This window comes from Lycorma delicatula, chromosome 4, assembly GCF_047948215.1.
Source record: "Lycorma delicatula isolate Av1 chromosome 4, ASM4794821v1, whole genome shotgun sequence".
In the NCBI taxonomy this organism is placed as follows: domain Eukaryota; kingdom Metazoa; phylum Arthropoda; class Insecta; order Hemiptera; family Fulgoridae; genus Lycorma; species Lycorma delicatula.
This window is the reverse complement of record NC_134458.1, coordinates 153,883,734-154,167,913: the sequence shown is the minus strand read 5'-3', so window position 1 is coordinate 154,167,913 and position 284,180 is coordinate 153,883,734. Positions and strand designations below refer to the sequence as shown.

The 284,180-nt window shown below is 31.2% G+C and overlaps 6 protein-coding genes across 10 annotated transcripts in view; 2 read left to right on the top strand and 4 right to left on the bottom strand.

The window, feature by feature from the left end:
• Positions 1-5,497: 5,497 nt before the first annotated feature.
• Lis-1 (LisH and WD40 domain-containing Lis-1) lies at positions 5,498-124,489 on the bottom strand. Of its 3 annotated transcripts, none has more exons than XM_075364437.1 (11): positions 124,339-124,489; positions 78,846-78,992; positions 67,193-67,472; positions 52,937-53,090; positions 46,802-46,948; positions 41,363-41,519; positions 36,395-36,572; positions 30,249-30,384; positions 28,243-28,398; positions 25,925-26,120; positions 5,498-8,786 (listed from the first exon to the last, which is right to left on the bottom strand). In XM_075364437.1, the coding sequence occupies exons 3-11, from the start codon at positions 67,228-67,230 to the stop codon at positions 8,713-8,715; spliced, it is 1,236 nt and encodes a 411-aa protein (XP_075220552.1). In that variant the 5' UTR covers positions 67,231-67,472; positions 78,846-78,992; positions 124,339-124,489; the 3' UTR covers positions 5,498-8,712. The 3 variants fall into 3 exon arrangements, with proteins under 3 accessions (XP_075220552.1, XP_075220553.1, XP_075220554.1); XM_075364438.1 differs by lacking the exon at positions 124,339-124,489 and adding an exon at positions 124,182-124,200; XM_075364439.1 differs by lacking the exon at positions 78,846-78,992 and having other exon boundaries at positions 124,339-124,488.
• A 4,341-nt stretch (positions 124,490-128,830) lies between these two features.
• Positions 128,831-129,154, top strand: LOC142322734 (general transcription factor II-I repeat domain-containing protein 2A-like). The gene has a single exon (XM_075361812.1). The coding sequence runs from the start codon at positions 128,831-128,833 to the stop codon at positions 129,152-129,154; it is 324 nt and encodes a 107-aa protein (XP_075217927.1).
• A 14,745-nt stretch (positions 129,155-143,899) lies between these two features.
• On the bottom strand, positions 143,900-145,855 carry Rrp40 (exosome complex component Rrp40). Its single transcript, XM_075364435.1, has one exon. It carries the CDS (start codon positions 145,762-145,764, stop codon positions 145,054-145,056), a length of 711 nt encoding a protein of 236 aa, XP_075220550.1. The 5' UTR covers positions 145,765-145,855; the 3' UTR covers positions 143,900-145,053.
• A 206-nt stretch (positions 145,856-146,061) lies between these two features.
• fliI (FLII actin remodeling protein) lies at positions 146,062-216,649 on the top strand. 2 transcript variants are annotated; one of them, XM_075364431.1, is made up of 22 exons: positions 146,062-146,246; positions 148,827-148,937; positions 151,870-152,108; positions 152,620-152,676; positions 153,500-153,661; positions 154,047-154,267; positions 165,784-166,000; positions 168,124-168,365; positions 170,774-170,868; positions 172,392-172,465; positions 172,956-173,202; positions 176,867-177,052; positions 181,881-182,059; positions 184,907-185,045; positions 190,128-190,300; positions 198,324-198,573; positions 204,164-204,317; positions 206,802-206,976; positions 208,787-209,041; positions 210,516-210,642; positions 214,839-215,021; positions 216,296-216,649. In XM_075364431.1, the coding sequence occupies exons 1-22, from the start codon at positions 146,184-146,186 to the stop codon at positions 216,542-216,544; spliced, it is 3,798 nt and encodes a 1,265-aa protein (XP_075220546.1). In that variant the 5' UTR covers positions 146,062-146,183; the 3' UTR covers positions 216,545-216,649. The 2 variants fall into 2 exon arrangements, with proteins under 2 accessions (XP_075220546.1, XP_075220548.1); XM_075364433.1 differs by lacking the exon at positions 152,620-152,676.
• A 4,160-nt stretch (positions 216,650-220,809) lies between these two features.
• Vps20 (vacuolar protein sorting 20) lies at positions 220,810-243,325 on the bottom strand. The gene is made up of 7 exons (XM_075364434.1): positions 243,008-243,325; positions 241,393-241,502; positions 239,431-239,554; positions 233,300-233,416; positions 229,669-229,891; positions 226,398-226,479; positions 220,810-221,077 (listed from the first exon to the last, which is right to left on the bottom strand). The coding sequence occupies exons 1-6, from the start codon at positions 243,068-243,070 to the stop codon at positions 226,433-226,435; spliced, it is 684 nt and encodes a 227-aa protein (XP_075220549.1). The 5' UTR covers positions 243,071-243,325; the 3' UTR covers positions 220,810-221,077; positions 226,398-226,432.
• Positions 243,326-265,623: 22,298 nt separating this feature from the next.
• The window catches only part of LOC142323974 (inositol polyphosphate 5-phosphatase K-like), a 65,335-nt gene continuing 46,778 nt past the window's right edge, over positions 265,624-284,180 (bottom strand). The window contains exons 6-9 of one of the 2 annotated variants that reach the window (XM_075364430.1): positions 281,583-281,736; positions 277,846-277,989; positions 273,473-273,605; positions 265,624-266,633 (exon numbers count right to left, since the gene is read on the bottom strand). In XM_075364430.1, coding sequence (XP_075220545.1) covers positions 266,608-266,633; positions 273,473-273,605; positions 277,846-277,989; positions 281,583-281,736 — 457 coding nt within the window. In that variant the 3' untranslated portion in view covers positions 265,624-266,607. Of the gene's footprint in view, positions 266,634-272,956; positions 273,606-277,845; positions 277,990-281,582; positions 281,737-284,180 lie in introns of those variants that run through there. The other variant, XM_075364429.1, reaches the window with a different exon arrangement.

The following is a 284,180-nucleotide window of genomic DNA, read 5'->3' as shown; positions in this document are numbered from 1 at the left end:
TCACCTGCATTGCCTATTATGCTCTGCTTGTATTTTCAATTCCTTCGCCTTTTGCATCTTTTCCATCTGGGTGGCTTTTTGCCACAAATAGCCAGGTGAACACGGTCCCTCGTCCAATTCAATGAAGTGTGGCTATTAAATAACAAGACTAATGCTGTAAAATATTTGATTTTAAATTTGCATATTTAGTTATCCCCTCCAATATTCACCCCTCCTCTAACCCTACAATGCTCCATGCGACTTTTCCATTGTTCAAAACAGTGCTGGAATTTTTTTCTGTGAGCTCTTTCATTACACGTGCCACTTTTTCATCCACAGCTTGAATGGTCTGAAATCTTGTTCCTTTTAATGCAGATTTGACCTTGGAGAACAGATAAAAGTCGCATGGTGCCAGGTCAGGTGAATGATGTAACACTGTAATGTTATACTTAGCTAGAAACATCTTGACAGACAATGCGGTGTGTTATCCTGATGAAGAACCCATGACTCTTCTTCCACAATTCACGTCATTTTTTTTCTAATTTTTTCACAAAGTTGAGCAAGGACCTCAAGGTAGTAATGCTGATTAATAATTTGACCTTCAGGAACCAGTGAAGGTACACAATCCCATGAATATTGAAAAAAACAATCACTTTGAATTTTGATCATCTTCAACATCTTCTCGGCTATCTTGGAAATGCTCAAACCACTCAAAAACCCTTGTACATGATAAACAATCACTGCCATATACTTTTTTTAATAAAATATAAGATTCAGTAGCGGTTTTTTCAAGTTTCATATGGAATTTCACAACAATTCTTTGCTCTAATAAAACAAGTATCATTTTTTCAGCAAAACAAAAACCATATGTTATCCAAATAAAGGCCACGGCCAGACTAATATGCCTACAGAAAATGGAGTGGCAACAATTGAAAGAGAAGGCTTCATCATACACAGCTGTTGGTCATATAAATTTGGTGCACACACAGTTCTGCAGCAGCATTAGTCTTGTTATTTAATAGCCACACCTTGAACTACTCTAAATAAATATAATCAACTGAATAAAGATCTACCAGTAACAAGATATGAAAACAAACCTAACAGCCAATCCTTCCTAAAAAAATTAAACAAGATAATCAGCCAATCAAAATGGCAATATGGCCAAGATGTTGTCAGGTGGTTGCTACAATAAACAAAAAGATAGTAATAAAATATATATTTATAAAACCCAAAAACTAAAACTGTAACAAAACAAACTGATAAACCATTACAAAACTATAAAAACAACCCTAAAATTATTACTAACAAAACCCAAAATAACCAAGACAGCCTAGGCAATCTTGGTTACAACAAAACTTAACTAAAAGTAACACAAAACACAACAAAAACTAATAACTAACATAAACTATAAACACCTAACAGTAAACAAATAAAACAAGAACCTAAATAACTAATAACCTACAAAACAAAAAAATAACTAATTAGAGCATCCAAAAGCACATCCACACTGGCCAGACTTGCGAGCTAAACTAGCAATATTAGCCACCCAAAATGCATATAACTAAAAATAAATTCTTCAGTTTTGTATAATAATAATAATTTTGTATCACCAAATGTAAAGTATAAAAGTGGGGCCTGCATTATAAAGCATCCAAGTTTCATTTTAGGTTTGAATTAGCAGTTCTAGGTTTAAGGTTCCTAGGTCTTTGCTAAGGTTTAACATTACTTTGTACAAAGGAACTTTTAGTTTTTATTCCACGGAATTTTGAAATTTTTCTGACATTTCACTAGATTTTTGAGAATAAAAATAATATTTTTAACATATTTATAAATTTAAACATGTAATAAATAAATAAGATTCTTTCTTCATAGAATGACAAAAATAATCTATATTGTTCAACAAAGGGAGGGGGAAAGGATAAGCAGACTGCATAAAATTGTAGACTGTTGATAAAGAACATTAAAGTAGTTGACAGAAAATCCAGATATGAGCAATTCATAAATTTCAGAATATGGTGTTAAGTATTTTCTGTCAAAAAATTTAGTGATAAAGCACTTAATATGATTATAGACTAATATGATTATAGTTAATATGATTATAGACTAAAAATTTACTTACAAATGAACCGTTTACTATGAGTAATAGAACTGATTCATCTACTGAAAGTTTTTCAACTTTGATTTTTAATTAATATTACTAATGTTAATAATAGTATTCAATGTAGAACTAACAAATAAATATAAATTAAAAGTAAAGATCGAAGGTTGTATAGAACCATGACAACTCTTAGAAAGTTGTTACTCACCCTATCACCTAATTTATGATAATAATTACAAGCTATAAGTGGAAATTCAAATCTAAATTATAAATTATATACATGCATAACCATTTTTAAAAAAAATGAATGAATTAAACTACTATCACAGCAAAGAAATACAGCAGTAAAATAGTAATTTGTTACAGTGTATGAAGTATTTTCATTAATAAATATTAATAACAATGATATTACCTAAATGGAGAAAAATAATTTTTGGGCTTCACCAAAAATACACTTGGTTTAATGACAAAGTAAATTTACACGATCTATGCCTGAAGGCAGAATAAGCGTCTGGATTTCTAGTCAGAATAATCACACGAGCATGATGCTTGTTTTTGTGAATTATCAATCGATTTCTTTTAACAGTTCTCTCTTTATTACAACTCCTAAATCCAATATACACAATTTTCATATTGATAAAAAAAAAATATTATAACGAACAGGTTAATTATATTTTTTTTAAATTTGAAGTTTACTTATTATGAAATACAAACGAGTCATGAAGGTTCACTGTAAATGAAATTTAATGAACAAATTCAAGATCTTTAAACAAGACTAACTTCGATTAACTTTATTTAAAAGCTCTAATCGATTGAGATTCTGTTTATATTATACATTTAAATTCTGTACGTTCACAGTCTTGTTAGTTTTACACTTTTAAAAGAAAATTTTTTATGGGAACAAAGTTCTTGGAATGCCTTAATTCAGCACAACTGAAACCAATTATTATATAACATTACGTGCAGTGGCAGCTTGTGTGGAACTGCAGCACTCCCTATTTCCACTTGATATTATCAAAAACATTTAATATAATGAGTCCTTTTTTCTTTATACAATCCTTAAGCTTAATGTAAGTACAGTAGCCATCCCCCAGTTTATGAAAATACAAAAATTTTTGTATGGAACTGTGCGCTTCACAGTTCCAGCAGCGTGATGTTTGGCTATTGTGTGCATGTGCACATAGGAAGCTGCATGTGAGAGAGAAAAGCACTGTCGTTTCCGCAGTGCTGACCCTGGCGTGCCAGGGGAAGGTAGTTTTTTTTTATTCCATGTGTATGAAACGTTCCTTGATTTGTTCCCTTTTCTACTTTAGCTAGTGGTAGTAATATGAATAATAGTTCAATAATAATAGTTGTTTTTTCAGTGGCGGAAAGCAAGGGTTCTTGGATTGCCAAATCTGTCCAAAAATATGCTGGAAGGGTGAAAGAGAAGATAATTAAATAGTAAAAATTAATTATGTATTTGTTTCTGTGTATATAGAAATTTAAATTAAGCACCATTAGACTGTAGTGTTTTTAAATGGACATTTTTATTAAGTTATTGTCTAATAATACAAAAAATATCTGTATTGATATTTTATTATTTATTCGGTTAAACAGAATAAGGTTTTTAAGCACAATGTGCTTAAAAACCATGCACCATATTCTTGAATGTGAAGTGTAGAATTAGATTATTATCATGCTTCCAGTTATTTTATTTTATTCATTTTGTTTTGTTCTTTTACTTTACAGTAAACTTTAATCATGGCCTTGAAATGGCCCAGAAGAAAAATTTCTGGAGCAGCACCCGACTAACTTTAGCTATGAGCTGCCACTGATTAAGTATACCATATAAAGCTCAAGTCATCGATCACAGCATTATCAGTAACTATACTTAAGAGACATGAGTAAATTATTCAATTTTACAACACCTTAAATACTACAATAAACCGTGAAGGTGGCAGTCATCATCCTGAAATACAAAAAACATGGCTTCCACCCTTTTAATTGTTTTCCGTTTTTTTACTAAATGTTTAATACAGCTCTTTGATATTGACCTTCATTTGTTCTTGTGTTCATGGTTTGTTGCTATAGGATATTTCTTTATTTGAAATAACCCTAAAGGAAACACCTGGTGGTGTCAAATCTGGAGATCTTGGTGGCCATAAGCCACAACCAATGATGTGATCATCAAAGAATTTGTTAATGAAAGTAATTGTTGAATTTATATAGTGTGATGATGGGTGATCATGTTGCAACCAACAGTATCGAGCTTCTCTTCCAAGAAAGCTATGAATTGCAACAGTACTCTGATATGGTTCTGTATTTGTGTATTCGAATAAAATAAGACTAATAAATTTTTTTCTCGATACTGCACACCAGACGCCCAACTTCTAGAGGTATGATGGATTTTCATGATACACATGGGGATTTTCTGCTCTCCAAATCTTACTGTTTTGACCATTTACGTAACTGTCCAAATGGAATCATGCCTTGTCAAAGAAAAATACCAAATCCATAACATGAACTCTTTCACGCACAAGTTAATGAAACCAATGACAATATACTGTTTGTCAACGGTTACTTTGTTCAGATCAACAATTTGATGAATTGTTTTAATTCAATATGGTTGCAGGTTAACTTTTTTGCCCTTAAAGAATGGTTGATTTGAGAAAACTAATTTCAGTTGACTGTGTCCACATTCAACAGTCAAGGAACCTTCCGTTCCTTGACATTAACAGAACCTGATTCTTAGAATTTAGTCACTGACCTCCATACTGATGACTTATGGTCTATCTTGGTTCTTACAAAAATAATTGACTTGCAAAAAGACTCTTGCACTGCAATCACTGATTGCATACTGAAATATGACTCAATAATAAGAATATATTCCTCTAGTGAAAACACCATTCTTTCTCTAACAATTTCCTGAGCGTTCTAATCTGTTTGTTATGGCTATCAGTAATAGTCCATTGCATTGGCATGATAATCAGACGTTGGAGAAGTTCATAGTAAAATGTGGGGGAGTAGGATAGTAAATTCAAATTTTACACAATGCTGATAGATAAGTAGTGTTTTATATGGGATACCCTGTCTTAGTAGTAGAAGGCAAAAAATTTTACAAGCTGGTGATTCAGAAATTATACTAGGATTGTCATTTCTTGATTGGGAGGAAGTTGCGCTATTTGTTTACTTTTAATTACTAGAGGCAGGAAACTTTCTATAGTAAGATACTTAATAAAAAAAACAACAAAATTTTCCAAAACAATAAGAAAAATTATCAATCTCCTGTAAAACAGTTTCATTGGGAACTACTCAGACAGAAGATTTTTACAGATTACAAATAACCAATTTTAAATCTCCTATAAATAAGCATCATTTATTACGAACTGAATATACAAGGATATATTAAAATTAAAATAACCAGAAACACACACAAAATGAAGCATAAGAATTTATGTATTTAATTTTCATTTTATGCATTTAATTAAAGATACATTATAATAATAATCATAATAAAACAATTATTATTTATTAATAATTAATGTTCCAGACATGTATATAATAATTATATTTACATCAGAAATAATAATCAAACATGTTATAATCAACATATAGTAAAATAATTTAAAAAATCTTTAATTAAATTCATAAATAATAATATCTAATTGATGAAAATTAATAACAATTTAATTACAAATAAACCAATAATATTTTTTTTTACTGAAAAAAGAAAATCAGAAGATGTTTGTTACTATTATTTATATCAGATCAATTTTAAATATAATCAGATTATATTTCGGAAACAATTTTTTTTTTATAAAAGGTAAAACTCTGTTTTATCCATATTCTGTTCACTGAGATTATCTGAAAATTATTTTTAAAATTTAATATCCAAATCAGGGTTTCTGTTTATTATTTTTTTAAATTTTAATTAATAAAATTTTTAATGATTTTGATATCGTTCACAATTAGAAATTTATATTTAGATATATTATAATCAAGGACAAATATTTTAATACTTATCTTAAATAAACCACAAAAAATGATTCAAAATAGGACAAAAAATATATTCCTACTTTTTTTTTGGCTTTACTGGCAATGATTATTTTAATGAAATTGAGTTAAAATCATTATTTATTTATTTATTTATGAAATGTTATAAATGGCTATTATATATTTTACAGTTTGCCTAAACCTCTTATGAGGGGAAAAATGCCAAAATTTATTTTCAGCTGATATCAGTGTAGTAGCAATGAACATATATCAATGACGGTATTATTAAAAATTATGATTTCATAAAATATTACTTCAATGAAATTTTACAAGTTAGTCAGTCAAGACAAAACAGAAACATATCAGATATCAAGGGACAATTCATTCAAAAAGATTTTCACCTTTTGATCTGGTGTAACATAACATTACAGTAGATCTATAATTACTTTTATTACACTAATAATAAAAACAGGTGATTAAAATTTAACACAAAAAATAAATAAATATATTTATATAATATATAATTTATAAAAACCACAATTAACAAAAATAAATATAATAAAAGCTTTTACACAATAATAATAATTACTATAATAAGTAATAATAAAAAATTACATATTTTATTAAATTTTTATCTCCATTATTATCTTTATTATCATAATTAATATAGTAATTATTATAAATGTACAAACTGTGCAAGAATAATTTAACTGTAATTATCACGTATTTACTATTTTCTTTTATTTTAAAAGTAATTTTTCTACTAACTTTTCATTTCTTTTTAATGAAAATATATACCAGAGAAAAATTACAAAAAAAAGCAACAGCAATCATTTTATTTATAATTTTCTTCTCTCTCAACTGACGAACAATAACTACAATAAAACTAAATAAAAAAAAATAAATTGAAAATTGTTTCTCATTATTATACAAAGTAAACATTTTTCAATACTAACTAATTAATAAAATTTGTTAATTTTAAAATAATATTTATTCATTTACATAAGTAAATAGAGCAAGGAAAAAAAATCAATAAATTAATAAATGAAAGGAAAAATAAGCGATCATAATGTAATTATATTATGTAATAAAGGGTTATTGAATAAATGGACAATTTCATAATGTTTACTTCAAAAACTAATCAATAATTCTCATAATTTTTATAAAAAAATTTACAATGTTTATACTAATCAGGTGGAAAATTAAAATGAATAATCATATGAAACATCTGTATTACCTGATTTTAAGCTAAGCAAAACCGAGGAATACTAACATTTTCTTTTTATTCAGCTTTTGTTTTATGAGAAATACATCGACCAACCAAAAAAAAAAAAAAATTAACAGATAAATAAAAATAATAATGTTAATGACATAACAGAATTGGAGAAAAATATTGAAAAGGTATTTTTATGTTCATATCAAGGACTCGCTTTCTATCAAATGTATATTCCATGTTTATAGTGGATGATCTATTAAAATATATCAATAATATTTTGGTAGAAAGTACATTTGTAAAGAACATTTACAACAATGTACCCAAATGTTTTATTTTCCAACTCTTGTAAGAATTAAAAAAAATAATAAATTAGTAATTATTTTAATACTATGGAGGAGCATAAAAAATGCTTTTCACTGTTGCTATGTCCTAAATGACTAGTTTCAAAATGAAGAGGGAATGATACTTGGTCAAAGAATCTCAAGTATAAGATGCAAGGCTTTTTATCAATACGATTTAAAACATTATTCTTCCTTTAAAAGCTTTCTACTACATCCACTTTTGCTCACATATTTTTAGTTAATGTGACTAAATATTCTAATTTATACCTGAATATTTTTCACACAACAAAATGTACTAGCAGCAAATATCAATTTACTGTTCAAAAACTTTACTGATCTTACCCATTACATTACTTAAGTTTTGAAATTTAACAGCAACAATCGGTCCATTAATGCGGCACTATTCTTAATAATATTATAAAAATAATTCTTAATTATAATAATATAAAAATCTCAACAGAAATATTCCTTTCATTATGTGGATCATGGAAAATGTTGGTAAAACAAATATAGCTGTAACAAAATGATACGTATGAGTGCACCACTTTCAATAAGAAAGAATTGCAATAACAATCATACTGAGAAATAACAGAGTAAGCTATGTAAGAAAAAGAAAATAACTTGGATATTTATAAAATCAAGATTAGAATATGCTACAGTAAAAAAAAAAGTTACTACCCTTTGTCTTTGAGCTGTTAAAAAAAAAATGCAAAAAAAAACCATGAGAAATATTCAATATTTTAAAAGAAAGCTAACAATTTATGAAACCTTCCATATACTTTTTCAATGAATAAGTATCTTAACACAATAATTTATTACTGCATATTAGAAATATTCATGTGTATACAGATTATATGTATATATTTATAAATAGATAATTTATTAATTTTTTTACAATACCAAATTTTTAGAAGTTAATTTAATCGTAATCGCAAAAAACCATTAAGCATGTGTATATATATATATATATATACACATATACATTATTATTAATAGTAATTTTTAATTTAATAGCACTGAATTAAATTTAAAATTATTACTAATAATAACAATGCACTGTTATTATTTTAACATGATCATCATTATAATTATAATTAAAATTATTAGCGACATTCCCATACTTTAACCGTTTGGTCGACGCTGCCAGTAACAACATACGGTTGAGACCTGTTGAAATCTGTACAAAAAAAAAAACAAACTAAAATTAATAGTTCCAAACATAACTTATACACATAGAGAAAATTAAATTAATTAATATTGATAAGAGCTTCCCACTTTTTAAAAAAAAATATCTATCAAGAGTGATGTAATACAGTAACATTTTAAAACTTGTCCATTTCAATCCTTAATTCAATTAGAATGATTTAAAACTTTTTAACACATTCTACTGAGTATTTTTAAAAACAGTAGATAAAAGTGAAACAAATGACAAAATTCAGGTCAAAGTTAGACTCATTATTTAACTACATAGGATCATTCACTATGTTTATAAAGTTATGATCCCACAACAATAAAACAAATTTGTAATATGTTATAAAGTTTTGTTTTCTTTTACAAGAATAAACTAATAATAATTTTATATTTTAAAAGGCCCAATTTTTAATCTGAATGTGAAATGGATGACTAACTGATGTAGAGAGTACATTAGGTTTAGAGTTTAGATGAGCTGTTCAGTGATATTGTAGACCTATATAACCCCAGGCTATCACTAACAGTAAAAGTAAAACAATAAAAATAAAAAAACTGAAAGATAATTTAATAGATTTTTGGCTAGTTGCTTAAAAATAATCAGCCAGTACTAAATTAACATAATTTATATATTGCAATATTTACTTCATTTTCATTGAGATGTAACAAAAGATTATAAAAGTGATAATTTCCCTTTCATTTTCCTTCTGACCATAATTTTACGTTTTTTTAAAGAAAAATTTATACCTCAAGATCAGACTGAGGAAACATATTATTTAGTACAAATGTTTATACAAAATGGTGCAAAAATACAAAATAATTAAAAAATAATCTAGTTAATTAAAATACTAATTAATAATAAGATAAATTTTTCTGGCATTTACATGATATGCTCTTAATAATAAATGAATGAAAAATATTTATCATTATCTGAAAACAGTGAAATTTAATAAATTCTACACAATTAGATAAACAGCAAATTTACTTAAAACTGAGCAGAACTTAAACAATATAAACATTAAGTAGACATAAATAATTGTATAACAGTTTTATTTTCAATTTCCCTAGAACAAAAGTTCAAAGTAGTATCCATTGGTGGCAGTATACTAACAATTTAACAACTGTCTTACTTTCAAAAATTCCTGGTAATTCTCTGATATGTTGATAACCTTCTTCAATTCTCAGCTGATCTTTAACACTGAGCACAGGTGTCCTGAAAGCCATACTTTTAGGTAACCCTAAATATAGAAATTTACTGGTTTTAAATTAGGTGATGTTGATGGCTAAGTAACTGGCCCTGTTAAAAATCCACCTTTGAGGGCAGTAATCATCCAAGAACTGGTGGACATTGATACTGAAATCTGGTAAGTTATCATCTTGTATGTACCAAATGTTATTCCTAAGCTACATTTATCTAAATAATTAGGAAAATTTCTACAAAATGATAATAATTCTAACTGTCAATTGTACGGGCAGGAAATACAGCCATGATTATACAAACCCAAATATTTACTGCAGGCGATTGCTGAAATCTGTACTTCAAAATGTCATGAGGATTTTCTTGCGCCCAACAAAAGTTATAGTAAAACTGATGATTCTATTTCCCTTAAATCCAGGTTAATCACGGACCTTTACTGTGGTGAGAAATTGCAGATTAGTGGTCAATTTTTGTAAGATTACCTCACAAAAAGCTTGCCTCAGCAGAGGTCACCTTAATTGATCTTGACTCTCTCACCATTATATTCTTCATACAAAACCCTTCTTATGCTGTCCTTTCGATTTTCCTCGATATTTCCAATAACTATTTTTCCAATTCCAAAATTCTTGTGGCTTCTTTGATCATGAGGCCTAGGATAAAAGTTTCATTAAAACATTAAAAAATCTGTGTCCATCATTATGAAATGACAGAAACATATTTTTTAGTCATATATTGTAACAAATCTTAAAAACACAAATGGACATTAGTATATAAGCAGATAAACGATTCATTTTTTGAATATTACTTCAGTAAGGTGGCGACTACCTTTTTGTACACATTGTCTGAGTCTCATACTGAAATTCTTACTGACATATCATAGTACCACCATTGCATGAATTTCTTCTTCAATCCGCTTTTCTTTTTTTTTTGTTGCTGGACAAGCCTAAAAAATCTTCAACTTGAGATATTCCCATAAAAGTAATCACAAGAGCTCAGGTCTGGTGATTGTGGAGGCCACTTACTGAATATCCTCATTCTGCCTGGGAAATTTTCAAGGATTTCCTTGTAATCACTACTCATACAGCCCAACATTCTTGAGTGTCCGAACAGTTCTTACACTACCACCTCTTCTTCTTGTTGGCTGACCTGTTGTTTTTAAGTTGTTAGCCCAAACAGAAAATTGCTTTCCTGCTTGGAACAGGAGCATGAGGCAGAAGATAAAAATGTAGGCAGAATTTGTGTTGTGCATGTATGGAAATTTGGCCATTTTCTAAATAAACTTTAACAACAAAACCTCTATTTACCAGTCCAATGTTACATGGATACATCTTCCAAATGTGAAGAACATCTAGGTCACTGCCTACTTCCTCTACCATAGATGCCTTGTATGAACAGCTTTGTTCATACGTGCAGTTTTACTGCCCCACTCTGTACTAATTATTATGATTCCTCAATTCGACCTTGAAATATAAATGTTTTGTTAAAAACACAAAATGGTGAATAATAAAAGGAAAATGAAAGAGCTACAACCATTTTTTTTTAAAAAAAACCCGTTTGCTTATTTTGATTTGTAGGATCTGAAAATGAATAGCATTTTGTTACATCTGCATTTTAATTTTTAAAATAAATTACATATATATATATGTATGTATGTGTGTGTGTGTGTGTGTGTGTGTGTGTGTGTGTGTGTGTGTGTGTGTGTGCATACATTCATATAAAATATTAAAATAAACTGTACTTTATAACAATTCAAATAGTGTATGTTTCATCCCACCTGAAAAACATAAAATTCAAAAATAATTTTTTTAAATTTCTCAGAAAACTTAAGGATTAAGACCTTATATCTGACAAATGGCTGGGATTAAAACTGTTAACTCCTTCCTGGTCCTGGATATATGTTTTTGGGTTTGGACAGCTGCTTTATTTTGTTAATTTCATTTTCAGTAGAATCTATGTCTTAACACAATTGAAGTGTCACTCATGCACTGTTAGGTTATGAAATTGTGTGTTGTTTAATCACAAAAAACTAAATGTAATTAGTTTTGCATAAGTTTAGTAATACATTGTCTGGAGGTTATTTTCAAGTGTTTCATTGATATGACTATTCACTTATGGCATACATTTCATTTAGTTAAAAGAACAAAAGTGGCTAATAACCTGATTCAAAAATATCACAAGCTGATTATTTCTGACCTAAAGACAAAAAAAAAATCACAAAAAAAAATTAACTGCCAAAATCATAATTATATAAAACAAGCGAAAAATAATAATTTTGAATAAAGGAAGGAACACTAGGAAGATCTGATTGGCCACTAATGAGATAAAAATAAAACCAAGTATGGCAATGAGGAAAATAAAACAAAGTATGGCAATGAGGAACTTAACAGCGATATTATATCAGAAGTAAATAATAATCCAAATCCAGGATACTGGATTTTTATAACAAAAATTATTTCTCATAAAAAATTATTACAATTACTACTGAAAATATTTTTTCATTTTTAAAAACAAAAGGAATTCTTAAAAATTTACATATGAATTATTACTTGTAACATTATTAAAGTAATAAAAAAAATAGGTATATAATTAAATTAAAGTAAAGCCTCAATTTTTAAACAATATTTTTATGAAAGCATACTTTCTTCTTTTCTTCTATTATTATTATTTTTTTTTTTTACTTTGATAGGAAAAATGAAATATATAAAAATATTTTTTTTTTGAAAATTCAAATAATTCATTAACATAACCACTGTGTTAATAAAATTTATTATGTGAAATACAAACTACCAAAACACAATAATTATAAATAAGTTAAACTTACCTTATTAATTTCAATAATCAATTTTCATCGTATCCTGCATCTTCAGTTGGGCTTGAATTTTATAAATATATTAAAATATATTGATTTTATATTATAATAATTTGTCAAAATTGCTTCTGTTTAAACATTTTTTGAAATCTACTATGAATGTATATGTAGTAGATTTTGTTGTCCAGTAAATTATGTTTTAATGTAGTTATACAATTCAATACCAACTGAAGATGCAGGATCCCACAAAAACTGATTATTGGAAATTAACATGTTAAATTTTTAACTTATCTACTGTGTTTTATGGAGGTCATACTGAAATTTTTAAGGTGTTAATATGAAGGGTAAACTTGATCGTTTCTAATGTTTTTTGACTTGAAAAATCAAATAAAACAGGTCCCAGAAGAGTATCTCCGGTATTTGTCATGTTATCCAATGTAGCCAATCTCTGTGGTGGGATGGTAACATCTCAGTTTTTCATCTGGAGGTCCTGGGTTTGAATCCTGGTCAGGCATGACATTTTTCATTCACAAGAATTCAATTTTCACTTATCCTATGCACAAGCCTATGCATATGTGACAATATCGGTAGCATTGACAATGTACAGGATCAGCTCATCACGTGGGTCTAATTTCTGCTTGTTTACGTTGCATTTCATCCATCCCCATAAGCAATAATGTATGGGAGTAATGTCTGATGATCTATGTGGCCAACTTATCTGCCTTCTATGTTCAATTCGTTTACCAGTAAATGTTTCATCTACGAATTGCCTTACTTCGTTCATGAAATGTACTGGTGCTGAGTCAAGTTGATAGTACATTTTAATTTGTTTCTTTTTTTTTTTTTTGTCACCAGTTTGCACTTCCTGTTTATAGCATTTCTTAATTGCCAATAGTTCCTTTTACTTTCTTCATCACTAGCATTCTTATATTTTCTTCTTAATTTGTTTCATCAATGAGACATTTTCAAGCACTACAAGAAATTCATTGTTTAATAATTTCTCCCCATGTCATGTTGTTCTAATATGAAAGGACCAATTAACTGATTGTCGATCATGCTACAACAAATGTTCATTGAAAATCTTTGCTGGAAATTTGATTCAACAACAGGATGTGGGTTTCCTTCACACCACCGATGTGAATTCCATGTGTTGTTTATGCCATCAAGGGAAAAAGTAGCTTTGTCCAAAAATAGTATGAATGGAATTAAGTGGTAACCCACATACCGCACTGAAAAAACTAGTCGTCTGACATGATCACCAAGTTGGAGGTGTTGAACTTTTTGAACATGATAAAGATGCAGCCTATGAGCAAAGACTGTCCTCCATACTGTACTTTATAGAATATTGAGTCATGTAGAAATTCTTCGTGTGCTCATTGTAGGAGTTATCTATACCACCTGAAGAATGTTTTCCCTTTTATCACCATAATGGTTGACGTTAAGATGAAACACGAGTGTAAATTTATTTTACATAATAATTTTCTACATTTATTGTACTACAAACAGCTGTTTTTACAGATTCATAACATTTTTACTTCCTTGTACAAAGTAAAGGAAGTATTGCGACTGCAAAAAATTTCGGTTTTCATATTTCAATGGAAATATCCATTTTGACCATCCCTGAATCCACTTTGACTAGTTTCAGCATGACGTATGCACATAAGTATCTCACATAACTCAAGAACGATTAGCAGTAGTATGTTGAAATTTTTGGATTTAGAACTGTTCTAACATCTAGTGCACCTCCCCTTTTGATTGCAATAAACTGAACCAAAATTGTCCAAAAAAAGCCCTCATTGAGAGCTTTTCAATGATATATCATAAGTGGTACTTATTTTCATTGATTCCAGAGTTATAGCCAAATAAAATTTTAATTAATAAATTACTTGGATCTTACAAAGGAAGTCACATCAGTTTGAATCAGACTTCATCTCCTTTTTTTTTTTAACTTTTGTTTTAATTTAAATATACTAATTTAGTAATTATTAACCTGTGATTGTAAAAAAAAGTTTTACAATAAATAATAATTCAATAAAAAAAGTTATGAAAAAAAAATCAGAAGTTATTCATGAAATAAAATTTTATGTACTTTTAAAAACGTATATATCTCATTTAAAAGGCATCATTACATATGTGCATATCTAATAGATTTGGTGAAACATCCGATTATTTAATATTAATTGAAAATTGTAATTTAGAATTGTATTATTTTTGGATTTTCTAGTTTTAATTTTATTTAATTATTCTGGAATTTCTGTCTAATTTTATCTACATTAAAAATTAAACTACATTTTTGCATTTAAAATTGACTACAGTGATTGAAGAATAGACCCTTACAAGAACACATAGACTGAGGCATACATGCCCGATCTTTAATAAATTGAAAAAATTTCTTATCTTTTAGTTCATTACTACCATGACATTGCAAAAAATGTGTTTATGTAATTTAATAGGCGCAAAAGGAAGTCATGTGGTGTCCACATCACATTTTCTGTTAAGTTTTGTTCTGTTTTGTTTTCAGTAATAAAAATTGATTTTTTTTCACAGACTTTGTTTCATAAATTTTCTCAGATTTAAACTCTCTATAAGTTTTGATAACAAGATTTACACATTTATTAGACATTTTACAAAGTTATTGCCTTTCAAATCCCCAAAACATTTTTTTTTTCCAGCGTAAAATTTTACACTGAATATTGTGAAACCTCCTTATAACACCTTAAAAATTTCAATATGACCTCATTTCACTATGGGAACTGAAATCCGGTCTAAATTTTTCACCAGCCGTAACTTGATAATAAAGCGTTTACACACATATAATTATATGAACTTTTTCCTTATTTCAAGCTCTAGAATCAGTTGCCAAATTATTTCCTTTTCCTTCTGAATCAACCTGTACGTATATAATGGGATGCAATAGTATCACATATAATATTTACAAGGATTGATAAAAAAATATGCATGGTTTTAAAATTTTCCAAGCTGTATAAGTCCAATTGTTGTAATTTTTTTTTGTTGCATTGATATTACACCCCTTATATTTTATTACAATCCCTTATGTGTATTTACACTCGTAGCCATACTAGATGCTTAGTTTATTGCTGGCTGTCAAAAAGGTTACATGTGTTTTGGTATGGTCAGCGGTTTTTAATTTGTGAAAAAATGGAACAAAATATTTGCAATAAATTTTGCTTTAAGAATGGAATAAAGTGCAGTACCACATTGGAAATGCTGAATGTTGCTTTTGGTGATTCTTCTATGAATAAAACAAGCATTTACAAGTGGTACAAATGTTTCCATGAGAGCCATGAAGTTGAAGATGATGAACGAGCACCCTAGATGTTCCAGAACATCATCTGATGACAATGTCAAAAAATTGAAGAAAATGATTACGGAAAATCGCCAAATTACTATCAGAGAATCAATAAGGATTATAACCTGGAAGTTCTATGCCGTTTGCATGAAGCAATCCATAGAAAACACAATATTAAAGAGATAAAGACAGAATTGCTGGAGGAGCTAAAAGACATACCGAAAATTGCATTCCAAAGGTGTTTTGAAAATTGGAAAAGCGCTAACAAAAATGTATTATATATGAAGGGGAGTACTTGAAGGTGATAAAATCAATATTGATGAATATATACAAGGGTTATTTTTTTTTCAAGGTCCAATTGGTCACAAAATTAAAACCACAGTAAAAAAAAAAATTTTTTTATTTGTAACAAGTACTTACATAGTTACGCTATTTCTCTACATAGTCGCCATTCTGATTTAGACATTTGTCATAGCATGGTACCAACTTTCCAATACCCTCGTCATAGAACAAAGCCGCCTGTGTTTTCAGCCATGTTTCTATGCTGGTCTACAGCTCGATATCTGTGCCAAAATGTTGTCCTCCTAGCCAGCGTTTCATGTGAGCAGAGGTGAAAATCGGATAGAGCCAAGTCCGGGCTGTATGGTGGGTGATCAAACACTTCCCAACGAAAATGCTACAGGAGCTTCTTTGTTACAGCTGCAGTGTGTGGCCGAGCATAGAGAGAGACAATGCCTGATGACAACATTACTCTCTGCTTATTCTGAATTGCCCTTCGTAGACGTTGAAGAGTCACGCAGTATGAGGCTGCAGTGATGGTCGTGCCATGTTCCATGAATTCCACCAAGAGAACTCCATTCCGGCCCCTAGCCATACACTTTCTGTTGGAGAAGGTTCGCTTGAACTTCTTTGGTGTACTGGGAGAATGAGAATGCATCCACTGTTTGGATTGTTCTTTTGTTTCCTCAGTTTCGGAATGGACCCATGTCTCGTCCCCTGTGACAATTTTGTTCAAAAAATCTTCTCCTTCATTGTGGTAGCACTGGAGAAACGTTAGGGAGGCGTGCATTCTCATTGTTTTATGATGGTCGGACAGCATCTTGGGAACCCATCTCGCACACAGTTTGCAGTACTAAAGTCTCTCACTCACAATGGTGTAGAGCCGACCTTGAAATTTCAGGAAACGAATCACTCAATACAGAAATTGTGAACTGACGATTTTCTCGAATTACCTCATCCACTCACTTAACGAGATCATCGGTTGACACTCGCTTCCTTCCCTGACCGCCTGCATTATGAACATCTGTACGTCCTGCTTTAAAGTTCGTGCACCATTGTCGCACTTTGCTGTCACTCATTGAAGTTTTACAGTACACATTACTTATTCGTCTATGAATTTCAGCTGCATTACACCCCTCAGCCTGAAGAAATCGAATTACCGCACGCACTTCACACTTGGCGAGAGATGCTATTGCTGTAGACATGTTTACGTGCTGGCTGCGTGTTCAGAACTAAACGAAGTGACGCGGTGAGATTGAAGGCCATACTAGAGATGATGCGCAACACATATGCGCAAAGGTTCATCTGATTTTTGCGTGGGTTTTTATTTCGTGACCAATTGAACCTTGAAAAAAAAATCACCTTCGTATATGTATATAAAACATAAATATAAAGGCAGGCTTCAAAAGCGGTTTAGCACAATGGTTGTTCAACAAGTCATAGAGACATGAGTGTACCATGCCCCAATGTATGGCTTTTATTGGCTAAGAAAAAGCATTTGATTCAGTAACAATGCAAGCCATAATACCTGCATTAGATAACCAGGGTGTACACAAAGTTTATATGACTTACTAAAATTGATATACAAAGAAGAAAAAGCTACCATCTGTGTGTATATCTAACCCATCTGAGATTTGCAGAATATAGTTCTCTTCTCACAAGAACCAGAAGAATTACAAAGACACATACAGAAACTGCAGGTGGCTGGAGAACCCAATGGTCTAAGGATGAATCTTAAAAGAGCCAGGTCATGTTCAAAAGGTTTTCCGAGGAAAGAAAGATTAGCCCTAGAGAAGAACTCATGCAAGTAGATTACATACATCTTGGCTAACGGATGTCAACTAAAGGTAATACAACCAAAGAAATTGAACGAGTTAAGCTTGGATGGCAGGCATTCAGGAGACTTACAGAGTTTATAAGAACAAACTCCCATTTTGCCTTAAAAAAAAGCTTTCGATCAATGCATCCTACCAGTCCCCCTACCTGTGGAAGCGAAACTTAGACAAAAGAGTTCAATCATTACAAAAGCTGCGGAAAGAACAAAGAAATATGTAACGATGTATGCTTGCAGTTACCAAACAGGACAGGAAGACCAAAAATGACAGGAAGACATTGTAAATGGCTCAGATAACAGACTTAAAAAATTAAATTGGTGGTGGTGGTGGACCAGGCCATGTAACAAGAACTCATGGCAGATGGGCTAAATTTACATCTGAATGGATATCACTAGATGTTAAATGCCCATGAAAAAGACCGAAGGCTTGTTGGATTGATGATATTATCAAGTACTTTGGACCAAATTGACAGATCACACAAGACCGTAATAGTTGGAAACATGCTGAAGAGGCCTTCATCGTGCAATGGATCGATAACAGCTGAAAATGATAATACATCAAGACATGTATAGCAGACATGCAAATTAATCAGGAAGTGCTATTTAAAAAAAAGTAACTTTAATTAGAAAAAAAGTTATACCTACAAAGTTTACGAATATTTAATAATATGTCCTTCTTTATTCTTAATAACTTCACATACATGACTTTGACATCAACTTAACAAGTACACTATACAGTTTTTTTTATTTGTTCATCATGAAATCATACTGATATTATTGTTTTAATGAGGTCAATTTGTGGTACAATTCATTTTTGAGTTGTTTTTTTTTTTACTATTGCCCAAAGATTGTCAAATGGGTTTAATTCTGGGAAATTGCAAGGCCACAGGTACATTTTAATGTTTCATTCTTCAAAAAAACTTTTCCACTTTTTTGGTAGTATAGCATAGTACCAAATCTTGTTGGAATTTTCTTGTGAGCAGTCTGTTGCCTTGTGAGAATTCGTTTTGAAGTTTTGTCACAAACCTTTCCTTTGGAATTTGGATATATCCATTACTTTTCAATATAAATTTACTGGAAGTAATGTACAAGGACTTTCATATGTGAAACAACCCCAAAACATCTTTTTCTGTGAATGTTTAACTGAGTGTTGGATATGAGCCAATGATGAATTTTCATCTGGTGCTTTTCTAACATAGGGAACCCTTTGCCCCAAACATAAAAATGTGAATAGTAAGCAAACATAATTTTCCAGTGTTCTTTGGTCCAGTTAGCATGCACTTTGGGCCACAAAAGCCTTTTTATTTCCGACATTACTGGTGTTAGAAGTTTTTTAGCTGGCTGACAAGCTTTACATCCAACTGCAAGAAATCGGCATCTAAAACAGTGGTCACATGTAAAACTACTCCACTCACTGCTAATTCTCGATTTAAGTCCACAGCAGATAATTTTAGATCAAGTTTATTTTTTTCACCAATAATGATCCTGTGTTGTAGTTTTTCTTTTATGGCCACATCTGCCTTTCCTTTGAGGTGGAAAAGAACCAGTTTCTTTGAAGTACTTTACAACAGTATTCACTCCCTAGTTCAACACCACACTCAGAAGCTATTTGTTGTTTCATACTTGTATACTCAGAATGAGAAACAATTTTTTGAACCTTTTCTTGGTGTTATGTCCATTATTTATTTCTCTGTGTGTTGAATACACACACAGAACAAAAAATATGAAAATTTGATTTTGTAGTAACAAATAAGATAAAATTTCACAAAATACTATTTATAAAATGAAAATTGCTAAATAACCACAAAGAATAATAACCTCATATTACACTGACAACTTAAAGAATAGGTATGGTCAAGCAGTCCGGCTGGTTGAAGGACACAAGGTGACTGCCAGCCTTAAGGAAAAGATTGCTGCTCAGATTCCTGACGTCAAGTTTATTGATACAGGACTCTCAACCAGAAGGGCGATACAACATGTAAAAGATTTGGACACCGAAGAGGAAGTACTGCTGGTTGTGAATAAGAAATTGGGTGATGACTCTACTGCAAGAGTTGTCTCACTGAGACCTGCTTTTGGCAGGACCCAGCATGCAACAGTGATATTGTCGTCTGCTGAAGCAGCCAAATTGACTGCCAGTTGCCGTATCCTGGTGGGCTGGCAGTCCTGCCGAGTTGATTTGCGGAGGCCTGCTACCCAATGCTACTGATGCCAGGAGGGTGGCCACATCGCCTCCCAGTGCAAAGGGCCTGTCAGAAGTAATAACTGCTATAATTGCAATGGTCAGCGTCATCAAAGAGTGAACTGCTCTGTGCCCTCCAGATGTGTTGCTTGTGGTGTGGTGGTCATTGGATTAGGAGTAGGGACTGCCGGCACTCTCGCAAATGAAAAAAAATGTAGATTAACACCAACAGGAGTACCATAGCTCACACTCTCATTTGGAGGTCATCGCTAGACCAAGATGTTGATTTCCTTACGGTGACTGAACCCAATCTGAGAAGAGTGGCTGTGCTACCATGCATAGTGGACATAGATTCGGATGCAGCGATTCTCAATGTGTCGGACAGATATGTGACATCCCGTATTACCAGATGTAATGGTTTTGTGACGATAGAACTTGCGGACTTTAGTCTAGTCTTAGGCTACATCTCTCTGAATTCTGGAAATGAGAGGTTTCAGCAATTTATTGATGGACTTAGAGGTCTGTATACGCGGTTCTAGGAAACCTGTGGTACTTACTGGAGATCATAAATCCAAATGTTGAGAGTTAGGCGGTATGAGATCTACTCCACGAGGCTACATACTTGCTATGTTTAATGCTGTCAGCCTTGTGATGCATAATAATGGGTTCTCACCCACCTTCATTAGCAGGGGGCGAGGCTCGGTTGTGGATATTTTACCACATCCTCTGATGGGATTGCCCATTGGATCAAGGATGTGGATTTGTGAGAAAGAGCTGGCGAGTGATCACTTGGCTATTATGTTCACGGTGGAGTGTGGAAGGTCGGGAAGTTCCTCCCTGTAGACAAAGGTGGCGGCCCTCTCAGAACTTCAGGCCAAACATATTGTAGACAGTGGCAAATTGGTTGGACCCTGATCAGACGATCACACCTAAAGGCTTATGCAGGTGTTGTATGATGAGTGTAGTTGAGGAGGACGACTTGAGGGGCTGGCAAAGAGAAAAGTTCACTGGTGGACTGATGAGACTGCTACGAGGAGAGCAGCTACAATTGCTGCAAGAAGGAAATTTCAGAGAGCCATCTAATGATGTAGACGAGTTACTTGTTCCATACTGACAAGCAAGAAAGCCTGGGCAGAGCTGGTAGCAGATCTTGATGTTTATCTGTGGGGGGGGGTGCATATAAAATTGTCATGGACAAGTTTAGCGCACCCAACCCCTCTAGAGACAACATTTCAAGTGGTCGAGGAGCTGTTCCCAGTAGCTGAAGGTCTGTGGAATGAGATAGCCCCAGAGCATGAGCAAAAATTCTCCACTGAGCAGCTGAAACTGGTGGCCAAGAGAATTAATGCAGATAAGAGTCCGGGGTTGGACAAGGTCCCTGTATCTCTTGTTAAATTAATGGTGACAAGAATCCTTGGGTTGTACTGGACGCCTATAATACAGCTTTGGAGAGCTGTCACTTTCCTTCCTGTTGGAAGGAAGCGTGGTTGGTCCTGGTGCCAAAGAAGGGTGACATGCTTGGGAGAGGTGTCTCATATTGTCCGATTGCTTGCTCAGCAGCCTGGGCAAGCTGTTGGGGGGACTTATCACTGACAGGCTCTGGTGCGAGGTGGAAGCAAAGGGTGGGTTTTCCCCTGATCAATATGGCTTTGTTAGGGGGGAAGTCTACAATTGTGTTGAAACATGTAACTGAATGGGCTAGATATCAAAGTAGTGGCACTGGGTGTCGATGGAGGATCCCATTAGTGGTCCTCCTAGACGTCAGGAACACCTTTGGTAGTCTCCAGTGGCCGATGATTATTGATGTGCTGAGAGAGAGAAATATAAGTGGGTATCTTCTTGGCATAATTAACAGCTACCTATATTGCAGAAGGCTTAAAACTCCCACAGAAGATTGCAAGTTGGTTTTTGACATGTTTGGTGGGGTTCCACAGGGGTCGAGTCTCGGCCCACTCCTGTGGGACCTTGCTTTTGATGAGCTTTTGAAACCTGAGTTTGATGGGGGACATTGAACTTGTTGCATATGCAGATGATTTGGCCCTCCTCATGGCCGGACATACTGAAGCAGAAGTTAAGGAGGTAGCCAATAATGCGGTTCGACAAATAAGTTGTTGGCTTGAGGCGGGAGGTGTACAGTTAGCACCAAATAAAACCTCCATAGTAGCATTGGTCGGGAGAAGAAGACTGCGAGAAATGCAAATTTATGTTGCTGGGATCAATATTCCCATGTCGGGATGTGTTAAGTACCTCGGTATATTGTTGGAGAGGAGCCGAAAATACAACATTCACCTTCAGCAGACCTTGGCACATGCTGAGATAGTTGTTGATAATCTCAGTAAGCTTATGCATAACCAGAGAGGTCCTTGTGCTTCTAGATGATGTATAATACTGATGGTGGCTTCTTCAATCATATTTTATGCCGCCCTGCATGGGTAGAGGCTCTTGAAAAGAAAAGGAATGTAGATAAAATATCATCGCCTCAAAGATGTGCTGCATTGAATATTGCGTGGCCACATACCACACGGTTTCACAAAATGCTATTGAGGTCATCTCCAGGATTCCACCAGTGCGGCTGCGTGCATTGATGCTCCAGCAGGTTTATCTTGGTATGACTAAGTCGAGGCTACGGACTTACTTCTGGTCGAGTGGCAGAAGGCCTGGAACACCTCACCTACTGGTGGATGGACACGTAAATTAATTCCGAGAATAGATGTACGGGTGCAGAGAGGACTAGGTGAGGTAGGTTTCTATATAACGCAGCTCTTTTCTGGACATGGCGAGTTTGAAGACTATCTGCATCGATTTGGCAGGAGAGCATCTCCTCTACGCAGGTACTATGATCTTGAAGATGCTGTTGAGCACACCATCTCTACTAATGCCAGTGGTGGGATGTGGTCAGACAGGATGTCGGGTTACCTACCGAGTTGGACTAGAGGTAAAAGAGTCTTCCCAAATCAGCTGATTTGGAAGTGAAGAGTTCCAGCGTTCAAGTACTAGTACAGTCAGTTATTTTTACACAGATTTGAATACTAGATCGTGGATACCAGGTTTTTTGGTGGTTGAGTTTCAATTAACCACACATCTCAGGAATGGTCAAATTGAGACTGAAGACTACACTTCATTTACACTCATATATATATCATTTTCATTCATCCTCTGAAGTATTATCTGAAAGGTAATTACCAGAAGTTAAACAGGAAAAAGAAGAGGATGTCAGGTTAAGATGGCTTTCTCTGGAAGAAACAGTTCCATACATGATGGTAGGAAGAGCGGAATGGAACAAGGTAGTACACCTAGCATCAAGTACCCTGAATACTAAAGTGAAAGAAGCTAGGGAATGGGATAGAGCCTGATTTAGGACCCAGATCAGTAGAGGGCTGAAGATCACCCAACAAGGAATCAGAGTTGTATATAAAAAACCTGAGATTCAGGCGAAGAAAAGTGACCTGAAGGTGAGTGGGTAAAAGACAGCCCCCCTCCCCGTGGAGCCGTCGAGCGTCTACACTGCAGATGGGTGACGGTGATAAAGCACAGGAACTCTGGACCCTAAAGGTACCTCCTGGGCCTGTGCAATGCTTAAACTGCAGGACCAGCCCCAGAGGAGGAGAAACAATGAGATAGGAGTTTTAGTGAATAAGGTGCAGGTACACATAGGCTCTTAATAACATCTAGCCGAACCCGTGTGAGTCCAACACTCCCTCATTTATTGGGGGGGTGCACAAATGGCATTTCTCAGACTCATCTAAAAAAAGCAACGTATGCACAACATAGAAATAAAGAAGAAAATTCCCTTTTTTGGATTAATTTGCATGCTACTGTATATACATATGTATGTACATAACATTACTCCCTATGTTTTTGTTTGTTGGGATCCCTGGGTTATCAAACATCAAGAAATGTAAAAAAAAATCCATATCCCATTTTTAGACTGATTACCTTATTGCAGCATAGCTTTAGTCTATGATGCCAGGAAAGTAAAATGAATTTTTTTGTTTATTGAAATATTTTTCATATTTTAAGAATTTCATTAAAACATTACCTCAGTTTTACAATGTAGTTCATTGTAAAATTGAGGAAACTAAGAAACTTTCAATTTACAATAAAAATTAAGAAAGGAGTATCTTTATTTCAACAATACATTACAAACAAATGGGTACGACAGATAGAAGCTAGAAGAGAACAAGCATATTCTTCTTTGTACTAGTATTCTCTATCCTCAACATTCATTCAGTAAGAAGTACAGATGAGAAAGACATATATATCTTTGCAAAACAGAATTATCTTGGTTTTACAGTATGTCATTGCTTATGTTTCCATATTACCAATTAGAATATTTACAGAACGGAATGAAAGATAAGAGTAGTGTTAATGAAGGCCAGTTAGGTTTAATATTTTGTGTAAGAAGCAAATTTACCCTTTAGAATAATTTGAAGGCTGGTTAAAGAAAAACAACCACCTATATGGAATTTGTAGATCTTGAAAAAGCAATTGATAGAAGTTTAAGAATTTAATAAAAATGATGGTATTCAATTATAAAGAAAGAAGTAATTTATTTATAATTAATTATATACAATTCATGCAACTACAATAGTAGAAAATGAAAAAAAGGAAAGCTGCAGTACTGAAATGAGTAAAGACTGAGACAATTACAGAGCTTAGACCTTTCCTTTTTAACTTGTGATTGGGAAAAGATACGTAATTAAAAAAATTTTAGATTTATTGAAAATATTTATTTTGACTGAAATTATGGATGAGGAAAACGATATAATAAATTATATACACTCCATCCAATGATGGGGGGAGAATAGATATTCAATTTGAACTAAATAACAGTAAAATAAACAATGAAATGTAATATAAAGGAAAATAAATGAAAAGTTAAATATCAGGATAAGAGATCACTACAAAATGAAAAGTCACAGAATTTTATATACATAATAAAACTGCACAGGATGAAAAAAACGAAATATCGAAAGCAAACTCGCTTAGCAGCAAGCTTTTATGCAGAAAAGAAATCTGTTCATAAATCAAACCCAGATTTAGAAATTAAAGGGAAACTATTGAAAATATTTATATGGAGCATAACAATTCACATCAATAAAATAAGAGCAACAGAAAATACCAAAAGAATAGAAACCTTTAAAATGTAGTTACAAGAGGATGTTGAAAACTAGTTGAGTTGATATATTAAAAGGCCTTAAGATTGAAAGAGATTCAAGAGAGAAATTTTTAGCAGAATCTTGAATAATAAAGAAGATTGATAGGCCTGTGAGTTAAAGTATTCAATATTTTGATAGCAGAAACAAATGTACAATACCGGCGGCAGTAAAAGATGAGATCAGAATATTGACACAAAATAGAAACCAACAGATAAGCGCATTAATCCAGTCAAATAGTAAATTCACAAAAAAAAAAAAAATATTTGCAGGAAGAATAGTTATGTAACTAAGCATTAATGCATTTCATACAATATTGAAAAGTAATAATCAGCTGTAAGTAATAAATAATTACTGACCGAGAGATGTGCAAAAGTGGGTATGAGCATCAATAGTCTTCATACATCGTTTATTACGAGTATCCCAAACACGTAATGTCTTATCATCACTTGCTGATACAATATACTTGCCTCCAGGATGAAAAACAACTCCTCTTACCCAGTTATCATGTCCTATCAATGTGAACAAGCAAAGACCAGTGCCAACATCCCATACCTATTGAAAAATAAAACAAAATTCTGTAGCAATGTGCATAGTTCCACTAACAGCTAAACATCAAAACACCAAATAATATAAATTTCATATGGCGGTAAACTGTTGATTGTTCATTTCAATACTTATTTAACAATAATCTAAAGAGTACCTCCAGTATGAATTAAATAAACACAAGTATATACTTATTTAAATATAAATAAAACAAATTATATAATATTACAATAGCATTATATGGATAAAATAAAGTATATTTAGACTGGGATGGAAGAAAAAACTTGCATGTATGCATGCAAGCGTATACGCACACATACATACTTAAAGTATTACACATGTTATACATTTATAAAATATGTTAAACATATTAAGAGCAAAGAAAAATCTTCTTTTCAACAGTTTACTAAAATATATCAATAACTACTACTTTACATATTCTTAGCTGTTTTTATAAAATGGTTTTTCTCATATACTAAAAAATACCTTATTAAAAAATAATTAAGCTTAACAACTGCAGATTATTACTTCCAATTATTAAAAAATATCGGCCATCATTATTTAGAAAAATAAAATCACTAAAAAAAAGTCGATGTAGTTTTTTTATGTTTTATAGGTTCATATCAAAATATCGGAATTTTCCTTATAACATGAAATTATTAAATATTATTTCTGCAGTCAACCTTTATCAATTTATCCATGCATTAAGGTTAAGGCTCTTGCTATCAGAGAGGCAATTTTACTATATGGCTTTCTTACTACTGATGCTTAGATACTGAAGTGCCATCAGTGGTTCTGTAAGTATGATAATTTTAAATCACACGCTGTTTGTATACAATACAAGATAACAATTTTTTCTTATGAAACAAAAGTACTTATTAAAAAAAATTTTTATATGATAAAGCTATAGCAATATAATTTATTATTCATGTCTCTTCATGATATTTTAATGGCATATAACTAACTGCTTTCTAAGATGAAAAGATTCATTATAAACTAGTCATTATTGCAATATGTACACAGTAAAATTCTCAAACTTCTTAACCTCTGTATCAAAATTGTATAATAAATTTAAATATTTTTCACCAAATACAGACAAACAAAAACTTAAGAACACCTATAAATTGGTGCGCTTTCAAAGTATTATTTTATCTTTACCAGTATTCTACTAATTATTCAGATAAGATTCTTTGACCATGGTGAGACATTAATACTGGTAACTTGCTACACTACAGTGATCATAAATATAATCACTTTAACTTTGATCATTATCAAAGAAAAAGGTTTTATTAAAAAAAACAAAGGTTACATTTTATTCAATGATTTTATTTTAATTATTGTGTATAATTAATTGTATTTATTATGTAATTAATAATAAAATGCTACTGGAAGAATAAACTATAATATTTTGAAAGCATTCCTTAGTAGGTAGGTATTCTTACTATTTTTTTATATGAATTTGGCAGGTAATACATAAAATTGATAATACAATTTTCATAAAGAAGATAATAAAATGTTTGAAAAGTTTATTAAGAACATACTGCTATTAATAATAAATTTTTCTTCTTAGAAAGTAATTAACAGTTTTTGTGACTTTCTAGAAGATAATACAACCAAAATTAAGATGCAACCAACAATATAAAAAGAAAAATACCAAATTATTAATTAAGATACACATTTAAAAGGAATGTCTGAATTATTTTCAAATATTAAACTAGAATAGTTACAAAAAAAAAAAAAAACATATAGGATGTAGATTTCAAAAATTTTAGTCACCGATTCAGATATAAATTTTTTGCCAATAAATCACCAAATCAGCTTTTTCACTTTTATATATATATATAAAATTATTTTTTGGAATAGTTTTCAATAATTAGACAGCAGAGAAACTCCACATAAACAAGTCCTAAAGGGTTAAAAAAAACCTAGATTCTTCATAACACATTTTCCTAGCTCATTTAATAACAGAAAAACTTTAAAAAAATGGCGGAACTGAAAATACTAACACATAGCATGTAACCTTTTTAATCATCAGTAGGAGAGTAATGCTGTTTACTGCAATAAAGAAGGGAAAAAACCATATACAAAAAAGTACAAAATATAAATTGCAAAAAAGATAATAAACACACACCTTGAGTGTTTTGTCTCGTGAGCCAGATATAAGGAAGGGTCCTTCGTAAGCACCCTTCTTATTATCAGCGCCAGCTGCCTCGTTGATTGCAGAATGTGCGCTTTCTGGCGCCCATGCAATGCATTCCACTACATGGTCATGATCTCTCAATTCCACCTATATAAATGAAACAAAAAAAATAAGTAATACTTAAAATTAATCTTTTATTGATCACAAGTAAAAACCAAAATTCTCAGTATAATTAACATATCAAGAATGTATATCTTTACTATCTCATTGATCTTGTACATTTCTTAGTTACTCTTTAACACCTTACCTTCCCTTTAATTCTACAATCAGAAGATAAATTAAAGGGTATAAAATATTTTAAAAAATTCCATTTTATACTTAAATGTGGATCCACTGCTGCTAATAATACATACATTTTTTTTTAAATGTTATTTTGAGCTAAAAAAAAAAAGCTTAATTTACAAATAAATTTAAAAAATAAAAACCATATAACTATAATTTCTTCACAACAAAAAACCTAATTATTAATATCATTTTCATTGAATGCTTATTTACTGGTTGCTGGTTTTGCTCGTGTTCAAGAACATAAGATACACAAATCCAAAAATCAAATCAAACACACTGCACTTCAGGACGTACAAGGTGTGGCTATTAAATGTAACAAGACTAATGGTACTACAGAAGAACTGTGCATGCACCAAATTCATACGACCAACAGCTCTGTAGCATGAAGCCTTCTCTTTCGATTATTGCCACTCTAGTTTCTGCAGACATAGTAGTCTGGCTGTGGCCTTCATTTGGATAACATGTTTTTTTGTTTTGCCGAAAATATAAGTGTTTTGTTAGAGCAAAGAATTGTCATTAAATTTCATATGAAACTTGGAAAAACCATTACTGAAACCAATATTTATTAAAAAAAAAATGTATATGGCGATGAATGTTTATCACATACGTGGGTTTTTGAGTGGTTTAAGCGTTTCCAAGATGGCCGAGATAACGTTGAAGATAATATTCGTCCGGGTCGCCCTTCCACATCAAAAATGGATGAAAATATTGAAAAAATTGGTGATCATCAGTTAACTATTCTTGTCTTTATTCAAGGTCCTTGGTCAACTCTGTGAAAAAATAAGAAAAAATGACCCAAATTGTGGAAGAACAAGTCACGGGTTCTTCGTCAGGACAATGCACTGGCTCACACTGCATTGTCTGTCCAGACGTTTCTAGCCAAGTATAAAATTCCAGTGTTAGACCATCCGCCTTATTCGCCTGACCTGGCACCATGTGACTTTTATGTTCCCCAAGGTCAAATCTGCATTAAAAGGAACAAGATTTCAGACCATTCAAGCTGTGAAAGAAAAAGCCGGCATGCGTCATCATGAAAGAGCCACAGAAGAAGACTTCCAGCACTGTTTCGAACAATGGAAAATTCGCATGGAGCATTGTAGGGAAAAAAGAGGGGTGTATACTGAAAGGGATAATAACTAAATATGTATAAATTTAAAACAAAATATTTTACAGCATTAGTGTCATTCAATAGAAACACCTCGTAAATACATGGTAATAAAAGAGAAAATTACTTATGTGCTGGACCTGTTTCATGCATGTAGTATTTGCAATGTTCAAATATAATAAACAAGTGGGTAGAAACTTTATAAAATACTGGAAAATCTTTTTTAAAGAGCAAAAAACGTTGTACCTATAGATTTGCCCTTGTAATGACAAAGATTAAAAATACTAACTTTTTTTTGTTGACACAATAATGTACTTAAATCAATAGTTTCCATAAAATCTTTAATCTTCATGTGTCTATTCTTTAACAGAGTTTTTCTAAAGGAAAACAATCAAAAGCACTCATTGTTTTAAAACATAAACCAAAAATGGGTTATGACAAAGGTAGTATGTTTCCAATGTTGGTAAAACATATCTCCAACACAGTAAAATTTGCACATTTACAATTTTTTTCTACATAAATATTTAAAAAATAAAACATAGCAAACCTTGCATTCCTTTGTTGCTGTCACCCAAACTCTAACTGTCTGATCATTAGAACACGATGCTAACAAATTACCATCAGGTGAAACACGAACCTGACGAACCCAGTCTCTGTGACCAGTAAATGTTTTCACACAGTAACTGCAAATTCAATTCATACAGAAAGAATATTATTTTGTGTATATTATCTGAAAAATCATATATTGGTGAAATTGTAAATTAACTTAGAAATAAACAGAGTGAAAAATTAGCATTGACAAAAAAACTAAGATCAAGTATCAAGTATTTGAAAGTTTGAAAATAAATTTAATGTAGTAAAATTTGTACTCTGAAGAGATCAGTATGTCCAATATCCACTTGATGGAGTCACACTATTCTTTAATAAATTTACCTTTTTCTTAAATGCAATAATTTTTTAAATATTGTCGAGTTAAATTGCTTGGTCTTTAAACCATAGAGAATAGAGAGAAAATGTTCCTTAAAAGCTTTTTATACTAATATGAGAGTGAGAAAGTCAGAATCTAGTTTCTGTCAGCCAGAATCTATCTAGTTCCCTGATAATCCAAAACTCTGAACTGCATATTTTATAACTTTTGAACCAAGTCATTTTATAATAAATGTTTTACTCTTTAAAATCAGCCACTGATCGTCAACACTAACTTCACAATGGTACTATATTAAACATGCACTGTACAAAAAGTTAGGTTACATTCTATTATTTGTTGTGAATATAAATATTATTTACAACCAACAATGGTTGGTTAAAACCATTGAGACAAAAGGTATTCCGGTGAGGTACTATACTGCCCGGCAGTATATATACATATATATTTCCTGATAGCATAGTTGTGCCTCATGACACAACAAGAGTGTTAAAAAGAAGTGGAATAATTTATTACATATTTCAAGTAAATCTAACATTTTACAGCACATTCAATTTATAAAAAAATTCTTCAATTTTATCAAGTAATTTTTCTAGTATGTTAACAAAGTTTCAGCACTATTGTGCTAGGGATTTATCAGGAATTAGAATTTTAAAAAAATCATTAGATCTGTTACAAAGACATATATTTAAACTGTTCAAATACTAGTAATACATACATCAACAAGGAAGTAAAGAAAATCTGAATGAAATTTAAGCTCTTTTTTTTAGATTTTTACTATAAATGAATGAAATTTTGAAAGCAGAACTTAATCCTATTTTTAAAAAAAGGTTACGACTATTATGTAGGCAATACAGCAAAATGTACAATTGTTTTTATTTGTCTGCTGAATACATTGGTTGAATGTACTTCCATATATTACTGAATTCTATAAACTTATTTTTCAACAATTCAACAAAATGAACTACACATCAATTTTTGTGACTTCTCAGTGACAAGAATGTGGCTTTAACCCATATATGGCTGAAGTTGCGATAATGCAACATAATTTGTTTGCTTAATTATTAACATGAAATAATGTTTGTTTATTTCTAAGTAGCCTGTTCTAATAAGAATCTTACATTTTATTAAATAATGGAAAAACGTTTTTGTTGGTAATAAATATTTTATGTTATTCACTAAATTTAATCATTTTTTGCAATAAACTCTGATATACAATATTATTTTAACTGATTATTACGTACTTAAAAATAGTGATAGTTTTTCTATGTAAACTTATCAATTATTTATTATATCTGCATCTAGACAGAAAAAAATCAATGTTACATTTTCACAACTTCAGCAGCAATGAATATTCATAAGGAAGACCTTATGTTACCGGCAGTATAGATATATAAACAGAAATTTACACTTGTCTGACAATGATATGTTAATACAAACAAGTTCTCTTGTAAGTGCAGACTTACATTGACCTTCTGAATAAAAACTTTGTCAAATACAGTGTTTTTGTTCACCACTTTTCAATAAATGATCAACTGATACCATACTTTGGTTATCATTCTCATAAAATGTTTATGAAAGGATAACCTGTGCGCTTTGGCTACCAGGTGCGGTGTTTATGTTCTTCACAAGGATACCACCTCTTTATCAAGGAAAAGAAGCAAAAGTAGATTCTAGCCCTGGATTAGATCCTTCAGTTGTTCAAAATTTATTGCGCACTGTAGAAAATCCTGGAAACCACAGCATTTATTTTCATCGATTTTTTAGTTTGTATAAAATGTTAAATTTACTGAAGAAGGAAGGCTTTTTTGCAATTGGACAGTTTATGAAAATAGAATTCAAAACTACCCTTTGCAAGATGCTCGTTCTTTGTGTAAGGAAACCTCGTGGGACATACGATTATCAATTTGATACCACCAATTCAATTTTTATTACAAAATGGAATGACCAACTCTCCTGTTATTCTAACTACAAATTTTTAGTCTACAGAAACTCCAAATAATATCAAAAGGTATTCTAAGGTGAAAAAAACGAAAATTTCAATCCAACAGCCAGATCTCATGAAGCAGTACAATCTCTATATGGGTAAAGTTGATTCACTAGACAATGGTGCCAGCAACTATCAAATAACAATGAAACAAAAAAAATGGTGGTAGCCTTTGTTTTCAAACTTTCTTGATGTAGCTTAGTGAATTCAAGGAAGCTCATCAATATGTCCACAAAGAACAAGTCTAAGCAACTCAAATTTCAATGAGTTGTAGTTATCGCATTATTATTGTCAAAATTAAACAACATGGAAGAAATTACTACCAATTACTACTGGACTTGGACAACCAATAGTGTTTTTAACTGCAACAACTCAGGGACCCTCAGTTAACAAGCATCTTCCTAAAAATTAAATGTAATTAATAGAAGAATATGCTGCCGACAATGTAAAAGAACAACAGTATTTTTATGCCCAAAATGTTTTATTGATTACCAAAAAAATAAAACTTGATATATTCATTGTACTCTCTCATTTACATTGTATTCTAATTTCTGTTCTGTTTAGTTTTTATTATATATATTCATAAAAATATAAAAAAAATAGTAAGCTAAATCAGTTTGTCTTAATTTAGACACTCCTTCCTGTTGAAGTAGCGTTTTCACAACATTTAATAAATCAATAAATTAACATACCTGAGGGTCAAAAATCATACATATGATTCAGAAGCATCTATAAAACCTAAGATATCAATAAGAAATCATTTTACGACCAGTGCATAAGTATGCAGCAAAATATAGGGGTTAAAGAGAGACTGGCTTCACCTTTTGTTTTACTCACAATAGCAATTACTGAATTATATGATTAACACTCTCCAGCTGATAACCATCCACATATAATATAAGAACATGTACATTGAACTTCTGTTTGGACACAAATTCCTAGATTTTAAATGCAACTGAATGTATAAGTTTCAGGGACCTCTACTATCTATGCTTTGATAGATCATTCAGAAATATGAAGTGCATATTAAAATAGAAATAATGTATTTTATTGTGGCTTTTATTAATCATCCTTATTTAATTTTTTGTTTATTGTCTTTGGTGAAGTTTACAATATGCTGAATGGTTTTTCTTTTTCTAGCATTCAGCATAAGCAATACATAAAGTGTTATTATAGTGTAAAGTTATCTTTTTGAAATACTGAATACTGAATATTAGGGTTTTAAGTTTTTCTAAGATACAATCTAAATTGGAAATTAAATTTAAAAAATATTAAAACTGGATAGAAATATTAAAACTTATGTCCATTAACAGAAATGAAAATGATCTATTTTGCTCTTGTAAACATACATAATCCTGTAATATGGGTTACTGTTCAGGATGAGAGACTTGAGTCCATTAATTGCACAAAAGAGAATTAAATAAAATTTAGGCCTTGAGACATGCTAAACAAGTATTAAACAGATGTCCAGAGAAATTTAAACTAATACCTACTGTAAAAGTCTTAATATTAATAAGAATACATTTAAAAATTATATTTTTACACAATACATTAATTATGGAATAAATTGCCAGCAACAAAATTTACAAACTATTCATACTTTTCAACCAAAAAAAAATGACTCTCATAATCTTGAAAAGATAGAAAACTGACAGTCTAAAAATAAGTGAATATGCATACAGTGATTTAAATATATCCTCATAATTTTCAGTTCAGTGTTCAAAATTATTCTATTTTTTTCTTGCCTGCATGGCATACCTTGCGTATTTGACATATCAAGGTATTTCGAGTTCTGTAACACTATGAAAATTGTAAACAAATTAGATAAGGATGAATTAGCATAAATGTTTAGTTTTAACATCTAGAAAAGATACTAAACTATTTTTTTGTGTTAAGTTTAAAAAGAAGAATTAATAAATAAAATTTTTAATGAATGAGAAGTATAAATATTGAAAAAAATCTAATTTGAATTATTGGAATTTATGTATTAAGAATAAACTTTCATTTCATAATAACCTTTTTTAATGACTAAATTATTATTTCTGTTCTTGAATAGTATAAGATTACTAATGGTAGTCATAAAAGATCTAGCATCTGGATTTTCTCTGTTGTCTGGTAGTTAACAAATTACTATAGCACTGGATCACACATCAGTATTGGATAGCTTAATAAAAATCCTCCAGGCAGTATATTGGACAGTTAAACCTCGTATAGTTACAGATAACTGTCCAACAAGTAATGCATGATTTTGTCTAAAGGAAGTATGTAATTATCAATATATTCTATTAAAAGCAAACTATTAACAACTTACAGTGTATTGTCTATCCTTAACCAAGCCTAATGCTTTAAGAAAAAAAAATTGGTATGTAAATATCAATTAACTTGTAACCCTTCTTTCTTTTTCCTGTTTAGCCTCCGGTAACTACCATTTAGGTAATTCTTCAGAGGATGAATGACGATGATATGTATGAGTGTAAATGAAGTGTAGTCTTGTACATTCTCAGTTCGACCATTCCTGAGATGTGTGATTAATTGAAACCCAACCACCAAAGAACACCGGTATCCACGATCTAGTATTCAAATCTGTGTAAAAATAACTGGCTTTACTAGGACTTGAACGCTGTAACTCTCGACTTCCAAATCAGCTGATTAGGAAAGACGCGTTAACCACTAGACCAACCCGGTGGGTAATTAACTTCTAACCCATATGCTATTTTCTGCACATCGTAATAGTTAACAAAAAAGACCAAACTTTTTTAATTACACGCCAACAAAAATATTTAGTGACATGCGGTTGGCAGCATTGTTTTTGCATAACCTTCTCTGTAACCACATGTTTTTGGATTGTTTATATCTTGTTTAGTCTTCATGTTATTGTTATTTGGGTGCAACATGTTTAAATGTTAGTAGCAATTTTTGTACTGTGCGATTTTTTGACAATTAAACTTTTGTCTCAATGTCGTAGCCATAAACCCAGCTTTTGTCTCCCGTTACAATCCTTTGCATGAATGTTTCATCATCATCATCATCGGCTTGTTCAAGGAGTTGCCGACAATTGCCCACTCGATGCTCTTTCTGCTATTCGGTCATCAAACGAGGAACAAACATTGCTGCAACTCAATGCATGTTCAATTTTTCAGTCAAAATGTCATGGCATGATCGAAGTAAGATGCTATACCTTTCTGCAAGTTCTTTAACAGTCAATCAGCAATTTGCATGCACCAGATCATTGATTTTCTAAACGTGTGCCATCAGTTGAGGTCGAATACCTTCTTGGTCTGGGTAATCTTTAATTGACTGACGACCACTTTTAAATCGTGAAAACCATTTGCAGCATTGCGTACAACCCAGAGCATCATTTCTGTAAGCTTGTTTGAAAACTTGAAAATATTTCTATGAAAGTTTTCCCCAGTTTCATGCAAAATTCTATTGTTGCTCCTGAAAAATGCAAGTTACAAAAATCATTACTAACACTTAACGTGTTGCACTCAAATAACAATAACATGAAATTAAACAAGATATCAACAATCTAAGAACATGTGGTTACAGTGAAGGTTATGCGGAACACAATGGTGCCAAATACATGTCATTAAATATCTCCGTTGGCACACAATTAAAAATGTTCAGTCTCTTTTTGAACAAACCTCTTATACTTAGCATAAACTGTATGTCTTTAGTATTACAACTCTATCATAATAAATTTATAAATTTACTTTGAAAAAAAAAACATAGTTATGTAAAAAACAATAAATAAATAAATAAAATTATTATTGTTACATACCCAGTCGTGACTTCCCACATTTTGATCGTTTTATCTCGGGAAGCAGACACAATAAAATCTCCACTTGGAACAAATGTTACACCAGATACATTGTGATCATGGCCATGCATTGTTTTTAAACACTGATATCCTTGATGGAAATCCCACAACTTTATTGACATGTCAGCACTGCATGAAACTGACAAGAGAAAACATAAATATATAATTATACAAATATTTAATTAAAAAAATAATTTCTTTAATAAAACTAAATTTTCATAATTTTGCAAGTCCATGACAATAATCAAAGTTATCAGTGATGGCAGAGTTATACTGACAGTGATATGCAGACACAAACTAGTAACTAATAACATTGTATATAACTTTAGATTTCACTAAGTAAAAAACTAAATTTGGTAAATTTTTATTTGTATAGTAGAACAGGCCTGCAACAGAAATATAAAACTGTTGTGAAATTGTAACAACTATGTTTAAGAATTTGCTACTGGTTTCCTATTCCTAACCTATCAATTAGTTAAGCATTAAATGCTTATGTAATTCATAAACATCACAAAGCTATTAATTTTGATTATTTTCCATTATAATCGTTAGTATTTATGATAAATAATGCCTCCCCAAAAAAATCAATTACCTACATAAAAGTGGTCATAAAAATGCCATTCCTTATCGATTGTGTTTTGATAATGCTGAACAATATTAAAGAATATTTAAATTCATTCATATGTTTTAAAAGATTAGCCATGTTTCTTGTTATGACTGATTTAAAACAACTCTGTATGATGCTGTTATCATAATAGAATAATAGAACAGAGGTTTGAATTTTCTACATCAATCAGATAGATAAACAGTTTAAACTATAAAGAGCAAGTTATTAGATTATTTAACATCTAAAATGAAAGGAATCGTGTGTACCTGTAATTAGATGAAATAATGTTTAACTGTAATTCTTTATATTAGATACAACTGCATCATTAAATATTACAACCAAAACTGAAAGAAAAGCTTAATGAAAAAAACCTTTTAGTAATTTATTTAGAATAATAAAAAACCCCCGATATATCCTTTATATCAACAGTGAAATTCTATTGCTAATGTCTTTTACTTACCAAGAGTATCATTCAAATACAAACTAGAGATTTTTTTCATGGCTCATGTATGAACACGAGTGGGCTAGCACAGAGGGATAGTGATGGTGGATATGTGGAGAGGGAAGACAATCAAGCCACCTTGGCTTTCACTTCTCTTTGGTCAGCAGCATCATGACAAAGCGAGAAATTTCACTGTTGGTTGTACAAAGTATTATAAAATAGTTTCTAATGAATAAGGGTGTCAAACCCTCCAAAAATTCTGACTGGACTGCATGCATAGTTTGGGGATATGATGTCACATATACAAGTCTACATCTGGAGCGGCATATTTAAAGAAGGGTATAAAGTTGTAGAAAATAAAGAGTTGGAAATACAAATGGATTAAAATACACTTGTGATGGATAATAACATTTGATGTTGTGACCCCATGGATGATGATCGGTACCAAAGAGTTAATAAAACTGATTTGGAACGGGCATCAGTCTTGGAAGTGCCTATTCCATTATCACGAAGCATCTTGTGTTTGGCAAAGTCTGTACAAGATGAGTTCCCAAGATTTTGATGCAGAATCAGAAATGGGCCTGACATGAAATTTGCCAAAAGCTCCTGAATAAATTTTAACAAGAGGGAAATAATCTTTTTTTTTTATCAATAGTCACATGTGTCTATCACTAGACTCTAAATCAAAACGGGCAAAACCTCGCAACCATCTTTTCGGACTGGAAAGGCATACTGCTCATCAATTTTCTTTACATCATTCCACTGTGAAAACTGCCAGTTCTTGGACAAAGTGAAAGATGCCTATAGCAACAAAGGCGCCATCAACTGATCAGAGATGCGATTTTCCTTCACAATAATGAAGGCCTTAAAAGCAGTCAGCATTTGGTATAAATTGGACGACTTTACAACATTCTCCATATAGTCCAGATTTATCCTCTTGCAATGTTTATTTTTGGTTTGGGCTATTGAAGGAGGTGCTGAAAGGACATCAATTCCTAAGTAGGTGACAAAGTAGGGGTTGGAGTTCATACATCATTGGCTTATGTCACATCTTAAAACTTTTCATAAAGACAATGTAGAAGAGCAATAAATATGTTTTATATTTTTATTCTGCACTAATAAATGTTAAACACAAAAGTCCAGTTTATAATTGAATAAAAGAATAATTTTAAGACCTTGGTCTTTTTGTACTGAACTTAACAAATAGAGCTCTATAATAAAATTAAATTAATAAAGTGAAAATTAACGAAGTGCAAACAGGATTGTTAATTGTAATTGATTGTGGAAACTTTACTCAATGTCAAAAATAACTTTACTGTATTAGTACATCATAATCACTGTATCTAAGGACATTACACATCACTGAATGATAATCATCAAGAATGAACTTCCCTATTTTTCCATACTGCTTTATTTTTCGATTTTTAAACTGATATATTCAATAAATGCACAACAAAATTAATATTTGGAAAGTACATCTGTCACATGATTCAGCAAGAGAGCGCGAACAACAGTCATTATCTCCAGACTTTATTAGCCACAATTTTGAAATAGAGAACTTTATGAAAAATCATTGAACCAAATCATTCTACCAAAGAGCAAGAAAAAATTGACAACATGTTCAACTAAAATGATGTCACAAACACAAAGAAAAATTCCAAAAGATAAACTTAAAGCAGGACATCATTTCAATAATGGTTCCCAATACAAACAACTAAACAAAGGTTTTATAAGGAAAAAAGTCTTGAAAACCAAATTGTAATCATATTTTTAATAATAAATATTAACATTCAATGAAGTAATTTAAATGATATAACATTATACCATAATATACTTATGTTCTTATCAGCAATTTATTTTATTTTAAAATAATTCATTTATAATATTCTTTTTACAAAAAACCCTATTTAAGTTATTAATAATACACATTTTATCATGCTAATCAATCTATTTATTGTACAATAATTTGCATGTTTTGAAAAAGATTCTGTAAAAAAATCTCAAAATCACATTAATAATATCATAAATTTAAATGAAGAAAAATTAATGATCTATTTGAACCCTCCTGCACCAACCAATTAAATTGAACTGAGTTTTTATGCAAGCTGATTATTTTTGAACATAGTGTATATAGAATAATAAATGTATACCAATTATGAATGAATGATGAAATTGAACTACAATATAAGCTGAATTAATTTATAATTAGTCATTTTATTTTTTATAAAAGTGTTAATGTAATCAGAAATTCATGCCATACACAAGTCACATAAATAATTAAAGACTATATAAATCCTTTCTACAGCAAGAATGTTATTCAGTAAATTTCTCTTACTTCATCAGTTAAATTTTTACTGTTATTGTACAAGGGTGGGGTGAAAAGTTCTAGGCCTTCACAGAGATGGTATTAGTACCTTTAATTTCTTGATGGCATCACATGATTCAATTCTTCATTAGTTTACTATATGAGTTTCAAGTCGCTGCATCACTTAGTATAATATTTAATCTGATCAAGTGGAGAATTGGGCGTCTTTGTGAAAAATGGAAAAACTGAAAATTCACGGATAGATTAAATAATTTTTTCTGAAAGTGCAAAGGAAATTAAAAAAGAGCTTGATATGACATTGGATACTCTTCTCCATCAAATCCAACAGTTAAATCCAGGGTCACAAAATTTAAAATGGGTTGAACATGCATTAGTGATAAACCACCCAGTGGACCCCCTTCTGAAGTGACTATACCAGAAATGACAAAAAAAGTCCATAAAATTGTTTTGGCAGATCGACAAGTAACAGTGTACGAGTTAGCAGACTGTAGGCACGTCAGCAGAATGCATGTGCAATATTTTACGGGAACATTTGAGCATGAATAAGCTGTGCACTAGATAGGTGCTGCATTTTCTCATGCTCAACCAAAAACAATGCCAAAAAAACATTTCAAGTGATTATCTCAAGCTCTTTCGGCGCAATCCAGAGAAATTTTTATGTCGACTGATGAGACTGATCTGGCTCCCAGCTATCACTTGTTTCCAGATCTAAAAGAAAATGATTTGGAAGGAAGAGATTTTCAACCAATAATGAAGTTATTGCAACCGTAGATGGTTATTTTAAGGAACTGGGTAAATCGATGTACCAAAATGGCATAAGCACTCATTATACGTCATAGCAATCACAGTTGGAATTGATAAAAAAAGTAAAGTTAGGGTTGATATTATGGGAAAAAATGCAAGCAGAGGGAATACAATTCTTTTTCCCAGAGCATTAAACATACATACCTACAGTAACATTTTTAAATGAAGATTAAGGTCTAAACATAATGTTTTTGGCTCATAATTTTCAGGACAGGCCCAGTTATCAAATGAATGTGTTACAACACCAGAAAATATACAATTTTTAGTGTCATTTTATAAAATGAAAATTCTACTTTCTATAGCACTCAAAAGTGAGAAACTATATCATTTCTTGATATTTGAAAAGCATTTTATTTATACTTTTTTCCAAAATTAAGTCTAAAATTGTTCATTCCCTTTTCAATCAGAAAATATCCAGTTATTTTTTGTTTTTTATATACTATAATCTTCTTTCCAATAGTAAAAAACTAACTTCAAATTATTTTGGTGTAAGGAATGTATTGCAAGAATATTTAAGTATACACATTTCATGTTATTTACGATAAATGGCTAAGACAAAATATGAATAGAACAAGAATTCGGCTATTTTAAAAATGACAGACGAGAGAAGCATAGAACAAATAATGTACAATTTAACTTCCACACCAAAAGGTTAATGTTCTAAACTGACATTTTATTAAATTTAATACATTACCAACATAAATAAATAACATTTATAATTTTACAGTAAAACAATACATATATGCTTACCTAGTAATTTTCCTGATTGATCAAATGCGATATCTTGAACAGAATCTGTATGTCCTTTTAAAGAACGTTCGTATTCACCAGTTTCGTAATCCCAGACCTTTATAGTGGCATCTTCACTCGCTGAAACAGCCAAACTAAATACTGGATGGAATATAACCTGTAAAATAAAGAAACCAAAAAATTTTAATTTAACAAAAAATGTAAAACACATCCCTCCTTTCCCCTTAATGAAGGTAAAACTAATTTACAAACAAATGTAAAAAATCCTTGCAGATAACAATTTAACTGCTATCCAATAACAAACAAATTCTTTTCACAAATGTTTTGTATTTCCAAGGTTATTTAATTTTTTTTTTTTAATAATTCACATTATCGTAATTATCATTTATTCTATTTCATTACTTTTAACTTCCTATCATTATTCATGACAGAGGGCATAAACTGTGACAGGTCTCAGCAGGTTTCTGCATTTCTTGATGTTTTGAGATCCCTTGAGTCCCTAAAAAATGTTTTTTTATAAAATTTTGTGTTAGTGTACAATTGTTTTTATACTCTGCATTTCAAAATGAATATTGCGGCTTTAAAGTTATTTAATATTTATTAAGTTTTACTTACACTGATAAATTATACATGAAATGAAAGAGCAACTCAAAATAGTTTTTCCTATAACGGTTAAATGTGAGCACCATTTGTCCAGCCAATAGAGGAGTTCATCCAGTATTTTAATCAACAAATTTGGAGTAATTGATGCAACAGCTGCTTCATTCCTGTCTCAAGTGGGTAGGTTAGCTGGTTAACAGTGGCACATACAATTAATCATTTATAAACCTCCAAAAAAAATCACATAGGGTCAGATCAGGCAAACGTGGAGGCTGCAGCAAACAAGCCCTGTCATCTGGTCCCCGGCAACCAATCCAGCAGCAGGAGAGAATTTCTTTTAACCAGTCACATTCCACATTATGCTAGAGAGGAGGTACACCATCTTGTTGCCAAATAGTTCTGTGGTTCATATTGCAGTTGACGAAAGATTTCCTAGGACTAAGCACAAAAGACTCTTACACATTAAACATTGTCTTCGGACATATTTGGTCATCTTGTACTCTTTCCTTTACAAATTACAGCCAGTAGTTTCAAATTATTTATATCATCTACAAATGTTATTGTCACTTGGGCGATTACAATAGAACTTTAAATGGAATGTACTTCGAATGGTAATTACAGATTTACTTTGCAAACTGCAAAACACAGAACATTTTCAGTTTGGGGGGGGGGGTCACAATCTTTACTACTAGCGCTTTCAAGCGGAAGGTACAGGAAACGGTTTATGATCGTCTACACAGCTAAAATGGTTTGAGTTGCTCTTTCATTTCATGTATAATTAATCAATGTATGTGAAACTTGAGAGATATTACATAGCTTTAAAACCGCAATATTCATTTTAAAACATGCTGTATATTAAATGGTTTAATTTAGCAACATAAAAATTGGTACCATACATTATATATTATGGAGAAATAATTCCAACAATATATTAAAACATTGGACAATGGGCTAGAAGTAACTGAGAGAACGGTTAACTCTAAAGAAGTTGGACTATAAAAATGTTTGTTATACTTATATATGTTCTTTAGTCTATCAACAACCTATATTATCAGAAATTCTCTTGAATAGAAAATAAATAATCCCTATAAACTTTATAAAGAGTGGTTTTATTAATCAATATCATAACTCAACCTATCAAATAAAATATTTTTTTTATATAGGGAATTACTACTTTTAAACTTTATTGCTGGGATAGGAGCATTTTATATTTACAACTCTAAAAATAGAAGTTCAGTAGTTTTCAAAATTTAAAATTTTATTTGATTTGGAGGTTTTTTCATAAATACAAAACAACAAATGAAGTAAATTTTGTAAAAGAATAACAAAAAATTTTTTGAAAAAGAAATATAAAAGATTTGCTGCAAATAAATCTATACAAACAAATGAACAATGAAGCTGAATCTTGATAGTAGATGTAAATTTTCTAGTTACGTAATGTGTTAGAACACACACAAAATAAAACTCTTGTGCATTTCTGTACAAGAAGACTGACTTTTCGTTTCTGATGCCCTTACTATTCCGCAGTCAGAAACACACTGATTTTCTGAGTTCAATGAACTACATACATTCAATTTATGAGTAGATTCTAGAAACAAGTATAAAGTTTAAACTCTCTCACCTCTGTGACTCACTGCTCAAATAACTAAAATAACCTCAAATGGAGGTTATATTACCCATTGTCAACCTTAAATTGAGCGTAACTCAAGAATAACTCATCCAAACTTCATCAAATTTTTCACGTGTACAACTTCAGATACACTACTACAGCATATCTAAATTTCTATGAAACTGATCAAATAGTTTCGGAGATTTTAAAGCCAAAAATGTTATATATAGACCTACATGTATTAAGGCCAAGGAAATTACATTTTAAGTGAATGGTATCTTCATACTCATACCTCAAAATGTAATGAAAATTCAATTTCACCCCCCAATCCCACTGTACTACAGAAAGTAGGTAAAAAGAAAAACATAAATCCAATAAAAACTAATAAAACTGAAACAGGCTGGCCATTATTATTATTATAACATATACTTCAGAATCATAAAGAGCTTAATTAACCCAGGAAGATCTTCATCTCAGGGAAAACGGACAAGTGATAAATTCACATCAGAATATCAACATAATATAAAAAAATCTGTACACGCCTCCAAATGCTCCAACATGACTCCAAAGTGTTTCAATCAAGTACATGACTCACCAAAGGTGTCATTGGGTATCCAGGCAGCTGGTCCCAGAAGAAGTGAGATCTCCTATTAGAAGAAAAAACTTACTTGAATAAAGCAACTAAACTTCACCAAACTCATCTTTCAAGCTTTAATCATCAACATATCAAATCCATATATAATCAGTCAATTACATCATACAGGACTATAACTGCATTCCAAGATCTGCTGGTGAGCATTGGCCTACAGCAACAAGCAATACAGGAGGAATTTATCTGGACCTAGCTCCTAATCACATTATCTTGTTATATTGAAATATTTTGTCATTACATTTAATTTTATCAATTATGAACAGACTGATCTAATATACTTGTGTAGATATAATGTTTGTTTAATGCATCATCATTTGACTGGTTTATGATATATTCCCCATTCTTTTCAGTTCTATCAACCTTTTAATTTTAACATAATTAATATGAAAAAAATTCTATGTTCCCGATTACCTGTTTTGTTGTTAGTTTTTACCTTTCATACATCCCTTTATCACCAAATTAACTAAACCTAGTTGTCTTAATAAAAGGCTTGCCAATTTAGTCTTTCCCTTTGCAAGTTTCTATCACAAACTTCTCTCCTTTTCTGTTAAGTCTTAACACTTCTTCATTTTGTACTTTATCAACCCATCTAACTCTGAACATCCTACTTTAACATCAAATTTTTAAGACTCTCATTCTTTCCCTTTCTAGATTATCTGCTGTTCATGGTTCACTAACAAAATTTCAACAAAATATTTGTTTAATATATGAGGTGCAGTTTAATAGTAAGGGCCAATGAGTTATAAATAGTGACTGGCAACACTCACTGGTTGACGCATGCGCAGTAGCTTTAAGTGGTCTGTTGAGCGTGTAACCGCCGCATTGCTGTCAGTTCATTTTGTTTGCCTTTGTGAGACAGTGTATTAAAATGAGTAAAGTAATAAAGATTCACCAGTTGTGAAGTTCAATCAGTGATTAGATTTCTGAACACAAGAGGATATAATGAAGCTGAAATTCACCATTAATTGTATGAAACATACAGGCCTACTGCAATCAGTTAAGGAAAAGTGAGGCAATGGTGTTGTGAGTTTAAGGAAAACCATTCAAATATTCATGAGAAACAGAGAATTGACAGGCCTAATGTCTGGACTGGTGATCTCATTGAACGGGTAAATGCAAATGTGAGAGAAAATCAATGCTTTAAGATTAGCAATCTTTCTCTAGAATTTCCATAAGTTTCAAAGGCAACATTGCTGAGAATTGTGACTGACAACTCTGGGCTATCATAAACTGTGTGCACAATGGATGCCGAAAATGTTGACAGGTGCTCCCAAAGATGACAGAATGACATCTGCATTTCTTGACTGCTATAACAATGAGACAGGCATATTTTTTTCCCATATCATCATTGGTGACATAACATGGATTTGTATGCAAATACTGAGACGAAACAACAATCCAAGTAGTGACATCATTCCAGTTCACCTAAACAAAAAAAATTCAAACAAGCCCAGTCTTGAAGGAAAATCATGGTAACTATATTCTGAAACAAAAAGGGTGTGCTTTTGATTAATTACATAGAACTGTGAACATCCATCACATCAAAAATTTATTGTGAAACACATTCTAAACCGTGTCATTCCATTCAAAACCAACGACAGGGAATTGTTCTTCTTCGTGATAAAGTATGTTCACACACCTCTGCATGCACAACAGAAACAATTCAAAAATTTGGATGAGAGATTTTTGAACATCCCTTTACAGTCCTGATTTTACACCCAAATCTACACCACAAAAACTGGCTTGCGCCTCAGCGAGGAAAGTAAAGAGTCGAAAATCTCAATGCAAAAAGTAGCTACAATCCCAGGTGGCGGAATTTTATGCAGTGGGTTTGAAGAAGCTTGTTTCATGATATCAAAAGTGTTTGGAATAAAATGGTGATTGTGTAGAAAAATAAAGAAAATATGTAAGTATTTGAAATTTAATACATTTTTTTTTTTTCAACTGTTCTCATTTTGTAACCAATCAGCCTTTACTTTTGAACCATGCCTTGTAATTATAACTATTTAAAATATGCTAAATAAAATAAATTAAATGTTTTATTTAAATATTTCCATAAATATCACCACTTGAAAGAGAACACACAATAACAAATGAGGAATACAATAAACCTACTTTTACTCTTATTATACAGGTTAATAGGGAGATAAAAAATACTGCAGAAGCCATCTCACTTGTGTAAAAACTTTAAATGCTGTCATATAAATAACAACTTTAAATTCATTTATAAGTATGAATTATACCTCAGTATAATAATAACAATAATAATCATCAATGTATAATCAAGTGGCAGTGTCTTGGCCTTTTATCCGGGGGGTTCTGGTTCAAAGACCAGTCAGGGATGGCATTTTTTCATATGCTACAAAAATTACATTTTATATTCCTATACATAACCTTCAAGTTTCTGTAGTGAATTTCACAAAGGCAAAAAAAAAACCAAAAAAAACCCATTTCAAGTCATTCAAGAAGTAATCACATAAAATAAATGAAATTAATTTGTCAAATCTTCTATTTCTTTTCAGCATAATAATGTGGTTGAAATATTAAGGATAAATAAAAAAAATTATTACCAACTTACCTTTGTTACAGGTGCTCTATGTCCAGAAAGGCAGTATTTTTCAGGGGGTCTGGGAATCCATTCGGTAGGTGATCGTTTCGCTCTTGTCGGTGCCCCTTCTATAAATTCCTTTTCAGCCTCTGATAATTTTGATTCCAATTCCATAACCTATGAAAATTTTAATAATGAAACAATGTTGACGATAAACTAAACCAATAACAAAATATTTATTTATTTTACAATTAAATTACTTGTAGACATAAGAAAAGTATGGAAGGAGATAGCAGAGATAAGAAATAGGTTGTGATAATGTTGCCAAGACTACTATTATCAATCTTCAAACTGTAGATAATAAACTGAAAATTGTTTTCTTTTCAACTGAAATATATGAAACCTGATACTGAATATTATTATTTTGAATTGAGAAAGAGAAATTATTCAATAAATAATAATACAATTATTAATGATAACAATTCTATCACATGATGTAATAATAAAAAATTGTTCTTGTGATAGTGTAGCATTATGTAAGGAAAATTTCAAATTATAACATGCATAAAAAAAATAAGCCTGTCTTTCAAGAGTTATAACAAAGATAGAAAAATCTTAGTAATTACAGTGTTAAAATTTAAATTCAGTTTACTATTGAAAATTAAATTTATTTCATAAAAACTTTAAATGAAATAAAATAAATTAAATACAAAAATTACTCCGTTTCTAGTAGTAATTTATAAAATTGTTCTACTACTGAGTATATAAATAATAGTGTTAGATGATATTTAAAAATAGTTTTCTGTCATTTAGGCATCTTTAGTTTTTTCTGACGTCAGTTTTAATAAGGGAACCTTAAAAACAATAGTAATAAACTTTTGATTTTTATCTTGTTTCTTTCAGCAAAGTTGATATTTATTTTTTACAATAAACCAAGTATTTTATTCTGCATTCTCTTCTCATTCAAATCCTTCTTCCATCCTGTTTATTGAAATTATGTAACTATAGGCAAAACATATTTATTTGAATTATAACAATATATTTGTTATTTAAAAATATTGTAATTACAAAAATGAACAAATAAAGCAAAGGTGATATTCAGAGCACAACTTGTGTAAATTGTGTGTTGGCCAAAAATTGATACTTTTACTATTAAAACAGTTATGGATCAAGTAAAAACAACAGTTTTTACTTTAAAATATTAAAGTTAATATCCCTAAAATTAAAAAGATGTGTAGGTGCAGATAAATCATCATTAGCTTATGCGCAAGCGTGTACACACACACACACACACACACACACACACAAGGATTGTCCTGAAAGTAGTAAACTGGATTATAATACGGGCAAACTCAATTTATTGAACATATGAGCAAATACATTTAATAATCTTTGAAATGGGCACCTTGTGCAGTCACATAGTGCTCCCAGTGATGTTTCCACTCTTGGTACACCTTCATGAATGCCTGTTGGCAAGGTTCCTCACAGCCTCTTGAACAGCTTCAACAGTCATGAACTGGTGTCTATTCAAGTCTTTTTTCAGCCGGGGGAACATAAAGAAATTGCAAGCAGACAGGTCAGGGCTGTAGGACAGATGTGGTAGCATAGGCACTTTCTTGTTGGTCAGGAACTCCCTTGTTATCATTGCAGTATGGCTCAACACATTGGTGGAGGATCCAGCTGTTGGAAATCTTGGTACGAATGTGAATTGGATGTGGATGCAGAGCCGACTGTGGTTAGTTGCAATGTATTGCTGAGAAACCCCACTACAAGTTTTCCCATACACCATGCCTATGCAATGCGCCAGAGCCATTCGGTTACTTTCAAGACAATATATATATATATATATTTTGTATTTCTAGATTAGTTATATACAAAAGTAATCTTTAATAATGAAAAAAGTAAATACTTTACAAAACTTTTTGATGCAGCATCAAATGTTGATTCATTTCCAAATGTTCAATGTGGTGGCTACTTTTTGTAACACGGCAGATGTCTCATCTGTAATCAATTTCCTGCCAAATCCTGTGAAGCATGTCTTGATCTATGGTGGCAACTGTTTGTCTTATCCAGTGCAGCAGCATTTTCTAGAAGCGGAGGAACAAACATTCTGTCTTTAACATAACCCCATACAAAGAAGTCCATTGAAGTTAAAATCAGGCAATCATGGTGGCCAGAAATTGTTCCACCACGTCCAATCCAAGATGGTGTTTTGCTATTGAGTTACACAACAACTGCATAATGAAAATGTGATGGCACACCATCTTGCTGGAAAATGAATTTTGTGCATATATCCTGTTGTAATTGTGGCATTAGATAATGTTCAAGCATGTCCTGGTACGATATGCCAGTTACAGTTGTCTCAGCAAAAAAGAAAGGACAGCTTACAGCACAAAATCATTTACTGTAAGAGAGTCCTGTACATGTTCGATTGTGTGATGTTGATTCTGCTCACCTCATATCCAAACATTATGTTGAATCACTTTACCACTGGAATGGACGGTTGCTTCATCACTGGACACAATTTTATTAAGATAATTATCTTCAGTCTCAATTTTATTTAACATATTTACACAAAAACTCAGTTTCTTTTTCTTTTTCACCTTCACTCAAACCTTGTATCAGTTCAAATTTGTAGGATTTAAATGATAGTTAATTACACAATACCCTCCATACTGTAACCCTAGGAATATTCAATTCTAAGCTGGCACATCCTGTTGATTTATCTGGACTACAAATGAATGTCTGCCACATTCATTCAATTGCTGCTTCAGAAACTGAAAGTTTACCCTGACCTGGCATCCCATGTGATACACAACCTTTTTCAATGAAATGATTGAACCATGAAACAACAGACTGTTTTTAAGGTACTTACTTGCGATATTTAGTCATGAATTGTCTCCAAATGGTATACTCATTCAGTTATGTATCAAGCAATTCTGTAAGTTTTTACTTTATCATCATTAAGGCTTACTTCTGTATAACTAATTTAGAAATACCCTGAATATACAGAATGATTCCAAACTGCATGGCAATCTCTGCATGAGAGATGATTCTATAGCCAAAAATAAGAAAAAAGGTACATATAAACATAGGTCAGAAAATGGTTCATTAGCAAGTTTCAGCTTGCAAAACATTTAGCCCTGCTTTCTGCTCCCTCTGTGAAATTAAACCATACTACAGTCTTGGGTACAAATCGAGGGGTAAATCTGGTGCTTCTTTACGGTTTTTGATCAAAGAAATTGAATAAAAGTGGTCTCAGACCTCTATCTCACTTAGATTTTAAGAAAAACAGGGTAAAACACAAAGGTTTTTTTTGTGGAAAATACACGCTTTTATAAGTTTGGAGTAAAATAATTTTGTTGATTTACCAATAAACAAATAAAAATGTCTAGTTAACTTTGTAGAGAATTTAATTTTGAGAAAACTGATGTAAATATTAACTACTAAATTAAATTTGAAAAGTTCACCTTCAATTGAAGGATCTGAAAAGTGATACAATTTTAAAGAGAACAATTTTCATCAATGTTTGAACATCATAATGTAAATGAAAACAAATAGAAAATTTATCAATAACAAAAAGAAATAAAAAAAAGGTTTAAAAAAAATCATTTAGAATTCTAAAAGTTATTAAATATAAAAATGGTACTTGAAAAAACTGCAAACTTTCTTCAAAGCAGTTGCTCAATGTGACAGCCATTCTCTATTCAATGTCTAATTCAGCTAGGTGAATCCATGCTAGCCAAGTTGGGCTAGGACTTGGTGTGAGATCATGAGGTGGAGACGGCCATTAGTCAGTTTCAACCAATCTACTGCTTACTAAATGAGTTATTTAAATGATTCATCATATCACAACAGTAATGAGAAGATGCGCCGTCACTGAAAAACCACATCTGTACTCTATCTGCATGTGGAATATCTTCCAAAACTACCATCAGATTTGTTTGCAAAAAGTGCAGTACTGCTTTCCATTAAGCCTTGACGGTAGGAAAAAAGGGCCTATAAGATTATGACTAAGAAGACTACACCACACATTAAACAAAAAATGCGCTGGAAATGACTTGTAGCAATCTTACAAGGATTTTCTTCTGCCCAAGTGTGTATTTTGATAATTTGCCATGCCATTTCCTGTAAAACAGGATTCATCAGTAATTTGAATATTACTTGGGAAATCTTGATATGTTCACATTTTCTGATTAACCGACAGAATTTCATCCATTTATCAAAATCAGGTGATAATAACTGTTTTGCAAGTGTTGTATGGAAAATAATTGTTGCTCCTGTAACATTCACCAAACACCTAATTGCAAAACATGAAAGCGATATGACAACCTTCTGATGCTTGAGGTGAGAGATACTTGTATTGCATTAAATATTGCTTCTTCAGCATTGGCATTTCTCACAAAATATCCACAACTAACATCAAATTGTTGTGACTTAAGCATACCTGTTTCTCAAACTCACCTCTCCAAAGCCTCAAATGTTTTACGATCCGGTACTCTTCTATCTGAATAATTTTTCTGGTTTTCACGCACAGCAGTCAATCCATTTTTATTTACTTTACCATAAATTAACAACATGTATGTCAATTCTCCAAATGAAAACAAATTTTTATCAAACAATGTGAATATTCAAATGCTAGACACTAAACTAATTGCTGATCAGCTGTTATTGCCAACCTATAAAAAAATTAATATGTTTTAGCAGAATGTCGTCTTTCAAATTTATTTTTATAATTTTTGGCAATTGTATGAAAATTGTTCTCTTTAAAATCGTATAACTTTTCCAAACCAGTTTGTGAGTTCTGTTTCCAATTAAAGTTGAACTTATCAATTGTGTTTAATTTTTATAAACATTATTTACATCAATTTTCTCAGAAGTAAATTCTCTACAACATTAACATTTTTATTTGTTTATTGGTAAATTAATAAAGTTATTTTATTCCAAACCTAAGATTGTATTTTCCAACAAAACATTTTTGTATTTTATCCAGTTTTTCTTAAAACCTAAGTGAGATAGAGATGTGGGACCACTTTTATGTTTTTCTTTAGATCAAAAAACACAAGGAAGCGCACTAAATTTACACCTCGATTTTTATCCAAGAATTTTAGTAGTTTAATTTCAGAGAGGAAGCCAAAAGCAGGGCTAAATATTTTGTGAGCCAAAACTCGCTTACAAACCATTTTCTGACCTGTTTTTATGAACTTTTTTTGGCTATAAAATCATCTCCCGAGAGTTTGCCATACAATTTCACACATCCTGTGTGTGTGTGTGTGTGTGTGTGTGTCTCTACGCGCATGTGAATGCCAAGTATTATTTTGAATTCCTAGTTTTTTAAAATAATCCCAACAACCAACAATTTCAATCAAACAACATAAGTTAAAGAAAAACACATTTAACTAGATTCACAAAGATTTAATTAACACTTTATACTGGAATAAGCAGCTAAATATTTATGCTCATTTGTAAAAAGCATTAATAAATCTGACATAAAATTTGAGAAATAATTTTTTGAAAATTCAGTTTCATTTTTTCAATAATAAGGGACTATAAACAGTTCTAACTGACAAATTTATTTAGCTTTTCAATTAGCGTAACTTGGGAGTCTTAATTTTAACTCACTTTATTTGTTATTTTTATCAGTGGAATAATAAAGGCAGATAAAAATTGTTAAATTGTAATTGATGTATATTACATTAAATTTAATATAATAATCATCAATATTATATCAGTTACTTTTCTTTAGTTTAACAGGAATATTTAAAAGGGCATTTTTAAGTAATCAGTTTCTAATTAATTATTTTTTTATAATAATCCAAAAGTAAGTCCAAGTATTTTTCTTCATTGAATGGGAAAATTCAGTTTAGCAGTGTCGTGTAATTGAAGTATAGGAGATGATACTAGTCTCTGACCAGCTAAAAAAAACAAAAACTGAGACATTGCATCTATTAAATTAGATGTAGTTTATTGTTCAAACATTTATATTTTTAAATAGTTTTAATCATTAACATCAAGAATAAAAACATCTACTGAATTTATAACACAAAAAATCACTGCCAAAGCTCCCCATGAACAGTCGGAAGTATTTTGAATTATTTTGTTTTATTATAATAAGTTAAAATTTTGATTCAGTTCACCCAAAAGATTTCTGTTTGAAAAACTTACCTTCTTTTGTAACCGAATAACTGATGTCCATTTTTTTTCAAGTAATCCACCATACTTTCGTTCGACTTCACCTGGCATGTCTGCATCTTTTTTAAGGCCTTCTAATGCAGTCAAGTATCCATTGCTGCTCAGGTAGTCTGCTACCGCCTTGTTGCTAAAACAAAAAAATATTAAAATTAATTAAAAATGAAAGCAAATATCCACCTGTAAGCTTTTTTTTTATTGGCTTTGCCAACTTTAACTTCCTTGCTGAAAATTTAATTCAATATACAATTTTTGGCACAAAAAATTACAAATTAAATAAAAAATTAACTACTTTAATAGATTCTTGAAGTTCTACTATTCAGGAAGTATAATTAATGATAAAATGAATTCTTAAAGTTACTATATTCAATCACCTAAAAGTACGTCTGAGTAAACAAATATTTATGCATATATTATCTAATATGTATAATATTTTATACATAAACTCTAATCAGATGTTTAAGCATTCATTCATCGTTACTTCTCCAATAAATTACACAATTATACTCAGAAATATTTTAGTAAAGTTATAGGTAAAATCCTAAGCAAGAAAATAAATAAGTCTTGTTTTTCTTCTTTACTCCCAACCAGCCAGATATGGAAACGTACTAATATACTGTACCAATCCCAAAATACCCTACACAAATCTCTTAAAATAAACCTTCTCAACCATTTTGTGAATGAGTGCTGCCAGAATTCTCTTTGGAGTTTCAGTTGAAGTACGATTGTAGTTTTATTTAGTACACATCTTTCACATTAGTTCGAGTAAGCACCAAAAATTTCTTTCACAGATAAATCTTGATAAGATTTTAAGCTAAAAAATTGAATTTCATTTACAAGCAAGAAAGGTTTTTTCAGTTCTTCTTAATACCCCAACTGATGTAATCTTCTTTTTGCTAACATCTTGATCGGTCTCTTATTTCAATTCTTAATTTTTTTCTTTTTAAAGCCATGCATAACTTTTTCTGGTACTTTTTCTAAGTAGACCATGGCTTCTTTATTCTATTATTCTTATTTTTTTTAGTTGCCACAATTAATAAGCTGTATTATTTAAACAGCCACCAATAATCTCAATGAAAATAATTTTTTTTCTGTAACTTGTTAATAGAGTTCTCATTTTCAATTAAATACAGTCTATTCAAAAAAAAAAAAAAAAACATCATTATACTAAACAGCGTAGATTTGATATCTGAAACACTCCTAGGCACGAGATATATAGAGCTCATTGTAAGTAGTGCTGAATTCTTATATCATAATTTTACTAGGATTTAAGAAATGAAGCATAATTTAGATTTGGAAAAATTTTTTCATCAAAGTTTTCAACTTTGGCAATCACAGGTAATAGGTTTTGTAGAAACTTTCTTTTCATATTTTTAAATTTATGTAAAAATAATTTAACAAAATTAAAAACAAAAATAGTTATTGCAAAAGTAATAAGGAAAACACTATTTTAATATTAAAGAAGCCATGAATCTCTACTGAACCTTTTTTTTTATGTGTTCAGGCCTAAATCATCAAATTATTTAATACATAAAGCTCCTCAGTGAAAAATTTTTCAAATAAATTAAACAGAAGTAATTATAAATTGGAAAACTAATCATATTAAAATTCAAGAAACAGAAAACCATTATTAAAAATAACTAATCTCAATTTTGAATTTTAAATAAATTTCTTAAAAGTTTTTGGTTAGTTTTTAAACCCAAAACATTAAATTTCCTTATTACCTTTATCTTTCTTGAAATGATTTTTTATTAACCAACCTACAAAAAGAGTTGGGCTGTGGCGGACTGTCTTAAATTAAGAGATTAAAATGTCTTTTTAAGCTTAATTTTTTTTACATTTTCTATTTATACTGCCCAAAATGACAACAGTTATTTGTACTTTTTAGACTTATTCTAAAAACATTATTTAAAAAATGAAAGTTATGCGATTTTGTAAATACTGTTAGTTTGTCAATTAAATTTAATATCATTTCTTCCTGTCTTTATAAAAAAAAATTATTGTTTTTTCATATACATCTTTTCCTCGTGTCTATTAATGGCAATTGTTTACCAATCAAAATGGCAATCATGGTCTAGATTTTAAGTAAAATGTTTGAAACAGTTTTTGAGCATTATCTAGTTTTTGTGATTATTATAATTTATATTTTTTCATTTGTTAAGTAATTTCTTTTTTGATGTAATATAGAATTATTTAATACAAAATTATATAGTCACAAAAGGCGACTTTTGGTATTAATTATTAAAAGTTTTTCTGTTACTGTGTTAAGTAGTTATTTTATACCCAACTGCTGGAGCACTTTTGAGGTTAAATATCTTCAGCAGTTAGTTTTTATATATATATCAACAGCAGTCTTTTTAAATCATCTTTCTGCAGTTCTTTACTTATTTTCATCAATACAAATTTAAAATAAAAATTATGTATGAAATATGAATTAAAATAAATAATAAATAAATAAAACATAATTCAAAAAATTCCACAAAAACAATACTTTTGTACATTTTTCAAATACTGATTTTTTACAAGTTGCACAAATTAAGGGTTACAAAATTATTTTTAATTTAGCATGATGTAAAAATTTAAAGAATTGAAAATGTATTATTTTTTTTGTTTTAATATTTTTTTGAAGTCTGTTTTATTATTTTTAAAGTTAATTTCAACCTACACATATATGTAAATAAGAAAAATTATATAGAAGAAGTGGTGGCAAACAGAATACCAGATACTTGTTGAGAGTTGAACCTAAGTCTAGTTGATCTATAGAAGCCAGCATTCTAATAATTATAACAACTGATTTCATAAAAATCACTATACTCAATATCATCTACCTTCAAAAAATTGCCTTATTTGTATAAAAAAATTAAAAAAAAACAGAATATTTATCAATGTAGTCTTTGAAAAAGAATTCATTAATAGAAGATTTCTTTGGAAACTTCTTCATACTGTCCAGTCTAAAAGTGAATTAACAATCCTATTATGGCACAACTATTATAATGAAGTCATTGGGCAGACTGCAGATATTTTTAAAAAACTATAATGCAATCCAGATTACAACAAAGGAAATTAGAAAAACTAAATTACTGTATTTTTTAAATAAATATTTAAAGCAGTCACACATTACAACAAGAATGCTGAATTTCATTCAGTAAGTTAATACTTAAAATCGTGCTTAGGATCTAGTAACTATTGCTTGTTCGAGCAAAAATGTCACCTGCTTCTTTTACCAAGTATTTCCATGTAGTATATTTTTATTTGATAATGTTATGATTTAGATCTTAGTATTCCCTGGTACTTTACAACCAAGTAATTATTTCTATTCTCATTAAACTATTATCTTACTATTTTTTTAAACACATAATAAGAACAGAATATTTATCAGAATATGCAAAAAAAATTACAACTACATAAATGCAAAAATAAAGGGGAAATTCAAGTGATGAATTTACAAACTGATCCTTTCTTTAAAGTTACTGAATCCAGCTATATGTATAACATGTTAATTTATTAATAATGGAAGAGAATATCAGGGGTAAAGATTATGGACATTTTATTTTAATATAATATATTTAAAAAATATTTTTTAAATGCAATTTTCAAAATAATAACCTGTCATCTTGTGTAAAATTAAAAAGATTAAATCTATAATGTAACCAAACGCAAGGTTATATTAAACAGTAAATTAACAACAAAAACAATGTGATATCAGTTTAACTGACTCGTTAACACTGCACACAATACCATGTGTAATCTTTTAATCAGTTTATTTCCTAGAAAGAAAGAAAAAACTGAATCAGCCTGCTGCTACTTATGCAATTAATATGTACATTTTTTTATGAAAGCTACTTTTTTCTTACAATCCTGTATTACATACAGAATGACAAAAAATTACAAATGTGGCATAAAAATAATACAATTAGCATGTAAATAAATAATTATATTTTATGACAACATAAAATGATGGAATTGTAGAAATAACGAATCTATATATATATAAAAGAAGAATGAATGGTTCAAGGTTATCAGCTAGGTGAAAACTACCACTCATGTAGTATGAGAATATGCTTGGCTAGTCTTTTCTTCTTTTTATTATTTTAATTTTCTACTAACTTTTATACATTTCCAGACTACTATAAAAGAGTACAAGCCACAGACGTTTTTAATGCCAATTGTTAAAGGAAGAAAAAAAATTACAATAAACATTCTATCAGTTTTCTAAAAAAAACCTCTAAAAATGGTGCCACCTTCAGGTTCACGTTTCATTTTCACTCACAAAACTATAATATAATATTTTCAATATTAGCAAAATTTACAAAGTGGTCAATCCATTGAAGTGATCCTAAGGTGGTTGCTTAAAAAAAATTGAAACTTATCCACATGTCTCAAAACCTTAAAACTATTTTTTTTTTTTTTTTACATTTTTTATTTAAACAGTTTACCTGTAGTGGCCATTTCTGTTAACAGTGCACACACTTATTTTTGTGATTGTAAGAGTTTATGGAAAAAAATCATAACTAAAAAAGCTACTGGTCCTGGAAGGATGAAACAAAAAGCAATTTAATCATATTTTATCAAGGTAAAAGACTGGTCAAATGTTTTATTTACCTACCTTTCTTCTTTCTATGAGAAAATTGCCAATAAAGTTGAACATGAAAAACGGTGAAATTTCACTTTTGGTAATTTTTTTCAAGAGTCAGGGATGGCATACACAGTTTGAATTATTTTTTATATGTAGGTATATGTTAATAGTTTTATCATAAATAATATTAATGGTGATGATATACTTACTCCTACATTTTTATGAATTTTTGAAAACTAATTTTTTTTTAAAAATTCAATTTTTGGCTTCAAATAAAACTGATGGGGCAGGTGATAAAAATCTCAAATTTGCACAACTTGCAGTGTTTTTGTAGATGTTTATGGCAAATAAAAAAGTTTGTTGTATATTGTACTAATAAAAAAAAAAAAGGCTTGTGAAAATGCAAACGGAATTTCAATTCTTTCTTAGCTTTCTAACACAAGATTGCAGTTAAAAAATACATCTTTAAAGAACCCCTATCACCATAAATCCCTTCTTACAAGAATGAATATTTACAATTATGTAATAATAAAACATAAATATATACATTTAAATACTTGTTTTGTTTATTGTTCTAAAGGCTACATTGATTAAGATTTTTTTTAAATTTGTGAACTAGTTTCTTTTAATGCTCTAATATATTATATAATTCTCAATTAAGTTAATCTACTGTGCATGCAAGTGCACATACACACACTCACAGAGATTTGTGTAAGCATAAAGAGATTTTTAATAATTTTCTATAACAGCAATGAAAAAAAAGTATTGGTAAAATTTTTCCACATACCCTCCTTGTAGCTCAATACATTTATAACAGCAATATTTGAGCTTTTTATAAGGTCAGATTTGTTAAAGCATTTAAAATATGCATCTGTTTTATAACTTCCTTTATTATTTGACGAAAATGTCTTTCTTGCAATTCTTTAATTTTAGAAATATGTTAAGTCACATGTGCAAAATCTGAAGGAATATGGTTAATTTAAAAACAATTAGTAGCAAAATGTATGTTTTAATTCATCAGTCAGTTATCTGGTTTGATGTTCTCAATTCCTTTCTGTTCTGTGCTAAAACATTTAACATATTATTACATTCTACATTATTAATTAATCTGTTTTTAATCTTTATCTTCCGCAGATTTTATATTCCACACAACCCCCTATTACGGCATTACGTAAAACTGGTCTTAATACATGCTTCATCAACTGAGTTCATCTCTTTATAAGATTCAGGGCATAAATTTCTCTTCTTTTTTCTTCTAAAATCCTCATCTTTTTCATTTTTCTGATCTACCTTATTTTAAACATTTTCAAATAAATTTTCAAATAACTTTTCAAAGGGCTCTATATTCTTTTCCTTTCCGATCAACCTACTGTCCTCATTTCACTGCCAAAAAGTGCTATACTTCACATTAATATTTGTAAGAATATATTTGTAATTCTTAAATCTATATTTGATATTAGCAGACTCTGTTTCTGTATGAAAGCTTTCCGGTTTGATCTAACTTACTTTATCTGCCTTTTAAAGTGTTACTATCTAAATAATAAAATTCTGTAACAAATGGAATATTCTGTTTATCTACTAAATATTTGAGTTTGTCATCATTTTTTATTTATTTACAAACTTTATTTCTCCTAGCAAACAATTGGGGCAATTTAGTGTTTTTCCTCCTAGAAAACAACCCATGCTATTCAGTATTTATTCTAACCCATTTCTGATATCAGCCAAAATAACAATGATCAAGTCAAATCAAAAAGACTAGATTTCACCTTTTCCTTTTCATGTCCACCCTTTGACATGGTAATGTCAACCAACATTTCCATGTCAGCTAAGTTAGACATAACCTGTGAAAGAATTTTTTTTTTTTTTAGAATGTTCAAAAGATGTTTCCTTTACGATATTAAGAGTTATAATCTAAGAATGGTAACTAATAAACAAGAACATCAACAATTTTATTTACTTAATCATTACTGAAAAAATATAAAATAAAATTATTACTAAATAAATTATAATAAATTAATTACATAATTATTATTATTATTTATTAATAAACCCCACATACTAAAACCTACTATAGCACTGTGCTGTATAAAAAAAAGAAAAACTATCAAAAATGGTATGACTGGTGACTTTTTTCTTGTGGAAAATGCTCATAACATTATTTGTTAAAGCAAATGTTGCATCAAAATTAATCCTCTTTTTTTAAGTAGCTGATGAGTAAATTTTTGAAACTTCATTCGCATTTACTAAATTACTACTTACTATTTGTAGTTATACAAATTTTTATATCTACGGTTTTAATATGAAATACACAATCTAAAGACTTCTTCTTTTCCTGTTTAGCCTCCGGGAATTACTGTTCAGGTATTACTTCAGAGGATAATATATATGAGTGTAAATGAAGTGTAATCTTGTATAGTCTCAGTTCGACCATTCCTGAGATGTGTGGTTAACTGAAGCCCAATCAACACTGGTATCCACGATCCAGTATTCAAATCCATATAATCACAATCTAAAGACTATAAAAATTCAAATTAGCAACATGCACTTTTTAATAAGTAACTGCACTGTAGCGTTAGAACACAGAAATTACTGCTTGCATAGCAGCAAACTTTATCTCTCATTTGAATGACAGTCAAAAGATTACGTACACCAGATTCGTTTATATCTATTATAACCTGTATGCATGCTTTTAGTACAGGGCAAAAATATATATATGTATATATTTAAAAACAGCATCAGTTGAAACTTTGATTGAGTAGGAATGTGTATACAAGTCCAACAGTTAATTTTGTACAACAGGTAAAGTGGTTGGACTTAGTTCCAATTCTTTTACAACTAACTCACCGGTGTGTACAAATTACTTTAACACTCAATCATCTTCAAATAGTAGTATACAGGACTATGCCAAAATTGAAGAAGTTCATACAAACATTAATGTCAATCAGTAAAATATAATTTCTATTTAAGAGGACTTAAGCGTTTTTGTGATGTCATTAGATAACAAAGTTACTATAATTCACAAACAATGTAGTAAAAATGTTCAATGTCATTTAAGTGCACGCAAGAGCGCACACTCGTACGTGTGTGTATGGGCTGAAAATACAATAACCGGCGATGGGATGAGGGTCGGTGTAAGTATAATCAGTTAGTTATTTCGACTTCATTCACTCATTCATTCAGCAATCTATGAAAAAGATGTTCAACGATCGGTCGTTAAGATACAGCAGGGTGCTGCCGCAGCCGAAATAACTAAGACCGGAATAGTGGGCGAACGGTGATGGGAGGCGGACGATCGAGCGTATGTTTTTATGTGAAATCTGATGGTCGCCATGGTTACTGTAGACAAAATCAATAACGAAGGTTACGCATGACGTCACTCCAAGCTGCCGCCGACGCCGGCAGACAAACGCTGGACAAGCAGCTGATACGGTCTGCAACACGCTTCTAGGCGGAAAATAGTTTTCCTAACTATCGTCAGTATTAAAATACAATAATAAAAATGCAAACACAAAGCAACATAAACACAAGTTAAATTGGGTACGACACTTGTGTTCCATACCCAAGAGGAGAAAAATAGGCAAAAAAGAAAGAGGCACAAAAAACTTTTTCCCATAAAAAATATTACAATTACGTAATGAGAAAATATTTACAAAAAAATTATCATATGTTGAGAATGAATACCCAAAAGAATTATAAAAATAATTGTACAAAAGGATATCAAATATTTAAAGATTATTTTATTTAATTTATCTCTATTCCTAATTAATTTCAGAACCCTTTTTCTTCAGCTGTTAAAATTAATCACGAACAAATGATAAGAGAAAAGATTTCAGCACTTTAAACTAGATCCAAACTTCAGAAAACCGTGAGATATTAATCAAAAAGATAACTGGTTTCATTTATATTTATTTCATAAAATTTCCTGATAATAAAAAAAAGTTCATAATTATAAACATTATATCTATTAGACTTCAAATATTTATGGAAATATCGATCAAGACATTTTATGACGTATAAATAACCAAATACCAAATATTTACGGCACATTAGTTGTTTGTATGAAACTGTTTATGACTTCCTTTCCCAAAGAGCGATCTTGCTTAACCCGTGTCGGGAAACGTAACCGGATTTTTATTTTTATCGTTATATTTCATTGAATAAACAATACACACATAAAAACTTTAAATTAAACAACATTTTGGACACGGTTCTGGATGTAAAACTGGTATGGCTATAAATAGATAAAAATGAGTAATTTTGATATTGTCAAACATAATGATAAATATATATACCGATCAAAAACAATGAACCCATTCCATAACTTAATATTTCATTTAGGAGACGACTTAATACAAAATTCTTACCGAATCACAAGTATTTTACTCATCAAGTATCATTTCTTGTCTTACAAGTGTTCAATGTGACCATCAGAAGCAAGCAGCCGGATAACATCAAGGCGATAAGAGAATTTCTCCCAGACGCGTAGCAACATGTCACTATTCACAGAGTCGATCGCAGTTTATATTCTACGTTTAAGGTCGTCGATATTTGCAGGTAGCGGTGGACGAAAAACATGATCTTTAACAAATCCCGCAAAAAAACCACATACGGTCAAATCTGGAGATCTTGCAGGCCAAACATAAAGAGAATAAGATATTTGGCACCGTTTCAACCGCTCCATCATCGGGGCACTTCATTCAAATAAATTCGTACCATTAGATGCCAATAAGGCGTTGATCCATCCCGTTATAAAATGAAGTCATCTGAATCTGCTTGTAGCGACGAGAAGAGCAAGTTTTAGAGCATGTCAGGAAATAGCTTTAACAATAGTTTCAACATCTTATCAGAGAAAACATACTGGATTTAATTTTTTTTAAATTACAGAAAAGTAGCTAGTATTTATATTCGAAAAAAGGCCGATAACAAAGTATAAAAACCACTGGTTCAAAATTACTCAAATCAGAAAAGGGTAATAAAAAAGTATTTGTTATCAAACAGTTCAAAGAACATTTAAAAAAGCTTTTTTTACACGTGTGAAAGCGGAAAAAATGATTGAAGATTAATTATCGTAATGGACTGTAATTAGTTATGAAATAAAATAACTCATCCTTGAAATGAGACTATTATAATAAAACTAATAAAAAAGTCTTTCAAACGCATCAGCAAATATATAACGCGACTAGTGTTAAGGTTAATTTTTAATATATTATAATTACGAAGGTATCAAAGGATAGGCGAAAATCCACTGCAGATGTATAACTAGTAAGAAAAAACCCAGCACATAAAGATTGCGCGACTTTTATATAAAGCTTATGCAACACGGGCAGAAATAGTAGTATTTAAGTAATCAATATATACCTTTACTTGATGGAAACCCATAATAAAAGAAAAGAAACAAATTTGTTATTTGATCTTCATAAAATTACAACTATTAATGTAATGTGCACCGAAACAACAGCTGTGGTGATGTTTTTTGTTTTTTTTTTTGAAAATCAAATAACATATTTGTTTTTCTTTTTTTTAATATTATCTAAACTCTTCTATCCTCAAAATTAATTCTGTCATTCGTGACAGTATTTAATCTTTAAAAGGTCTCTTGCTACTAAGAAAATAAAATCGATTATCTCCAACAAATATTACTAGGGTCGTTTAACAATTGAACAGACAAATGGCAACAGCGGAAAAATATTTAACAGAATAAATCTGAAAGTGCCTGATGTGCATGTTGGCACTCCTGACAGAAAAAAATCAGCAATTCGGAAAAATAAGTTCATTATTTTAACCTCTTGTTTATTTCAAAATCTCGGCTCCGCTTGAAACGTGTACCGTGGAAGAACAGCGTGCAGGGAAAAGTTTTATAATGAAGATGGACTACCGGCCGAAATTTACACATCTTAAACCGTTACTTAAAGTTTATCAACCGAACAAATTTTTAGAAACGGATTGAATGTTTAAATCGGGCAGAACAAGTTTCACAGATTTTCATCGGAGCGGAATATCGGTGGAAATTTCGAGTGAAGCTTTGCAAAATCGCATTAATGATCTTATTCCCATAAAGTTTGAGAGATTGCTGAAATTTATAGTGCGATCATCGTCACTGTTCAATATATTATCTAAGATAAGCTGAACTACCGCAAAACACGTTCAAGGAAGGTTCCGAAACGTCGACTCAAAAATCACAAATACATCCGAATTCACATTTGCACGGAACTTAAACGACGGTTTTTGGCATAAGGTTATGCTTTTTTATATCGCATAATAATGATCGTGATTGAACTTGGATTCATTATTTTGGGTTGGAATTCAAACATCAGAATATAAATGGAACCGTCCGAGTTGGTCGGCCAGGAAGAAAGAATTCAAAATCTACGCGTTAACGAATAAAATGATGTCACTAGTCATCATTTTACACTAGATGCAACTATGAAGGTCAAATTTATCGCGATTACTTGAAAGAACAACGTACAATCAACAGCGAGTACTATTCAGACACGATAGAAAATCAAGTGAAACCCGCAATAAAGGAGATAACGTCTTCGGTTCTCTCTCAAAGGGGTTAATTTTCTGTACGATAATGTCCACCTCATTCGCTCAAGACAAGGGAAGCTATATAAAAATCGGATCGAAAGTTGTTGAGATATCTTCAGCAATCAATTTGACCCGATCTCGCACCATAATTTTTTTTTTTTTAAAATGATTTTACGTAGCACTGAATCGAGGACTGTCATTGAATAAATACTCTTAATAATTTTTCTAAAGCCATTTGTCTCTAATTATTGAACGACCCTAGTAATAATGCAAATGTACATTTTAAAATCTTTTAATACGTTGCATAATTAAAATACATTACGCTGTAATTCTAACATGTTACAGTATTTCAATAATATTAAAACGAAGCAGAAACAAATATTATATCACACAAACTTAATTCCATTTGTCAACCGAAATATCGATTGTGTAGAAGAAATGATGAATCGCGTTCAAAATATTCCTGTTTTGACCCAAATAATATTATGCCGGATCCGTAATTTGATATACCAGCATTTGAGATTAAATTTCGTGTATCTGATACTTAATTGAAATTTAAAAATAACAATTGAAATTTAAGATTTACAATGTATTACTGCTTATTAAATTAGTTTTTATACTACTTCATATTCCGTAAGAATAGCGTAACGATGTCTAAGAATTACATATAAAAGCAATTCTTACTTTGCGAATTTACTCAGGTATTTTATACAATTTCCCGGATTTCTTTCATTTAGTATTCTTTTATTTAGATTTTTGAACTCCATAAATCTAAAATTTTAGTCATAATCGCGGACAGAACAGAATAGCTTTCAGTTAGAAACATAAAATATATAGAATTGAAGATTATATTTGTAGACTTTAATAACGGTGGAAAATTCTTTTACCAAATACACTGATAAGAGATGAATTTTGGTCGTATCGGGAATTATGTGTCGTGAAACAAGGTATGCTGCCTTGTTATATGCTAAAGGCAGAGTTCGAGACTAACCATATTGTAGATTACATTCACCAAAAAAAAAACTAAAATTGTAGAAAGGATATCGGTTTTTTAAAGCACTTTAACATAAACAGTACATACATTTAAATAAGGATCCTCCCAGGAATCTTGCGGACCCTTTTTTTGGAACCTTAAAATCAAACTGCTGCAAACCGTTGTACAATAATGTATACGCGGTACTAACAATGAATTACTATTAATTTATGTGCAACGAAATGGATGTATTTTAGCCCTATTTTCCACAAAATTGTTAATTTTTGTTTACTCACTGACAATCCCTGTACTCTGTAATACAACGTAAAAACTCAAGCTGCGAGAACGTTATCCCGAAAAACGAACTGATAATCAAGTTGGCAGCTGTAATTCGTAAACCGTTAGAAAATTCGTAAATTAGCTGTATTAACATGTACTGTATTTCGACGTTTATAAGATTAATACATACAGCTAATTTATGAATTTTCCAAGACAAAATAAGGTAATAGACTGCAATCTAATTAATTTAAAGATGATATACGCCGCTCTTTTTCGATTACATCGGTACAAATAAAAACGAATCGGGAGATTTTGCATTCATCATCGTACTTCATACACAACGTAATTTTGGTCTCCGGAAAATATTAAGCGATGAAAGGAAACTGTGTATTTTCACTACGTAAAGCGAGGAAAAAAAAAATATTACGTAAAAAAGATAGTGCCTGCGTACTTACTAACAGGCAACTAGGGGAAAAAGGTCGGGCAGGGCAATCGATGTTCAGACAATCAACTAATAGTAGAAGTTCAGTAAACAAGCCTCGTTCACTTCAATTTAACAAACCTACTCTACAAATTGATTTCATGATGAGAAAATTAAACGAAAAAAGAGGAATTTTCGATTGTATCAGAACGTGATAGGTTTATACCAATGTCAAAAATAATCTTATAGTAGCGTTAAGAACAGTTTTAAACGAGACAAAAAATATATAAATATATAAAAAATTATATATATATATATATAATTTTTTTTTTTGTAAATATGATCTCCGATGGGAAAACTATAAAATAACTTTATCGATAACCAATAAAGATTTAAATACTTCATAGACTACTTGAGAAACACACTATACGTACAGTAGTAGTGGAGGACGATCTGGAAAAAAAACAAAACTCTTAAAAACAGAGTAAATGTGTGACATTTAATTAATTTAATGTGCAGTTGCCGAGATACAGACCGGTTATTTGATGAGACAGCAGTCCAATAACGCAGGGAAGAAAAAGTGTCTTTGAGACAGAAATCTTTCCTTCACCGAACCTCACTACCACCCGGTCAAAAGAAGTTTGTCAGATCTCATTTTTTTTAAAAACTTTTATGAAAAAGAAAAGACTTTATGTGTAACGCGGTACACGAATTCGTTCTGTTAGAATCACAGGCCCATACGGTAAAATTCCATAAAAATGGAAAAACACGTTAGACCGTAACTCCGTCGTAAATACACAGACTAAATGCCAAAAGTTCGAGTGGAAACAGAACTTCGATTCACTCTGTAATTTACTATAGACTTTATTTATCAGATTCCACTGACCCATAATAAAACTAATATCAAACTAAAATTTGTTCCGCTACCTAATAGAGGTAGTGTATTATAATGTGGAAACGGTGTATAGTAACGGAGTATGTGTAAGTAAGCAACATATGTTGTGTCTCAGGTTGCTTATTTTCCTGTTGAGATATCCTTATTTGATGCTTTCCAATATTCGTGGTCTGTATGTAAACCACCCGACATAAAAGAGAGGCTGAACGGTTTCCTCATCGGAAAATAATAAAGAAAATTATTCAAATAATCGATTCGATTTCGTAAACAAAGTATCGGTGCCACTTATAATCTCACTAGCGATTCGGTGGGTTCATCGTGTTGATGTACAACAGTACATTCGGGTCGGTGAAGGCAGTGGAAAGCTACTTCACCGGTCGTTTTTCTTAGAAAGCGCCTTGTTCGTGATACTCGACATAATTTAATTCCGTGCCAGACCGGGATTCGAACCCGGGACCTCCGTATGAAAGGCCGAGACGATACCACTCGCGCCTAGGAGGCCGCCAAAGAAACTTATACTAAGAGGTAAAACAATATTTTCATTTTCTATTTATACTCACAGCTCCTCCCTCTGACGTTGCGACAGCACCATTTTCATGGTCTCGGATGCGCTATTGAACAACAGCGGCGATTATAAATCAGTTGTGTATTATAAACAACACAGCCAATGCCTTATGCCAACGCCTTAAAGGTCAGGCGGACGACAATCCGGCGATGTTCACGACGAGCAGTACGCACCCCGACCTAGGCCGAGTAACAACCACCGCCGAATAACAACAGAACACACGCGCATACAACAGCGACACCTCAATACGGATACACACCACCGGCCATCACAACCTGCAAAAAAAAAAAATTATAACAATCAATAGTCGTAAAAATAAAATGTTTATGAACTAAAGGTTAAAAAAAGTTTTACATATAAGAGATACAATTAGGAAATCGGTTTGTGAATCTAAGTTTCAGGAAAAATAAAACCTAAAAAAATTTCAAGGAGAGCAAAGAAAAAAGCAAATTATTTAAACACGATCCAAAGATGGTCTGAACGAACAAAAAATAATTACGTAAAAAGAATTCAAGTATTACTTTCCGTCACTACTTAACAAAAAACACTTAACTTAAAATTATTCACGTAATAATACTGGAAGCAAGCGTTACGTTACTTAATTTAAGAAGAGTAATGAAAACAGGGGATTTATTAAAGCTTTTTACAGGCTTAATTACAATTATTCTGACGTTCGCTGGTTAAAAAAAAAAAAGAAGAAAAACTGGCAATGATGGAATCGGACTTTCTCGGCATTTGAATAGAGCTTAAAAATTAATCCTTCTCAGAGTGATAATTTAAAAACTATTATTAACATCCGCATTTTAAATTTTTTCTTTTATTTTTTAACTAATTTATCTAATGCAAAAGTGCTTTTAAAAAAGGGAAGATACCCAAAGCCAGAAAAGTTCTGCGACTCTGGCTATTTATATAAAAAAGAGTATAAATATTAAAAATATATATCAAGAGTATTTATATGAAAAAATAATAGTTTGAGATACGGAACACATGGTGACCATATCTCCCACTCCTCTGATCCATTATATCAAAGATTAAATGGCACCACGACCGTATTCATAAGTCATCATACGAAATTTCATAAAAATCCGTTAATCCGGTCTGAAGATGTCAATCAGAACGATAACTGACAAAAAAGCAACAAAAAAAGGGCTTTTTATCCTTTCCCTCTTTCCTGATTAAAAATGACTGGAGACACCAAAGTGACATAATGTAATGGAATCGTCTAATTAGTACAAGAGCGAGAGATTCAAAAAACGATTTAAAAGAAAAAAAGGACTTTTTGCCTCCGCTTTTTTATTGGGGTTTGTATAAGACCGAACAAATTCAAAAAGAATATTAACTACCTGAGAGGTATTAAATTGTATGAAAAAAATCTGCTAACCCTTTGAGATTCGGGACCAAACTTTAACGGTAACAAATGCCTCATGTACAGAAATCATCGTGCCAAATTTCATCCGAATCTGTTCATTCAGCCTCAAGATCACCAAGCAGTATATATGTATTCTACATACATATATCCTTTCGGAATTTTTCAACGCTAAAATTATGTTTTTTTATTAAAGGGGTCGTGAAATATCGATAATTGCAAAACTCCATGACGGCTAAATTTGACTGGATTATCATATTTTACGTTCTCTTTACATAATATAACAACCGGGAAAGTAAAACGCACTTTAAACAGATTCGTTAAACACGAAAATAGTTTATTTTTTTAAAAATTCTCACAAGTTTGGGGTGGCGGTTTCTTCTGCCTCCAACTTCAACACCACTTTTTATGTGTATTTCTGCTCTAAAATTTTAACACACTTTAAATAAAAACCCTGAAATTGGATATATTCTAATTTTAGTTTATGAAGAGAGAATTTGACCTAGTTTTTTTTCAGTAGAATCTTTTAGTTTCCATGTACCCAAAAACGTCAAAAAATAAAATTACGGGATAGCCAAAATTTTGACCGATTACAATGCTTTCACCTACTAGTGTAATATTCTACTTCATAAAGTCGAGGAAAATAAAAACCAATTTTATTTGGAAAGCATCAAAGATATCTTACCGGCTAACAGCAAGGTATCACAACAGAATGTTTTTATTTATAAATAAAAACTTATAAAAATTTAAGACACTTTTCATGATCTTTTATTTAATATTAATTAAACGTAGATATTCCAGCTTGCTATAAAAATAAAGTTTTAGAATAATTATTAAGACAATAATTATAATTTAAAAAAATATATCGAAATTAAAGCAATATCTAACTAAAACAAGGCTGATGTAATAAGCATTTATCAGCGTTTATTATAGAAAATTAGTGTTAAATCACTTTCCCTGGTACAGTACTAACCGTTATTAATGAATGACTGCCAAAACAAACGTGAGCAAAAGTGGAAAGGAGAGAAGAGATGGAACCGCAACAAATCATACTTTATTCTAGCTTGCTAAAGAAATGAAAAGTAATTTCGCAGCAAACCATTGAAAATAGTAATTTTCCACCATGAAAGGTAGTTCTTTTATACGTTTTTATAAAAAAACCATTTAAAAATAAATAACGTGTAGTTGATATTTTCAGTTATTTATACAAAAACGTATTTTTTGTACGTAAGATTTTCAAGTTCCGTAACATCGATAAAATAATTCCAACAGAAGTTTAATTAAATTAAATTAATGTTAAAATACTCACTTTTACCTTTAGACTTTTCGTTTTTTAGATCTTTTCATTCGTTACTTCGTCTTTTAAATAAATGGTTATTATAACAAGAAGACATAACAGTAATAATCACTTTTCATATAGATTCTTAAAACTTACACAAACATTTATAAATTTAGGCCTTATTGTTACAGAAAAAACCTAATGAAAAAATTGAATTAATTTTAAAACTTTCACTTATCACATGAATACGATAAAACGCATTTGTATGCTAAGCAGTTCAAGAAAAAAAATATTGGAATGTATTTAAAAGTACACATAAACTAAGTTGCTAAGGATTTTATTAGCTTATTTACACAGTTATTGATGTGCAATTACACAGCTATTGAGAGCATTTAAATTTTGTAGTAGACAAAAAAAAACCACTAGACCAATTTTGTGTAAAACCAATCGAACTTCAATTTTCCAATTGCTTAACAAATATTATTTTAACTTTACAGACGATTACATTTATCAAATTTGGCATTAAAACCGTTTACAACTGTGAAGTTTTGATACCGTAACTGTATCCGTACCTTATCTGTTTGTTTTGTACCGTACCGTACCTGTATGGTCACAGATTTTTTGAAAGGTCAAGTATCCACACGATTAATAACCAAAACCATTAAAAATTTTTGGAGGTTAAACGGTGGATTTTCATATTTTAACAAAATATTTTAAGACTACTTTCTAAAGGTTGATTTATCAAAAAAAACTTAAAATCTTCTGTTTTTTTATCATAAACGATAGGTTTTGTCACATATTTATCTTTTGTCACTAATTTATCTTTATTCGTGACCAGCAAGAACCATTGGTCCGTTTGTAAATACTTAAAAAGCAACCTCGAAACCCTTCTTTCAAATCGCACAGCTAATTTAGATCAACCCGTTACAGTGCTTCAGCCTTCATCCTTTCTCGTTACCACGTTATACGTTTTAGGGAGGATTTACTCACAAAGAAAAACAAATAAATAAAAATTCAAGAAACTCTAATCAAAAAGTAAAATTTTAAAGGCAAAAAAAAGTTTATAGAAAACATCTTTTGACCGGGATTCCTATCACGATAAAAGATAAGTAACTCATAACCCAAGGAATGTTGGGTAATTCAGACGGTATAATCGATACGAACAATCTTACAACATTCCTCAAAGTATTATTCGAGAATGTTGTACAAGAGAGTGTAAATACGTACACCTCTCTAGCTTCCTCCTCATCACGAATTTGTGCACTACTTTACTTCCTTCTTTATATTTATCTGTTTATGTATTTTATAGTAACTGTACCGGTTAAAGGAAACCGGTTTACTCGCACGCAAGCACACCTACAAACCAGTTCTTTTTATTAGTTATGTTCTCTCACTCTCTCTCTCTCCCCTTTTTTATTAGTAAAAGCAGTCGGGAAAGTTAAGTGCCGTATTCGTTACTAAACTACAACAGCATATTTATATAACAAATACTACATACAACGTTTTCGTGATTTTAGAATTACCATAAACATCACAAGACAATAATAATATAACACAAAAAGAAATAATAATAAATGAGTGAATGCGATGGACAACGATTATATTTATTTTTACTTTCAATCAAAATTCGTATAAACTAAGAAGAAAGATGAACCAAAACTTCATTGTACTTCAATAATCATTGTATATCTATTTATGTAAATATACCTTTTTAATAATATCCGCATACAAAAACAGTTTGTCAATTCCTGAAGTCGTAGTTTATAATCTGTTGGATCAAGAATGATGTAACATTAAACATCACTACGATCATCGAAAATTATTCCTCTTAACTATTATATTACAAAGTGTAAAAACACAATGTATATTTGAAACTTGTGGAATTTCGAAAAAGCAGGATTAAGGATTCTTCAATAACGATAAATGAAAATAAACTGGAAGAAAATATTCATACAACAGACTAGAGCACCGTAAAATTAAAACAACGCAACCCTCGTTTAAATATCAGAAAAGTATTAGTGTGATGCACATAAACTATTTTTAGGAAGTTCTTATCACCTTATGATTTAGAAGCAGATCCGATGATGTAAACTAATTAATTTAAATAGAAATTTTCTCAGACTCTCTTCAGCAGTTTGTAGTACGAAAAATTCAAAAGAAATATTCTGAATACATTTTAAATGGGATTATTTTTAGAAATGTAAGGAGTGATTAACAATAGGCCCGGCATTACCCAACAGACACTTCAGCCTGGCTTATTATGGAGCCACCGGAAAGAAAACCGCAATCTCAGAGTCTAACCCAAAAAAAACCCCTCCCGGATCACGTTCAGGATTCGCTACAAGACCTCGTCACCTAATAGATTACATCTAGACAAACATTACCGAAAAATGGAGGAGACAATTAAAGAAATAAAAAGATAGAAAGGACAATCTATTCTGAAAAGGACTGCAACACAAAACAAACACTGTTAGGTGATACAGCTGCAGCTTCACCTGTTTACAAGCTTCTTTCGTGTGACGAGCGACGCTGAAGCCCACAATCCTCAACGGGACACTTTTACCCAGATGGGAGCAGCACCATATTCTGTGTTGATAGGCTTAAACATAATACGCTACAACAAAAATCGCTTTACGCCTAAAATTTAAAGAATCCCGAGAACAAGTAAAGGGTTCCTTAAGGAAAATTTCATCCATTCCCGTAACTGTGTGGCATAAGTAACTACCAAAATAAATTACACACCGTTCACTCCAGGTTAAACTGGATTAATACAAAAATCTACAATAGAAATCAACGCCCATAAATTTCGACTCTCTCATTTATTCTTTTTTTAACTGTTAACCTTATAATTATAGAAAGTTGATACTGAAAGTTGTACTGTCGGGCTCTTAAGATTAGTTGACGGACAGCGTCTAGAATAAAGTAGGCGGTCCGGGTTCAATCTGAGTCCGGATTCAATACTCTTATCTATTATTATTGCCTCGTTATGTTATTAATTTCTGTTATTAATACTTCATAAATATTAAATATTTATATTTAAATAGTTTTAAAAATTAACTAAATTAAAATTAGTAGATTAAGCTCTTATGAACTTCCAGGATTCTTTCCTCAGAAAATACATGAACTAAAAATAGTTACATAATAAATTTACGGTAGATCTTTGGTCCAAAGAAAAATTTCCAAAGATCTACCGTAATATGGTTATTAATACCAATGGTTAATATGATACCATACTCTGTTTCCACAGAATGAATATTTTTCTTTGAGGAAGAAAAAATTGAATGAAATCCGGAGCAATAATTGTAAATCAGAATTACAAGTTCATAGAACTTTACCAAGTACTTCTACAAAAACTAATATTAATTACCATACAATAGAATGCGATATAAAGTATAAACTTCTGTTTTCAATCGTTTTACCTAATTATTATTATTATTATTATTACCACACAACAACAATGTTATCGGCTTAGCACCCTCAAACAATTAGGTATTTTAAAGCAGCTTTAATTTTTTTTCTTTCTCCTTTTAAACATTACAAACACTCCAATGAATATAAAATAAATGAACACAATATAAATGAATATTTATATTAAGATATAAATTTATGAACATAGGAATTGCAATTCCTCGACAATCCGTTTTCGAAAAATCAATTCGCGCCTGAACATCGCTTCTACTTTGAACACAATGATACAAGTCAAGAATCGCTTTCCGTAGAAAATTAGATATATAATTTAATCGCTTATCACACAAACAACAATCTGATACTGCTAGAAATAACAATTTTTTTTTTAAATTTAAAGAAATATATTTAATAAAATTAGGCGAAACAAATTATTTTATTTTTAAAATGTTACGTAAATATTTACTCAAAACTGTAATAGAAATATTGCAATTTGGTATAGCTATATATCACAACTGCCATATTTTTTACCTTACTCGTTACTTACAGGTAGTAAAATTGTTCTCTTCTAAGCTCAAAAATCCCCTTTACAAGTCGACGCATGTTTAACATGTATCGACTTGTCGACTGAGACAATCAAGTTAACATGATTCTACCGGTATCAATATGAAATAATATTTTACAAAAAAAACAGGCAAATCAGTCGCCAAAGTGAATTATTCGTTCGCAAGATATTAGGTATCAACTTACGATGCAAATTACGTAAACGGTAAAGTTGTAAACCTGTAATTTTGGAAATATACGATATAATATTTACGGACCAAGGATTCATTTCTTTAAAGGATATATTATTGGTTAACAGCAAGACACGATAGTTGTCTTGCTGTTACAACGATTACTCACCGCCCGAACGTCAATACCACTTTTATTTTAATAATACTACAATGTAGAAAATAAAGTTCAATGTAAATCATACATTAATTGGAGTTACTTCGGGTTTATTTTGTGAAAATTAATTAAAAAATTACATCGAAATATAATCTTTCCAAAATTGCGAGATTGCTTATCTAAATATTAACAAGAATAAGGCCGTAAAAAGAGCAAACAACCCTTTCATAATCTCACACTCTTCTCTATTTAGAAATTAAACGATATAGACGATAAAAGGTTAAGTAAAACGCTGGTGGGGGTTTACCTAGCCGAAAGATTTATACTTAGTTTCGTTATTTTTCCACATGTCACGTAATAATTCCGCGGATGGTGAGGTTCGAGGTCTTTTCTTCAGGAACCCTGTTCTCGGAAGGCTCTTAATTTTTGGCGAGAAATTAAATTTTTAGTATAAATTTAAGTCTATAAAGGCAAAAATTCTTATCGGTAATATGCTATTCCTATTCGATAAAAATGTACCGCACTATCTTTGCGAGACCGGGTAAGACAGGCACCGCTGTCTGGAGAATGTTTGAACTTTCGTCCAAGTAGAGTCGTTTAACTCGCACATCCTAGGGCAGATCGTCTTTTTCACGACCCACACCTCTTACTCGTTTTCAGTTTTGCTGGTGTCTATCTGATCTCGCTAGCTTTCCCTCACGCGAGGAAGCCGAGACGTGTAGATTCTCGGATTTAATAGAAGCTACCGGGATAGACTCGTTCATAATCCGGTGGCGGCTGAACAATTAGCCTGCTAAAATGCCTAACAGGTGAAGTCTAGTCTTCATAAATACTCTTCCATAGATATAAATATATATATATATATATCAGGCGATGCTCCAAATCATTTGGTTTCTCTCTAGTTAAAATAACTTTAATAGTTCTGAAAAAACAGCTATAAACACTTTAACGAAAAACAAACAACCACAAATAAAATTCCTAAAAGGTGATCGAGAAAATATTTTTCAAGAAAATCCGACGTGCCAAAATTTACAGTCGACAATAATCATAATTAGCGTATTTATAATTCACAACAACGTTTAAGAAATACGTTATTGTAATATTTCACAATTTTAGGTAATTACTGTTCGCTACAAAAATATGTCAGAAATGAAATGACCTTATTTAAATGACAAAATAGACAATTAAAATGATAAAAAGAAACCGAATATCTAATAAGTTAGTAATACGTACGTCAAATACGAAAAGAAAGTAGGATACTAAACAAGTAGTATATACAAATATTAATGATGAAGTATTTTTGAATATTTATGATACAAGATGTTCCGATTAAATTAACGATAAAAATTAGGAGTGAGAAAATAACACATCCTTAAAGACCAAAACTTTTCAACTCGTTTCCTAAATAGATAGAACTTCTTTTTACTTGCCTATCAATAACACGAACAAACCGCGTTTCAAGGGAGCATTTACACGTTTCATTATCATGAAGGTCTAAAAGTATTTTCCAATAATCCGGTAAATTGTACTTTGCCGTAATTAACTCTCCTTCGGTTAATTTTTGTGCTAATTTTCAAAACCGTTTCAAAACTTAATAACAAACTAAGGATCTTCGAATACAGGATATAATGACAGAAATAAGGTATTAATCGTACGTTGAACGTAAGAATTCAATTTTTATTAATGAATAATATTCTTATTATAAAATGTTCCTGAACCGAATAAAAACTTAATATACACGATTTAAACAGAGTTATTCGGCAAACGCAAACAGATACATTTTTGTAGCGTAGAACAATAACAAATAGACTTCACTCGACAAACCTGCCGATACAGTAATTATTTCAGCTTGTTTCAGTCGTTTGGTAAGCAGTACGGCAACTTTCTGAGAGTTTATAAAAGAAAATTCACGTGGTAGTTTTGGGGATCAGCTAAAGGGTCACAATAAAGTGCAGTGAACACAATTTGAAGAGCGACGATTGTTAAATAATAAAGCCACAAAATTCTGAACGAAGAATTTTATATTATAAAACCGCTTTGTACGGCTTAGTATTAATACTAAGCTCGTAAACAAAAAGAGCTAGTAATTCCGTTGCCGAATTTTTTCAACGTTTACAGAGTTTAAAATTTAGCTCCTGTAAACTTGAGAATTATTTTTACTCTTACAGAACGTTAGAAAGTTTTATACTTAAACATTTACAAACAAAAACAGAAGTTTTAAACCGACTTGTTGAACCACTTAATTATATAATTTCTTTAAAGTTCAACGTTTTGCTAAGCTATCGTAAAATGTAGTTTATAACAAACGTTAACCGACAAAATTTTGAATAACTAAAAAGGAATTTATAAAATAATGTATTTAATTTACTTTCTATACATTCATAAAGGGGATAGACAACGAGGATTGTATTTCAAGAAGGGGATAGACAACAAGGATTGTATTTCATGAAGGGGATAGACAACGAGGATTGTATTTCATGAAGGGGATAGACAACGAGGATTGTATTTCATGAAGGGGATAGACAACGAGGATTGTATTTTTACGGCCCTGTCCGAGGTGAAAAGCATCGACTGTCAATATGTTATGGCAATCTTTATCGGTATCGAGGCAGCGTTCCTCCCTTCTTTGAATTAAAATTCTACGTTTAGAATCCTCTCGCAACTCAGCAGGAGTCAGGGGTTATCTAGCTACACAGCGTTTTCTAAACATCTTTTAACTACGCAAAATTTCGTAACTTCTTCCTGTAGGAAGTCCAGAGGATTTCTATTGGTTTATCTGTTCCGAAATCGGGTATTCGATGAGTTCACGAACTCAAGCTCCAAGAGGGCGTCACCAGCCAAGCTTTCCAGAATGACTGCTCATCTGGTGCGCAGTAACTCGCATCCGGTTTAGAAAATGGAGAGCAGATAATTGGACGGACAAACTTTTTTAATGCATCCGCCGTGTATTAAACCTGCATGCTTTTGAAGATAAGGAAAAATTAAGTTTCGATCAAAACTCCCGCACTAAATATAAATAACCCGCAAACGTTAGTCAAACTCTCTGGCCGTTCTACTCGATGTTAACTGCGTTCTAGTAATTATGTCAGGCAGGTAGTACGGATGCTGTGAAATATACAAATTTAAAAAACACAGCTCTTCAAAATAGGGCTTGCTTTCGGATAGCCTAAAAATAGTGCATAAGGAGTTTTCTAAGCGCGGACTCATAGGATGGATAAAAACAAAACCTTTATTATAAAAGATAATGCCAGCATCCAAGGCAGAGTTATCGTTTGAAACTGCGCGTTTAAGACAAGCCTCTTCGAGGGTACCTAATTTCGGGGAAAGTTTCCTCAGCCTGATTTTGAAGTGCGAGATGCTATGTGAAAATCGCAAAGAGAAAGTAGACGGAGGTAATCGATGAGCGATTTAAAATTGGTGAAGTGCTGTTCGAGAAGGATTTACGCGTTGCCAAAGTTTGTTGCATCGTCCTGTGCTGCCTTAAGGAGCACCCACTCTGGAAGCTGGATAGAACGAATCGATGGCTCTAAAACAAACGAATGGGGACAGAACGAAAAGACGGTTTGGGTAACTACCCGAGCCAACTTCCAGCTTCAAAATCGATTAATTCTATTCGTGCAATGAAACGTACTTTTTTTATTATATTCCTATTTTCTTCAAGCACTAAACCTTTGATCTGCACAAAAAACCTCTAAATACTTGGCAAATCGCACTGGTTGGACAGAACCTGAGCAGCCTCTAGAGGCATACAATCTTCCAACTCCGGTTTGATTTCATATACAGACTTTCCTAGGTGAAGCGTTCAATTCGTTCCGATATGCTTTCAAATAGGATGTCTGAACCCTCCTCTTCAGGACGATGCAACAAAATCGCTATATCCTTCCCAACATTTCACCAATCCTGAATGTTTAGGGATTTCCTCAGTCTTCTTTCTCATCCCAATTTTCACATACTATTGATCGGATTGAAATAGCGGCCTAACAAGGTCGCTGAAAGAAATACCAGTAAACGAATAACTAATTACCTCTTACCCGAACGAACACGGTTAAAAATCATTACCGATAACTAACTCGTTTAGAAAAAATAAATAGTAATCAATGTAATGAAAATAAAAAAACATTACGTAAATAATTCATTAAATCTAGACACCTTTAGGAAATAGCACCCCGATATATTTAAACTGATCACCAGTTTCAGTTACAAAGCAAAACAACTACGGACATATATTTTGTAATTTATTTTTTTGCAAATACCAACGTTTCGTTTTCTAAGACTGCAAAAAAATTCTTAGAAATAAATTTCAGACAATCTATATACCTTATTCCATTTACATACTATAATAGTCGAGGTATATAAAAATCATACTTCAATATTAAAACTAAATTTAAGCTAAAATGAAAATTTGGGTAAATCAATAGAGAACAAATTATTAGTATTATTATAAGTAATATTTAGCCACCTTCACTTAGATATAATTATTAATTTATTAAAACTGATATGCACGATTAAAAAAAACTTTTTTGGGGATTTTATCATGGGTACAGGTTTTTTGAAAATTTAGTTTATACAATAATCTCTGTGCCTGAAACTAACAGCGCAAGGTGATGAGATGGAGCTAACTAGTTTATCTTCAAATGAAGAGAGGCCAAGTAAAATCCAATCTTAATAAACTTTAAATGCCATAAAAATAAATAAACATATCTTATTTACCGGATAGCAGTAGCAGCAGCACTTTTGTTCAAAACACTTTTCTAATCTATTCCTTCACCAAATGCACCAATGGTATACAGATATCAATAGAATAATTTAAAAGAAGCAAACATACAACAGAGAAGTATCTCGGTTACAACAGATTATCTGAAACAGAAAGAGAAACTATTCAACAATTTAGAAAAATTGTCTTAAAAATCTCTAAGAACTAACAAAAACATCCTACACATTCCACAACCTAATGGGACATTAAAATAGCAGTGGAATACCCCCACTACTTTTACCATGCGCGCAGAAATCAAACTAGTAGGAGACAATGAGTCAGATAATTAATTCTCAACACTTTTTTCTTAAAAGTAGAATCCTGACAATATTGATAACTATCACATTCTATACAATAAAATAAATACTTTTAACCGATTTTTACAGACAAGAAACTGTGATTTCACTATGTCAGTAGAAAGGCACTTCGTAGCAGCAAGCTCGTAGGAGTCTACTTTATTCTTTGGATCTAAGCACGTATTAAAGGTAGCTTGAACATATTCCCGATTGCATTTGTGCAAAAAACACTGTGAAAAAATATTTATATTATATTTAATACGGAAACGATACTCACATTAAGTTTTTGGATACATTCAAGAATTCCTTCCTAAGAAACTTCTTTCGGCTGCTTCATCGGATAGGGTATAAGGCCATGATCATCCTGTATCCCCTTTCTCTTACATTAAATTTCAAGCGAGGACATAGGCAAAAATAAACTAGTATAAATATATGTTGAGTATGGTGGATTCTGGGGATGAGATCGCATGGGGTAACATTCAAATCTTTTTCTTTGCCTAAAAACAACACTTATCAACAATGTATTGATGCACTTTTAATTTAGTACGAAGAATCTTCCTACTGAAATCCCTTTTTATGACGCCATTCGTCAACAAAATATAGCATACAACTTTGAAAAATTCAAAGTTTTCATGATTTTTTGTAGTATATAACGAACATAATCATCAACAACGACATGACCCTGACGGAAACGTTTATGCTACTAGTAAACTTGTGTTTTCTAATTGCCGTCTCACTGTTATGTTTATTCAATTAATATTGACATCTCTCAGAGTGATTTTTAAAGCAAACACAAATCTGGCATTCGCACCACAAAAAGAAGGCTACTGGTATTGTTGGAGAAGAAACAAGAATTTGATAGTAGTCATATTGTGACTGCTTGAACGCTGCCAACTTACGACAGTAATTTCCCTGTCAACAAAAATTTCTAATCAAAGATCCCGATTCAGGGAACGAAGAACATAGAGTTAAAAAAATAATGTCTCAAATATATCATAGGTGTAGATTAATCCAATTTAGTCGACTAAATTCAATCATTTTACAAATTCAAAACAGTATAATAACCGATGGATGTTCATAAATACCAGTGCTGTAGCATGCAGCAACATGCATCACATATCGCATATCTCACTCTGCTACTCTTGCACATAAGTTCCATCTAGTGTATCTAATCACGTTAAGTTACGACTTTCACGACCGGATAAATGTCCAACGCAGCGACATATGTTTTACGCAGCGGTGTGCACCGAGATGAACATAGGGTGCGTCAAAGCAATCGTGCGTTAAACGGCAAGTGTACGCTTTCAAATGGATTTCAATCGCACGTTCGTGCTCATTAGCCCCGGAGACCGTTGCACACTTTCGATTTTATTATTATTAAATGCATTATGATAGTAACACCCATTAAGATATTTAGATTTACGGACATTTCCAAATGCGTGTGTGTGTTTTATTAGGAGATAAGGTAACGGTATAATAGGAAATAATCGTAGGATAGTTACGTTCGACTAGTCTTAGGTATTCGCGGTCCCAGTATTCTTTTCACGAAAAAGTAATTAAAAATAAAACACACGGATCGGTTTCTAAACGAACGTACGAGTAGACATCACTTCAGATGGTAGGGAAATCAAAGTACAAAATACTAATTAGCACTGAATTTAAGGTTTTTTTTTTAATTAGACCGCAATTTACAAGGACTACTGACTGGATCGCTTATTGGACAGTCTAATCAGGATTACAATTCTTACATTTAAAAAAAAAATTGTAATGCAGAGCGTTCGGAAAGTTGCTGTGCACTGGAATTATGGAATTGTAATGACGAAACTTTCTCAATTATTACTTTGCATTTTTATTACATTATTTTAAAGAAACAGATATTACAATAACTGGAATAATAAATAAAAGTTGTTGAAAATGACCTTCACCAACATCAATATAAAACTGCATACGTTTAAATTTATTTCCAAACACTTTAACCAGCTGATGTATTGGAATGTCTCGTACGTAAGCCGTTATTGCAGATTTTAGTTTGTCAATCGTGCTGCTCTGTTGCGATACAGCAACAAGCAGTCTACTGTTTGTTTCGCTGCCCTCCATAGATAGTAATCTGGGGGAACCAGATCTGGCAATCATGCAGGCCACAAACCCCTCGAAATTATTCAGTCGCCAAAGACATTTCATAAAAAAATCATTGACCAGTTAGCTGTGTGCGTTGTGGCGCAATCTTGCTGGAACCAACCGTGATTTCTTACCACTTCTGTTAACTGAGAAATGAAGTTTGTTAAAATAGCATAATGACGATCAGTATTAACTGTATTTTCAAAAAATATTGGATCCACAATAAGCGTTCTCTCACACCGACCCAAACTCCAATTTTCGCTTTGTGTAATGATTATTCGTGTAATTCATGGGGGTTAGTTGCCAACCACAGTCGTGTATTTTGTGAATTAATATACCCTCCCAGATGAAACCACGCTTTATCTATAAAAAAAACGTAATGTCGAGGACACCTACGGAATTTTGGTCTGTAAAACGTTCAACCAGAGCCAATACTTTACTCTTTTGATGAGATCTGTAACTTTCTGTTCTTGAACACTCATTACTGTGTAAGGGAAAAGTTTCAGTTTTATGTGCGGTAGCAATTCCAATATTTTGCTGCTGTTCTAACTTACGCGTCGACTATGATGGACTTTCGGCCATAGAATCCGAAATAACAAGCTGCTTCCGTTCGTTTAGTTTAGATAGCGTTCCGCTTCGATCAACATCTTCAACAGAGTCTGTTGGCCGAAATTGTTCGATAAGAGTAAAAACTGCATTGCGGTGAGGAAGAGGAGTATTTGGAAAATTTTCAGAAAATTTGTGCTTCACTAAATCTCTAAATACTTGTCATCTTCACGAAGGACGTGTGTTCAACGAGAAAAACGCGTTCCTCTACCGAAGAACAGTTACGTTTCTCGCAACCACTGATTCCGATAAACGAAATAAGCACATTTCGTCAGTACTCAACCACTAACGTCTTGGTTTATTACTGAGAAACGCCCAACGAACGCACAGGGTAACCAACTGACGAGAAAGAAAAGAATGCACTACATAATTGTAAAGCACACTGCACAGCAACTTTCCGAATGCGCTGTATAAAGTCGAAGATATTTTAAAAAAGCATACACATGTCTCTATTTTGCAATGCTGCTTGCCGATTTCTCATTAATCGCTCGAGTTTACAAAATTTTACCTAAAACAAAACTGCTGCAGAACAATCGCATTAAATTCGCGTAGTATAATTCAAAACGCGTCGGGGCGATACTTCGACGTGTATGCGCGTCCGCGCTCGTAAAAGAACTTGTTTAAAGGCTGCCCATATTTTACTACAAAAGATTCTTTCACCGGCTTATACGAGTTTATTCAGAACAATATAAATTTGCGTTACGAGTCATTAAATTTCCAAACAGAAGACCAATTACTGAAACCGTAAAGAACTGCCGTCGCATTTTATAATTTTGATGGAATTCAGTAACATGTTTCTAAAACATCAGCTAATCTCTTTATAATCGTTTATTTTTATTGAAATCCATTTAATCAAATATATTTTTATTTTTATTATTATCATAAGAGGAAAAGTGTAACAAAATGCCAACAGAATAACAAACTAGTTGACAAAAATAGAATATTAATCGAAATAACCACATACAGAATTAAATCCATAAAAAGTGAAAATTATTTTAAAATAGCCACGAGTTGATTTTAATTTTTTTTTCCATGACATTGGCCTTGTAATGGAAAATACAACCCGCAACCTCTCATTATACCGACAAGTAAAACCGGCGAGAAAAGAAGGGGACGGCGGCTAACGTATGTGGTGGTAGGCTGAATCACTCGTATTGATCCATCCTTACTCGTTCAGACCGGCCCCCTACGGAACGGTCGACGCCGATGCTGATGTCGCCAGCCGAAGGATAGTCTAAGGAATGGAAAGGCTTTAAAGAGACATTATCCAGACTTTTTTTGTAATGGACAGTAATTTTTTTTATTTCCACCAGCACAAAATCGCTCTAATCTTTTTCTCTGCGAGAAATTATTTTACATGAAACCATTAATGCAAATCATCTTTTAAAGAACATTACTACTCATAAGAAAATTAAAATCCTAAAAAATTTTAAGGAAACGTTCAAAATTGTTTTCCTCCAATCATAAAAATTATCATGTTCTAGATCCTTTTGCTGATAGTTATGAAAAATTTTATAAAACATAGTAAAATTCAGATGTTAAAAGTTAAATAATTATAATTTTAATATTTTTGCGTGGCTTCTATCTAAATTTCACTTTTTATTTTCTATTTATCTTTCTTTTTTCTTCACTTTATTTTTACAAAAACATTCGGTTTTCAGTTTTACTTTATTTTTCCAATTGATTACTGTAATAATGTAGTTTCTAAAAACTACGTTATTTTTAAATAATCAAAGAGTAATTAATCGATAATATAATTTTAATGATTACTTTTGATTTAATATACTATTAAAATCTAAAATTTCAGTAGTGTTTACATATTTTTACGAGTTCTAATGTATATTCGATTTATATGTTGCTCCTAAATAATTTCATTCTTAAATAGATAAAATTCTAATGTTTAACTAAACCACTGCTACATTAAACCGATATAAAAGGTACATACTTTCCTCTTTAAAAACGTACACCCCAAAATCTGTGAACAATTAGAAAAAAAATTGTCTTGCCTACTTTCAGATTGACCAGCCTCATATCCAGCTTTACTCCACTTCCATTTCGGAAGAAAAATCGGCATAAAAATTATTTCAATTTGAGATTAGGAGACATTTTAAAATCATTTCTCATTCCAGGATACAATCTATTTACGATTAACCCCGATGAATTTGAAATTATCATAGTAGAGTTATTCCTAAAAAACAAATCGCCTATCCCTAACTTTTTAATGCGAGACACAATATATAGCCTTTCGCCACCGCTTTTCAACTTGTATATAGAATAATCAATTCAAAAAATGAAAGACAAGTTTGAAAGCGAAATAACTATTAGAAGAGAAACGAAATTAAAACACAGAGAGTCGTCGATGTGTTGTTCTTAATCTAAAATTCATTAGAAGAAATACAGAACGGCACGGATTTATTGCTAGGAAAGAGATTCAGTTTGAAAATTAATAAGAATGAAACACAGGTAATGCAATGCGTCAGAAAAAAGGAAAATAAAGAATTAAATATTACGATAGCGTAATACAGAGTGTCCATAAAGTCTTTCCACGATTACAAAAACTTATTACAAAAAAAACTAGTACAGTTACAGCTGTGCGGTTTGTGGCAGACGAAAGAAAATAATTATCAAGTTTTTTTATACTGGTTTGTTGCAGGTGTGATCATTATTTTTATAAAATGGCATCAATACAGAAGAAAGCGCGATGTGTTTTGTGGTATCACGAGTCAAAATCACAGATTACTGTGCAGCGAAATTTTAGAAGGGAATACGAACAACCAGCACATGATAGTAACAGTATCGCTGCGTGGTATGCAAAATTTAAGGAGTGGGAGTGTAGTCGACCTTCCGCGAACAGGGCAGGGCGGTCATCCGTTAGTGAAGAGAAGGCTGAAGTTGTGCAGCAAGCATTTCTAGATAGCCCTTCCAAATTTACCCGTCGTGAATCTCGCGAATTAGGGATTCCCCGGTCAACAGTGTACAAAATGTTGCACAAGAAACTAAGGTTGCACCAGTATAAAGTTCAGATACTGCAACATCTACAGCCAGATGACGGCCCTCGTAATGCTGCCTTTGCGACCAAGAGTTTGCAACGGATTGATAGCAAGACAATGAGTACCTGCAGCGCGTGTTTTTCAGACGAGGCTACTTTCTACACCTCACGGAAAGTAAACAGGAATAATGTGAGAATATGGGGCTCAGAAAATCCGTACTTTACCAAGGAAAAAATGAGATTTTCTCCTAAAGTGAATGTGTGGTGCGGTTTTATGCTCAACAGAATCATTGATCCCTTCTTTTTCATTGAGCGATCCATAACAGCTAACATTTAACTGGATATGCTGCAACACTTTGCTATACCTCAACTAAACGCAACATAAGGTGGTTTTCTCGCAGGATGGCGCACCAGGATTTCTAGTTCGAGATTTTCTGAATGAAACATTTCATGGCAGATGGATTGGGCGCGACACGGATCGTCGTGCCCAATCCATCGTGGCCAGGGAGTAGTTAAGGACAGAGTCTATGCAACACCCGTACCTGATCTGAAAACACTGAGACGGAGAATAATTGAAGTTGTTGCTAGTGTTACCGAAGAAATGACCAACATATGACGTGAAATTGATTATCGGTTGGACATTCTACGAGCGACAAAAGGCGTACATGTTGAAGTTTATTGACACGGTAAAAAAACTTGACAATTTTTTCTTTCTTTTGTCACAAACCGCCATCTGTTGTACTTTTTTGTAATCGTGGAAAGGCTTTATGGTCATCCTGTACATTAGAAGTTTACTATTAAGGGAGTAAAATACTAAAGAACGGATGAAATAATGTAGACATCAAAAAGAGGTTGGGTTAAGGACAGAGGGATTTACGCAGAAAAAAACCGTTACTATCTAATGAAACACTAAAAATTACGAGTTTCGTAAAAGCAGTTGTCTGAAACGCATCACTTTATCGTAGTAATACGCGGATGGTAAGAAAAGAAGAAAGGAGAAGAATATATATGGATAAAATATGAAATGTAGGTCTTTAAGATAAATAGGAGGAGGGAAATTTTTCAGATACTTTTAAAATGATAAACTAGATCGGTGGAACAAATATTAAGACACCCGGGTTAGTTAATCTGGTAACGGAGGGTAAAACCTGTACAGGAAAACCGATACCTGAAGAAGTAGGTTGTAATAATTACGTCGAGGTTAAAAGATGCGACAAATAACAGAAAGGAATCTAAAATAACAATAAACCAATTTTAACGGGAGGTTTGATACTATAGTGTATGTAAAATCTAAATGAGAGTCTCCCCCCCCCCTGCAAGCTGCCTCTACTTGCCTCCGAAAACACCACTCCTATAACCCGCTATGCGGAATACGTGCTACTGGTTGCGACTAAAAAGAGCTCAAAATCATACAGCTTGTATTTAATATAATTTTATTTTTTTAATAATTTTTATTCTACCATATTCATTTATTTTTGCTTTTATTTATTTAAATTTGCCGTTTAATTATTAATTATTTATTTCATCTGATATTTGTTTATTCTACTGTATTTATTTATTTCTGCTACTATACAAATTATCTTGTACGAAATCATTTTATGTTTTACGTTTATAACATTTAATACGAACTAACGTTTTAATTAAACTAATTTTACGTTTATTATAATACAGCTTAATATCTCTTATTATTCATAATTTTTTTAATAAATTTATTGACTAAAATTAAAAATTACTTTTCCTTACGTTTTTTTAACAGGTTATTTATTTATGTACTTTTTGAACAATTTAATATTTTTATTTTGTAGTTTTGTAGGCCTACAAAGCTCAAAATAATATTAGTAATATTAGTACGTGCTATTTAGAAATAATTTTCGTACAGTATGCCACGGCAAAGGAAATCATAACATTATAGCTTATAATAAATAAACAACTTATTTCACATACTTTTATATTACGTCATTGTTACTGTTTATTTATAGCAAAACCTTACTTTAACATACTTGAAAAAACAAATACTCTCAATAAATAAATAACTTCATATACATCTTGAACAAAACAATAACTTTATTTGTAATAAAAAATTACCCGAACGTACTTCGTTACTACAATAGTGGCGTCAAAATTAGATACGGAGAAAGTCATTGCAAATTAATTGATGTGACTTTTGGAATATACTAGGTTTGGCTGCTGGTGCGAGTAGAAGTCGCCAACAGATGTTAAAAGCAGTGGAGGGGATGCCATAGCGTACTACAGACCCGCCTTCAGATACTACATACACTATAGTAATTATATTAGCACAAAATAGATCAGAATATCACGGGAAAGAAGGAAAATTAAAAAAAAAAAATTGTGTATACCTTAAAAGATGTAACATTTCTTTACACCAATAATTATTATTTCCGTATCAACCACCAGTACTTCAGAAATCTAGATAGTAAAGATATTCAACCACAATACAACCTAGCAATAGAAATAAAACACTCCGTTATTTAAAACGATAATAAGAAAAAATGTAAATAAATAGATGATGATAATAATAATAATAATAATAATAATAATAATAATAATAATAATAATAATAACAATATCACCATCCTCATAATAATATTACGTACTTGTAGTGGACGACCTTCATTCAATATCACATTAATGTTAAACTGTATAACGAATATTTTAAATAAAATATAATTATGTTGCATTTTAACACAACACAAACAGTAAAAAATACCGATGTACTTAGAAACAGACCAAATAAAGAAATTAATCGTGCAAGGTAAACAATTTAAAATAATAAAAATCAATCATATAATAAGGTAAACACGTATAGTTTCCTGATCGAAAAGAAATAAGCAACAACACATCAGACACAATAATACTTATAAAAAGTTTTAAAAATACGAACTGTACCGTACATTGTTATAATTGGTTATATAATACATACATAACACTGGTAAACAAAAAACCCGCATTCTTTTACATTTATTGACACTACAAGAACCAATGAATCTAAAAATCGCTCACGTATCAGTTTTAAAACATAACTCGCTGAATTTTAAACAAGATGATAACGTAGTACTTTTCATAAACATTCAAAGAAATAATACCATTACTGTTGAACAGCCATTACTGAAGAATGAAATTTCATTTTGTGTTTCTGTAAGTATAACTACAGATGTTCTGCAGTAGTAAAACAAACGGCTATAAAATGGCTAAATGTAATAAATAAAATATCAATGTAATACTGAAAATTTCGTTTCACCTTTCTTCAGATCCATATGAACCGTCCTTTATTCTTCTAATCGAGAAAAAATTACCATAATTTAATAATGCAAAGAATCGTCAAACATTATGTATATATATATATATATATATTAAGCGCCATAACCGCAAAAGTTGTACACGATTCAAAACGAGTCTCAAATCACTACAGAAAACGACAGAACCATTTCTAAAATAATAACAAGCATCCAATCCCAGGCTTATTAAAAGAACATGAGGAGTGAAGTCGTTTACCGTTGCCTTCGCCGATGAACTTAATATATTATCGTAAGCCCGTCAGAATGAATGCGATGATAATCAGCCCTAAGTGTGACACCTTCACCTTCACCTTCACCGGGTACTCTTTTATCACAGAAAAAAAAGTACTGGCGATATAATAAACATCGTTACTTTCGAAAACACAACTTTGGCGCAGATTCGTAAGCGCGTTATAGCCATAAGGAAGAGTTATATAGAATTCCTATATTCTATACGGAAACTAAAAAATGATATGAAATAAAAAATTAATTTTTGTTTTCTTAAAAGAATGAAAAACTGTTCTACCTGAATATAACAGGAAAATGGTAATACCGGGCGATTCAAAAAGGATTTCACAAATTTAAAGCACATAAAAATTTGTTTAGATAACTTACAGATTCGGTTGAGATCTCATTTCGTAGGAAAAAAATTTTCACCCGACATTCACTTTGATTCGATTTGGCTTCCATTCGTAATGCGACATACATTCTAGCTGAAGTCGATTTCATTCCAGACTGTAATCAAGTCGGGTGTTACCTCAAAAGCTGCGGCGTTAATTCCAAGTCTTAGCTAAGCTAGAAAGGCAGACAACGGTGGTACATAAACCCAATCTTTAATGAAACCTCCACAAGAAAATATCTAGGGGGGTCAAATCTGGGGAGCCAGGTGGCTATGCGATCGGACCTTCACAACCTGGGAATCGAGTATCAAGAGGATCTCTAGGTGGTAGTGAGGTGGTGCTCCGTTGCTGACAGTAATAGCGTCCATCTTGGTCATCATCGTCTAACTGAGGAATTAGAAAATTTTGAAGCATGTACATATAAACGATAGTGTTTACGTTTGCCTCCTGGAAGAAGAACGTGCCGTAGAGTCTTTGCTTACGGCACAAAAGACATTGACTTTAGGGCTATCATGAATGTGCTGCCAAGTTTCACGAGAATTTTCGCTACCCCACCTTCGACAGTTACGGGTGTTCACCTTGCAGCTTATGTGGGACGTTGACTCATCACTAAAAATTAAATTCTCTAAAATCGTCGTCAATTTTATCCATCATTTCCACACAAAACTGCAGCCGAGTAACTTTGTCGTCATGTAACGTATTGAACAGCGGTTAGTTGGTACGGCTTCAAGTGAAATCGTTAACGTAATACGCGCCAGTCATTTGTGGAATGCCAGTCTCACGTGACGCACGTCAAGTTGATTTCTTCGGACTCTACGTGTAAAGCTTTTGTTTCACAGCAGTTTCAGGGACGCGTTGGCGTCCTGGTGATTTTGTACGTTTTAACAGAACAATCTGTTGCAAGAGTAAATTATATGCCGATTAGGAGGCTCCCTTAACCCACCGGGTTGGTCTAGTGGTTAACGCGTCTTCCCAAATCAGCTGATTTGGAAGTCGAGAGTTACAGCGTTCAAGTCCTAGTAAAGCCAGTTATTTTTACACGGATTTGAATACTAGATCGTGGATACCGGTGCTCTTTGGTGGTTGGGTTTCAATTAACCACACATCTCAGTAGTGGTCGAACTGAGAATGTACAAGACTACACTTCATTTACACTCATACATGTCATCCTCATTCATCCTCTGAAGAATTATCTAAACGGTAGTTACCGGAGGCTAAACAGGAAAAAGAAAGGAAGGAGGCTCCCCAACGTACTCTACGAAAATTACATTGAACTGCAACTGCTGACTGCAAATCGTGAAACCAAAACAAACAGAGCGAGCACATTCCACACCAGTAAATGTATCCATTTTAAACTACAGTGGTGGCCGAATTCGGTACTAATGAATTTCACGAGTCAAAACATATAGATTATTAATAGTTTGAGGAGTTTTGCTATGAAATGAGACCTCAACCGAATCTGTAAGTTATCTAAATAAATTTTTATATGTTTTTAAAGTTGTGAAATCCTTTTTGAATAACCCGATGGTATACTTTGGTACCACATATATTTATACTTCCGTTTGCGTCCAAGCAACTCCTGAACGGGAAAAAAATCACCAACAATAAAATCAACTGATGCCCCGAAATACAATATCCCATTCAATATGAACATAAAAGCGCTTCCTTAGAGAAAAAAAATTAAAAAGAAAAGATTATATTAAAATAATTATCGTTCCGATCTGTCATAAAAGATTATGTACAGCTTTCACTACTAATCATCGTGGACAACATCGCAAACAAAGTTTATCCATCTCGACTGTACTTCTGCTAGATTTAATTAAAGCGAAAACCTAAGTTATTACACATAACTACAATTATTAATAATAAAGTATTAATAATATTTTCTATAGAAATTTGTTCCAGTAATTTCTTTTTGCTCCTAGTAGTATATATTTTGTTCATTGAAAATAATTTTTTTTAAAAATACATAGATTTTTAAAAATTTTGATAAATCGGCACAAATTTAAGTAATTTACGATTATTACATTTGCATGTATCAGATTCTCATTCAAACTTGAATGTTACTGATAACCCCAATTTTTTATTTACTGATCCTTTTAATTTGGAATTAACGAAATTCAACAATAATTTTTTCTCCTTTTTACGAAAAGTACTTTTCTTACTTAATGTACTTTTCTTACGAAAAGTAGATTACATCTAAAAATGTAAACACGCTAGTGTTTAAATCGTATAGGTTAACCCGCGTCGATCGTTTATCTGCAATAACCCTATTGTTTATCAACCGATTTTCAAAAATAAAGGGTAATTTTGTTTACAATGAAAGGCTTAACGTTCTAGCTAACAAAACAAATTTTAATAAAATTAATCACAAAGACATAAAAGCTTAAAAATTGATGTTGCCGCCATTTTGAAATTTGCGAATATGTCTACACCGTAATTTTTTATTTATTAATGAAAGTCGATGTAAACATGTGCACCAAATATATATTACAACGATTTCTTGATCCGATCTTGATATATATGTTTTCCTTAAAAACTCAAAACGACGGACAGTAGGAAAACGAAGAGGAAATCGCTATTTTTTTATTGAACATTTTTTTATTATTTTGATATGTAGAATCCGAAAACAAATAGCCAGATACACATTTTTGTTAACATTGAATTTTAATCAATTTATAAACGTTTTAATTATTTTTAAATTTTCAACGCTAATCCTTTAAATACCGATAACGAACAATATGGTCATCCGCTCGCAAGACGGTTTTTATTACCCAGTGCAACAATTACCGCTGTAAAAAGCCTACGCTAAACTAAAAAAATTGCAGCTCACAAAAAATTACGAGAGAATGGCTATCTTTTGCCGATCCTTAACTACAACCTTTACCGAATAGATTATTCACCTGTAGGAAAAATTAAAATGTTTACTGCTACAAAATTAAAAAAAAAAAAAAAAAAAAAAAAAAAAAAAACAGTTAGTCAACCATTTTAACGACTAAATACATTCTCGATGATTAAAACAAAATCGATATAACAAATTTTAATTAAATTTAAGAGGAAGCAAAATTACTATATACGATTGAAAAATCTACTACAGAATTAGTTTGAAGAGGTCGAATACTAATACACTTTAACTTATTGGGCATTAATGTACAAAACGCAACAAAAAGAATAATTTAATTCACAAACCTAATTACAGTCAAAGGAAAAAATAATGAAACCAGAGGTATTAATTATTATTTGTACGTACGCAATAATAACAAACGGATATCGTTTATCTGATAACTATATATTCAATGTTATCTGTTTGGTGGTTCCAATTAGTTCAAATAATAAAATAAAAAATATTTATAGAAAAGAAAATACAATTAGGGAGTTCGGTATTCAGATTAATTAATGAACACGATCTAATTATAATTAATCGTTTATGATAACTATTTTTAGTGTTATCAATTAACTGTGAGTATAAAAATAATACCATGGAAATTAAAAAAAAAATATATATATATACATACATACACACACAAACACGCGCGCGCGTATATTTTCTTTATTATTAAAACATAAAAAACGGAAAGATTACTGCTGAACGTATTTTTTTAAAGGCGATACACCGTGTGAAACAAAATAACAAAAGAAGTGCATACATACCAATCATAATCGTGTTACCGATGGAGAAGAGAAATAGAGAGAACTAAAGAAAATAAAAGGGATGAAAGAATACTAGAAGGGCGTGCCACTCAATATATACGGTATTACACTACATAGAGTGCTCGTGCTTCGCTAGCAAAGCTTTCTGACCGGAGGGTGGAACTTAAAATACAGGATGTCACGGAGAAGGTAGGTCTTTTACGTCGTGATTTGACCGTAGATTTTCATGACATTTTCATGGTGACGATTACGTGATTAATGTAAGCGGAAACCTGCTACTTAGCACAGCTGAAAATCGTGAATAACACAAAACTTCAGATGAATTTAACAAACAGCAGGAAAGAGACGAGTAAATAATAATAATTCAATAAACACCAGTATTCCGTGGTAGGGTTAACCGGAATTCAAGGTAATCCGAACATAAATAAAAGAAAACTTCTGCACTACTCTGCACTACGTCAGGCCTGGCAAGCCGGTAGCAATAACGTATTTGCCTATACAAGCACACCCAGACCCGCAGCAGATGGAAAACTGGTAGGAGAAATGTATATATATATATATATATATATCGTAATGTTCAGGCCTACCAAGGTGTTTTATCTATTTCTGAATTTGATGATAAAATAAAAACGCATAATATGTACAATCAATAGAGTATTACGGGAGGAAAGAAATTTAATTACGGTTCGTACCCATCCGACTTCAATAAATCAGTTCTAATAGAAAAACAAACGACAAAACAGTAAGACTAATTATCAGTGACGTGCGACTAATTAGATGTTATCTTGGGTTATCTTCCTGACAGGGGTCTGACATCTTTTCAACTGTTGTTTAATCCACCACAATTCCCTCGTGAATACGTGCAAAAGCACGTCCGAAGTCAAATAATAAGATAAAAATAAAATTAACGGGTAAAACTGTCGAAGAGGAATGTACGACATGTAGCCGCGATGTTTCTACAGCGCTTAACGAGCATAATTCATCGTCGGGCCTGGTCTTTGTACGCCGCTTGACGCGATTCACAGCCGCCTCATCGGTATGTCGCCAGAGGTGCAGGTTCATCATAATCACTTTTTATCAGTCGTACCCTGGGGTCAACAGGATATAATTTCATAATCGCGTTATTTTCGAGACTGCAGTTACTGTTGTTCGCCGGGAATTCATTTACATCGATCGCGTATACATCCACGCGTCCAGGCAGTTGCTTAGTAAGATTAAGTATACATCAGTCGTACATTCATCAGATTACTGTTACTGGGAGTCAACGATTTACTTTCCCGCTATATTGTTACTGTAGAGCTGTACAATATTCTATACAAGGGAAAGTATACTAATCGGATCAAATTTTGCATGTCCGGTTTTTTTCGATTCTTGACTTTAACAATCCTCTTCTAAAAAAAAAAAAACATACCATTGAAAAATTCGGAGAGGATGAATATCGGTCTGTTTTTTTCTCAATATTTCCAGACTGGATAAAACGATTCGGATGAAATTTGGCATGATGATTTCTGTCTGGCAATGATATCATTTAATTTCGGTCAGTGATAAGGAAGATAAAAGGATATCTCAAAATTTTACTCAAAACGATAGTAAATATTTTTACATTATTTAATGCCGGTTAAATAGCTAAGATAGCTTTTGATGGTATTCGGTCTTAATCAAATCCCCATAAACGGATGGGGGCAACACTTTTTCCTATTTTGTCCTTCTGCTACTCAAAGTCACAATCTTGTACTAATTAGACGATTCCATTTCATTTAGTATGTCACTTTGGTTACATTTTTGGAAATTTCATTCAGAGGTGGTGGTGCCTAATTGTTTTTGTCATAGTTTTGCTTTATTCAGACTGGATTTGCCGATTCTTATGAAATTCTTTACGATGACTCCTGAATTTCTGTCACGAGTTCAATGGCTCTCTTCATGCGGTGCGGCGATACAATACCGCATAACAGAGAAATCTTCATGCATTACATTAACAGGAAAAAAAGCAAGTGACGGCTTCCGTGCAACACTGTTCAAAACAACACAAAAATGGATTTCACGGCTAGAATCGATAAATTTCAATATGAACTTTCAACCGACAATAATATTTAGAAATTACAAGAAGTTAAGGAACAAGGAGTAACAACGAGAAAAAATTACTTAAATATTGATTTGTTTAATTTTAGGAAATAAAGATAATTTTACATCCAAAAAGTTCCCCCCTTATCTCCTGCTTTGTTGCAGTATACATAGGTATCGAGGTACGTTGGTCTACTGTTTTACATTATCTGTAGCAGTCTTTCTTATGTCTAATACTTAAGTAAAGCACACGAGGTACAAGAGACATTAATCAGAGGAAGAGGAAGAGAAAGATCAGACTTTCTCGGGTAAGAATGTTGTTCACTATACTATTCCGGTTCCTACAGTGAACAGAATGGAGGTGTCCCTCTTAAGGTTAATATGGTTAACAATTCGGTGACATACTTGATATGCATGCTGAAATGCAACTGTATTACTATGACTCAGTAAAAAAGGCAATAGAAATCACTTCACTCCTTACTTATCCTACTAACCCTCACATGAAATTCTTGTTGTTCTTAAAGACAGCTGTTGTGACTGCGTCACATATCACGTCGCTTACAACAGTTACCGGTTATAGTTCTCAACGTATGTACGAGTACACGGTATTATACTTAGTTTACCGTTTTAGCTCTACAATACGTAATCATGTAAATCACGATGCGATCAAAAGGTAATGTAATTACAAAAATAGTTGACAAAAATAATAGCAACAAGTAAGACAATTAAATTTAAAACTGTTAAAATCATTACAAAACAAAATAAATTAAAATAACCAACAAACTTTAAGAAAAAAATATTAGGATATTTATAAAGCTTTATATAACCAACGAAACTGCGCTCTGTATAAATTAACTGTACCATTAAGTTCGAATAATTAATTATCTTCTACTGTAAATAACTAATTCTAGGAGGTTTAAAACAAACTCCTAGAATTAAATAGCATTTAATTTGCTGTATAATTTAAATTACATAAAACGCACAATTATACAGCAAATGAATGAACTTAAACTTCAATGCCTTATAGAAAAGGGATTCCAAGAACCTAAATCGTAAAATTTCGCAAAGCGATCTCTTTTTCATAGTTAAAGGAACGTCGCTTCTATACCTCCGATCATTCTTAACAATAAATAAATTAACGCGACAAAAAAAAAAGGTAAACATGAATGAAACAATAAAACAACTACGAATACAAATACATCAACACGCGTCTCAAGCAAATCGAGACATCGTTTACTATACGTTACAGTGTAAGAGTACAGTACAATATAAATACACGCGCATACCTGTAAAAATAGTTCCTAGGTAATAGCTCGCGGCCACAACAACAAAAATAAATACTGAAGTGGGGAGAAGGGACTAGATGATATCATACATATTACGTTTAACGTCACGTGACAAATTGTATAATAATTATAATACCAACATACACATATATACAACTACACTCTATAGCAGACAGAACCCGCACTTTAAAACGCGCCGGTGATAAATGTGTACTCATCTGCTAAAGGTTATATAACACACTCTTAACTAAATTAACGAAAAATCTTACAGAATACCTTTTACATTTATGTATTATACGAGAATGAATGTAACTCAATAAAAAAAAAACTTATTTGAAAATTAAAACTGATTTGGATGGAATGAAATCAAATGACCGCAAAATAATTTATAACCGTTAATAATTTACGCCCAGACTTCAATAATTCGAAATTTAAAAAATCACTATTTTGAATTAATTCTTTTAGTTAAAATGCCTATATGCTTACAACAGGAATGAAAAAAGTTCAAAATAATGGAAAAAGCAGAGGAACCTACGTGCCTTGATAAAAAGGAATGCAAAAAAGAGAGACTAATATCGAACATGAGTTAAGGCTCCTGTCTGGAATGCGTGAATGTTTGATTTATATACTGTTATTTAAAGTTTCCTGTCGATTAGCGTGGAAGTATGTTAATATCATACGAATATTAAGTTGTATAATACCACTACGCTACAAAATTCCGATACTAAGCACTGATAAAAGCAAATGAAAAAATGTTAACTGTGAATGTGTAGAAGACGTAATTTTTAACAAATTCTTCAACTTAAGTTATCTAAAAGAAACATACACCGCAGAAACTTGCTCTTAAAAAAAAAAACTATCATTGGAAGCGTTATTTGTTAACGATTAACGCTTGAAAAATCTTTAAAATATGAGAATTTCCTTTACTTAGACCTTTATTTAGAAAACAGTACTCGTAAGCTCAATAGACAGGAAATATTTCCAAGATTTGTTCTGTATGCTCTTAAGGTCAACGGAATACGCACGTGCAGACAAGCCGACTCGTAAAGCAATTGTAGTCCAGTCGAAATGTGGACCCCGCAACAGAAAAATCAGTACATGCTTTGGTTAACGAAGTTTTAATCGGTACGAATATACTTGGAGAGAATCGATGTAGAGTTCGTACACGCCATTGAACAGGAGTAACCGATTCAATGCAGCCAAATAATTTTAACTAGGTTTCATTGGGTTACCTACCGGGTTGGTCTAGTGGTGAACACGTCTTCCCAAATCAGCTGATTTGGAAGTCGGGAGTTCCACGTTCAAGTCCTAGTAAAGTCAGTTATTTTTACACGGATTTGAATACTGGATCGTAGATACCTATATTCTTTGGTGGTTGGGTTTCAATTAACCACAAATCTCAGGAATGGTCGAACTGAGACTGTACAAGACTATATTTCATTTACACTCATACATATCATCCTAAGTATTATCTGAAAGGTGATTACCGGAGACTAAACAGAAAAAAGAGAGAGGTTTCATTGAGTTGGTGCGGAGGGGGAGGTGGCAAAATACGCATTATATATTTTAGTTTACCTTTTGGGGGTAGTAGATATAAAAATGTTAAAAATCACTGCTCTAGATGGTAGACGACGGCAAACAAAAGTTCTCAGACTAGACGGGAGCTTGATGATTGATCAACAAGGGAGACTGGTAAAATTAGGCATTTGATAATTTTATTTTGAAATTTATATGCCTATCTGGTTCACAATTAAAACTAGCAAAAATTTCACAAAAGGTCCAAAGATAATTTTTGAAGCCATCAGAACATCACAGTAACTAACTCAAAATTTACTGCAAGTAATCAACCCAGTAATTGAGCGAGTGATTGTGGGGATGAGTCCTTTGTTCACCCCAAACATTTGATTTTACCAATGACAGTGGATAAAAAAGACATATCATCGAGAACTGAGGCTCCGCCGAGGGTAGAAAGCTCGATCACATTTTTCCAAGGGAAAGACTACTTGAAATTTCATCACACAAAACTCAACTTCGAAGCAACACACAAGTCAATATGATTCGGTGGGATAGTTGCAATATTTCTCCTCCATCATTATTAAGGAACATCATGGATGAGAGATCAAAAATTTATTACAGACTTGACACAGTCTGCACTCAAAAATCCGTCAAAATTGACATCAAAAATCCAGTTGCAGCTGCAACCGGATTCCCAAGCTTTCTCTGTCACACCCAGGCTGTTGAACGGTGTGTCAAACTTGTAACCGAACCATCTCAAAAAACGCGTGACTCTGTCGCAAAAGAGGAATAATAAATAGGATATCCCTCCCGGAACTAGAGGTAGCTGCGGAGGAGTTAAACCCTAGGAAGAGCCCGGGCCCTGATGGGGTCTCCCGGAGAAGTTGCCAGACTGATTGTAAAGAAGTTTCCTTATACAGTTCTGGATTCTATGAATTATGCTTTTACGAGGGGTTCTTTTCCACTTTGTGTTGGCGGGTGGCTAGGATGATTCTCTTACCAAAGCCAAAAAGAGATCCTAATGACCTACGATCCTTTAGACCCATGTGCCTTTTAAATAATCTCGGAAAAATATATGAGAAAATTGTTGAGAGACGCCTGAGGAATCATGTAGACACACGGAGGTCTCTCTCCGTGGCAATTCGGGTTCCGCAAATGTAAATCGGCGATTCATGCGATTAGGGAGGTCATGAACTTCGCAGATGTGGCGTCTACTGGGACGGACATGGCGGACTCGGTCGATTCCGGATTGTGAGTTTAGAGGTCCAGAATGCCTTTAACTCCCTCCCTTGGCATATTATTGTCGAGGCGCTGGAGTTGAGGAGTGTGGAAGGGCAAATACTGAACATTACCAAGGAGTATCTGGGCGTAAGAACAGTCACTACATCGACTAACAGGAGGGACTATGTGCTCACGATGAAAGCAGGGGTTCCACAGGGATCTGTTTTGGGAATCTGATGTATTTAGGTGCGGCTCCCAGAAGGCGTCCAAGTAATAGGATTTGCTGACGATTTGGCCATCTTGATAAAAGGTGATGAAGTTGATAGGTCGAGGAGAGGGGTAATGAAGCCTTGACGACAATCCAAAGATGGATGGAGACCGCGGCCTTCAGTTGGTCCCTGAAAGTCGGAATCGATTGTTTTCACTGGGAGGAGACGGCTCCGGGAACTACGCCTTGTCGTTAATGGGCAGGCTGTCAGACAGGTTCGTGCGTCCAAGTATTTGGGCGTGTGGACAGATCACAATAGATCGTTTGGGCGCCATATAAAAGAGGCGAAAATTAAGACAGAACGGGTATTGTCGGCCGTTTCGAGACTTATGTTGAATACTGCCGGGCCACGGGAGAGAAAGAGACGAGCAATTGGTGCGACCGTCACGTCGGTACTACTATAAGGGGCCCCAGACTGCGGCAGAGTTACGGCAATTCAAAAATATCGTACTATGTTGGAGTCAATCCATAGGAGGCTGCTCCTTCGCATTACTTGTGCATATAGGACGGTCTCCTATGAGGCGATCTGTGTAGTGGCCGGCATTTTGCCGATTGATCTCCATGTTAAGGAGAGGTGTTCAAGATTCGGTGGGATTCCCAAGTGTGGTCAGGGAGCAAGTGATGGCCAAATGACAATCCAGATGGGAGGCGGGTGTTAAAGGCGGCTGGACTCCGCGACTTATTCTTTTAGTGGCTGATTGGGTGGGGCGGCGAGGCTGACCACCATCTCACCCGATGTTTGACGGGGCATGGTGATTTTAGTAAATACTTGACACGTTTTAAACGAAGGCAGACTGCTGTATGCAGGTACTGTGCTATGAAGACTCCGTCGAACATATATGGTTCGAATGTGATAGATGAACAGCCGATAGGGCAAACCTTACGGTTACTATTACGCCTGATGGAGTTACAAATCATATGCTCCGGAGTCAACATGGCTGGGCCGAGGTAGCAACCTTAGTTAACCATATACTGGTTGTTAGAAACTATGAGGCGCTGATGTAAATTTAAGGGGGAAAAAATCGAATCATGGCTGCCGTACAGGGCCGGGAGGCAGCCTTCATGCCTAGAGCTCTTTGGCACACCTGCTCGCAAGTGTGGGAGAGTCGGGGAGTGACTTATGATAGTATGGGGAACCCTCAAGAGTGGCTAATTCCGCGTGGTGAAAAGTGAGCGTAATGCTTACCTGGAACCGGCTAGGGCTAGGGCCGGGATGCCAGCCCTTACATCGAGGGGCATTCTAACTTTCCTCAATAGGAGGTTGGATTGCTCTGTTGACGTGGAGGGAACACCCTGATAGATTAGGTCCTTTTGGACTTGGCAAGGAAGGGCAGACAACTGCCACGGCACCCTGGGACGACCGACGTATTGCTTATTAGCGGGTCCGGTCCGGGGTGCTTAAAAAAGGATGCAAAAAAAATCTTCTAAATATAAGTCTCTGCGATTCATACTTACCGATGCCAGATAATGATCTGAGAGCCCATTTTTGTATCTTAAAAATTCATTCTGATTTTTTGAGAGCTCCAAGAGATAACATTATATTCTATACCAGAATAAATGTAGTCATAATAAATATTTAATAATCACAAGTTCAGTTTTATTAAGGCGCTTCAGAACGAAACAGTACGGCCTGATTTTGTAATGGATGAAATCAATTCGAACGTCCCACCAGAACTTGTCGTCTAATAAAACACCCAGAAATTTCGCTAAGCGGACAACAAAAATACTATAGTTATCATTAACAGGATTCTATCCACGCGATCAGCAATGTTACGTCAATCTCAGATGCACAATGTAACGATATTATCCATATCTAAATTTAGATGATTACAACTCATACTGTGAATACATTTTGAGCTGCTATATTACAATTTTAAATTACTTTTACATAATTGTCTTCAGATATAGATACAGTTGTGTCGTCAGCGAAAAGGGTTACGATGAACGGCTCATAATTTAGAGGAGTCATTAATGAACAATAAAAAAGCCCCTACTTTTTTATTGTTTATTAATAAGGAAGTGTCCTTGGCCCCTACCAAGGACAATTCCCTGAGGCATTCAAAGTTCTACATATTGAAGTGAGAACTTATGAATTTTGCATGTGTATTCTTATCAAAAGATGAAATTTCAACGACTTGTTTACGGTTGTTAAAAATTATTTAACCAATTGTAAGCAGCTCCTCTGATACCAGATATATTAAATTTCCTAATCAGTAAAAAATCTGAAGCTAAATCGAATACTTTACTAAGACAACATAAAACTGGATTTTTTTTTTATCTAGGCAATTTAAAATATTTTACAAAAGCTGGCAAATGGCTGTCAGCAGCAAACTTTCCCTTAAAAAATCATGATGAAAATTTGTTAAAATGGTATGTTTTTCACGAAAACTTCACGAAAAGTCGATTTTTCATAATTTTTTAATTACGTTACATAGTATGGATAATAACGAAATTGAATTATATTTTTGTAAATTAAGTACCGAACCTTTTGTAAATGAGGGGAATAGCAACAGAAGTGTTATGGGAGCTAGGAATATTCAAAAAAAAAAAATGTTGAACATTTTTTTAGTTAAATCTGTGAGGGGGATAACAATAGCATCACACTTTTAAATACTAGCACTAGTATCATCAATAGCCACAGACTATTTTTTTTAATTTAAAATAAAAGTGTTATTTATTTAAAATACAAGTGTTAACTTCCTGAATAACAACAGGAAATAAAAATACCGATTCATTAACAAAACCATTGAAGGTGAACGGTTAATGGTTTATAGGTTCAAACATGAAACCCTATTTAAATATACTTATGTATTAATAACTAATCAAAAAACAGCTTAATAAAAAAATTTTCAAAGAAACAAGCGGTAAAATTTTTAAAACAAATTTCTTCTATCTTAACATAGTATTCACCAGGTACAATTAAGGGAACAGACCGCATTTAAAGTAGTATTTCATTTTTTCTTTCTTGAATTTTTTTTACATTTTAGCACATTACAACTGCATTTACATTTTAACAGCTGCAGTATTAAGGAAGTTATCTATTTTTATAACTGGCAGACCTCCATGAACTAAACATAATTTGTACCGATGACGGTTTCCCCCTGAGGAAATGAAAATTAGATAAAGTACCGATTTACATTTTACGAATGAATAATAAATAATTTATCTTGGATGGAGAAACTGGAACCAATTAATCCAATAAAGAAAAAAAAACTGAGAATGTTTTACTAGTAAACATTAACATATTACGTTGAATAAATGATACAAACGAACAGTACAACGTCTTGATTTTTAAAGACTGCCGACAGTAAAAAATATTTATATCAGTTACAGTATTAAACAATAATACAAATAAAACTGATGCGAGACTGACGAGCGCGACCTGTGATCAATTCAATTCACTTATATATATATGTAGCGCATAAATGACCCGTTTAATAACTTCTCCTTTGCGCTATGCTATGTTGTACGATCTAGTATACATAATTGCATACCAAACAACTGTTCCGACCTGAGCGTGGGTCGTGGTTACCGACACGACGACCGGTGATGCGGCACAAGCAAACAACAAGGCACACTCAACCGGTAATATTAACGACCGGCCTAGAGGGAATAACACACGATGAAAACCGCAAATCTTTGATAACTATCTTTTTACCGGTTAACCGTACCTCTCCTCTCAGACTGATCTTATTCACAAGCCCGCTCGGTAGGTATGTGTATGTGAAACAAAGAATACAGAGATAAAACGTGAACGGCGTTGTTGACGGGAAGAAGATTAAAATACCAAAATTGTACACTTGTACTATACGTAGGTATTTTTACTCGTGAGAAAAAGAAACACTGGACCGTGTCTACACATTTTACATTAAAACCACTATTTAGGATATCTAAGAAACTCGCCACCAAACTTTAATTAAATTTAGACTATTTGTAGGTCGACTGCAGTAACACATCATAAAAAAAAACACGCTTCGTAATATTACAAAATATAATATCGCTTAATAACCATGATCTGTATACGTAAACGTAACGTAACGGCTAGCAACAAACAGAAAAAAAATACTTCTGATAATCTAAAACTGACCGCTACAGCAGATAGCTTAAAAACTTCGTATAGAAATATTACGTAAATAAAATACTACTCGAAAAGATACCCTTGATAAAAAAATTACCCACCGAAGTCGTTATAAATTTAATTTGTTATTTATTTTGTTTTCTATTCCTAATATGTACGTTGCAATCTGTTCAACTAGAGAATAAAATAAGCAACACTTGGGCCGATGAGATGAGGATGACATGTACAAGTAAATAATGGAATGTAGTCTTGCAGAGACTCAGGCCGACTATTCCTGGCATCTCTGGTTAATTCAACCTTAACCACCAAAGTACATCGGTATCCAATATCTAGCATAAAAATTCGTATAAAGGTAACGTAACTAGGATTTGAACCTCACAATCAACTTCGAAAATCAGCTGTTAAATAGCTGATTTAGGGCGACAGTTTTTCTACTAGACCAATCCGGTGTTTATTTGATTAAACATAAAAGGCTGAATGTAGAAAGGAAGCAAAAATTAGTGCTTAACCTTCCACGCGAGAGGTACACATACCCGCCATTCATATTTTCAACACCAAGAGCAGCTCCTCAACACAATAAAAAAAAGGGTAGGTTCTATTTAACAATTAACACCTCCTGGTCGGATCATCTAAGTATCGAAAAAATAAAAGGGTTAAGTAAAAATATATCACGAATGGGACTGCTTATAGGGCACGAATCAATATAACTACAATACGTTTCTTTCTTTTTCCTATTTAGCCTCCGGTAACTACCGTTTAGATAATACTTCAGAGGATGAATGAGGATGATATGTATGTGTGAATGAAGTGTAGTCTTGTACATTCTTAGTTCGACCATACCTGAGATGTGTGGTTAATTGAAACCCAACCACCAAAGAACACCGGTATCCACGATCTAGTATTCAAGTCCGTGTAAAAATAGCTGGCTTTACTAGGACTTGAACGCTGGAACTCTCGACTTCCAAATCAGCTGATTTGGGAAGACGCGTTCACCACTAGACCAACCCGGCGGGTAACTACAATACGTTTAGCTAAATTTTACTCCCGAAAAAGTAATTATAAATAAACATTTTGTCTACAAGGAATTTAATTATCGATCGGTTTTCAAAAACAAGAATCGAAATTAGGCGATACCATATTTTGTTTTATTTCATTTTCGTCTATTAAATTGTTTGCTACAATTTTTTCGTATGAAATTACATCTGCGAAAAACTGTTTCTTTTAAGGGGAGTCAGAGCACCCGTTCAAAACTAAAAAATTATGACCTCTACTAAATAGCCACAAACAAATATTTTTCTTTAAAAAGGACAGTCTATATTTCAATAATTATTACGATAAATTCATACTTCAACCGCCTTTAAAAATACAACCCTTATTTCATGATTTCCATACAACCAGATAAAATTGAAATGAAGACGATATACACTGTAATAGCTTGGATACGTTGTATGCAATATAACCTACAATACTTTAAACGATTTATTATATTAAGTAGATAATAATTATACTAATCTACGTATCTAATTTCCTATATAAAAGAAAACAAAAAAAATTTTGAAAAATTTTTTCAAAAAATCAGAAACCCTGCTGCTGTTCATTCTGCTCAAAAAGATCAATAATATTTATTACCGCAGGATTTCTATTACAGGACCGTTTCATTGAATTAATTATAGAGTCCAGCGTGTAATTTGTTCCGACAAATTGCAATACAATACAAAACAATACCTGTGAACCTTAGAGCGCTAAGTCACAACCGAATCATCCTTGAAATCATTGAATCATCATTTCCCCGTCGACTAACTTCCGCATTAAAAAAATATTAAATCATAGCAAAAGGTTTCCTCTCTTGGCTTTAAATTTTGCTCGTTTATAATAATTCAGCGTAAGGTATGTATCTGTGCTATTCAATCATTTCAAAACTATACCGTGAAACGACAATGAAAAAACACTTACGAGATCAACCGTTTTAGCGGGAGTCATGTTAGGATTCATAATGATATTCTTAGAGGGGCCTGTCTACCCCGACTATAATATCATTAGAAAGCTATAGAAAGGAACCGTAAAGAAAATAGAATTTTCGGTGGAATATCGGTGGAATATAGGAATATCGGTGGGAAGATGTCGTAATTTTCTTTCTCCACGTACGTATATTAAAATAGCATAATCTTTAAAAGGTAACAAAAACTAACACGAGACATAAGTCGCTTCCATAAATTATAGTTATACAAACACAATCCACGTAAGGATTTCTAGATAAAATGAGGAATGAAGTGGTTTCTCGTTACCTTAACCCCTAACCCGAATGTAATAATACCAATCACGGACCAAACATCGGAATTAGTCCGACCAAATTAAACTTATGAGAGAAAAAATTGTTATCTGGACTTTCATAATCGGAAATGGTAAAGGAGCTTACAATTAACGTAAAAATAATAGATGCATGAGCGGAGGTGGCGGATGGGTGAAAGAGGAGGGGAGGTTGGGGGTTGAAAAAAATGTCAGATACAAAAGTTGTAGTTCATGCGAAAATCTACAACTTTTGTAGAGATCACGTTTTAACATAACCTCAAAATTTCCGAGAAAAATCTTTTCTTTTTTCGTTTTTTATTTTTCATTTCCGCAAAAACAATTTAATTTTGACGAAACTTGGTGAAAGTATACATTTCTGTGTCTTACATAACCACAAATGTTTTTGACGTCAACTTTCGCCGGAAATCGCAATAATACCATTTTTCACCCCTTTTCAACCCCCAAAATCAACTCTCCACAATTCCCGCTCACGTATTTATTTTTTTACGTTTATTATAAGCCCCTTTACCATTTCCACTTATAAAAGTCCAGGTAACAATTGTTTTTTCCCCTCTAAATTTCGATCGATGTATGTGCCAAGCCCGATGAAATTCAAATAACATTCGGCCCTACAAGTGACACTTTCAATCGGTTCATCGTAGTGGTGGTGGGAATAGAAAACATCGTTACCCTTGAAGAAAGCAATTCTATCACCTCTTGTACCTCATGTGATTTATACGTACATTAAATTCAGTTTAATCGTAAAACGTAACGAGAAAGTAATACGTTGTAGTTTTGATTTTAATAATAAAATAAATATATATGAACGGTAAAAGGTAAACTGTGAATGCTGACAAAAGAATTACACATAAGCCTCACATTATTGAAGAAATATTAAGAATTATTAAACGAGCAAAAAGTTGCGAAACTTACATATTCACTGTGTGTTCTATAAGCTTTAATTCGTACCTTCTATTTCTCAGCGATTACTTCTAAAATACAAAGTCAAATAAGCTGAATAGAAGAAATCGTCTGTCGTCACACGGATTGAAAGTTGGCATCAGAAAAATGTTTTCGTCAAGAAAAAGGTTATTAGTTGATTTATAAATCGGACAATATTGTAAGGGAAACCAAGTTTCAAGGAAGTAAAGGCTGTATCAACAAGTTCACGAAAAAAGCTTATTTGAACAATCTATTAAAAAAAAGTGAACCGGCTATAAATATGTTTTAAAAAGCAGTCGCAGCGCGATATATTAAATTAGATGAAAATAAAATTACTATTATAAAAAATTTGTTAAATATTCACTTACTTGGATCAGGAATCCAAGAGCAAATACGTTCGAAAGGTTTTGAGGACCGCCAGTATATTTCATAGCTTTTGTAAAATATACACATTTCGGGAAATCTTTTAACCTATTTCGTAAACTTAATCACTATATTAGCATGGATAGCACCCTAATATCGAATATATTATTCGCTGTTTAATAAACAACACCGTATAATTAAATTAATTATACTCCTTAGAATCCATTAATCCATTAACTTACAACACAAGTACTTCTTAGAACGTTACAATAACAGAAACATTTAGACAGTCAGATCTAAATGTTCTTAAAATTTTATATCACGAACAAAATTACTAACGATCAGCCTACTGCACCTTATCGACCTACTTTGAATAAATTTTTCAAAAGGTATTTTATCTTTAACATTCCTAATAAACGGTAAAAGAAATTGTAGATTAAAAAAAAATTAAACTAAAATTTTCACCTGTAGAAACAGTCCGATAAAGGAAGAAAAGAACAAACGACAAACAACGGATACAATGATGTAATAAAATAGTTTTTTTTTCCGTAGGGCTTCCTAAATAAATAACACACGACGATGTTACTACACGAGGGCAGCCATTTTTATCTTAAAGGGCGAAAATTGGGTTCACTGTCAAGGGCAGACTAACCAGGCAAGAAGAAGCCGTACGCACTGTGAGCCCCGATACTACACTGAACAAAGACGAGTAAAATTATATGGGAAACGTTACGTTTACAGTATAGATTGTCCCTAACACAAGAAGAAACACGCAATACATATCTGACAACAATCTACAAAAAAAAAACTACGGTATATACACTTTACTTAATACGGTATACGTCTGTAATATTTTTTTCTTATATTCGAGAGTTCTAGATATAAAATATATTCTTACTTCAGAATGTACTTCGATCTTTTGTTAAAAAAAATCGCAAAAAACCGTTGAAGTCACACACGTAACATAATGAAGTAGATGTACCCTCTCAAGACAAAAACAAAAATTAATAATTTTTATAGCTATAATATCGTTACATGCCTACATAATACGACAAATTAGATTATCGCCAAAATCTTAAAGGTGAACTAGTCATTAACCGACCATTATAACGCTATACAAAAGCTGCACTGTATTAACATACTATACAGCAAAATTCTTTCAGCAAGTCACATTCAACGTTAAACGACATAATATAAATAAATGTGATGTAACATCGGAATAAAAGAACACGATGAGTCATCTAAAATCTGGTATAGAATGAATATACGACGTATACCACACATTGACGTACACATTTTTTTTTTAAATAGACCAAAAAAGGAACTATATTAATATTTTAAAAAAAAACATATCCTAAACTTTTAAGAAAACTCACTAAAAATTAGTAAAAAATATATATAAATCTTTAGGTTTTATTCCACCATTTTCAAGTCGATTTTTTATTTTAATTTGTTTAGGTTTTTAACAGATGGATAGGCCGATCAAAAAGATGACCTTATTTCACAAGTAAGATATAAGAGAGAATAAGTTTGATAAAAGTAAGAAAAAGAATGCAAAGAAACGATGTTGACCGCTATCGAGCGTGAGTTAAACTTTTCTGGAATGAGAGAATATTTATAATTTTTTACCTCTCAAGTTTTCCAACTAATTTTCTAGGATTTTCGTGCGAAAAATACTTTTAATATCAGAATGACGTCACCTCATAATAACCTAATATTTTGTAACAAAAAAAAGATTTTAAATACCTTCAAATCGATGTACTTTTTCAAGTTTAAAAAATATTAATTTATTTGTAGTTATTTTTTTATTTATTTTATTAATTAAATACTTAAAGGTTTAATACAATTTAAAAATATCCCATTAAAATTACCTTACATAAAAATATCTTACAAAGGGACCACCGGAGAAAAACTTTACAAAACTAAAAAATTAAAAATCCTGGAATTTGTCAAATAAAGTACAAATAAAAAAGTCGATTTTTTTCTATTTTAGCAATTTACCACATAAGCTCGAATTTTGTGCCAAGGATATGAAATGGAAATGTTTTAGGGTATAAAAAATGCCATAACCCCATCTCCTTTAAAACAGATTTAAATTTATGAGTTAAATTTGAATATAAATCAGATTTACGAACATTTATAAATCAAAAGTTTAGAAAACATTCGCACTTAAAAAAAAAACTACGATATAGTATTATTTGTTTCCATTACAAAAGGGTAAAAAAGTTAATATAAAAGAGTAACTTTAAGAATTTTTCAGTCTAATATTTATTTTGAAAAAAGCGATCCAAAAGTCATTACACATATTGCCTTATTAAATTTTAATATAATGAACATAAAAATGTATAAGAATTAAACGCGGCAAAAAAATTTCTTATCGCAACCGCGGTCAAATAACTCGCGCTGGTTTTTTTTTCTATCAGTATATTTGATAAAAGAATATTTATTACACATCATAATTAACAGTATCAATGGACTTGCGCGGTGCCAAGGCCGAAAGCGGTACAAAATCCCAAAATAAACAAGAGACAGTAGTAATAGCGCTATAAACAATCGGCGAACGGTTTGTGTTGCGACGATCTCATTGCAAACCGTACAGTCTACCGCAGATGCCCCTTTCACACCGAGCAGCTGATGAACCTTTCTTTATTTGCTCCGCAAACCTTATCGCAGCATATCTAGACTCATATCACAAAACTATAACACTATGGCACGGGTATTATAATTTATATAAGACTTCATAAAGAAAGGAGACTGTATTCGATCGGTATGTCCTCCAATACCTCGTAAATATTTGCGAGACCGAACCAATTTCCATGAAAATTCTTCTAGCCGACTTCTATAACTTAATATGTATATTTTTTTCTCTCTAAATTATATTTAATTAAATAATGAGGAAAAAGAATAAATCCTTTAAATAAAAAAATAAATATTTTTTTTACAAATGTAATCAGAAAATTATTAAATTCCACAAAAACAATCCTTCGGAAAAGAAAGAATAAAGACGAATTTTATCCTGGATTAATTATTGTTCATGTATTTTGTTTAAGTAGAACAGTAAATTTATGTTACAACTGTGTAATACAGAACACTTTATTATATATATATATAACATTTGCAGATGAAAAATTCCATTTCATATTTATTAGCACAAATAACCACAAAACACATTTGCCTAATAAAAATTAAATTCCAAAGGATTGCATTACAAAAATCTTTTTTTGCGCGTCATTCCAATAACATTGGCCTTGAAAATAACTTATGTTAATCTGTAGTATCCTTATTAAGCACAAAATGATTAGAATAGATTTAAATTTATGATTAACGTTACGTTTATCGATTAAAATTACACAACAAACCAATTTATTAAAAATCTAATGTAAACCGATCTACTATGTACTACAATGAACTACTTATGTACGGTTCAGCTGGATACTTCCACTTAATTCCGGAGACGGGTGAGGGTTAACCTTTAAAAGCCTGGGCCTATATTCTCGGACTGTTTTTTAATATCGTTTGACATTTACATATTGTACATGAACATGAATATTTTAACGAGAAAGATAGGACGAGTGAAACGACGTATGGAAAATACCAGATCTTTAGCTAAGGTCTGAACTTGGGTAAGGATCGAATCCGAGATCTGCTGATATAAAAGCTTATAGTTACACTCACCATCCGGAAGAAAAACAATTTTTTCCGGTACATGACAGATATTCAAAGCATAATCAGCTAGCCTATTACTGAATAAAGACACCCCGACTTCACCGAAAACTACAAACGAGACGAACACATTGAGGAGTCTTAAAACTTCTTTTGGTTAGGATCGTTTTTATGAATTTTCGGTCACTCTTGAGTAAATCATCCAATTTTCATCTCCGTTATCCTTGACAAACTAATATTTTGTAAATTCAGGTCTGAATTCATTAAATACTGAAACAAGGAGCAAGAGGAGGCGTTTAGAGTTATCTTATAGTTTGCACAGTTACTCAATAGTTTAATGAGAAAAGCTCTGCTTATGCACTTTTCTGGAGTATTCAATGACTACAAACGGCTTAACCAGGAACTAAGATACTTATCAGATAAAGCTGTCTCCTAACGGCTTATATGCATACAATTACATTGTAAAATAAAAATGTATTTCCAGCTCTCATTGAAAAAGTTTGTTTCAAATGATTTATCATAAATAAATTTTTTTTTAAATGTAAATTCATTTTTCAACAAAGTTTTTTTCAGTTTAAATTTAAGTAAAATTTATATAAACGGTAAATTTTTAGTACATATTCTTGTTACCTAAGATTATAGTTTATGACATTAAACATATTTACATTAAATACATGCGTACACAAAACCGAACTGATGTAATCATTCCAGGATGATTGTACACTCAGTTCAGCATCACAGAAAATTACACAAGTCTTATTAGAAACATTACGATTATAAGTGCATGAATAATACATTATATTTTATTAAATTCAACATATTATTAAATTTTATATCTGAAATGTAAACTCACGAATTTGAATCTTAAAACTAGTACGAAATAATTTTTTAATTAATTAAAAATAATTAACGTGTTTTTTACCATCAAAGTTAAAAATATCATATCCATTATCGTCATTCGACATCGCATCGTCCTCGCATACACTACATGAAAAATGCGGTTTATCCTCGCAAAGTTAAATTCTTTTATTTCCTGGAGCTCAAATTCTCTTAAAATGTCTCTCGTCGCTTTTCCATTTTAAAAAAACACCGATTCAAAAATAGGAAAAAGCTCACAAACAAAACAAAAACGGTATTCACAAAAAATTATTTTACAAGCCAGTGTAGTATAAGACAGTGACTACGAAAGGTTATACAAAAACAGATACAATGCGTTTAAAAAACATGAATATTATTATAACAGCCTCCCCTAAAGAGTACAAGGAAAGGTACTGAAGCTTATTATAATGCGACGATGGATGGCAGTTTAGTAGAGCAAAAATGATGAAGTTCATGTAGGATACACCGCTTTATGAATTAAGAGTTAATACAGCCGTCTCTATTACTATAGTTCTTTATTCTATAACAAAATATGTAGAATAAAAAGTAATTGAATGATTGTTTTTCCTTTCTGATTAATCTTAAAAGTAACCGGCGGGGCTTGTGGGTAAATACGATAATTCTGATGATCCATAACTTCATTATAAGATAATCTAAAAAATAAATATTATTTAATAAAATTTACGATCAGGTTTTTTTGTCTGTTAATTTTTTTTTTTTAATTTGACCGACGGCTGGTTTCAGTACGGTGGCCGTTAAACGATATTCTATTTCAACTATCACACGAAAGAAAGTAATAGATTTTTTCTTCACTGAATCAAATTTTTTAAAACATTACTGCAATAAGTATATAGTTTCATTCCACAATTTAATAATAATAAAAAAAAAAGGATGAACAAGGGTTGTAAAAGAAAGAAGAATCCGCATAAAGCTGCTGGGAAAAATCAGCCATCTGTTGGAAAAAGTACAATCGTTTCAGTAGCACTACAACCTAATTGTTCCATAGCATCCGAAACATCTCAGGAAGTAGCATAATTAGATTAAAGGGTATGAAAGAAAAGTAAAATGCTGAAAGGTCAAAGCGACATTTAATAGATCATTCATGTAGTCAGACAAGTCAAGATGAAGTTTTACTGCACAAATCGTTTTGTTTGTACAAAACGATTAATGACCATACCAATTGCACCACTTAAATGAATTAGCGTAAAGGAATATCTATAGTAAAACGGAAGTACATACACTTCATAAAAACATTAAAAAATACATAGAAAGAACCGAAAAACATATAAAAAGTAGTGTTTAATTTCACGTAAGTTTTTAATTATGTTAAAGAATATGGAATACACAGAAGGGAAAAAAAAATAAAAACCTCTTAGTTCAATTAACAGCAACATAATGAAAGTTCACTGTTAATTTCAATAGAATCTAATACTAAAGTCATGTTTTTCACTTCTTGTCATTTTATGTTCACTAAAAGCAATTAAATTAAGACATGTTTAACGAAAGAGAAAATATTCATTAAATCCTACAACTGACTTAAAGCAATGTAATAACTTTTCATACTTATCCCATAAGAAAATTTAATTTAATTACAAGCTCGGTCGACAAAACAAATTTTCAATTAAAAATCAGGAACACATATTCCATAAGTTAGATAATATAACACTGCGCTAAAACTATAATAGTACGTTACGTACAATCAAATTAGAATTTACTAATAAAAATCAATTATAAACGTCTTCTACTTTAAGGCCGTTTTTAAAACATACTCGTACATAAAACTTAACCGCTACAAACTAAATATATTGTATCTCGAAGATACTATATTTTTTTCATTTCTTATTAGCCACAAAAGCTTTTATGTTAACAGATTTAGAAATAATACTAAAAAAAATTAATACTGTATACATGAAGTACTTTATGACAGCAAAGAAGATAATACAAAAACAGAAGCGTTAAGAACTTTTGAAAAATGCGATGCAGGAAAATGTTAAAAATTAGGTAGGTTGATAAGAGTAAAAAAATGAAGATAAATACAGGAAGTGAGAAGTTTACGACAGAATCTTGTGTATAAAAATGTCCATCGGTAGGCCATACCTTACAGCAATTTGATAAATGAAACCGGTCGTCGAAGGAAGAATAGTGGATCAACAAACATAAAATTATTGTATATGAAATGAATATCTGAAAGGGTAGAATGTAGAATTTTGAGATCAAGATATTTAATGTACACATTAAGTAACGGAGAAGTACGTCAAACAAAACAGAATAACTAACGATTGAAAAAATTCGGTGGATCTATTAAGGTGGTGCCACGAAAAATAATCTGTTCTCGAATTTTTTTTACCGCCAACTGAAACAGCAGGGGTTTCTGGAGAGATTGGTATATATAATATTCGACAGTCCGTTTAGTAAATCTCATTCTTTCTAATTTTTAAAAAAAGCCTGCACTTGTTTTCTTTCCTAAGCAACATCCCATTCTTCACGAAAAGTGGCATAACTTTGAAATTTCTGCATAGATTTTCACGTTTTTTTAAAAATTGTACGGTATATTTTGTTGTTCAAGTTGGCAGCCTTGCCAACCCGGCTTTTGAAGTATTATTCACGTACATCGGCTACGAGTTAGGCATATCCAGAGAAGGATGGGCTTCCGGCTTAGAAAATTAAGCACAGATAACAAAAATATTTTACTGTCTGATGGAAAAAAAAACGTCTGGCAAAGGTAGACTGACAGACAAGGAAATAAGTTACAGTCTTACTATGGTAATTCCATAAGATAAAATTGTTCCAGTGCAGACCAAACGAAACGAGCTGCTTGGGCCATCTATTTTCACAGGATTTCGACGGATAAAAAGCCACCACATAACCTCTGTCCCACTGGAGATACAACTTGGTGCAAGTACAATAAATGTAAAATTAATAATAAAAACTACGTTCACAGAAACCCTTTACCAAAGGCGATAGGTGATGTAATTAAGCGAACATCCAAAAGTTTGGCTGATCCAGATTTATTACTGAAATGTTTCAAGGACTAACAAAATCCAAATGAGGCCTTCAATCATATTGTGCGGTCATGCATACCCAGGACAGTATTTGTTGGCTTGACAGCATTATCATGTGGAGTACATGATGTTGTTATAAGTTTTAATGATGGGAATGCTGAGCGTATTATTACATAAGCATTTGAATTAAATCCAGGAGTAAACATGGTAAGGGATTTGATGACCGATGTCTGAAAGACTCTTACAAAAAAGCATAAGATTTGTATAAGAATAAAAGGATGAAAAGAAAAGCTGCTGACGAAGAAGAAAACCCTGATGACCCTTTCTATGGTGCAGGAATGTTCTAGTATTGTGGTAAGTGAAAAAGTATAAAGTTATATATTTATATGCGTTTTTCCAAAAATTTAGAAATTCTCTGCTTATGTTCCTTTTTCTAAAAAACGGTTGAAGGTAGGTGAATGAAATGTTTACAATATTTTATAGGGTGTAGATGTACCTACTGAGTTACTTATAGCAAGAAATTCCATTTGGAAAGTAAATTAAAAATATATTTCGGCAAAATATGGCAATTGAAAACAGACGTTAGGGAAATCATTTTTTTTTTAAATTTGTTTCAAAAAACCTCAGTAAATTTATAAAGGGCTCAGAAAGGTCTGTTAAAAAGCTCATTTTTGTAGGCCTTCTGAGAGCTGGGAAAAAGGAAATGAAATTTGAGAAATTAACATTGACAAGTTACATGGTACCATGTGACCTTAGATAAGATCCCCTACTTAACTTACTTAAGGGAAGTTCTATAAAAATCGTTTATAAATGACTAAAATTTTTTGCTCAATAATGACACAACCTTAACTTTCCCTGTAATTCAAATGAAGATACAAGTAAAAAATCAGCTGGTGTGATGTAAATTTCCTATAGTAGATGCTCTGGAAATTACACTGACATGTAAAATACTTCAAGATCGGCGTGGACCGATGTACCGGCAAGATTTTTGAAATATTTTCACATCATGAGAAAATACTGTGATAACTACGTGCTGTTATTCCTATTTCTGATATACCTTCAAATAGATTTTCATTGGCCTCTTTAAAGGCAATTAATGTTTCAATGTTTTTGTCATTTGTTCTGGTAAATGAACATCACCACTAAAAATATAAATTACCACAAAAATACCACTCTCATGGAAACATTTATGCCATTAATAACTTGTGTTTATTTCACTGTAGTTTAACCAAATGCTTTTTCAGATTGCATTACCAGACATGATGCCAGCTATATTATATTGCAACACTGTCAATGCTGCCAACATACAGACAATAATCTCCCTGTAATGTTTACTATTTAAAATATGAGGTACCAACCCCGGTTACTGAAACCACCTCACTTGTTACCTCATGCTGACACACCTGTTTGTTACCAGCTCATGTTGGCACAGCCAACAATTACACTGAAATGTCAAACTTTGTTAGAAAGCAACTATTAATTTGCATTCAGTTTCTACAATACTTTTGTATCCTAATTTTATTTTATTTATATGCAGGGAAATTTAGGAGGAATGGGAAACAATTTGGGAACTGATTCTAGAGTTTAAAATAAGGAAAAAAGTCCATACAAGCATATGTTCAAAAATGCATTGCTATCGAGCTACACCTAGCGAAAAATTTCACCTGGATTTCAGTTACTCCAGGGAAAATATGAGATAGTGAAATTTTCAGAGTGTTATATAAGGAGTAAACTTCATGGTTTCTTATGTTTTTGACCTGAAAAATCGAGTAAAGCAGATCCCAGATCTGTAACTCCCGCATTTTTAATGATATACAATGAAAAACAGAAACATTTGGCGATAAAAACATGTTCTTTTTTAGGTTTGAAGTACAATAACTTTGTTAAATGACTAATAAATGCATAAATTTTATCAACAAAACTCGTACAGAATTAATTCTGAAAAAATTTATTAATAAAGTCTATGAAAAAACAAAAAGAAATGAACTTCCATTAAAAATAAAACTTGACAGAAAAATGTCAAGAATTTAAAAAAATTAAAAAACGTTCTGGGACCTGTTTTTATTCGATTTTTCAGGTCAAAAGACCTAAGAAACTATCAAGATTTACCCCCTTGTATAACACCTTAAAAATTCCAGTATGACCTCATTTCACCAGAGGAACTAAATTCAAAGTGAAATCTTTTGCTAAAACTCTTTGAAATAACTCTAAAACCAAGCATTTTCGGATATATGTTTGTATCTTGTTTTTCCTTATTTCAAACTCTAGAATCAAAGTCCCAAATTATTTCTCTTTCCTACTGAATCACTCTGTATGTATGTGTGTATAAATTCTGTGAGTAGATAAAAAAATAAATACATTTGTGAAAAATACCTTTAAAAGAAACCCACTTCGGAATTAAAGAGCAAGCATGAGAGAACAAGAAAGAGCTTCCTTTTAAAGGTTAAAAAATTATATAATTTCATTATTTAATGTTAAACGGAAGTGTATTAAATGGAGGACATATAAGTAAATCCCACAACACGCGCGCGCGCACACACACACTTATTTTAATGGAGAAATCTTTCAAGCTGGATTTTAAACATTGTAAAAAATCCACTCAATAGCCTAAGGTATTCACTACGACCATATTTATTCACTTTCTTCTTCAATAATTTTTTTAAGGTTGAAAAATTTATAGCAATAAGACATTATTTTAAATATGGTTAACAGCTATAAACAATGAAGGCTAACCTAAAATGAACATTGTATATATAAAAATAAGTTTAAATTGTATTCAGAATCAAAATAATCAAATAACAAACTTTATTCTGAAATAGCTTGTCATTCATTCATTAACTTACAATGAAAACTTATAAATTATATAACAGAGTAAATGAAAAATTAATATTTCACTTTCATATTTAATTCAAATTATATACATTAACTCAACTGCAATAAGCTAAATTGAGGCTTGAGGGTATTATATTACTATACAATAAAAGTTTAACAAATCAATAAATGTGTAGAACAAATAAGTAAAATAATTTTTATTATAATTAGGTAATAATTATTCTTTCAATTATTTTAATAAATATTTATTATTCTTTTAAATTAACATAAATTTCAGTTAATTTTACTTGAGGGAGAAAATGAAATAGACATATTTAAACAACTCAAGCAATTTATTATTAAAATTTCAATCATCATAGCTACACAATTCACAGAAAAACAAACATAAATGAATGTCTGCTAAAATAATTTTCCTGCATAAAATAGAAGTTTTTTTAATTTAAAAATTAAAATGAACAAATTTTTACTAAAATACAAATAAACTCTTAACAATTATCCCGTATGATACTTTTTCATTATTTTTTTTTACATATCATTTTATATTATAGCGAACATAAGACTGGTTTAATAATTACATGTTAAATCAAATATCTGTAAATTATATCCTATTATAATCTAATGTTCTACATTTGTAATTTCAAAGGAAAGGAGGGGCTATTTTTAAAATTTAAAGAGATGAAAACCAGGATAAAGAAACTTTCCCGAACGGGGTCTGGATGGATAGTTTATTAGTTCAGATGTATATTTCCTCATACTACAGAACTCTGGTGAGATTCTTCTAAGGGCCTATTCTGCGGTGGCTCTGTAATTTATTTGGAAAATTAAAATTTTATAACATCACAGCATATAATAAAGCTAGTAAATGTAATCAAAGAGTAATACACTCTCTTACCATGAGCTAAATGCCCAATTTTTTATGGAGGTTACCTGCTGCCCTAATTGGTTCAATTCTCACATAACAGTTTCACCTCATAGATTTTCCTTCCTCACCAGACTTATTTCTTCTTATCGGTAATTCCTTTTGGGTTCTATGGAATCGGATAAAGCTCTGTTATAGTGAGAATGCAAGGAGCCATGAAGAGCCCAGAACAAGGAGTGCAATATATCTGGTGTGGGACAGATCTGACCAAACAACATTTCCTGTACAGTAGTAATAATACAATAATTCTAACAGCTGAAGCGCCCATCAGGTAAGGCCCACCCTCCTAATCGCACCTAAAAATAAATAAAGTTACCAATACAATAAAATAGGATAAATAATCACCATTGGATTCATGTTTAATTAAGTTTCCCCACAAGCCAAAAAATAGAAAGTATTCACAAAATAATAATCTGGTTAATTACTTTAGCAGATTTTATATTAATGAATGTTATTAAAATTTACATTTATTCTAAAAACCATCAAAAAATTAATCTGTTTTTAAATTGAAAGTGATAATTTTTATAACATAAATATTTGTAATGTAATGCTCTTAAGCATATTAATTTGTTTCTTAATAATATTAATTTACTCTTAAAATGTAATAGGTTAATTGTTAGAATCATATTGATCATTTTATAATATTGGACCTAAAATTATTTCAACTGTAATTAGGCTAGAGATCATAAATTACAAAAATAATTTTTTAAGCACAGACCAACAGTTATTACTTTCAAGCTAGCTTGTTTACAATTTTCCTGTAATAAATACCAGTGTAAATACCTCTGCTAAAGTAAAAAGTTAGCTTTGTTAACTTATTTGATCAATCGATGGGAACTACTCGATTAAACATTGTATCAGGTGTTAAAATTTAATCCTTATTTCATATCCTTTCACTTCTATGATCTTTCTTTTTGAGATCGTGAGTAATCAGATTTAAGGATACAAATTATTGTCTCTTCCAGAATAAAAAAAATACACAGAGATATTAATAAATATAGACTGACATCAATTCTCAACCGATTCAAATATAAATAAAATATAATAATCTGTTTAAAAATGCGGAATGTTAATGTGTCCAGATCACATACTGTTTATCATAACCGAAACGGCTGTAGGTGAACTGACTTATCACAAGTCATTCTCAAAAAAAAAAAAAAATGACAGCCATTTTCAAGAGCAAACATCTCATACCGGGCTTAGCAGGAAACATTAGGAATCAAGTGATTTACCATCACCTCCTTCCTCAAGTTAAATATTCTATTGAACACCAATATACCAACTCATACAAGTGCCACCTTAACTCTGTTCATTGTCAATGGCTAAACAGTTAAAAACCAACTCTTAATTGATATCTTTTTAGATCCCAGGTATTGAATGATGAAGTACTTTACAAAAATCACAAGAAGGAATAAGAGGGCAGAAGACTAACGAATTCCAAACATTTAATTTAACAAACTACATTAATTTCTTAATAATTTTAAGATTGGTCAATCTAACATCAGTAAATGCTTAACTGTATAGAATGTATCTCTGCAGTTTGTAGAATTGTCAATAACTGTTATTATTACGCGACTACAAAAAATTGTACATTGCAGTTTTTTATTTGGAAATACTTAAGTCAAACTACAAAAAAAGTAAGTTTTACTCTTTTTTGTTTGTTTTACAAGCTACCAATAAAATCAGTATAATAATTAAATAAAAAGATAAAGTAATCAAGTTCCTCAATGTTTATTAAGAAAAAAAAAGTAAATAATAATAATAGCAATACTAAAATATAATAGAGTAAAAACTGTGTTAATTTGGTTTCTGATAATAAAAAAAAAACCAATATAAATTTTCATGAATATTTTTGAAACTCATCCGAAAAATGTTTACCATCTTTTATTTGGTGCACAAGATATATTATTAAAATCAAATTAAAAAAATTCCTTTTACAGAAATATTATCCTTTTAAGTTTTTATAAACACTAATTTATACCTGAATTTTGTACACACATGTTTAATGTGCATGTTCTTCAATACATACTCAAATACTTCACAATTAAAGCAATTATTTTTTTTTTGCATTAATTTTATTTATTTATTACCTTAGCATTACTAAGAAGTGTTAACACTTAGAAGAAGTGTTAACACTTAGAAGAAGTGTTAGGAGAAGACCAATTTGGTTTCAGGAAAAGTATAGGGACAAGGGAAGCAATTTTAGGCCTCAGATTAATAGTAGAAGGAAGATTAAAGAAAAACAAACCAACATACTTGGCGTTTATAGACCTAGAAAAGGCTTTCGATAACGTAGACTGGAATAAAAAGTTCAGCATTTAAAAAAAATTAGGGTTCAAATACAGAGATAGAAGAACAATTGCTAACATGTACAGGAACCAAACAGCAACAATAACAATTGAAGAACATAAGAAAGAAGCCCTAATAAGAAAGGGAGTGTGACAAGGATGTTCCCTATCTCAGTTACTTTTTAATCTTTACATGGAACTAGCAGTTAATGATGTTAAAGAACAATTTAGATTCGGAGTAACAGTACAAGGTGAAAAGATAAAGATGCTACGATTTGCTGATGATATAGTAATTCTAGCCGAGAGTAAAAAGGATTTAGAAGAAACAATGAACGGCATAGATGAAATCCTACGCAAGAACTATCGCATGAAAATAAACAAGAGCAAAAGAAAAGTAATGAAATGTAGTAGAAATAACAAAGATGGACCACTGAATGTGAAAATAGGAGGAGAAAAGATTATGGAGGTAGAAGAATTTTGTTATTTGGGAAGTAAAATTACTAAAGATGGATGAAGCAGGAGCGATATAAAATGCCGAATAGCACAAGCTAAACGAACCTTCAGTAAGAAATATAATTTGTTTACATCAAAAATTAATTTAAATGTCAGGAAAAGATTTTTGAAAGTGTATGTTTGGAGTGTCGCTTTATATGGAAGTGAAACTTGGACAATCGGAGTATCTGAGAAGAAAAGATTAGAAGCTTTTGAAATGTGGTGCTATAGGAGAATGTTAAAAATCAGATGGGTGGATAAAGTGACAAATGAAGAGGGATTGCGGCAAATAGATGAAGAAAGAAGCATTTGGAAAAATATAGTTAAAAGAAGAGACAGACTTATAGGCCACATACTAAGGCATCCTGGAATAGTCGCTTTAATATTGGAAGGACAGGTAGAAGGGAAAAATTGTGTAGGCAGGCCACGTTTGGAGTATGTAAAACAAATTGTTGGGGATGTAGGATGTAGATGGTATACTGAAATGAAACGACTAGCACTAGATAGAGAATCTTGGAGAGCTGCATCAAACCAGTCAAATGACTGAAGACAAAAAAAAAAGCATTACTACTGCTTTTTAAAATTATAATTTCCATGTATAAAGAAAGAACTATGTGAAACAGTCATTAAAAATGAATAAAGGGCAAGAAACTTAAGAATTTTTTTTTGCAAAAGTTATTACTTAAAATCTAACACTAGTTGGTCATTTCAATTATACAATCATGTACACCCATAGATACTGAAAAAATAATTTTCATAAAAATGTAAATAAATAAATGAAAAATATAATTATTAACAGAATACAAAAGTGTTGTTTATAAACAAAACACTAAATAATAAGTACATCCATAAAGTTGAATAAACTTCTCTTTTATGTTCAAAAATTGTATACTTTGTAATACTGTTATGATGAAAGTTTTCCCATAGATTTTCTTGATACTAGAGAAAAAAGCAAACAATTCCTATAAATTAGTTTTGTAATTGAAAATTAGATGACCAACCATTCCTGAATTAATCTGGCCAATATTACAAATAACTGTGTCACGATTGGAATAAAGAATTTGGTAATCATTCTTTAGATGTATATAACTACCAAACTAAATTAAAATTTTATTCTGGGGAAAAACATAATTATTGGGTATATAGATCATGTAAGTAGATAGGGGTACTATTATTCCACGAATAAAAAATGTTTACAGCATTTACTAGGATGCAGCAAGAATATGGAAGACCTTGAGCAGCAACAAAATAAAGTAAACAAATACAGAGTTGATTACAGTCCATGTTAATAAAATAAATAATCAAGATGTAACTACATGAAGATTAAAAGACCAAATGAATAACATAAGTTTAATTCAGATCTGTTTAATAATTAAACTTATACTTCTGAAAAATAATGAGAAAATATTTACATTCAAACTAAACTACACAGAAAGTTCAAAATTATTCAACTGGTTTTATTTAAAGATTGTTAAAAATTATTAAAACTCCCGATCCAAGGAAAATTGCTCCAGGTACATATTTTTATAAAAATTTGAAGCTTACAAACATATACATCACAAACACAGGTTCTTACATTGATTACTGAAGGATGTGTATGTCATGACTTTTAATTACATAATAAATTTCAAATAGTGTATAAATAGTACAGGTTTGAGTCATTATTAATATTGGATTATATAAAACAGCTAGCAAATTTACAATCGCTAACAGTAAACTTTGATTTCCATCTTTAAATTAGGAGGATATTATTGATCCAACAACAATAAAACAAACTGGAAACTTATCATTCACAAGAATGATTCTTTCAAAGATGAATCGGAAAGTAGGTTTTCCTCCAGAATAAACTAATAATTCAAATGTAAAAATATGCTGTGAAAATTTAAAATTTCAGATATTCAATTTTTACCTAAGTTCACAAGGTAGAAAGAATATGATTGACACTGGCAATGACCAAACTGTTCAAGATATGTCACGTTTGGTTGAGCAATCCAATTATGAAACTGACAAGAAATGATAAATCAAAGATAATTAGACAGATTTTTGCTGGTTAGTAACAAATAACTAACCAGATATATGTAATGGTTTTTTATTTTGTAACATTTACCTTGTTTTCAAGAACTATTTTCTTTAGTAAATAAATTAACTATTTCATGTAATATAATTAAATAGTATTGTATGGTGGTTCAAATAATGTAGCCTATAGAAGTCAACCTTCTACAATTACATAAAATTATTAATGTATTTTTTTTAATACCTTGAAAAGCTTCAGGAGTCTAGGCCCAAACATGTGATTCAATATTAAATAAAATAAGCTGAAAAGATTATACAAGTGCTCTATTCTCGATCTACTCTAATTTTTTTGTTCCTTGTTTAAATAAGTTTATAACGATTCCTTATTTAAATACCAAATGTAAATAGGGTCCAAAATTAACAAATATCCTAAGGAACAAGGTAATCATGTTACTGGCTGTTAGATAATGATTACATAATACTTTTCCAGTGTTAATCAAAAAGCAACTTTGTTTCATGAAAACAGAATGAAGTAGAAAAAAAGTAGTATTTGGAAATCACTTAAACATAGCTACAAATATATCTGTATTAATGCATTGCTATACTGCATTGATTAAAGCCAATACAGCAGAACACCAATGGTGTGGAAATTCAAAAAATGTTTAGCATTTTAAATACTTTAAGAACAAATCCTACAGCAAAGGTAACTAAATACTAAAGGTGACCTTTTATAAATACTGTAAATATAGGCACAAAAAAATTATAAAGACTCCCTCCTTAAATTTAATCTGATCAAATTTTGGTAATTTTTCAAACTTTTAATTAACTATGACATTAATAATGGTAAATTGAGGGTTTTACTTTAACATTTTCTTTGAAATAACTAAATTATTTTTAAAAATTTCGTGGTCAGCTAAGAATACATATAATTTAAAAAATTTGTATTTTAAAATATATGTTTTAGTTTTTATCAATCTCTTATACCGACCAAATTAAACATTTGTAAAATTTTTCAGTGTAGAAGCCGTATTATAAACACCTGCTAAAAAAAAATTTTACGCATATATAAACAAAAAATCATTCAATACAAAATTAGTTTTAAGTTTCAAGTTTTACTAAAGACTGTATCGGATAAATATATTCGTACCGTAGGATACAAATAAAAAAAAGGTGTATGACAAAAAAGTGGTAACAATAATGCATCAAAATCCTTCGTAGTAAAACCGAACATATTAAGCACAACAGAAAAAAATTTACGACTGTAGATTTTTTTTTTCAAAGAGAAGCCTATACATGATGATAATGAAAATGGGATAATTTCTGTCACATCACATATTTGTATATTAACTCCAGAAACAAAAAAAGTAATTACAAAATCATTCAGCAAATATGATATGAAATATGTGAAAGATACGCAACAACCTAAGAAGCTAGGGTACAAATACTTCATAAGCAACGAATAAGTAGCCTCTTTGTTCATGAACTATGGGAAATAATAAATTATATTCACTTATTTCAACACAAAAGAGCACAAATACAATAAAAATCAAATATCTAAACGGTAATTATTCACTAAAGATAATAATTAAATAATTAAAATACACACTCAAACACCAGAGACTACGTTCTTTGAAAGCTGTAACGTCAGATTGCCATCTTGAAGAGCATGTTTTGAACTTTCAACGAATCCAATACGACAAGTTAATTAGTACAATACATTACCATAATAAATATGTAATAGAATCAAATAAAATATTACTTACACAATTGATAAAGGTAAAAGAAATCACTAAATAAAAACAACACTTAATAGACCTATCTCACACACACAACATTGGAACAAAATCGTTAACGAAACTACCAAAATCTCGCTAAACACGAGAATTGTGTTACAGTCCCGAGATTCTGCGTGACAGGAAATTCATATAACAGCTGACTGAGATACCTTGATATGTGCAATAAATTTAATATGAAAATATCGTTAAAAAAGTAGTGAATAAAAATTTAATTAATTTACAACCAATACTTAAATACTGTAAAAAAATATTTTTAAAGTATTAAAAAAATATTTTATTCAACTGTAATTATTCTATACAATCGAAAGAAACATTGAGAATATTATTTAAGGTTTCAAATATTATTGTGCTTCTTTATATGAGATATAAAGAATAAAAAATAAAGTTATAATGGCTTTATTTTTTAATTCATGACGTAAAAGTGTTTTTAGCCATTACCTAATGAATAAACCTTCAGGTAAATTTAGAGAATAAGATATTAAATGTAATCACGGCTTGAAAGAGTTTTCGTGTTGGTAATTAATTACTAGAGCATTGATTATAACGACAATACTGGTGTTTTTTGCAGTTGACATAGCCGTTTTAACGCCACAATTACTTGATAAACAGAACACCTCGCCTTTACTAACCCGAAACGAACCTAAAACCTCGCGTTTCTAAAATAGAACTAATTCAAAAACACATTTACAGTGAAGTGTAGCCTTTTGTTAAGAGGCTAATCCGCTCAGTTTTTGGGTAGTTAAACTTACGAGTATTATGTTAACGTAAACTGTAAAAAACTTCACGCGCAACAAAGTTTCTTGGCTATTTTTAACCGAATTTACAAAAATGTAATTGAAATATTATTCTACTACTTAATGACATAAAGTATCAAGCCAATTCCACGGAGAATTACAATTTTCATCCAAAACTTTATATAATTAAATGGGCTAAAGAGTAAAAAATTAATACGCAATGAACCCTGTTCTTAATAACATTCTCCAGTAACTAATATTTTTTGACCATACAGCACATTTTAATTGCAAATTTAAAACAAAGTTTCCAAGTAAAATTAGCAAACATAAGCAAAATTTTACATTCTTTAAATTAATAAAATCGTTTCAGCAAATGCTTGAAGGGTACTAATCTATGTCCAGACAGTCTTTTCATTCATTAATAGTTTTGTTCAACCGTAAGCATAAAACAAATTGACTTCTTTCTTTTCCTGTTTAGCCTCCGGTAACTACCGTTTAGATAATATTTCAGAGGATGATATGTATGAGTGTAAATGAAGTGTAGTCTTGTACATTCTCAGTTCGACCATTCCTGAGATGTGTGGTTAATTGAAACCCAACCACCAAAGAACACCATTATCCACGATCTAGTATTCAAATCCATGTAAAAATAACTGGCTTTACTAGGACTTGAACGCTGTAACTCTCGACTTTCCAAATCAGCTGATTTGGGAAGACGCGTTAACCACTAGACCAACCCGGTGGGTCAAAACAAATTGACTGGAATGAAAAAATGCAACTGATAAAAAATGACTCACTTTACAAAGAAGTAAAATTGTGCTTTGAGAAGATTTTTTTTTGAAAGCAGTTATTCCATGTGTAGCTCTCTTCATCATTGTACCAGCCAAATAGTGGATTTATTTTGTGTTGAATTTATTCAACATATTGTCAAATTTAGTAATATGAAATTTTCTTGTACAGTACTGTATATCTATTGCATTCATCATTACCCAACTGCATATACTTGTCGAGGAAATAGTGAGGTAGAAAGCATAGGTGAAGTTAAAGTAAATACAATAACATGAACAATGGGGAGGAGTAATGACACAAAAGATATTGCCACTAAAGATGCCAATAAGTGTTATATAAATAGGAAAAGGATATTTAAAACTTGCAAGGAACATACTCGTATGCACATCTTCTGCCTTTCTGTAGAATGGCAATGCCCTTTATCCTAAAAGTTACGGTTTCTAATTCCAGTTATGTTATTCCTTTACACACTACAGAACTAATTTCTTAAAGAAAAAAAATGGGTAGGGTAGCTATGATTGAGCATAAGTCATTTATGTTTCTGTACCAACTAGTTGGTATAGTGGTCAACTCATCATTGCAAATCAGCTGATTTCAAAGTCAAGAGTTCTAAGGTTCAAATCCTAGTAAAGGTTTGGACTTTTACATGGATTTGAATAGTAGATCATGGATACCAGTGTTTGATGGTTGGGGTTCAATAACCACACATCTCAGGAATGGTTGACCTGAGACTACAAGAATACACATCATTCATACATACCATCTTCATTCATCCTCTGAAGTAATACCTTACAGTGGTTTCAGAGGCTAAAACAGAAAAAAAAGCTGTTTCTGTAGTTACCAGACATATATCTATATCCATTCTAAGGATGTAATCATTTGTTAGGGTTATAATGCCAATTTAACTGACCTGTGATGGCTTCCTACCCAGATTATGTATAAAAATTTCTTATTGAGTTGAAGAGGTTATTGGGCAAAGATGGCTTCTAACAAATGTAATATGCTGACCTCCAAGGTGAGGTGGTACATCTTTCAACTGTAAGCTTCTAGATTACAGACTGATTGGTTGGCACTTTTCACATGCTATAAAATTCATCTCATTCACATAAAGGATAGCAAGTACAGTTAAACATTAGCCCACGTGAATTTAGCATAGGCCTTCTTTATTTATAGCAGAAATAGACAAAACATTTTTAAGTGGGAATGTGACCCACCAAACATTTTCAAAACCATATAAATCTACAGATACCCTCAGGAGATGAAATGTATAACAAACTGTCAACATATGGAAGAAAGGTACAGAAATGCAATAATAGGTAAATAGATTGCCAGGAGATACATTCTTAATAATGCACTACTGGAAACATATGTAAAAGTAGTACTTAACAGTTAAAAAAGCCAAGAAAATAAATAAATGAAATAAAATGACTAAATAAATAATAAAATTACAATGTAAAAAGAGGAAGTAATGAAATTAGCTTAAGTAAAAAAAAAAAAAAAAGATAAACAAATAATGGAAAATATAAGTTTTAGATGAAGTAGGCATAAAACCAAAAGAGACAATTGGCCTCATTAAGAAATGAAGAATAAAAAAGCAATGCATGAGTTACCAAAGTGATTAAAATAATGTGAAATGCAGAATATTTAGAGAAAAATATACAATATGAACTAACGTACACAGAAGCAAAAGCAATAATATGGGATACATTATATTTTTTTAGTTCCAAAAAGAGTCAAGAACTAAAAAAGTGCAGGGACTAAAAAAAATCCCAATAGAGATGCTAAAGTGTGATACAATGAGAAAAGGATAAGCATAAAGAAATTATATTGTTCAACAGAAAGCCAAATTATTGCACTGTAGATCAGGATCAAATGAACGAGGATGAAATATGAAACAGGAGCAACAATTTTAAATCTTGTTTTACATAAAAAATAAAGCATTGGTGTCAAACTGGCTGCCTGCTGTGTAATTTTTGTGGCCCGTGATGCTCAGTAATAAAATGTTAAGTAAACAATACTTTACTGGGGGAAATAGCAAGTAGCATTGCAGTGGTAAATTTTCTGTAATGCCATTGTTATTTTACAGTGATTCATGCTTTTTATGTGCAAGTCGTGATGCTGCTATATCATGTAGTACTGATGCATTGGTGACTAAGTTGGAAATGCAGCCTTTCTTATAATTTTATTGAAAAAATACTTATTTTATACTAGTTTCTTTCTTGTAATCAGTTATGTTGTGTTTGTGATCTATATTTTAACAAATACATAATGGTTTTTTAAATTTTAATTTCAGTCACAGAATTTATATAAAAACTGTCTTTTCAACCCCAGTCAAGAAAAGAAAAACTGATGAGAGAAAAAATTTCCAAGAAAAGTAGGAGCTGAACTACTTTTATAGAAGTGAATAGGAAAATTATGTGCTTAATTTGTAAAAAAAAAAAAAAACTATTAGTGTTGTTAAGAACACAACATTAAGTGGTATTATAACACTAAATCACAAGGAACAATATTTCAAAAATAAGAGAAGAAAAATTAAAAACCATGAAGAAATCACAGTCAGCAACAAGTATTTATAAAATTCATGAAAACTAATGAATCAATAATAAGAGCAAGTTATGAAGTAAACTATTTGTCAGCAAAACATTCAATATAATATAATAATGTAATGTAATATAATATAATAATGTAATATAATATAACAAAGAATGTATGCTAAAAGCAGCTGAAATCATTGGTCAAGAAAAATTGCAATTATTTTGTTTTATTTCATTTTCAAGAAATACATTGGCAAAAAGGATTAGTGAAATGCCAGATAACATCAGTTCACAACTACAGGATATATCTACAGAAGTCCTATTCTTTTCAATTACAGTTGATGAAATTACAGAATACAAGATATTGCTCAAGTTGTATTTTTTCATGGTTGTGACAATAACATGAGGATCACTGAAGAATTGTTGGAAGTTATCTCTCTTTTTGGAACTATGACTGGTGATATTTTTGATGCTGTGTGGAGCATTTTGGAAAAGTGTAAGCTTTCACTTGACAAACTTCGGTCTGTAACAACCGAGAGTGCTAAATCTATGACTGGTGAAAATAAAGGATTTGCTTCAAAATTGATAAGAAAATTACAAGCTGAGTACCTAGATAACCAACACATGGCTTTCCACTGCCTTATTCATCAACAAGTTTTGTGTTTAAAAATATTAAAAATGGACGATGTATGGAAAATCATAACAAAAACAATCAACTTTATTTGAGCAAGAACCTTCAACCATCAGCAATTTACTTCTTTTCTTAAGATTTAAAATATGAATTTGACTATCTTCCTTATAATACAGAAATTCTATAGTTATCATGGCAGAAAGCTTTAAAGAGATTTTGCTTTTGGAGGAAATAAATTTTTTTCTTGAAATAAAACTGTATCTGTTATAAAATCCTTTGTGGATTAAGAATCTGGCATTTTTAAAGGATATTACAAGCCATCTCAATAATCTTAACATTACATTGTACGACAAAAATAAGTTAACAACAAATATGTTTTGACACAATAGCAAGTTTTGTACATAAATTAACGTTTAAAAATTACTTAATAAAAAGTATTTTGATCCATTTTCCTATGTGTGAGCAGTTAATAACACAAAATTAAAATTACTCTTTCTCACATATTGTGACAAAATTGAGAAAATTAAAAGCAAATTTGATAAGCGTTTTAATGATTTTAAAGTTACAAGATGTTTTTTCTTTTTGTTGTACCTTTTTCATTTGAAATTGGAAAAGCTTCCAGTTTGATTCAAGTGGAATTTGATTTCCAAAATGATTCAGTATGTTATTCTTTTACAATGAATTCGAGTCACTTTTTATTTTAAATTGTCCCACATGGTATGATTTCAAGATGTAGGAATTCCAAAGATTTATTCTTACTTAGGTGAAAAATACCTGGAGATTAAAAAGTTCAATGCACAAATTATGAATTACTTTGGGAGTACATACTTATGCAGGTCAATTATTTTCGTGTATGAAGTGAAAACAAAGCGGTGGTATACATAGAGACTAACAGATAAATATCTTTCTGAGATACTAAAAATTGTACAATCCCAGTCTTTTAATCCTAATATTGAAAACTAATAGGAGGAGAGGAAACACTGGTAGGTTTCTGGGAAAACAATAATTTTCATAAATACATAAGATATTTAATTTTTAAATAAATATATAATATAACAATTATACAAATATTATTATATAAATTCTAATTACTTGTATTCCGTACATTTAAATGTTAATTACATACGAGTTTTAATTATCCTACTTATGTTATTGAATCCTGAATCAATATATACCATATAAGAACATTTTTATGGTCTACAAAAATCATACCATCACACTAAATGGCTCATGGCAGAAATGAGTTTGATACACCTGCAATAAAGGATATGACAATGAAAAAGCTGTGGGAACAGATGAACTCCCATTAGAAGCGATTAAATGTCTTAATGAAGAAGGGTTATGGAACATGGAAAAATTGTGTAATATGACCTATAATACTGGATAATGACTGAGGATTTTCTGGAAAAAATAAAAACTATCATACTAATCATAAAAAAGCAATAATCTGTCAGTCACAGAACAATTAGTTGAATTTTGCATCCAACAAAGATTCTTTTGCAAATTGTGAGTAGTGCACAAGTACAATGTGTAGTAAATGGATTCAGAGCAATATAGATTCAGGAAAGGAAGAGGCACAAGGGATGTGTTTGGATTAATAAGAATTTTTGGCGAGAGATGTACGTAAACAGGTAGAGATAAATATATGTTTTATAGATATGGTAAAATTATTAATTGTCTCAAATGGGATAAACTAATGTAAATATTAAAAAGCTAAAGGAGAGATTAGAAATATGAAAGATTAATTAAATAATGTCTTGGGGAGTATCTGAATTAGAAAACAGTTATGAAATAGGAGGTACACAAAATAAGTGGTTTGAACTAGGAATAGGAATAAGGCGAAGATGCTGCCTATTCCCAACCTAATAAGTACAATGAATTTATAATTAAAAATGCTCTAAAAAAGGAGAAAAAATGAACATTGAAGAAAGGAAAAAACTCTAAAAGATTAAGGACAGCATATTTCAAAATTAGCAGCATTACAATATATACAGTATGAAAAAAATATTAAGAAAACAAAAGTAATGAACTAATGTAAATATTAAAAAGAAATATTACTAATGTAAATATTAGTCACAAACAATAAATAAACAAGAAAGCTATAGACAATAAGTAGAACTTTACAGAAACACATTAAATAGAAGATAACTAAGTAAAAAGGAACCAAAATGCAGAAGGAAGCAAAAAAATAACAATTTTATATGACTTGAAGAAGTGTCATGTCAAGTGTATTTTTTCACAGTGTGTCTGAAAGTAATTTTTCCAGCAGTGATATACGTAGTTGACTGATTTTCAGTTGTTATTATTAGTCTTTGTTTATTACGGGTACGTATTTTTTTCCTTAACTAGCCAATATATCATTTCTTTTTTGAGAATCCATATTGTATGTTAAGTATAATCATAATGGCTGTAGTCAAGATGATGTAAACCAGATTACTTCCAAAAATGACAAAGCCAATCTCAAGCAACCCTTAATAAGTTTACTAAGAAAACACTTTAGTGAAGTTATTTCTCTTTGTGTTTTTCTCCAAGCTGAATATACTGTAGGATAATAACATGGTAAGTCCATTTAAGCGCACCACTCCACTAGGGTTGGTTATGTAGTGGACATCATTTCTCTCAAAGAATGAAACCCAGTGCTATGTATATCTCAGATTCTATATGAATGTGAAAGAAGGGCCTAAGAAAATGAAGCAAAGAAATGCTGAAGGCATTTGAAATGTGAGTATAGAGGAGAAAATTAAGTGTACAAATGTGGTGAAAAATGAAGAGTGAATAGAAACAGAAAAAAAATTTAATTGCCAAACATTCCATTTGAAGAACATTTTAATCTGAACTGTTAATTTCAACTCACTATTTTAATCTAAACAGTGTTAGAGGTATCAACAGAAGATGAAAACAAGACACAATAGGAAAATGAAAACAGAAAATTTTGAAAGGAAATAGCAATAATCATAAACTCCAAAGTTCAGTTGGAAATAGAATGGAATGTTGACAATCACAGTTCTGTCTCAGTTAACCCTTACATGCTAATGATAATCCACCTGCAAAATTACTAAAAAAATATCAACACAACAATATTCATTGTTGTAGGAAATTCACAAATTCAACATTTTTCTTGAATGAAATTTGCAATGTGAGGATACTTACCTACAAAACATGCTCAGTTATACAGTTATAACAACCCTGAACATTTTGGCATCGATTTAAATAAAAATAAGTTTATTAAAGCACTTGATAATGTACATAATTATAAATTCATTAAAGAGCAAGTAATCCTACTATAATCTGACTGTAGTTTTCATTACTTTTGTTGCCGAAAAATCCATGAATGACTCCCTTTAAGGCTTCCCAAGCTTCCTTTTCTTTCCTCCCCAAAATTTGGTCAAACGCAGGATCCTTTACAAGTTGTGGGATTTGTGGCCCAACAAAAACACCTTCCTTAACTTTTGCATCACTTAATGTAGGAAATTTGTCTCTTAAGTACTTAAAGGCCTGTCCTTCTCGGTTCATACGTTTGACAAAATTTTTCATCAAACCCACTTTTATTTGACAGGGTGGAAGAACATCTTTTGGGTCCACCAGAGGCTCAGAAACGACATTTTTTTTGCTAGAGAAAAAAAGATTTCTTGCAGGCCAGTCTGCTTGAATATAATGTGATTTCCTTTCCCTACTGTCCCACAAACATAAAAAGCAGCAGTATTTAGTGTACCCCAGTTGCATTCCTAAGAGTACAGCGATGACTTTTAGATCCCCATAGATTTTTCACAGCATATTTGATTGACTCTAGAAGGATTGCCATGTTTGCATGTCTCTTTCATGTGAACTGTGTGACCAATAGTAAGAGAAGAAAGACAATTGCTGTAGTGAAGTAATACAGCTAAGCTTGGAGGAGTCTATGATACCCTCCAATCAGTTGGATCATGATCAAAATAAAAAAAACATTTCATCAAGCCATTAATGCTGTAGCAAACAACAAGATTGTTTTACTTCTCAAATAAAGAAAGCAGATCCCTATGACGATGTCTGTACAGTGAAACCCTGACATCACGTTGAAGAAGATTCCATTGCTGTAGTCTTGACCCTAGAAGTTCTCCCTTCTCCTTTGACAAATCAAGGTCATGAATGAGATCACTCGATTCCGCTTGACTCAGTCTGTGCGGTTTATCATCTTTTTCGTCAAAATCAGAGTCATGGGATGTGGAAGACTTGTTGGGTTCTTTTTCCACACTGTCTTCATTTTCTATTTCAAGCTCATAATTTGGGAGAGAGTAGGAACTGGTAAACTATCTGAAAGTGGAATAGGTTGAATAGCAGGTGGAAGATTAGGGTATTGAACTGTCCCACTTTTCTTCATTGGTAATCCTGCCTTTATAGGTGGAGTCTAGCAGAGATAGCAGTTATCTGTATGGTTTGTAGGCTCCCATCAAACCATAGGCACAATAAAAGCCATAGATCATTTTTTATTTTTCAGCCATTCTCTTAGTATAACAGAACAAGAGTTGCAACATATGTGGAGCCCATTACTTAACCTGGTCCACTACCTTCATACCAAAATAATGCTGATAGGCAGTCTTCACAAGAGGTGCTGGATTGCGTTTCTGTGATAAAAATGTTATTTCACCACAAATGTAACAAAGATTATTCACTGAATTTACAAATTTTCATGGTATTTTGATTTAAAAAATTTTTCACTTCAAAAGCACTCAAAATTCTACACTAATTACAACATAAACAATATGATACTAACAGTCACAGCAACAGTAATAGTATTTATAGCCTACAATTAGCTGAAGAATGTTCTGTTGTCACTTAACAGGTGACAACTCGAAAAACAAAATTACCCTCAAACTAAAAATGTAGATCGGGTAAAAAATTGTCATTATATCTCCAGAGCAGGAGCTAATCGGTCATTTTTATGGTGATTTTTGAATTCAGCAGTTGGAAATACATAAGAATAAGCTATTTTTGAGCCCAAAATATTCTGATTGTTGGGCAGTGGAATTATCGCCAAAAGACTGAACAATGGTTGAAATATGCTTGCTTGGTATGAAGACTGGTCTGATATTTTCGTTAATATCCTGTGGTCAGATGAAGCTACGTTTCATGTTAGGGTGTTTGTTAACAGGTACAACTGTTATTATTGGGACAGAGGATCCGAGGGTGGTTGTTTGAAAAAGCCAACATCGTCCAAAGGTCACAGTATGATGCAGCATGACATCCATGAAAGTTTTGGGCCATACCTCATTTGGGACACAATGAATGCAGAATGGTACCTTGATATGCTTGAAGATTATGTTCACGGTATTGTATTCACATAGGACAATTACGACTTAATCTTTATGTAAGATGGGGCTCCACTTCGTTTCGCAAGTCCTGTCACTATGTGGCTTGACACCAATTTTCCAGGATGCTGGTTGGGACGTTGTGGTCCCCTTGAATAACCTGCAAGAAGTCCTGAGCTTATGCCCTGTGACTGATTCCTCTAAGGGTGGGTGAAAGAGGAAATTTATCACACAAATCAAAAACTCTTGATGAATTGGAGGAGTGAATTTTCCAAGTTGTTGGAAATGTACCGTTGGATTATCTGCAAAAGTCTGTCACAAACATCCTCATCCATTTACGGAAACTGGTGGTGCTAATGTGGAATTTTAGTAATGCCTAACAATTCTACTACTGAAAGGAACAAAATGTTTTTTGTTACATCAAAATTAGTTTAGTATTAAAAATGTTATAAACAATTTTCAATAGAGTTAATTCCCACCCACTCTGTGTGTGTGTGTGTGTATATATATATATATATTTATATTTTGGTCCAACCAGTAATTGAAAAAAAAAAATCTCAAAAAGGGATTCCTTGCCACTTAATATTAATTATGAAGAGAATGTATGATGGCTCCATAGTTTTTGGTTGGTTGGTAAGTACCTACCAAAGTACCAGGTACCTTCCTCTTTTTTTTCTATTTATCCTCCAAAACTACTATAAGGTATTACTTCAGAGGATGATATGTATGAATCTAAATGAAGTGGTCTTGTATAGTCTCAGGTCAACCATTCCTGAGATATGTGGTTAATTGAAACCCAACCACCAAAGAACATCAGTATCCACGATATAGTATTCAGATCCGTATAAAAGTAATTGCCTTTAGTAGGATATGAACCTTAGAATTCTCAACTTCAAAATCAGCTGATCTGAGATGTGACAGCAGGTATCTTTACCAATAAAGGTGTTAAGCAGGGTTCTAGCACATCTCCAACACTTTCTTCTTTAATACTTTTTCAAAGAAAAGTTTTTTCTTTGTAAATTTAAGATGAACATATCAGCTTTCAAATCATAGACAATAATGGACTTTATAAGGATCTGATTAAGACAAAGACTGTTATAAATTACATTATATTAGAGTAGAAGAAGTTTCACATTTTAATTACCTTGGATATTCACGTCCTTATTTAAAAGAAAAAAAAATATTTTAAACAAGCTTAGAGCAATATGTGGAACTGTCCATAGAATTTTAAATACAAAAGAAGGATCATATTCTACAAAATACTTTCCAAACCTGTATAGTTATGTAATAGTGAGATCTGGGTCACAATGAAAAGAGGGATTTCTTTAATACAGTTAGCAGAAACAAGGTTCTAACAGCAGCAGCTGGATACACTAGGTTGGATAATAAGAGAAATGAGTTAAGGATACCTGTTCTGTTAAGAGACCAGTAAGTGGTGTAAATCCAACTGGTGTACCTATACTGACAGAATGCCAGAAGAAAGCCTGTTACCTAAAATTCTGAAATACAGACCAGATGGAAGATCTTTAAAAAAATGGGCACTGAAACAGGTTACATAGTCTAGAGTATGACTGAGTATATTTACATACAACTTATGTATTAAACTGCAAGTTCGTTGGTTTGTTCTTGCATCATGCGAGAACAAACAGATCGATTACTTTCAAATTTGCAGGATAGATTCGTGTTATCCCAGGGAAGGTATATTAAGCCATTGATTAAGACACTAGCCCAATTGAGGGCGAAATTATTAATTAAAGAAAAAAAATTCATCTTTTTACTTCACATATCTCTGTCATCATGTCAACAGAAGTAAGTTGTGAAGTCTTCCTCAACAAAGGTCTGTGAACCAATCCAGCTGGTCAAGTGGTTTACATGTCATCACAAATCAACTGTTTAACAGCTGATTTTCAAAGTCACAGAGTTTGAAGTTCAAATCCTAGTAAACGTTAGTTGCTTTCATACAGATTTGAATACAATACAGGATACCAGTGTACTTTTGTGGTTGGGATTCAATTAACCTCAGGACTCAAGAATGGCTGGCCTGAGTCCATACAAGACTACGCTTCATTTACATATCATTCTTATCTCATTGGGCCAATGGGGAGATGTTGCTTATTGTTCATTTTTTGAACAGATTGCAATGGGGTCAATCCATTTAAAATCATACAATTAAAATAATTTTGGTTGCTAAACATTTTTTATTGTTGTAATATTTTTACCTTTATGAATGCAAAACAGTAATTAAAATTTTTTTTGGTAGCTATTTTTAGTTGTGCAGATTCCTTATTTTTCACAAATAACATGTTTTGCGGAAAAACATGTACCTCCTTCATTTGTAAAGATATCGTGATAATTTAAAAATCAGAATGTTAAGCATGAAATTTTCTAAAATGATTGTTTAAGCTATATTCTTATAAGTATTACAGAAGTTGGTAAAAGTGTAAAAATATAGTGTGTGTGTGTGTGTATATATATATATATAAAAATTTATAATTAAAATTCAATTTTCAAGGCCTGTATTTTTCGTGAAGGAAAATTATCTCACACTGATTATTTTTTTCTTCAACATTATCTTATAACATGGCTTGGAACTTAAGTTTCAGCCAGAAGACTTATATACTTTTTTTTCTAGAGGCCTTCAAAGATGGCCGGTTGGCTGTTTTCAACCATTTTCAGTCCTTATATCTAAAAAGGGACTGAGTGAAAAATTTTACAAGAAAACATTTCTTCCAAACATGAACAACATGCTGTATAAATTTGATCATCAAGATTTACCTAGTTTAGGATTTACAGAGCACCAAATTTGGTCAAAAATGTGCTGAGTTTTTAGGCAGCTGATAATGGTAATTTATTTCTTTACCTACCAGAACCTCAATATCTATGGTTAGATAAGGTTAAACATGATTTAATAATAATTCTAAATGACTAATAAGTACATAAGTATAAAACACCGTGTTCTGATTGTTTAAGGCCAAAAATATTTATGATAAAATATTCTAATTTAATTACCAGTACTTAATTTTTATAATGTGTTGGCTTATGCATTACAACTCAAGCCCACATAGTTAAAGAAAGTACAAATAGTCATTGTAGGAAAAAAACTATTTTCATTATAGCTTGGAATAAAGCATATTGACTTGTAGCAAAAGATAATCATGCTTGAGCTTGTTGAGACATGAACCTTCCCCCTACCCGATCCAACCACACAAAACCTGTGGTACAAGCGGGATCATTTCAATTGAGCAGTTGAGTTGGTGGAGTGACATGTGCTTTGATTTCATTTAAAATGGTTTCTTTCTTTTAAAATTATTTACTGTAGTTATTTTGTTTTGGCCTTTAGGATATATTTATGTAGAGCAGTTAATCATTTATTACAAATGTTTGTTATGCGGGTGAAGTGATAAATGAACAATGTCATAAATAAGATTATAAGCCAGTCCCTGAAAAGGTAATTATCATAAATGAATTGCCAGAAGAGCAAAACCTATTAAAATTAAGAATTTATGTTAAAATTAAAAATATTTGTCATTATCAGAAATTTAATTATTTAGAAAAATTCAATCACATATTTGGAAGAAGTGTTGTGATCCCTTAAAAACTCACAAAAAACCAGTTAAACATGGTTTGCATATTGTACTTCTTGGGCATCTTTCTAAGCAAATAAATTTTAATACAAGACTACACTTCATTTATATATCATTCTTATCTCATTGGGCCACTGGGGGTAGGGTGCTTATTGTTCACTTGTTGAACAGATTGCAAAGGGACCAATCCATTTTAAATCGTACAATAAAAATAATTTTGGTTGCTGAACATTTTTTATTATTGTAATATTTTTACCAAGGGTTAGTAATAATACCTTTATGAATTCACAACTATAATTAACATTTTTTTAGCATTAGAACTCCTATTTGTAAAATAATGAAATTAAATAAAAAACAAAGACATTCCACACTACAGAAAAAAAAAAGAAATCGTGTCTGCTGTAAAAAGAAAATTGGAAACCTCATTTGGCAAGGACTTTGGAGATAAAATCAGCCTAGTTGTAGCACACAGGTAAATGAGTATTAAAAGTCTGATTGTAAAACTCAAAGAAAATGTAAATTGGCTAGTGAAGATGATAAAATCAAAATTTGGCCTTTTGCCAAATTCATGGTCAAGAAAAAGATGAAAAGTCAATTGTGTCCAGGGAAGAAAGAATATATTTCAACACACATAAACAACATTAAAGTACTTACACAAAAGTGATTAATATTGATCTCCCTATTTGAGCTCTTCAGTCTGTATAAGCTAAAATACCTTGATCATAAAATAGGGTGGTCAATGTTTTGTTCTTTGCAGCCAAAATGGTGTGTTCTGCCAGGTTCATCTGGTACACACAGTCTGAAAATATCATCAAAATGCTAAATTAATGATAGAGTATGTGAAGCTTAATGGAAGTTACAGGGATATGATCGAATTCCTTGTATGAGACTGTGAAAAAGAAGAGTATGTTGAATGACTTGAAGAGTGTCCTGGGCCAGAAACACATAGTTAAAGAAAGTACAAATAGTCATTGTAGGAAAAAAACTATTTTCATTATAGCTTGGAATAAAGCATATTGACTTGTAGCAAAAGATAATCATGCTTGAGCTTGTTGAGACATGAACCTTCCCCCTACCCGATCCAACCACACAAAACCTGTGGTACAAGCGGGATCATTTCAATTGAGCAGTTGAGTTGGTGGAGTGACATGTGCTTTGATTTCATTTAAAATGGTTTCTTTCTTTTAAAATTATTTACTGTAGTTATTTTGTTTTGGCCTTTAGGATATATTTATGTAGAGCAGTTAATCATTTATTACAAATGTTTGTTATGCGGGTGAAGTGATAAATGAACAATGTCATAAATAAGATTATAAGCCAGTCCCTGAAAAGGTAATTATCATAAATGAATTGCCAGAAGAGCAAAACCTATTAAAATTAAGAATTTATGTTAAAATTAAAAATATTTGTCATTATCAGAAATTTAATTATTTAGAAAAATTCAATCACATATTTGGAAGAAGTGTTGTGATCCCTTAAAAACTCACAAAAAACCAGTTAAACATGGTTTGCATATTGTACTTCTTGGGCATCTTTCTAAGCAAATAAATTTTAATACAAGACTACACTTCATTTATATATCATTCTTATCTCATTGGGCCACTGGGGGTAGGGTGCTTATTGTTCACTTGTTGAACAGATTGCAAAGGGACCAATCCATTTTAAATCGTACAATAAAAATAATTTTGGTTGCTGAACATTTTTTATTATTGTAATATTTTTACCAAGGGTTAGTAATAATACCTTTATGAATTCACAACTATAATTAACATTTTTTTAGCATTAGAACTCCTATTTGTAAAATAATGAAATTAAATAAAAAACAAAGACATTCCACACTACAGAAAAAAAAAAGAAATCGTGTCTGCTGTAAAAAGAAAATTGGAAACCTCATTTGGCAAGGACTTTGGAGATAAAATCAGCCTAGTTGTAGCACACAGGTAAATGAGTATTAAAAGTCTGATTGTAAAACTCAAAGAAAATGTAAATTGGCTAGTGAAGATGATAAAATCAAAATTTGGCCTTTTGCCAAATTCATGGTCAAGAAAAAGATGAAAAGTCAATTGTGTCCAGGGAAGAAAGAATATATTTCAACACACATAAACAACATTAAAGTACTTACACAAAAGTGATTAATATTGATCTCCCTATTTGAGCTCTTCAGTCTGTATAAGCTAAAATACCTTGATCATAAAATAGGGTGGTCAATGTTTTGTTCTTTGCAGCCAAAATGGTGTGTTCTGCCAGGTTCATCTGGTACACACAGTCTGAAAATATCATCAAAATGCTAAATTAATGATAGAGTATGTGAAGCTTAATGGAAGTTACAGGGATATGATCGAATTCCTTGTATGAGACTGTGAAAAAGAAGAGTATGTTGAATGACTTGAAGAGTGTCCTGGGCCAGAAACTGCACAGGTGACTTTATTTCAATAAATTTACAATTTTCCGGATGAAATTTCATTCAAACCATGGGTGCAAACTGATAGGGCTGAACTCTTTACACAAATCCAACCAAGTGATAAGTTTATGATTCCAGTGGCAGAAAAACTCATGACTTTAAAGTCACATTACTTTATTTCTAAAGTTCAATCCAATTATTTCAGGGAACTCAAAGAAAATCTTGATGACAGTGAATGTCTCATTATCAGCTTTAATGAAAATTACACCTTCACCATTCAAGATGAAATTCAAGGCTTTCATTGGACCAACTCACAGGCTTCTCTGCATCAATTTGTGTTTTACTTCAAAAAAGAAGGCAGTTTGTTGTATGAACTTATGTACAATAAGTGTTAGTCTTTCTCATGATACTACTGCTGTACACACTTACCAACAAAATCTAATAAATTATATTAAAAGTGTGCTATTTGATGTAATGAAATTGATATATTTTATCAAAGGTGCCAGTAGCCAATATAAACATAAAGAACAACTACATCAATCTATGCCAAAATACAAACGATTTTGGAATATCGGCCAAGTGGAACTTCTTTGTTTCTTCTCATGGTAAGAACTCTTGTGATGGAAATGGAGGCACAACTAAGCGAGAGGTAACAAGGGCAAGCCTACAAAGGCCATATAAGGACCAAATTTTAATTACAATAATTAAATTTAAATTTTGCAATAACAAAATTACAGGTATAAAATTTTTCCTATCAGAAGAAATGCAGACCACAGAGGACAAACTTAAATAGAGGTTTGAATGTTACTTACAAGTAAAAGGTACAAGAAATTACAATCAGTTAATTCCTTTAAGTGATAGCCAAATACGTCGTTATCCCACATCAAGATAGAGAAATTTGAAGACCATCAAACATCTTTTCTGTTTACTAACACAAACTCTTTAGGAATCCAAGATAACATTGCTTGTATCTATGATGTTAAATGATGGATTGGAAGAGTGAAGGAGAAAAATGAAGAAAACGTTCATTTTTGAAAACGTTTTTCATCGTTGTGAGAAAAATGAACCAAACCAATGTCTGATTCATTTTTTTCTCCATCAGGTCCCAAATCATCTTTTCAGTTATCAAAAAACAACATTGTTTAGGATCCTGTAAAGAATGTTTTGAGAAAAATTACTCAGAATTAACAACCATATCAGGAAGAACATACAATATATCAGAAAAGTTGTGCAATGAAATCTCATCAATTTTTAATATTTAAAAAAATTATGACTTAAGTACGACTAAAATTTTATTTATCAACCTTCACTTTTAGTTAAACCATATTAATGGATTTTATTCTTTATGCTCTAATAAAATAAAAATTTTATGGTTTTTTGTACAATAAACTTGTATCATATACTACTGGAATGATATTGATGTTTTATTAGTAAAAAACACCTAATATACTGACATTATAAACTTATTGCCACATTCTTAAAGTGTGAAAATACTTGGCCATTTTCAACCAAATTTGGTCCTCTGTTAACTCCTAAACTGGATAGTCTCGGTAATCAAATTTACACAGCATGTTTATGTTTGGAATAAGTGTTTCCTGTAAAATTATCAAATTTTTCACTCAGTCCCTTTTTAGATATAAGGCACTGAAAATTATTTAAAACAGCCAATCAGTCATCTTTGAAGGCCTCTAGGAAAAGAGGACATAAGTCTCCTGGCTGACACTTAAGTTCAAAGCCATGTTATAAGATAAGTTTGACAGAAAATAAAAAAAAAAATACAAAAATGTATTTGATAACATATAAAAAATTATTTTTTAAAAAGCTTTTATTTAACTAATATTAATAAAAACAAATTAGAAAAACCCTCTAAAAAGTAAAAAATAAGAATTAAATCAAATTGATCATTTTAAACAAAAAATATAATATATTAACAAATACGATTATAAATATCTAATAAATAACCAATAAATAAAAGTAATAATTACTAAGTTTTAAAATTAAAAGTAAATAAAATATTTAGTTAAATAAAAGCGTGGCGCAGTTTTTTATAACAATCTTATCGAATAAGTATTTTCATACAATAGTTGATGAGAAATAAAAATTTTAAGTAATATGCATGAATTTAGCGTAGAGGTAGTGCGTTGCGGGGGTGGGGGAGGGTCATATCAAAATGCTGACACTGTAGCATTATATTGTCATCGAAGTTACATATGTGTACCAAATTTCATTGATTTTCATACGATAGATAAAAAGATATAGCAGTTGCAAGATTTGATTATAACTAAAGCAAGTTAAATAAAAGCTTATAAAAATAATCAATGTGAAACTTTTCCTTCATGAAAAATACTGGCCTCAAAAATTGAATTTTAATTATAAATTCATTTCATGTATATATATATATTTTTTTTTAAACTTCCTTAATACCTATAAGAAAATAGTTTAAACAATCATTTTAGACAATTTAATGCTGAACAATCTGGTTTTTAAATTATTATTATATCTTTATAAATAAGGGAATTAAATGGTTTTCTGCAAGGGCATGTTATTTGTGGAAAAAATAAATCTGCGCAAATAAAAATGGCTGCTGAAAAAAATAATCCTGCCGTGTTCTGTAATCCTGTCTTTTGTAATTTAGTTTTTTTATCATATTTCTATAAAGCCTGAATATTTTAATTTGTATTTATCATTATTATTCTAACAACCAGGAGGGTGATGAGCACTGCAGGGGTCCAGGGGACAGAGCACTCTGGCTAGATGGGAATGGCGAGTGAAGTGAGCTCTGTGGGGATCCAGGGGCTGGTTGGGCCTTGTAAAATGTTTTTTTCCAGAGCTAATTATACAACTTTCTTCAGCAGACTTATTGTTTTTTTAATGATACTCATCTTAAACAATTAAGAAACACTTTGAATATATAGTCAATTATAATATTTATGTTGTACCTGTTTAATTTTATAAACAGCATAAAAAAATTAAATTTGTTATCAGATTAAATCAACTGGGTTTTTAGGTTACTAATAAGGCCATATAAATGCTGTCAATCAAGAGTTAAACTCCATTATATGCCCAGCAGATATAGTACTATGTCTGCTTCAAATACATCTGTTTTGTAAGACTCCAATAGATGGCATTAGGCATCTAGTAACAAATCATTGTTTATTAGTTGACAGTATGTCATTATCATGTTTTATTACTGTAATTCAAGTTTTAATTTCTGTAATTCATGCTTAAGATTAGATTTTAGGTTTAGATTACAGTTCAGTTCGGTAACTAATGATTCTGTATAATGAACTTTGCATGATATCAACATAATCTAACCAAACATAAACCAACCTAATCTAATTAACTGCTGGGAGGCTAATAAATGTTTTAAATTGAATGTTCTAAAATTATACATAATATTAAGAACATAAACTCAGTTATATGATCAGAAGACATTATACTATGGATATAGCGGCTAGTATAAAGTAGCCGCTAAGTAAATGCTTCTTATTAAAATTAAATTAAAATGAAAAAAGAAGTTCAAAAACATGAACCATTAAAAACAAAATCTTATGAAATAAAAAATGAATATTTGAACTTTAGTAAAAATTTTTAATGATTCTTTCAAAGACAAACTGTGGTGCAAGTTATTAAATATTACTAATCTTTATTTACAAATCAAACAAAAATACATTTTTTAACTTATAGTGGTTTCTGTCACTTGCAGTCAACTTCAGACTTTTCTTTCTTTTTCCTGTTTAGCATCTGGGAATTACCATTCAGGTATTAACTTCAGAGGATGATATGTATGAATGTAAATGAAGTGTAGTCATGTACAGTATCAATTCAACCATTCCCAAAATGTGTGGTTAATTGAACCCCAACCACCAAAGAACACTGGTATCCACAATCTAGTATTCAAATCCGTATGAAAGTAACTGCCTTTACTAGGACTTGAACGCTGGAACTCTTAACTTCCAAATCAGCTGATTTGGGAAGACACATTCACCACTAGGCCAACTCCGTGGGTTCAACTTCACAGACTGGTGCTAATGTTCACTAATGCTCACTGTAACACAAACTTATTTTTACAGTTGATGTTTTTTCTAACTAAAATTAAGAAAATTAGAAGATGCATGTAAAGTGTACTACTAAATGTGTAATTGTATTTGAATTTACTAAATGGCTGTCCATTTACTAGGTATACAATATTAATGGCATCTTATCATTACTTATTGCATTTACAAACAATATTTTAAAAATACATAAAAAATGGACATCAAAACAGACTGTAATATTGTGAAATATACAGTTACATAACAATAATATAAAAAGTACAAACACACAATCATTTTTTTTTTAACTCTGGGACCACTGTTAGGTATTGCTTCAGAGGATGAGATGAATGATTAGTAGTGTGTGTGAAAATGCCATGCCGGACCAGGATTCGAACCCGGTACCTCCAGATAAAAGGCCAAGACACTACCACTTGTGCCACAGAGGCCAGTAAAAAATATACAATCTGAATTTAATATACAGTTTCATAATAATAACATAGAAAGTAAAAATAAACAATTTGAATTTAATATCCTCTTCAATTACGTAAAAAAACTTTTAGTAGTTTTGTAAAAAATAGCATGGGCTGTTTAATAATATTTAATGCATGCAGAAAATTTAAGTGTACTTATAAACTTGTTAATATAAATATGAAACCTTGAAAAGGGAAAGCAAATGTACAAATTTTATTAAACTATTTCCAGTTTATTTAAAAAAATAAATGGACATCTTTTTAACATTTCTTCCTTAGTCATCAACTCGACAGATAAAATTGTATTTATAATTGCTAATGTGTATCTGTAATTTTCTGATTTAATCCATATCCTACCGTTCATTCCGACTGCCACTTCAAAGCGCACTAATCTACCTAAAATATTGAATAACTCGTTACAGCAAGACAAAACTTTATGAACTAGGTTTAAACTGCAAGTAAATATAAACCCTCTCGTATCCAAAAGTCCGGCAAACCCTTTTTTCCAGTCAGAATCGACACACACTAATTCTGGTTCCATGTCTTTATTTGCACTTAAAATTTTGGTATATAATGCGTCTCCAACATTAATATCTGGACGATTCTTTTTGGTCGCCCCCTCAAATGATAAATAACTCAAAGCAGCCATTTCACTCGATCCGATGTCAACCTTAAAATAATCCCCAGCTTTATTAGTAACAATTCCAATGACGAATTCTCCACAAGATGGTACATATCTTTTCTGTTGACAGTCAACCCAAAACGTAATATGACCACGTTGTTTTAAAATACCACTTTTAGTAATCAACACTTTACCTTCAAAACGTCTCAACCCAGGACCTAAAATTACTTTTGACGATTCTGCAATTTTATCAATATCAGTCACTTTATCACCAGGAATTACAACACCATTTATATGCACATCCATCACAAAAAGTTTACAATTTCTTGATAAAATAATCTACTAAATGATTTGCTCGTACGTAGACGATAAGGTTATGAACCAATCTGCAACACGTGCCGCTGCCAGCGTAATAATGAAATAAAAATAAAGTTCAGAAACCAATTAGTGTAATCTTCATTCAAAATTGAATTTATTTAAGACATTTTAGGAAATATGTTGCATTGTTTTATGATTTAAATATTTTACCGATAAATTCAAAAAAAATTATTTATTCACTTTACACTATGAGATTGTCAATCAAAAAGGCACTGATTACGAATTACCACTCATCTGTTCACGATGTAAATACGAGCGGTGGTTTCAGGTTATTGTAGTGGTTAATAACGTAGTTTTAGATATTTATAATTTAAATTTCTTTTTATTAATCACTTTTTAAAATTACTATGGCAAATACTGGTGTATTACCATTCGTACGAGGTGTTGATTTTAGCCGAAATGATTTCAGTGTAAGTACAATGGTTATTTGATAGGCTGGTTTATTTATATATTTTTTTTAGATCATCATAAAATAAAATCTTTGGTTCAGGTGATATGAATGACTAAAAAGTTAATAGTTTGTTACGTATTTTAACTTTTTATATTGTATTAAATCTTTTTACCTGAAAAACTTCTTTGTTTAACTTATTCATTGATCTGTCATGATACTCTTCCTTTCTGGCCGAAATTGTTACTGTACTTTCATTAAGAAAAGAAATACCAGAGTAATTTGACGTATTTTAAAGAAGTAATAAAATCTATAAAAATTAACTGGTTTGGAATATTCCATATCAGTTGTTTTCTTATTTCAGATTTAATTTAACCTGAATGTGACTGCCATTTTGAAGCGATATGGGCCTTTTAAGTAAATAAATTATTTATTTTGTAAATTTAACTATTCATACCAGAACTAATTAGTTGCATTGCTACAGAAATGAAGAAAAATACAGCTTCTTTTATCTAAATCTGAATTTCCATTTTACTTTAGTAAATGGTATTTCTTCAAGAGTGGGTCTTAGTCTTGATAAGAAACACTTGATCATTTCATAAAGTTGTTAAAGAATACAGTATTCTAAGTTAGACTAGCTTAATAAAAAATAATAATGAAATTAATAAATTACTTCCATTTAGTAGTTTACTTCCAATAAGATTAAAATATTCTTGAAACTGATGGGATTTTTTATGTTTTTGACTGTTATCTTTGCAACTGGTGAATTAGTTTTTTTGAGAATCACTGAATTCCAGCCTTTGTGTGTTTAAAGATGTGCTAGTTAATTGGTTAACAAATAACTTCTCATATAAAGTTGTGGCATTAACTATAAATAATTGCCAAACTATCAATTTTAACTGATTAACATTTACTGGATACAGATATATCTTTAGGTTGGTTATAAAGAGCCAATCCTATTTTAAATGTCAAAGAAAAGTTGAAAATGACATGGTTTTTGAAGAATGTAAAAATTATCATATGGGTTTTTCTTGTTAATATTTAATGAACTTAAGTAACTTTTTTAATATATTTTATATGAAAATTGTTATCTTGAAATACATCATGACTTAATAATAATTTGTGTGACATTGAAAAATGTTATCTGCTTGAGATTTAATATCCACTTATATTTTTGATTAAAATTTTATTATTTTTTTTTTTCAAAATCAATCCTTTCAAGACTCATATCACCTATGCACTAATAATTAAATATAATATAAATCCACATAATCCACCCAAGTACAGAAATAAAAAAACTCTTACCTTATTTTTTATTTATTATTTTATTTTCTTATAATTTTTATGAGTACTTTCGCGGGATCCTGCAACATCTGTAGTATATAAAATTTGTATACAGTTACATATTAAACACAAAATTAAAAATACATATGCAAAGGCATAAGAAGTCAAGTAAAAATAAAATAAAAGCATATAATAACCTGTATTTGGCTAGCCAGATACAGGTAGGTTATTATATGATTTTATTTTATTTTTAGTTGATTTCATATGCTTTTGCATAAGCATATGTATTTCTAATATTTTCTGTTTAATATGTAATTGTATACAAATTTTATATATGACTGATGATGCTGTATACTGTGAAAGTACTATCTTAAAAATTATTAGAAAATAAAAATAAGGTAAAAGTTTTCTTATTAAAGTACTTGGTTGGATTAAGTTGGTTCATATTTATATATATGTATATTTTTTCTTTTTTTTTTCTATAATATATTATGTAGCACCCATATCTTCCATTATTTTGGATTATAGGTTGAGTATAAAATTATAATAGTAATTTTATAAGTAAAACAACCCCAAGTATTTCTCTTGTTTGTCTGTGGAATCCATGTCTTGATGAGGAATTCCATATATATGTATAATATTTAATAGTAATATATTCAAAATTAAATCATCATTCAACACATAAATATGGAACACTTCCTTAATGTCATTTGTGATCACATTATTACTGTCATATTGCATTGTTGGTGATCTAAGTTAATACTAGTTAGAAGTGTAACTTTCATATGGATTTGAATGCTTTTATTTCTAGTTTACTTTTGTCATTGAGATTATGCAGTCTACCATCATCATTAAGTCCACCACTACAGTACATATGGTCTACCATACACTTGTTTATATAATTGTAAATAATTTGAATATTTAATATTACTTAAACGAGGTTAGCAAGTGTTAGGTTATATGGATATGAAGTTCAGTACATGGAAACAAACTTATCTAACTAAATATATCCTAATGTTTGTTCACTTGCTAACCTTGTTTAATTAACATTAAATATATAAATTATGTACAATTGGTATACATTTTATCATATTAGTTTACTATTTAAAATAAAGTGGGTGGGATGCTAATCGAATAGATGGGATGGTGCTACTTTAGACTTCATGATGATAGTAGATTGCTCACTAAAGTAGCAGTGTTCTTTCTTACAATCACCTGATAGTGTTAAAGACTGCTGAATTGTAATCTAGCTGACAACATGACTTGAAGTTATAAGTCACAAGAAAAAACTGTATAACTCATTTAATTATTGTTGTAGGATGGAAGATTTCCAAAATCTGTACGTCATATGTCAGGTGTCCAGTGGCTTAAGTTGGACAGATCTTCTCTTGGTCAAATACCAGAAGAGTTGGGCAACTTGATGAAGTTGGTGAGTTTATATATAATTTTATTACTTTAAGTAATACATTTTTTAAAGACTAATTTTTTTTCCAGTAGGAAGTTAGTTGAATGGATTGTACTAAAGTAGGATACATCTACTTGACACACATTGCTGGAGAAGGCCAGGAGTCTTCCTTAGGAAATCTTAAGTTCTTGGATTTTGGATAGAGAAGCTAAATCTCTGCTAAATCTGCTAAATCTAAAATTATTAGTCAGTAATGCTCTCAGCTAGTGGATACACCACATAATTGGACATTCACTGTACTCCGAGAGGTTCAGATGTACCATGGGTAGATTTTCATTATCTTATTTCTTAGCCATTCTGCATTTATTTTATCTGTGGGTTTTATTTAGACACTTACTGGGTCCTTTTGATTAATATGAGAGTCTTTCTGTATCCTTGATACTTTTATTATTTGATTGGGGAGGCACTGTCTTTTAACTTATCTAAAAACATTTTCTTATCCAGTGAATAAAAAGCCCAACCTGAGGTTGAATCGCTTGCTGAGTTCTCCCATTGCACTAGTTTATAAAAACAGTTATATTATGTTTCTATCTGTGGAAATCATATATAAATTTCATTAAAAATAAATGGCTTCTTAATATTGTATTATTGTTTATTCATAAAATATCTATCTTGATATTCAAGATTACAGCAAAAATGTTATATTCTGTTTTTATCATGAGAAAATTTTGTGTATTATTTATATTTAGTTTTATGGCAAAGTATAAAAAAATTTTTAAGTTTCTTTGATTTATTACATTTATATACTATACTGCTTCGAATTTAAGATGCAGCATTTTTTACAGTTTAAATGGTCAAAACGTCTTCAATTGGAGGTCTAATGCCATTTGACATAAATGCATAGTTAATCGGTGTAAAGCTGAAGTTTTTGAATCCATATGTTTATTCAGCATCAAATGGAGACCAGACAGGGAACATGAAAGTTCTCTGTATAAAGTTTCATTCTGTATAGAATGTACACAAATTTCTAGAAAGATGACTTATTTCAAATAGCTTTACATCTCAACAGCTTTATCGCTTTTGATATCATAACTTAGTAATGAGTCATCATTCTGGAATTTGTGCATGTGCTTCATGCATGATGACATACATTCTTTACGTTTCCTGTCTAACCACCATTCAATGTTGAACAGGTATACAGTATATTATTGTAGTTGTAAATCGGTTTGTTTTTCATAACCGTTCCATTCTACCTATTTTTTGTGTTTTTTAACCATTTTATTCATCATGGTAAAGCGTTTCACATATGACAGACTTAAAACGCAAGGTTGCTTTATGCGCTGAATCGATTGGAAATCATGCTGCCAGTAAACAGTTCTCAGTAAATGAAGCAAATTTGCGTTGATGACACTGTATGAAACAAAAATTATTTGGGTATAAGTGAACGAAGAAATTTTTTTTGGGACCAAAACACAGAAAGTATCCAGAAATTCATGCTGCTGTTTTGGCATATTTGAAGGAACTCCACACAAAAGTTCTTCCAGTGACAAAAGATTGACTGATGTTAAAGGCCAGGGAATTTGCCGGGAATAATGGTCTTCAATTTATAACTAGCCATGGATGGTGTGAGAAATTCATGAAAAGGCAGTGTCTGTCATTGCATCGCAGAACCTCCATTTTCCAGAAGTTACTATCAGATTATGAGCATAAATTAGTGCAGTATCAATGTTACATAATCTGTCTACAATTAAAGAAACAATACTGTCTCAGTCAAATCGGTAATGATGATGAATTTGCTGTGTTCTTTGATATGCCACCAAACTTCACAGTTAGTGAGAAGGGACAAAAAAAAGTAATGGTAAAAACAACTGGATATGCGAAAGTAAGAGTAACTGTTATGTTAAGTGCTTACTACCAATGGAAATAAATTATTGCCATATGTAATTCCGAACAGGAAAACTGTGCCAAAAGAAAGGTTTTTGAGATTGTGTAATTGTTCGAACTCAACAGAATGTCTGGATGATGAGCAATCTAATACAAGATTGATTAGGATGTGTATGGGAACGTAGACCAGGGGGACTTCTGAAATGAAATATTGTGTTAGTGGTCATTGTCATAGATGCTTTTTGTGGTCATTTGTCTGGCAACATTAAAACAAAACTGACAAATGGAAAATGCGATTTAGTTGTAATTCCTGTAGGTATGACGAGTCAATTTCAACCATTGGATGTTGGGGTTAATAATTCTTTTAAAGATATATTCATCCACAATACAATCAGTGGTTGACTGAAAATGATCATCCCCTTTCACCAGGCATCAACAGCTATGATTGTAAAATGGGTTTTGAAAACTTGAAATGATTTATCATCAGAAAGTAGATAAAAAGTCATTCTTGAAGTGCTGCTTGTCAAATGCATTGGATGGTTCTGAAGACAATGTATTTTGGAACCACAGTGATGCAAATGAATCTGACTCAGATGAAACTGATGATGATGATGACTCAACAACAACATAGAAAGCTAATGAGACACACTGTTTAGTCACGAAAAATTACTGTGATTAGTTATAAAATACCTTATGTATAAAGCAAAATACACACGTAGGTAATTACATTACATTTGAGGTACTGTAATACAAACTATAGTGTTTTTGATACACTATATGATTGAGCACTATAAGTGCTTTTGATTTAGGTGTTTTACTGAATATTTGGATTATTCAATAAATTGTAAGTAGTTTCTATTTAACTTTTTATATTAATTTTTCAAAATAGGATGAGATTAATGAAAATTATTGATATATACAAAATACTTGACTAACTGTAGTTTATAATAAATAAATTATATAGTATTTTAATATTTCTATTGGATATTTTTATTTTTCCAGAAATTATGTATTAAATTTAGGGTGTCAAATTTGAAGAACTCTGGTATTTATATATCTTCTTTTTTTTCAGGAACATCTATCTTTAGTGCAGAATGATTTAGAACGATTGTATGGTGAACTGACTGAGCTATCTAGTCTCAGATCACTTAATATAAGACGTAATAAGGTTAAAAGTTCTGGTATTCCAGCTGAGCTTTTTAGAAATGAAGAATTGACTACACTTGATCTCAGTCATAATGTTTTACGTGAAGTTCCTGATGGTCTTGATCAAGCCAAGAGTTTATTAGTGCTCAATCTCAGCCATAACAAGTTTGTACCATTTTACTTACTTATAATTTTATAATGATTTTTGTGAATAATAATCGGAATGGCAAAATGTACTTGTATATATGTATAACTATTCATTTAAAACTTTCTCTCTTTCACCACTAGAAACTTAACTTGTGCAGTAATGCCAGTTTTCAATTTACTGTCATTGTCAAACCTTGTATTGCAAGCTGCTGCTTAAGATGAAGAAAAAGAAAATAATTTCTGAGAGCTAATTCAGGGTTACAGAGTGGATGATTTTTGAGATTGAAAATTTCTTCAATCATCTCACTGTCTCATTCACCATGAGTAGATAATCATAGTCATGCAAAAACAAAATCTCATGTAAAGCATCCCACATCATTTAGTTTTTTAAAACTTTTCTAAGATTTTTAACATTTAGGAATGTACATTGGTATTCATAGTAGTTCTCTGATCACTAAATTTGACAAGTAAGACTCCCTTTTTGTCACAAAATACAGCTTTTACTAATGTTCTTGTTTGGTTTTTTCAGTCCTGGAGATGATGAATGCCAGCATTGCATCAACTGTTCCTTTCTCTTGACATTCAAGTAAGAATTCATTTTTCATTTCTGATAATGTAATCAAACAATTCATCTATCATCTTCATTTTCATAATGCCACAAAGATTTATGTGCTGCAGCAAGATTTTATCTTTGTGTGCATCTGTTAACATCTTTGGTGCTCATCTGGCACACAATTTTTATAGCCCAGTTTTTCAGGCAAAACTTCATAAATCAAAGATCATGAAATGTTATTAACAATTGTGACTTGATGAAACACTGGTTTTCTGAATTTCTTTTTCAATCAAATTTTCCATTATAGATGGTCTGCTGCTATGTTCTTCATCATGAATGTTTATTCACCCTTCTCAAAATGAATAGCCACTGTCTTACTTTAGGGTTACTTAAAATATTCAACTTGTAAGTGTCGCAAATTTGCCTGTGAATTTCAGCTGCAAATTGTTTTTTGCCATCAAAAATCTGATTATTCATTTTGCTTCACTTGGCGGAATCATATTTATAGTTTTCATTATAAATTGATTAATATAAATGACTAATAACAGAATTACTAAAATATTTTTGTTAACAGCTGACAATTGGTTGAAATGATTGAGCTATGCAAGCGCCATCTGTTTACATTATGTATATAGGCGACAAATTCAAAAGGACCTTACTTATTAAAAAACTCGCCTCATTTTTATAAATCCACTTATAATTGATTTAATAAAAATATCATTTTATTATATAATGCTTGTAACTAGGATTTTTACTGAATAATAATGTAGAATATGAAAACATGCATACACCTAAAATCTGAAATCAAACTTTCAATTTTTTGTTTAATCTAATTTTTATTATTATTCATTTACAGCATATCATCAATACCAAATACGTTGTTTATGAATCTTACTGATTTATTATTTCTTGATTTGAGCCACAATCAACTTGAAACTTTACCACCGCAGATGAGACGATTGGCCAACCTGCAAATATTAATACTTAATAACAATCCACTTGGACATTTCCAGCTGAGGTCAGTATATACAGTAATAATGTTAAACGTCAAGATTTCATTAAATTCTATGAATTTCAGACAGTATGAGAATAATCATAGTCATTTTTATTAGATATGTCAAATACTGGTTGTTGTGTGGAATTTAGTGTAAGTGGTACTAATATGTTTACTTTTTATGCTCTTATGTTAAGTCGTATTTTATACTTCCTTTGAAGTCAGTATTATGCATAATTTATTTTTTATCCACCAAAAGGAATGAGTTCGTTCTCATGCCATATAGATATTTCTTTAAGATTTCTTTATTTTATGTAAGAGTGTAGCTGTTGTGATCACAAAAATGTGTAGTACATTTTAATTTTGTTTTATTAAAAATATTTCTGTTTTATTTTATTTTTTCTGTTAGGCAACTGCCTTCGCTGACTGAACTTGAAACTCTTCATATGAGAAATACACAACGTACATTAACCAATATGCCTGCAAGTCTGGAAACGTTAACTAAATTGACTGATGTTGACCTCAGCCATAATGATTTACCTCGTGTGCCTGATGCATTATATACAGTTACATCATTACGACGCCTTAATCTTACTGATAATTCTATTTCAGAACTATCATTAGCACTTGGTGAGTAATACTATGTGTTAAAATAATCTCATTTTAGAATCTTTTTTATTTCAGAATTAGTTATATAGCAGCTATATTAGCTGGTGTGTACTTTACTCACCTTAGGCTTAATCTAGTTTTAAGATACATTTCTGCTGAATTTAGTTAAATAATAGTTTAGAAATTACTTTAATATTTTTGTTTTTTTTTAAATAATAGTTCAGAATTAATAATTTTGCTAAAAATTTTACTAAGGATGTAGTCTTGTTTCTGATCATTTTTCCTAGTTTTAGTAATTATTGAAAAAAATAGAATCACTTTTTTTTTGTAAATGAGTAAATAATAAAAACTCCAGGTACCTAATATTTTGTTTTCTAAAGCTTTAATCAACTATGCTTTACAAAAAATAAAAAAAAATAATTATTTATATAATGTAATAATAATATTTTTTTAATATTAATTAATATTTTTTAGTGTAAAAACACTAAAAATTTACATACACAATTAAAAATTCTCAATATAAAATGTTGATAAAAAATAGTAAATGATAAATAAAGGTAAGTGTATCATGTAATTGAAATGTATTATTATATAGATAAATAATGAAGCAGGAGCAAATGAGTACTAATTTTTAAAAGATTTAATTTTATTGAAAATTTGTCAAACCAATTGGTAGCTGCTGAGTCTGGAGCTCACTCATACAAGGAATGATCAGAAGGTAAGTTACACCCCCTCTATGAAACAAACACATATTTATAAGACAATTTTTTTTTTATTCAACAAAAAACTACATATTTTTATATATTTTTTTACATAATCATCAAGTTTTTCTAAGCACTTTTCATATGTTGTGACAAGTTTTTCAGTTCCACTCTTATAAAAATTTTGTTCAGTTTCCTTCAACCAGTAAGAACCATTTCCTTCAGTTCATTATCATTAGCAAAATGCTCCCCTCACAGGTCTCACTTGAGAGGACCAAACAAGTGGTAGTCGCAGGGTACTAGGTCAGGGCTATAAGGCGGATGAGACCACACTTTCCTTTTGAATTTTTGCAGTAACTCCTTTGTCATGAGCTGAATGGGATATAGTATTATCATGAAGAAAAATGACCCCATCACTGAATTTTCCGGGTCTTTTATGTTACAAAATTTTTGTAAAGTCTCACAGTAAGATTCGGCATTGATTGTTGTTCCTCAGGGTAAAAATTCACTGTAAATAACTCTCTCAGAATTGAAAAAGACTGTCAGCATAACCTTTCAAACATGTGAGGATGTTTTCACTTTTTTTTGGCTGGGGTGAATTTTTGTATCTCTGTTCATGTGATGCTTGTTTAGTCCCAGGAGTGTAATGAAGCACCCAACTCTCATCCCCTGTGATGATTTGTTTCAAAAACTGTGGACCAGTTCGGATTACTGAACACACTTCTTCTCTTCTAGAGGACATGCCATATTGACAACAACATTACACATGTACTGAATGTCATACAGAATTGCTGCTGGGGGTGCGTGAAGACAACACAACCAGTGCTGCCACCACAAGACATTAATATATCCCTTTCAGTTCAAGAACACGGCAAGAGTGTAACTTATTTTTTGATCCACCTCTCATAACTAAGCAAAGAAATGCTAAATAATGGATAAGACATTAAATGGGCGATTATAAATATTGTTTTTTTTTATAACATTTAGTAACAGTAGATTCTTCATTCTAAATAATTTAGGTACAATATTATGTTAAACAAGCAGTTAGTTTGCATTTGTGATTAAAGTATTTTATAGTTATGGGAATAGTTTTATGACTGCACAACGTTATTGTAGAGTACCACTTCAATTGACTACTAGAATGATGCAGTGCTGTCAAGTAATGCCAACAGGATAGAAAACTTTTGAATAAACATCATTGCACAAAAAGTCTCCTAATAATCAAAAGGAATGTATATGCAACAGAAAACTTAGACCGTGTAAGAGTTGCAGTGCTATAAAGCCCCAAGTGGACTGCTCATCATCCAGTTTTTCTTGACTTATTACTAAACATTTGTGTTTCAAAAATTCTTCATAGGGTTTTCATATGCATCAATATAAAATTGAAGTGGTGCACTTTAAATGATGCTGGTTAAGTTAATTGTATGACTTTTTGTCAATTTTTTTTAATCTTGTTAACGTTAATGAAGACATTTTTCACAGTATGCAAATAAATGATATATATCATATTTCCCCTTATGTAAATAATCATATTCCTTATTGTGCAACAAACAACCCTAATTAAATACATTGAGGACCACTTCTCAGTTCTAAGTGTCTTAGAACTACTACTGCATGGTGTGCAGTAGTGTGGAATAATTTGTCTGTATTTCTTCTATGGCAAATGATGGGAATACTGTTACTATATCAGAGAAAAATATTTGAATCATTGGAAAATTTTGTTTCTTCAAATCGCATTGAACCTAAAATTAATCTGTTTCATTAAGATGGACTGAACAGACACACAACTAAGTACTGATTAACATGCGGAACGGAATGTAAGAATGGCGGGAGTTTCATTATTTCTCCCTACAGTTCGCAGAGCCTGGACAATGCCCCTTGCTGCTGTATCTTTCTATTATCTATTGGGCTATTGGGTATTGTTTAGTGGTGGTTATTAATTTTAGGTTTTATTTATGGATGGATTTAGTGATTTGTGTTCCTACCTGTATGGAGCAGCGTGAAATTTAATTACTGAGTCTGACCGTGGGAGACTGAGCTTTTGAGCCTTGTATTCCTGGCATGATTCCCCTTCAGTCCCATCCGCTGAAGTCCTTTCAGTACTAACACCTTTCGTGCTAGCAGGAATACGCCTAGCAGGGCCCTAGTTATTTGGAGGGAGCAATGCGCTCCCTTCTCTGCAGGGAATCGCATGTGCTGACTGAATTAAAATGTAAGTTTTGAGGATGGTGGGTAAGAGGATTGTAGATTTTCATCTTCTTTTGTGGCTGCCCCTTTGTGTTGTTTCTTTGCTGGGCTCTTCTACTGGACTCCAGTCCGTGGCGGTGAGTCATGTTGTGGGTCTTTTTTCTTTTTGTTGACTTCTTCTTTGGGCCTGCACTTTCCGTGAGTTGCAGTAGTCGAAATACAAGCGTCCCGACAGCGACATATCCAATGATATCCTACTGTCGGGGGAAACAACGGTTCTTGTACACGTCCTACAGTTGATGTAGGCTGTGTACAAGAACCGCAAAAGCACTGCTCATTGGGGGACTCTCCAGCGGCTATGCCTCTGGTGGAGGAGATTGTCCCCTCTTTGTGTACAATAAATTGTCGGTCTAATAATTAAGACTGTATCACTTTGACATAGCGACAGGGAATCATCATATGCACAAGTTTATATAGCAAGCTGCTATGCCAAACTTTGTCAAAGGCTTTAGCCACATCTAGAAAAATGGCTGCAGTACCCCTTTTTTATTCAGGCCTCCGACAAGACTGTAGATTGTTTTAACCAGTTGGAGGGTAGTCGAGTGGCCCTCCCTGAACCCAAATTGCTCAGGCCGTACCTTTTTTTCCCAAGTGTCACCTAAGTCTCTCCAGGAAAATTCTTTTGAATAGCCTTGACACCACTGGTAATAAGGAGATCAGCCGGTAATTCTGGGGAAAGAGTAAACTTTTCCCAGGTTTGGGTTGGCATACCATATTTGCAATTTTCCAGGAATTTGGAAAATATCCAATGTACAAAATTGATGTGAATATTGTGGTTATGGTCACTATAAGAGCAGGTGGAAATTCCAGAATGTGCAGGCATCGATCCTGTCGACACCCGGAGCCTAGTCAGGACTTGTGGTTTTGATTGCTACGGAAACTTCCATCTCAGTGACTTGGTCTTTTTCTAGTGGGGCGTCCTCCACCTGTGCTAAATAGTCTACTAGGAAGGACTCCGCCTCGGTTGTGTGGTCATTGTTCATGGTGGGAGGGGGATTTGGAGTAAATTGGTTCTCCAGGGTGTCGGCAAAAACCTCCATCCTGTCCGCCTCTAAATATCCCAGAAGGCCTCATTGCCCTACAATTGGGTGGCAGGGCTTTTTTTCCTTCTCATAGTTTTTTTGTTCAGCCTGACCACCGAGGAGTGGTCATCTGAGACTGAGGCGAGGTATTCGTTCCACGAATCCTCTCGATGTTTTGCCAGCAGCTGTTTCACTCTGTCCGTTAGAATATAAAAAGCTCTTTTATCATTGGGGGATAGGGTGATTTGGTATCTCCTCCTCAGTCGGTGCTTCTCAGCAATAGCATGAGAGATGTGACGTGGAAGATTATTACAGATAGGTCTCGTGGTCTTTTCTGTAGAGCTGTTTGACAGTGCCTCAGTCAATGATGAAGTAATGTGTTACACCATGTCGTCGATTTCCTCCGATGTGGTCAGGAGTTCAGGATGTGCTGGCCTGTAATCTCGTTGGAGAGTTTCATAAACCTTTTCCAATTCACTGACCTTCGGGGTATAGTCATGGTGGCGGGGGTGGGGGGGGTCTTGGATACCCCCTGCTAAGACCAACTCCAATAAGACAGGAAAGTGGTCCAAGCTGAGGTCTTCTATTGTTTCAGTCATGAACGGAGTTGTTACCGCCTTCATGATTGCAGTGTCAAATACATCAGGTCTTGATCTGCCCATTCGATGAATGAAGGTGGGCACCTCAGGGCCTTTCTTTTCCTGTTTAGCCTCTGGTAACTACCGTTTAGATAATACTTCAGAGGATGATATGTATGAGTGTGAATGTAGTGTAGTCTTGTACATTCTCAGTTCGACCATACCTGAGATGTGTGGTTAATTGAAACCCAACCACCAAAGAACACCGGTATCCACGATCTAGTATTCAAGTCCGTGTAAAAATAGCTGGCTTTACTAGGACTTGAACGCTGGAACTCTCGACTTCCAAATCAGCTGATTTGGGAAGACGCGTTCACCACTAGACCAACCCGGTGGTTGTGGGCACCTCAGGGCCTATGACGACTAACCGGCATGCTCGTGCCCTTTTATAGCAACCTGGCATTTGCACTTGTCAGTTGCTATTCCAAGACTCATATTTAGCATTGAGGTTGCCCATGAGTATCACGGGCTCATCCCAATTTTCTAGCACGACATCTAGATCTGTGCCAGGTACCACTGAGTTATGTTTATTATAAGCCAAAACCAGCCAATATACTGTGCCTAGATGCTCCACATGTACACTAGTCTAGTCCATCACATTAGTGTGGAGGTCGATCCATGTGTGTAAGTGGCAATTGTGGTTCTGCAGCTGGCAGGGCATACTGGCCTGTCCGTCCTGTATGTAAAGTAGTTCCGAATGGTCAGTGGTTTTTCATGTTCAGACATATCTCAGACAACAGTATCATTGTCTATTAGTAGATCCTCAGCCAGATGGTAAAGTTCTACTGAATTGGTGTTCCACTGTAGCAGTCTGATTGTTTGTTTAATCATACCTAGGTAGTAGGTTCATGAGGCACTCTATTATGAACTGAATAAAGTCCTTCAGAGATTTTGCCTGGAGCAGGCAGGCCAGTGTTGCTAGAATTTCTGGTAGGACATCCTTTATTGTCACTTGTGATAAGAAATCCGTACTGGAATTCTCCATCGGGGGTGCGGTCATGATTTTCTTGCCACTGGAGAGGCTGGGGGTTGTTGACATCTTTAGTGGGGCGTGGGGCTTCCGGGACTTTGGTTGGTTTGCCACAGATCATGGGTTTGGCACCCGCCCTCTTTGTTTGCTGGTTGACCGGCTTTTCTTGCGGAGCAGGCTTCGCCACAGGTTTTTTTACCTTTATTGCCTCCACCTTTTTTGTAGCGAGTGCCAGTTTTGGCTTGGGTGGTGTGGGGGTAGGTGATTCCCCTTTTTCCACCGTCACCGTTATCGCTGGTAAAAGTACCTGCGACAGGGTGCTCGGTTCTCTCCCTTTGGCGACTCGTGCCCAGCTATGTCCATCAGTAATGCCAGACGTTTTCTGGGTGCCCTTTTGCCTGTTTAGCTGTTCCTTATAATAAGGACAGCCCCTGTAATTGGCCGGGTGCAGCCCCTTACAGTTTTCACATGAGGCGGGCTCCTCATGCGGCTTTAAGCATGTCACCATGTCATGATCTTCACCACATTTCACGCAAAGCTGTGCCCAGTAGCAGTAGTTCAACGAGTGGCCAAACTTTTAGCATCTGTGGCATTGGGGCCCTCAAGACACAAATGCAGTGACCTTAATTCTGCACTAGAATTAGTTATCCAGGTCATAAATGCCCCTGGTGGCTTGCGTGCGCTTTAAGGTGATGAGGCATGTAGTGGTCTCCCTTCCGTCCTTTGTTGTCAGCTTGTTTCTGAAACTGCCTCGTAACCGAGCAAGGCTAGCTCCTCTTTCACCTCTTCCACTTCCAGGGTGGTCCCATAAGGGATGACTAGGATGACCACTTTGAGCTCTCTATCTTTTGGGAGCTAATAGGAGTGAAAGGCGATTCCTTTGGAATGCAGAAAACTCTGCACTTCCCTGAAATCACCTTCGTTGCCTAGCTGCAGCCTCACTGAGAGCCTGGTACTTTTGGCTACCAGGCGCCCTCTTATTATGGCAGAGATAGCTCTAGCCAGTGTTGGCCACTCCTTAGGGCAGTACAACATAATAGGCGGGATTTTCTCCCACCTAGTGACTGGAGGTTGCGAGGAATTTCCATCGCTAACCTCCATGGTGGCAACTGCCCCATGTAGTGTTCGGTTCCTCGGAGGGTTGATCCTCTGTGGTTACTGATTTACGCTTCAGTTTTTTCTTGCTCCTACACCATTATCCTCTGCACCATTGGAAAATTCCGGAGAGGGTGAACAGGGAGGAGGAGGACAGATTGGGATTAGATAACTTTCCATTATTAAGAAAGAATCGTCTGAAGAAGTATTGCTAAAATTAATATTTAAATCTAAATTAAATTTAAATTATTACTATTTCTGATTTTGATGGAAAGTCGGTCTTAAAGTAAAATTAAAAATATGAAAGTTAAATTAGAATTAAATTTAATATAATATAGTAAAAATATTTACTATATTATATTTATAAAAGTCCAAATTAATGGCTTAAATAAAATTCATTTATTTTATTAAATTAAATTAATTTAAATAATATTAATTTAACAAAATATAATAGCAAAAATGTTATTATATTTTAGTAAATATAATATTAATGTCAACAAATTAATTAGATTAAATCAATTTAAGAAATAAGAATAAAATTGTTTATAAAAGTTCAATAATATTCACTAGAATATAAACTAAAATATCTTATAATAATAAATTAGAAAGTTTTTAAACAAAGGTTTAAAACTTATCTGGTTATTGACAATAGCAGTGGTATGTGGCTGCTGGCCTGGGTAGGTGTCCTAACAGGATATTGTCAACATCACATGGTCAGGGACACAGGTGGGGTGGAAACGAAGTAGAACACTAACACACAAGCACTAGTAACACACACTAACAAAGGAGCACTATTAAACACAATCTTCACTTTCACTTCTCAACAGAGACTTCAATTAACTTGCTGAATTCTCTCAGGCATGATTTCCATGCTGCTGCAAAAACCTCTCACATTTGAACACCATGTGTTCTGTGGTGTCATCCCTTTCACAGTAATCACCGCTCATTGGAGGGCGTCAATCCCTGCATTCACAGGTATGATTTGAAGCAACCATGACTGATCAGGAACGGGGTCAACTTGTGCCCCAGTTCCCCATGCTTATGACATTCCATCTCTGGAGGTCTTGAATCAGTCTCTGAATTCATGTACTCTTTGTTAACTGATTTCTACCCTTGCTCCCTATGGACAAGTAGTGCCTTAGCCTTTGCTGTACTTCTTCCCTGCTACCTTGTCTCTGAATATGGAGATTCAGGAGTATAACTCTGAACCTCCTGAGATGGTTCTCTAGTTGCAGCATACTCAAAGGGAGACAGCCATGCATACCTGGTTAAGAATTACCTACCTGGCCTTTTCCCTTTTTAAAAGGGAAAAGGCTACTGATGGTTGCTGTGCTTTTCAGCCTTCTGAGACACCTTGGTGAGTGCCTCAGGAATATGGCATTTTTGTCTGTCTACACCAGGCCTGGCCAACACAAATGGTTTAATGGGCCACTTTGCTGATGCGCATTACGTTACAGCGGGCCGCACTTTAGGTAAACATGCTTTTAAAAAATGTAATGCAAATACAAAACGAATAAAATTGTATTTGTTATACTATGATTCAATATAATTAACTCTCGAGTCTTAATTAAAGAGATATTTGTTTGACATTATTTGACATCTATATTTATGTTTGACATTGCACATCTTAGCTGGTTTTCTAAATTGGCATCAGTTAATGAACCACATGATGAACTCTTTGTAAATTACATCTTCAAAAAAAAGTTTCACAAACATATGTGGTTCCAAAAGCACTTAAACTTGTGCAAAATATAAAGTTTGAATATCTTTCGGATGTAATATAAGTATTGTAAAAATTAATCTTTGATGTGAACACAAAAATTTGTTTCATTTCATTGTTGCACAGTAACTCAATTAACTCCATTTACAGATTTTTAGGAACACATTCACGTCAACATGAAATGGGCATGAAAATATTTCAAACATTTTATCATACTTTGCTAATCCTGAGAAACAACTATCAAATGCAGTTATAAGTTTCTTTATTTCATTAGCATAGTTCAAGAAATTCGTAGGTTGGCTTTTTGGGAAGTTATTTAACAACGGGAAATGTTGAGCATTATTATTTCTATATTGGGACTCAAATAACAATAATTTCTTATTAAAAGCTTTGATGAAATTACAAGCATCGATTATTAAATTATCTTGCCCTGCACGCACTTATTTAACTGATGAAGTTTTTCTTTTGTATCCACTAAAAAATATATGTCTAACAAACAATAATCATCACCTAATTCAGGAACAGATTCTTGTTTCTCGTTCATAAACATATCTATTTCGTCCCGTAAATTAAAAAAATCTTTTTAAACATTTCCCACGACTTAGCCATCTAACCAATGGTAATATATATGATATCACTATAATCAGAAGATTTCACTAAGGAATTCTTTGAGTTGCTGATGTTGAAGAGCATGTGAATGAATGTAATTTACTATCTTTATAATAACTATGTTCATAACGTGATTCATTTTTTTTCTGAATATTTTCCTCTTTAGGTATTTGTGGTGTGCAGCGTGTGCATGTAGTGTTCTGGAATGGATGATGTTTGCTTGTGGAGACTGAATGTGTGTGTGGGCACTTACCCCCCTCCTGAAGTAATGCTTTATTTACGGTTTCCCAGGAGGTGGGGTTGCTAGGGGTGGAAGTTTAGTCGGTAGTGTGCAGGAATACATATTCATTTCCTTTAACAGTTTGTGTAACCTGTTAGAGAGTCTGACACTGCTTTGGCGCTCATAAATGGGGTTCCTCCACCTAACAGTGAATAATAAAAATATCATTGGTTTTAATGCCTCTGCAATCTAGTTTATCCATAAACAATTTTACAGCTCCCTTATTTTTACCTACCAAAGCAGGTGTCCATCTGTTGTTAATCGGGAAAGAGCCTCAAAATTTAAGCTATTTTCAGCTAACATTTTTTAATCACCTGGAAAACATCTCCTCTTGTGTCTTAAATTGAAGAAATTTAACATTTCTTCTGTCACTTGGAATGAATCATTCACATTGCGATTAAATCATTAGTTGAGATTTGTCTGAGATATCTGTTCATCAGATGCCAAATATGCTTTGAATTGGTTAATTTTATCGTAAGTTACTACTATTTCAGCTGAAATGTCATTAATGCGACTACATGTAGTTTGGCATGAAAGACTGATACTTGAAAATAATTTGCTTTTATTGAGCAAAACATCTTTTATAACTGCTTCCAAACAGTCCTTCACCAGTTCACCATCTGAAAATGGTTTCATTTTCTTTGCAATCAACATGGACAAGAATAACTTGCTTTGTCAATGGTAGATGGTTGTTGTAATGATGAACCAAACATCGTTTGCTGAGCTTTGAGATCAGATTTAAGCGCAGTTACCTTGAAACTTTTTACTTCTTTATTGAAATTTACTAGTCAATATGTTTTGTCTCATGATGCCTTTTAACGTTATGTTCTTAAATGCAGCGACTGTCTCCACAAATTAAACACATGAATCTTGAGTTGTGCAATGTGAAGAAATAATCTTTTTCCCAACGATCATTAAATTTTCTGTTTTCATCAATAACTTTTCTTTTCTTTGAATTCATCCTAAAATATAAAAAAAAAAATTGCAAATAAATGTTAGTTGGAGAATATTCGTATATTACACAGAACAACAAAATTAATTTTTTAAGTAAATTTAGTATTCTTGTTTTCTAATAATGTGTTAATATTATGTAAAAATGCCAATGTTTAATAACATTTTTAAACTTAATGCAAATACTGATCACTTGACATTTGAAAATCTATAATAATTTTTATAGATTTAACATTTTATTAAATTCTTACAAATTTTTAATTTTACTTGCATTAATTTTTACAATATATTCACTTGAATAAATTTCAGTTTCTTTGGAAAAAAATCTGATGTCATCAGAAGTCACTTTTATTCACAGGGAAGCAGTGCTTTTTCAAACTTCAATTACTGTAACATAATGTGCATATATTTGTTTAGGGTTGTTATTTATTGTTAATTAAAATTACAGCTAAAATGAATTGTGCGAGCGACGCATGTACTCTCCGTTTGCGTTCCTGTTGTACTCTTCTCTCATTCGGTTCGCCAAACAACAGTGCATCGGTTCCTCATGGACAACTCGCTGCCTGCTGCTCGACGTCATCATTCCACTCTCTTACAATACTAAGAGCAAAAATTTGTAGATTGGTTCTTTACTACATAACTGCATTCAAATTACAGATGAACATTACCAATGGTTGCCTAACAAAACAGATTCTTTCAGTAACATTTGGCGTTCGTGGTTGTCAAATATAGAACTGGAGTTCATAGTCACACTTGCGCATTATACCAATGACACATGCAAATTTTCATTTATTTATTATTTTTTGTATACATACGAGAAACAAAAGTTTCAATAGAAACATAAAATTGCCTGGCGAGCCACACAGTTTAATGTGACGGGCCACGTGTTGGCCAGGCCTGATCTATACCCTTAGGTACTTCACTGCAGAAGAAAGGTGAATGTTTGTATCTCCAATCCTAAATGCAGTAGGGGGAGCCTCCAATATTTTCTGTTTCAGCTTGGTAAAAAGAAAGGAGCTGTAGAAAAAGATATTTCTGAGTATTTTGAACAGTGCTGTAATCTAGATGAAAGTGAAAAAAATGAAATTTAATTATAAGAATTCCTTCAAAATTCTTTTGTATATTAATCTAGGAATAAAATCCATTTTGGTAATTTCAGTTAACTGAATTCACAGTGTTCAGTGTTATTACAGTGCTCAAACTGTGTTCAGTGTTATTACTGTTTTGCACTAGTAATGTTTTGTATCTTCAATTATTTACATCGTTGAAATAATTGTAATGAAATCTTAATCTGTTTGTTACAGAAGTGTGGCAACATTTAGAAACCTTGAATCTGTGTCGTAATCAGTTAAAATCACTACCTGGATCACTTTGTAAATTGACAAATTTAAGAAGACTATATCTAAATGATAACAAACTGGATTTTGAAGGTATACCATCAGGGATTGGTAAGCTTTCTCAGTTGGAAGTATTTTCTGCAGCTGCAAATCAATTAGAAATGGTACCAGAGGGGCTTTTTAGGTATTATTTATTCATTCTATGTTCACTTATTCTTGTTTTTTGAAAGATTATTAATTTTTTTAAATAAATTCAGTTAATCACTTTTTTAGTAATGTTGGCTTACAATGTGCCAGTTTACTGTGAACTAATGATTAAAAATTTTGTCACTGCTTTCCGTCATTCTTATTACCACCTTCAATGAGTGACATTGATCCTTCTGCTGTTTTTCACCCTGGTGTCAACTGATGTTTACTGTTAATGGCTTCTTTTTACATGGGAAGGCACATTTGTAGGATATTGTTGAACAATATATCATATATTTATGATGTGTCCATTCATTTAGTATACCATTGTTTGTTAGCATTTCAGAATGCTCATTGAATTGAATCACTCTTACACAAAATAAATAAGAACAAAGATAACTGAAACAATAGATATATCAGATTAACACACATAAAAAAAATTTTGAAGAGAATAGTTCATAAAATTTAAAAGAATTGGATACAATGTTTTTAATTCTAAAAACAAACTGTCGCATATAAAATAGTCATCAAACACATTGCTCCTGTAGTTCAAAATTAATCTCTTTGACAGCTTAATATTATATTTTTGAAAAAAGGGATGCAGCTTCAAAAAAAAGAAATACAAGAACATATAAAATATTTGTTTTCGAACCAACTAATATCACAAATCCATCTATGTTAATAATAATTGTGGTATTCTAAGCATACATAAAAAAGGACCACATTTGACTGTTATGACATATAAACATATATATATATATATATATAAATAAAACAGTATATTAAATAGACACTATTCAGTTAATATAATGAACTTTAAAGAAAAAACCATTGGGAGAAAACATCTTATAGAAAAGCCCATGAAAGTGACTGAAATCGTTATGATGTGAATGAAAAAACAAACCATTAAGATTCAGCCTGTTCTTAAAATTAATAATTTTATAATTATTTTTTTTATTAATATTTGTAAGTTTATTATTACAGGGTTATCTTATGGTTATAGAGAGGTTATACATTTTTATTTTTCCTAATGTGTACATAGCAATCTGTTAAACTAACCAACAATTACCATGGTTTAACTATGGTTAAACAATGACCAACCCTCTCCATAGTCCAATGAAATGAGGATGATAAGTATGACATGTAAATGAGGTGCGTCTTTGTACAGACTCAGGCCAACCACTCCTGAGACGTCAATTGACATAACTAAGAATATTATTATTTCAAAATAAATGTAATGTTTGTTTATTAGATTCTGTTTAACGTGACAACTATATATTTATATATTTTTGCATTCTGTCAGTTCAACAAATGATGCTGAGAGATTACTACACACTTCAAAATTTTTATAAATGCAATTTATTTATTCTTTAGTATATTATTATTTACAAAGTAAGCGAATTCTTTGTCAAAAACAATAATTCCGATTCTATTATGAAATTTACAATAACTAGTCAAAAATTTATACAAAAGTACAAAGTGGGTATGCAGTGAGATTACAATTACAAAATCAATAATAAACTTTATACAAGGATTATTTACTTTTACTGTTTACAAACAAAACTTGCATATCCTTTTATTAATGAATAATGACACCTTGTCCTGAGTTCATTACTAATAGTGAACTCATCAAGTAGCTTCTCATACTTGACCTGAGAACAGAACTCTACTACATCAGAATATCCTCATGAAGCACTCTTCACTTGTACACTCTACTGTTATAGACACAGTCTTCCACTCACTGCAGACCCTCTGTAGTATTTATAACCCCTCCCCTATGAATGGTTCTAATGTCAGTAACTGATCCATCCCCTTGTTCATTCAAGTGTAATACCTATTATTCAAAACATCTATTATTGAATGTTCTATAGTGTTCCAGAAATGTTTTCCATTATTCCTTCGTGTTATTATTTCTGGAGTTTTCCTCTTTTTAAATTTATCTGTTTTTTTTTTTTTTTCATTTTCTCTCTCTTAGTAATTGTTGTACTTTCCATTACTAGAAGCTCCTCTATTCATTACAGTGTATACATACATATATACTTTTTTATATTTATTATATTTTTTAATTACTGACAGCATTGTTTATTGATTGAATATAATTGTGAATGATGTATTTTATAGATGTGGATCATTAAAGAAGTTGATATTGAGTAGTAATCGTTTGATAACGCTGCCAGACACCGTTCATTTGCTTAGTGAGTTGGAAACATTAGATCTCCGTGACAATCCAGATTTAGTGATGCCACCAAAACCTACAGAAGTCCAACGTGGATCTGGCCTACAGTTTTATAATATTGATTTCAGCCTTCAGACTCAATTGAGATTAGCTGGTGCTGTTGCACCTGTCCCACCACCAACTGCATGTGAGTTATACTTGTAATATTTACAAATAAATCAGAATGTTAGTGTATGTACATATATGTAATTGTTTATCAGTGCTGATCACTTTAAACTTAACAACTACTGGACTGACTGGAATGATTTTTATATAATGGACTTTATTGAAATTTTACGACGATTTTTGGTGAAAATTTATTCAGATAACTATTATGCACTGAGCAAATCATCATAATCTGATTTTGAATTTTTAATGCTACGCATATTGTTAAGAATTAAACTCAATTTATTCTTAATATATAAACATTTTAAATAAGATAAATAAGGACTTCATTTTATAAAATTCACTAACTTTACTTCAATAAGGGGTCATATGTGCCTGTATAACATAAGTAGTTTAAGAAAGTGAATGCGTAATTCTTTCAGTAATCCAAGTTCAGTATTTGGTATTCTTTCTTTCAGTATTCTGTGGGTAATAGTATTTTATTTACTCATTTATGTAAAAGGTGTATTGTGATGTATAATAAAACAGTATGTTATGTATTTTACCCGAATGTCATTTTTACAAGGGTGAATTTTTTTTTAATAGTTTTATTGATTAATAATATACACAATTATTTTTATATTTTTTTGTTTTCTAATTTATACCCACTTCATTTCTATGTATAGTCTCTTACATGATCTACACACTTTTGCCAATGATTTGGAAGCTTGAATATTCCTTGTTCATAAAAATTTTGAGGACGAGTCGTCGACCAATTGTGTATGCGCTCCTTGACATCTTCATTATTTACAAATCATTCCTGTTCAAGTGATTCTTTCAAGGGGACAAACAAAAAATAGTCACAGGGGGACAAATCAGAGGGGGTGGTCGAGGGTTTCCGTGTGCATTTTTTCCAATTTGTCCCTTGTCAAAATTGCGGTGTGCGGCCTGGCATTGTCATGAAGAAGGATGATATCTCTGATGGGCATACTCAGCCTTTTGTTTTGGTAGCTGACTTTTGTTGACTGTAGCAGCAGGCAATAGTAAACCACATTCACCATTCATTGATTGTGTAGAAAATCAATGAGTTAAACTCCCCTTGAGTCAAAAAGAATTGTTGCAAGAACTTTTTTGGTTGACAGATAGGTTTTGGCCTTCACTAGGCAGCCATCATCCTTACTCGCCATTTTTGACTCTGGAGTGTAATGATAGACCCATGTCTCATCACATGTGATGATGCGCTGTAAAAAAATCCCCTTTTTACCAAAATCGATTCAGAAGTCTCTCACAGATCTCCAACCTGTCCTGTTTTTTATTTTGGGTCAACAACCTCAGAATTCATCGAGTACTAATTTTTCTAACACCAAGATGATCAGTGGCAATGGATTGAGCACTCCCATAACTGATACCCACTTATTACGCGATTTCTTCAACAGTGAACCGGCAATCGCCCTCGATAAATTCTTGAACGGCACAGATGTTGTCAGCTGTAAGACTTGATCTTGGGTATCAATCATAACTTACATTTTCTACACACTTTCTCTCCCACTCTTAAATTGTCTGAGCCATGTATACACTAAGTTCTAGGAGTTTTGGAGCAGTGTAACGTCTCCAAACTGTACCTTTAAACAAGTTAGAATTTCTGAGGTTTTAATGCCTTCATTAGTTAAAAACTTTATGATTATAAGTTGTGCAACAGACAATGGTAACCTCTTGCTCATTCATGGCTTTACAGACAACAGAACAGAGTGGAGGAGCTAACCAATCTGGTTCCCCCTCTCTAACACACCGAGCATTTACCCCCCACTCTGCCATTCAGCTCAGAATTGCTTGCTGCGTAGAATAGCAAAATTTCAATCTTATCATTGGAATTTCAGTTCATTTGCTAAAATTTGTAATCTTTTTATTCTGCATATGACAAACTATTTATTCAAATTTTTTTTTTAAATTTTCATCTGAAATACTTATTTTAATATATTTTTGTAGATATGTATGCATAAATACATTTACTGATATTAAAAGAAAAAGTTATATGTAAAGGTTTATTTTATCAGTTTTTTAATTTTTTTTATTTTATGTGATTTTTTTACACAATCACTATATGTTTTCTAATATATGTGCCGTTAATTCAGAAAATCAAAATAATCTTTAATTCATCATTTGTAATAATCACAAAATCTTCCATTACTTTTAATTGTAAAAGCTATTCTGTTATAAACAGACTGATTTGGTTCAATATAGCAATTTGTGTGCTTTGTTGTAATAAGTATATTGCTTACAATAATTCAAAATATTATTAGCAATTTTGTCATCATATAATTTTATATGATATAACGATGACGGCTCTTACAAAGAAAATTATTGGATAGCTTAAATCTGAATTAGTGTAGATTTTTTTCTGATAAAATTATTTTTTGATAGTCTTAATTTTTTCTTTTTTTTCTTTTTAAGGTTCTAGTAAGGATCCTATTGCAAGGAAACTTCGTTTAAGGAGAGGACGTAGGGATCATGAAGAAGCTGATTCTGATCAAGCTAAAATATTAAAGGTTAATATAATATAAGAGTTGTTAAAAAAATTTATTATAGTAATATTTATAAAAGATTAATATTTTTCCTTGTTATTATATAACCTGATCACTTGTTATTTTCTTTCTTCTTTATATTTCTCTCTCTTCCTTATAGTGCTAAATAAATTTTGTTAATTTATACTGGTGTACAAAAAAATTTTTGGGGTTTTAATTTGTTATAATATCTCTTGGGTGAGGTGTACAATTTTGATTTAAGACTTTAATCAGAGTAAAAAGAATAATTTTAGTTATGCGCATGGTTTTAGATTGATTCCCTATCAATCCGGTTGACAGCAGCACTAACAAACACGGCGACTTCTGAACTTTTTATGTTTTACAGTGTTAAATGTAAATTTGTTTTTACATTTCAATGTACATTTCTATAAAAAGTTTAACTATGATCCTCCAAGTGATAACATTCATTAATGGCATATTCAGATATCAGTGTAAAAGGAAGAGTACAGGATAACCAAGAGGGTCTGAATAAAATGAACATGTCAGGGAGTCTTTCTTGTGTAATCCAAAAAAATTTGTTAGGAAGACCAACCATGAGTTAGCGATGCTGGTAATGACAGAATGGAATGTTTTAAGGAATTGCTGACATATGTGTCCTTGCTGTTTACAACTGTTACAGATTTTGAAACTTATCTACTACACAGTGTGTGTGAACTTAGCAATTGAAATGTTGCACCATGAAAATGACAACTTTCTTGATCGAATCATGTTTAGCAATGAGTCAACATTTCATCTTAGTAGGTAAGTTAATACACATAATGTACATATCTGCTGGGGGGCAGAAAATCCCCATATACAATGTAAAAGGGTTTCCCCAAAATTAAAAATGATTTCTGTGCAATATCCTTTTGGCAAGTTTACAGGCCATTCTTTTTCTTTTAAGCAAGTGTAATAGAAGTTGGTTATTTGGGTATGCATCTTCATCATGTCTCTTTTCTCAATTGCAAGATGGACCAGAGAATTTTATTTAGCAACAAGGTAGTGCACCTCCTTACTGGCATAACTATTTGGGATTGATTGAATGATGATATCCTAACTGCTAGATTGGTTGACATGGACCCAATTACTGAGCTTTTTGTGTAGTCTGCAAGATCATCCAATCTGATCCCATGTGATTTGGGTTTTATAAACAATTTTGTGTATGTGCTTCTGCTATCTACTGATCTACCTGACTTGAGGCACAGGATTGAAGCAGCTGTCGCTGCCATTTCTCCAGACATGCTAGTTTAAGTACAGGATGAACTCTCCTATAACTTGGTTGTGTGCCACATGATGAAAAGTGCTTGCATTGAACAATTGTAGGAAAAATTGTTAGAGTTACTCTTACAGTTTATGTGTGATTCATTATTGTAAGTCAAAGTTAAAAGATAATAAATAGCTTTAAAACCCTGATTTTTTTTTAATACCCTGCATTTATTCATTGATTTTTTTTAGTTTATTCTATTACTTTAAACAGTATTATCTATAATTCTATTTTGTGATTTCAGGGTATGAAGGATATTGCTAAAGAAAAGAATAATAAACAGAAGTTAATTGAAGATGTTAAAGCAGAATCATTAAAGTAAGTTTATTATACTTTTAAAATTATGCTTTTTTCATTCCATTATATAATTATTACCTTGTTAGTAAAACATAATTTTGCAGTAGTTTTTGTGTAGTTCATATTTTTCTTTTTTTTATATCGTTTGCTATTTTTAAATGCCTGATTTTAAAAATGGTATGTAATATGTAATAACTGTATTACTTAATAGAGGTACAGTTATTGGTTAAGTATCCTTCTTTTCATACACCTCTTATCACCTGGCATTTAAATTTGCTGTCATATGCATCACTGTGATGTATACAGCAATATTGTGAAATTTTTGTTGCATATGAAAAAATTCTGACTGTAACTGGGATTTCAGTCTAGAACTTGTAGATGAAAGGAAAGTATGTTATTAGTGACAGTACACCCACTTTTATTTTCCAATATAGGGTGCCATATCAAATATTGTGGTTAACAAAAAAAAAAATCAAAAAACCCTTTATTAATAAGATTTATTTCATTGCAGGCCAAAACGATGGGATGAAAGCTTAGAAAAGCCTCAGTTGGATTATTCAGAATTATTTGAAGAAGATGATGGACAAACACCTGGTTTAACTGTTTGGGAAATTGAAAACTTTTTACCAAATCAGGTTGAAGAAGCTGTACATGGAAAATTTTATGAAGGCGATTGTTATATTGTATTGAAAACATCGCTCGATGATTCTAAGAATCTAACTTGGAACATATACTTCTGGATTGGTGATAAAGCCACTGTATGTTTTTGTTGTAACAAAAGTTTTCTTTGTATTTTAAATTTAAAAAAATTTAATTTTTTTTATTGATGAAACTATATATATATATATATAGTCTTATCTTTATATAATAAAAAAACAAATACACAACTTTATATATATATATATAACATTACATTTCTGTAAATAAAGGTAATGTTAAGGTAAATTAAGGTCTGTAAATAAAAGACTGGTTCAGAAAAACTTTTTGTTTCTAATCCAATTATACATGGACACTTATCATCTTCAAAATAGTTCCCTTGGGAAGCCACATAACACTTCAAACGGTTTTCCTACTCTTCTTCTCTTCTTTGGAACTCAGAGACTGGGATATCCTTCAGATGGTCGGTTACATTTTTTAAAATGTTTTCTACTGTTCTAAAATGGTGTCCTTTGAGGTGTTTTTTTAAAATCGGGAACAGGAAAATGTTGCAGGGACTCAAATCAGGTGAATAAGGTGGTTGAGAAACTACAGGAATCTTTTTCTTTGCCAAAAACTGATTAATTGAGAGTGCAATGTGACAAGGTGCATTGTCATGATGTAGCATCCAGTCATCTTTGATGGCTGGTCTCATGCGGGCAACTCTTTTCCACAATCTTTCAAGAATTTCTCGGTAAACATATTCATTTACAGTCTGTCCTGCAGGCAAAAACTGCTTTTGGGCAATGCCATTACTATCAAAGAAACAAATTAGCATGGTTTTGATTTTTGATTTGCTCATTTTTGCTTTTTTCGGACATTGTGAGTTTGAAGTGTGCCACTTCTTGCTCTGGCATTTTGTTTGTAGGTCATACTCAAATATCCAAGATTCATCACCAGTAATAACATTTTTTTAGGAAATCAGGATCAGTTTCAATTCGCCCTAGAAGATCGTGGCATACTTCCACCCTGTTGTTTTTCTGTTCAGCAGTGCGGTTTTTTGGGACCAAATTTGCACAAACTTTTTTTATATACAATTTGTTTGTCAAAATTTGATGGACTGTGGTATGGTTCAGATCCAATTGTTCTACAATTATTGTGATACTTAATCGCCGGTTGTACTGTATGAAGTCTGATTCACTCAACATTGTTGTCAGTTTTTGACATTAATGGTCTTCCAGAGCATGTCTGCAAGTGATTCCTGGCCATCTGAAGATGCTTTAAACCACCTAAAAACTTGAGTTCATGACAGAGTGTCATCTCCATATGCCCTAAGTTTCAGTAGGATTCTCACAGAGTTTAACACAAAACTTGATTGCACGTCGCTCTTAATTAGTATCACTCATTTTTGTAATGCACAACAAAAACTCGTTTTATGAAAAGTTTGTATACATCTCACTTGGCAACAATAGACTAAAAATATTAATACCTAATATAAATCAGCTGTTCATATAACCATATGTTTACTAGTAGCTTTACAGTGTTGCCACTTGGCTGCCAAAAAACTAGTCTCATACTTTATTTACAGACCTCTTATATATATTGCATATATATTTAATTTTTTTTTTTTATTTATGGTTTATATTATACATAATTCAAGTTACAGAACTCACACTTTGAATTTTTTTTTCTGGTTACTTAAAAAATGTGTGCCAAGTTAACAGTGTATTTGTTTTATTATTATATAAAAACAAGTGACATAAAAATAATTTACCTTTAGCATCTAGATGCATAACTTGAATACATTAGTGAAAAACTGTTAAAATATGTTTCTTGCTTTAATCACACACATTGGCAAATTGGATATATATTTATTCATTGATTGATGTTTATTTTTATCACCTTCGTAATCATTGTATTTAACGTTAAAGAAAAAATTACATTTTTTTTTTTTTTTTTAATTTATATTAGTGTATTTCATTGCAGATCAAAACGATGGGATTATAAATAAAACTTAGAAAGTCTCAGCTAGATTTTTCAGAATTATTCGAATAATTTTCTATTTTTTTTAATATTAATAAAAAAAATCTATTATAATAATCAAGTTTGTTATTAATGTATTTATGTATTAATTATTGCTTTAATATTTTTTTATACAAATAAAATTTTGTTGGAAATAAGAAATAAATCTTAAAAATAATAAATTTTTAATATATTAATATTAAGATTACTGCTAAGGTTTAAGTTGATCATAAAAATACTATCCAATATTCTATTTGTAGGTTATTTCATTATTTAGTCGATTTTTAAAAAAAGCCGGTTTTCAATTTATGCAGATTTTTCAATTATGTTCAAGTTATTTTTCTTCTTTTTAATGAGTGTTTAATGAAATAACTTTTAAAAAATGCACTAAAAATAAATTCAAATTCATTTAATCTTTTTGAATTTAGTGCCAATTAAGGATTAGTATGTAGTTATTATTAGTTTGGAATTGACTTGAAAAAGTTGAAATCTACAGGATTAATCATTTATTATCTTTTACTTTATACTATGAGTTTTTTTAAAAGTTTTTTACACTTATTAGTTTTTTTTAGTTTTTCTTACACTTATACATGTGTATTTTAGTGTACATGTGAATAAGTATACAAAATTATTTCTGATATAATAATATTTTATGTTTTTTTAATAAAATAAGAAAATACTCGTTCAAAAGAAAAAAAATTAGGTAAGATAATTATGAAATTTTTGAAGTTTTAAAAATAAATTCTTTTTTTATTTTATAAAAATGTTATTTTTAAATTTGAAATTGGAAAACGTTTGTTTTATGAAAATATTTTACAGTAAAGTCTTACTAAGTTACAGAATTAATAAAATATACCTTAAAATATTTTGTAGTTTATTTGTTGAAACATCTATAATAATAAAACAATTATTTAGTCACTTAATAAAATTATTAAACAATATAATTTTTATTTAGCAGAACAAATATAATTTGAATAGCTGTCTTATAAAATATTTTGAAAACTATCTAAAAAACTGATTATATTTCTATAATTTTACTTAGTCATGCTGTTGCACATCATATTGTACTGAAAATGCTATCCTATCAATCCCAAGGGAGTGGGGACTGTCTTGTAAATCTAAAGCTTTACCGTGCACTGGCATGTAAAGTGGATTTAATAAAAATATAACATAATCAGGAATGTTTCCCATAATTAAGGACCCTGTACCAGTTGAATATAAGGTGCTCTTAATAGTCTTTCATAAGTTTTATTACTTTTTCATTCATTTAAGGAAGATGAATTGAGATACACCTAGTAATTCTTCCTTAATGAATAGAATAAGTTAAACCTAAGAAGTTTGCTTATAAGTGAATGAACTTTTACATATCGAAGGACTGTTTGTAAATGGGTATTTGGTGTTTCTTGCAGTTTTGTTTGTAGAGTGAAATTAGAAAGCATCTTATTATTAATGAAGCGATTTTGCAATAAAGGTTAATCTATTAAGGATTTGACCTTCAAATTGCAAATTTTCTGTTTGAAAGATGTTTCTAGAACTGAATTAAGCATTGCAGTTGATTCATGCTTCACTTAATCTCATAAGATCTAAATAGTATTTTGAAACAGTTATAGTGTAGTATATCCCCATATGTTTAACAGTCTGTTGTGATTTTTTTTTTTTATTGTATATTTATCACAATATGGTATTGGGCCAAATAAATCACAATATGGTATTACTTGGGCAGTTTTTTTTAAAATTATTTATTTCTTATTAATTTTATTACAGTTAGACAAGCGTGCATGTGCTGCAATTCATGCAGTTAATTTACGAAATTTTCTTGGTGCTGAATGTCGTACTGCAAGAGAGGAACAGGGTGATGAATCAGATGAATTTCTTGCATTGTTTAACAATGAGCTTACTTATATTGAGGGTGGCCGTACGTCTAGTGGTTTTTATACTGTTGAAGATATGGTAAGCTATAAATAAGTAAATATTTATTCATTTGGCTTCATTAATAAAAATATGATAAAAGTAAAATTTATGTGACAATGTGTACAGTTGTTTTAAATTGAAGTAGACTTTTTTTAAAAATTCTTTGTCTATCAGATGAAAATGTTCAACACTATTAGGACCAGTATTATTTTGTTCTGTACCTAACGTGTATTTTCTTAGTGCAGTAAATAATTTGATATTCCATCTATATATCCACTTTTAGTATACATCTAGATTATGAAATAAAATTTATTGAGTATTAAAATGATAATATGTTACACTCTGCTCTGTTTAAATCATTTTCATGCCTAAATTGTTAAAAGAAAAAAAAAAAAATCATTGGAATGTTGTTAACAGAAACTGATTCATTTTCAAAGTAGATGGTAGATGTAAGCCAAATAACTATTAACAGTTTGATTTTTAGAATTTTTTTGTTTATAAATTTATTTTCTGTTTACCATGTCAGACTAACAATTTAAATAACCCCTCGACAGGGAGTCTTACTCTTTAAGATCTTAGGGGTTTGGCATCCCCACAGCCCTAGCCTCTGCAGCCTTTCTTCCCACTACACACAGAGCTGTAGAACACTTTACACTATACACTTACACTACACCAAGAACAATACACAAATTACAATATATACCCATACACAACTACACAGTTACATACTACATTGTTTCTTCTTACATTTACACTTAGTTGTATTGCGACATCTTATGATACGCAACCGTAACTCAAAGTGGAACCTATCGTGCCATTGGGTGAATGGCTGTATGTAGTGAGTGCCAAATGATGTCCTCTGGACACATCCAGTTGTATTTAGCTCTAGCTCTAGTATGCATGCGCTCTGCTGGAGTGGTCCATTATATTGCTGGTATTCGTGGGACCAAAATGACTAGTCCACAAATAAATCTTATGATGTTTGGTGGTCCATCTGAAAAAAAAACTTATCAAATAATCCCTAGTGAAAAGGCCTCTGTCAGCTTTATCTGATGAGCAGAAGAGTACTATAGAAGATGGTTCCCTTCATAAGGTCTTGCCTTTCCTGATTAACAAAGTAAGAGGTTGAAGTGGTTCCCTGAAAAATATCAGAAAATTATGATACAGAACAATTCTGATTAAAACTTTTAATGATGAACAGAGTCAATCTCTGTTATGTCTTAATAATATGAGCAGCATAAACATAAGTGTGGTGTACCACAAAACCCTTACTACCAGCCGGGAGTAATTTTTTGCCGTGGCCTTTTGGAGATGGATGTCACTGAAATAGCTGATGAGCTTCATACCCAGGAAATTGTGGAAGTGAAGTAAATAACGAGACTGCAGAGTGGACTGGAAGAACCTACATCTTCCCTTATATTAACATTTAATCTTCCAGTACCACCAGAGAACATTAAAGTAGGTTACCTGTTTGAGTACAACCTTTCATACCTAACCTACAACGTTTCCAACGTCAAGGATGTGGCCATATTATAACATCTTGTTCAAAGACTGTAATTTGTACTTGATGTGCCAAAGAAGGTCACAACACTAACTGCCAGGAGGAAGAAAAATGTGTTAACTGTAGGGGAACACTTTCAGCTCGCTTGCAAGATTGCCCAACTTTTAAAGAAGAGAAGGCAATTCTCAGAATATGTACAGAGCAGAAACTATTTTTTCTAGCTGCATGAAGAGAATATAAAAAGGAATGTTCATGGTCTTTGGTACCGCATTGAAGATGTTAAGAGTATTGATGCAAGCACATGAATGATTAATAAAGTGTTTCCAAGAAATGCACATTCTACAACAAGATCCAGTAACACTCAGAGGCTATTTCTGTGAGAGGTACTACCGTCTCGTAAATAGTAGAGAAAGTGGTGGAGTTGTTATTTTCATTGGAATGAGGTGTTGGCTATAAGGATACCACTAGCTACCCTCATTCTTGCTGTTGCTGTAAAAATCTATGTCCCCTTCAGAATGCATATCTGCAATTTGTATCTCTCTCTGAACTGTGAGTTCAGTGCTCTAGACATATCAAATCTCCTTTCTCAGATACATCACTATCATTAATAGTAGGAGACTAATGCCCACCATATTTCATGGGCTCATCTTTCTGCTCCTCTCAGGGAAACATGATAAACAGAGTGAGACAACTTAGACCGCTGTCTACTGAGTGGATGGATCATACACATTCATGTCCTTATCACCTGGTACACTGTCCAACATCGACCTCTCCTTATGCTCACCGAGTTTACTCCCTCATCTTAATTGACCTGTTTGTGATGTCTTTTGCAGCAGTGACCACAGGCCAATTATTATTGCTTTTGGTGTCGACCACAAGGTGAAGAAAAGGCCACTGAGATGGATTGTTAAAAAGGCAGATAGGAACGGTTTACCGTAAAGCCTTTCCATCACAGTATGATCATAGTGCAGTCACTCTTGATAAACTTACCTCTTTTACATTCCTGGTACTTGAGAATGCTACAATGGTACTTGAGATATATCCCACAAACATCTGGAACCTTCCATTCCAGGTTTCTAGGTTTATTTTTTGATAGCCATCTTGCATAGATCAAACAAACACAACAAACAGTTAAAAACAAAATGTTCCAAACTTCTAGATTTGCTATGTGTCCTGAGCAACACCAATTGGGGAGCTGATCGGTCTAGTTTTTATTCCTTAGTTCGTTCCCGTTTAGATTATGGTTGTGTTATCTACTCTTCGGCGCATCATATTATGCTTAAGATGCTGTACATCATGCTTTCCTTCATCTTGCTACAGGTGTGTTTAGATCAAGCGGCATAAGCATACTTGACTGCAGTGAGCCATCACTTTGGGATAGATGGGACCAGGTTTTAGCATCTTACATTGCCGGTCTTAAAGCACATTCAAATCACCCAAAATTTTAATACAGTCCTTGTAAATACTCATTTACATAGGTATGAGGATCATCCACGTTATACAGACCCTATGGGTATTCATACCCGGTGTTCACTACACCTTTTAAATTTTAACACCTGTTCTATTTTTTAAATTTATCCCTGTTCATATCCTCCATGGATGATCAACCCTGTAGAATTTAATTTTGGCCTTATCATACACAATAAAAAATCAACAGCTCCACTTGTCTTTCTGCAAATGTTTTGCCATTTTCTCTGTAAGATAAATCCAGATGCAGTAGTATGCACAGATGGATCGAAACAGAATAATACTGTAGGATGCGTGTTTTAGTTAATGACAGAACCTATATGTTTGGTCTACCTGGTATTACAAGTATTACTGCTGAACTGTACACCAGTAATACTTTGAATATTATTAACCCAAAGTACCGTCGTACCCTTATTTGTACCGACTCATGTAGTGCACTCCAAGCTTTAGAAGATTTATACTCTGGACATCTTATTATCACTGAAATCTATAATGCAATCGCTTAGTTGAACCATCAACTAAGGAGTTTCTTCTGGATTCCTAGTCATGTGGGAATTCCAGGTAATGAACGTGCAGATTCTGCTGTTAAAGATGCATGTAGTCAGCCTCCCTTCACTACTTGTGTTGCTACTTCTGACTTTATTAATTGTATAAAACACACTCTTCGAGCAAAGTTGTAAGGTGACTGGACTGCTATTGTAGATAATCCCCAACATATTAAAGATTTTTTGTTGCCATGGGACTCCTCATGCAGAAAAGTTTGTCGTGAGGAAGTGGTCCTCCTTTTGATTGTGGTTATGACATACCAGAGTCGCTCACAGGTATCTCATGTCAGCAGAAAATGCATCACTATGTGTACGATGCGAATGCAATGACTGTGCACCACATCTTGTGGATTGCATACCACTTGACTGTGTGCCACGTCCTTGTGCACTGCATATGTTATGCGGCCTTGCATTGTAAATTTAAATTACCCAAAAAAATTCATTGAATCCTGGGCAATAATAAGGAAGTTTTAGACCAGGTGTTGCTATTTTTATGAAGTATTAATATTCTACACAAAATTTAATATTTTAGTGTATATATTTTGTTCTGGTGTTGAAGAATTATTTTAATGTAGTTTTTCTTTGTTATGATTTTTTTCCTCTGTTATCAAGAAGGGACCCTTTACACACCCCTCTTGAACTTCATTAAATTTTATTTATGTTTATTTAAATTTTAGATTTTTACTTTTATTTACTTTTTTAAATAAATTTACCTTATTAAGATTCCTACTGTGATATTAATTGTAAGTTTTTAGTGATATAGTTTTAAGTTTACAGTAATATTTGTTTCTGTATTAGTTGTTTTTTTTTAGTTTTAGTTTTTATGTTAGTTATCATTTTTATGTTATCCGAGAAGGGGCCCTTTACACCCCTCTTGGATTTTGTTAAATTCTATTTATTTTTTGGTAAATTTTATATTTTTTTGTTTACATTTATATTAATATTATGTTTAAAACTGTGATATTAGTTTTAAATATGTTTAAGAGATATTTTAGCAGTGATATTAGTTATAAGTTTTTGTTTGTTTAGTTTTTTAGACTGGTTTTAGTTTTTTTTTGTTTAATTTTTTGTTAAAATATTTTATTCTGGCCTTATCACTTTTTACAAATATTGAGTAAAAGACATTGTAAAAGTAAAAATTTAGTTATACAGTTTTTTCCTTGGGTAAGATCACAGAGAACATTTTTATGCATATTGTAACAAATGTATATTTTTGTTGATCTTAAGATTGGTTATTAATTACAGCTTATTAATGATGAATGAAACTTATCTCTTTTATAAATTGAATAATGTTTACAATTTATCTAAAATTATGTCTAAATAAACTTTAAAAATAATAATTTCTTTTTTTTAGACTTACATTAAGCGTTTGTATCGTGTACATGCTGCTGGAACATCAGGTATACATTTAGAACCTGTGCCAATATCATATGAATCTTTAGATCCACGTTATGTTTTTGTGTTGGATACTGGTTTAAAAATATTTTTATGGTATGGAAAGAAGGCAAAAAACACTTTCAAATCTAAAGCTAGGTAAATTTGTCTCATTGTTACTTCTTTTTTAAATTTATTTTATTTGGTAGCGGAATTTATTTCTATTTAACTTCTGGCATATTATTAAAACAAGAATTTTCCTTTAATTTTTATTGCAGTACAAATAAATAATCTATTGCTTATACTGTACTAAAATGTTTTCATAGCTGTATTTGAATTAACTTAAAACATTGTATTTTATTTATAGCATTTTTTTTTTGTGCTTGGTGGTTTCTTTACTTCTTCCCATTCTGGCTATTACGGCTTTGAAATTGTCTCAACCTGTTCTTCCTAAGGCAGGTATTCCATTTCTTAGCACTGTATAAAGAGGGGGAGCACAATACTGATGATGTTAAATAGTCAAGTTTGCCTCTTCAGGATTTGTGACTACTTTGATTTTGATTGATTCATCCCTACGTATATTATTTACATGAAAATATTTTGTATGTAATATAAATTTTTGAAGCTCATAATTAAACATATCAGTAATTGTGGAACATATGATATATGTATGTTTTCCCTTAGTGGAAATGATATATACATTTTTATTTTCCTAATGTGTACGTTGCAGTCTTTTTAATAAGTGAATAGTAAGCAACCCCCACCCCTCCACAGCTTGATGAGATGAGGATGATACGTATGACAAGTAAACGAAGTGTAGTCGTGCACAGATTCAGGCTGACTATTCCTGAGATGTGGTTAATTGAACCCCAACCACCAAATGTCTAGTATTCATATCCTTATAAAAGCAGGTAACTTTTACTAGGATTTGAACCTTAGAACCTTAACTTTAAAAATCAGTTGTTAAATAACTGATTTGTGGTGATGAGTTAATCACTAGACCAGCTGGTACATATATATCATACATTGTTTGTTATGGAGAAAGATACATTCTCTTATAACTTTATACTATCTGTGTCAATTTTTCTTTTGGTTGAATCACTTGTGAAGCATGTCAAATGTAAGCTGCATTAATCAGAGTTGCTTCCTTCATGAGTAATAATGTTCTTTATACAATCAGTCCTTGTGATGAATGGAGTGAAGATGGCAGTAGTATGTTCAATATATAATAGTTACCATATATTTTTTGTAGATGATAGTTTAATCATAAAAAAAGACCCCCAAAGTCTGAGGTCGTCTTATAGGACATACAAAAAAAATTGATTGAAATTTATATAAATTGAAACGACATAACCTACAATGAAACTACAACATATCAATGCTAAAGGAGGCTTTTCCTTTATGTGTACAACCACCAACTGCAACTGATCTTGAAAATTATTACAACTTATCAAAAAATCTGTCATATTATTTAAATACGATATATGGTAATACATTATATTGTAATAGTAAAACAATATTAAAAAAAAAGAAATATTAAAAGTTATGTTTATTGAACAACTGAGGAAAAAACAGACATATCGTAATTATCTACTAGCAAAGAGTAGGGTATGTCCACAAAATAGAATAGCCTACAAAGCGCTTTTGCAAATAGTCAAGGTTAGGTTAGGTTAGGAATGAATCCGCGAATCAGTGCGAATAGGACATAATTCTGTATACGCTGTACAGTATATTATTATCCAGATGATGATTGCCAATCTAAACTAAATTCATTGGCCATTGATAGTTTGAGGATTATCTTATAGGACAGAAATATGTTAAAACTATAAAACTTTGACAAAAATTTAAACCTCGTATTATCTGAAAGTCATCTTAGGTGTAGAAATATACGGTAATTCAGTTCAGTGAAGAAGGTAACAGAAACCACCTTGCTTCTCATTTCTTTAACGAGTCTGGTATAAGATTCTTGTTATTCTTGCAAAGGACAATGTCATTTTCAAGGGGGATTGGGTTCTCATGTCAGGTCTCTTTTGGCTGTTACAGTTATGGCATCTAAGTTACATATTAATTTGTGTATATATCAAAAGACCAATGAAGTATATGCTTTTTTCTTCATACATGAGTATTGTTAGGCATTTTTACCAAAAAGATTTTGAAGTTATTCTCCAGTAAAGTATGTTCCTTATTTTTAGTGCTATCAAGTTAGACTGTTAAGTTAAAATTAATTCTTGATTATTTGTTTGATATTTTGATATAATAGTTTGACAACTCATGATGTAGTTTTCTTATAGAATTTATATAAAATTAAATTATTAAATTAATTTAGTTTTATATGACATATAGTATTATTTATATAATTAAAGAAAAAATAAATTATACCTCTATCACAAGATAAAATGTAAATGACAAGTGCATTTATCACAGCATAAATTTACTTTTGTACACCTCATGTCAACTGCAGAAGGTGCAAACATGGAAATTCATGTTTGTAATCAGTTCCTCCCACAGGAATTAGTATGTATATGTTACTGGATTATGTAAAGTACTTCACTTACTAATATTTGTATAGCGTCAAACATATTTAAATTTTGAAGAAAGTTTTTAAAAAGATTTAAATTTAAGAAAGCATTTTAAGTAAATTATAAGGGGTCTGGATGGATGTTACAGAAACTGTAATATTTATGTATTTTATCTAAGTGAATGATGATTTCAAATCCTTCCAAACATTGTGAAAAATCAAAAGTTTTTATAATAACACAATGAGCTGCTAATGATAACTATGTGTTTTTCTTTTAATTTATTTTATCCTGAAATGTTATTCCTGTCATGCACTAGTGGAAGAGTGCAAAATGTCTATATTGAACGGATTGACGAGTTAATAGTTAATGAATACATTAAATGCTGAATAAGAATTCTTATTCTTGCTAATGAATGATATACTTTCATTTTTGATGTTGTTTAATATTATTTAACAGTTATGATAATGATAGTGTAAATTTTGATTAGGTTGTTATCTGAAAAAATTAATAAGAATGAGAGGAAAAACAAAGCAGAGATTATAATGGAACCATTAGGAGAGGAGAGCAGTGATTTGTGGAGAGCACTTGGAGAAGAAAGTGGTTCTCCTCCTGATGAACCAATTATTGTAAGTTTATTTATAATGTTTTATGATAATTGAATTTTAGTTGCTATTTTCATCTTATTATTTATTTCAAAATCATTTGTCTTCTTTATCTATTACCATTTTTCAGATTTTTCACAACTGGACAATTTTTCCAAAAAAAACTTTGTTAAAAACCTTTATTAATTTCCTCAGATTGTGATTTTTTCATTATATAATATCATCTCTTCCATATTTCGCCTCTAAGTCTGCTAACAACCTTTTTTTCTTTTGAAAATTTGATTTACTTCACATCTGGTATTGTCTTCATTGACCAAAATGGTTAGTTTTTCTTCTCGATTCCAAGCAACATTCTATGTGCACTTATTTCCCCCTTTATCTTCTTATCTGTTTCTTCATATTTTCATGAATATACTCCTTTGAAATTTTATTACCACCGCTAAGACTTATTAGTTTTTTCACTTCAATATCCAAATTTCTATATGTATGTATACATAATAGTTATTCAATAATTAACCTTTTTGGTACTTAGGTCTGGATATCAGGATGTTCATAGTACTGTTGAAAAATACCGATGTCCTGTTATCAGGACGTTTCAATTTTTTTTGTTGTAATTTTTGTTATTCAATAAAATTTTACATGTATAATACTAAATTAATCACAAGGAATTGTAGATTCAGTATATATATATATATATATATATATATACACTATATATTTACACAATTTATATACATTAAGAAGGCTTTAGAGTTCAAAGTTTAGTTAGTTGATTTAGACAACTTGACAACTGCGTAGTTGTTATGTTTTGTCAGTCAGCTGTGCATGTTATTGTTTACAGTGTTGTTTGTTTTGCGTGCTTCGTGAATTGAGTGTAGAATTGATTTGTTTGCTGAATTTAATTATTGAAAATGAGTAGATGACAGTCATGGGTAAGTGAAAACATTTAGCATGATTTATTGGACGATGAAGATTTAAGTAACGGACTGTTGTCAGACGAAAGGGAATATAGCTCTGTTGTAGACAATACTGACAGTGATCCTGATTATGATCCAGTTTTTGAAATTCAACCGTCAACTTCTGGTATATTAAATCTAACTTTTAGTGACAGTTACAGAAAAAAGCCAAGGTGTTCCTCGAGTGATAGTAATAATGCTGAAAACATAACATTAACAGCTGAACAAACTCCCAAGATAATTTCAGTAGTATTAATATAGGCCATTCAGATTCAGGGAAAACTGATAACATTCAGTGGAATGAGGTAAATTATGAAAATGACCCTGGGATGGAACATAATTTTGGTTACCACGAATCACTGAGTCAAACATTGTCCACCTAGAAATTCTCGCTCTATTCCTTATTTTAGCTTATTTGTTGCTGTCAATTTGATTTTGAACTTTACTAAATATACAAACAAGTATGCTATGAGATTTTTGGAGGAAAATTATGACAGATTATCAGTAAATAGTCAGTTGAGGAACTCGAAAAAAATTACTGCAGATGAAATGTTTGCATTAATTTCAGTGCTACTAAACATGGATATAAATAGAAAACCTAGACTGTCTCCCATTACTGGAATACAGTGTCTAATCAGAGCATGCTGTCGTTCAGACTGATGTTTAGCCAGAGTTGTTTTCAGTCCATTTTAACATTTTCCCATATTACAGACACCAAAGAATCCCAAAACCTGGTGAACCAGAATACGATCCTTGCACAAGATTTCAGCCATTAGTTGATAACTTCAGTAGAACATCTAAACATTACTTTGCTTGTAATAAATTTATTTCAGCTAATGAGAGCATAATCGTAATGAAAAACTGCACTCAGCTGCTTCAATATTTACCGAAAAAACACCATCAGTGGAAGTTAAGTTATGGTCAATTTGTGACTCCATTATTCACTATTGCCTAAGTTTGTGTACAAGGGAGCTTCTAAGGGAGAAGAAAAGAACATTATAAAAACCAATGGTTTAGGGTTTTATGTTGTAACAAAATTATTAGATATGAGTAAATTGTTCAGAAAGGTTTTCATTTTTTTATTGATAATTTTTTTCATTCTATTCCTTTGGCTAAACATTTGTATGAAAATGGTATTTTTGTGACCAGAACTCTAATTAGAAACAGAAAAGGAATCTCAAAATGCATGTTACAAACATTTTAAATTGGCCAGAAAAAATATCTAAGGAGTAATGAGTTACTGATGCTTGGATTTAGAGAAAAAAACCTCAGAAACACCAAGTGTTACTTTTGCCTTCTTATGCTAAGGCAGGCAGTGAGCAAAGAACAAAAACAGTCGGAACTTAAATAAAAATAACAAACAAACTGACTATGAAATTGATATATGAAACTGACTAAGAAATTACAATGACTATATTGGTGGGGGGGGGGGGGGTGGCGGCAATAGCCCCATTTTTTTTTTAACTTTCTTATTCTAGTAGTCAATAATTGTTCTCCTTGGTGTCTTTGAATCATTCTTGTACTGCATTCTTCAATTGTTCAATGTGTTTAAAGTGGTAACACCAGACCTGACTTTTAGTAACTTCCCTTGTCTTTTGAGTAGTATGGGATAGGTGTTATGTAGTAAAATTTTGAGAGAAAACCAGGACAGTTTCTTCTTATTGAGGCCAATACTCACTGTTGTTTTTCCAAATGTTTCCAACATTTGGGACACTCCTTTATTGTCTCAAAGTATTAGTATGTATCACTTTACCTGCTGACAGGTTTTGAATTTTTTCCAGGCGAGTGAACTCAGATGTTTCCATTCCATACTCTGTTTGAATTCTGGCTCAAAATGTTAAATCCATATTTCATCACAGATTATTTTGACTGTCTCAGAACCCATCTTGAACATCTTTTATGGTAATTCATTTTATCATGGGTAATGGAATGGACTTTTTCATTACTCACACAACAGACTTCAGCACTTTCCCAAATTTTTGTGTCTGTCCTTGCAAATAAGATCATTTATAAAATTCTGCAAAGCATCAGTCAGAGTATCCACTCATTGTATAATAAAAATCAGTGACATATATTCTGCACTCCCTTTTTTTTACTGTACTAACAACTGCAAGTGAATTTTGCCTGGTTTTCATCAGTGACATATATTCTGCACTCCCTTTTTTTTACTGTACTAACAACTGCAAGTGAATTTTGCCTGGTTTTACTCCTTAAGAAAATAAAAAATCTTATTGCAGCATGATGATTTTCCATGGTACATGTTTCAAATAAAGACAACAATTTGAGATAAAAAAAGAGGTTAAAATAACAGATTCTTTTTGAGCAACTGATATTTTCTATGTTAGGGGTGCCAACTTGAATGTCAAACAGTTTCATTTCCACTGTTGCAATTTGTCTCTAATCACTGAATGATTCTCATGTGTACATATATATATACGAGGTGCGACACTAAAGTAATGAGACTGATGTGAAAAAATATGTTGCTTACCGTTTTAGTCATGTTTAGTGTTGTCTCCTTCAAAGTAGTTCCCCTCTGATTGCACACACTTATTCCAGCGCTTCTGCCATTGATGGTAACATTTCTGAAACTCATCTTCTGTAATATCCTCCAAGACCGTCGTCACAGCTTTTTGGACATCTTGTGTTGTTTGAAAATGGTGTCCCTTGACCGGCATTTTGACTCTTGGAAAAAGAAAAAAGTCGCACGGAGCAATATCTGGTGAATAAGGTGGCTGTGGTAGTACTGACATTTGTTTTGAGGTTAAAAATTGCTGTACTGACAGTGCAGTATGGGATGGCGAATTATCGTGATGCAGAATCCAATTATCAGCAATGTTGACACGGACGCGAAGAACTCGTTTACGAAGTCTTTCTAAAATTTCTTTGTAGAAATATTGGTTAACTGTTTGTCCAGGAGGCACCCACTCTTTATGAACAATTCCTTTGGAATCGAAGAAGCACACAAGCATGCATTTCACTTTTGACTTTGATATGCGAGCTTTTTTTGATCTGGGTGATCCCTTTGAGCACCATTGCGAACTTTGGCGTTTTGTCTCTGGATCGTATTGAAAAAATCAACCTTCATCACGGCTCCACAAATCTGGATTGATTTCCATTTGCTCTAACAGATCGGCTGCCACATTTTTCCGTGTTTCTCGCTGTTGTGTGAGATTTTTGGGGACCATTTTTGCACAAATCTTTCTCATACCAAGATCTTCAGTTAATATTAGACAAATCGTTTCTCGATTGATGTTGAGTTCTTCTGCAATCATTTTCATGGATAATCTTCGGAATCAGATCGTACGATTTCACGCACCCTGGTCAAGTTGACATCTGTCCATGAGGTTGATGGTCGTCCACTGCGGTCTTCATCTTCAACATTCGTTCTGCCTTCACTAAAAATTTTATGCCGCCGAAAAACTTAGCTCTTGACATAACCTTCTCTCCAAAAGCCTTCTGAAGCTTACCATATGTTGCCGTTGCGTTTTCACCCAATTTAACGCAAAAAGAAATGGCGTTGCGCAATATTTTGCGGTTTCATTTCTGTGACAAGAGACACAAACACATGTTCACTTATTACAGCACAACTCACGACTGAGCAGTTGCATCAATGTGCCGCTTGGACTAGAAGTAGCTTATAGACCAAGGTCAAAGATGGTGTGCCTACGCAAGCTGCAGGGTTGCCACATCTTGCAAAGAAAAATCAGTCTCATTACCTTATTGTCACACCTCGTGTATATATATATATATATATCATGCATTTGTATAAGTCTGTATATTTTTCTCTGCTAACTTCCATCCATGCATTCTTAACCTTTACACAGCATAATTAGACTGTAGTCAAATGACCTGCCTATCTTGAGTATATATTTTAACTAATTTATGCTTTAAAAGAAACACAGCTGCGTTTTAATTGTGTATTTTTCTAAATTTTAAATTATTATTTCTTGCATATCTTTATGTAATCTTATTAAGCTTGTTTGGGAAGTGTCTTGCCTGTGAGCTAATGTTAGAACTGCCTCCTATCCAATGTTACCAAAAAAACTAAACTTTTGGCTGGTGCTTTTTTTGATAAAGCTAAATTTTCTTGCTCTCACTGTTATTCATTTATGTTCTGTCTGTATATTTGTATTTTATATGTTTATTTCAGGAACATGTTATGGATGATTTTACACCACGTACACCTCGATTATATCAAGTTAAACTTGGTATGGGTTACTTGGAGTTGCCACAAGTAGAAATTCCACACAATAAATTAGTACATACGTTACTTCAAAGTCGTAATGTATATTTACTAGACTGCTTCTTGGATGTTTTTGTTTGGTAATTATTTCCTTTATCATCTTTTTATTTTTAAACATAGAATATTTTCTTGTACCTATGTGTAAATCAGAATGCCCATTTATATATTGGTTTGTTTAAACTTATGTTCATTTAAACATCAAGAAAAATTGATATGATCTGAATGATTCAATTACCTGTATCGTTTTTATTGGACTTGAGTATGATTTTAAACATAATTTTATCCATGTAAATCCATTACTGAGTGAATAATAAAGCTTAAACAGGAAACATGTCATATTTAACAACATAACTTCTGATGTTTTGAGTCTGACTAAATCTCAGTAAAAGATAGTTTGTTCCTTAGGTGTAAAAAATCATTGAATTTTTATTTGTTATTTCATTTACCAGAACCAGGTTAATCGTTTTTTAGGTTTTAACAATTTAATAGAAAAAAATTATTGTACCAAACCAGGCCTCTAATTTATATCTTTAATCATTGTAAACTATTATTAGGAAGGACTTGTGTAGACCTCCAAAACATTAAATTTTATAATTAATTAATTTATTATCTGCAATAAAATCTTATAATTTTGTCAGACATTGCTAGGGTTACAGCAAATTAAAAAATAATCCATTATATGTACAGAATACCTTAACAAGGTTCGCAATATATACAATATATTCACAACACACATACACACACACACTACAGTAAATATTATAACAGTCTAAATATTAATAATCATATTTTTTATTTGACTAACTTATGTCAAAACTATGTAACTTTTACTTTCATAATCAATATCAGAAAAAAAGCAATGATTATTTAATTATTATAACTGCCCTCCCCAAAATACTCATTAATGTACCAATGTGCTTTATGTACCAAGTAAATTCTTTGGGCCTTTTGGAACTCTCATCATAAATTTGTAAGCAAACAGATCCATGTGAATATCATTCCTTTTTCTGGTATTATAATTATATATTTCACTGTTATCACTGTAATCAAATATAATTCCCTTTATCTTCTATGTGCAGAATTACTTAATCATTATATGAAGAATACAAGATGAAGAATAGTTTTTGTTCACAGAAGATTTCTCTACATGATTGTAAATAGTTTAAACTAAAAATTACCCCTGCACATTTTTTTTTTTTTTGTAGAATAAATAATCTTTTAATATATGTATTAGCAGTACCTCCTCAAATTTTGATTCCATAAGCTCTATTCCAAAATAGAACATTTTTTAAATCTCAGTATTGCAAATTGCAAAAATTACTGTTTTAGTAAATAAATTTCTCTACTTATTTTTTTATATAAAAAATCAATATGTTTAACCCAAGCTAACTTTTTATCCAACATAATACCAAGAAATCTATCCTGATCTGCTTTATTAATATTACAATTATTTATTTTAATTTCAATTTCGGGCTGCTTTTAGGGTCATTCCGTGTCCAATTAACAAGGTGGATAGCCATTTACTACCCGACCTACTGAGATTTTCATGAAATTTGGTATGAATTAGCTATTGATAGAGTTATGAGAAAATACTGAATTTCAGATCTCTACTAATAACTATTTTGTATTTAGAGCCCTTTAAATTTGCTGGAAAATGGCAAATTTTCACTTGCAACAATAGTGTTAGGTTGACATAACTTTGTTATTTTTTAAGGTAGAATAATCTTGTAGGACTTATTTTAAAGCTTATTTGATGCTCTTTCATGTGATGTACAACAAGCTTATGTTTACATAAATCCTTATTTCAAGGCACTGTCTTTGACTTTTGCATTTGAATTTCAGAAAAAACAGGTCTTTAAATTTTTTATGAAAAATATATTTTATTCATAATTATATTATAAAATAGCTGTGCAAATTTTAAAATGAGACTGCATTAGAATCAAGAAAAAAAAAATTAAAATGTGCATCAATGTTTTATGAAAAAAATCTTTTTGTGGGGTTTTGAGGTGGTAAATACTTACATTTTTGTTGCCTGAACTTGCGAAATCAAATAAAATGTCTTGTAAAAAGAAACTAAAAATAATAAGGCAGTATGTTGTTCATTTGTATTGCTTAGTAATAATAAATAGATCTCAAATCATCAAATGACCAATGATGTAATGCAATGACTTAGTGCAATTAATACAAATTGAAAGAAAAAATGTATTAAAGCTCACTACATCATCAGTTTAGTCTGGGTCCATTATTTTTAGTGTAAACAATATTAAATATGATCTAAAATATTTTATTTATTTAAATAGTTTATTATTAGAATAACATGATATAAGAAAGCATGAGCACTGTATAATTGTGCCTGCCCTGAACTCAAGATATTCAGTGTTGTTTTATTGATTGCTAAGTGTTGGTACAGTTACTTACAGAAAGTTAGGTATCTTCTAAAGCATTTGTTTCGGTTCTACCTGGCAGCTGATTAGCTGTGCATATGTGGGGAGGTCCATTCGAACAAACATATGATGTTTGACTGCCCAGCACTTGTGGGGGTGGTCAGAACTCAGGCCACCGTGGAACTTAGAGGTCAAGGAGAAAATAAGCGGCGAGTCAGTGTGCCGAGAGCCACACTGTCAGACCGTGTGAGCATTCCTTGATGCCATTGCTTTGTTCAACTGGCATCAGTAATTCATGTAAGGGAGAAACTCCTACCTCTCTGCTGTGGGAAGCTACCTGAAAATTACAGCTGGCCTCCAGCCAACTAAAGCTCCAAGCACTTTAAAATGGTGGACAGGTACTTGCTGGCATTCAGCGACCTAGGCGTGGCAGCGAATTGCTGTCTTTGACGATATAAATTTATTTATTGAAGTCATATATATTTTTAGTAGTTGACAGGGTGCTCCTACCCATTTTAGTAAATATATGACAGTGAGAGGTGTGACATGTAAGCTGGTGGTGTATAGCGCCGCGCTTAGTTCACTCATGCTGTTAGAAAACCTCTTAGGACACTGGTTGCTAAATTGTTTTGAGGCTCAGTAGCCGTTTGTGGCACAGACATTTGATCTTATGCTTTAGGGCACCAAATAGGGTGGTGGCAGGAGAAATGCCAAGCAAACCAATCTTCTGAAGCATGGCAACTTTTTACAGTAATAAATGCTGTAATCCATTTCAAGAAGTAGATCATAATAATGCTACCAAGAATTTAAGAAAAGTGTTACCATGGATAACAGAAAAAAATCCAAGTTTAGAAAGTGATTGGAAGATTTGTGGTATGTGTCGAAAAAAACTTGCCTCAATTAGTAATAAAGCTTCAGAAGAAGAAGCATATGATGGTGAAGGAACCCTTTATGATGAAACAAATTATGCATTAGACAGGCTCAGTGAGAGTCTAAGGAGTATTGGGGAATCACCTGTAAAATCTGAAAGATTGCAAGAGAAAACATATCCTACCAAAAAGATTCCAAAAATTGAAACATAAATGAGGGAAAAGATATTCAGTGTAGCTAGTAAAAAGTCTGACTTCATCTCAAGTTGAACTTGATAGCGAAATCTTGGTACAGTTCAAAGAAAGGTTTTATTATATGATGGATGGAGGTCTTAAAATAACAATTCTTACTCTATTTCCATGAAGTTGGAGCATCATAAAAGTGCGAGATGAATTCCGAGGAACTACCAATTACATGATACGACAGGCAAAACAACTAGTTAAAGAACAAGGGATTCTGTCATCGCCGAACTCTAAACCTGGAAAGTGTCTGAATCAAAACATAGTTGGATGTATTTAGATGTTTATAAATCAGATGATGTAAGTCATGTATTGTCAGGCAAAAAAGACTGTGTCACAATCAAATCATCTTGTGGAAGCATTCAAGTTGAAGAACTGGCTAATCTGAAAGAGATACTTCAACAGTTTAAAGCAACTTATACAGGTTTTTTTACCTTTGCTGCTTTAGGTCCTAAATATTGTGTTTTAGCAGGTGGGAGTGGAACTCATTGTGTGTATCTGTGTGAGTGTGCGCACGTGTTATCCATCAGAACATGAAATTAATGTTTGAAGGATGTAAATTAAATTATGTAACAAAAGAGTGCAGTAATCATTTCACTTACTATTTAGGTGGATTATTTGTAATCCACCTCAAGAAATTTGTTGTTATCTTGATGAGTAAGAATTTTCCAGATTCTGATAATTTTAAAAATATATTATAGTCAACATTTGATGAAATAACTTTTAAGCAATCGATATCAACTGATTGTTCAGGTTTAGAAACAGTAGAGAAGAACACAGAAAATTTTTTTGAGATGCTTATTGAAAAATGATCAATTCTTGTTCCCCATTCATTCGTTGCTTCTCAACAGTCAAACTTCTTACAAAGTGTAAAAACTGTAATTGAATCCAGAATCTTTATCACATTATGTGACTTTGCTGAAAATTATTCATTTGTGCTACAAGATGAATCCCAAGGATTTCACTGGAGCAATCAGCAGGCTACAATTCATCCTTTCACTATTTATTATAAAAATCAAGAATTTGCAGACACTTTAACTGATAATTTAGTTGTTATGTCGGACTGCTTTACGCATAATACAATATCAGTTGACCTTTTTCGGATAAAAATAATTCACTTTTTAAAAGAAAGTATGATATTGTGAATAAACTAATTTACTTCTCAACTGACTCAGCAGCACAATATAAAAATTTTCTGAATTTAATGTATAAAAATGACTTTGGTGCCAAAGTGGAATGGCATTTCTTTGCCACATCACATGGCAAGAGTGCATGTGATGGTCTTGGTTGTAGTTTTAAAAGATTAGCATCAAAAGCAAGTTCACAACACCCAAATCAAATAAGAACAGTCACTCAGCTTTATGATTGGGCTCAAAAAAAATATTAAAAATATGAATTTCACATTTGTTTCAAATGAAGAATATCAGAAAGAAGAAAAGTATTTAGCATCTCATTTAACAAAAACAGTGGCAAACCCAGGTACTCAAAAGTTGCATGCTTTTTTACTAATTAGAAAAGGATATTTTAAAACAAATATTATTTCCAAAAATGAAGAATTTGAACAACATAAAATTTTGCATAAAACAAGTTTGTTTCCCTGAAATTTCTGATATAAAAGGTTTTCTCACGTGCATTTATAATGGTGCTTGATATGCTGGTTGGCTTGTGTATTATCTACAAATGAATTAACAGAAGAAGTGGAAGTAAGTTTTCTTCACTCTCAAGGTCCATCTCCTTCTTATGTTTTTCCAGCACACAGTGATATTCTAATATTACCTCGACAGGACATACTAAAGAAAGTAAATCCAAAAACTGGTACTAGACATACATATACATTACTGAAAAGGAAACTACTCAGTTAAATGAAAAACTGACAGCAAAATAATCAGGTATTTCAAGTAATCACATAAACTCTCTTTTTAAGATTTAACTTAAACTAATGTTATTGGTATAATTTTTAAGTAGCAATAATTGAAAGCCAATGAAAATATCAGATTACATTTATTAAATCATTATTATAAAAAACTATTTTTTTAAAGAAATATTACTTTGATAAATGCTGTTGATGTATTTTATCAGACTGTTGTTAAAATTAATACAAATTATAATATTTATTTGAAATAATAGCTACTGGGATGGAACAGTTAATTTAAGAATGTATAAAACTTTAATTTGAAATTTTTATTGATTTACCTTACTTTTGTATATTGTGTAAGATTTTAAGACTCAAAATGTCCAAATCATAAACACCATAACTGTAATTATATTAAGACATGCATTATTATACTTTAATTATTAGTTGTACAGTTATTATTTATGTTATTGTAATTTCTTGTATTAGGAGAAGTGAGTCTTGAGAATTATATTTTATACATAATTATGTTTTACACCTGAGTTTTTTTAGATCACTTAAAAATATCTGAGATTTATTGTTATACATAAAATTATTAATAACTTAATTTCACTTTTATTTATCTCCTGATCCCAAAGCACTCCCAGTTTCAAATCTTCTCAACTGCATCATAGTATAATGACGAATAACATAGTTTTTATTAAAAAATTGAAGACCTATTTTTTCTGAAATTCAAGGTCAAAGGTGGTGACTTTTGAATAAAAATCTTTGTAAACATAGTCTTGTACATCATATGAAAGAGCGTCAAACAAGCTTTAAGATGAGACCAAGTTTATCATTCTACTTTAGTAAATAACAAAGTTATGTTGACCTAACTCTACTTCCACAAGTTAATTTGAAAGACTCTAAAAACGAAACTGTTTATGATAGAGATCTGAAAATCAGTATTTTCTCATAACTATTAACGGATAATTCATACCAAATTTCATGAAAATCCCAGTTGGTCAGGTTGTGGGCCTTGTTAATTTAACACGGAATGAACCCTTTGTTGTTTCTAGGTTAGAAACAATTTTTTTGCTTCTAGGTTAGAGTTTAAATTTTCAAAATATTGTACAATCAGATTAGTATTTAATTACAAGTAATCTGTAAGTCACTAAAATTTGTATTATTTCATATTAGGGATGTGTCATTTGCCTATATATGTATCTTCATGTTTGTAGATATCGGCAAGTCATTCTATACAGAATGTACATCAAGGAACCCAAAATAGATCCCTGTGGAACACCTTTACCCATAAAACCCCATTCCAACTGATATTTACTTTGTGAATTATACCTTCTGCGTTGTATTTCTGTACATTGTTGTTGATTTTGTTAATAGGATGAGATTAAATCAAAGACAATTCCTCTAATACCACAATTATATAATTTCTCAAGCAGTATATAATGACACAGTCAAAGGCTTTTCATAAATCTATCATAATACCCAAAACTTTTTTTTCTTATCTAATTGGGCCATTACTTCATGTGTATAATCAGCAATGGCAGTTATAGTTGAAAGACCTTTCCTGAAACAATGTTGAGACCCACTGAGAATATTATTCTCCATAAAGTTAACTTCCATAAAGTAACAAATTCTGTTTGCAACAGCCTTTTCTAATATTTTATTATTTTTTAATACAGTGCTACAGGTTGATAATTATCTACTTCATTTTTTATAGATTGGTCTAATGGCATTTTTTTTTAGAAAATCAGGATATTCATCCATTGATAATGATTTGTTTACTAAGTAAGCAGGGGTTTTATCTATTCATCTTTACAAAATATAATGACTAGATATATTGTCCCATCCAGCTGTTTTTTTTAATTTTTTAGCCCCATAATAATTTTATTATTATGAACAGTTATTAGTTGTGAAATATAAATTTTTGACATTACATTACTTTTATTTTCATCCATTGGATAAGTACTAGTGACCCACTTTTTTGTTAAGTTTAGATAATGGTTATTAAATATATTTGATAACTTTATTAAGAAATAAAAAGTAAAATCTTGTTAGGATCATTCTTTGACACGAACTGATACTTTCCTTCTGTTATATATTATTAGACCAGCCAGGAAAATAAAAATTATTTACTTACTATGTAGAAATAATATGAAATCTATACAATTTTAATAAATTACTGAACCATTTGAAACATCTTCCTTCCAAATTATTTAAAATACAATTAAAAGGTCTTCTACAGAAATAATATTACTCCATCAATGAATTTTTAAATAAAACTAATTCTTAAAAAAAATCTGATTTTTCTGCTTTCAACTAAATGTGTACATAAGTTATATATGTCCGCAAAATAATTTTCAATTGTAATTTCCTAATTATGAGTTACTTTGTAGTTATTAGTTGTATTTAGCATAACATTATTTTATTTGTTAATATTTAAATCACAACTATTTTATAATTTATGTTTTTATATACGTGATCTAAATAATGAATTTATATACTGATGAGAATAAACAATTTATTTATTTACATACAGTATATTTAATGAAAAAATTTTATAAAATCACTTTTGTAAGTTTTGTTCACCTGGATGGAGAATTTATTTTTTATGCCTAAAAAATAATCATGAATGAACAAGAAGTTTTCTAGCATAGAAATGGATATTAATACATATAAATTGTACTTGTATTTTCTTTTACATATTTACATTTTGTTATGAACACAGAATTCAATCATTATTTTATTTTTTGTATAGGTTTGGTAAAAAATCTACAAGGTTGGTGAGAGCAGCAGCTGTTAAACTATCACAGGAGTTATTTACAATGTTGGATCGCCCAAGTCATGCATTAGTAACTCGAATACAGGAAGGCACTGAAACTCAGATATTTAAGACTAAATTCACCGGTTGGGATGAAGTAATTGCTGTTGATTTTACTAGAACCGCTGAATCTGTACAAAAAACTGGTGCTGACCTAACCAAATGGGCTAAACAACAGGAAACAAAGGTAATATTTATATTTTTATTAGAATAAATCTATTTATATCAAAGTTATATGTAGCAGAAGGTACATTGCTTTCAGAGATATCAAATTCTATAAAAATTGCCCTTGAAAAACCAGTTGTGAAGCTGTAGGATAGCCCAGGCCAGTTCCTGGATCAGAGCTATCAAAATAAATTTCTTGTAAAGTACATATTTTCCTTTAATCATATACCTATCTTTTAAAAGTTTATCTGGCTATTCTACTGTACCACTTATATGCATGGAATCTTTTGAGGTGGAGTGGCATTTATCGTTCTGGTCATTAGCCATTAAAAAATGCAAATAAGATGGCATGAAACTGTACCTAGCTTTCTTTAATTTGGGTGTTTTATTCAGGTGTTCCTGGATACCTTCATTCAGCTGATGTTCCAGAAGTTGCTGAATCATCACATTTTTTTTAAGTTTACAATCACACTAAGACCTTAAATCTTCATTTTTAAATCTTAACTATTATATTAAAAAAAAAAAATTAATTTACTCCTCGGATTAGTGATTTAAAAAAATGTATATCTATATATATAAAAATGTTAAGTTTGTTTGTGTACGCTTCAAAAACTCAAAATTTTCTGCACCGATTGAGCTCAAAGTTTAGCACGATATAACCCGCATCAAAGATTGTTTTCATCTATTTTTAATAAATCTATCTATTTTTAATTTGGAAATGTAAACAAAGGAAAACCAATCAGATCAATGCAAGATGGCCACTGTCAAACACAACGACCAGATTTCTTTGAATTATATTTAACAGTTAAAACATCTGTATTTAATTTTTAAAAAAAACACGATAAAAAAAATTTTAGCACGATATTATATATAACCCGCATCAAAGATTGTTTTCATCTATTTTTAATAAATCTATCTATCTATTTTTAATTTGTACAGTTTTTTAATAAATAAGATGCTAATAAATCAGATGGAAATGTAAACAAAGGAAAACCAATCAGATCAATGCAAGATGGCCGCTGTCAAACACAACGACCAATCACAAAGAGCCCGTATGGCCGTTGCCAATGTAAACAAAATCATAACTGATTAATTAACAAATTTCTTTGAATTATATTTAACAGCTAAAACATCTGTATTTTATTAAAAAAAAAAACACCAAAACAAAAAGAAAAGCCACCAAAAAGGATGACTTACAGTAAATAAATTAAAACACCCAACTTTCTTATAGCCCAGATAAACTTAAAACTATGCAAACAAAAAAAGTCGAAATAACCAAATACACAGAAAATAATATCCCTACATAATGACCAAAAAATCCTTTGTTAGGTTAAATATTCACTTTTGTCTGAATTTACAGAAGGCATTTACAACGAAGCATTGATAAATATTGAAGACAAGTGCTTAGCTAATGCAAATAAAGTTCTTAGTCAATTGGGAATGCCAGCACCCACCCGAGCTGCGATTGCTTCATTTGATGTGTATTTACACCGTGAACAGAGTTACAACATTGGTGATCTTCAGTCATATGTCCAATCAAACATTCCCAAATTAACGCGTGAACAGAAAGGCATTTATGATCGCATAATGCAAATGATAAATGACGGAGTTGGGGGGACCTTCTTCTTGGATGCGTCAGGAGGAACTGGGAAAACATTCCTCATTAGATTGATCCTAGCAGCGGTTCGATCAAAAAATGACATAGCCTTAGCTCTTGCTTCGTCTGGAATAGCTGCGACATTGTTACCAGGTGGAAGGACTGCGCATTCAGCTCTGAAGTTGCCATTAAACATGCAAATCATCGAGACTTGCACGTGCAATATTTCCAAAGCATCCTGTATGGGAAAAGTATTACAAAAATGTAAACTAATTGTTTGGAATGAATACACGATGGCACATAAAAAATCGCTTAAAGCTCTTGATCGATCGTTACGAGATTTGTGTGGAAACGTTCAACCATTCGGGAATGCTTTGATATTGCTCGCAGGAGATTTTAGGCAAACATTGCCTGTAATTTCACGATCGACACCCGCAGACGAAATAAATGCTTGCCTGCAACATTCAACCCTGCGGCGACACGTACGTACATTGCAGTTGACTACGAATATGCGTGTCCAGTTGCAGAATGATCCATCAGCTGAGGTATTCTCACGACAGTTACTGGACATTGGAAACGGACAGCTGCCAGTCGATGAGACGTCTAAACGAATATCATTTCCTGATAATTTTTGTAATTTAGTAACATTGAAAGAAGAACTGATCGAAAAAGTATTTCCTGATATTCAAATTAATCATAGAAATCACGATTGGCTCAATGAACGAGCTATCCTTGCCGCAAAGAATAAAGATGTCTATCAACTTAATAATGTTATTCAATACAGCATTCAAAGTGCGGAAATTACATATAAGTCGATAGACACCGTTGTGGAAGCAGATGAAGTAGTTAATTATCCAACGGAATTTTTAAACTCACTTGATCTGCCAGGGATGCCACCACACACATTAAAATTGAAAATAGGTGTGCCAATTATCCTGTTGCGGAATATTAATCGGCCAAAACTCTGCAACGGCATGCGACTTGCAGTTAAGAAATTGATGAATAACGTAGTGGAAGCAACGATTTTAACGAGGCCTTTCAAAGGTGAAGATGTCCTCATTCCTTGAATACCCATGATCCCGACCGATACACCATTTCAATTTAAAAGATTGCAATTCCCAATTCGATTGGCATTTGCAGTCACAATCAATAAAGCTCAAGGTCAATCTTTATAATTGTGTGGTTTAGATTTAGATGTGGATTGCTTCTCACATGGACAACTGTATGTGCGTGTTCCCGAGTCGGCAAACCAGATAGCCTTTATATCTACGCAGACAGTGGAAAAAAAAAGAATATTGTATATCCACAAGTATTGCAAAATTATACTTCTATGAAACGTATGCTTTGTTTTGTTTCTCATTTCTCATCCATGCAAACACAATGTGCCACAGCGAAGCGTGGCAGGTACAGCTAGTATATATATATATTTCTTCTGTCTGTGTGTATGTGACTGAACTCCTCCTAAACGGCTGGACTAATTTTGATGAAATTTTGTGTGTGTGATTAAGTTGATTCAAGAATGGTTTAGATTCACAATTTGATCCGATAGAAAACGTTTTTTTAATTAATTTATTTATTTATGTGTTGTTGATCTTAGGATGGTTAAGGTAAACAATTAGATCAAGTAGGCAGTGCTGCGATCGCGTTTAGAATTGCACGCTTATTGAGAATATTATATTATATTATTATTTATTGAAATAACGTTTTAAAGTGTAATTAAAAAAATATACATTGTGCAAATTTGTAAGGTGCAGCATTGAAGTGAGTATTTTACATGATTTTTCATGAATTTTAATGATGTATACATGTGCATTCAATAACAATCAACTAAACCTACAAATTTAAATTGTCAGTTCTCATTTGATTCTATGCAACGTATGAAGTATTGAACAGCTCTTTGAAAATAAAAATTAAGTTTGTAATTATAACATTTATAAAATTAAAATATAAGTTACTTATAATAATTAAAGTTTAAAGTATATTTAAAAAAATTGAAGTTATAATTTTTGTAACTGATTAATTTTTAAAAATTGTTTTTAATTTACAATTATCTAAAATTTGGTAAAATAGGTGTTAAAATAAAGAATGAGAAAATAAATAAAGAGTGAGAAAAATTATAAATATTTATACTAAAATTTTAACTACGTTGCATTTTTTTATAGTGCTTTAATTTTTTTATTAATTGATTAATTAAGCTATTACATAGTTATGAAACGTCAAAATTATTAAATTAAAAAAAAATGTAGGAGGTACTTTTTTAGAATGATCTTAAGTGAAAATTAGCAGTGATGTGGATGAAAATTTATTAATTACACTAATTATTAATTTTTCGACATACATAGCATGCACAAATAGTCCATAACGGTCGGCTAAATAGAATGGCAGAAGATCAATTGATGCACAATGTGTAAATTTAAGAGATCAGGTTGCAAACACACGTGCAAATGAAAGTCGATAGTATCACAATGAATGTCTTCGAGCTAATGCATTGAGACAGAGAGGCACATCAACGAGTCAGCGACGCACACAGAGCACATGATTGACAGCACGTGCAAGAACGTCATGCTTTGACACGTGCATCACTTCACCGCCTTGCGTTTGAATATGAGCCAGAAATAGACTATTCGTCACATGCACAGATTGTCATTGGCAGTATGGACAAAGAATGCCAACACTGTCATGCATTTAAATACAAAGGTGAATCGGTCGGTCTTTGCTGCACATCAGGAAAAGTTTCACTTTCATCATTGAATTTGCCGCCAGAACCATTGAAAACACTACTGGCTGGAGCCACATCTCAGTCGAAATTGTTTTTGCGTAAAATTTGTAAATTCAGTTCTTGCTTCCAAATGACAAAAATCGTTTAGAATGAGGATGGTCGTAATTTTGAATCAACATTTAAGATTCAGGGCCAAGTGTACCATCAAATTGGTTCTTTGTTCTCAATGCCTGATGCTGATCCAAAATTTTTGCAAATCTACTTCATGGGCAATGAGGAGCAACAAATTAACACACACTGCAGATGGAGGAGCAAGAAATAGTGGCAACTTTGGAAGCGTTTTTGCATTGGCAATTGCTTCATCAGGCATTGCAGTGACCTTGCTTGATGGTGGGCGGACTGCGCATTCAGCACTCAAGTTGCCATTGAACATTCACACAAATCCAGATGCAATGTGTAACATAATGAAACATTCAGGAATGGCTGAAGTTTTGAGAAAATGCAAAATTATTATCTGGAATGAATGCACTATAGCTCTCGATAGAACACTGAAAGATCTCATAGGTCGAGTTGTGATAACTGTACACGTGGTGGCATCAGGTATTTTAAAAATAATTTTTTTTTTTACATATTTTTTCATCAAAACGGTCCAAACAATTTATAGTTTATTTGAAAAATTTTTTAATTTTTGGATTTACAACATTTGAACAGGACAACGTCAGTTGGGTCCGCTAGTATCAATATATTTCTTTAATTGCTTCAACTCACTGTCTTTGTTATTACAAGAGTATTTTTCAGTTCTGATTTTTATTCATATTAGAGAGATCTCTAATATGTTGAATAATTGTTATTGTAAGCTGAAGAATAAATTTATTTTGAAAAAATTCACCTTTAACTTGTACTTGAATTAGATTATTGCTTTTAGGGCTTAACATTTTCTGGTGGATTCTGTGTTGAATTTTTTTTTTATTCTGTGATTTATGTTAGTAATGCTGATGTACATCTTATTTTTATTCTGTACATATTAATCTTTTTCTGTACAGATCTGGTATTCTTAACTATGTATTACAGATAACCGTAGGGGTAGAACTGATAAACAAATACACAGATGCTGACTTGAAATAAGTCACTTTTGAAATGAAAACTTAATTAAGATTTTTAATGTAGTAAATAAAACAGAACTATGCTATGACATCACTGGTACATTCCTTAGGTATTTACGGTTCTGTTTAAGTTTATTTTCTTAAATGTTTTTTTAATTGCCTTTATGTTTTTTTTTTTTTTTTTTTTTTTTAGGCTGATTTAGCAGCATTATTTACTCCACGTCAACCACCTATGTCTGCTGATGAAGCAAAACAGTTAATGGATGAATGGAATGAAGATTTAGAAGCTATGGAAGCTTTTGTTTTGGAAGGAAAGAAATTTGTTCGGTTACCAGAAGAAGAACTTGGTAAATTAACTAATTCTGAAATTAATTTACTTTATATATATATAAAACAATCAGTAATACATTATTTTATTAATTATTCATTGTCTGTTGTTCTACCTTCAGCAAACCGATAATCAAATTACAGAAAAATCTTTAAAGGCAGTCTCTCAGTAAAGTAAAAAAAAAAAATGTTAAATCCTGATCATTTAACAATATGTGTTTTAAGTGTCACAAGCACGGTTGACCTGACATAAGTGACACTCTTAATTCCAGCCATTTTTAAAAATAAAAGATTCATTTTGTGTTTACTAGGGTAAGTTGTGGTGATGCGATTTCTCATTGCCATCTTCATTGAGCCATACTCTTGCGTAAAGCACACCCAGCTCGCTGAAAATGCAGATGCAGTCCTACAAATTACATCTTCACTTTGTTTACGTAGAGACATTCTATTCTTGGTCTACCCCGCAACAGGTAGACGAAGAATGAAGTAGATAAATACAATGATGGAGGCAATGTGCAAGAGAGGGAATGTGGTGAGAGTATTGGAAGAGAGATTCATGGATTGAGACAAATGGAGAAATTTTGTAGAAGGCCCAGCCTCAAGAAACTTGGATTAAAGGGAACTGAAAATGGTGATGAACTGAAGAAAATGTATGTTATGTGCTCGGAGATAATTTTTTTCCAGACTTGATGGACACAATTTGAGTACAGTATGCTTTTTTTAATAATATTACAGAATTCTATAATTAACCATAACTCTGTATAAAATAAAATCAAAATAAATAAGACTGATATTAGAATGCTGTCTTGAAACCAAATATAGTTCTGAAGTGGAATCATTTGGAAATAGATAAAACCCATCATAAATAAAATTGCAACTAATAATTTAATGTTCATTTTGCGTTCTGTGAAGAATAATATAATTTTGTGTTAGTGTGTTCTGCTGTTTTAAGAATTTTTTTCCAGACTTGATGGACACAATTTGAGTACAGTATGCTTTTTTTAATAATATTACAGAATTCTATAATTAACCATAACTCTGTATAAAATAAAATCAAAATAAATAAGACTGATATTAGAATGCTGTCTTGAAACCAAATATAGTTCTGAAGTGGAATCATTTGGAAATAGATAAAACCCATCATAAATAAAATTGCAACTAATAATTTAATGTTCATTTTGCGTTCTGTGAAGAATAATATAATTTTGTGTTAGTGTGTTCTGCTGTTTTAAGTTACTTTGACATAATTATATTGAACCAGGATTGTAATTCTCTTTACTTTTACTGTTTATTCAAATATTCATTGCTCATTATTCTTGTAAGTTGATTAATTTTTTATTAGTTACCAACTACTAAATTATATAATATTTCCTAAATAATGTTATTTTTTAAGTTATTAAAATTTCTCTACAATTTTCTAATTAAGTTTTATAATGATAGATTTCAATTGAATCAAATTAAAATTGATTTTAATTTTTGGTGTCAGGCTCATAAAATTTTAATGATATTTCAATTTTTCTACAATTCTAAAAAAATTAGTCCCTCTTCAATCTAGAAATGTGATTACATGTATTTTTTATATATCCTAATAGTTTCAGATTTTAAAATATTTTTGTTGTATATAGATTCATGTATTTATTATTATATATCTGTATAGTATGCAGTAAATTTAACTCTTGATTTTTTATTTTGTATTTTTATCATTGTTTACAATTATATCAGCAGAATTGTAAACTTATTACATCCTGGTTTTTTTTAATTTATCTATACAGATATTCACAAGTAAATTGATACAGACTGTTAACTTCAAATATTTTTGTTTGTTTTAGCACTTATTTAAACTAGAGGGATTTGGTACCCGGCTATATTATATAAGACACTTCAGAATGTTAGGTATATTATGTTGGCTGGAAACATTATCCTGGATAGTTCTACCAGTATGTGTCTCTCCTCTGGATCAAACCAAGAATGTACCAACACTTTACAGGTACCTGCATTCATATTGTGAACCAACTGTTGTCTAATCTCAACTCCAGAAACAAAAATGAGAGAAAAGTATAAGTGATAAGGAAAAAGAATGGATAGTAAGAAAAAATAATCACTTACAGAAAGATTATATCACAAGATAAACAGTTCCTTCAGGAGGGTTGCCAACACATTGTTGTTAGCACCCATCCCATCCACATTCACTCTGGAGGTTAAGTTATTTTACCCAGGCTGGTTAAAACAATCAACAGTTTGCATGACTAGCTGACATAATCAACAATTTGCATTGACCAGCTTAAATATATTCTGCAATAGAAGACGGTTTTCCCTTTAGATAAAAAACAGAGCGTAAACTGGCTGGCTTCCTGAAATAAGAACACTCTTCTCTGGAATTATATGTTGGGTGAAATTATACAAATGAACTACTTTGTAATAATTCCATCATAAATGTTATTATTTTATTCTAAAATCCAAAAGTTAGATGTTTGATTCAATATCTTTTGATTATTTTATTTCAGGTCACTTTTACAGTCAAGATTGTTACGTTTTTCTTTGCCGTTATTGGGATCCTGATGATGCTGATGAAGTAGAAGGAGAAGAGTGTCCATCTTCAGAAGATGATTATCAGTGTGTTGTTTATTTCTGGCAAGGACGTGAAGCATCAAATATGGGATGGCTTAAATTCACATTTAGGTCAGTAGCATTTATATTCTTTAAATACTCTTTTTTTTATTTTGATTAGAAATGTTATTTAGCAGTGAAATCTGTGGTCTCTTATGTCAAACATCATCTCATAGCCATTGAAGAACAGTTATATATTATTCTTTATTGAAGTTTATCCTTGAGGAGCATACTCATGATGAACTGTGCCCCAAAAATGAAAAAAGACTTGTCGCAATCGCCTACTGCTTCATCATTGCAGAGAATTTTGAGTTTCAATGGAATGACTGTGCCTATCTCAGGTCACCCATAGACTCATGTTTCATCTACAGTTATTTTTTACCATACAATCATAATCACTATTAGCATTTCCAGTGCAACATGCAGTTGGTCTTCCTTTTGTCTTTGAGTGAGAAGTTTGGGACAAATTTTGCTGCTTCATGTTGCGTCTTGAAATATTCTATTAAAATCAATTGCACTGAGCAAAATGAAATTCCTACTTCATCTCAATTTTTGCCGGTGGAAGATCTCCCAGGGCATTTTTTTTAATAGATGTTCAGCCATTTTGAAACAGCAGTATCACTTTTATTTGTATTACACTTGTAGCTTGATCACTAAAAGCTGTTAAAATTTTCATAATTGGCTCTCCTTGTGTGTCGCTGAGTTTCTGAAAAAATTTAATGCAGATTCTCAGCTCAACCCATTCAGTCATTTTGAACACTAATGAAAATATGACAAGTTTTTTGTTTTACTTTGATGACTGCTAAGCAGCAACTGGCTGCAATAGCAGCAAAACCGCTAATGAAACGTTTGAATGGCATATAACATTCAAAGATTAAGGGGAAAATGTGAACACTTCACGAAATGAGCAGCTACAAACAAAAATGTTAGAGGGAAATGCAGACAGTTAAAGATTTAGACTAGTAATAGTGATTAGGTGTGCAATTGTCAAATGATGAAAAGATTCTGTTAGGAGGAAAAGAATTTTCACCTGAAAAGTGGATCATCCATCATGACAATATGTAGAGCCACGTTATATTCATCATGAGAATTTCTAGTCAAAAGATTTATAAGAATTAGGTCATCTTCTTATTCATCAAACAAGAACTCCATGTAATTATTGATTGTTCCCAAAATTGAAGACTACTAAAAATATGAAGATTTTTTTTTTAATTTTGCTAATATCCAGCATAATGTGATACGCAAAGTAGTATGTTACAGTGGAAGAGTTTCTCGGCAGAACCGGCCAGATCACCGTCATCAATCACAACACTGTCGAAAATAGAGTCAGTGAGAACAGTTTCAAAAATACTGATATTATACAAGGAGAATACTAATTCAAAACAAACAATACCCACTTAAGTACAGTTTTGAATGTGTTTGTTACTGCTGCATTCCTGGAATTAAATTGTCACTACTTCCTAAATAAATTGCTTTATTATCAACAATAAATTTTTTTTCTTCAAATATTTATTTTATCACTTTTCATTTTGGTGATCAGAAAAAAACTTGCTTAAAAGTATCAATTTCATTTTCATAATTTTTACTTTGGGTAAGATTTATAATAGTTTTCTACTCAATTTGATTTTATATCTTATATCCATTGTTACATAACTATTTAACCTGATATTTTTAAAATTTTTTAGTTAAACATATATGATATTCCATTTTATAAAAATAGAGTTCTTTCCTTCACTTACAGAAATGTTTCACCATCTGTTTCCTTACTGGTGCCATATTGAAGTTGGAATTAGATATTATTACTTGTATTCATTTATTTTATTGACTCAATTCAAATATAAAATTTGGTAATTATAGATTTACATACATTTTTCTTCTGCAGTTTATTGAAGAAGTTCAAATCATTGTTTGGTGATAAACTGGAAGTTGTGAGAACTCACCAACAACAGGAAAATATAAAATTCTTAGCACATTTCAAAAGAAAATTTGTTATACATCTTGGACGTCGTAAAGCAGAAAAACCAGAAGATTACATACCACCAGTTGAATTGTACCATCTTAGAGCTAATGGCAGCCCACTTTGTACCAGATTGATACAAATTAAACCTGACGCTTCCAATCTCAATTCTGCTTTTTGGTAAGATATTTCTATTAATCATATTCAATTATTTTTTGATTCAAGAAACTTTTGTTGTATCATTTTTATCAGTCTTTTTGTTGTTTAAAATGCTTTAATACTTACTGAAAATTTATGATTTGGTGGAAGCAAAGTGTATACAGAAATTTTCTCAAGAGAGAACTTATTTTCTTTGAAATTTTTATTGACTGTTATTGAAATTTGTAGATTTAATAAAATTTCTCTTATCAGATAATGATGATAACTATCCAGTGATCACATATCATAATTGTAGCTTTTCAACCAGAAAGTTCTGGGCTCAAATCCCAGCCAAGCTTGACATTTTTCTCATGTTAAGCTGCAATCAGGTTTTGAAATATGTATTACTCATCAAAGTTTAAAAAAGTATAAACAGAAATGTGTACAATAACTCTACCTGGGTTGTCTGAAATATTGTTAGTACTGCTAATAGTAGACTGAAGGGGATAGTATATCGCAACAGAGAAACAAAGCTAGCAAGAAGCTAGTCACTTCTTGCTGGAATGGTCCAGCAATCCATTCTCACCTTGTAGCTTATGGTTGTAGTTTATGGTAGCATCCAGTACTGTTCATATTGGATGTTATTTATTTGAAAAAAAAAGAAATAACTATGAATAAATGTTCTACACCTGTAAGCCAGTATTTATATTAAAGTGGATTACTAAAAGATTACTATATTAAGTGGATTATATTTGTATGGATTACTTTGGTACTTGTAAAACAATGCTTTAACTGAGCAGTACTGCTACCACATATATTGTATTCCTCTATCAATGTATTAAGAATTAGAAGCAAGTTTTTGTAATTTTTTCCTCTAAACCTGATTGTAAGAATGCATTATAAATCCATTACAGAAACCTGTAAAATTCTTAATGTTAAATGTACAAAATGATCTTGATTTTTTTTAATAAATTCATAATTTTTAAGTATTTAAATTTGTTTAATTAATTATATTTAAAAATGTTAATAGAGAAAGTACTGCTTTAAAAACATTATTACCAATTTTACTTAAAAACATTTTTAAAATTAATTTTTATAATTTCAAATATATGAACATACTTAAATAAACTCTTAATTATTTGTAAAGTTAACTTTAGTTTTTCAATACAATGGAATTTTTCTGTTTTATACCGATTTCTTTTTGTGTACTGCGTCTGCGTAAAACCACAAATGTTTAGGTTAACCATTTAATCATTTTGGTTTTTGTACAGTAGACTATGTATTTTATATTACAATATTGCAGATCTAATCTATGAAGATTTATGAAAAGCTTCATTTCTTTTTGATCCAAAAATGTGATAATTTATTAGTAGTAATTTACATCATACAAACATTAGTTAACTGTCTTGTTAAAATATATTTTTATTGCTGTAATAATAATAATAATAATAATAATGCTGAATTATTCAGTTAAGTTTTATAAATATTGTTTTTTATTTTACAATTTTTTTTTCAGTTATATTTTAAAGGTTCCAGTTAATGGTGAAGAAGAAAATGGAATTGTTTATTTATGGCTTGGTTCACAAGCTAAGAATGATGAAGTGAGATTGGCTGAAGAAATTTGCAATGAAATGTTTAACAATGTATGTTCACATTTAATAATTATTTTGTTGTTAATAATGTTCTCAAGTTACTTGATTTTGTTGTATGTGCTCTGATGTATCATAACAGTTTATAACAGCTTGAAAAATTAATATTACAATAAATTTCCATTATTGAATAAATAAATAAATAAATTTCCATATTCTGTGTTTGAATAATTCAATGTTTATACTGTGTATTCTGTGTTTGAATAATAAATCTATGTTTATACATTCTGTGTATATATACATCTAACATCTACTGTACCTTGCAGTGTCTGAATGTGGGAGTATTCAACAAGATTTTTTACTTTCTTCTTTCTGTATCCATTCTTTTGGCTTGTATCAATTAATATTAATTTTCTAGTCAAAAATGTGAAGTTTCAACTTGCAAACATCAAAATGTTTAATTCTCTCAAAATTCTTATGCAGTCTTTTGTTTATTTCTTTGAATAGTAGTATAAAAAACATTACCTGGATGGTCTACAACTATACACCAAGGCTTGATGTGTAGAAGGGCTGCTTTCTTAGGGCATAACAGCGTATCCAATAAATTGTTTATAAAGGTTCCACCTGTGACCCCCTATATAAATCTGCCCACAACCTTTGTTGGTTATCAGATTTTATTTTTTTATTTTTAAGTAAATCAAAATGATTTTGATTATATTGAATTGTGGGACAAAATTGTCATTATTGTGATCAACACTTTGTCTTTGTATGAAAATATTTTTGGGGTTTAAGGACTAAATCAAGTAAAGATCTGAGTGCATAGTGTAATTGAAATTAGATATGTGAAGAGTTTTGTGTGAAAACTTCAGTGTATAGGAAGGCGTGGGGATCATGCTTCTGTGAATCTGATAGTTGTGGGTTGTAAGTGTGTGATCATGGTTGGAAATAACCATACAAAGGCGATAGTAGGTTGTGTAAATACACTGATGGAAATGTCTGCCAAGGCATTTGCATCAATGGCATCCTGATTAGAGGCCAAACTGATGACTGTGATGTGTTATCAAGTTTAGGATCTGAAAGACAACCTATGGTAAAGCCTATCAGGACTAGGAATGGAGGGGATGGTGTGGCGACCGAGATCGTCACAAGGCAGGTGTCTTCCCATGTGGGGTTCAGAATGGTATCAGATTTATTTGATTGACATCAATTATCCTAACTTCACTCGGTTGTCAGTTTACCAGGAGCATCACTTGCAAATTAAGTTTGGAGTTAAAAGTGAGAAAGGCTTGGAAAATTCTTTGGTATGAATTTTTTATAATACATAATGCAGATGTTGAGCAATATCATCAATCCTATTCTGTGAACTGTAATTTTCCTGAAGTAAAATGTGAAAAATCTGCAGTTATATTTCTTAATTACTGCTGTTTATTTTATTAAAAAGTGAATTGAGTAGCGATGCAATTAATATGATTACTAACAAATTTTTATATTTTTAACATTTATATTTTAAGCCAATGCACAAATAAAATTAAACATTCTGTCAACATGAAAAACTGACTGTAAAAAAAAGAATGGAGAAAAACTAATGTTGTAGCTTATGTTTACTTGTTATATATTTTTTGAAAATAACTTATAATATGGAAGGAACTAAAATGGATGAAACAGTGTTTAATATGTCACATATGTACAGAAAACAGGCAAGTTTGTAAGGTGACCTCTTAATGTACAGCCATTCTTTGGAGTTAGTTGTGTTTATATGTAGTGGTTTTATAAATACTGATTAAGAATTACCCTCTCAAGCAATTATAACTGAGACTTGTAATATTTCTGAAATCTGTACATTATCAGTAGTCCTATGTATAAAGCTGAAATGTTCCAAGTCCTATTAAACTTATTTTAATGGTATTAAACTACAATAATTCTGCTGTAATGTGTAGAATATCATCAAACAGTGCATTCTATCAAGATTTTTCATCGATTCAACTAAACTGAAGTATTAGCCAGATCCAAATCTTACCGTACTGCTATCCCTAGATGGTTTTTGTTACATTATCTGACAGATCAGATCCCACATATTAGTACATTGTATATGAGCATCAGACAAGAGTCAGTGAAATTTTATTGGTACACAGTTAGGTGTGTAAATCATGTAGCTTCTAGGACATTGCATCCCCTTCCAGTAATCTAAATGTACAATATTGATACAGTTTCATTCCTCTTTTTAACAACTTAAAGAATGGTTTGCACTGATCTATTAGAAACTTATACCATCAGCCAATGATTAAACTAAACTGAAGTATTAGCCAGATCCAAATCTTACCATACTGCTATCCCTAGATGGTTTTTGTTACATTATCTGACAGATCAGATCCCACATATTAGTACATTGTATATGAGCATCAGACAAGAGTCAGTGAAATTGTATTGGTACACAGTTAGGTGTGTAAATCATGTAGCTTCTAGGACATTGCATCCCCTTCCAGTAATCTAAATGTACAATATATTGATCCAGTTTCATTCCTGTTTTTAACAACTTAAAGAATGGTTTGCACTGATCTATTAGAAACTTATACCATCAGCCAATGATTATTCCTGAATAATTTTTGTGGCGCGTAGATGGACATCACATATTTTTTACATCAACTAATTTTCATGACATTATCTTTGAACACAGCATAAAAATAAATCTCATATAAATATGTTTCACTCAATTAATGCTTCCTTCCAAATATTTAACTGTGTGTTGCAGAATTCTGTCGATATGAGTTGCTAGGTCTAGCAATATTAAACTTACAACTGTTATGAAAATCTAGCGTGACCTTCTAGCCTGACACATTACCCTTTTATCTTTTCATGATTTCATGTAGTACTTACAAAATGTCATTGTATCATTTTAAGTTGTACTTATTGATACATTTGCGTTTTTGGTACTCCTCATTTTTAGAAGAATCCAAGAGCTCCTTTTGTAGCCAGGTTCCATAATATTATGTTGTTAATTATATCACAAAATGTCACAAACAGATAACAAGAAAAATTTAACTTACTATATATTAACAAATGTAAGAAAATTAAATTATACGATAATGCAAAGAATCTCACAAGAAAATGACCACCGGAAGGAAATACTGGCTCACAAGTGCCTAAGTTGTTTGTGTGAAGGATAACATATAACATATTAGTTGTTATGTGAAGTATTTTTCTGGCTAATCATTTCCTTAGATAATAAGTTATTAGTGAATAACTAATTATATGATAGCAATTATAGGTACTTACTTATCATGTGAAGAAAATGAAATGAAACAGGCTTGTTCATCAAAAAATAGTAGAGGATCAAGATAATTAATTGGAAAAAATAGATACCAAGGAAAATTATAAAGTAATGTTATATAGGTTTGAACATAATTTACAAATTACTTGGTTCGTGAAGATTGCTGCTATTTAATATCATTTTGTATATTCTGAATTTCAAATTTAAAATAAAAACAATTAACATAGTGAAGAATCCATTAATCCACAAAGGCCTTATTGCTGTCAGAACATATTTTATACTTTTTTTTTTGTCTTCAGTCATTTGACTGGTTTGATGCAGCTCTCCAAGATTCCCTATCTAGTGGTAGTCATTTCATTTTAGTATACCCTCTACATCCTACATCCCATACAATTTGTTTTACATATTCCAAACGTGGCCTGCCTACACAATTCTTTCCTTCTACCTGTCCTTCCAATATTAAAGCGACTATTCCAGGATGCCTTAGTATGTGGCCTATAAGTCTGTCTCTTCTTTTAACTATATTTTTCCAAATGCTTCTTTCTTCATCTATTTGCCGCAATACCTCTTCATTTGTCACTTTATCCACCCTTCTGATTTTTAACATTTTCCTACAGCACCACATTTCAAAAGCTTCTAATCTTTTCTTCTCAGATACTCCGATTGTCCAAGTTTCACATCCATTTTATGCTATTATTGACATAAATAATACAAACTAAAAGTAGTATTAGTGGGGGGATGTATTTCTATAATCACCATATAAGTACAACTTTTATTTTTAAAATTTTTGAAATTTATATTAGTACTAATTCATGTAGTGCTGAGATTTGCAGAACAAAAAAACGAAGAGTGCTAAAACTTAACAGTCATGCTAAGTGTGAGATTCCTAGAGTTAAATTTTTTTGTTAAACTGAATGAATGTAAGTAAAAAATAATAAGAATTAAAAAAAATAGATTGGTGAAAGGTTTTGTTTTGTTTCAGCCATGGATAACAATGCAGACACTTAATGAAGGTGAAGAACCAGAACATTTCTTTTGGGTTGCATTAGGTGGTCGTAAACCATATGAAACTGATGCTAACTTTATGGAATATACTAGGCTATTTAGATGTTCGAATGAAAAAGGCTATTTTACAGTTTCTGAAAAATGTTCAGATTTTTGCCAGGTAACTTTTTTTTTAATCTATAAGTATTTTTAAATATAGTAAACCTTTGCAAATTAGGCAAGACTAGATTTTTGTATCGTCCCCGACAAAATGTTGATTTTTAAACCAAAATTATACATATTAGATTTTGGAAGTTTTCATATTTAAAGATTTAGAACCCACATAGATTGTGATGAATTCTAACCTAAAACTGTGAATAAAAAGAAACAACAGAAAGTAATGGGACTGCAGTCCCATTACATAATCATGCATGATTATGTAATAATTATTTAGTATTAACTAATTATGAATCATGTCATTCCTGAAAATTATGAGACAATAGTAGACATTAAATTATTATTAACAAGTTCAGTACCAGTTTGGGTATTTTGTTGCCTTTTAGTCCTTTACAAAAATTACTTGTGACAAAATTTTGCACATTCATACACTTGCCCATGCCTATCTACTATAACAAAAAAAATGGCTTGCTGACTGATATCAGAAGGATATCCTTATAAATGACAGTATGCCTGACAAATGGACAATGAACCATCTGTATATTGTAGGTATACTTGTTGAATGCACATTAGTTATCAAATTGGTATGCAAAATGCTGTCACCTGACACCCATATTGTTACTGTTGGTAAGTAACAAGATTTAATGCTCTTCACAAACTAGATTCCAGCATGCCTATCCAAGGGTTAATTGAATCGATTCTCCCCATTGCAAATGAGGCGATACCAAGAACAACAGATTCTTCCTAGGGAAAAAGACTGGCTTGGATTCACCAGTGGCTTTGGGCACGACCAAACCTTGTTCTTTATAGTTGCCCAAAACTCTAGCAGACTCAGAGGAAATTAATTCTGCTGAAGAGCAATGAAGCATAGTGATCTAATCCAGTCTGCTCTCTAAAAAGCAACAGCCACTACCACAGAGTTAAGTTGAATCATGAGATGAGACAGCACTGGTAGAAAAGAACTTGTCCTGATTGTAAAAGTCAACCTTTCTGAGCCAACACAGTAAATGTTTTGATGTTATCACTGGGAGCTAAGTGCTGTCTGTGGAACCAAAAGTCTGGTCAGATCTTCAATCACATATATAGCTGATCCATGTGCTCCTCAAATTTTATTCATGGCCAGAGGTCTGGCAGATCTGACCTGTCTAATATACTAGAAAGTTATAAACATTAATAAAAAAGTCAAATATTGTTTATTTTTTGTAATTAATATAAAAATGTATATATTAATTGTGTTCTTGTTTTTTATTACTTATAACTACTTTATCTTTATTCCAGGATGATTTGGCAGATGATGATATTATGATACTGGATAATGGGGAACAAGTATTTTTATGGTTGGGAGCTAAATGTAGTGAAGTTGAAATCAAACTAGCTTATAAATCAGCACAAGTTTATATACAACATTTACGAGTTAAACAACCTGAAAGACCACGAAAATTATTTTTAACATTAAAAAATAAAGAATCTAGAAGATTTACAAAATGCTTCCATGGTTGGGGAGAGCACAAAAAACCACCTGAATAAAAGTATTATTTGTATTGTAATTTTATTATTATTTATTACTATTAATTAAATAAATATAATATATAAATAATATTATCATTTATATAATAAACTAATATGTTTTAATTGGTTGTTTTATTCTCCTCAGTAAAGAGTTCATACTGGAATCTTTTGACAGAAGTAGGGAGAGCTACTTCATTGTGTTTAAACACCAGTAAAACGTCATATTGATTCATAGCAGTGATAAAGTCCTGGTTGTGCTATAGAGTACGTTCTCTCTTCTAAGTCTGTTAAAAATTAGCTATTTTTATAAGCTGCAATTTAATCCGTTTAAACAAAAACCATGAAATAAATTTTAATCAATAGTTCTTTAATTTACACTCACCCTAATTGTTTTAAAATCTAATTCACTTAACTCATTAGTACTGATCCAGTTTAAAAATACTTCTCCCTTTTAAAGTGATAAAAATGAACAAGATTTGGTGAGAATTTGTGAAATTTTCATTATTTGTTTCTATCTATGCTCTTCAATTTAATTCTCAACAGGTAAAATTGACTTATCCCGATGGTTTTTTCCTGTGTCAAAATATTTTTGGAATGCTCCTGTTGTAGTTGAATTAAGAGCTTTCTTGTAAATCAGAAAACAAACCTGCATAGATCTAACCGCATATTAAGTGAAATACCTATCTCCTTTTTGTGAGTGTCAACATTTAATGACAGTCCTTTTTATCCATGACAGACTGGAACGGTATATGCATTTCAGGTAAGAGGTTGTGTGTGTGTGTGTGTGTTACCATTTTTTCTCAAAAACTACTGGTCTGATTTCGATACGGTTTTTTGCATTACATAGGTATCACTTCAGAGCAGGTTCTTAGATTAGTTTTACAGTTATAGGCAATTAGGGGGTGCTGCAGTAGATATGTTTCTCTAAAACAGCTGGGCCAATTTTGATGTGGATTTTTTTTCATTACATAGGTTTCACCTCAGAGCAAATTCTTAGACTAGTTTTACAGTTATAGGCCACCAGGAAGTGCTGCAGTAGATATGTTTCTTCAAAGCAGCTAAATCCATCATGGGATTTTTAATTTTATGACCTGTTTCATGATGGTTTTGATCAATATTTAATTATCACCTTCATAATTTATCATTTTATTTGCCTTAAAGATGAATTGACTTTCCTTATAAAACAATAGACAATCATAGCAATATTTTCAATCATAGCAATATTTTCAAACTTGTCAATAGACAATAGAAATATTAAAAAAAAAAAAAATACTTCATAGTACTTCGTGAAAATATTCATTAAAATTTTAGCACTAAAACACCAATAGATCGTTGACTAATTGATAAGGGTTTCATCAGAAAAAAGTCATGTTATGTAATACCTTTTAACTTTTTAGGTTGCTTTGAATATTTTAAATAGACAAGGAGCTGCTGTATTAAATGTGTTACCACAATTTATTACTTTTCTTATACATTGTAAAAACAAACCTATCAATCTTTACAAACATGCAATAATTTGTTTTTTGTTTTTTTTTCATCTTTTATGACTGCATAGAATCACTTTAGTCAGTCCATCATCCAAGTCTCTTCGAAGAGACTCCTCCCAGTACTTTTTCATACATTGTAATCTACGTGGCTTTCTGGTGTTGAAAATGTTTGTGTTGTGTCTTTCTTATGAGTATGAGGCAAGTGTTTTTGTTCTTGATTTTTTTATTTAATTTTATCTTGTCTATGGTGTCTTCTGGTGTAAGGCCAATTTCCTTCAGATCCTCTTTTATTTCTCTGATCCATCTGCATCCTGTCTTGATGTTTTTCAAGATTGTACCAGCTGTTTCAGAAGTCTAGAATCTTGCATCCGCATGATGTGTCCACAGAATCCTAGTCTCCTTTTATGCATGGTATCATTGATAAAATCTAACTCTTTGTACAAGACTTTGTTGGCAGGTTCTTTCAATTCTTCTTTTAATTTTATTCATTCAGGTGGAAGTGTTTCTGCTACATATCTCTGTAGCTTCTAGTTTTATAATTGTGCTCTAGTGTATTATTTTTGCTTTTATGGAGACAGTTTTTACTGTAGCTGTACCAGATTAATTTTTGCATTATTTATTATTTCTCGGAGGTATTTAAGTTGGTTACTATTTTGACTTTATCACCATTTATGTTTTCTTTTAATTGTCTTGGTTTTGGGGGCATAATTTGTCTTTTCAAATTAAATTTTTAGGCTAATTTTATTTGCAATGTCTTAAAGTTCTAATATCTTTGTTTTAGCTTTGTCAATGTCGTTTGCTAGCTGTGCCAAGTCAGTGAATCCAAGACAATTTATTTTTTTGAAATTCTCTCATTACCATTTCCAGAGCACAGTTGAATAGTAGTGGTAGAAGTCCATAGCCTTGATACAGTCTTGCTTTGATCTCAAATAGGGTTGATTTCAAAAGGGTTTGCCTCTGAATTTCACTTTTGACTTAGTGTTTGTGAGGGTCAGTTTATCATTTTTATTAATTTGGAATGTCATCTGAGGTGTCTTAGAAAGGATTTTTTAGTAAGGATTTTCTGTGAATGCAATCGTATGCTTTCTTGAAGTTTTCAAACGAAGACATCACCATGACTCTGTTCTTTTCCTGTTGTAATCCATCGTTAGCTTGAGATTCATGATCTGGTCTGGGCCGCTTCTCCAGGGTCTTCCTGGTATTCTAGTTCTTACTTGAGAATTTTACAAAATTCTCCCAAGAATGGGAGAACAACATGGGCACAACATACATCTTGTGCCCATGAGTGAGATTCCCCTGTAGTTGTTAGGGTCTGTTTTGCCTGCTTCTTTGTGTAGTGGGTGGATGAGGGCTGTTGTCCAGTGTTCTGGTAGTTCTTTGATCCAAATGTTAACAAGTTGTTGTTGATGAAGGGTATTTTTGCTGATCTTCCTGAATGTTTCCAAATCTCTACAAAGGTCTGATCTTCCCTCACTGCTTTTTAACTCATCATTTCACCCAGGACTTGGTAGACTTCTTTTACTGTGGGAAGGTTGATGTTTACCGGTGGTAGTGTTAATGGAAGTCTGGTGTCGAAGTTTAGCAGTTCTGTCAGTTCTTTGCATATAGGGAGTATGTTGAAATATTTACGTAGGATTTCCATGTTGTCTTTATTGTTATGGGCCAGATTATGAATTTCATCCTTCATTAGTAGGGTTGAGGTTCATATTTTTGCAGTTTTTTTTTGAAGGTTTTGTGGTAGTCTCTTGACTGTGTTTTGTTGAATTCGTCTTCTATTGATTTAAGTGTGTCTTTATATTATTAAGGTTTGTCTTTTTATTTAGGTTTTGGGTGGTTTCTTTTCTTTGTTTTACTAGATTTTAGAAGGATTTTTCTGATTTTTGGGATTGATGTAATAGCCATACTTGATGTCTCTTCACTGTTTCGTTGCATTCACTGTTCCACCACTAATACATTTTACAAGGTTTTATTGGGGCCATTTCTTCAGTGGTTTTTTAAGGTTGTTGACTAGGTCTTTGAGGTTATTCGTGATTGTTATTTCTTTGGTTGCTTTTTGGTAATTTTCATTCTTAATTAGTTGGGGATAAGGGTCTATTTTTCTTTTAGTTGTAGGTGCTTGGTTTTGTTGCTTCCTTTGGGGGAATGAATTTAATTTTGACTATTTAGGGAACTAAATAGTCAACTATTTAGTTGACTATTTTGTGTCTATTCCTCGGAGGACACTTACATTGTAGATCTCTTTGTGGTGGTGTTTGTCCATGAAGACATGATCTAATTACCATTCTCCTTTAGTGCAGTCAGGTGTTTCCAGGTTTTGAGGTTTCCTCTTGAAATATGTGGATTTCAAGATTAGGTTGTGGTTTCTGCAGAGATCAATAAGTCTCTGTCCATTTTCATTTATTCTCTTTTGGGTGGGCCATTTTCACATGATATTGTGGTATCTTCTTTCTCTGCCTAGTTGAGCATTGAAGTCTCAGATTAGTTGTTTAACATGATTTTTTTGGGATGTTATTTATGGTTGAGTAGGTCTCAAAACCTTTCTGTTTCTTTGCATTCTTTTGGAAATTTGTTTTTATTATTAGTGGGAGCGTGGGCATTTGTTATGGTGTAGATTTTATTAGATACTTTTAGGATGAGTGTTGAGATTCTTGGGAATTGACTTGAATTCTTGTTGACAGTTTATTATTTTGAGGCTGACCAAAAAGCCTGTTCCAAACTGTGGGACACTTTTCATCACTATTTTATTATAAAGAATGATAATTTAACTATAAAAAAAGAAAAATAAATACAAAAATATCTAATTATTATAACAGAATATTATATTTAGGCATGCTATATATAATTAAGGATAGTTAACACACATAAAGGCTTTTAATCATTATTATCAATTAAGACTATATTATCTTATTATTATTATTAAAAGTACATATTATGCCATATTTTATATTATGAGGCAGATGAGCAATCAACAAACATACAAATATAAACATTCCTTAAGTATTAACACTTGTATTCAGAAGCTTTACTTTTAAATCAGTTACCACCATATATCACAAGATAGTACCTGCAAAATAAAAAACAATCTAGTTTGACAGGGTTAACTTATTACTTACATGCAATAAGATTATTTATTAATTATGTGCTACAATTATGTCTTATACATACAGTTTCTATATTTTTATTGTTCATTATAAAAGTTTATAGAAAAAGCAAGGCTACAATTTACAATTCCAAACATAACTTTATTTTTGATAGTTTGAAAATTTACATAAGTCAATTATTTGAATATTTACACAAGCTGATATTTATTTCATAAAGTCATAAATAATAACTTTTCATGCTTCAGTTTTGTCTAAAAACAATTCGCTTTGGTGTGATATAGTCAAAAGCACTCTGATAAAATGCTGAAGAACAATTAACACACCACCATGTAGTTTGTTTTCTCACACCTTTGGAGTAGCAGCTTTTGCCTTTACAGGACAAACTTCACACACTCTTGAGGTTTTACTTTTTTCTCCGTAGGAGGTATTTTGTCAGGAAAGTAAGTATTTTGTCTGGTAAGTTTGTTTGTTTTTATTTCAACTGGTGTGACTTCCTATCCATGAACTCCTACTTTTTTCCCTAATGCTATGCCAATTAATAGAGTGAGCAACAAAAAACCAGATCCATAACATAACTGCTGCAGAATCGGTAGGTTATGTTGGAATGAAATTTTATGAATGATACGGATAAATTAAATAAGAAAAACCTAAAACATAATTTAAATGTTGCGTTTTTATTTATCTTCTCGTTACCAAAGATGTTCAGAATGTTCACCCTGGGCACTGATGCACTTTTGTGCTCAATGATCATATTGAGAGACATCTGAGGCAAAATGTTGTTGTCAATTGCGTTAATTTCTTGTTGAACATTCACCTTCAGTTGATCAATATTGTGGGGATTAGATAGATAAACTCTCTCCTTTAAATAGCCCCAAAAGAAAAAATGTTTTAGTCTACCAGAAATGTTTTCAAAAAGCTAGTTGCAATAATCAAGTCATTTTGATTTGTCTGTCTCCTTCAGTTGTTGCACAGTTGTAGCGTGATATGGTTTCAATTTTAATTCATAAAGAATTTTATGACAAGATGTGTACTTAACAACAGATTGTTGGGATAACTTGCATAGTGATTTTTTTGGACTGGCAGTAATTCTCCTTTCAATATCAGCAATGGTCTGTGGAGTCCTAAAGGAAGGTTGCCTATTTAATTTTGCATTTGAAACCGAACCTGTTGTACATCATTTTTTAACTAAATCATGCATGCTACTCTTTGCTGGGATACAGGCAACCAGAAATTTTTCTATAAATACTTGACACGATTATTCAAATGATCCAGAATGAATGTAGGCCTCAACTATAGCTATCCTCTCCTGGACTGAATAAGGCATGCTACACAAACGCAAGTGCACAGCAACAAAATGTATACTGCACTGACACATAACCACCTGACAAACAGCAGCAAGAATCAGTAGTAACATATATATTCACTAGTTGTGTGAGTCTCTCATAAATATTGTTGGGTAGTGGTTTCATTATGGGTTTGGTTTTATGTTCCTCACCTATATAATAAAATTATTGAAATGGCATTTACGTCTTAAATGTTGCAGTCTTGAAGCATGGTAAACAATAAAGGCATTAGCAATTGACATAATGAAAAAATTGAATATTTTTTTTTTACCACTTCATTTGTTTCCGTTTGAATGGATAATATGAAATAATTTGATCATTTTTATCTACCCCAGTTTTGATTTTGCTGTAGTCTACAGTAATGTATGATTTAAATTTGGTAACGATACCAGTTCAGTGAACCTGAACTTCAGATGCAGTCATTTTGTGAACTGATGATAATGCCAGCACATCTCTTCTGTCCTTCCATTTTACATAAAGAAGGTGATTCCTCCTCCTCTTGTAAACTGAAATATTTTTTTTTTTGGCAACTGCATATATCTTAGACAATTGTTAACGGTTCAGCATACAAGTTCCAACAGCTTTGGTATTTCTAGACTACAAAAACTGCAGGCAAGCTGTAAAACCTATCCACATATAATACACACGTGTAAAATAATACAAAAAATGAATTAACTTCATGCAATTCTAGAGTCACCCACTTACTCTGTACACTACTTTTTTCAAAGTGTTTATTCTTCGTAGTAGGTTACAACTTTTGTATATTCATTAGTTTTAGATTTAAATAATTTCAACATACTTGGAAAAATACTGAAATAACATCAATTGGCCTTTGATAGTTCATTTATTGAATTTGATATTCTATTATTTTCATTGAATACTGGGATTATAGGTTGACTATCACTAAATGATTAGCAAAAATCCATATCAACCTGCTTATCAGCTCTTTTCTTTTTTTTATTATTATTTTTACTTTTAATTTATTATTTTTATTACTATTATTGGTTTTACTAGTTGATGACCTAGGATTGTTTACATCCACATAATTACAATCATTATCACAATCGACATCAGCATCAGATATAACTTCAAAATCAGGATCAATATTCACATCATCATCAATTTCACCCTCCAAACTGGAATCATAAATTGGGTCACTCAAAGTTACACAAATTTGAACATTTGAATTATAATTCACTTCTAAAATAAAACTATTTTCCAAATCAGAATCATCACAACTATTGGACTTTGATAGTAGGCCATGAATTAGTTTCACGATTTTTGGATAACTTAATAATAAAATTAAAAAAACTGTTAATAAATTTATTTTCACTTGAAACAAAAATAACAGTAATAATAACCACAATTGCTTACCTCAAGAAATTGTTAATTTCTAAATAGAACCAAGCATTGGTCCTATTTAATGTTTCCAAAAATATTCAATAAATACTGGTGTAAAACAAATGTATCGTACAAAAAAAGACTAAGGAACAATTCCATGAGCAGTAATAACGAGCATATGCAATTGAAAACGTTTAATGGAATTAAATACGACAGTCCATACTATCCACAGGCTCAGGGTCAAAGTGTTAATATAAGCCAATCATTTGCAAGGACTATAAGCAAAGAAATTGAATTTTGAACTAAAAAGAAATTATTTGTTTACCTTCATGTTATTTTAGCTTGTTCATTTACTTCTTTATTCTCTTTAATAGCAAACACAATTAAAGTTACCTTATATTTTTATGATGAGAAACAAATTTTTCATATCTGAAAAAATGCAAAGCCTGAATCCAAACTTATGGATAAGGGACAGGGATGTTGTTACCAACTCCTTCAAAGTAATCCCTAGCAGTGTTAAAGCACCATTTTCAGCATTTTTCCTATAATTCTGTTTGTGAAACAGTGTAACTTAATAGCAAAGTTTAAAAACAACACCCCAACAAGGTCTACATTACTGGTTATCATGAATTGTGAAAGGGGGGAAAAAGAGACCCAGCCACTCAGTCTGTTAGGCTTGTTCTGTAGCCAAAAAGGAAACAATTCTTAGGTCAGTCTTTAAACAGCTCCCCTTACTACATGCCAAGGTTACACTAGCTGGCTCTTCAGAGCCTACGGTTACTTTTTCATGGAGATCCTAGACCCACAGTACCAATAATAGGAAAGAAGAAATTAAAGAAAGTTGGATGATGATAAAGGTAATCTACCTAACATGTAAATTTGGTTAGTTAACTACCTAATAACAAAAATCTGGAGGAGCTAACTTGAAAGAGCAACAGGAAAAATCAGTGACTATGGATTAAGATAAAATAAATAAATAATTCTACATAAAATCATTTTACTGTAATATAAATGAAAAAAATTTATACTTTCATGATTCTCGATTCTGTGGCGACTAGTTGTACACTGAATTAAAGAAAACAAGATCAAATTTAAGAAAGTCATTTACTATTTTGTGAACTACTATAGCAATTATAGCCTTTATAGAATCTGTATAATCCAAAATAATATGGTTTATTAATGACTCATATAGTAATAAATATTTTAATTAGTTTTTTCTACAAATATATAGTCATAATTATAAGGGTAACCAAAGTGTTGGACTGTATATCTTATACCTTGAATGGAATATCAATCACCCAGAAATGTGAAATTTGAATAATACTTTAGAAAAAATTTATTAAGATGAAATTACCTTGAAACTATATTTTACTAAAATGACATTCACCCATGACGATTAAATACTTGTTCTTAAACTATACAGATGCACCACTACCAAGGATATTTTTCTAAATGCTACATAGCACTTGAAGCAGGGCCAAGACAAAATCAACATATATATATATATATATATACATGTACAAGGGTTGTTTGAAAAGTTTTTAACCTCTTTAACCCTTCCAAATAGTAGCTGGCGTCTTTCTCACAAAATAGGTGTTTACATATGCAATAACCTACTCATCCGATGAAAATCTCATAATTTTTGGTCATCCCGAACGCTCATCATTAACTAAGCAGGTATGACAATTTTTAAATTCAGCTGCCCATCTCTTCATGGTGGCAAATGATGGGACAGAGTTCCCGTAAACAGTATCCAACTCTGTTTTAATTTGCGTAAGCGTATTGCCTTTCAAATACAAGTATTTAATCACAGCACAATATTCAATTTTTTTCCATTTTCACAAAAACACTCACAATGACTTGTTCAATTGATTATCAAACAACAAGTGAGCATCTAAAATGGATGAAAATTTGCGAGTACCTTTCAATGCATGTGTGAATGAATACATTTCCTAACTTTTGTTGATGAGTGCTGCCATCTTCATGTCTTCAAACTTTTCAGACAACCCTAGTATATACTATATTAAAATTCTTTAATAATTTGTCTTTTTTTTTAAATGATGTTCTTTATTGTGAAATTTTGAATGATATTATAAGCATACATGGAAATCTTGCTGTTTAGTATTGGAATAGTTTAATCATTAAAACGTAGTAAAGAAAATATTAAAATGTATCAACTAGAATGATTAGGTTATGGTTGGGAGAAGTCAAAGGTGTAGCCTATGACAAATATCTTTATAGCTTAATATAAGAATGACTGTCTTGCTGTTTTCCCAATAATGATAATAGTGTAAATCTCTGCCTCATGAATTTCATTCATACGTCTATGGTACAACATTTATTTGATTTTTCCTAAACTTGCTAAAGCAGTTAATATGAACCATATTCAAATGCTGTAAAACTTTCATAATAACCATTTAATGAAGATTGCATCTCTATTTTTGAAGATATTACTAATACATGTAAAATATATTTTTTAAACAAATATAATAAAAAAATGTTACACTGAAAAAGATCATGTAGAAATGAATAAATTAAACACATAGATAATAACCAAACATAATTCATTAAACCTATAAATAAAAAATAAAAAACTTACATTAACTCAACATTGTAGTTTCTGATTTGAAGTTCTTAATCAGCCATAACAGCAATTCTTTTTGATTTCTTTTCAGCAACAGCTGTTATAAACAAAAGTTAAAAAAGAAAAATAGAAATGCATATAAAAATGAATTTAAAAAATGTAATATATTAAAAAAATAACTAATCTAAAAATGTAATCTTCAAAATGTTCGTTTAACACTTTGGGGACTAACATACTGAAAATCCTAGTTCATGCTCAGATTAGGTTATTTTATTACATACAGTTGCTCATCTTTGCTCATCACTAGTAATGAATATTATTTAATTTAAAATTTACACTTTTTTCTTGTAAGCAAATTTTAAAACACAATTTTTATTTTAAACATAAACAAAATTAAGTCTTTCTTTGAACAACACTAAGGGACTTATCAATTTACGTCAATAGCCTGTCTGTTGACCAGTACTCTCTCCTAGAATTTTTCTGATTTCTTGGCATTTGCATGATCAAGCTCAAAAATATAAACAGCTCATCTATGTCAGTTGGTTTCCATCATTGTAAATTTTAATAAGCAAGATCAGTTTGTTCAGAGATTTGGGTATAATATTTGTTTGTTTCATTCACTATAGGTTGAATAATTTCAGGCATTATTGGAGCTTTAATGAGAAATAAATTCTGGACACGAATGCAACAAATCGGCCATGTTTACTAACAGAACTTATAAAACCTAGTTTTAGATGTTGGTTACATGATTTTATTCTCCAGTTGTTGATTTTATTCTTTCTTTATTTCCGGCTGTTAGCTGCAACCTATTGATAGTGCAAATAGTTCACTTTAAAGCCAATAGAGTGCAGCACTTGTCAGTGAAAGAATTATATAGTCATGTTAACACAATCATTGTACTCAAATGATAAATTTCTAAAATGAGTTTATACGACTGTAGGCTGTGCGAACAGTTACTGCAGCTATGTAAGCGTGACACTAATCCCAAAAAGGCTAAGGAGCAAGTACGAGGGTTTGTCCCAAAAGTAAGTGTACTGATTTTCCTACAGACAAACAGGTAATGTACAACAGCACATAGTATAACCTAGGCTGCACGTGCATACTTGTTTCAACTGGATCGTTTGAGTCAGTTGCAAGCTACTGCTATTTATGTATGGACATGTTTTATAACTTCGTTAAAAATATTGAACGTTACACTACCACATTTTGTGTGAAACTCAACAAGTCTGCCACAGAAACATTTGATTCTTTAACTAAAGTTTATGGAGATGCCATTCTAATGAGAACTATGGTTTTTAAATGACACAAAAATTTCAAAGAGGATCGAGAAAATGTTGAAGATGACTCGTTCTGGAAGACCAAGCTTGTCAACAAATGATGAAAATGTGAAAGTGGTGTGAGCTATGCATTACGCACAAAGAATTCATATCTCCAGGACAGACAGTCAATAGCACCTTTTACAAAGATGACTTGGAAAGACTTCAAAAATGAGTCCGAACAAACACTGCACATGATTGGAAGCTGCACCACGATAACGCACCAGCTCACACTTTGCTTTCAATTCAAGAATTTCTGGTAAAGAAAAACATTCCCCTACTTCCACAGCCCAGATCTAGCTCAGTGCCAGCCTCCATGAGTGGTAGTGTCTTGGCCTTTCATCCGGAGATACTGGGTTTGAATGAATCCCAGTCAGGCATGACATGTTTCACACACGCTACAAAGCATTCATCTCATCCTCTGCAGACCCTGAGGTTAAAAAAAAAAAGATCTAGTTCTGTGCAGTTTCGACCCCTTCCCTAAATTGAAATTGAAGTTAAGGGTCATCATTTTGGGATGATAGAAAACAAAAAAAAACTGTAATCGATGATCTAAACCCACTTAAGGAAAATGACTTCTGGTACTGCTGTGAACAGTGGAAGAAACATTGAAACCACTGTGTAATTTTCCAAGGGTCATACTTCGAAGGAAATAACTTGTAATTTCAGGTAAGTCCAATAGATAATTAAATAAAATTCAGTACACTTACTTTTGGGACAAATCTTATGCTTATTACATACACACACATATATATATATATATATATATATATATATATATATATAATTTTCCATACATATAATATTAAGCATATATATATATATGTACATAAAATAAGAGCTCTATATATATATATATATATATATATATATATATAATTTTCCATACATATAATATTAAGCTTTTTCCATAAAATAGCCTTCAGTATCCCATTAATCATAACTGGGGGAACAATAGAAACAAAGTTTAAATTTTTAATTTGAGTAGACATATCACTTCAAGTACAGTCAGTTAGGATTCAATTCACCATAGCCATTCCTCAGGCTGTGGTGAATTGAATAAGACCAATTGTTAAACAGTAATTTGCTTTAAACTCTGCTGTAACACAATGTAATCTCAAAATATATAACATAAAAATGAATTTACACAGAAAGATATGTTAAATCAACTAAAAAACTAATCATAATTGTTAGGAAAACAGGAAGAATATGTATCATGACATAAATTTTAAAAGCAAAGATATAGAGCCCTCAAGAGGTTAGAAGAGATCTGGCCATAAAATTGATGGTTAAGTTTGATATTTTAAGATGCCATTAAAATTCAAGGAATGGGCAATGGATTTTACTTTAGAAAACCTGAATCTGTTCTCAGGTGGCTTTTCAGAATGTGGAGATAAAGTAACTTATATTTCAACTGGTCAATGTAAAATCATTTAAGAATAGTGTGCTGCTTCAATAGAGTAAAGATGCTTTGATTTCTAACCAACTGTTAGAGAAATGAATGAATATTTTTTGGAAACTAGCCATAGTTAAATTTTCTAACTTACACTCAGTTACCTGAAACATGTTTGTCCCAAATAGCTTTATTGTTAGAGAAAAAACTTGCTACAAAAAAAAACATTCATGCACTTTTATCTCTGCATATCTTCACCACAGAATGCAAAGAGTAAGCTCTATAATGGAAACATAGATTGTAAGGCTGAATCAATCAAGAGAATAATATAATATTAAGTATTTTAACTTTTAAACTACTAAAGAATACTTTAAATAAAACACCATCATTCATTCTATGTCCAAACTCAGACTAATCTCTATTTTTCATCAAAACTTTTCATTTCATATGCTTAAGGTTAAGTAAAAACAGTATAAATAGTCACCCACATGATAAAAAAAAGTTATACTTTCATCAAAACTCTTAACTGATTTATCTAAAGCTGTTAAAGGAATGGAGAGTAAATAAAATAAAGTACCTCTTCCCTTTTCTGTAATTTCTTCTTCTTCTTCTTCTTCTTCTTCTTCTTCTTCTTCTTCTTCCTGTATTTCTTCTTTTTCTGGTAATTCATCAATGGGTACTTCAGGGAGTTTATCAGTAATATTTTGTTGTTCATTAGCAGCAATTAGTATGTTAAATTCTTCTTCAACAGCGACCTCATCCTCGGCAGTTAATGCTCCACTCAATAACTCATTTATCTCCTAACATAATAGAAATAAAAAATTTGGTTAACAGATGTAATCCAAAAGATAATACACAAAATTAAATCATTATTACAAATGTAATTATCTCAGTACATGTACAACTACAACTATAATCAAGTATACATTGTGCAACAAACTCCAAAACCTGCCTCAGTACGGTCAAATTATACTTTTTTCTACCTAGTTCTGAAATCTGTGTATTAAATATCTGAAGGTGGTTGAAAGAAATGAAATTTAAGTAATTAATATTTACATCGACATCACTGAAATAAAGGGGTAACAATGTAACTTGCCTTTTTCTCAGATTTCTGATTCCAAGCTGTTACAAAAGTATAATAAATTAAAATTGAAATGGCTGAATAAAAAATAAAAACAAAGATTTGAAATTTTACAAGAACAAATATTTCTCTACATTCTATTAAAATGATATAATTAGATCCATTTTGGCTTTAAAGGGCTCTGAATTTTATTATTCACACTTTTTTAAGGCATGAAAAATAAGACCTTTTTGTTGCTCTAACCTCAAAAAAATATATTTTTATAATTATAGAAAAAATATGGTATTATTGATCTACAGCGATTAAAACAAATTAAATTTTTATGTAATTATATCTCTAATTACATCAATTCTTTCAGGCATTGAATCTATAAGTTTTTTACATATTTCTTTAATCTCTTGATCATGAAAAACCACAACATTATCACAGCACAAATCATCTCTTTGGTAGTGCAGCCCATTTTTCTCAGTCTTCACAACTGCCCACAAATTTTCAATTGGCTTCAGGTCTGATAAATTTCCAGGCCAGTCCAAACACTGAATCCCTTTTTGAGACAAGAGAAGCTTAACTTTCTTTGATGAGTGGCAGGTGGCCAAATCTTGTTTAAGAACAGTGTTTTCGACTCCAAGTAAATCTGCAAGTTTCTGAAGTTCTGGTAGAGCCCTATTTTCCAATAATGGGATGCAATTTTCACTGTTCATCATCCCAGAGATGGGTACTAAGGTTTAAGGTCCAAAGTAACTGAAACATCTTCTTTAAAGGATGCTTTACAATTTGTTTGATGTGTTTTGGCGACACCCACTCAACATCGCTTCTTTGCATATGCGACACTTATGCCCTGAACTAGAAAATGACTCTCGTCGAGAGTTTTCTCCAAGTCTTAGCACACCAGTTTTTGTATTTTTTGGCCCAAAGCCAAAAAATTTTTTTATTCTTCACAGCATCTGCAAGAAGTTGTTTTCTTATAGGCTTTCATGCCTCACAACCACTTTCCAGAAGTCTTCAGTGTACAGCAGAATTGTGAATTTTCACACCGGCTGATTCTAAGTCTTTTTGTAACTCAAAACTATTTTTCTGAGGATTGATTTTACTTATTCTATATAAAATAGCATCATCTAAGGTGGTTTTACATTTTCTTTCACAGCGACCTTTTTGTAGGGGTAAAATTCTACTCATCTCAAGATTTTATCTAATTATCTTATTAATTACACCTAGACTAACCCTAAACTCTGCTGCTATCTGTCTTTTGAGTCGTACGAGTATGTTCATTGAGTGTTATTATCTTGCTTCTTTTCTTAGAAGTTAAATCCGTATTGCTACTTTTGTAATGTATTAACGAAATCACAAGATCACTTACACTAGAAGAAATTAAAATAAAATATATGCAATACATATAACCTCTCAAAACAAACAAGCTATTTTCAGGCAATACTTGAAATGGAGGAAAACTGTGTACTACATCTAGAATCAGTGATACACCATAACTAACTAAAATTTACCTCTTGCTTCACATTAATTTGCACAAGACTGTATATAAATATACATTTAATATAAACCATCAAAATAGTACTGACAGCACAGAATTTGCATATTTGTCCACAATAAATTTCAAGGTTTTCAAAAAACAATTTTGATAAATTAAATCCTAAATACATATGTTAAAATATGTATTTATTGATACATATTAATGTATAATTACAATATTTAGTATAATTATATGTATATATGTATAATTGTATTTAGTATAATTATAATATAATGTAATTATATTATAATTATAGAATTTAATAACGGAAGATGAAGTACCCCATGAAAATCGATTCTTGTAATTAATATGGTAAGTTCAATTTATCTATTTACTGTGTTTTGGTGGTTTATATTTCATTTATTGTTAAATTTTATTAATAGAGTGTATTCATAGTGTATTCAATATATTAATGAATTATTTGAATTTCAAAAGAAAAATATATATATATATATAAAAATAAATAAATTATATTTAAATTTATTATATTATAGATAAGTAAATAAAAAAAAAATATATATATATATATATAAATACAAACCACAAAACACAGTAATTAGATCAGTTAAACTTAACATATTAATTTCCAATAATCAATTTTCACAGTATCCCGAATCTTTCAGTTGTTATTGAATTCTATAACTACATTAAAATATATTCTTTCAATGATTTGTTGTTTTATTCTAAATTGTTTTCAGTTAATTGCATTAGGAACATATATGTAAATTTTGCTGTCCAATACTGGAATGATTTAATCTTTAAAACGTAGTATTTTCCTTTGTTATAAATTATTTGAATTTTCAAAAAAAAAAAAAAAAATATATATATATATATATATATATATATATATATATATATATATATAAATATATCACAAAATAGTGTGTCTTTTAATTGCAGTAAGACTAAATTAAAATTATATATAATATAAATACTGATTATTACTTGGACTATTCTTGAAAAAAAAAGGCAAAGTTATACAGTAAAACCACAAGAAAAGATATTTAAAAAATATCTATATATTAAAATAAGCCTATTCTATTTTAAAAGAGCACACATCTTTAGATAGAGGATAACATACAATTAAAAATCTCCACTACACACACACGCAAGCACGCACACACACATATCTGTTGCCATAAGGTTAATCTAGTACTTAAAAGTCTGGTGACATTTGATTTTATGTGAGAAGACACCATGGCAGAAGCAATCCTTGTGCAGCCGTTTACTGGTTACTATATATAAGATTGTATGGTTACTATATGAAGGACAGCCACATACAATTAAGCAGACAGCTGACACCCTAACAATTCCTGGAAAACATTCCTCTCTACCCAAACAATAATCAATCTTTCCATTACTAGTGTAACTTTTGTAACTGAAATAGAATTAATAAAATATTTGAAATTAGATTAATAAAATATTTTTAATTATTTTCAGAGAATCAATGGGTAGAACAGAATATTTTGTTTATATTTTTTGCAATTTTTTATATATACATATGTAGCACTAAATTTACTTTTCAAGATAAACAAAGAATGTAATTACATATTATACAACCTGATGACATTATAATGAGTTACCTTTTAACAGTTAACCTACCTTTTGTTTTTCAACTCCTTCCCTGGTTTCATCCATTATTCTTTCAACTTCTTCAATGCTAATCATATCATTCACTTTCTTCAAAGCTTCATTCCCAACTTTCAATCCTTCTACTACCTATTAAAATAAAAAAGAACAAAGATTTAAGAGAAGAATATTTAAGAATTAAGATGGCTTTCAAATACACAGCATTTCGACTCGAGGCTTCACACAGGAGATGCTGTCTACAGATAGTTTGCACTTATCACACAGTTTCTATGGAGGCGGCCAAGGTCTTGGTCTTGGCTGGCCTGTTTCCTACACACCTGCTGATTGATCAAAGGAAGATTGACTTCAGGCTTTGGGATCTCTGTTTCCTGCCAATAAGAGGAGAATTTCTGCTGATATAGAAGAGGAATTGTTAGGAATCTGGCAAAGCAGGTGGAATGAGGGTATATGAAAGGATGGTGGACACACCACATTATCAGAGATATTAGCAGCTGGTACCGAAGGACTCATGTCTCACTGGGTTAGTCTTTAATACAGTTCCTGGCAGGCCATGGAGGCTATAGAGCTTACTTACACAGATTCTATATGGACCATTCGGACCTTTGTCCTTCATGTGCTGAGGAGGAGACCCCTCTACATGTTTATTTTAGTTGTAAACAATTTGAAGATGAACACCAAGCGATGCTGGAAGCCTTAGGCGCAGAGGTCATGTTTAATCCAGAAGACACTCAGAGAATTATGATGAAAGGACCCCTTGAATGGAAGACTATAGAGGACTATGTTAAGAAATGAATGATAGATTACATGCCTTGGAGGAAACTCGACAGGGAATTCAATGCCGGAGGGTATCAGGCCAAACAGGCCTGCAGCTGAGCGCTTAGAGGGCCCCCGACCGTGTGGGGGTCGTCTTCACGATATGAGGTCACGGGCACTCTGCATACTAGCGTCTGATGACTGTATACTTCCCCTCTGGTATCTTTTCACGAGCAGAGGTTTGCGTTGTATAAAGTCTTTTTCAGTGCTATTTTTGAACTGGTGGTTGAGTGTGTAGCTTCCCCAGTTTCACAATCTTGCTGTCTGAGAACTGTTACAACGGTTTTGCGCCCTTACTGTTAAGACAATTCATACCCCTTTTCACAAGGATTCAGAGGTTTTGGCGCACGATTTGTTTGAGCACCCACCTCATCGTGACAAAAAGAGTGGCAACAACTCCTGGTCGCAAGTCCCTGTTACGAGGCAAAGGGGCCTTTACCCTTAGTCCTGCCATGCTCTTTTAGAGCGGGGGCTGTAATCTGTAACTGTGTGTTGATCTTTGATTTCACACATTTGATCCAGTAGCGGTGAAGAGGTGCAAAGAGTGACAGGAGAATACAGAAGGTCTCCAGCTGCCTGTGGCTTGCTGTGGGTAGTGTCATGCTTGTGCCCAATATCTCTAAATAGAAGGAATACAGCAAACATTTTGTTCATATACTGTTAGGTCAGGGCATCTCCAACCATGACAGATATTAGTGAGGTAGGCAAGAAGCCTAGCCAAAGGAAGGGGCCGGAGCTTTTTTCTTCGACCTCCTCGAACACTGGTTCTGACAATAGTTCAGAAGCAGATATAGGGGTGACCACCCGGGAGGGTATGAACCCACTTATTGAAGAAGTTTTGCAAGCCGGGAGCAGGCCTGGCAGTTCTGCTCTGTTGGCCCGTGATGTTTTGGCAGAACTGGGTGGCTTGTCTTCCTATTTAGCTAACCCCAAATGTATTAGTGCTGCTACCAAGAGATTATTGCCTCGGCTCGAATTCTTCCGAGTGGCTTTCACAGCTCTCGTTGAGGGTTTCAAAAGTCTTGCCTCAAGGCCTAAAGAAATAAATGTAGCTCAGAAACCGGCCCCGGCGCAACCACATAGGTATGCTGAGGTGGTCAGGGGCAGACATGAAACCGGCCAGTCCTATAAGAAACCTTAGGTTGCACTTGTTAATAGGGCGGAGGGCTTGACTTTGACCAGCAGTCAGCTGAAGAAAGATCTCCAAGTTGCCCTTCGGGGTGACCAAAAAGGTTTTAAAATCAGGAACATTAAAGAGACCAGCAAGGGATTAGTTGTGGTAGTGGATGACACAGAGACCATTCAAGCAATTAGAGATTCCACAATGGTTAAGCTATTGAATGTGAAAATAGACCTAAAGAGAACGCGTAGGCCCCATATTATCGTCTATGATATTGAACGTAACCTGACCGAAGAAGATGTCTTGTCCCTCATAAGGGAGAAGAACACTGATTTGGATGTAGCGCCTTCCGGCGGAACTGCAGGTTGGTCTTTAAAATGGGTAGGCATGATACCCAGAAATATCACCGAGACTTTGAGGTAACTTCTGGTCTCTTTCAAAAATTTACGTCTGCAGGCAGACTAATTATCAATTTAGGGTCCTGCCGACTAAAAGTGTACGTGGATGTCCAAACATGTTTCAAGTGCCGCAGATATGGTCACAGGGCTGAATTTTCTAAGTTTACCTTGGTGTGTGCCTATTGTACAAGGAGGGCCACAAGCATGACAACTGTTCACAGATTAGCCACTGATCATATGGACAATCAATAGCTAATGGACAATCAGTATGGTTTCCGACTGGGCAAGAGCTCTGAGGATATCATACTAAAGGTGAGAATATAGCTTCCTCTAGTCCATGTAAATATGTATTAGGGATTTTTCTGGACATATCTGAGGCATTTAACAACTTATGGTGGCCCTCTGCCCTGTTTCAGATGCAGAAGCGTAAGTGTACACAAAATAAACTAGAAGTGCTCTCAAGTTATTTCAGCCAATGGACCGTTTCCCTGCGTGACGGCGGCTTGGAGGTTCGTAAGACCTTAACTAAAGGATGCCCTCAGGGCAGTGTTCCGAGTCCCCTTCTTTGGATCATAGAATTTGATTCGATATTGTGTTTAAGGTTGCCATGTGGCTGTTGTGTCGTCACTTATGCTGACGATGCGCTGCTACTGATTGAAGAGGACTTGCATAACAAGGTAGAGTTCTGAGCTAATCGTGCTTGTGAGACACTAACTGTGGAGTCTCCAAAATAAGATGATTTTCAGCCCAGAGAAAACTACAATGATGGTGCTTATGGGTCGATTGGCTACTACCTGACGAATCCAGGTCCAGATGGCTGGTCTCCTCATTCAGTATGTTACAACTCAAAAATACCCAGGTGTTATTCTTGATGAGAATCTTCAGTTCAAGGAACATCTACAGTATATAGCAAGAAAGCCGGTGATGCTTTTTATGGAATCCATAGTCATTCATCCTGATTGGGGGTTAAATTACCGTACCATGCGTATCCTTTACAAAGGTGTCAGCGAAGCTATTATGCTGAATGCTGTGCCTGTCTGGGCTCACTGCATGGCTTTTAGGTATTGTGCAGACATTTTGCTGCAAGCCCAGCAACTCCTCTTGCTGGCTGTTATAGAACAGTCTCGCAGGAGGCAGTCTGTGTTATAGCCAGAGTCAAACCAATAGATATCTTGGCTAATGAGCATAAGGAACACTACATTTCCAAAGTAAATAACCTACAGACATCAAAATGAAAGCAGGAGATTGAAGACCGGGACCTTGCATCTTGGCAGGTCAGGTGAGATGAATCCCCCACAGGTTGCTACATGGATGGTATTTTTCCTAGTGTCTAATTTAGATGCAAGTGGATGGGTCTCCCCCAATCAGTACATCACACAGTTTCTCTCAGGACATGGTGCCTTTCGGGCGAGTTTGACTAGGTTTCATTTGGTGGATTCGAGTCAATGCCCGGATTGTAGGACTGATGATACAGTGGACCACGTCCTCTACATCTGTCCCCAATATGAGGTCAAATGTTCACAAGCGGTTAGGGAACTTGAGAGAATACATTTCTTTCTGGATCTCCGTATTAACTGGATATAGTGGCTGGTTTTCTTCATGCCCGTGCAGTGTGTAGGTCTGCAGAGAGAGTTTAATCGACATACCCAATTGTGGTAAAATTCCGGGTGGTTAGGGTTCCAGCTTAGGCATTGGATTGGTTGGAAGTAGGCACATTGGCATCGTGCCATGGTTATATTGGTATTGTTTGTGATTTGATTTGGGGCTCTGGCAGGTGATGGCAGCTGCGCCACCAGGGTATGGTAGCCCGTTCAACCGGGGGCATGGTGGAGGTCCTGATCATGACTTTGTAATGCCACGCGAGACACCATGATGGGACTGGTGGAGGCAGGGTTTGTACCTGGCTCCTGCGCAAACCAGAATGAGGTTGAATTCCCCTTGTTAGGTGACCTCAATTGGTCGACTTATTTGGGTGTAGGTCTGAATTTCTACATTGCATAAAACATAATTTTGATTAGTATGAGGGTAGCACTGATTTAACTTTACACTCATTCGTTTTCTGAGGCATTCACAGTCACGAACGGTGTTGTCAAATCTTTACTAGGCAGAGGGTTCATGCTTCTGTGGTTTTGGTCAGTTAATTTGAGGGAATCATGTTAGGTTGGACGTGAAGATGTCCATTTGAGACCTATGTGAAGGCAAAATTTGATATGTATTTTACTGATGCAAATGTCTGCCGAGGTATTTACATCAGTGGCATCCCAACCAAGGCCTGGCTGATGACTGTGAGATGTAATCAGTTACCGGGTCTAAAAACAACCTCCAATAAAGAACCTTAGGGCTTGGAATTGAGGGGGTGGTATGGTGACCAGTAACATCTTTCCCCCTACCAGTAACGTCTTTCCCAGTGGTGGGTGTCTTCCCCCTACGGGGTTGGGATGTATACTTTCCCTGTCAGAGGTAATGCTCCAAGAGCGGTTCAAGAAAGGGGAAGGAAAAAACTGTTCTAAGTTGGCTTTTCTAATTTTTGAAGGAAAAGTAACTTGTATAACATTTATGCTAGAAAATGCGACAAAAGTTCCCAAAGAGTTAGTCAACCTTTCTCACTACCCATCTATTTCCCTTATTATTGATCCTTTTTTTTTTGCATTTTTAGTTCTGCAAGTATAATTCTGACCCTGATAGGTCTTCCAGACTGATGTTGCTAGGATTTAAATAGTCAGTGCGCATCCTTACTGTTATTTGGTAGAGCAGCTACTTTTGGGAGAACTAGAAAACTTTGATTCTTGTCTGTTGGTTGATAATAAGCCTAAAGGCTGAAATCATTCATATCTAACAGATTCAAGTCTCTTCGGAAGAATGGAAATATGCACTAGAACCTCGTAGTTATAATGTGAATTGAAGTCAAGGAAAGGTGAATCACAATTCAAAACATAATAAGACAAGAATGTAGTAAATGCATAAAAGAAAATACAGGGATTATCTAAAAGCAAAGTAACTATTCATGGAGAAAATAACGATAAGATTCGCTAGTGACATTGTTGTTCTGGGAATTACAAGTAATAATAAATGACATGGATTCACTGATGAGAGAGAAATTAATTTTAAAAACATAGTTAATAAATTTTGACAGCAAGAATGGCAATTAAGACTTAAAAACATGAACAATAAAAGCAGCAAAATTTTTATAAGAGGTAGACAAGCAAAGAAAGCTCTGTAACAGAATAAAAAGTATGGTGTTACAAAATAGATACCTTTGAATAGATACCTCATAGATACCTTTGAATTCGAAAAAAATTCTTTAAAAATATCTGTAAAAAGAATCATACTTATTTATCACCATCAAAATAAAAAAATAGAGAAATATAAACTGTAATTATTGAAATCTGGAATTTTACAGAGATATTTTGGTTGATAAAGAGCAAAATTGTACTGAATTTAAGATGATTTGGAGAAAAGAGAAATAATTGATAAAAAAGCAAAAAAAAATAGTAGATAGTAGGCAATTATTAAAATTAAAATACGTCCAGGTTAAGTTAATTTGGTGAGTTAAAAGGGGAAGGAATGAAAGACAAAAATAAAAATATATAAATCAAGTAATTTCCTTTTTTTATAGAGAATCATAAATATTTTGGGATTAAAAGACTAGCACATAAAGGAATTGAAAGGAGCGTCAAATTATCCAAATGAATAACGATCAAAAGAAGAATGCTAACTCCTGATCCTACAGGAGCCAACAACCTTTCAGCAGATAATAAGATAACATTATATGAGAACATTGGTTTTATATAATTAATTATATAATACATTACCTGTGTTTCAATCATTGTAAATTCTAAATCATGTATCAGCCTTTCCAAATTTTCTAGTTGTCCATCAGCTCGCTGTAACATTTGTTCCTGATATCTTTTCTTTTTTAAAAGAAGTTTTGCACGACTGAAAAATAAATAAGTTTTTCAGAACCCTAAATTTAGCTATATAATATGATAAAACTAACATAAATATTAAATTTAACAGTTAAATAATTCTTTTAAACATTATTCAAATAATTATTGATTTATTACGTACTGGAAGGTAAATGGATTTTGTGCTATTCAATATAATCATATTAATATTTAAAACAATCAGTAATGCATTCTTCTTAATGAGAAAGGTACTGGCTAAAACCCTATGTAATACATCCAATAACAGCCCGTTTTATTCAGCATAGGCGGTTATTGGATGATAAAATACTGTTGAAGTTCAGTAAATCCTTTAGGCTGAAATCTGTATATACAATTATACTACAATAACAGCTACATAAAAATTTAACGCATTTATTCATTAACAAAAATATCTAATAAATCTTGCATTGCTAACAAAAAAAAAAAAAAAATACTTATCACACAGCAACAAATCACCCTAAATGAATGAAAACAATTCTGCAAAATCTATATAAAGTAAAATAAAATAGAATTTAATTTATTAATAGCTTTAAATTTAATAAAATACTTATTTTTAAATTACAATGTACCTTGAACATCGGTAACATAATACATTATTAAATAAATTTAACATCAAATGAGGTCAATTATTTTAAAATGAGAGACACAGAATTACTAAGTGTTTAAAAAAATGCAGATTCCTCAATATACTTTTATCAAAAAACTGCAAAAAAACCTTCTTATGAGCTGGCATGTTATTGAACCTAATAAGTTTTATAAAGTAAGTTAATTTGAATTTGAATCACATAAGTAAAAGATATGATACAACTAAACATAAAATAAAAAAAAGATCAGCCACCACATCAAATCTGTGAATGAATATAAAATACCTTAAAATAGCTGCACATGGGATGTTAAAAGTATTTATTATTAGCGAATTTGCAATTGCTTATTTATACACAACCATTTTCTACACCCTGGTTGGTTTTCAGTAACATATATTTGTCATGTGTCCCAATTTTTTATTAAAAAATATTTCTTAAATACTATAGGTTGAGAAATTTGTAACAATAATTTTGCCTAAAAAAGAAAATATAATAAAATGACGACTATTTTGGCAAAAAAGTAATATCCAAACAGTAACTTTTTTTTGGTATATGTTTAATGTTATATTTTTTCCCAAGAATAACAATTCTAAATGCATCTTAGAATAGACATGCTATGAACAATTCGGATTACATTTAATAAACATTAGTGAATTATACAATATTTTAAATTAATAGATAAGTTCTGAAAAAAGTAAACAGGTCCACATTGCATTATATTTCTTTTTTTAAATTAATAAGCAAAATATATTTTTAAAAATGACTGTATACTAAAGTTTTTGGTATGATTTACTGTTTTTGGGATGATTTACTGTATTTAGATTATTAGGTTATATATAAATAAAATTTTCATGGAGTATAAAATGGAAAATACAATCTCACGATAGTACAGAAAATATAATTGCTTACTGAGGAAAAGAATTAAATATCATTATTAAAACAATATGCAATATCAACTATTTATTGGGATTTTAAATAGTCTTGCACTGAAGGTGCATCTTATACAGCATTACACAAACAGGGATAAAAAAAACTTTAGACTTTTATACTTTCATGTAATTAAACTCATCCATTTATTATAATTCTAAATGTAAAAAAAATTAATTTAATACCACAGAGTTCTTTTTCAGACATCTGTGTTAGAACTGTAAAATGGAAAAATACCAAAAGCAAAATAAATTAAACTCGCTAAGAATACAATATATATTAAAATAGCCTTTTTCATGTTAATAATGTACATACTTACTCTCTCTTTCCATCATTTAACAGTTTCTTTGCTAATAATCTTTCTGATTCTAAAGTTAACTCGATTCTTTGTTGATATTGTTTCAATTTGTCGCGTTGTTGCTTCATTTGCTGTTAAAAATAAAAATAAAATAAATTAATAATTGAAACATCATTTACAGTTTAAAAAAATCCAAAATTAGTTAATAAATGATGAGTAATGTTTATCAGTAGAATAAACATACTACCTTAGTTACTAAGTAAAGTTATTTTAGTTGTTAACACTAATGGAAATGTTTTGATTCTTTACAACTGCTAAACAAAAAAAGCAAAATTTTTCTATCCCCATTTACTTCCCTTTTTCCATTTCCAACCACTTTTTAACAAATTTTTGATGTTCATTAATCCAGATTACTTCAAATAGTAATTGCAGAGCTAATCTACTGAAAAATACATTTCTGCCAGACACCTAACATATCTTTTTGAGGGGCAATTACTACACTAGAGTGCACATTTACCTTGCTACTACAATACATAAAAAAAGATGATCACAGCACTGGTCACAATCAGATAGGTTTTTCAAAAGAAAACTACACACACTTATGCAAAGAATTGAACTGAATTGTTATACATATTACATAAGTTTTTTTTCTATTCACAGTTAAGAAAATCATTTCATTAGGACATAAATAACACAGTACATTGTTTAGCAATTGTCATGAGTTTAATTGAAAGACCTATTTGCTTGTACTTAAGAATAAATGGCTTCATTAAAATTATTTTATAAGTCACTATCACAAGTAGTACGTTACACATAACAACAGTACTTATATATTCTGTCAGCCACAATGAATCCTGTCAACAGTGAAATGGAGGAGATTCACTGTTTTCTGAATTAATTTCTCTTAATTTTTGACATCCGCAGGGCTGTAAACGGTGCTTATACTATGTTTTAAAAGGTAAAAAAAACTTTGGGCTTAGTATTTCCATATAATTAAACTCATCAAATTATTATAATTTTAAATGTAAAAAAATAGGATTTCATCTAAAACCACAGAGTTCTTCTTCGGACATCTGTTATTAGAATCATAACATTTAAAATACCCAAAGAAAAATTGATTCAAATCTCTAAGAATACGATATAAATTATATATAGCCTTTTTTTTATATCAAAAAAGATAATGAAACAATTATATCTTTGATATTAAAGGGATAATTATTTCTGTTTAATTAATATTAGCAATTACTACTCTAAGAAAAAAATATTATAAATAGGTTAAAACAATTGTTCCTTCTGCAATCAGATTACTTGTCTTTGATTATCTATCCAGCACTAGAAATATCATGGTATATAGTAAGATTATTATTATTATTATCTAACAAAAATAGTATTATTTTACCTAATTCTGAAGAAAATTCAATTGTGGCATAACCTATAAAATCACAGGAATTCATACAAGTTTGCTTTAAAACAAAAATTTTCAAGGTAAATAAAAGTTGCAAATTATCCAAACTTTGTTTTTATACGATATTGTTTTAAAATGTTAAAGATAATTAATCAATTACTTCGTTCAAAAATATTGTTAGTGCAACAAATTTGTATTGTAACTTAAGTTTATAAAAAAATATATACTAACCAAAACAGCCTTGTCGTGATTTGTTACTCTGCTTACTTTCTTTTTCACAAATAAATTGCCCATTTTTATATGTAATTATCATAATTACAATTAAAAAATTTATCTAATTGTTTAATCTGATTCGAACATTCTGTTAACCTAAAAATATTTAAATTTAAAAATTAAGCATCTTAGACCAACACAAAATAGAATTAATGCAGTGAAAAACACATAATACAGAATAAACGACAGATTCTACGAAACTAACCACTTCACGACTTGTTTATCTCAGACGTTGTAAAATAACTACTTGCTTATTACTACAGCTTCTAGCAGCCGGAAAAGACAATCAGCTGTCATAATTCAAAGAACAGTGATTCTAGCCTCTAAGAAACACTAATGCTCCAAATTTGTAAATGCAGATTTCTTTGTGTTTTTTATTTAGTCCCTACCGCTCAATATTTTTTTTTTTCAAATTTGTAGCAAACCTACTATAAAACAAAATAATCAAATCCGTAATTTTGGCGTTTAGTTTTTTATAGTTGTTTTAATCTGGAGCTGATTTGAATAAGTATCGTTTTACGTAAACATCAGCCAGTGGGTTGATGTAATGCTATTACATATTCTTTTCTGGAGTTTTTAGTTCTATATTTTCACATCAGTGAAAATATCTGTTTTACTCATTTCAATTTTTTTCTCCATTCTTTACCTTATAAACATTTTTCAATTACCAAACATATTACAAATTTGTCAGCCTCTCTGGAATAACAATTTCTCTGCCTTTTATCTGTAAAGTGCAGGATTAAAATCCTAACCAAGTGTGGTATTTTTTCTACAAGCTAAAAAATTCCTTAGTTGTATTTATAAAATATTGTAATTGTGTTGAAAAAGTTGTGAAGAGTGCATAATAAGCTGTAATTAAGTGTAAGCACATAATTAGTAGAGAGAAAATTGATTATCCAAACCTTGATATAATATTAAATAGCCATTCCCTACCAATTTATGAGATTTTTACCTCTTATTCATCATAAGACCTCTTCATTTTGAATTTTATCAACCTATGCAAATTTCGAGAAACTTTTTTAACACCACACTTCAAAGATATCTATTCTTTCCCTTTTTGTTATTAATGTATCACTACCACAAACCACATTATTTTCCATATAGATATTTTCAAGAATCTCTAATTCTTTAATTTACATTTTATACTATATAGCAGACACTTTTCTTGGAGGTTCTCCTTGCTTGTGCCATTAAGCATTACCCTATGCACCTTTGTCGCTTCGCTCTCCAATTACAAAATTCAAAAATATTATGCATTGTATTTATTTTACTCTGTTTATTCTTTTACTTTATTTTTAAATTGAATAGCTCTCCTAGCAATTAATTTATGCCATTCAGAATTTCATCTAATCCTTTTTAAGCTATACAAGGATATCTCTCGTATCTAATAAATTTTGTGTACTAATGTAAAACTTATTCAGTATTATTTCTCTAATTCAGCATGCTAATATCAATTCATGTTACTTTCTTGTTTAAAACTTTCAGAGCTCTATCAAATTCAGATTGCTGTATAGTTTCCTTTGAAATCATAAATTTCCTTTTCCTTCCCTAGTACTTTATTGGAAAATCTTTCTTCTACTCTGTTAGCCCTAACAACTTCTAAGCTATTCTCCTCTCTGCAGGTTTTCCTTCTTACCTCTGATGCTAACACATTTTGGCTTCATTTCCTCAAAGATTTTTCTATTTGCTACATTTAATTTTCTACTAATCATATTTTTTGCTGTCTCTAATTATCACTTCTTCAGTTTTCCTTTGGTATTTCACATTTTCTGTTAATCTCATTTTTTACTTGCCAATACAATTTTCATCATCTTTTATGTTTTTATACTTTCTATATTCATCCATCAGTTTTTTGTATACTTTTTTTTTGAGCTTCTCTATTTAATTTCTTCTTTACCTAATAGTCTCCTCTCCTGTCTTTAGCTTCCATTTAATTTTACTTATTCATTTTCAACTGAATCTTCTATTGGAATAAATGTTAGGCCTGAAACTATAACATATTCAAATTTTAACTTTTCTATAGCATTCCTTTTTGCACTCATTTTTTTTCTTTAATTTTCTAAACTTACAATTCATCATAACTAAACAACTGTCAGAATCAATGCCTGCTCGTGGGCATATTTTACAGTCCAACTATTAAATAAGCTCTCTGATGTTTCAAAGTATTTTCTGGTTTCACCTGCATGTACTTTCTCTTTGTAATTTTTTTTAATCAGGTTATGCAATCACTGGTTTATACTTAGTACAAAATTCTAGACTTGCTTCCCCCCCCCTTTTTTTTTACCTACAACATGATCTTCAACTACTTTCCCTTCTATTATGACACTCCAGTTTTCCATTAATATTAAATATCATCTCCTTTAACTTACCTGATTAGATCATCCATTTCCTCATGTATCATTTCTACCTCTTCATCTGAAGAAAGTAACATATAAATCTGCTCTATTGTATTAAGTTTGGCTTTGAATCTACCCTGGTTAAAATAATTTTAAATGTGTTTTTCTGGTTGTAACACTCTTTACCCTATCTTCTTATTCATTATCACTACTCCCACATTTCCATTTTTTTTAAATTATTCTGTTGCTTCCTGACCGAAAATCATGTTAATCTTACAATTTCATCTCACTATTACTGTTACATCTAGTTTCAACCAACCAATTTCTTATTATAAATTATCCAGCTTACTACTCTTATTTAACAAAGTAACATTTCAGTCTACAACCTGAAGAATGTCAGGACCTACTCTTAAATAGTCCCCAACTACACATCCAACTAAGGGATTATTTTACCAAAATAGTAGTCATAAGTATTTAATAAAAAAAAAAGAAAAGGGAAAACATTTCTTCAGAAATTATTTCTTTGGTCTCCCTCATGTACTGCCCATCATAATACCACTTATGATATGACTGCTTCTCAATGGTGTGAGGGACATGACGGGATTTTTACAGGCAGCCAATATACACTTATAGCAAAATATCCCTATCAGTTTTCTGCTTTTACAATTTATTCGCAGTTGTCGTAACTAACAGTCTTTCCCCTACCCATAATCTATCTAGGGATGAATCCTGTTGCCTGCAGGTAGGTTCTCAATTCATAGGATAGGGAAGTATGAGGGTTATTTTTTTCAAGGTCAAATCGATCACAAAATTAAAACCACAGTGAAAATAAAAAATTTTTTATTTGTAACAAGTACTTAAATAGTTACGCTATTTCTCTACATAGTTGCCACTCCGATTTAGACATTTGTCGTAGCGTGGTACCAACTTTCCAATACCCTCGTCATAGAACGGAGCCGCCTGTGTTTTCAGTCATGCTTCTACGCTGGTCTGCAGCTCGATATCTGTGCCAAAATGTTGTCCTCCTAGCCAGCATTTCATGTGAGCAAAGAGATGAAAATCGGATGGAGCCAAGTCCGGGCTGTATGGTGGGTGATCAAACAGTTAACAACAAAAACGCTGCAGGAGCTTCTTTGTTACAGCTGCAGTGTGCGGCCGAGCATTGTCATGGAGAAAGACAATGCCTGATGACAACATTCCTCTCCGCTTATTCTGAATTGCCCTTCGCAGACATTGAAGTCACACAGTATGAGGCTGTAGTGATGGTCGTGCCACATTCCACGAATTCCACAAAGAGAACTCCATTCCGGTCCCAGAACACAGTAGCCATACACTTTCTGTTGAAGGTTTGCTTGAATTTCTTTGGTTTACTGGGAGAATGAGAATGTACCTACTGTTTGGATTTTTTTTTGTTTCTTTAGTTTTGAAATGAACCCATGTCTTGTCCCCTGTGAAAATTTTGTTCAAAAAATCTCCTTCATTGTGGTAGCGCTGGAGAAACGTTAGGGAGGCGTCCATTCTCATTGTTTTGTGATGGTTGGACAGCATCTTGGGAACCCATCTTGCACACAGTTTCTCGTACTGAAGTCTCTCACTCACAATGGTGTAGAGAGCTGAACTTGAAATTTCAGGAAACGAATCACTTAATACAGAAATTGTGAACCGATGATTTTCTCGAATTGCCTCATCCACTTGCTCAACGAGATCATCGGTAGACACTCTCTTCCTTCCCTGACCGCCTGCATCATGAACATCTGTAGGTCCTGCTTTAAAGTTCCTGCACCATTGTCGCACTTAGAAGTTTCACCGTACACATTACTTATTCGTCGATGAATTTCAGCTGCATTACACCCCTCAACATGAACAAATCGAATTACTGCATGCACTTCAAACTTGGCGGGAGATGCTATTGTTGTAGACATGTTTACGTGTTCAGAACTAAATGAAGTGAGGCGGAGTGATTGAAGGCCATACTAGAGAGACTGTGCAACACATATGCGCAAAGGTTCATCCGATTTTTACACAGGTTTTTATTTCGCGACCGATTGGACCTTGAAAAAAAATAACCCTCGTAGATAGTATTTAACTTTATATTTCACTCTAAAAAAGAATTATTTCATTCTTTGGAAAAAATGTTATTTTACAGAATTTTAAATAAATTACAAATTTTATATATATATATATATAAACTTTTTTTTTTTACTACATACACACATGCGTGCGCACACACACACACACACACACATATACTATTTTGTTCTAGACGAGCTAGCAGGACCCTAAAATGTAAAGATTTATCACGTAATGGTACCCCATTTTTGACATGATCATCATCCTTTTAATATAGTTATTCTAGCTTTATTTACCAATAACAAAATGAATGAAATAAAAAATCTTAAATCACCAATTTCTATATTAATCAGTGCTTGTACAGAACACCCCTATAAAGAAAGAGTAAAAGAGAAGGGAGGTTATTTAGAAGGGGACTACTTACCTACAGAATGACTTCAAATTGAGAAAAATCTCCCAAATTAGTATTTCAAAGATCCTCAAGGTATTGGATACACATCTCAATTTCAGGAGATTAAAATATGTTAATCAGAATGGGAGCTCAGTATATTACTACTCTATGACATGTTGATAAATAATATGTTAGTCAATAATGTAAATTATATGCTTAGTTTTAGGATGTTTGTTAAAATAAATTGCCTTTTTATCAGGTATTAAACAGCCACTCAAAACAAGGCTCAGGCTTCACTTTGCCCAACCCCAAACTTTAGTCCCTACTAAAGATTAAAAAAAGGAAGTATCAATGCAAATTAAAAAAAATAACATAAATCTATTATAAATCAACAATATTTATTAAAAAAGAAAAAATTCAGTTTTCTAGAAATGATTTCTTTTATAAAACCTTGAAAATTCTACTACATGTATAAGAATTAAATACATATAAAAAATGCCATAAAATAACCAGACAAAACCAATAATAAATAACATATATAAAAATGAAATATAAAATAAATTTAAAACTATTAATGACAAATTAAATATAAAATCATAAATACTATTCTTATTACAAGGCATATTACTCATAATAAAACTATCACCACAAATTGAAAACGGCATTTTAGAGTATATGGCCCACAAGGTCATTCATTTTTTTCTCAACAAACCAATTCCACAATGATAGAAAGTATTTTGATAAATAATACATAAAAGTGAGAGAAAAAAACGAATAGATTACAAAGAAGTAAATAAAAAATGATGATACCTCTCATTAAATATCTGTTAAAGCCAAAATTACTTAAAAGTAACAGAAAAATAAATAAGATGAAAAAGCTGTTTGTTCTTTTCAATAGATTATTAAATGTACATTATAAAAACAAACAAAATATTAAAAGTTTTAATAAATCAAAGAATTTAAAATAAAGATTATAAAAAAAAGGAAATAACATTTATAGATTAAAAAAATTTTGTTAAAGTATTTAGATGTTAGCAGTTACTGTATAACATAGGTGATGGATACAATCTATAAATTGAATAAAAACAATTTTATTCAATTTACATAATGGTTAACATAATCATTCATCAGTTCCTATAATAGGTTTTGTTCTGAAATTTGAAGAACTCAGGTTCAGCTGTAATTAATGTTATTACTTGAAAGGTCCTAACTCCAAAAACTATTATTTTTTTTAATTTTTGTATTAATTAATAATGGTACATGTCAGGACTGGTAATATAACTCAGGTTATGATCAACTGCCTAATTGTAATAGGTCTTACAAAGTAGTAAGATGAAAGAAAAAGTGGATAACATATCAGATAACAATTGAAAAATACTTTTTCCTGAGGAACTGAATTATAGGTTAAAAGGAGAAAACCTAAAGACCAACGGCAAGATGAAAAACCAATATAAATTAGTGGTGGTGTAACAATTAACATAATTCCTACAATGATGAAGTAAAACGGAAATTTGGGTTTAGGAATCGTGGAAGAAATTTAAGTTATGGATGAAATCTGTCATTTCTTAAAACTGATAAAAAATGGTAAATCTCAAGAATCAGATAAGGTGTAAACACAGTTCTAAAACTGATACAAATTAAAAAGTGATATTGGTACAATTGATATTCTTATGTAACTACAATTTAAAAAGTAGTTATATTTCAATCAGATTAGTTCAAGTAGATTTTGGGTAAAGGTCTTTCATTTTTTATCTAACAATTCATCTTCCACATAAAATACAAATAAATACAATATGACTGAAGACATAATAATAAAATAAATAATAAACATATACAGCAAACTGAATGCTAGGTAGTGTGAAAAAATCACATTAATAATCTAATAAGACAGAAATCAAAATTAGGATGAAATTAATAAATGACATAAATTTTCATTAATTCTAAAGTGTCTAGATCTGGATGATAGCGAACTCCGAATCATCAGAAATTTATGTACTCTACAAATAGTAACAGTTGAGGGATTTTTTTATGGATCTCTTACTAATAATGTAAAAATTAGATAAGGTATTCATTAGGTTTGTTTAAGCCTCTTCTCTTCAGTATTTACTAGGAAATCAAATTGACATCATTAGAATATTTGAAAATAACATCAGGAATAATGATACAGAATGGTTGTAGACTAAGGATTATACAGCAGTAATTACAATTTAAAAATTAACAAACCCAGTTTATGGTTATCAGCAAGGACTGTAATATCCAAAGAAATTTACAGCTGGATGAATAACAGCAATTTATATTTTCAAAAAATTTCATAAGAACAAAATGGTTTTCCAATAATAAAAGTAGAATACAAACAATAATAATTTCAGAAGAATCAATCAAAAGAGTCCAAATATTTAAATACTTAGGTGAAATAATTACCTAGAATGTTTTATAAAAAAAAAAAAATGGAAGTGGCTTATTATCTTACAAGAAACAATCACAATAAAAAATTCTTATTGAAAACCACAAAATGTTCTACCAGAAGTATTGTACAGTTCAGAAAGCCTACAAAGTTTTCAGGAAAAAATAGTAAAAGCTGAACAAATAATTTTAAGAAAAACCCATGACCCAAAATTGGCCTGAGAAAATCACAAGAGATTTAGCAAAATTATGAAAAAATAGACCATAAATAAAAAAATACTAAATTTTATGGTTCTTATGAAACAAGATTAAAAAAAAACAATTTTTTTTTTTTGAAAAAAGGAAAACCAAAATAAGAATAGTTACCTAAAAAATAGAATAATTACCAAAAAAAATAATTTTTGACAGAAAAAATTTTTTTTTTTTCTTATGGAGAATTATTTGAATAAAAATTTCCAGAGAAACAGAAAAGGAAACAGTGGATGGGCTGAAGAAAGGAGAGAGAAGTTACGGGAAAGAGTGAAAAAAATTTTAGAAAAAAAAAGAAGTCAGGTATGTATGCATGATCTTTAGATCTGATAAAAAACTGCAGCATTTAATCAAGTCCAAACAGTTAAATATCAGGATGTTGTTTCAATGAAGAAGGTACATGATGTTTTGACGAGATCATATACATTTAGAATATGCATGTAGTCTTCATAAAAATCTTAGCCTGGAATTAAGCGATAATGACAAGGTTTTATAACAATATTCTAATTTTGCTCTAGGAAGTGGAAGATAACAGTCTACTAGAGGCACACTATAAGAATCGTGAAGCTTTTGAAATCTGAGTGTCAAGAATATACTTAAATTATTATAGGTAGAGTGTAGTAACTATACAATAGTTTTAGAAAAACTATATAAATTCAGTGATGTTAACCGTCAAAATGAAGAAAAATGTATTCAGGCCATTGTATGAATATTAATTATCAACTTCTCCAAATAATCTAGGAATAGAAGTCAAAGCAGTAGGGACAAAAGAAGGACACATCTTGTCCCACAGATCAGCATGAGCTGTTTGGAATCAGTAACAGAGAAAGTTTGTTCAGAAATTCAATTTCAAAGATGACAATTAACATTGATTAACCTTCAATACAAAATTGTACAAGAGGAAAGTTACTTGCACAGTTAGTTGCACAGTTAGTTACACAGAAACCTGAAATATTCTCTTTTGTTAACATATCATCATATCACAAAATTTTAAGTTAGAACTACAAAATAAAAAAGTGACCATCTCGGATCTAGGGAGAAATTAATTGAGATTCATATACATTAATCTAATTCTTTTTATTTTGTTCTAATAAAATTAATAAAAACATATTTCACAAAATTCTTACCTTTTTCTGTTTAATTTTGAATGTTAAAGAAAATTTTAAAAAGTATTCCGAGGTGATTAGGATCCAAATCTAAAACTCTTTAAAATATTAACATTCTACAGTAATGTTACCTTCCTCCATACACTCTACATATTAACACATACAAGTACACACAAAAAAAAAATTAGTAACAAATGAAAAAATACATTAAATAAATACAATAAATATTAAATTAATATTGCACAATTATATTACAGTATAAAGGATTTTATTAAAACTGCATTGTTTTCTTTACATAAACCTATTTTGTGACTTGTTATAAGTGCTTTAAAAAATATGTAATTCGTAGATAACCTAATGTAACTATAAAAGGAAAATTACTTATACGTAAAATATTTGTTCCTTAATTGTAAATATCTAAAATTTATTAACACATTTGGTGCCGACGATACCATGATGATAGAGAATTGCTCCGTGCGTGTGATGCCACTTATGCGCCACCGGTAAGGGTTTTGTTATTGTGTAGTTTGTTGTTATGTTTTTGTTCTTTTATATTCGTACAGCTTTGTTCAACGTAGCTTTTTTTGTAATTTCTTGGGGTCTGTTTTACAGAAAATCAGGTTAGTAAAATTTAAAAAAAATTGTATTGATTATATTTTGTATTAATTTATTTTAAAAATTCTTAATATTAACAAAAAATATTTGCTCTTTTTTAAAAATTCTTTGAAAATTCTTAGTTTACTTACTTAATCATTGTTTTTTTATAATTTTATGAAATTTGATTTTGATGTGATTTTTTTAGGCCAAAATTCATAACTAAAACAAAAAATTTGTAAAAATTTTGCGTAGTACAATATGTCTTAATTTTTACAACAGTTTTAAATATAAGCTACTTGTGACAAACACAGTTACTTCTAATAAAACGTACTTTCTTAACTAAAGTTAGGCCTATTTATATTGTGAAAGATGAAAATTAATTACCATTTACCTTCTTACATTTTTAAAATTTTTATTGCAAATCAAAAAACTATTACTCAGAAAAAAAAATTCAGTGTAAATATATATAAATTTTTTTGTTTATTCTATAATTTCAGTAAATCCTAGCTTACTAAACGGCACTTGTATATGTGTGTGCACGCGTCTCCCTTAGCATAGCACCAGAATTACCAATCACTAGCGGAAAATACCGATTCGTTAGTACATGTCTCGTGGTGGTCAGGTGTACACGTGTTATATTAATATATATCGAAGGTTTGGTAAAATTTAGTACTTTTTAAGCAGATCCGAATTTTCGAACGAAAATCGCAAAAACCTCGAAAACGGTCAGTCCTAGCGATATAAAAAAAGTTTCGACTCCCCCTCGACGACACTTAATCGGCTTCCACTGGCATCCGTCGGATGATATTTTCAAGTGCCCCCGGGGCACCGTTCGTCCGATTTTCACGATACAAACGGCGTATCATCAGGTCGAGCGCTAACTTTTTAACGCATCGGATACACTTGATCGACTGGATCTTGGTTATTCGGAAATTAAATAGTTTAGCCCGTGTTTTGATTGCACTCACCCACCGTAAAACGTACCGATTGGATCTTTCGCTACATACGCTGCGCAGTGCAGCTGTAAAGTATAAACTTATGAACACCAAAAATAGAAAATATATAAAAAAAAAAACTTTTACAAAACCACTCTTATATTAAATGCACTAAAAAGTAGAAAAAAATAAAACAAAAAAAGATATTTAAAACCACTCTTAAATTAAACGCACTGAAATGTAAAAAATAATTTTAGGACGATATCTCAGAATGGATTTGACAAAAAGCTTTGATGGTAATATGCAAGATTTAAAAATCTGATGTTTTTGCCAACTTTTTCTTATGTATGATGAATGACCTAAAGAATAGGGGTGAAAACACACACAAGAAAAAATTGGTAAAAACATCAAATTTTTAATTTGAAGCTATGGCTTTCACATAATCTTACTTCACCATCAAAGCTTGTTCTCAAATCCTTCTGAGATAATCTCCTAATTATTTTTTACCTTTAATTGTGCGTTCAATTTAAGAGTAGCGTTTTAAACATTTTTTTACATATTTTTTATTTATTTATGCGATTGTTTTTCTTCATAAAATAATGAACTACAGCCAAAATGTAGGCACTCGAATGTACAGATCGCTAGCGGAAAATCCCGATTCGTTAGTTTCTAGAGTTAAATTTCTAATTTTAACCTTCGTTATACCAGTTTTCATCATTAAAAAAAAAATAAAAATATTTTTACACGAGATAAACAATTTTGGACACCTAATAATTCCATTACGAGGCGCCGCCTGCTCGGAGGGCCTAGCTGCGGAGGCGTGCGCTGCAGCTAGTTATAACCTAAAAAGACCGCCTAACAGTCACATTGCTCTGACAGAATATTAAACCGCTGAATAATATCGAAGAGCAAATGAAAAAATATATGCCAAGAAGCAATGTAACGGAGGTTGCATAACTGTAGGAGTCATTTATATGCCGCCTACTGATGACGCACACGCGGTGTCATCGCATACCATCAAGTTTTTATAATTCAGCAGTGAATGTGTTAATAAATTAACATATTGAGAAAAATTAAACAATATCTTATTATCTATGTCAAGAGCAGGTAAATATTTTAATAGCATTAAATTATTGTTCCTTAGTTGAGTATGCTAATTCAAATTATACAGTAAAAATAAACAAATATAAATAAAAATTCCTGAGCGAATACCAAACGTTTTCTTTTTAGATTTTCCTACTGTAGGTATTCACAATAAAGATTTCAGTTTTTCCTACCCGTATAAATAGGACAAAAATAAACAAAAATTGTGGGATGTTATATAACTTACAATAAAATTTTCTCCAAGCTCTGCCATGTAAATTTTTTTATAATTTCTTCATCAGAGAACTCTTGTTTCATCATAAAATATTTGTTTAAACAATTTAAAATTATAGAGAAGTATGTTTACAGTTTCAGTCTGAAATAAAATGATATAAAATACATTTTTCTACTGTTATAACAATCTGTCGGTAGATAAGATTTTTTTCTATCTATCATTTAATGAAATTCTGATGAAGCAGATATCTGAAGAAAATATTAAATATAAAAAAAAATAATTGCAAAAAATTAATTTTATAAATAATTATATTCTGCTGATATAATGATGCAATTTGTTTTACCATATTAAAAAAAAATAATAACAATCCTTTTTAATTTATTTTTCTATAAATTAATTTTTTATTATTGGAAAATTTATAAGAGAATGAGTAGAGCTCAATCTCTTCATGGGAAATCTCTTTTAATTGGTGCATGGATGTAGTCAGCATTATATTGATGTTATTAGTTTTAATGTGCAAATTGTAGGTTCAAGGTTAATGATATATAAATACTACAAATTTAGGTTTAAAATTACTGTCATATACAAGAATCTCTGGCTTAAAAAAATAATTTCATCATTGACCTTGACAGTTACCTGGAGGAGCCAGGTGAGGCAAAATGGATACACGATGCGTTAATGCAGCCAAATGACAAATTAATCAAATCTTACTAATTTTAGTCAAGTTAGCCAACAGTTCATCAGAGAATTCAAAACAATTGTATCAACAAAAATGTTAATGCTTTCTTTATTACTTTAAAAAAATGTCTAATATCCCACAATATTTGTTCTAGGACCCTGTCTCTTTCAAGAGAAAGCTAAAAATCTGGAACTTTTCTCGAATAACCACTGCGTACAGGATCTCTCCACTTATATAAGTTTGCAGAGTAATGCTATAGAAATCTTAGGAACAGGGTATTTTAGATAGTTACACTGATTAGAATCATTTACATTTTTTCTTAATTTTCTGCTCTTAACTATCACATTGTACAATTAAAAATAAATTTAAGAAATGTTCAAATAAAGAAAACTAATATGACAGACCAACTACAACAACCATTACAGCAAAAAGTGTTTACATTAATGGATTTTAAAAGCACTATTTTTATCCAAATAAGAAGTTCACATATCAAAATGAGAAATAATACTATATTAATTATATGTGAAATGAACATTAAAGACAATCGTAGTACATCTAATATAATTATTGATAAAGAGAAATATTTATAAAAAAACCATTAAAAAGAATAAAAAAGTTGTTTTTTTATTATTTTTTTTTTAAATACACAGATTTAGTTATTTTTTTAAAATAGACCTTTATTATTAATATATACAGTATCACAAAAAATCTAAACATGAGTAATAGTACTATTATTATTGCATGAATTAAGGTACAATAATACAATTTTAATAATCTTTAATAACATTACAAATACACAATAAATGCATATATATATATGGCAAACAAAGATATATATAAGGCATCAATTTACCATACTGTTCTATCAAATAACTTTACACCACTTGTCAAAGAAATAAATATACAGTATAAAAACCTCATTTATCTGATTCCTAATGATTTGGATTAATAACAGTCTACATTTTGTTATTAATTTAATGTTTCCAGTTTGTGGTTCAAAAAATGACACTTGCATTTTTTCAGCATTTTTAATCATTACTGGATATTTTAATGATGTAAATGCCTGGTTATGAATACATAATTATGATGGTCACAGCACGATAATAGATGATAAATCATCTATTACTGATTTTTCATTTATAGGTAATATTGCACATTCCTAAGAAAAGTAGTTAAGTCGAGAAAATTAAATTTTGGGATTAATCCATAATTAGGTGATAAATATAATGCTTGATGTTCCAGGAAAAAAATATTAACAATAGTTGTGTTAGTAGAGTATGTAAAGTTTTCTTCTCACTTGATGTGTACAAAGTTTCTGTACGAGATAGTATAATTTTGTATTGCCCAGTGAGAGTGTTGAAAGTTTAAGTAAAGTATGCTATTTACTAGAGGATATCTGTAAAGAGCGGTTTCATTGTAAAAAAATTTATTCTGAAAACTTTATAAATATTTTTTATTTCACTTAAAACTACATACTTTATACTACTCTATATAATTGCCACATGAATTAGGGCATTTATCGTAGTGATACACCAGCTTCAGTATACACTCGTCATATTCTTCTGCCGCCAGTCTATTTAGTCACTGATTAACAGCATTTTTAAGTTCATTGTCACCCACGAATTGCTTACCGCTCAAAAATTCTTTTAATTTCTCAACAACTGGTAATCAAAAGGAGCTAAGTCCAGATTATATGGCGGGTGATCGTAAATTTCCCATCCAAATCTTAGTAAATCATGTGTTGGACCCGCAATATGTGGACGTGTATTACCGTGCAGCAGGACAATGCCATTGGTCAGCCGCCCAGGTCACCAATTTTGAACGGCGTGCTGTAATTTACGTAGAGTTTCACAGTATGGTTCCCCATTTATAGTCATTTCACATGGCACGAAATCCATCAGCAGTATGCCAAATCTCATCAGTTTGCATCCAAACGTTTAAAAAATGTATGACTCCACTTAATTCAGTCTGAGGCAACATTGATTTTCCTATCCATTTTATAACATAACTCACAAGTAATCAAAGACAACCTACAAACAACAATGCAGTGTGTGCATTAACTAGAGTGGCCATGAAAGACACAACCAACCTTAAGGAGAGAAATTTCCCAGCCATCTATACTTTAGAGATATTCCTTATAGTTTTGCTACTGTTCTTTATGAGAAGTATAATTTTTTTTGTAGTGTTTTTTATTATGTTATTCATGAATTATAACACCGCACGCATTTCTTAGCAGATTCTGATGAATTGTGTTAACATGTGTTTATTCATAGCAAGGTTAACATTTTATGTAATGCATAACAAGTAACAGAAAAAATATACAGGAAAATTAACAGGGAAAGTTATAAAAAACTCCAATTAAGAGTTTAATATTTTGATTTCATATAGTATTTGTCAGAACATTAATAGAATATTTAGTGTTATCTTCCAGTTGTCAGAATACTGGTAAACCGGGGCTATTTGGACCACTGAGGGTTACTTGGAACCAAAACAAAAAAATGTTTCAAACCAATGATGTGATTCACCATTTCGCTACCAGGTAACAGTAGTAGCTGTTGATTAGGCATGGCACCACGTTTCTGCTCTTACCACCTTTGTCTGGTTAAGGTTATGTTGTTGTGCAGTAAAGATATGAGTTTTTGTGACTTGCAAACGTCCACTTGCACTTTACTGAATATGGTAGTTACATGTAAGGTAAAGTTACGATATATTAAAGTTATTTCTGTACTGTATTTTTATTCCTTCCGTGACCTTTGATCTCATTTAATAAATGAAGTTCCTGTATGTGTGTATATGAGTAACTGTGTACATTATTCAATTACCTTACTGTATAAGATTACTTTAAAATTTTACTTCACTAAATAAATATTATGTAGCAATTAACAACAGTATTGTAACAACACAATGGAATAATGATTACCCAAAATTAGATATATAGATGAGATTTTAGATATTGATGAGATACTCTGCAGATACCTGATTGTATAGGTATAATAATAATAATAAATTTTAATTTTATATTATTGCAATTATAAAACAGTTTAGTTTTATGTAAGTAATGTATTTAGCTTATTTTTGTTTATTTTTACAAATTAATTTTTGTAAATAAGGCTGGTAATGGAGGTAATATTGTTAATTTAAGAGATTTTTATAAATTATTATTTTTCATTAATAATGAAAATGAGTGGTACCCTAAATGATCAATAGCAGTGTATGCAATGCATTGTTTTACAACAGAAAGAGGTACATTCATTTTTACTTTATACTATCTGTCCTGGTCTTTTTTATAGCTTTAATGCAAAAAAGGTTCTTGATAAAAAGGTATCAATCAGCACTTTCCCTGAGAGTATTAATGTTCACTATACAGACAATCTGTATGACCAACAGGGTGAAGGTTGCAATCAGAACTGATTATCAGGTACAATTTAGTGGGCATATTGATACATATTTTCAGTACGTGAAAAAGTAAAGATAAAGTATATTTCTTCTTGCTTTCCATAGTAAAAAACTGGTAATGAAATTTTGTTACAGTAATATTGTAACAGTACCTAACCAATACACTGTGTGGTAGCAAATAATCTATTTTGACCAGGTTTTTTTTAGATAAGAGCTGTCATGAATATTAAACATTTACTAGGTATTATAAATACGAGACATAAAAACACAGAACTTAGACTTTAAAAGTATAAAATAAAAACTATATACTAAATTTCAATAATTTAATTAAAAATCAACATTGCATACTTCTAATGTAAACAAAATAAAATTTGCATAAAAATTTAGAACAGAATTCTCTTCCAAATTAATAAATAAAAATTTTTTTTGCACATTATCTAGATAATCCCAAAAAGAGTGGGGTTACTGGACTTTGCTAGAAATAATGAACAGCTGCTGCTTTTAAACATAATTTTTTCCTATACAATAACATTAATCACTTATTAAATATTTATTTGGGTATCCAATATTCCAACCTATTATTTATTTTTAGCCTAATAAATATTTATTTATAATTAATGAATATAATATGCTTAAAGTATATTACAAATTAATAAATGCTCATAGTAAATTTGATAATAAATTAACAAATATATTTCATATTTCTATAAACCATCAACATGAAAAATATGGTTTAAAAAGAAAATTAAAAAAATGTTTTCTATTATGAAAAAAATTTTTGATTTAACAATTCTTAAAATCACGATTCTGATTTTCAACCTTTCACAGCTGTCATGAATATTAAAAATTTACTAAATGTTTTAAATATAGCACATAAATAACAGAAAATTTAGTCCTTATAGAAAAATAAAAATGATATTGCTAAAAATAACATTTTCATAAAAACTTATACATTTATCAAACAAAAAAATCTTATGAACAAAATACACTCTCTTCCAAATAATAAATTTAAGAAATCTTTCACACTAACTATATGTCTCACGTAAATAGAAAATAAAAGTAATTAGATTAAATACAAGATGAAATAGCAGAGAATCTTTGAGAACTCTGACATCTGGAAGCACAGTCGTCAATTAATGAACATCGAGGCAAATGACAGATGTTCACACAACATCACTTTGCTATCTCTGTTGATTGAAGTAAAACAGAGTTGTAAACATATAATCAAATTATCATCATATTTTTTAAATTTTAAATTATCATTACAATCATACAAAAGACAGTAAAATATTTTATTTACTGCAGCCTAATTAATATATTTGAATGATAATCAAATAACCACTTTATATAAACATTCCATATTTATATGAAATAGAATTATAAATAAAACAAAAACTATTAAAATACATTCAATTTATGTAAAATCATAGGTAACTGTTCTACAATATGCTATTTATAATTTTGATTAAAAATTGATATTTATGATTAAGTTGTGATAATAGAAGAGCACCACACAATAAGAATACAACAATATGACTGTTCTCATTTACTACAGACAACAAACACATATTTATGTACTAGTCAACAAGGCAAGGTGCATAATTGGAAAGTTTATGAACTACTCCTGCATACAGTCACATTCCAGTGGTACTAGTTAAGTAATTGTGACTTCTGAGATGAGATTGGATTGCTGTTTTACACATTATTGTCTGTGTGTATGGACACAGACGCATATCACGATAATGTTACATAACATTATGTTACTTATTAGGCTTTATTTATATAATTTCACATTAATGAATTAATTAATGCCATTTTAATTTTAATGTTTAACAGTAAAACATTAGTTTTTGTTCTGCTTAATTACAGCTATTTTTATATAAATAATGAATTTTATCATTTGCCCTGTTACTTTGTAATAAGAGCAATTGTTTTCTTAGTCAATGTACTTTTAAAACACAAGCATAATGAAAATATATCATACTAAAAAAAGTAAATGAAGTATAAATTTCTTAAATCAATTGTTTTGATTTAAGTAATTATATTAAGAGAACAGAGACGCATTAGTAATAGAATTAGGGGTTAAAAGTTTAAAATAGGCGTGTAGTTATAAGTGTTACATAATTTGTAAACATATTATTACTAATAAAAACAAATAATCTCTGTTGTTTGCATTAGAAATTGCAGCAGTTGTTACTTAAAAAGTAGTTGTGTTAAGATGTCAAATGAACATGGAAAACCTCTTTGCAGTCAAATGCTCGTCTCGTGTTGAATGTTATTAAGTTCATACACCAAGAAAAAATGGATTATTGGTGCCTCTTGTGAAAGCGATGGAACGTGCTTGTAGAATGCAAAACTTAAGCTGGTCTACAGTAATTGACATCAGGAAAACTGCATACGAAGCAGAAGCTAGAGGTTCTCAAATTCAAACACCAAAGAAAAAAAAGAAATATACTCCTCAAATTAAATATGAAATGAAATAGCTGATTTCGACAAGTCTGTTATTAGAAGATAATTTCTTAAATATAAGGAAATACCTACTTTACAAAAATTATACAATTTTTGTCATGAGGAACTGAATTTTACCAATGGTAGGGAAGCACTAAGGAAAATGATAAAATCTATGGATTTTCAATTCAGGAAGTTCAAAAACAATAGACAGATTCTGTGTTAACAAAATGATGTAATCACGAAACCTGTATTTTTTCTTAGGTGTCTGAGAAATAATGCAACTTTTGAGCAAAAGAGACTGGTTGTATACTCAGATGAAACTTGGGTGCATATACATTAAATGGTAAAGTGACAATTTACCAGATGTTTTTGTTAGCAGTAGTGCTGGTGACCATTTAATTGTGGCTGATGTGGGTGGGGACATGGGTTTCACAGATGGTGCTTTTTTAATCTAAGATTCCAACAGTAATCAGAAGATTATCATAAGGAGATGAATAATGAAAATTTTTTAAGTATATTAAAAAGCAATTTACCCCAGGACTATCAACAAATTATATTTTAGTCGTAGATAACACACCTTACCATAATAAATAAAAGTACAAACCTCCATCATCCAATTCATTGAAAAAAGATATTCAAGAATGACTCAAAAAAATTTAATTAACTACGACCCAGATCTAACAAAAATGAACTTTTAGAAATTCCCAAACTACACTGCCCAGCACTACAATATGAATTAGCCAAAATACTAAACAACAAAAGAAATGAAAGTGCTTAGATTGTCACCTTACCAACCAGATTTTAATCAAGTTGAAATTATCTGGAATCTAGTTATAAAAAAATTTGACACCACAATATGTCCTGCATGTCATTAACAGAACTGACAGACATTACATTACATGCAATTTCATTAATTACTATAGAAGACTGGAAAACATCAGTGTTGTTAGTTCAGAAGATAATGCATTTTTACTGAAAACCAGATGCTTTTTGAAAGCCATAAATTTGACAGCATTAAATTTGATGAGTTTTGAAAGCATAAATGGGATGGATGATGCCATTGAAAGCATAATTATAAATACAGGATGGAGTTGATAAGACATCAGGTAGTGAAGACGAATTGAAAATTATTTCTGGTGTAAGTGAAACTGAGACAAGCTTAGAAATCGAAGGTTGTTGGCCTATCACAGAACATAGTTCTACAGAAACTGCAGATGAAACTGGTTAAGGAACGTATTAAGGTAATACTGATCGTTAAATTATTTAGCAAATTAGTATAAAAATATTATTTTATTTTTTATTCTGCAGCTATATCAAACTTGTTGCAATACCATAGGCCTATATGTCCAAATTATTGCTATCAGCTTTGAATATAATGCTGTGAGCTACGATACCATTTTAGTGAAAATGTTTACTTAATTAAATTATTGTAATTAACTGCAGGTTTTTTCATTTTATTTATGAATACAGTAATGTAAATTAATATTTTTAATTGTGTTATTATTGTAATCAGAAAGAAATTACAGGTTCCAAAAAATACAGTAACCTATTTAAAACTGACAATACATTGCTTGTTTAGAACAGATTGACAACCATGTAATTTTGTTCAGTGGGACTAAGCCCAGACTGTACTTTAGAGTTATATCTCCATTTCTGTCTGTAGCCAAATAAAACAATGGTCCTCCACGAATATGAACTTCGTCTTGTCAACTTGTACATTGTAAGTAACACTGTCATGTTTACAAAATAATTATTTTAATAACTGGGTGTAATCAACATTTATAGTAATTAACCTATGTATTAATAGCAGTCCAGACATTCTAAAAGATTCTCGAGTACAATAAAATTATATTATATGTTCATTTATTTCTGGGGATGGAATCCTCAGGAAAAAATTTAAGACAAGATAAAAATCTTTACTTCCCAACTAGAAGAATAAATTACATACTAATAATAAAAGTTGTAGTGTTCTACTATTTATCAAGTACAGTAAAATAAACACAAATATTTTATATAATATGTTATAATTTTTTTATAAAATTATTTAATCTTTTATATAATTTCACTTAATAATTCATTTAAATATTATGTCATTATTATTTCGCATACAATTTATGTTACACAGCTAATTTAGACACAACTCTAAGCTGAACACCATCTATATTCAATTATGTATAATAGCATAAATTAGAATTTAAGTTCAATTCACTTATCAAAATTTAAAAAGTTTTTTAATATTTATTATAGAAATGTTTAAATTCTCTAAAAATAATATTTGTATCTTGATCTATAAATCTAAATACATATTTATTTATTCACCAAACACAAATCTTAATACCAACACTTAACAGAGAATAAGACCTAAAACGTATACATCAAACAATTTATTAGAATCAAATTAAAGAAAAACATTATAAAAACATACAATTAAAAAAGCTATAATAATTGTAAAACAAGGTAGTAAAACTACTTCTTTATAAAAGAAAGTATTCATTAATTATGTAAAAAGAAAGTAAACTAAATTATAAAAGAAGTAGTAAAAATGGAATATCTACAGTACTTATCAATTACAATGGAATGGAATGTAAAGGGGAAAAATATGCCTTTTGATCTAAGATTAAAAAAGTGCAAAGAAAAGAATAGGAACACACAACAAAATTCTACTTAAAAAAACAACGTCACACAAATCTATCATGATTTAAAAAAATAAAATAAAAAATATTCATCAAATCAGAAAAAAAAAATACGAATTCAAATTATTAGTGCAGGAAGTACATATTAAATAAACTATCTTGCTGATTTCTACCATTTTAATGATTGAAATATTTATTGTTAACTATTATCTTGTGCAGTAGTAAATAACACTATTTTTGATGTAAGGTTCATACAATACACGTACATCAAATACTGTTGTCAGTTTGTAAGAAAGCTTTTTTTTTAAACAAAACTGGTTAATGTAATATTTTTTAAATATAATTATTATTATTTAATTTTAAAACTGTACATTTTTATTTACAGTGGGTATTATTTGTCTAAATTTATTAAATATTCAGCGATGCTAGTCAAATTTGATTTACTATTTTTTTTTTTTTTTTTTTTTTTAATTTGATTATTAAATAATCAGATTCTTCCTATGTAAATGTGAATGCAGTCATACTTTAAATACTGAATTTACCAAACAATATGTTTTTGTTTCTGCAGCTATATGTTTCATGTAATTTAGTTTTACTTTTTAATTTTCTGCATTTTAAGTTGCTGATTTTGTCTAATTGACAGAATTTTTAAGTGTAGTGCATTGTTGCATTTTTAGCAAAACTAATGTCTTTTTTTACAAATATGTATATGTTTTGGAAGTTTAATGCTCTGTTATTTTCAGTTTCCACGAAACAAGCACATTCAGATTGTTGAATACAATTATTTAATTTATTTTATATATGTTTACCATTTGTTGTGGCATTATAAAATACATTTAAGTCATTAATATATTGTTTCTATAATAAACTTTAGTGAGTGTGATTATGCTGTATGCATAATTTCATAAATTGTGATTTATTTAATTTTGTAACTTGTATAAATGTAACCATTAAATCATATTAATTCAATTCACAATGAAATTTTTGTTAAAATTCTGTACATTTTTACTCCAATTTATCACAAATACAATAACTTATCTAAAATTAGTAAAAAATTGGGCTTTGAAAAAACTTCCATAAGGTTAACAAACAATAACAAAGATAAATTAAAACAAAGGGCTTCAATTTTAAATAGCAGCATAAAAATTGTACATAATTCCTATCAATAAAATTTAAAAATCCCTGTCCTAAGTACGGGAAGCCTAGCTGTGGGCACAGGGTGCATCCCCAGGTTGCAGATAGGGGAAAGACCCTCAGATATGGGGGTTAGCTGTTAATAAAGGTAACCTCCATAAGCAGTCGTGGACAGAGCAGCAGCGGTCTTGAGGCGTGGTAGGGTACTTGGTGGCACTTATACTTCTATAAAATGCCACAGAAGCTTATAAAGTTGGGGGCGAATGTCAGAAATATACTGAAATATAATATGAGAGCGAAATATTTTGAAGTATGTATCAGAAGAACACACAGACATTTACAATAACATAATGCAATGGAAAATAATAGAAAATGATGAAAGCAGTGATGAACGCAGTGCTGATTAACACATCCAAGATTTAATAATCCTATTGTTTCTTTTATTGACTTTTGTGATATTTTTTTTATTATTGTTGTGTCTAGTGTTTCACATGAAAATAATAAGCGACTAGTGAAAACATTATGTGGTGACATAATGTGAATAATGATTATGTGAATAATTTTTTTTTTTTCAAACAGCTGATAGTTAAAAATTTCTGTTTTTCTGGTCAATGAAACAAATTTTTATTGATCACTGTTTTGGTATGTCTAAGATTTCACATGTAATATGTAAATTAAAAACTTTTAAAACTGTTTAAAATATCAAGATAAAATTATACAGTAAAATAACCATTACTTTTGAAAACAACATAAGTCCAAAGAGTTTTTTATTGTCTTAAATAAAATAAATCATGTATAATAAAGTCAATTTATTCTTCATTACTATTATTACCTAATAATAACAATCTAAGAAAATTCTGAATATTTATTGCCACTTTTATACTAAATAGTTTTTTGTGTTTCTTGAAAAATGTTAGGTTTAGAACTGGTACAGTTTTATTAATTTCCTTTATTAAATTTTAACACTAAAATTCATAGAAATGGAAGGTTATTTTCTGATAAATATATCTGCAAGTGGTAATAATCCACCGCATGACAATAATGCATAATTGGTCGACTCGGTCAGATTTTGACAGATTTTAAACTCACCAAGTTTTTAAACAAAGATACTCAGTAGGAACATTAAATGTAAACTTGTTAATAAATGCAGGAAAACTAATGGAAATTGATAAAGCATTTAAATAGGTTTAATATCAAAATATGTGTGATCCAAGAGACTAGGTTTATGGATGAGGATAATTTCTATTTTGAACATTTTAAAGTATTTAAGGGAAAACCAGCAGAAACTGTTCAGAAAACAACAGATCCTAAATTTAAAAATTTGTTAATTAGAATTTTGGTTATAGCATTTCTAGTAGAAAAAGCATATGTTAATAATGTTACAGAATTTAAATCTGAAAATAGTAGGTTACCATTTTAACAGTAACAATTAAGTGTAGAAGCAAATATTATGACATAACTGTCATGTCCCAATTAATCAGCAAAATTAAAACAAACCAGATAAAGTCAACCAATACTGGTTAAATTTAGAAAATGAGGAGAAAGATTAAACCCTAAACATATCAAAATTTATCAAAAATATCAAAATTTTGGTAGGACACTAACGTACAAATTGGGAGAGGAGGAAGACAGAGATCAAAGGAAGATATGCAGTCCATATCAAAACAAACACAAATGGCAAAAGATTAGTTGAATTCTGCAAAACATTTGATCAGAGATTATGTTAACAAGATTAAGATTACCATTCACAGCGGCCTCCGTGGCGTGAGTGGTAGCATCTCAGCCTTTATCACCCGGCGATCCTGGGTTCGAATCCCGGTCAGGCATGTCAGTTTCATACGTTACAAATTTCCATTTGGGCTAGTAATGTCGATGCCCACACATCTCTTAAAAAAAAAAACAAGATTAAGAAAAATCAAAAAGAAAGCCTGTATGTGGAAATCCTCAAATTCTATTCTGGGTGAGGTAAATTTCAGTTAAATTATGTTGTAGTATCTAGAAATCAAATAACGGAGACATTGAACATTAGAATGAGAAAGAATGGGCTTGATTCTGACCATTACACTCTCAAGTCAAAGTTAGATTCTTCCCTAAGTCTCCAAAAGTGATTACACCATGTAACTACTTTTATTTATGTAATAAAATATACAATTTTAGTTAAACTTTTGTTTTAACACTTAAACATTTCAAAGAAATATACTGATCTATGATGTTGCCTCTCTAGAGGCTTTTTCCAGGTTTCCTTAAAAAGTTAAGTCTACAAATCTTTATCAGTTTTAATCAAGCAGAACAAATGTTACAGACTTTCATCATAATGGAAGACCAGTGGAAGTTTTGACAGATACTTTGCAAATCTAATTAATGATCAATTTTATTTGCACCAACAGATGCATAAAAATTTCTTGAAATTTACAGTGTGAGTATTGACAATGACCATTCCATTATCTGCACTAAGCTGAACTACCACAAAATGTGTTCAACAAGGGTTCTGATACAGTCAATTCAGAATCATAAAGATACCCAAAAATTCACATCTCTATATAACTTAAACAACAGTTTTTAACGGAAGATAATGCTTTTTAGATTGGATAATAACTTGAGATGTGAATCTCAACTGGCAAAGAGATGCTAACAGTGTTTTGGGTTTATTAAGGCCTAATTTGTTACAATTATTTGTACAGTCAACAGGGAGTACTACTGTGACATGCTAGAAGATAATTCTTTTTATTACGCGTAATTCTTCTGCTTGATAATGCCTGCCAAAACAAGTTACACAAAAGTGTATCTCAAAAACTTACACTTTGGAGTTGAAGGTTATCTCGTACTAAACCAAAACTATGAACAGAGACTTTGATCATAGGCTGTGAGTCACTCTGTGCCTTACATGCAGAACCAGCAAATAAATTAACAATATATGATTAAGCAGTTTAGCAGAGGTGGATAATAATAACCTATGAATCAATGCACAGTAAATCTATCTGAAAGCCGATATTTGAAAAAAGCTTTTCTTTCTAAATAATTAACTTTTATTATCTTCAGAGTTAATGTTGGATATGTAGAGTTAATGTTTGTATCAAAATAATTATGTTCAAGAAAAAAAATACAAAGCTAATTGCAGAGCATTAAAAACCTTAAAACCTTTCAGCATGTTTGTATTTATAAACAAATATCTACACAGCAGTCAAAATTTTGACTAAAAAAGAATAATAATTACAACTAATGTATTAAGTAATTAAAACAAAGCATCAATTTAAAAACAAGTTCAAAATTGCATAAAAAACAAATATTCTCTATCTTGTTTAGAGATTTTACGAGAATAATACAAAATAATAAAAATATTTAAGGGTCAAATTGTTATTATTAAAAATGTTTTAGATACCAGTTTTTTCAACATTAAAAAATGTTCAATTCTGCACAATGAACAAAATCTGGTAGTAATTTTTTTCTTTTTTTGAAAAAATAACTAATAGTAAAAGAGGACGTTTTTAATAATAAGAACAAAGTCTGTAGTTATCACAAAGGTTCATGTAATCCAATTTATAAAAAAATATTTTCTGAATCTTAACAAGATTAAACATTTAAATGATATCCAATTTAAAATTACAAATAAAAAGAATATCAGTATATATAAAAAGAAAATCAGTAACCAGACTGAATAATTTTCCTGTAGAATAATCAAACTGAATAATCTTTCATAAGAACGGACATTACCGTTAAGTACTCTTAGACAAAAGAAACACACACACATACACACAAAATGATAATGAATACTGTAGAAATAAATAAAAAAATAATTTACAAAAATACATTCTCTTACACCAAATATATTTTTAACACCAGATTTACGTTGTAATGTTTATTTTTACATACAAGCCTAAAATACTTAAATCTCTACTGCTTCAGTAGTTTGAGACAAGTCAAATATAGTAATACGGAAAAAATAAAAATATTTAATCAATTTAAGTATAACATACTTCTGCAATCACAGAAGGTATGTGTTCACATAAATATACACAAGAGAAAATGAAAAAAAATAATTCTGCTTACTTATGTTAAATAAATATTTCACTTTGCATAGTACATACAAGGGAGAATAAAAAGGTAGAGAAATTTGATTTCCCTTGCCGTCGTATATCTTGCAACAATAATTGTTCTAACCTTACACTACCCAATCATTGAAAGAATTGTTGTGGTTGTGTTTAAAAATCAATTTTAAATGAGTGCCTGTTTGACTGATTGAACCAAGAAAGAAACGACTAGTGAAAAAAGTGACAACTTCATTTTCTCAAATCAGAAAGGGTGAAACCAGCAGAGTCAATCAATTTTTACTTTTTTTCTTATAAATTATTATTATTTTAAGAGTTTTTCAGTGGATATTATTAAAATATTAATTACGAATATTGTCATGCAGTTTTCAGCTAGAATTTTACTGCTGGAAACATAAAGATCAATTTAATTTTCCATTATTCTAGGTACCTTATATATTCATCATTTTATAATAATCTCAATTTTTTATTTTTGAATATAATTTTAATATTTAAATTATGTTATGTTTTTAATTGGTTCAATAAAAGAATATTGTTGGAGAAAAAATGTGATAATATGAATTTAAAAATAAATTTTCAAAATTTTTTTATAATGATAAAAGCTATTCTTATTGTTTATAATTAAATAATATTACTAATGGAAATAAATTACATTTATTTTATGACTTTTTTCTTTGTTGAACCTAAGATCAAAATTATCCAGGCCAGGCTTCTGGGTAAAAATGTCAGAATGTTTGCCCAAGGAGAATGTAGGTGTAATAACATATTTTAGAGCTGTTCATTCGAAAACATTTGTATGTGATAGACATGAAAAATATAGCAATTAATGTGAGTAGGTTTTTTGGTGCATTGGTGCCGAACCACCTCATGAACAAGGGAGGTTAGTGGTACACTAGTGCATCGAAATGATGAGTAGGAATACATAGGTCGGTACATCCACATGCCAAACCATGTGAAATGTGTGAACAATTTCTACTCAGTACCAACATCATCCAATTTGGACAAGACCAGAGTGTTTTCATATATTACAAAAGGAGGAGATTTCATGCTCATCACAGTATGTGTGGATGATGAATTCAATCACTAATTCAATAGTACTTAAGGAACAACTACTCACTCATCTTCACGCACACCTAAAGGCCAAGGATTTAGGAGAGATGTATTGCTTTCTCAATGTAAAAATCAACTATTCCAAAGAAATGTACAGTTGTAGTACAAAAATCAACTTCACTGCAAAAAAATTTATACGCGTCTGTAGATGTTAGGCAAAGCAAAAAACACAGCCTTCACCATACATAATAACACCATTCACTTAATTAAAACGATATTGAACACTAGTGCAAAGGCCCACACCTGATGAGAGGGATAATCACAATAATAAAAAAACTCATATTTGTAACATATTTGAATGTAGTAAGTAGCTTAATATGAAATAAAACTTGAAAAACTATGATAAATAGGTATGACTAACAATGGTGCCACATATAAAAATTTGTAATTACATTTTTAATCCATTTTGCCTCGCTGAAAGAAGAGGGGCTCTTCTCTCAGTGAGGCAAAAGGAATCAATGACGCAAAGGAATCTGTTTTGATCTGAAAAAGAGGTCATATATCAAACTGGTGCAAAATTGGCTGTGCACCACATTAAAATTTCTTCTAGGAATTTAACAGCTTAATAAAAGATGGATGATGGACTAAGTAAGCATACATACACACACACACACACCCACATATATATATATATATATATATATATATATATAAGCATATTTTAGTTATTGAAAAATAAGCATATTTCATTATGTAAGTGCAAATAAAACAAACATTTTTTAATTTCATCTTACTTTTTGACTTACCCCTGTATTATGTACAAACACCAACTTTTCAGATGAATTACAAATTAATGTTGATTGTAAACTCTTCAAAGTAATATGAATTCAATTTTATTCTAAAACAAAACTTTATAAAAGAAAACGATAAAAGCATCTGGAAAAATGTCTAGTCAATGTACTGTCAAGTAGTATGCAACTAGTTTTCTGTTGACTTTGATAAGAGTAATGCTACAGAGGTGATTGTTAATTTTGAGAGTCCATGGTTATTCTTAACACAAGAATGTAACTAATCATAAATATTCTTATTTTAAGGTGAGAAAATATTTGACATTTGGTATCATTTCTGATAATTACGTTTAAGATAGAAATTAGAGGAAATATTCACTAACACTGCATTGAAATCATTGACATGATATAAAAAACAAATGTTTAAACTGAATGTACTGGATGGAGCAGAAACAATTAGACAATATTAGTTGTGCCATGAAACATATACTGCAAAGTAAAGTAGTTTAAAGCCTTCACACCACCAGCACATGCGACTCCCTTTAGAAAGGAGAGAGAGCATTGCATCCTCCTCCAAACATTACGGGCCTGAAAGGCGCATTCCTACTAGGCTGCTCTAGTACCAAAAGGACTTCAGGGGAATAATGCTGGAAGAATGAAGCTCATATGTGGCCAGTCTCCCAAGGTCAGCCCCGGTCAAATAATTCTTCCTGGTCTAAAGGATCAGAACACAGCAAATAATTCACCTGCCTGTTAAAAGAAAGATACAGTAACAAGGGACTTTAGTCCAGATTCTGCGTCAGTAGGGAGATACGTAATTCTCCTGCTATCCTTACGTTACATTCCATAAAACCTTCAGTCATGATGCAGCATTGGTTGGAAGAGCACTGTGCTTTTGCAGTGAAAGCATTCTGGAAACTTAACGGCTCTGCTTCTGTAATCCAGAGTTTTTCAATGACATTTTTGACAATGGAAGGAATGGAAAGGTTCCCACACCCTAAATAGTATTGAATTGGGTCAGATAATTCAGGGTTAATGCATCCATTGTCAACAAGAAGCCACCTGGTCCTCGAACTGTTTGAACCCTGGAAAATGTACAGAGTGGCAGAAGCATTTGAGTGTAACCCTCAGCGTTTCACTTATTGCCATTCAATCGCCTTACACTTAACCCATACAACCATTGGATGCATCTTACATGAAGATTTAATATTACATCCATATAAAATCCAAGTAGTGCAACAACTTCATTCATGTGGTTTGAATTATCAGACTGATTCTTGCAGGCAATTGCTACAACTAATGAAGAAATGCCGCAATTGCTGGATCACCAGCAAATGTCCAATAAAATACACTTTCATCTAAAAGATGATAGATAGGTTAACAAGCAGAACTTCAGGTATTGGGCTGCAGAGAACCCATGGAAATGTTGCATGAGAAGCCACTACAAAGTGAAAAAATTACAGTATGGTGTGGAGTTAGTGCATTTGGAATGATTGGGCCATACGTTTTTTGAGAACGCTAATGGTCGGTTACGGCCACATCAGATCGATAAATGATGCTGTTACGAATGTTTCTCCATAACAAATTTCATCAGCATTGTGTTGACACACACCTGGTGTGGTTCCAACAGAATGGCGTTACCACCCACACATCATGAAATTCCATGGCAGTCTTAACAACTGTTTCCTCAACATGTCATCTCTCGTTTCAGAATGTTGCATGGCCACCATGCTCACCTGACTGATCAGCAAGCAATTTTTTCACATGGGGCCATTTGAAAGAAAAGATTTATGCTAACCGACCTCACAATATATAAAAACCGAAAGATGCAATTCCAGTGGATCGGCTAAGGAAGTTATGGACATGCAGAGATGTGCCTTACTGCTAATGGTGGTCACTTGCATGATGTTATCTTTAAAATGTGAGTTGAAAACTAAGTGCTTGTCCTAGTTCTTTACAGCGTACCTAGTTAGTATTTTATTTGCAATTAAAGTGTTTCATTTTCAAGTTTTAAATTGTCTAAAACAATTAAAAATATGTTTTGAATCGTTTCTGCTCCACCCTTTACAAAGAAATATCTTATCTCCATTCTACTCTACAAATAATAATCCTTATCCTAATTTGCAATCATTTAAAAATAAAATTAATTTATTTTAATTTTAGGAGGGATTAGAAATTTTAACTACTTATATAGGTAATATAACACTAGTTTTTAAAAACATTTTATAATTCTTTGATCACAATTTTATCATTAACTTCATGATCAACAGTAAAAATTTCACTAACATAATAAGAAAAAAAAATTGTAAAATAAACTGCCTATCACCTTGATTATATTATAAATAATATGATCCAACACAATCCATTAGCTTTCATTTTCACAATTAATAATTGGTGAAATTATTAATGAAAAATAATTTCACCAACTACAACACAATTGAATAAATGCATCAATGTGTGTAAATGTTTACGTAAGATTACCATTTTCTCAGTAGTATTAAATATACTGCATAATTATTATTCCAGAAACCTTTGTTCAAGGATATTATTTCATAATGTTATTAACACGCCCAGTAATTACGGCCTACAGATCTCGCCAGAAATCTTTGTTTATGAATGATTAATAACACACCTAGCAATTAAGTCCTAAAGGTCTTGCCAGGTGGTTCTGTTTTTGTCACCAATCTAATGGTACCGAACGCATATGCCCAGAACTAAATACAGCTGGGAACGGTTCACTAATTCCTAATACGCTTGATGAATGCTTGCTAAAATAAATAAGTACATAAGAGCCAGCAGTACGAAGTATGCTATCACCAAATTTTAATTCAAGTTTCATACCCTGACCGTGAACAGTTTGATCAGTACTGCTGTCGCTACTACAGTGTGCACTACTACAACCGCTGTTATCTCGTCTATTGTTTGGTGTTACATAAATATATGTAACATAATCTTCAAGGCTTGTAAATTCACTCTGTAAAAGAAAAAAATTAGAACACATCAAAATTAATTATATAAAAAAAAAACTTACTAACAAAAAATGGGCATAAATTAAAGTGAATCTAAACAAAAATAATTATAATTATAAATAACCATCCCCTGCTTTAGCTGTCAGGAGTATAATCACAATTAATAACTGGACTGAGGCTACTATCATAGTAACAATTTAAATCCCAACATTATCTGTATACTTTGATGCTATTAGAACTGCCATTGATTGAATGCAGGAACAGTTTTACAATTATAACAAAAGCATTTATTTACTGTAATAAATGAACAGATGAATTTAAAAATTCAAATAATTCTGGCAGAAGAAATTTTATTAAAAAGAAAGCAAGCGGTAAGAAAACCCTGGATTGTTAAAAATATATTACTATTGACTGATGACTGAATATAGTATGTATATAAATAGAAAATATGAAAGAGACAAGAAAAAAATTCTGATATATAAAATAATTATACAACGTAAAATAGAAAAGAAAAAGGTTGGATGAAGGGAAAATTATGAGGCGGAAAAACATTTTTATTGAAGGTAAAAGAATAATTTAAAAAAGAATATATAGGTCTATAAATGTAGAGGGGAAAAGATTAGTTAATCATCAGTTGAAGGAAGAAACAAAAATTGATGAAAAGCTCAGAACTTGATAAAGCTTCAAAATATTTCAATTATATGACAATACCAAAATTGTTATGATACAGAGTAATGTGAAAAATATAAGAAACTGGGGTATAATTTTCTTCATTTTTCAATATTAAAATAACCTTTTAAATTAATAAAACTAATTTTTTAAAAATGAAAAGAAAAAATAATACTTTTTCAATTCTTTAAATTATCAATTTTTGAAGTCAACATCATGATAAAAGCATTTCATCAACAACCAGCTAACCTTTAATTTGGAGCAAACTTTAAAAATCAGTTTCAGGAACTGAAAAAATTTATTTTTTTGTCTGTTTTATTAAAAAAACTTAATTTTTTAAATTTTATCTTTCTTAAATGTTTCATTTTTCTTTTTTTACCTTACAAAAAATTTTGCCTGTATGATAAAATGTTTTACAATAAAAAATGTAAAAGCAAAGACATCTACATCTTGATACAATTAAAAAAAAGGAATGAAAAAATATACAGAGTACTATATGTAGATTACTACAGAGTATTTAGAGTATACAGAGTATGCACAGAAAAGAGTACATACAGTAAAATTCTTTGGTGTGGGAGTAGGTATTAATTTTTTATCAATCAACTTTTTTTTAACTTTCACTTGAAAATTTATATTCACAATAAGTTTTAAAACATCAAGCAATACATCATTATGCTATAACAATCCAATATAAACGATAATATCAAATGAACAGTAAAAATGTCTTGAAAATTTCTATGTAAATTTTTTTAACTATGGAGACCATCAGAGGAACTTTCTTTAAAAAACAAAAAAATGAATCATCAAAATCAATTCACCTATTAGAATGTATGATAGGAAATAATATAAAAAGACATGTAGATTGAATTAAAAACCTTCGTTTTAAGTTTGTTAGAAAATATAATAATTACAATTCTAAATAATGCACACATCTTATGCTTACAGATTGTGATTTAAAAAAGAATAAAACACAAGATGTACTAGGTGAAGGCCAATTCAGGTTCTGACAAGCATTAAGTAGGAGAGACAAGAGTATATGAGAGGATAGTATACAAGTGGATTTTAACTTTATATCAATTCTGGAAGTCACTCAGAAGAAAAGCAGTGACTTTCACGATATTTCACATGACATTTTGAGAAGACATTTAATGTTTCATGGAATAAATTGTATTAAATTTAAAGAAATGTAGGCTTCAAACATAGCTGTAACTGTAATTAAAATATAAGACAAAAAACAGCAAGTTTCATTATGTAAAAAAAAATGAGGCAAGGATGCATTTTACTCTAAAATGTTTCCTCTTAAATACTGAGAAATATGTTTAATGGTAGTAAAAATTTAAGGGCAAAATATTCAAGGGGTCCCAAAAAATAACCACAATTTATACCTGGGATGCAATTGATATATAGTTGAAAATTTTGCTGCTAGGTGTATCAAGCCATATTCTTTGTCACTCACCCTAGTGACACTGTTCTGTATTGTTCATAAAACATTCCATTACTGGCTTTTTTCTTGGTTATTATTAAATTTATTCTGTAATTTTTTTTTTATGAATTATTGTCAAAAGCAGTCTGCATGAAATTTCATTTCCTCTTAAGGAAAATGGGTACTGAAAAAGTAGTGATGTTACAGAATGGTTTTAAAGAGGAAGCTGTAACTAAAACTACAGCCTACAGATGGTTTTCATTTTTCAAATGAGGGGCAACATCATAGGAAAACCAGCCAATATCTGGTTGAACTTCCATAATTAGTAATAATAAAAGTATTGACAAAGTTTATACTGCAATTCACAAAGATTGTCATCAGACTACTGAAGAGATTTCTGAATTGATTTGTATTTTTGATAATGAATCTTAACAAATGATTTGAACATAGAAAGTAATACTGCAAAATTTGTGATGTTGCTCACAGAAATTTAGAAAATCAATAGTGTTAATATGTGAAGTAATTTGAAGGACTGACTTAAAAATGATAAACATTTTCCTTATAAAATTGACAGGTGATGATCCAGAAACAAAAAGGTAGAAATCACTAAGTTCACAGAAATCAAAAAAACACAGCCAGTTTGATCAATTGTGAAGACTAAATTTGATTTGCTTTTTTGATATGAAAGGGAGTGTTAATAGAATTTTTTCATCTTGGCAGACAGTAAATCAGCATTTCTATGTTAAAAAATGTGTGACAAAAATGCTGGTAATGTTGACGAGTGGAAGTTGGTTTTTGCACCATGACAATGCTCCCATTCATACTGCCCTCCATTACAAACTGTTAAAAAATAAAATGACTATTGCCTCTCATCTCATTTTCCTACTATTCTCTGATCTTGGTTCATGCAATTTTTTCTTGTTTTCACATACAAAAAAGACATCAGAGGAAAGTGTTTTCATATCATGGAGCAAGTCAAAGATAACTATTGTGTAACATTCATCTTCAGGAATTTCAAAAATGTTTCCATTAATGGGAAAACTACTGAGCAAGTGTATTTAGTCACAAGAAGATTTTAAGGACATTAAAGTTTTAGTAAGTAAATATTATTAAAACAATTCTTTTTTAACAATTTCAATTATTTTTGGGTAGCCCCACATATAGCAATTACGATTACTAGAAAATAATTAATAAGAAAAAATAAAGTATGTATTTATGTATTTACTGAAAGGAATGAAGCTTTAATTTGAAAATAAATAAGAGTAAAACAATGAAGTGAGATAAAAAGGAAGGAAATGATCAATAAAATATTATGATGGCAAGGGAATATACCAGAAATCAAAGAATTCTGTTATTTAGGTGGTAAAATTATAAAGGACTGACCATTTAAAAAGGTATTAAAAAGCAGATTATCATGTGGAAGGAAAAACGACATTTTTAAAAATACTTGTAAGAAGCAAAATATGACAAAGGAAGCTAGTAAGACAAAAAGAACAAAAATATAGGCTTTCAAAATGCTATAAAAGTTGTTGGAAATTAATGGGTGGATAAAATTTGAAGTGAAGAATTTTTAAGACAAATCAAAGAAAAGAAATCTCTGGCTTTAATTGTTCTTACTAAAACTAATATTAGGTCATTTATTACAAGACCTAATTAATTAATTTAGGGAAGGAATTGTAAACAGTGTAGTTGGAGACAAAAGTTTACAATATGTAAGCAAATAATTGAATATGCTGGATGTTAACAACTAAAATGAAATTCAAAGATAATGCAGAATAGAAAGAAACAGAAGTAAATTAAGGAAAAAGATTCTGAAAAAAAAAAAACACTGTCTGAAAATCAAACTGAAACTGGGCCAGACTGAATGCTAACTAAATTGCCAACAGGGCTAATAACCAGTTATCTACAAGTACAATCAACAAAATAATATAAAAAAATAGCTCTAAATAGCTCCTGATTGTAAAGCCTGACCTTCAAAAACATTAAGCTAACATGCACAGTACAACAAACTGGTTGTATACTTTAATAAGGAGCCATAAAATACACAAGTAATACATCCAGTTACAATAATATAATCTATTACAACAGGATACAATTAACAAGGTCATTTCTAAATTAAAAACTGCATTTTTATTATTATAACTAATGATTACCTCATAAACTCCAACCCAATCTGAACATGAAACATTATGTTGCCAATCTGAAGGTATTTTACATACAGCTGTATTTTCTACATCTAACCTCCAAAGTGTTATAGGATAAAATGTAACCTGCCTATCTACATGATTACTGAAGACCTGCAAAAAATGAAATAAAAGTAGAAATATCTAACTTCTATTAAGTAAATCATCTTTACGTTATATTGAGGTAAGACATATCTTACCATAATTTTCATTAAAGTAATTTTGTGGGAACTCACATTCTTAGTCATGATTGAAATAATTCCATTATTGTATAATAAAAATACTAAAATAATGATAATTGCATATTCATTTACAAGAGTGCTGCTATTTGTTGCAGTTTTTATAAGAACATTTTCCTCAAATACAGTTTGACGGTTTATCAAATTAAAATTTTATTTGTATAATAAGTTATTTCTATTAATATTTTGTTTGTATAAGGTTTATCTAATATGGCAGACCATCTAATAAACAATAAATATTCTATTTCTGATATTTACACAAATTTAGAAATATTAGAAATTAATAAAGATGGCATACAATAAAATATATTAGTAAAATATTGCATATGTAAATGCAAACAAAATTTCAATTTGATAAGCCATCAGACAGTGTTTGAGGGAGACGTTCTTAAAAAAACTGCAATGGTAGCAGCACTCGTGTAAATTAATACACAATTATTATTTTTATTATGCAATAAAGGAATTATTTCAATCATGACTGAGGATGTGGGATCCTGCAAAAGTACTTTCATAAAAAATTATGGTAGGATATGTCTTATCTCAATATACTGTACTAGGTGGTGTTTATTTAATAGAATTTAAATATAATTTAACAGTAAAGAGGAATAATATGAATCACAAAAGACTAATTTCAATAAATAAATAAATATATATATATATATATATATATATATAATTTTATTTATTTATTGATTGAATTAAAATATTAACCTACAAGTGCATATGACTTCCCCATCTTCAGAATTAATGAGAAATAACAGTACATGAAACATGAAAAGATTTAAAATTTGGTTATTTATTACAAATTTATTTCTAGCAGCACCATTTTTGTTTAAAAATAATATGTTAGTAACAATGTCCTAAAAATAACTATTCATTACGAATGAACAAAAAAATACAGGTTATGTACAGTAAATTAAGTTTTCTTCATAATGTCAACTTTATTATTATATTTATATTGGGGATTGAATAAATGGAAAAAGTAATTTCTCTAAAATAATAAAAAATTACAATCACCTTAATTGAAACAAACAGAAATCGATTCCTGAACATAATTTAGAATTTCTGCACAAAAATATCTTTCTAATTTTGCTAAAAAATAAAAGTCAATAAAAAAAATAAAAAATAAAATAAAATAAGTCAATAAAATAAAAATAAAAGTCAATAGAAATAAAAGTCTTAGATTACAAATCTGAGTTTTACTTTCAATTTTATAATCAAAAAAAGAAAGAAAACTAAAACATCATAAAGAAATATGTTTTAAACTATTAGAAAAAAAATTAATATACATGCATACTTTAATTGTTGAACAGATCAGGAGAAATAACAAAAGTAAATGCAAAACCAAAACTTAAAAAATAAAATATTAAAAATACATTCTTTAAATATAATAAACAAGAATAAAAGTACATACAAAAGGAGGTATTGTTTTTCTGTGTAAATAATACAAACAGGCTACCAAAACTCTTTCAGTCTTTATGAGGGGTTAGATAATACTTTATCTGAAGAAAGATAGGTAAGCATATTCACAGGAGCCACACATTTTATCCCAAGCAATATATTTTATACATTTTTATCTTATTCTATGCTATAAATGAAGTTTAGACACTTAGTTCAAGCAGGTAGCGCGGTAAGTAGAGCAATTTTGGTTTATTTCAACTATCTTTTCACTTTTTGCTAGGATTGTTTACAATGACAATTTTATCATTTTGTATTCCTTTCAATTAAGCTTTGTCTCTTGTTTATATTTATTTTTGACAGTTTCCTCTTTTAGATTTTTATTTCTTTGTATAAGGATTTTCTCTTCATGACTTCAATGACTGTTTAGCACAACTGTTTTTGAAAGAAAATCACAATCAAATATTTTTGTTAAATTTCCACTGTAAATATCTAAATGTTTGTTGTTTGTTAAACTAAATTATTATTATAAAAACAAATGGGTTTAAAATAGAAATCCAAAGAGCCATTAGGAATTGATGGGCTAATTATTAGTATTATTACTTCTAAGTAAACGACTACGGTACTTATCGGTTATATGGGACCCCCTACTGAAATCCTTTTTTTTTTTTTGTTTTATTTGTTCTGGTAAATTTGCATCATTTATCTATTAGTTTATTATTTATGATATGAATTTAGAAGTATAAGATAATAATTATACATAACCTTTGTACGCAACTTGACACAATAAAAAGTTGCTAAAAAGATATCAATATACATTTGTTTCTAGACTAATTGATTTAGTTTATCATTTTATAGTGTGCTGTACATTCAATTTATCTTTACATGTAGTGCTGTATAAAAATATAAAATGAAAATTTGGGAATTACCAAATTCTGAGCATCAAGCATCGCAATTTTTCCAAGTGCAGGGGCTATTACAGGGAGTGAAATTATGTGAAAACCAACACACAATACCAGTGTTACCAATGGTTACCAGTGGTACCAATACAAGTGTTAACTTGTATTTTGAACCATATGCATACTGGGGGTACACATCTAAAAATTGTCATAAAAAATATCCATACGAGTCAGAACAAGGTTTGATGGTAGTAACTTTCCGTTCCTAACAGTATTACATTTCTTGTACAGAACACCAGAACAGATGGTGCCAACAACATCTCAATATGAGTTACAAAACTACGGTTGGCTGGTGTATGTATTGTTGAGAAATATGTATATCAGCCATGGAACAAATTTCATGTAAAAATTTGGTGGTCATGGTAAAATAGTAAAGGTAGACGAGACAGTATATACTAAACATAAGAACAATGTTGGCCGTGTGCTTCCCCACCAATGGGTGTTCAGGGGAATACGTAGAGAAATGAAGGAGGCATTCATAGTTACAGTGCAGAATCGAGACACTGAAACACTAATTAAGGTGATCAGAGACTGTATTAAGGCTGGGTCTACAAATTATTCGAATTGCTGGAAAGCTTACAACATGGAACAGCTTGCTGCAATAGATTTCAGTCATCAAACCATCAATCATATATATAGTTTTGTAAATCCTACAGACGGAACCCAAACAAAAAATATTGAGTGGTTACAGGGCTTAATGAAGTGGCAAAATAAGAAATATAAGGGTACGGCAAGACACCATTTGAAGATGTATCTAGCGGAATTTTTATGGAGGATTTTTATATAATTATTATCTTATATTTCTAAATTCGTATCATAAATAAATTACACAAATTTACTATTATAAGTAAATTATAAGTTACTATTAATACTATTATAAGTAAATTTACTTTAACAAGTAAAACGCAAAAAATAATTGGATTTCAGTAGGGGTCCCATATAACCAATAAGTACCACGATTCCTTTTAGTTTCACAAATAGAAAGAAGGCAATCCTTGAAATTAATATTACACATACTTAAATTAAATTATTTTACGGTGCAATTTATGTTTACACTTCAAATCTACATAAAGGAATAAAATAAAAACATGATTAATTATAACTGATTCACCTTGAGATCAAACCTGCTCATAACTGGACGATGATCACTATTCATGGAATTGCTACCACTCGTATACATTAATTGTTTTACTTCTAATATTATATTTTCATAATTGTTTTTATTAACACGGTAAAGTATTCTATCAGTCCATGCTGGCCTCCGCCTTAAAATAAATACAAAAAATAAATGTTAAAAATAAAAAATAAAAAAAGGTTTGCCAATCTTTGTAATATAGTTGCAGTGTCTAAGCCTTATGCTACAAACATTCTGAGTTAAATCCAGCCAGGCTTGACATTTTTCAACTATAAAATTTTCACATTTTATTCCTATACTGAAGCTGTGAACTTATGTTGTGAATTGACCACAAAAAAGACAAGCACCTGCTTACAATTGGGTGGCTTTGGATTGTAGAAGTCTTAAGAACTACTACTTTTATACATACACACATACATTTTTTTTATGGCCTTAGTCATGATTTTATAAGTTTCTTATTAAGAAAAACAAGAAGGATAAGGTGGTAGACCGTTACCATGAACCCAACACCAAGAACAAATCCAAAACCAGCCATTCTAGAAGTCAATATAGTAACTATTACTAATTACTATAAATATAGTGTCAGCTAATGTAATAAAAACTATTATTTTTGGCAACTGAATAGGTATTTTCAATGTAATACCATGTTTGTAGTCTACAGTCAATTTTTAATTAAAAGATTACAAATTTGTTTTAATCTGAAAAACCATAACTGTTTAGTTCATCAATATATGTATATCTTATCATATATAGACAAACAGTTTGCAGAACTTATATAAAAACATAAACAAAATTCAATTTCTCACAAACAGTCAACATTAAAATTTTCTATGATTTTTATCTGTTTTATACCACCTCCAGCACATATAAAATTACAAAATGTAAATGATAAATTAAAATTATAAAGCAATAATAAATTCTCCCATTGTCGTATTGAAATAGTTTTCAAATATGTGTACTTTAATAAGGATACTGAGATAAATATTCTAAATGAAAAGATTACTAGACTTTTAATCTTGGGTTTCAGACAGCTAATTTAGAACCGAATACTAACAATCACATTAACCGGCCAGCTTTTGTGTCTCCCGAGAATGGTATAGCAATTGAAAGCAATAGAGTATTTTAATTTTTAATATTTATTGGCAAGAGGTTGAAAATTTTACTGTAGTCACTAATATCTTTATGGATATGGGCAATAGACTGATATAAATGAATGTAACAATCACATACATGAATAACAATCGTATACTTGAATGTTCATACATATCAATGATATTGTTGATAACCCTGCAATATCTCCCCTTAATTAATTAATAAAGCATAATTACATCCTAACTTTATGCTCAATAATAAAATAATATTTACAATTTTATAAACTTCAAAATCAATTTCATTTCTCTTCAGTAATTTGAGGAAGTGAAAATATTTATCCCAAATAAATGATTTTTCAAAAATAAAAGTCCTTATAAAATTAAAATATTTACTCACAAACATTACTGATTAACTGAAACGTAATAAAAAACATATAGATCAAACCCATAAAACACAATTTAAGAAAAGTATATAAAATTTAAAAGATTTGTTATTTATATAAAACATTAAAATTAACACTAATAATTATTAAAGGAAAAATACTAATTAATACAAAAATAACTTAATAATATAAGCAAAATATAACACAATTTAGATTAAGATTTTGTATATATTTTTCAATTTTAATTTCATAAATCTGCATTGTTATCAATGGCATAAAATGTTGTTCTATCACATGATAAACAACAAATGCTTATTCATAAAAATTAAGTATGGTAGTAATGAATAAATGAGAGTGGGTTAAAATAGAGAATTCCAATTTATTATTATTATAATATTGAAAGAAGCTGAAAGTGGTCTTTTTGTTCAATAACAAACAGCTATAAAAACAAAGATCTTTAAGATGATAGATAATACCAATCATACTCAAAAAAGACAAATATAAAGGTGTATCAAAATATTCATCCAATTTCAAAACGCTTGAACTCTACAATCATTCACCTCTAATAAACAAACCATAGAGAATGTAAGAGGGAATTCTACAGTTTCACTTGGTTTCTGGCAGATGCCACCCTCATAATGTGTTACCTTCAATCTGCATCAAGATGGTGACCCCTGCAACAGAAAGCATTCTGTGTTCTCCTCTTCAACAATTGTATCCATGACAACTATGCAGCATGATTTTCATCAACAATCGCCTAGCATGACACCTCCTACTCTCAGAGCATTCAACATTGGCACCAACAGTTCCAAGAAACAGGATGTTTGTGATTAAAGGGAAATCTGTAGATTTCACATGTCGGACAAAGTCTATATAGCCCAGGAAAATCCACTCAATGTATCAGCAAAGAGCTAGGCTTTCTTTATATGGATGTCTGGCGTGTTTTCAGCAATATCTGTTACTTAAACCATATAATATTTAATTGGTACAAGCTCTTCGCAGAGGTGATAAGTATAAACATCAAGTGGAGTTTTGTGCTTGTCACCCTTGATAAACAGGAAGACTTTACTTTCATGCTTATTGTTCGATGATGAAGTGAA

Coding starts and splice junctions, on each gene's coding strand:
- Rrp40 (XM_075364435.1), bottom strand. CDS start 145,764: ATGGATGTGCATATAAATGGTGTTGTAATTCCTGGTGATAAAGTGACT.
- Vps20 (XM_075364434.1), bottom strand. CDS start 243,070: ATGGGCAATTTATTTGTGAAAAAGAAAGTAAGCAGAGTAACAAATCAC. Junction 241,503..243,007: donor ATCACGACAAGGCTGTTTTG/GTTAGTATATAT, acceptor TATTTTTAACAG/CAAATGAAGCAACAACGCGA. Junction 226,480..229,668: donor AATTACAGAAAAGGGAAGAG/GTACTTTATTTT, acceptor TGTTTATAACAG/CTGTTGCTGAAAAGAAATCA.
- LOC142322734 (XM_075361812.1), top strand. CDS start 128,831: ATGAGGATCACTGAAGAATTGTTGGAAGTTATCTCTCTTTTTGGAACT.
- fliI (XM_075364431.1), top strand. CDS start 146,184: ATGGCAAATACTGGTGTATTACCATTCGTACGAGGTGTTGATTTTAGC. Junction 152,109..152,619: donor CTCAATCTCAGCCATAACAA/GTTTGTACCATT, acceptor TGGTTTTTTCAG/TCCTGGAGATGATGAATGCC. Junction 170,869..172,391: donor ATCAAGCTAAAATATTAAAG/GTTAATATAATA, acceptor TTGTGATTTCAG/GGTATGAAGGATATTGCTAA.
- Lis-1 (XM_075364437.1), bottom strand. CDS start 67,230: ATGAAAATGGTGCTGTCGCAACGTCAGAGGGAGGAGCT. Junction 41,520..46,801: donor ATAGAGCACCTGTAACAAAG/GTAAGTTGGTAA, acceptor TTTATTTTACAG/GTTATATTCCATCCAGTATT. Junction 26,121..28,242: donor CACGAGACAAAACACTCAAG/GTGTGTGTTTAT, acceptor ATTTTTCAATAG/GTATGGGATGTTGGCACTGG.